The sequence below is a fragment of the Haliotis rubra genome, unplaced genomic scaffold (assembly GCF_003918875.1).
Source record: "Haliotis rubra isolate DU_JTF1 unplaced genomic scaffold, ASM391887v1 Scf10, whole genome shotgun sequence".
Taxonomy (NCBI): Eukaryota; Metazoa; Mollusca; class Gastropoda; order Lepetellida; family Haliotidae; genus Haliotis; species Haliotis rubra.
This window is the reverse complement of record NW_025764892.1, coordinates 2727998-2998131: the sequence shown is the minus strand read 5'-3', so window position 1 is coordinate 2998131 and position 270134 is coordinate 2727998. Positions and strand designations below refer to the sequence as shown.

The 270134-nt window shown below is 38.7% G+C and overlaps 2 protein-coding genes across 2 annotated transcripts; one reads left to right on the top strand and one right to left on the bottom strand.

Annotated features, from left to right (window-relative positions):
- The first annotated feature begins 32933 nt into the window (after positions 1–32933).
- Positions 32934–116466, top strand: LOC124266065 (adhesion G protein-coupled receptor L3-like). Its single transcript, XM_046700884.1, has 25 exons — positions 32934–33157; positions 81090–81258; positions 86278–86500; positions 90847–90953; positions 93316–93400; positions 94041–94183; positions 96579–96697; positions 98491–98688; positions 99235–99418; positions 100216–100362; positions 100759–101033; positions 101729–101778; positions 102023–102146; positions 102489–102592; positions 103265–103367; positions 103877–104030; positions 105749–105815; positions 108315–108381; positions 109479–109574; positions 109724–109746; positions 111220–111288; positions 113040–113208; positions 113866–113994; positions 114146–114236; positions 114474–116466. Exons 2-25 carry the CDS (start codon positions 81189–81191, stop codon positions 115283–115285), a joined length of 3609 nt encoding a protein of 1202 aa, XP_046556840.1. The 5' UTR covers positions 32934–33157; positions 81090–81188; the 3' UTR covers positions 115286–116466.
- A 6446-nt stretch (positions 116467–122912) lies between these two features.
- LOC124266055 (laminin subunit alpha-2-like) lies at positions 122913–267967 on the bottom strand. The gene is given in 66 exon segments (XM_046700874.1): positions 122913–124672; positions 126611–126833; positions 127318–127451; positions 129409–129435; positions 130380–130533; positions 131348–131497; positions 132648–132837; positions 133526–133770; positions 133772–133955; positions 134122–134313; positions 134745–134884; positions 135673–135816; positions 136546–136672; positions 137942–138074; positions 138813–138960; positions 139650–139809; positions 140382–140506; positions 141352–141505; positions 142510–142661; positions 143625–143774; positions 144583–144737; positions 146160–146336; positions 148903–148910; positions 149156–149319; positions 152723–152861; positions 154099–154256; positions 155231–155347; positions 155710–155908; positions 156441–156597; positions 157077–157188; positions 157779–157880; positions 158374–158510; positions 160899–161095; positions 162598–162681; positions 164813–164940; positions 165628–165768; positions 166372–166489; positions 167679–167800; positions 169207–169410; positions 170149–170319; positions 170749–170889; positions 172286–172516; positions 175370–175447; positions 175449–175510; positions 176050–176233; positions 176722–176831; positions 177953–178130; positions 178713–178819; positions 179898–180106; positions 180645–180868; positions 181435–181548; positions 181980–182091; positions 182661–182881; positions 183324–183425; positions 183882–184079; positions 185492–185632; positions 186905–187060; positions 187982–188146; positions 188742–188860; positions 189221–189335; positions 189674–189766; positions 190218–190337; positions 190571–190630; positions 190857–191099; positions 211465–211745; positions 267779–267967. Coding segments are annotated over 66 exon segments (9699 nt in total). The 5' UTR covers positions 267849–267967; the 3' UTR covers positions 122913–124529.
- Between the last annotated feature and the right edge of the window lie 2167 nt (positions 267968–270134).

The following is a 270134-nucleotide window of genomic DNA, read 5'->3' as shown; positions in this document are numbered from 1 at the left end:
ACTTACAAACTATGCATTGTAATCGTATTAGGAGGGCCAACAGTGGGTTCGATAACACTCCGATAAGCAATAGGGAGATTTAACAAGGTTTGAGAAATAATGTCTGTCAAAAAGTGATTACGTTGGGTTAAAGACAGACAATACGAGCTTACGATAGACAGAAAAGTATAAGGATTAACGTTTAAAGAAGCCTTCTGCGTGGGGTTTGTCTCATGGTAGGTCTGTATCGATTACGAGTTCCCATTGTCGCCTGTCTGTGCCAAATACCCGTGGGATATATATTATATATAAGGCAGGTGGGTGACAGAGGTGTTATTGTAGCAGTTAGACATAGACTGTCTTCAGTCTCTACCATACACGATATGCATGTGGATGGATTGACCACAGAAAGATGATTGACATGTGCATGGACAGACGACAGAAAGATGATTGACATGTGCATGGACAGACGACAGAAAGATCATAGACATGGTGATGGACAGACGACAGAAAGACGATATATATCGTGATAGACAGACAATAGAAAGATTATATATATATGGTGATGGACAGACAATAGAAAGATAATAGAAAGACAATTGAAAGACGATATATATGGTGATGGACAGACAATAGAAAGATAATAGAAAGACAATTGAAAGACGATATATATGGTGATGGACAGACAATAGAAAGATAATAGAAAGACAATTGAAAGACGATATATATGGTGATGGACAGACAATAGAAAGATAATATATATGGTGATGGACAGACGACAGAAAGATAATAGACATTTGATGGACATACAATAGAAAGACGATATATATCGTGATGGACAGACAATAGAAAGATGATATATATGGTGATGGACAGACAATAGAAAGATAATAGATATGGTGATGGACAGACAATAGAAAGACGATATATATCGTGATGGACAGACAATCAAGAGACAATAGGTATATGGTGACGGGCAGGTAATAATTATATGGATGGACAGACGACAGAAAGATGATAGATATGGTGATGGGCAGACGACAGAAAGATGATATATATCGTGATGGACAGACAATAGAAAGATGATATATTTGGTGATGGACAGACAGAAAGATGATAGATATGGTGATGGACAGACAATAGAAAGATGATATATATGGTGATGGACAGACAGAAAGATGATAGATATGGTGATGGACAGACAATAGAAAGATGATATATATGGTGATGGTCAGACAATAGAAAGATGATATATATAGTGATGGTCGACAATATAAAGATGATATATATGGTGCTGGACAGACAGAAAGATGATAGATATGGTGCTGGACAGACAGAAAGATGATATATATGGTGATGGTCAGACAATAGAAAGATGATATATATGGTGATGGTCAGACAATAGAAAGATGATATATATATGGTGAAGGACAGACGACAGCAAGATGGTAGATATGGTGATTGACAGACAATAGAAAGATGATATATATATGGTGATGGACAGACGACAGGAAGATCATAGACATGGTGATGGACAGACGACAGAAAGATGATATATATGGTGATGGTCAGACAATGAAGAGACAATAGGTATATGGTGACGGGCAGGTAACAGTTATGTGGATGGACAGATGACAGAAAGGTGATAGACACGTGGACTGAATGACAATAGATAGATGATTGACATACTGATTGATGTCCTTATTGTTAAAAGAGAAGATACCCTAACGAACAGATTTATAGATAAATAGATAGATGTTTGGTGTACTTATTGATTAAAAAGTAGATACCCTAACGAACAGATTTATAGATAAATAGATGAGCGGATGAGAGACTAGGTAGCCAGGTAACGAAATGGAGTGTTTGGTTTTTGGATTTTAAAAATGTGGTTGGTTTTTGTTTTGTTTCTCTTGTTATATCTATTATTGGAGGGGCGGTGGGGTAGCCTAGTGGTTAAAGCGTTGGCTCGTCACGCCGAAGACCCGGGTTCGAATCCCCACATGGGTACAATGAGTGAAGCCCATTTCTGGTGTCCCCCGCCGTGATGTTGCTGGAATATTGCTAAAAGCGGCGTAAAACCAAACTCAGTCAGTCAGTCTATTTTTGGACGGCAGATATAACACAACTCATGGTTTTGAATACGTATATTTATTGCATTTCACTTTCATTCAATGACTACATAACTGCCAACACTGTCAAGGTTATTTTTTATTTAAAACAGAGTCAAGAGATTGATAGCGTCATTAAACGTATGCAAAGCAAACCTAGTGAAGCGTTCGTAAAATATATGAACGTTGGCCCACACCCCACGCTTTCAATTTGCCACAAACTGGGGGGTATGGTGTTATGCCGTTTTCTACCCTGGAGCGACTTGTACTTCGATGTGACCAACGAACCCAAGGAACATGCAGTCCGACTAAAAAGCGACATCAAATTAACGGTCTGTCTGTTTAGTATAGTTACATGTAAGGTATTTTATTACCCATTCTTGATTAAATTATGTCATGCAGATTCACAAAGAGATGTAGCTGTTCCGGGGACCAGTGAACGTGTTTAAGGTGTTCAGTTAATGCCGGGGTAGTATGTGAACTCTTTCCGACAATTAGTTCAGCTGTTCTGTTGACAGGACATGTAAGATTGTTTTCATGACAATGTTGAGGTTCAAAAGGCATATTCACACGTGGTTTGGTTACGTGAGATGTACTCGTACACATGACTGAATGTGCGCACGCTTTATATCTGCTTTCAGCAGTATTGCATCAATAGCATGTATACTTTGGAAACCTAATTGAAACCCAGCCACAGCAAACACTCTAGCCACTGGGGTAACCAGTCACCACACACGTCTAGACACTCAACGATACACAGGGTAAGGTGAGAGTAAGGGTAAGAACGTATCCAAGGCTACTTCTTTCCTCGTTATCAGGCGAATCCAAGGCTACGTAATTCCCCATTACCAGGTGAATAATAGGGTTTTTTCTTTCAACCTCATCAGGTGACTCCAAGGCTATTTCTTATCCTTTTGCCAGCTGCATCAAAAGCTACTTCTTTCCCATATACCATTTGAACCCAAGTCTATTTCTTTCCGCTTTACCATTTGAATCCAAAGGTACTTTCCCTTTCACCAGGTAAATCCAAGTCTACTTCCTGCCCCTTCACCAGGTGAATCCAAGTCTACTTCTTGCCCTTTCATCAGGTGAATCCAAGTCTACTTCTTGCCCTTTCATCAGGTGAATCCAAGTCTACTTCTTGCCCTTTCATCAGGTGAATCCAAGTCTACAAGTTCTTCTTTGCCCTTTCACCAGGTGAATCCAAGTCTACTTCCCCTACTTCTTGCCCCTTCACCAGATGAATCCAAGTCTACGTCTTGCTCTTTCATCAGGTGAATCCAAGTCTACTTCTTGCCCTTTCACCAGATGAATCCAAGTCTACTTCTTGCCCCTTCACCAGGTGAATCCAAGTCTACTTCTTGCCCCTTCACCAGATGAATCCAAGTCTACGTCTTGCTCTTTCATCAGGTGAATCCAAGTCTACTTCTTGCCCTTTCACCAGATGAATCCAAGTCTACTTCTTGCCCCTTCACCAGGTGAATCCAAGTCTACTTCTTGCCCCTTCACCAGGTGAATCCAAGTCTACTTCTTGCCCCTTCACCAGGTGAATCCAAGTCTACTTCTTGCCCCTTCACCAGATGAATCCAAGTCTACTTCTTGCCCTTCATCAGGTGAATCCAAGGCTACTTCTTGCCCTTTCACCAGGTGAATCCAAGTCTACTTCTTGCCCTTTCATCAGGTGAATCCAAGGCTACTTCTTGCCCTTTCACCAGGTGAAACCATATCTACTTCTTGCGCTTTCACCAGGTGAATCCAAGTCTACTTCTTGCCCTTTCACCGGGTGAATCCAAGTCTACTTCTTGCCCCTACACCTGAGCTGAATTCATATGTCGCCAGCACGAAGTAACCATACAAGTCATTACAAGCGTTACTGAAGTTTGTATCCATAACCTAGCCTTCCTGTCTCCAACTTCTACATGCTAATGAAGGACCTCATGCAAATATGTGTATGTAACACGTGCTTTGAAACTGCGCTATGCATACTGTGTTTGTGTTTTTCTTCGGGCTTCCTAAATGGTCGTGTAGGAGATTAGACATATGTATCCTGTATTTCACCACTTTGTTTTCCTGGGTGGCTTCATAACAATACAAGAACCGTTGGCTGTGAGATGGGAAAGTTAGGGAGCTTGATCTGTCCACACAAACACTGGCATCATTCACCGTTATACAGCACATGTCGCTTTGACATTTCTCTCACATTTACAATCAAATTGTACCGGAACTGAAATACTGTTGGAAGCGACAGTAAACTCTCACTTACTCACATTCATTCATAATCGGGCGGTGGGGTAGCCTAGTGGTTAAAGCGTTGGCTCGTCACGTCGAAGACCCGGGTTCGAATCCCCACATGGGTACAATGTGTAAAGCCCATTTCTGGTGTCCCCCGCCGTGATGTTGCTGGAATATTACTAAAAGCGGCGTAAAACCAAACTCAGTAAGTCAGTCAGTCATTCATAATCCATGCATACGTATTATATTCAAATTAATTTAACCACAAAATAGTCTTTAAGTTATTCTTTCAGGAACTTTGTTAATAATTCATTTGGGAAGATCTGATCTCACATAATAAAAAAAGATAAAATATAGAAAAGATATTTCAATGTCGGTACATCTATTAATTGTTGTCAATATGCTATATTAAACTCTATATTTTGCCATGAATCAGAACTAAACGATCCCAAACAAACGAAGCAATCTCACGTAATTCCCTCTACATAAATGAAACAAAATGTTATAATTTCTTTAAAAGCCAAGCAAATTAACCCGATATCTTTCCACTCATGTGCTATTTTTCTCTGTTATGATAGTGTTTACTTTATCGAACGTCAACTCTCGATCAAATGTTGAATAGTCCCCGCTACTCAACACGCGCTGTGTCATTACAAAATACACTCTTTTTCTACCTGTTTCTGAGACCATGAATAAATAGCACAGTGGCAAAATCAATAATTCATATTTGACTCAACTAACCAGAATAGCACGAGCTCCGTGGGTAGGCAAGACTATGGAATGAATTGCATCTGGTTTCGAGTCGTCGATTGCCTGATTGAGGCCACTGTTAAACGCTATAACTGCGGGATACGGGTAGATTAACTGACTTAATCACACTAACTAAACACGTTTATTTATGACGTGTATTTGCTTGGGGTATATTATCCAATTACTTTATTGTTCATGATAAAAATGACCACACGCTGTCTTAAATGAAAATCAACTCATTAATAGTTATCGAAGATTAAATATGACGGAGTTATATTAAACGAAAACAATCTTCCCCTACTAGCAATCTGTGCACAGTTTGTAATCGGGAATTACCTTTTCTCAGGTACAAACGTTTTATGGAAAGGAGATTGCAGTAGTTTTAGCACACCTGGATAAAAGTCAAATTCGCTTATGTCGTGGTGCATAAACTGCCATAAGAAACTAAAATTAGACAGAAACACATAAAAGTATCCATCATCCAAAACAGGTGAGATAAGATATCACTTTGGAAAGATCAAGATTGCTACAATGAAATGGGGCCTTTTCATATTACCATTGTGACGTCATCAATTACCAATGTCTCTCCTACTGAAGCTAATTAGTAGCACCGTTTACACTTAGACACTGTTTATTACGGTTTATACGCTCCACTCTATTTTTGCATAGGTATTGTCTGAAAACTATAAGGATATAAATATATTGGTACCTGGTACGGCTGAAGCGTAAAACTGTGTTTTTATCTTTGGGGAACTTGACGCTGGTCAGTAAGTGAGTCGACAGATGTTAATGCCACTTTGAACACAATCTCGAGTAGCTTATTTTTCAACGTGTCAGCTTGACGTCGGAGAAAACCCCGAAATGATGCAAGGGTAAACATTACCAGAACGTACAAACGATAATAGGTTACTGGCACGCCTAAGGGACCCAACTCCGTACAGCGAATTGCGGCGCCTTTGACGACATGGCTGCCCGTGCTCTCTTGAAGGGATGGTCAGACTCGCTGACTTGGTAGACAGATGTCATCGTATCCCAAATGCGTACATCGATGCTCATATTGATGAACAGTGGGTTGTCTGGTCCAGATTCGATTATTTACAGACTGCCGCCATATAGCTGGAATATTGCTGAGTGCGACAACAACATACAAACAAAACAAGCAATCTCTTGGACGGTAGAGAAGACTGTGTAACGTTGACAACCAACTTATGACGCCAATATCTATGAGTGTTGATTGAAGGTACACCAGCCAGCAGTAACTAGCTAAATCACCTTGGCTTGGTCCAGTTAAACCAGTAGATACGTACACTTCGATCTAGTGCATCCCAAAATAAATCAAATCAAATACTGTGAGCACCAAATACCCGTCATACAATCTGTCTTTCACTGATTTCTATCCCTATTGTGTTATAGCTATGATAGGCTATATTTATGTTGAAGCTGAAATCATTCTCGCTTCATTTCTACCGTAATTCCTCTCGTCAATTCCCCCAATACACATTGTGATTAGGTACTCTTTTTCTCATTTTGGATGTCATTTCTATCTTGATTGAGGAGTAAAGATAAGTAATGTCATTTGTAGGAATAGAAGGACAGTTTAAATGAGCTAGGGGAAAACGTATTATAGCAGATGACATGTTATAAATTTGATTTAGGGCGAAATGAGTGAGTGAATGAGTGAGTTCAGTTTTACGCCGCACTCAACAATATTCCAGCTATATGGCGGCGGTCTGTAAATAATCGAGTCTGGACCAGACAATCCAGTGATCAACAGCATGAGCTTCGATCTGCGCAATTGGGAACCGATGACATGTGTCAACCAAGCCAGCGAGCCTGACCACCCGATCCCGTTAGTCGCCTCTTACGACAAGCATGGGTTACTGAAGGTTCATTCTAACCTGGAAGTGTTTGCTCGTCACGCCGAAGACCCGGGTTCGATTCCCCAATGTACAATGTGTGAAGCCCATTTCTGGTGTCCCCAGCCGTGATATTGCTGCAATATTGCTGCAATATTGCTAAAAGCGGCCTAAAACCATACTCACTCACTCACTCATTCTAACCTGGACCTTCACGGGTATTAGGGCGAAATTAATATAGAGACTTCAAGGCTGTCTCAGTTTAGCACGAACTCAACGTTAAGCATTGTTTTCTGTAAATAACCATAAGAAATATTTCCATGTATCAATTTTCTGATGGAACGTATTGCTTTTTGTTTAAAAGATATCATACTCACATTAAATTACAACAGGAATCGATTCTCTGATGACATGATTTGTACATATGCCGTTATTTTGGTTATTGGCTAACGTTTCAGTTACTTCATATTATGTTTAGCGTCATTCAGTACATTAGGCATTCGTAAAAATAAAATCAATGTTTCAATGATTGGAGAATGTGAAAATATAGAAAGGAGGTCGGGTTTGGAGGTGTGTAAGTGTAGGTTGAACTCGCCGACGGCCCGGGTTCGATTCCCCTGTTGTTGGTGGTGGTGGTGGCGGTGGTTAACGCAACACCCAGATGTATGACGGCGGCCTTGACATTCTGAACAACGGGGTACGATAAAATGGTTTATTCAGCATGTTATATCTCACGCTAATTCGTGAACTGTTTAATATTAAAAGTATTGATGTGCTGACATTTTCTGCAAAAGAAAATATAAATCAAACAGTTTTGAGTCTGTTTGAAATAAGACAGCAAAAAAATAGTACATGTATGCAAGTGTGAATATTATTAACTGTGATAAGAATCCCGAACGATTTTGTCGGTTTCATTTAGACTTGTATATGCAATGACAAAATATAACGAATAGGTAAAACACATCAGAGAGATTCATTGTAAGTGAACCGGGCGTGTATATGTTGATGAAGGTAAGCTTGAACGGGGGCGGATACAGCTTTTTGAGAAAGGGGGGTGCACACTCTTGAGAAAAGGGGGATGCACACTTCATTTTCACCCGTCTTCACGAGAATTTTAATGGTCATTTAATAAACTTTCAGGACACAGGACAAAAGGGACGCACGCACACACACCTCTCTGGATCCGCCTATGTTGAATAATTCTGCTGTGTTAGATGAAGTCGCAGTGAGAATCATCGAACGTCATAGTCAGAAAGTTTTCAAAACAGACATTTACGTCTGCGTTAACGACCGAGGTTGCACCAACCCCGAACTTGACGAATAACAAGACGCCTGAAAGTGTGACTGCCACTGCTGCAGGTTTTAAAGCCATGTGCTTTCTCAAACATCGACACAGATACCTGCTTAACATGTGAACTATAGTGGAAGCGACTCTTGTATGGCAACATAGAAGCATAAGTAGGCAAGAGCTGCTTCCACTCCAAGTTTCAACAGTTCACCGTACGCCAACTGGTATTACTGTTTTCAAAAACGCTTTAATTGTGAAACTTATATTTTTTTGGCGAGAAGCTGCATACAAATACAGATGCGTGTGGAGTGGGTATGACACCATGCAGAAATGGGCTTCACACATTGTACCCATGTGGGGAATCGAACCCGGGTCTTCGGCCTGACGAGCTGATGCTTTAACCCATTCGGCTACCCCACTGCTCCGATGGGTGTGGATAATTCAGGTTTAAATATTGTAAGTGTTTTCGGTGGAAAGGAAATCTTCAACAGCGGGAGCTGGGAAACTGCAATAAGTACTGCCTATCCTGTACCCCTACAGGGACTGTATGCCTACCGGGGCGGTGGGGTAGCCTAGTGGTTAAAGCGTTGGCTCGTCACGCCGAAGACCCGGGTTCGAATCCCCACATGGGTACAATGTGTGAAGCCCATTTCTGGTGTCCCCCGCCGTGATGTTGCTGGAATATTGCTAAAAGCGGCGTAAAACCATACTCAGTCAGTCAGTCAGTCAGTATGCCTACCAGAGCACAGGGAATGGAAGCTGCATTTGATGCAGACTGTCTGGGTCGAGTTTGGATCAGACAAACCCATCGTTTGTTGCTCATGCATTAACCCTTGGTTTGTTTATCCAGTCAACCTGCTTCATACAAGAAGACCGTGGCCGATTCTAAAATAATTGGTTTGGCTGTGATTTAATGATACTGCTAGCCACAGTTAAAAACACTTTCACTTAATCAACCCTTGCATGTGTTACATCAAGGAAATCATTTGATCTAATGAGTTAAGGTAACGCAATTCGCTTCAGTATTTTAAAAAGGAAATACCATCTGACCTTCCTATGTTGTCAATACAAAAAACCTTTTCATATGACAGCAGTCAAATCGCCACACGTGTTCGCTAACCTGAACTATGCCGTCATCTGTTACCCACAGTATCGCGATATTTACACAACGCGTTGTACATTCTGTGGCAGCGGATACAACACTTCAGGTACGGAGGTACGAGTCCATGGGAAAACTATTTAAATTCCATCGTTTGCTAACAATTTGGTTAACAATGTCTTGCAATTGTGCATAGCAACTGTTGAATACAAGTATTACAGGGTGTTTAACGCATGGCTATTAAATGTTGTTGACTGGTTGAAAAATGGACAAATCTATAAAAATGACACGGGAAATACACTTTTACGATTGTTCGGGATAAGTTTGGAATGGCAGATTTTATCATTTGTTTATTGTAAACATACGAGTCCAACACAATCGTTCTTAAAGGCGTGTTTACGGACAATTCAAGAAATGATGCTTTGGCCACCCCAACCAGTGATTGATACCACGAGCATCGTTCCACGTCATCGGGTACCAAGGGCACGCCGCCAACGATGTATTACATTTTGCCCACCCAATCCACTTTCACGTTGGTTGCAATGTCAGCGAAGCGATAGCGGCAAACGTAGGATATGTCGTTAAAAAAGAAAATATGAAAATAAAATTGACCAAGAAATTACGAATTTTATCACGTGTAACAAGTAAATAGTCACCGAACTGATTGAGTATGTTTTTGCGCCGATTGTAGCAATATTCCAGCAATATCACGGCGGAGGACACATCGAATGGGTTTCAGACATTGTACCCATGTAGAGAAACAATCCGAGTCTCCGATGTGACGAGCGAGCGCATGAACCACAAGGCTACCCCCACCTCCATGATTATACTCACCGAAACACAGTCAACTTAAGGCCTCTTACACTCTCACTCATAATAAATAGTAAAAATGTTGTGGTCATTCATAATCTGATTTATGCATACGATCCTTTTGTATCCATGCACTAGACGATCTTTGAAATCGGATTATTGAAAAGCTGTTCATCTTCAAATGTCTGATACCCGCCTCTACCGTTAGGTCTAGTCCGTCTAAGTCATGGCTGCTTGGTACTGGGGCGGTTATAGTCATCAGACAGACCAATTATACGGAGAATGAACTGGATTATCCAAACACAGTCCGTATTATGGGTGATTCACTAAGACTGCATCAGTCCCAATTTTAGGATTATGAGTAAATGAGCGCCCGCTTAAACGCTAATCCGAAACACGGGGTTAACGCACTCGCTGACGATTCGAGATTAAGATACTACAATGAAATTAGTAAATTTCGAGATACCGGAAGTAATTCGAGTTTTCCGTAGGCTACTAATTATATATTTCCTGTTGTGTTTCAATCAGTACGATAATGATGCCATTGCTTTATGCATGACCGACATCAAATGGTAAATGACTATGTTAATTCATAAGGTTCAGCCCTTACTGTTCCCATCAAAATCTGCAATAGTGCTCCTTCAAAAGTAGGCGGGGTTCCAATCTGCGCACCCGGTATCTAACATACCTCCGAACACAAGACTGCGCATGCGTGTTCGAGCAGCGCGACGTTTCTCTGATCCATCAATGCCTAAGAAGCGGAAGATCTCAAACAAGTCGCCAGCCACCTTAAACAGCACACCGGCATATTCTAAATGCATAAAAGGTGGGGCGACAGTCGGGTTTATTTTTGACAAGCTCAAACAATTGTCTATCGACCCTGTCTCCCCACGAAGTCATTTTTTCCGGTGGGCGGGAATCTTCTTTGTTATGGGCAGACGCCTATCTAGCTGCTCGTATTCATTGTTGCTTGTGAGATGCTGTCTGGTTGCGTTCGTAGGGATTAGGTTAGAATAGCTCACTGTTTAGAGAGAAAGGTATTCAGGTCGAGCGATAATTTTAGGGACTTTGTGCTATGTGTCAATATTTTGATGTTGCATCAGAGACAATAAAATAAAATATTTATTGGTGTCTGGTTCCATGCATGACTGTCGTAGTCAGAGGTGATTGTTGAATATGAAGTGTATGAAGAGACAAATTAAAAAACAAAAACGAAAAGATGGAGGAATTAGGCCCTAGAACGGCTGGATGGGGTGTCCCATGAACAGAGATAATGTTCTATTCTCCCTGCATGAACTAATTAGCACTGCTTTATAACTTTCACCAGAGCAAACTAAAATGACAAATATATGTGGCATTTTATTAATATTTATAACTTGTATAATAAAATTATAGCGATTCTAAATTCAGTTCCACAACAAATATTCCTCATGGGTGTGGGGCGGGTTCAGTGATCAAAATCATGGGATAACGATGACATGTGTCAACCAAGCCAGCGAGCCTGACCACCGGATCCCGTTAGTCGCCTCTTACGACAAGCATGGGTTCCTGAAGATCAATTCTTCACGGATACAGATATATAATTTACACACTTTGTAATATAAATATGGTACCATAATCTTCGACATGAGAAACAGAATTACAAACTATTTCGATTATTAATCAAGAAAACTGTTGCAGGTGTTCTAATACCTTTTGTGTGTCTAATACCACTGAAAAAGCTTTTGCTTACAAGGCGCACATTACAGCATTTTTATTTGGATTAATGTCATTAATACTCCTTATCGCTAGAATGGTTTGTTTTCACATGACAAGTGTTAAAACTTCGCCTATTTTCTGCGTCTTTCTTTCTTACTCCATCAGGCCGATGGGGTAGCCTAGTGGTTAAAGCGTTGGCTCGTCACGCCGAAGACTCGGGTTCGATTCCCCACATGAATCCAAGTATACTTCCTGCCTTTCTCCGGGGCGGTGGGGTAGCCTGGGTTCGATTCCCCTCATGGGCACAATGTGTGAAGCCCATTTCTGGTGTTCCCCGCCGTGATGTTGCTGGAATATTGCTAAAAGCGGCGTAAAACCAAACTCAGTCAGTCAGTCAGTCTTGCCTTTCTCCACATGAATCCCAAGTCTACCTCTTGCTCTTTCATCGTGTAAAGCCCATTTCAGGTGTTCCCCGCCGTGTTGTCGCTGGAACATTGCTAAAAGCGGCGTAAAAACCAACTTACTCACTCTTCATGTCAGAAGTTGACCAAAATTCTCCTCCTTGAAATATGGTCATACTTGAAATTCACCACAGAGCGTCTCGTCGGTATGCCACCTGATGGACGAACAACGTAGTGTGTAAAGAGTGAACACATCTTTTGAAAACACTGCTGTGTCCAGTAATTATCAGGAGATGTGTTTAATAACAAACCTTGCTGGAAGTTGTGTAAGTGTTTTGAAAATATAATTGGATTTAGTTATATCTGATTTAGTTATGTACTGAACAGTACACAACACTAAGTATTAGATGTAAGAAAAGATTCATATTGTTCATCTGCTTGTGCAGTAGAGAACATGTCTTCTTTAAAAAAATGCTGAAGTGTTTGATATTAGGACTGACTGACTGACTGAGTTTAGTTTTACGCCGCTTTTAGCAATATTCCAGCAATATCACGGCGGGGGACACCAGAAATGGGCTTCACACATTGTGCCCATGTGGGGAATCGAACCCGGGTCTTCGACGTGACGAGCCAACGCTTTAACCACTAGGCTACCCCACCGCCCCTTGATATTAGGAATACTGATTGTCGACTATAATATTTATATACATGTATGTTTACTTTACGCCATTGCATTGCATATGGTAACCATATTCAACTCTTTTATTCTCCTTGATCCTATCCTACACTGACTAGTCTACTGTGTTTCTGAAGCGGTAAGTTTTAAGAGCTAAATTAATATGCAACTGTTTCAGAGAGGGTAGGACAAAAACCCACCCGGACAAACTCCAACCGGACAAATTCCCATAGGACAAAATGTCTGCACACTGTGGACAAAATCCCAACAGTGTGAAAAATGACATACAATTTATTCTGAAATAGATATTTTTATTTTTCCTCATAAATAACTGGAATTCCAAACTTCAGAAGGATTGTTGGTGCGCTGCTGATTGTTGACGGTCACATCATGGCCATACCAGACATGGGATATTGTCCGGGTGGGATATTGTCCGGGTGGGATTTTGTCTGGTTGGGATTTTGTCCGTCCCCCTTCTGCATAACTGAAGATTATTCTTCATATCTCCGGGATGAAAAACATATTATGACTCACCTCACAACCACGACTAGGCTGTGACGTCAATACCTGCAGGTGTATGTCATGCGGGGTCACACGCGGCTGAAACATACATCACTTCAGTTGTGTTATAAAACTGTTAAAGATGTTAATTGTACGTTTCAATTCACACACAATAAAATAGGACGGAAGAAATTCTGCCAGAATAAACGTTATTTTTTGTGTGTGTGTAAACGATGTAAATGTTTACCTTATGACATTACACGGTGATGGCCAGTTTGGGAAAAATCCTCATGATATGCCTGCTTACGTGAGCTGGCTTTCGGGGGCAATATATGCACCAATTTCTTTCATGTTGGACTCGACCGCCTCCGTGGTGTAGTGGTTAGAGCGTCCGCCCAGAGAGCGGAAGGTCGCGGGTTCGATCTCCGGCCGCGTCATACCAAAGACGTTAAAATATGGTACTTGTTGGTCCCTGCCTGGCGCTCGGCTTTGATGGGTACAACGAGGACTGGTCGGCTCGGAGTTAGTATAACATGTGTGGGGTATTCATGTTTAACTGCGGCATGGTATCTCAGTGAGCTAGCACTATAAAACCAGCTTGGGCTAGTTCAAGCAGCCGCACATGCACACGCATGGACGTCGTCATATATGAGCGAAATATTATTAAGTACGCTGTTAAACCCCATTTCACCTCATGTTGGACACACTAGGTAAGATCTGACAAGCAATTCATTGCATTAAAGTCTCTGTGCGTAGCTTTCACATCACGTTGACCGTAACTGTACATTCGTTACAAATAATGTATGAGCTGGTGAGTATCATTATTTAACAAATTCCAGTGCTTTATCTGACTTACAGCACAGGTTTAAAGTGACAAATTACGGTTTTGGAGCTTTTAAGAAGGTTACGATGCATTCTGTTAATGGGGTACACTTAAAGAAACATTACATCAGAAATAATATTAAAACTTTGACAGTCGTGAGGGTCATATGGAAAAACATGTACTATTGTTTTTTTGTCCATTTGTCTTAACTTTCTTAATATATAGTGAGTGAGTTAAAATTTTACGTCACAGCGGCATTATTTCATCCATATAGCGACGTTAATTATAATAGTGTGAAATCTCCAACAAAATCCATCAGTGTTGTTAAGTTTTCGTTGGAAAATGGATACGGTGAGCTACGGAGCCTTATTGCAATTACCGTGTGGTTACGTTTTATTTTGGCAGGTAACGAAATATATTTATGTTTGACAGGGTTTATGGTTTGCCACTGAGCGACGAAACCTAATTTACCCCCAGGCATAAATGTTCATGTCCTGTCCCATGTTATCATGCCATAATCTAACACCGCATGCATCCCACGGATAAGAGGGGGTGTTTCATGCACGACATGACAGCTGCAATTAACAATTACAGATACACGTGCCACGCGTGCCCGTTGATGACATGGCTGTGATGTGCCATCTACAAATGACAGATAGTTCGTGTAAATGAGGAGTACCTTTGATGGATCAGTACAGTAGTTGATTTTATTCTCTGGCCTCTTCCCTGATAATGTTTTTGGTAGAGTTAGGTTTCTTTTGTAAGAATAACCGGTGGGTTTCTTTATTATACTGTGTCTCAAAAGTGTCATCTATACATTATTCTGGTTAGAGTGGGTCTTCGGAAACAAATGCTGCATGGGTGGTCAGGCTCAGTCACTTGCTAAATTGCATCGTACCCAGGCACAGGGCGTACAATAATGAATGTTCTCTATGCTTATCTGGTCATCCTGGGCCAGGCTCGATTGTTTTCAGGCAAGCGTGATTTTGTGGAATTAAAGCTGATATTAATTTAAAAAAATAAAAAAACAGCAAACGAAAGAACGCTAATGTCTTAAAAATAATAATTGACAAAACAGTTGGAGAAATTTCCTTGAGTGGTATTTTTAGAAGTTGGCGAGTCAGATAAGCACAAACTCTATGGATGAACAACTTCTTTATTCAGTGAGTGAGTGAGTGAGTGAGTTAAGTGTCACATCGGCAGTATTGCAGCCATATCGTGACGAGAACATTTCAATTTATATCAATATTAAAATAAATAAATTTAGAACGTCAAAACCTGTCATCGAGGGACAGTAACACCTGGACAACGAAGTTGTTAATCAATAAAGTTTGTCCTTATCCAGTTGGACAAAGTTCCTGTAGGATGTCTGGCCATGGTGGGTATATTACAAATTTAATTATTCTCAGTGAAACCGCAGGCTAGTAGATAGCCCTGGGTACATATAATGCCAAATGTATATATGGGGATCAGGTAGTCAGACTATTAATGTGTTTGTTATCGTTGATAATCCCTCTGCTTCCAGTCACTTAGTCACCGGTTTGCTTGGCCTAGTGTCGGTTGTGAAAATACAAGAGCCGGGACTGGCTCACACAAACGGTTAGCCTTACATCCTAACGGTAAATTATTGGTATAACGCTGAAGGTGACATGTAGGTGTTGATTGTGGATTGGATGGTGTATAATGACTCACCTCTAATCAGATCGATCACAGTCACGATAGCTCTCAGATGTATCATGGTTGTGGTAAGACTCGGGAGGCTTCACAACGCGTCCCCAGCCTTATAATGTCGGGAATCAGTTACAATAGCATACACTTACAACTGTCCTGTCACTAACATCGCTTTGGGGAATGGCTCCCGGTCTTTAACGACATGACGTAATCCGACAGTGTGAATCGTTTTACTTGCAGTCAGTCACTGGTTTGTTTGGTCCACGTTTGATCTTTACCAGGACTCCACCTCTGCTTGCTGTTTTACGCCGCACTCAGCAATATTTCAGCTATATTGCGGCGGTCTGTAAATAATCGAATCTGGACCAGACAACCCACCGTTCATCAATATGAGCGTCGATCTACGCATTTGGGAACCGATGACATGTGTTAACCAAGTCAGCGAGTCTGACCATCCGATTCTGGTTGTCGCCTCTTTATTATCTAATTATAGGATATTTATATAGCGCACATATCCACGCAACTAGTACATGCTCAAGGCGCTGGTATTTTTTCCCTCGATCATAGGATGTCAATCTCAACGGCACATCGTATTATCAATCTCAACTCCCCAGGGATCATAAAACTCCTGCAGTCACTAGGCGCACCGAGTTAATGTGTCTTTCTCATCCTAACGAGGTAACCATTCACAGCTGGGTGGACTGGGACACATAGTCACAGTACTTTGTCCAAGTTTACTGCACGTTGCTGTACCCGCAACTAGGTGTTTGCACGTATTCATGTGGCCACCATCTGGTCATATACCAACAGATTTGTGGGTTCTTTTATAGTCTGTTTGCAGTGAAAACGTACAGATGAATTTCACTTTAAACAAAAAAGTAAATGGAATAAAGTAAAATTAAGAATCCCCATAATTTTACCTTGCCAATTGAACATTTAAATCTCAGAATTTTATTCAACTTACGATAAAAGTTGTTTAATAAACGATCATACTTTCAAATCGCTATTATTGGTTTGTATTACAAGAGGGTATGCACATTATATGAAACACCGAGAACAAGTTGGGTTGGTCTAGGTCAACGCTCATCACGTACCGCACGTGCATTTGTTAAACTGTTCCAACTATTGCCCTTACCCCTAGCCTAGTGGTTAAAGCGTTCACTCGTCACGCCGAAGACCTGTGTTCGATTCCTCACATGGGTACAATATGTGAAGACCATTTCTGGTGTCCTCCGCCGTGATATTGCAATGTTGCTAAAAGCGGTGTAAAACTAAACTAACTCACTCACTCTTTAATAAAAAAAGAAGAAACGGCATTATCTTCCTCTTACAGTATGACTCGGGGCAATATCACCCCCATATGACTCGCTTAGCAGTGTTGTGTGCGAGCTGGATATAAAAATGGGCGAATATTGGTTGTGGTAAAGATAAGCAGCATTAATCACGTGGCCCGGACAGCTGTTGCTTCAGGCACCCCCTACATCCTGGACACTAACCCACCCTTTAACATTGTTAGAGCGTGCTTAATGCACGTGTGGCACGTGCAAAACGATACTCTTGGGCGAACGTGACCGCGGAACAGAGAAATATACCTGCGTTGTGACAGCCATTGTCAAAACAATCAGCTGTCAAAACTCTCACCAGGCTAGACAAATACATTCTGCAAAGTACCCGTTAATAATAATCTGCTCTGGTATTATTCTCATCACAAAACCATCAAGTAGAAATTTAATTTTACACGTTTCCCGTCATTGATTTTGCGCACAGGTTGCGCTTGTAAAATATATTAGAATATAAAATCAATTACTTAGATCAATATTTTCCAGACGGAACGCGAGCTCTGAAAAGATTTTGCTGAGATGCTAAATTCATAATACAAGTATAGATGGGTTTTATTCATAGGAGGCGTCTATTGTCCCTGTTCTGTATATCGATCAACGTGACCCCTTCAATCGCCAGAGTGTTTTTATCGCATGACCCCTGTTTACCTAGTTTTTTGAATGAGCACTTGTCACGACAAAACAAAATTAATTGGGTTTGGCTGGAGAATGATTTGTTGTTAAATATTGTTCTTTCGAATTATGGATGCCAGTTATTTACTGCTGTTTTATGTCTGGTTTTCAAATACGGGAAAGTCTGCAAAATCCGCAAAACAACTTCATCGTTAATTTAATGGAAATCCTTGAAAAATAGGCGTTGCAATACATCCCTCATAAATTGTGAACGAAAGATAATAAATCTATCAACTCTGCCAATATACAACAAAAGCTTGAAAGAATATCAATGATATTATTTGCACACATGTATTAAAGTGTCCAGATGATTTAAGGTTGAGTTAATACATACACGTGTGTTATTCTTCAGCTTTATTTCAGCATGGAAGAAATCTATCCATTATACAGCTTGGGTTACACTGCCGGACACAAGTAGTCCTTGTGTTATACATGAACACTATTGTTTCTGAATTGCATTGTTCGTACAGGATTGTGTTTAAAACTATAAAACGCTTAAATGGCATTTTGTCATATGAAGCCAGTTACGAAATCATTAACTGCTTCAGCTTAACAGCAGGGCTTTCTGACTGACAAGCGAATCCACACATACATGCACATGTAAGAGTATATACTTCTTTATGTCCTCCAGTAATGAAGATTTACAACAACATGGGTTATGTACAACAAACACAAATATTCGAAGGGGGTGGACGGATAGTTATAGGGATAGTCCCATAGTGCAGGGCAGGTAGCCAAATGGATAGACATATAGAGACAGACTGAGACAGATAATGGATAAAGAAACAAGTATAGAGCTATAGTCTACTAGGAGAGACATATAGAGGGGATATAGACGGATTGGAGTTGAGAGATGGCAGAGGTAGAAATTTAAGGGGGGCAGACAGATGACGGTGGAGATTCAGTCAGAAATGAGATAAAGATACAAGGGAGGAACTAGGAGAGAGTGACAGAGGAAGAAAGCGTGAGATAAAGACAGATGACTCAGTCAGAAATGAGATAAAGATACAAGGGAGGAACTAGGAGAGAGTGACAGAGGAAGGAAGCGTGAGATAGAGAAGATGACGGTGGAGACTCAGTCAGAAATGAGATAAAGATACAAGGGAGGAACTAGGAGAGAGTGACAGAGGAAGAAAGCGTGAGATAAAGACAGATGACTCAGTCAGAAATGAAATGAGATAAAGATACAAGGGAGGAACTAGAGAGAGTGACAGAGGAAGGAAGCGTGAGATGAGATAGACAGATGACTCAGTCAGAAATGAGATAAAGATACAAGGGAGGAACAAGGAGAGAGTGACACAGGAAGAAAGCGTGAGATAAAGACAGATGACTCAATCAGAAATGAGATAAAGGTACAAGGGAGGAACTAGGAGATAACGTCAGAGGAAGGAAGCGTGAGATAAAGACAGATGACTCAGTCAGAAATGATTTTAAAGTACAAAGGAGGAACTAGGAGATAGAGACACAGGAAGGAAGCGTGAGATAAAGACAGATTACTCAGTCAGAAATGAGATAAAGGTACAAGGGAGGAACTAGGAGATAGTGACAGAGGAAGGAAGCGTGAGATAAAGACAGATGACTCAGTCAGAAATGAGATAAAGGTACAAGGGAGGAACTAGGAGATAGTGACAGAGGAAGGAAGCGTGAGATAAAGACAGATGACTCAGTCAGAAATGACATAAAGATACAAAGGAGGAACTAGGAGAGAGTGACAGAGGAAGGAAGCGTGAGATAAAGACAGATGACTCAGTCAGAAATGAGATAAAGGTACAAGGGAGGAACTAGGAGATAGTGACAGAGGAAGGAAGCGTGAGATAAAGACAGATGACTCAGTCAGAAATGAGATAAAGGTACAAGGGAGGAACTAGGAGATAGAGACAGAGGAAGGAAGCGTGAGATAAAGACAGATGACTCAGTCAGAAATGAGATAAAGGTACAAGGGAGAAACTAGGAGATAGTGACAGAGGAAGGAAGCGTGAGATAAAGACAGATGACTCAGTCAGAAATGAGATAAAGATACAAGGGAGGAACTAGGAGATAGAGACAGAGGAAGGAAGCGTGAGATAAAGACAGATGACTCAGTCAGAAATGAGATAAAGGTACAAGGGAGAACTAGGAGAGAGACAGAGGAAGGAAAGCGTGAGATAAAGACAGATCAGAAATGTCAGAAATGAGATAAAGGTACAAGGGAGGAACTAGGAGAGAGAGACAGAGGAAGAAAAAGCGTGAGATAAAGACAGATGACTCAGTCAGAAATGAGATAAAGATACAAGGGAGGAACTAGGAGAGAGTGACAGAGGAAGGAAGCGTGAGATAAAGACAGATGACTCAGTCAGAAATGAGATAAAGGTACAAGGGAGAAACTAGGAGATAGTGACAGAGGAAGGAAGCGTGAGATAAAGACAGATGACTCAGTCAGAAATGAGATAAAGGTACAAGGGAGGAACTAGGAGATAGTGACAGAGGAAGGAAGCGTGAGATAAAGACAGATGACTCAGTCAGAAATGAGATAAAGGTACAAGGGAGGAACTAGGAGAGAGTGACAGAGGAAGGAAGCGTGAGATAAAGACAGTGAGTCAGAAATAAAGAAAGTACATGAACTAGGAGAGAAACAGAGGAAGGAAGCGTGAGATAAAGACAGACAGTCAGAAAAGATAAGGATACAAAGGGAGGAACTAGTGATAGAGACAGAGGAAGGAAGCGTGAGATAAAGACAGATGACTCAATCAGAAATGAGATAAAGGTACAAGGGAGGAACTAGGAGATAGTGACAGAGGAAGGAAGCGTGAGATAAAGACAGATGACTCAATCAGAAATGAGATAAAGGTACAAGGGAGAAACTAGGAGATAGTGACAGAGGAAGGAAGCGTGAGAAAAAGACGGATGACTCAATCAGAAATGAGATAAAGGTACAAAGGAGGAACTAGGAGATAGTGACAGAGGAAGGAAGCGTGAGATAAAGACAGATAAGGGTAGAGAGATGACGAGACAGAGACGGGGAAAGAAGGGCAGAGATGACAGACAGATATAAATGCAGAGGAAGAGGCAGACATGGTATCAATTCAGAATGTCTTTTTCACATGATTCCTCATGCAATATTCACACTGCAATGGGCGGATATATCGAGGTACCGTCGACACATGCCTGTCACAAACTGGACAGCTGTTAAAGAGAACTGTTCTTCAGGCCATAACATATCACTGTTTTCTCTGGCAGCTAGGAATGTGCAGGTAATGTCCAGGTCTGATTTATTGTGCAGATACACGCTAAACTCCATACTTCCTATATTGGCCAGTTCTGCCCAGACATTGTCGCGGAGTGTCGTTGTGAAGTCACAGCCTGTTACTGCATGCAGGGTGCGACATAGCCACTAGCCAGCTAGCGCGTGGCTAGTACAAATCCAGTCGGGCCAGTAAATCTCCACAGTCACTGGCCCGACTGGCTAGTAAATTTCCATGGGGTCATTTTGTAAATATAATACTCTATCCGACTTGTTAAGTTATAATACACTTTTAAATCATGCAGGATCATGGCCTGATGAAAATGTTCATCATATTAGCCGCTAAGCAGCTTACCTTTGAGTAATCTTTTGCTTAGTTTCTACATTCAAAATTCGGGCTAGTGAATCATTTTGTTGGCTAGTATCTGTCAGGCATAGATAGCTCGACTGGCAAGCAAAATTTGGAAACTATTTCGCACACTGACTGCATGTACAATCACATTGGTGTAGAACAGTCCACACTTATGGCACAGTATCTCTGATGTCGAGGTCCTGCCAGAGGCACACTGTAGAACATGGAGTTGTGCATTGACTGCTATATACGGGTCCAGCTTACACAGACAGCTTCCATGCAGAGTGCGTCTCTATTCTTGGGTGAATCTGTCTGAATATGTCGAAGTCTCTTTGTTTGCTACTGTATCAGCCCACGTCCTGGATTGCACAAAATAGATAGTTTTTTTTATGCCAGCGCCTTCCATGATGGGTGACTTGGGGAAAATGTTCGCATCGAGGAATTTCTCAATGTAGATGGAGGGCTCATATTATGCAATATTCTGATGATATCGGGAACGAATCCATAATACTTTGGAGAATATTGCTGTCTGTATTCCATGAGTCTAGTGAGAAGCTGTTTGGGCAGAGCTCTGGGGTGGAGGTGAAGAATTTGGCTCAGGAACAGAAGCTTCTTCCTGTCGATGTAAGCTTCTATTGGGTGCCAGCCTAACAAGCTCTGGCACATATCAGAAAGGTTCCGTTGGGAAGTTCCCTGTATAGCTTGATGCAGTGGTGCTGTGCCCTCTAACATCTTCATCTCTGTAGGCGGGATGGAGTTCCAGAGTTCACACCCATACAGTGCTTTTGGGAGACAACACAGTTTGATAGGTTTGGCGCTTGTCATCGGGTTGAAGAGCTGATTTGTGAGCGACCAACCACTAGACTACCCCACCGCCTCACATGTAAGAGATTATCCTAATTCAAACCCGGATACAAGTCCATTAACGTTCTTATGTATCCAAAACACTAAGATTAAAACTTGAGGGTTCGAGAAAATCCGTGATTTAGATTACCGGACTCGTTTTCTTTTCGTGAAGCATCAGTGAGGTTGATGACTGGCGATCTGGTGCCTGACTGAGAGGGTGAGTTCAAACCTCGGATGGGACTTTACTTCTCAAAATAATATAAATTGTACTTTTTGAGGAAGGTAAATTCCAAGTAAAAATTTTAAAAGGTGCTTAAGATTTTAACGCCAATTCAAAGTCATGACATTCTACCAACAATGTTACAGGTGTTTAGATAACAATCAAAATTCACAAAATACGGTCATGAAATGTTAACATTTTAATGCATTTTAAATCGATTTTATGATATGGGCGGGCTCTCTGACAACGCAATTATAACTCCCGATGATTCTTCAACAGACACGAGTGGCCCCACACAAAGAATGTTTCAATCAAATCAGATGACAATTGTAATTAGAGATAATTATCTTCTCCTCATTAAAGGCGCTCAGGTGCATTCTGTCAGTGTGGATCTGTCAAACAGTCCTGATCAATCATGCATTTTTGTTGTTGAAAACGACTCATTCAGAAATAGAACATTGGGTCAGTGTGCGTGATGACCAGCGAGCCCAAGAAGGAGTCACTGTGATCTTGATTGAACTGCTACTACTACTACTACTACTACTACTACTACTACTACTACTACTACTACTATAACCGATACTAATAATACTAATACTTTCAACACCAGTAACATTACTGTTGCTGCTGCTGCTATTGTTACTTTCATTTCTCTTGTTGTGAAACGCCGCTCTCTGCAAACTTCCAGCTATATAACATCGACCTGTTAATATAAGACTCTGGGTCAGACAACCCAGTGAGCGATATTATAATATTCACGCTGAGGTGAGCGAGTGAGTGAGCCTGGTTTTACGCCGCTTTTATTAATATTCCAGCAACATCGCGACGGGGCATGACACCAGAAATGGGCTTCACACATTGAACCCATGTGGGATTCGAACCGGACCTTCGGCGTGACGAGCGAACGCTTTAACCAATAGGCTACCCCACCGCCCCAGTCACACTATAATTACATTCACACCAAACTGCGTCACAGAAAATGACCAATCCATTAAATGGTCTACTTCACCTTTACTTAGAATATACAAGGGAGGAACTAGGAGATAGTGACAGAGGAAGGAAAGCGTGAGATAGAGACAGATGACTCAGTCAGAAATGAGATAAAGATACAAAGGGAGGAACTAGGAGAGAGTGACAGAGGAAGGAAGCGTGAGATAAAGAGATAAAGACAGATGACTCAGTCAGAAATGAGATAAAGATACAAGGGAGGAACTAGGAGATAGTGACAGAGGAAGGAAGCGTGAGATAAAGACAGATGACTCAATCAGAAATGAGATAAAGAAGGGACAAAGGGAGGAACTAGGAGATAGTGACAGAGGAAGAAAGCGTGAGATAAAGGGAGACAGATGACTCAGTCAGAAATGAGATAAAGATACAAAGGGAGGAACTAGGAGAGAGTGACAGAGGAAGGAAGCGTGAGATAAAGACAGATGACTCAGTCAGAAATGAGATAAAAGATACAAGGGAGGAACTAGGAGATAGTGACAGAGGAAGGAAGCGTGAGATAAAGACAGATGACTCAATCAGAAATGAGATAAAGGTACAAGGGAGAACTAGAGAGAGAGTGACAGAGGAAGGAAGCGAGAGATAGTCAGATGACTCAATCAGAAATGAGATAAAGGTACAAGGGAGGAACTAGGAGATAGTGACAGAGGAAGAAAGCGTGAGATAGAGACAGATGACAGTGGAGATAAGGTCAGAGGAATAGAGAGAAAGATACAAGGAAGGAAGTGAGATAAAGAGAGATAAGGGTACAGAGGAGACGAGCGTGAGACGGGAGAAAGAAGGGCAGAGATGACAGACAGATATAAATGCAGAGGAAGAGGCAGACATGGTATCAATTCAGAATGTCTTTTTCACATGATTCCTCATGCAATATTCACACTGCAATGGGCGGATATATCGAGGTACCGTCGACACATGCCTGTCACAAACTGGACAGCTGTTAAAGAGAACTGTTCTTCAGGCCATAACATATCACTGTTTTCTCTGGCAGCTAGGAATGTGCAGGTAATGTCCAGGTCTGATTTATTGTGCAGATACACGCTAAACTCCATACTTCCTATATTGGCCAGTTCTGCCCAGACATTGTCGCGGAGTGTCGTTGTGAAGTCACAGCCTGTTACTGCATGCAGGGTGCGACATAGCCACTAGCCAGCTAGCGCGTGGCTAGTACAAATCCAGTCGGGCCAGTAAATCTCCACAGTCACTGGCCCGACTGGCTAGTAAATTTCCATGGGGTCATTTTGTAAATATAATACTCTATCCGACTTGTTAAGTTATAATACACTTTTAAATCATGCAGGATCATGGCCTGATGAAAATGTTCATCATATTAGCCGCTAAGCAGCTTACCTTTGAGTAATCTTTTGCTTAGTTTCTACATTCAAAATTCGGGCTAGTGAATCATTTTGTTGGCTAGTATCTGTCAGGCATAGATAGCTCGACTGGCAAGCAAAATTTGGAAACTATTTCGCACACTGACTGCATGTACAATCACATTGGTGTAGAACAGTCCACACTTATGGCACAGTATCTCTGATGTCGAGGTCCTGCCAGAGGCACACTGTAGAACATGGAGTTGTGCATTGACTGCTATATACGGGTCCAGCTTACACAGACAGCTTCCATGCAGAGTGCGTCTCTATTCTTGGGTGAATCTGTCTGAATATGTCGAAGTCTCTTTTGCTTGCTACTGTATCGGCCCACGTCCTGGATTGCACAAAATAGATAGTTTTTTATGCCAGCGCCTGCCATGATGGGTGACTTGGGAAAATGTTCGCATCGAGGAATTTCTCAATGTAGATAGAGGGCTCATATTATGCAATATTCTGATGATATCGGGAACGAATCCATAATACTTTGGAGAATATTGCTGTCTGTATTCCATGAGTCTAGTGAGAAGCTGTTTGGGCAGAGCTCTGGGGTGGAGGTGAAGAATTTGGCTCAGGAACAGAAGCTTCTTCCTGTCGATGTAAGCTTCTATGGGGTGCCAGCCTAACAAGCTCTGGCACATATCAGAAAGTGTTCTGTTGGGAAGTTCCTGTATAGCTTGATGCAGTGGTGCTGTGCCCTCTCTAACATCTTCATCTCTGTAGGCGGGATGGAGTTCCAGAGTTCACACCCATACAGTGCTTTTGGGAGACAACACAGTTTGATGAGTTTGGCGCTTGTCATCGGGTTGAGAGCTGATTTGTGAGCGACCAACCACTAGACTACCCCACCGCCTCACATGTAAGAGATTATCCTAATTCAAACCCGGATACAAGTCCATTAACGTTCTTATGTATCCAAAACACTAAGATTAAAACTTGAGGGTTCGAGAAAATCCGTGATTTAGATTACCGGACTCGTTTTCTTTCGTGAAGCATCAGTGAGGTTGATGACTGGCGATCTGGTGCCTGACTGAGAGGGTGAGTTCAAACCTCGGATGGGACTTTACTTCTCAAAATAATATAAATTGTACTTTTTTGAGGAAGGTAAATTCCAAGTAAAATTTTAAAAAGGTGCTTAAGATTTTAACGCCAATTCAAAGTCATGACATTCTACCAACAATGTTACAGGTGTTTAGATAACAATCAAAATTCACAAAATACGGTCATGAAATGTTAACATTTTAATGCATTTTAAATCGATTTTATGATATGGGCGGGCTCTCTGACAACGCAATTATAACTCCCGATGATTCTTCAACAGACACGAGTGGCCCCACACAAAGAATGTTTCAATCAAATCAGATGACAATTGTAATTAGAGATAATTATCTTCTCCTCATTAAAGGCGCTCAGGTGCATTCTGTCAGTGTGGATCTGTCAAACAGTCCTGATCAATCATGCATTTTTTATTGTTGAAAAACGACTCATTCAGAAATAGAACATTGGGTCAGTGTGCGTGATGACCAGCGAGCCCAAGAAGGAGTCACTGTGATCTTGATTGAACTGCCACTACTACTACTACTACTACTACTACTACTACTACTACTACTACTACTATAACCGATACTAATAATACTAATACTTTCAACACCAGTAACATTACTGTTGCTGCTGCTGCTATTGTTACTTTCATTTCTCTTGTTGTGAAACGCCGCTCTCTGCAAACTTCCAGCTATATAACATCGACCTGTTAATATAAGACTCTGGGTCAGACAACCCAGTGAGCGATATTATAATATTCACGCTGAGGTGAGCGAGTGAGTGAGCCTGGTTTTACGCCGCTTTTATTAATATTCCAGCAACATCGCGACGGGGGCATGACACCAGAAATGGGCTTCACACATTGAACCCATGTGGGGATTCGAACCCGGACCTTCGGCGTGACGAGCGAACGCTTTAACCAATAGGCTACCCCACCGCCCCAGTCACACTATAATTACATTCACACCAAACTGCGTCACAGAAAATGACCAATCCATTAAATGGTCTACTTCACCTTACTATACAATACGAGTGTTCAGTTCAACACGGAGCGCGAGCACGCACGCACACGCACGCACCCCACAAAGGCCACTTCTTCTGCCCTGCGAGGGTGGTAAGGTATCCTAGTGGGTAAAGCGTCCGGTCGTCACGCCGAAGACTAGGTTTCGATTCCATACATGGGAACGCCCATTCCTGGTGCCCCCGCCATACGCTAGAAGCGGCGTAAAACCGAAATCACTCACTCAAACCTGCCACTACTACTACTACTACTACTACTACTGACCCGTGAAGATCCGGGTTAGAATTGGTCTTCAGCAACCCATGCTTGTCGTAAGAGGCGACTAGCAGGACCGGGTGTTCAGGTTCGCTGACTTGGTTGACGCATGTCATCGTATCCCAATTGTGTAGATCGATGTTCATGCTGTTGATCACTGGTTTGTCTGGTCCAGACTCGATTATTTACAGACCGCCGCCATATGGAATATTGTTGAGTGCGGTGTTAAACAGCAAACCAACCAACCAACTACAACTACTACTACTACTACTACTACTACTACTACTACTTCATGTGAGCTGCATGTTACATCAGCGATATTCATAAGAAGGTCGACAGTCTGGTGCAGTGAGACAACGATAGTGGGAACATCGATTAAGTATTCGTAGCCATTCAAAAAACCAAGTTTCTGAATTACTCTAGTCCAAGGTCGGAATCCCTTCACCAGCGACCAGCCTAACAGAATCATGGCCTCGTACACCGTTGTCTGGCATCACACAGAGACAACGTAATTTCCTGTACTGTTCTGAAACCTAATTGATCAAATATGTTTTCAGTTCTGCGTACAGCTGGACTAAATATGTTGTAATTGTGGATTAAACACGAGCTTTTTAGAATAGTTTAAGCTCAACAAAACACATAGATCTCTCGTTAGGGTAAAGTCGAGAAAACATGCATGTTCTTGTCAAAGGTGTAAGCTCAACAAACAAACACGTATCTCACACATTATGATAAAAAGGAATCAAGAGACTTTCCTCAATTTTAGAAATGCTTTCTGTTTCCTGAAACTACAGTGATCAAAATATGCCGATTATTATAGACTTGCATTGGCTTTATTTGATATATTTCTTTTATGGTCTGTTAGAAGATGGAGAAAGAGTGAGTGAGTGAATATGGTTTTACGCCGCTTTTAGCAATATTCCAGCAATATCAAGACAGGGGGCGCCAGAAATGGGCTTCACACGTTGTACACAGGTGGGGAATCGAACCCGGGTCTTTGGCGTGACGAGCCAATGCTTTAACCACAAGGCTACCCCACCGGCCTGACGGAGGAAGAAAGAAGGAAAGACGGAGTAAATAAGCGAACTTTTCACACTTGTCAAGTGAAAACAAATCATTCTAGCGATAAGAATTTTAATGACAGTTTTCTTGATTAATAATCGTAATAGTTTGTATTTCTGTTGCTCGTGTCGAGGATTATAGTACCATTTCATACTACAAAATATGTAAATTTTATATATATACCCGTGAAGAATTGGTCTTTGTAAGAGGCGACTAACGGGATCGGGTGGTCAGGCTCGCTGACTTGGTTGACACATGTCATCGTATCCCATTTGCGTGGGGCGATGTTCATGATGTTGATCACTGGATTGTCTGGTCCAGACAAACCGCCGCCATATAGCTGAAATATTGCTGAGTGCGGCGTTAAACCACAAACCAACCAAAAACATATCTGTAGCGAATTGTGAAATTAACATCACATTCATGCTGTGACACACATCGGCATTTCCCACAATACATTTTAGTGCAATGAGTCAACCTATTTAAAAGACACACGGATTTGTGACAATGGCCTCTTCACACACATTTTGACGACCGATATTCCCACACGCTATATTTAACACCTTCCGTATCAACAAAATCACAGCCTATTTCTCCCAGAAATGTCAAACCCCATTGCTGATCACATATAATTACAATCGTGGTAGTGTGATCTCACAAACTCAGTCACCCATGAAAATGAAATCCGACAACACCTGAAGGAAATGTGAAACACTCACATACTTTCTATTTATCTTCCTGTCTGTCTGCCTTGCGGGTCTTGGAAGCAGGCCCCCGAACACCGGTAATAAACGTCTGTACACCTCTCAATAATGGACCCGTCCATTGTTCGTTAGACATGCCTGTCCTCTTGTGCCGATTCCAGTCTATATATAGAACTGTATACACACCAAAAAAGAAATAAGCGAACGACTTAATGGACAACAACTTCTTGTTTATTGCATAGAGCGACGTTCTGTTGTAGGTTTTAGGGTGGTTACTGTGTAAGAATCTACACGAAAACGTCGCTCTATGCAATAAAAGAGAAGTTGTTATCCATAAGGTCGAATGCTTCGTTATTGACTTGTAGAACGCCGATCAAACAGCTGAAAGAGAAATTGGCTACGGTTATTCTTTCGTCACAGTATTTTATTATTCAAATTAATCATATCAAATATCCGTATACATACATGTATATTTGTATCAAGGTTTGTTTGTTCGTGGTTGTCAGTGAGAATGCTTTACACTGGTACGTGCAAGAACGCATACGATCATCTGTGTGTTTTCATCCCCCCAGTGAGTGACTTAATCTCTTTCTCTTCTAATGAATGACTTATTATATATCTCTCTCTTTCTCCCTCCCCACATGGGTACAATGAATGAAGACCAATTCCGGTGTACCCCGCCGTGCTGTTGCTGGAATATTGCTAAAAGCGGCGTAAAACAAAACTCACTCAATCCCTCTCTCTCTTCCAGTGAATGACCTAATCTTTCTCTGTCCCTCTCACTGTCTCTTTCTCTCTCTCTGTGTCTCTCTCCATACATGTGTACTTGTATCATGGTTTGTTCGAGGTTGTGTTTACACTGATACGTTCACCAACTCTCTCTCTCTCTCTCTCTCTCTCTCTCTCTCTCTCTCCCTCTCTCTCTCTCTCTCTCTGCTGTTTGACTGTCATCATGACATCGATATATTTCGTCCTTGTCGTTTTGAGGTCTCGTGATATCAACATGAATCAACTATTTCTGACGGAACAGGAACACGGAAATATATCGCATGTTGGAAGTTGGTCGGTGTCACGGGTTCAACGTTATCAAATACATTCCTCCTTCACACTAACACGATAAAAACAACTCATTTAAAGTTTTAACACGATGAAAACAACTCATTTAAGTTTTAAATAGTAATAGTTCAGAAATACAACGTAGGATAGGACACAACCAAAGTACCATTTTGTCACCAAACGCCAATGATCATCAGGCTCGTGGCAAGGTTCCTGCTACATGAAGACGGTTTTAAAAACACAACCGAGTCGGTGTCGGCCATGTCATTGGCTGATGTCATAAACAGCGATCTACGTAATTGGGATACCATGACATGCGTCAAAAAGGTCTGTCTCACAGTCCCTGAACCACATATTTCCTACAGCCTAGCCCTCCTTGCATTGCTAAAGCCTTAAATAAAGCAAGTCTAGATTTCCCCATGTTCTGAATCCCTGGTCTCCCTGGGGCACCTTTTCAATTTAAATGGGTATATTTGTTACAATCAAAATTATATATATTCAGAGACTAAGCGTTAGTCTATGTTTCAAACAATGCCTATAGCTTCTACCGTGGGTGGAGACCACTTTGGTAGACTAACAACTAGTCTCTGAAATGAAAATATATTACAGAGAAAAAGCTCATAATAAAAAAAAGCTGTGGAAATCTAGACTCGCCACATTTTCTAGACTTGCGTGGGCTTTCTTGGATATATTTGCTTCAGGGTCTATATGACAAACTACCACTTTGGGTCTCGACACAAATGCTTGTTTTCGTCTCCAGCTTATGTCCAGTATAGGTTCTACATTTCCATTCTCTGTGTTGGACATTGGGGTAGCCAAGTGGTTAAGCGTCCGCTCGTCACGTCGAAAACCCGGAATCGATTCCACACAAGGGCACAATGTGTGAAGCATATTTCTGGTGTCTCTTGCTTTGGCATTGCTGGAATATTGCTTAAAGAAGCGAACAGCATACTGCGCTCACTCACTCACTCTGCGTAATTCGTTGAGTCATCACCGCCTGGTCTATTTACATACAACGAGCAAAGTGGGTTTTCAATGATTTCAACAAAAGGGACTGCATATTGTGCTAGCATAGGCGGATTTAAAAGCAGTCGAAAACATGACAGTTGCCACTGGGTATTAGCTTTGGAGACAGCTGTGCATCTACAACCAGATGATATATATCGACCATCCTATTTAGCTTATGCAGCGATTTTGATAAGTAAGGAAGCTATGGGAAAACTGCTTACTTTCAATTACTATACATATTTGGGGCGGTGGGGTAGCCTAGAGGTTAAAGCGTTCGCTCGTCACGCCGAAGACCCGGGTTCGATTCCCCACATGGGTAGAATGTGTGAAGCCCATTTCTGGTGTCCCCCGTCGTGATGTTGCGGGAATATTGCGAAAAGTGGCGTAAAATCATACTCACTCACTCACTCAGATATCCTGTCCAACTATCTGCTGTTTTAAAATGTATTAAATATTGGTTAAATCTTATTAACATGCCTGGATGCCGTTTGCCTCGAAAATGTTACAATATGATGCGTATGTATGATGAGCAAGGCTATGAGAACTGGGTTACCAAGGTTAGAAATATCATATTTAAATTAGGTTTTGGTGATGTTTGGGTATCACACACTTACGGAGATAAAAACGTTTTTGCTAAAATGTTTTTTCAACGACTGAAAGATAATTTTCGGCAAGTTTGCCATAGTGATTTATCTGAGAGCCCCAAATTGTTTACGTATTGTAATTTTAAATTAACGATTTCTTGTGAAACATACTTAACTCATATTACTGTATCCAAATATAGATCTTGTTTATCACGATTTAGGTTAAGTTCCCATAGTTTAGAAATTGAAAGAGGACGTTACTATAACATTCCCCGGGAACAAAGAACATGCAAAATGTGTAACTTAAACGTAATTGAAAATGAATATCACTTCTTACTTATCTGTCCAGCCTACATTGAATTAAGACGTAAATATCTTTTGTCGCAATTCTATGTTTTCCCCAATATACTAAAATTCAATTCGTTGTTATCATCCAAAAATGAAGACATTTCCTTGAATACTGCTAAATATCTGTTTTATGCATTCGAAAAAAGGAAATCAATTTTGTCATATTAAGATTGTATATATTATACATGCTTTCATTGTTAACATTTTATTTCAAGTCTGCACCGATGAGGTGTTTTTGTACTCATAGGCCCGTGGCCTCATAGTATCAGAAATAAAGATTTGACATATATCGACCATCCTATTTAGCTTATGCAGCGATTTTGATAAGTAAGAAAGCTATGGGAAAACTGCTTACTTTCAATTACTATATATATTTGGGGCGGTGGGGTAGCCTAGAGGTTAAAGCGTTCGCTCGTCACGCCGAAGACCCGGGTTCGATTCCCCACATGGGTAGAATGTGTGAAGCCCATTTCTGGTGTCCCCCGTCGTGATGTTGCGGGAATATTGCTAAAAGTGGCGTAAAACCATACTCACTCACTCACTCAATTACTATTTAATACGGCACGCGCAGTTTTCAGCCATCGCGATATGTCAAACGTCGGGTTTGGGTTGTCAAACATGATTATGTAAGAAAGTTATGTTCGATAAGAATTTCTTTCTTTGAAGATTGAACTTCACCCTTATGTGATAAGAAATTCCGGAGATATAAGCTGGCTTAAGATTAAAGAGTCACCACACAGTGCGTTTAGCGGTAAATAACAAGCCAGAACCTCTTCTGCGATAAATACCATCTTAACCCAAGCTGAAGTGATAGCTGGAGGCGAGAAATTCTCTTGTAATTCGTTGCAAATGCGCTGTGTTCACGAGAGCCGCTATTTACAGCGAGCACCTGCAACCCGTCGCCCCCACGTTGTAATAGACTCGTCCAAACTAAGGTAGGTTCGCTGTTCCCGTTTACGATCATTTGTGTATGTGAGTCGATCCACAAGTTGTACCGATCGTGTCTCCGTCGTAGAAACGTGGAAGTGGTAATCTGCAATTTACATAAATAACGTGCCGTGGGATTCAGGAAAGTTTGGATTATATCTGAAAGACATTCGGAATAGACACATCGTTGTCTCATCTGTCACGGAGTTTGAATTGTCGCCTCGACTTTCACAGGTAAGTGTCGCCAGCTTGCCGTATAGGTAGACGCGACCTTCTGTTGAGTGAAATCTACCTGTGTCGATTTCACGAAATACACAATCGACAATTGTGACTTTTTGAGAGTTTGTTTTAGTTTTATGTTTCATGACGTTAATGTTACCTGTGACAATCTCTGATTAAGTTTTTGAATACTTTGTGAAGCTCTTCTAATATTATTTGACATTGTGACATAAATAACTTGACACACATTCCTCGTAATACCTGCTATCATCACATACAAGGGAGGATGGTCGTCACATTAGGTATTCATGTCATGGTTTCCTAAAACACTGCCTTTGTCAAACAATCAGGCCACCGCCAAACACTATAATTGTTTAAACCGGAATATTTTAATAATTCATGAAAACCCCAATCGTTACTACAGGGGACTTTTTAGTACAGTTGGTTTAACTGGTAATCATATATGTAAACAAAATCTAAGTGAGCTTAATACTTTTCATGTAATTCGAGAAACAAATTTCAAACCTCTAGAGTTTTCTTTTAAGCACGTTTGATGAATATTCAGGAATTATTTTTGAACTTTAAACTATCACTCCGTGGGCAGAATAAAAAGGTCTATGCTATTGACAGCATGTGAGCGTCACAAGGAGCTCATGAAGTTGCCCAACCCAGAACTATAATGTTTATTTATAACATGCCTGGCTGCACATTTAACAATGTCGTCCAACGACTTGGGCATGTTGGAACAGTCTTCTCAGTGTACTAGCTTATTTTATGTAATGCAATTTGAAGAATGAATTGATAAATACTATCATTATGGATTAGATGATAGTTTTGTAAATTAATATAATTCTGCTATCGAGAGACAATTTTTTAATGGATACAGATGGTTAATACATCAAGATGCATACAACCAGATCACAGTGTGACTTGTTGCAGAAAATATTGATATTAGAAATCAATGCTTTTTCAAGATGTCATTGAAAACAAAAATAAATATCATATGACATGGGATAAAATCTTCTCAAATCTTGAATTATGATATTAATCTGAGGTGATCTTTTCATTATACATGTACAATGTAGTATGATGGCAGTGTTGAAATACACAAGTTAGACATTAGACAATACTTTATTACCTTAAAAGGAATTCGTTCCTCCTTGTGATAAGGTGTATAAATGGAGAAAAAATATATCTATATCAGGCATTGTAGAGTGTTCAAGAAAAACATATGAATACAAGAAAGAAAAACATAGATATAGTCCGTTTGTCCATTACTTCAGTAGGTGTAAAGTTAATAAGGGAATCATTATATAAGAGGCCACTTTCAATCAGTGATTTAGAAACATGGGTTTTATGGTGTACATTCTTAAATAAGAATGTAAATGTTTAAATCATTATATAAGAGGCCACTTTCAATCAGTGATTTAGAAACATGGGTTTTATGGTGTACATTCTTAAATAAGAATGTAAATGTTTAAATGAGAATTTAACCCTAGGATTGCTCTCCTGCCTTGAAAAAAAGCATTTCTAGGTTAGGGGTTGTGTTTTACATCTACTGCTGTTTCTGAAACACAATTGCTCTAGAAATATGTTGGTGTTATCAAAATGAATAAAGAATGGCAGTATTAAAGAACTTGTCAGGAAAATTGTGTATGCCATTAATGTATTTAAACATACAATGAAAAGCTTGTTGAAGTGAAAAATTAAAACTTATCAAGAACTTATAACAATATTAGAAATTGGAATATTTACAGTATTTCACATGATATTTTAAAGTACATGAATTCTTGGTAGTAAACACTTAATACTACACTTGTAATAGGATCTTTAATCATCACAGATATGTTGTGTACCAGAGGCAGCCAATGATGACAAAACCCTCCTACACACTTGGAGCATTAACTATCTAAAGATTTAACTGATTTTATTCAACGAAGGCTCCAGTCTGTCCAATTACATTTAAAATCTATACAAAAGCAGAGATAACATCCAACTTTATATTCCTGCGAGGTCGTGAAGCATGTTAATTGCAAAATTACACTGAAATTAACAAATCAGTGTTACTGACAGGTCGATGTCTAAATTCTACAAACCAATAAAATCAGAACAATATGGCCTCTAACGAGAGAGGCCAGTTCACAATCCCTGCCAGGAGAAATGCCTCAGGGCCATGTGTCTACCAACACTTGTTAATAGCACAACTGACAATGATTGCGAGTAATTACGACCCCTCCAATTTCCTGTCATTATCAATACAGGGATGCAAATCTCTGCAAGACACATCAAACAGTACCTGTCACTTACACCTGTCCAGTTACCTGTAATTAGCATCGGGATTGTTCACACCTGTAGACAGACTGGCCACTGGTCAAGCTTCTGTTCACCTGTACAGAGTAATTAAATCATGTATATTACATAACAGGGCTGCGAGTGTACATAGTCAGGTGACTGCTTGCTGGAATGGGGCTGTTTATTTCAACACCTGCTACTGTGGGAGGCTGTTGTAGGTGGCATTATGTAATAGTTGTTCAAGCAGGAATAAACTGTCTCCTTGTAGTTGTTGACACAGTAGGAGTGTGTGAAAAGGTGTAGTGGGTTTATTTGAGGTAAACATTTACATATTCTACTTCAGGACTTCTTGATAAGGACTAAGTGCACCTTGAACTCCATAAGCATGCAAAGTGTATCAAATTTTGCTAGTATCAAGGAAAGTAACATGGTATGTTCTGTTTGATCGACATTTTAGAAGTTAATGAATAATAAGAAAAGTGTGATACTTTATTATATTATGATGTGATGTTTCGGTTGTTGTTCTTGTACCATTGTCAAGCAAGAATCATTATAATATAATAAACAAGTTGTCATCCATTAAGTATTATACTTTTTCCTGACATTACATGTTTAATTTTTTAAAGAATTAAATCCTCAGTAATACCTTTTGTTCCACACTAGAAGATGCAGAGATTCTGTTGACTCTTTGTCTTTTCACAAGGATTGTTTTAAAAACTAATTAGATAAAGGGCTATGTAGTTTTTAATTACTACCTCAGTATAATTTAATAACTTGTAATAAGTAGGATTCACATGAATGTCTTGGCATATCAATATTTTTTAGTCTTGGCATATCAGTGCTTTTTAGTAGGTTAAATTATCAGATTCCATTCTTATCTTTTAAATTGGATTCTGAAGGAACTGTCTTTTTATTTAATTTTGAAACCCCATGAGTATGTTTGAATTGAGTTTAGAAGCCAATTTGTTACAACTTCATCACAAGTTCATTCCTGCAGCTCTTTGTCCCCACATCAAATTTAGAATCATGTTTAATATTTGCAGGATCCCATTCTGCCATTAGAATAAATTGTTTTCTATGCAAATGGTTAAACAGGTTTCGAATGACTATTTGGTTGCTCTGAGCACTTCTCCGGGGGAGGGAGGGGGAGAGACAATAAATGGCAACAAACTGTAGTTTGGGGACCATTCAGGCCTCTACCTATGTAAATGGAGACGGAGTCACGACCTTAGCCGCCCTTGGAAAATGTCATCACTGACTGGGAATTCTGGGGGATGGAGCGTGCACTAATTCTGTTGGCCATTCAAACCTTTAGCCCTCTAAACACCAAGGGTGAAAAAATATTGAGCTATTGTTTACCTGGTGATCAGAATCGTGAAAGAATGCTTTAGGCCTTGGAAACTGTCGTTGAAAGACTGAGGGCTTTGTTGTTCACCTGCGTTTTTCAACTGGTGCACTGGCTTTGTGCATTTAAAGATGCATAGATAAAGCAGATTTAGTAGGCTGGGGAAGTACTTACTTGATGCATTATGTAAGGGTTTATTGGTTTGTCGTGAAAGATCGAGGTTAATGCTTTGTTTAAGTTTGAGAGGGGTTTTAATGTTGGGAAAGCTATCACACAGGTTCATTTGTGTGGTGGGGTTAACAGGTTGTAGATTGCGAGTAATCTTTTATGAATCTGAATGTCAATATGTCCTTGCATGCAATATTATTATTATATCAATCTGCTTTATCTGGACTAAACATTTACAGTGGTCTGGATTAACAGGTGTCATGGACATATTCAGGTGTTGTACTCAATGTCCCGCGGAATCAGTGGACTAAAGTGTATTTCTTCATCTAAGTTGTACATATATTCCCTAAATACATGTATTTCAGAAATATAGAATTTTATAAATATATATGTCGCCCCAATGCACAGGAGTAAATGAAGCAATAATTGAATTATCAATAATTAAATTTAATCAATATCTTAGTTTGCAGTATTTACTATTAAAATAATATAGGCTATTTAAATCATTAAAAAAGATATATGATTATGAATGTAAATATTGGAAAAAATGAATAAAACAAAGTCAAAATGAAAAACATTAAAGGTCTGTAAAGTGACAGTTTGATATTAACAAATTGTGACGAATTATTTTCACAGCAGGACTTCTGACAGGTTCTTGCTCATGGTGATTTATTTCAAAGTTTACTAAATTGATGAATAATTTTGTGATACATTGACCTCGAGCACCAAAATGGAGTATATTAAATTGGTTAAGTGCCAGTTGGTATGTTTGATCTATAATACACACTGTGTCCTTTCCGACATAGACCTCAGTCTATTTCCGGCCTCTATTTCACTTCACCAAGGCATCTGTTACACATATCGACATCAGTGATCGACAGGCATGAAATTGATTTGCATCAATTCCACTTTTCCTCATGAGTTGCTTAAGATGTGATGACATTTAAGGAGAGGTGAGGTACTGTTATTCTCTTTGTAATACGATATTTTGCTGGAGGTTTTTCGCAAAGCATTCGTGACATTTGAACACATGCATCATAAAGAGCATCGTGTCGCATTCAAAGAGTTGCCAACTGACATGGGGTTTGTTTGAATGTAATATATAGTGTTCCTTTTATGTGAAATCAATAATCTCAAAGGTAAATTCATTTTAACATCCTTTGTAAAATTACTGATGTAACTATTATGATAATATAATGCCTACTTAACATGGCATGGCTCCTTTGAAAAGAAGTCATTTTTGCATGAATGCTGATTGAATGGCTCCATGGTTGTTTAGAAACAATGTTTTAGTTCTTCTGGTAAATATATTGGAAAACTTCACATGGCACAGCCAGGTTCTTTGTTTCATTCAATTTAAGTTTGTGGAGTAGCCGAGTGGTTTTGGATGTTAATAGTCACTGGCATCCATTGTTTCTCTGGTTTGGGGTGGAGGGGTAGCCTGGTGGATAAGGTGTTCGCTCATCAGGCCAAACTCATCAGGCCGAAGGTCTGGGTTCGATTCCCCACATGGGTACAATGTGTGAAGCCCATTTCTGGTGTCTCCTGCCGTGATATTGCTGGAATATTGCTAAAAGCGGCGTAAAACTCAACTCACTGTCACTCATTTGAAATTTCTAGTTGTTTAAAAGTGATTTCATTGAACAGGAACAATTCATTGCAATATATGCAATGTTTCGGTGTAGATGCTGAAACAGAAGCTGTCATTGCAATAACGAAGTTGTCTATTCTTCCTGTTCATCATACCAGCTTAATACCATTCCAAGAAAGTTATTTCATTATTTGGAAGGTTTGACAGGAAACAGATTGTGAATTTGATGAGCCCAGTTCGATCCAGCTGATTCCAGCACCAACTTCCAACACTCACTGACGTGCCGGGGTAGAGCGATGGTTAAAATGTTCACTCGTCATGGCGAAGACCCAGGTTTCGATTCCCCATATTTGTCAAACATGTGAAGCCCATTTCTGGTGTCCATCGCTGTGATATTGCTGGAATGTTACGAACAGCAGTGTAAACAATCCTAGACTTTGAAAGTTTCTAAGGTAATAATTAATAGTTTAAACCATAATTTTTGAAAAATAGAAATAAAATTAACACATTGTCCCTCCAACAGACTGGCCACTGTCCACTTATCTAGACTTGCATCTTTAAAGTGAGTGAGTGAGTTTGGTTTTACACTGCCTTTAGCAATATTCCAGCAATATCACAGAGGGGGACACCAGAAATGGGCTTCACATGTTTTACTCATGTGAAGATTGGAACCCGGGTCTTCAGCCTGATGACCAAACGCTTGAACCACGAGGCTACCCCACCGCCCAGCCTCTTTAAATGACAGAATTACTATACATCCATCAGCTTAGTACTCAGTACACCCTTTAGCAAGGCTATGGAAAGCCATACTCACTCACTGTAACTCTCACTGGACAGAATAAAAAACACATGTTTTTTTCATTCAAAAGATGCACTTTTTGTGGGGACTGGTTGGTAAAGCACTGCAGTATCTGGGCACTACTGGTCACATCTGGCGTAGTCTCAGGGGTGTCATGGAACTGAATATAGGAATCATGAAATATAGGAAATATGAGGCGAAATAGTGAACATTACATGAATGATCTCTGTAAATCAGTAAAGACACCAGGTGTTCATGAATTACTGTACAAAGCCATGCTAAGGTCAGACCAATTTTATTTCTTGTTTTATGGATCCGCCGGTCATATTTTTTTGAAGAATAAAAATAAATAAATTACTTTTCCTCTCCTCAAAAAATAAAATCCTAATGTTTTATTGGCCAAAAATGTAAACGTAAAAGAATTTTCTTTTTTAGATTGTTTTTTCCCAATATACACTTCTTAAATTGTAAAGTAAAAGTAAAATACTTTATGGAATTAAAAGCAAGATTACTTTGACTGGTGATTTAAAAAAAATAATTCCCTCCTGCCTTTAGGTTTTCTGAGGCACGTAAAACAAGAAATAAAATTGGTCTAGCCTAATCTCCCTTCACTCCAGGTTTAATGTGTGTATTAGTCTGAGCTTCCTCGCTTTTATCAATATTTGGAATACTTATCAGTTCCTGTATAATAAATAGCAAATGTCTGTATTGTCTGACATAATGTAGTGTTACAATCGGATTACATGTCTGAGCTTCAGGGTATGCACAATACACCAGACCAACTACCGTATATTACCGTAGATAAGCCGAATTTGGAAGACAAAAAAAAAGGGTCGGCTTATCTACGGGTAACACTTTCGTCAAACATGTTTTCTGGTGACCAGTAAGAAAACGACATCGTATCTATATAATCAAACAACTTAAGTTATGAATTTCACAGAAAACAGAAGTAAACTAAAAAGAATGTATAATTTTATATTTTATTCTCTGATACATACAGCACTATACTGAAAAATGCCCATGAACAACAAAAATATATTTAAAAGCGAGCCGATCAAAATGTTAAAGTTTACAATTAAACATGATTGGAGATATCATGATCAAATGATATATTATCTGAATAAATCACCCCACATTGGCCATTCTGATTAATTGATTATTGTTTGCTTATTAATTGTTCACTGGATAATGTAAACCTCAATACAAACTGATATTTTACAAAATTTTGGTTGTCATTCCAAGTTAATATAGTTTATTTGAAAAATACAAACCGAATACTTTTTTCAAGCCCATGACGGTAACACAACAGCTGATACAGGTAATTACTTGCTGTAGTACCAGACAATGGGCTCGCCTTGTAACATATTGCAGCTTATCAATAACCCCGACCTTATTGTCTTTCATTGCGTGTTTATTGTCTTTACCTTTGTGCTAAATCAATCAACCACAGCATTAATGTTATATCATAGTAGTTCAAATATGCACTTTGCATGCTTGACAGAGTTATGAAACAATTATGACGAGTTATTGAGTTCAGTAGTCAATATTTTATTAGCTGTACCGCTTCAGACTTGTGAACAACCTTTCTTGCAGCTGTTGTTTTGTGTAGAACTGGCTTCAGACATGCATTTGGAGGTCAAAATGAATTGGATGGATCAATATTTTTTTAATAAAATAATTTTTGAAATCATTTGGGTAAATACAGGTTATTGAAAAAGTTGTCATCACAGATTTATTTGAAACATGAGATGAAATTTCTTATGGATATATTTTGACTGAAAGTTAATGATTTGGCACATGCTGATTTGGTGTAGTCATCCCACAGATGATGTTCTGACTTTGTAGAAGGGTTTACTCCTTTGGCCTTCTGGATATGTCATCCGATGTTGGACCAGGAGGCCCATGGGTTTAATCCATGTATGGGACTTGGATATTTTATGGCTACTACACATACATGGCTTGGCATAAATGACATAGCTTCTTATGTCACTGTGGAATAACTGGCCTGATTCAGATCCCACCTGGTACCCATCTCAGGGAAGACATGCTTAGCTTGAATGCTTTGTACTGAGACTTCTAAATTCTCTGTACAAAGGAGTGGAGTAAAAAGTAAAAATCAGAATGCAAAAATAATAAGCAGTGTTTTAATACTTTTGGGGATATTTTGTAGGTCATGTTGTTTTTTAATACCATCTACATCAAAACAAATTTCAATATTGATGATATACCAGGTATCTGTGTTTTTTGGCAGTTTCCTTTAACAGAGATTGCAGAATCAAGAAAGTAAAGAAATGAAGTCCTCATTGTTCTAAAGCTCACTCACTCACTCACTCACTCACTCACTCACTCACTCACTCACTCACTCACTCACTCACTCACTCACTCACTCACTCACTCACTCACTCCTACAAGTTCGTCAGGCCCAGTTTCCGTATGTTGAGCTGAATACAGTGATAGTTAGCACAATTAATGTGCATCATGTCATTCTTTCCCCTTTTGTCCTCCCACTGGAACAATTGAGTTCAGTGTCCATGACATTTAGTTTAATAGACATGTCAAAATATTTGACAATGATTATTTGTCATTTTACACTTGTTCATCTGGATCATGTGCAAATGTTTTGTGGTTTCAACATCTAAATACTGGTTTTCCAGTTAGGAACTCTGTTTAGTACATAATGTAACATCATTTGGATTCAAGAGTGGATGAAATGAACAACAATTAAACTATTCAAATAGTTTTATATATTTTGTTTTTCATGAAAAAAATATGCTTACATGGATTCATAAAGGAGGTAGTGATGTGATTGATACATACCGTAGTATGAGCTTAAGTGTAGGTTACATGTACACAAACACTAATAATAATTATTATCATAAACATTTGGAAAGTTTTAATAAACAAGGATGATTCCAGATATTGTGTATGTAAATGACATGACACTTAAACATTTGTCCAATCATAATGATCTGGCTGCAATATGACTGTGATGTTAATTTGGGCTCTCTGTATTAAAATGTAGTTGTGTCACATGATACAACCTTTAAACATAGTGTATGGTCAGTGTACGTCTGCAGTTCACAATATACTGGTCAGAGTTAAGTCCTTTTTTTGTGCCAGGATCCTCTGGATAAGCCGTTCTTTGTGTCTATAACCAATATAAGTAAATGAAAATGAAAACTGCATCGATGTCAATTCACTCACTCACCCCACACTTTTTTCCTGAATATTGGAAGAAAACGACGCTAGACAGAACCAGCTGATAATGGTATAGCTATTTCTGTGTCCACAGACGCCGTTTGATTACTGAGTACATTCACACATCACTTCAATTAGTCAATATGCTTTCTCCCTGCTTTTTCCCAATATCTCTGATCAGGTCAATAAAACTGCTGATACGGGGAATGCTTTCATCATCTGTGTCTCCTCATAACACTCAAAAGGACCTGTAGCCTCAGTAGCCCTTTAAACACATGGTACTAGACTAACACTTGTTCCAGGAATAATCTTATATTACTTAAAAAGACGTATCTGCAAAATAAATAAATTCCAAATGTAGCCCAGTAGATTGACATATAGGGACAAAAATATCTTATCTTATTTAAAAACATTATCTCCCAAAAACAAACAAAAATAAAAAAGATCCCAGAACAATTGTTAATTTCAGCAGATGCAAACATATTCTTGCCTAGACTTGCCCAGTCATTCTAGACTTAATATAGATTCATTATGTAACTTTATTCATTTATCCTCTCAGCTCTGGAAATTGATTAGGTGCCCATCTTAAAGCCTTGTTTAAAATTTATTTCATAATATTTTCTTAAGGTTCTGGGAGATGGACTATCACAGTACCAGCAATAGTCAGTCTCACAGTTCCTGAACATTATTGTTTTCTCTTCTGCCTTACCCTTTCTGCAATGCTAAAGCACCAGGGGCGGTGGGGTAGCCTAATGGTTAAAGCGTCACGCTGACGACCCGGGTTCGAATCCCCACATGGGCACAATGTGTGAAGCCCATTTATGGTGTCCCCCGCCGTGATATTGCTGGAATATTGCTAAAAGCGGTGTAAAACCCAACTCACTCACTCACTCACTCACTAAAGTACCAGATGAAACAAGTCAAGAGAAAATCAGGTCAAGAGAAATCTCTTCTCTCAGGGGCTCCTTTTCAATTCAAAAGGAATTGTTTGTTTCCATCAAAATTATATATATTCAGAGACTACACCAGTCTATACCAATAGTCTATACCAGCAGCTACTGTACAACACACGCCCTGCTCCCTGGGATGTCAAACTGTTCCACCCCACCCCCAGGGGAATATCTGCCACCAGGGGGGTGAGGAAAACATCCTGGAAGGCAGGGCATACATATCTGAAATAACAACTAGCCGCTGACCAAAACTGACACAATGCATGAAATTGTGTGTCCACCTTGGACAAATAAATCATTACTGTACATGTAAGCTATGTCCTTGACTGTAGCTGAATGTGATTGGTTGCCATGCCTAATTAACTCAGTCCACTCACTGGACATGGAGACTGTTTGACCATCCATCAGCTTCGGACCACATGGACATTGTCCATTTCAGTTCTTCAGTACCATGGATTAGAGTCGTGTTAGCACTGCAGTATCCATTTACTTATTAATGCAAGGCAAATTTGTTGTAACCTGAGAACGGTAAGTAGAAATTTACCCTCGTTAATTTGATGTATACAAAGCAGAGGAGGTCATTTCGGATGAACTATTAGCAGTCGTTAATGAATGACCATGGCAACTTCAGAAAACAGACTGGTAATGACAGTTAATGACAAAACGATGTCATTCATACTGCTCTGCTGGGCAGACAGCAAGGTAGGACTGTGGATAAAGTGCTCGCTTCTCATGCAGAAGAAGTGGGTTTTGTTCCCCGTTAGGATACAGTTTGTACATCTAGTCCTGATACTTTGTTATTGTATTCTGCAGAGTTGAATCAATCAATCAATCAGTCAATCATTTGCTCCTCACACTGGTGGGGCGGTGGGGTAGCCTAGTGGTTAAAGCGTTGGCTCGTTACGCCGAAGGCCCGGGTTCGATTCCCCACATGGGCACAATGTGTTAAGCCCATTTCTGGTGTCCCCCACCGTGATATTGCTGGAATATTGCTAAAAGCGGCGTAAAACTAAATTCAGTCAGTCAGTCCTCACACTGGTGATACATAATGGAATTTAGAAAACCAAAGTTGAGACCGATGCCATAAAACCATTTTGATTAACATAGCAGATTAATTAGTCCCTCACAGTCCCTGAACCACATTATTTTCCTTACAGCCTAGCTCTACCTGCAATGCTAAACCCTAAATGAAGCAAGTCTAGATTTCTCCCTGGAGCTCCTTTTCAATTTAAATGGGTATATTTGTTACAATCGAAATTATATATATTCAGAGACTAAGTGTTAGTCTACAGATTGATAACTCATAGATAAATCAAAGTGACTGGGAAGTAATTTTTTTAACGTTTCATGGAAATTAATATGTCCGTTACATTATCCCAGATCGGTGTGCCGGAGACGTCCCTGTTACTGGCAAACAACTTCCTTGTCTATCTGCAGAACCTAGGAAATCATAGACTGATGCTAAATAACATGTTGACTGAAGCTGCATTGTCAAAAGGTTGGGGAAACTTTGTAAATGTTTCGTTTTAAGGATTTTGACTGAATACAGAAAAAAAGACGAGAAAAGTTTAAATGTATTTTATTTTATTTTATTTCCTAACCTCTTTATGTCAATATTTTGAACCAAAAAATCTGAAGATAAGACAACAAAATTGTAACAAACAGAGCTGACATTTTACATAAAAAAAACTGATAAAAAAACTGATCATAAATTAATAAATGTTATCTAGATACAGTAAACCTCCTACCCTGAAATAAAAATTACTGGTAGATATGACTTTAGCCAGATAAACTAAGCACTCAAATCCAAAACAACTACACAAATATTATTTATTTTTTACCATCCTAAAAAAGCATCAAAGTCAAAAACAAGCCATTCCACACCTTTACTGTTTGCGCGATGCCAAAGCCTCCTCCAGATTATCAAGTTTTTCGCTAAAACAATACTCACTTCAAATAGAAAAACTTTTATTGAATTTTTTACATTACGTCTGTGTGCTCTTAATGCAGGTGTGCCCTCATAGTCTCCTGTGTAATTACCTTTTTAATAAGTTCTATGCTGTGCGTTAACAATGGACGATAACTCCCCTCTTTTATATGACCCTCTAGTGTTTGTGGTCTGCTTGTGTTTGAAGTACAAGTCAAAGTTTGCCTTCCCTTCTCATCGGAGGAGGTAGCTCACTAAAATCACCAAGGTTACTCACGTGTGTACAAGAGTCCTCACTTTCCTGCTAAAACAATGAGAAATGAGACAGATGACATTGTCAGGGTATTTCTCACGTTGCTATGTTACTTCAGCTAGTAGGAACACATTGCGAAAATTTATGACATTCTTTGTTGACCTTGGATACCATAGGATGATAAATGCTGCTAATTTGCGAGTTTGTCAAGAGGGAGGGCAGATCTGGCTGAAGAACTTTCCATGGTTGTTGCAATAAAGAGAAAATTAATTGCTTAAATGTTTGCTGGTGATGTTTATGCATTGTTTTGGTCTTGTGTAACTTTGTGATAAGGTATTGTTAAGTGCTGAGTTTTTCCTGATACATCCTGTCATCTATTTCCTTGTAAGTTTAATGTTTGTCAGTTGGTATTGCTTTTAAATGACCTTAACATTGTTTGACAGATGCCCATGTGACACAGCATATGGTGGCTTAACACTTGTTGTAATCTATGTCATAAGCCATAAACAGACACTTGGAGCACTGGATTAGTAATAAATCATTGAAGTACTAATTGACATAAAACTGGTTTCCCTCATGACCTATCCACCACAATGGCCACTGAAATATGATTTCGAATTTTGGTAATTATTTCGTTCATTGAAGGATAAAATTCGCATCTCATGACTCCAGGCTGACCAATAAAGTGACCGCAATGCGGACAGACGACCATAAAGACACGCTAGGAAATCGCCCTAATTGTTCATTCATTATCAGGCCCCTAAAAGCTAAGTCCCCGAAATCCCTTTTGACCCTTGCCCTCCATTCATGAGAGTAGCCTGCGTGGCTCGATTGCGAAGGGTCAGTAAGGGCTAGTAGTGACCAGCTCAGGTCTTTGTTGCTGGCTAGGAGGTAATCATCTCATCAGCTCCCGGATTACGTCTCAAGTGATGTCTGTTTCTCACCTGCCAATCAGAGGAGTATGGTGTAATTAGCAGTGAAATTGATTTGGAATTCGGCACAAGTTCTTGTGCTTGTTCCTGCCGCAGGTGTGTTGGGATACTGTTAGTCTGAAGTCACCACGTTGTGCCACAAGTCTCTCAGCTGGTAAGAAGAATTTGTTCGGCCCTTGTAGTGATTATTTTCTCTACACAAAGAAGAAAAAGAACTTCCTTTTTCTTAAATATCTCTATCGTTAATCTGTCAATTTGTAAACAATTCTTTTTAGTGTTAACAGTATAGATCAAAATAAGGGGAACTTCAGAATGATGTTGTATGTTGTTTCCATTTTTTAAGTTAATATCAAATGAGACATTAATATATATTTATCAATAAATTCTTACAGGATTTATATTAACAATTTTACGCAAGAGATAGGTTTGCTTGGATAAAAGATGAACTTGATGGGAATTGTAACAGATATATTTTTACGAAAAGTCTCTTTTTAAACTGCTAATGAATCCTATTAAATTATTTTAGCCATTGAAAAAGAACAATTTCGAAAACAAAGTTTCTATAACTGTCTTGTGTTTATTTTTTACGTGGGCACAAAGGTGAGCTTGAATTTAAGAAGCCAATCAACCTCTTTGTGCATTAATGTTATGCCCCAGACCAATATATTCCTGTCCACCTGGAAGTCTGGCACAGTAATGAAGCCACTGAAGGTGAGAGCTACCTGAAATTGACGAGGGTCCGACGAGGTATTGACACCACCTGTGCACATGCTTGTCAATAGACTTAGTCTGAGAGGTAGCTATTATAGGAGACTTGATCACTTTATTGTAGGCTTGGGGCCATAAAAAATTACTGTCATTGGATACAGGCAGTCTGCTTCTTTGTTAAAACTCTTAAAACTATCTGTGAAAGGTTTTTAATCATTGGGGCTGTTGCCTTGAAACTTGAGAGGAGGGCTTTTGGGTTGCAAATAACACAAAAAACACAAATAATGGTGGTCTCTAAGTAGTGTCAGTTCAAAGGTTTACTCCTGAAGGAATTATTTATGAAGTAAAACAATATCTCTGTCAACTGTTGAGATATTAATCTATGTATATTTATATTTCATTGTGTTTCTTGTATTATGTTGTCATATTTGTTTAGGCATAATGCATTATAAGTTGTGCTGATTATAGTGCTGCTGTATAGCGATTATGTTTGTTATACATCATTAAGTAGTTTCATGAGGAGATTTATTGGTTGGAATTTATGAAAAATAAATATATTAGAAAAATTATTTTCATATCAGTAGGTAGGAATATACATATTAACATATTATGCTTATAAAAATAATTGTTTTATCAATTAATTGTGAGTTATATAATGTGGTTGTTCCTTTAATCATTTAGACAAGTATTGTTATGACTAATGGTGTTTTTGTTTTGTTGTTTTTGACTGCATTGACAATAACATTATGAAACTATTTCTCAACAGGAAAATATGTAATCAGGTAACTGAAATCTGACATGGTTGTGACAACAGGGGACAGGTGCTATTGACAATGATGAGCCTGACCTACATCTGCTAAAAGCAAACAATACCTGTTTTCCTGCCTCTATCATACAGACCATTGTTTATACTGCATATGTATTTTCAGCAGTGTCAGCAAAATTAGTCACCAGGTTGCCTTTCTCTCTATTTATATTTTTTTGCACATATCCCCCCTCATTTTTCTCTTACCCCTTCACCCTTGACAACGCACCTTTGTCCCACCCACGCAGGTGTGACTAAGAAACTAAGTTTGGCTACCAGCAAGACAAGCGCAGGGCACTGTTTGATTAGAACTTGAGTCAACATGGTGTTGAATGTGGACCTTGTGAGTCACTGATAACCCTAGAATGTACTAACTTAATGTCCAGCTGGTCAGTGCTGTGGGCAGTATAGAGGCTCTTGGTCACCTGAATATTGATAAACTGATGTCAATAACCTTGTTATAAATATTCATTGCTTGTAAGGAGTGTTAACATTGTTTGAAAACTTGACAGATTGTCATGGTAACTAATTGTTTGTTTGGCTGGGGACTCATGTAAACATGGTATTATTGAGATAAGGTAGCCATATTATCTTAATAATAGTAGCTGTTTTGGATACTTACCTTCCTTTATCTGATTATAAAAAATACAGGTGCCGGTTTCTTGTATGAGATGTTCATCAAGCATATTGACTTCAGCTTAAAACATGTACAGGACACAATTATTAAATCCTAATGTTTTGCTTGTGGTTGTCATTTCCTGAATAAAGAGGAACACTTTTTATAAGGTGTTCCTCTTCATCATACCAGCTTCTAAATGCCACTTAAGGAAGTTATTTCCTGAATAGACCTTATAACGCCTCCTTTTATAACACCTTCTTTTATAACGCCTCCTTTAATAACGCCTCCTTTTATAATGCCTCCTTTTATAACGCCTCCTTTTATAACGCCTCCTTTTATAATGCCTCCTTTTATGATGCTTCTTTATGTAATGCCATTAGACAATAATAATTTCCTGTGCAAGTTTTAGTTATTTTCATTTTTGTACCATTAAACTGATTAATGCCTTGATGAAATACCTTTTTGAATAATGTCACCATTTAAGAGGTCCAAAAAATGATTTCCATATATTCTTTATATATTTCTGTGATTTATTGAATCTTTTAAGTGTTGTGAGAAATGTTTGAACAGCATTCTGTAACATATATTATATCATATTTGTTAATATCACTGAAACCATTCATAGTGCTAAATCAGCTTTAGTGCTACGTTACATTTGATACCAGCTGATTAATGTATATTCTAAGCCTTGAAGGCTGAACTTGCTAAACCAATAAGACTTAAGAGGATTTATCTTTTCGATGGGATTGTCACCTCCAGTTTTGATCAAACCTATCCCAAAACTGTACAAGAATTGTCACAAAACAGGTAACTCAAGTTACAACAAATGATTGCCAGCGGTCCACATCCTCAGATTATCATGAAACTTCACCCCATTGGTTTTTGCCCTTTGACCCCACTTCAGCATTACGCCAGTTCTAAATCTTTGATGTTGTATTTGTTGGTAAAGGGGTTAACCGATTTGGAGAATTTCAAGATGAGTCACATTTAGGATTTTTTTTTTCTTCAAAATTTATTTGTTCAGTGAACGGTGTAATCTGAATCAAGGTGCAAGTGTATTCTTAACCAAACTTTCTAAGAAAAAATTCAGAGAAATTTCACCATACCTAGTTTGGTTGTTTAGATAGAATTATTAGTATATTATTCACTTGTTACTCTGCAATGGGGGAGTTACAGTAAATGAATGCTTAAATTCATTTTGATTATTGATATTTACAAAATATTCCAACCTTAGGTGAGACAGGTGATACTTTGTTAGCTTTTCCGTGAAGGCCTCAGTTGAGCATAGGCAATGTCCCTCTCTCTCTCTGAGCATCTCTCTCTCTCAATCTCTCTCTCTCTCTCTCTCTCTCTCTCTCTCTCTCTCTCTCTCTCTCTCTCTCTCTCTCTCTCAAATTCTCTCTCTCAACAAAATTTTACAACAAACAAAAAAATTAACAACAAACAAAACACACAAAAATATATGTATGGTATTCTTCTGTCCAAACTATATTATAGGCAGCAGAATCAAATATGTTCGTTGCACCAAGAGTGTATGGCATTTTGCCACTACCGAACATGAAGAGAGTAAATACTTCTGACATAAGAGAATCTAAAACATTCAGGAACAGACATGTATGTTATTTCAAACTATCCATGCTAATTCATAAACACTGAAGCATGTTCCCACAGTGTGACTATCATGGCTGCCCAGGATACTAACAAATGTGTTTCTGTTTCCACAAGTCAACTGGTATCCCTTCAACAGGGATCAAATTTCTCATTTCAAAGCTTCAAAATGTCACTTAAAACTGTAAGGTTTTAAAACCGCTTTATCAATAGATAATTTTCACCATACATATAACGTTTCGTCAAAGTTGTCCACGGTTGGGCTCATTCACATACTAGTTCACAGGTAATCTTCTAAACAAGCCGTCTTTGAGTGACAAGTACAATGTGTCACTGAACTTGCTGGACAATGGGATGACATTTTTCACCTGTGAAAGAGGACGTTGCTTTCTCATCTCGGAGTCATTTTCGTCGAAAGACATCGCTGACATAAAAAATGTAGCAGAGATAATTCGCTGGATACAACGCAACCATCTGTTCATTGTTCTGAGATTGAAGTGTATAATATGTATGTATAGCATACTCGATCAATCATGAGATCAGCTGGTAGAATATGACAGATGGAGGGTGCTGTAGCCTGAGTTAATGGATGTCAGTGATTACATGGTGTCCATTAACAAGGCTTTCAGTCTGATGTTAGGTTTGGTTCCTTTAAAGAAGTTTGTTATTCATAAAAGTTACATGTCATCATGTCTTTCCAGTTTCTTAATGCCAGTTAGAGAATAATAAACCTTAGGTACAAGTGAGATAAAACAGAATATAATGTAGACACATATGTGACTCAGTGGTTGGTGTGCTGTCAGGATCTGCTGTCTGTGAGTTTGAATCTGTCCTGATTATGATCCCTCATGTGTCATCACTATAGTATGCTTTAAAAATGTATTGTGACATCACTGATATCTCTGATATCAATTGGGTACAAAGTGTGAAGCCCATTTCTGGTTTCCCCCGCGGTGATGTTGCTGGAATATTGCTAAAAGCAGCGTAAAACCAAACTCAGTCAGTCAGTCTGATATCAATTACTCGGCTGATCAGCTGGATTGAATAGTGGTTGAAGCATTTGCTTCACCCTCTGCCATGGCCAGGGTTCCATTTCTCAGATGGGTATATTGTGTCCCTCTGCTGCGGAGTTGCTGGAATATGGCTAAAACTATATACTCACTCACTCACTCACTCACTCACTCACTCACTCACTCACTCACTCACTCACTCACTCACTCACTCACTCACTCACTTTATGCTGACTATGGCTCACTCACTCACTCACTCACTCACTCACTCACTCACTTTATGCTGACTATGGCTCACTCACTCCTCACTCACTCACTCACTCACTCTGACTCACTCCACTCACTCACTCACTCACTCATCCTCACTCACTCACTCACTCACCACTCACTCACTCTCTTTATGCTGACTATGGCTCACTCACTCACTCACTCACCACTCACTCACTCACTCACTCACTTTATGCTGACTATGGCTCACTCACTCACTCACTCCACTCACTCACTCACTCACTCACTTTATGCTGACTATGGCTCATGGCTCACTCACTCACTCTCACTCACTCACTTTATGCTCACTCTCACTCACTCACTTTATGCTCTCTTTATGCTGACTATGCCTCACTCACTCCTCACTCACTCACTCACTCCACTCACTCACTCACTCACTTTATGCTGACTATGGCTCACTCACTCACTCACTCCTCCTCCTCACTCACTCACTCACTCACTCACTCACTCACCTCCTCACTTTATGCTGACTATGGCTCACTCACTCACTCACCTCACTCACTCACTCACTCACTTTATGCTCTCACTCACTCACTTTCATGCTCACTCACTCACTCACTCTCACTTTATGCTGACTATGGCTCACTCACTCACTCACTCACTCACTCACTCCTCCTCACTCACTCACTCTCTTTATGCTGACTATGGCTCACTCACTCACTCACTCACTCACTCACTCACTCACTCACTCACTTTATGCTGACTATGGCTGGAATATTGCCCACTGAGGTGTAAAACAATGTATTTTTTAATCATAACATCTTGAATGCTCTGAAAGATAACACTGTTTTTATTCCATCTATGGAACAAACTCTCCTTTCAAACAGGCTTGCAAACTAAAGAATAAGGATAAGTGATGTGTTTGATAAACCTTTTTTGAAGCAGTCTCAAGCTGAAAGCCTGTTTGTCCATAATTACACTGAACTTGAAGCCAGACATTGCCCAGGTTAAATTCACAAGAGCTTAACATTAGGGTTTTGGATATTACTCTGGTAGTTGGAATGACAAAAAGTGCTGATTGATGTTTGCCGAATACGAAAATGCTTTTTCTCCCTTATACACCGTACTTAAATACCTGTTTATTTCTACAAGTCAGAATTTTCCCATGCCCGGTTAAATTTTAAAAAGCGCCGAGTGGCTCTGAATACCACGGCAAACAGATTTATTTCCATATTGATCTTTTTAGTCTGGATTATGTTCTGAAGAAACAAAATCAAATCAACTGTAATGGCAAACATCTTTCACTTAATGAATAATCTATAAAGATATATATTATAACTCCTCTTCTATGTAATTTATCTCCATTCAGCTTTTTCACAAAATGTATTTCCTAGATTGAAATTTCCAACCATCTCTGAGACCTTGCCAAATAAAACCGTAAATTTGATTGGAATTGGTTGTTAAAAAAAGAAGACGTTTTTGCTTCAAAGATGTGATAAGTGGAGTAACCAGACATGGCTGATCCAAATATCGAATGTAAAACTACTCCAATAGGAACATCTTCCCTTTGAAGTAGAATTCTATCCAGAAATTGCCAAAAACCTTTCTTGCTATTGCTCTTGAAGCCGTTGGAGGCATCCCATACTTCCTCCGAGCAGAATCACACATCAAGACGTTCGTTATCGCATTCATGGGGCGTGTGATACGATCTTATGGGTCATGTTTGCAAAACGGTTCATTAAGATCGAAAACGATCAGTCTAGAAATGGACGTAAGATTAATCAAACCATTTGTTTCGTAAACGTATAAATTTCATCGAGAACTGTATGAGTGACCAGTGACTGGACATGGTCATGAACAATGGTCTTACATGGCTCTGACCAATGTCGAGAGTAATAGCTTGTGTTACGACTTTGGAGAGGGGACGTGGGTGCCAATTATTAAATTGATGCATTTGAGTCGTGAGCTAACATCGTTGTCAGGAACATCATATTGATTTGTTCGCATATGGGCGTTCAGCTAACAATGGATATGACCTTCGGCACCAACATTTCGGAGGCAATAAAATTAGATTTCGAGGAATGCTAATTCTCTGTAGTTGTCTTGATTTTGTGACCTTTTAGGGGATTCATTTTCTTTAGTATAAGAAACAAAAGATCTGTTTGACTTGATCATATCTGATATCAGTAAAATGAAATAATATTGATTTTGAAGTATTGTTAATGTGCTAGACAAATCTTTGTAAGAATCAGTAAGCTTCTTAATAGCTGTGTTTTCAGAAGAGAATGTATTTTATACAGCATTTTAGATCCATCTCAAATTTCTAACATTTGACATTTGGGGATATATGTTCTTTGTTCACTTTCTCAAAAAATCAGGATAAGAAGATTCTTGTTAGTAATCTGTAGGAGAGCTGATTTATAACATTTGAAATTCAATCTAAAGTGGGGTTTTTTTTTACATGATGTTAATGTGTCTTTGCTTTGATTTTGCAGTTCTAAATTTTGAAATTCTATTATGAAAATCAGTTATAAAGTAAACCAAGCCGATTTCAAAGATCTTGAAAGACAAATATCACTCTTCTGTCAAGTTTCAATTAGAACGACCAGATTTGTTTCATTTAGTAAGAAGGGGTCGTATTGCGACATGCATTACGCCACTGCTTTGTTGTTACCATGTCTTCGTTCTCCAAGCTAATCAGACATTTTCTCTCGGCAATTAGGCGCCGCAAAATATCAATAGCCGTATTCTCTATGATGGCATGATCAGCTTATGTGATCAGATCCACTGGTCATCCTGACCATTCTACATGATGAAGTTAATGCAGGGCTAATTGTGTCACATTGCCCAGATTGACCAGAGGTCAGATTTGTTCCTGAGTGATGATATAAGACAGGTGATTTGATTGGTGGAGATTGATGACCCTTTCGTGTCAGCTTGACCTGAAACTTTTGAAATTGATATGACATTTGTCATGAAAGAGAAATGGAGGTAAGACATGCAGTGGATTTCTTGTCGGTCGTGGAATGGTGAACAGTAATTCATTTTAATGATCAGTTGTTAATGGAACTGATGCTGGCTTGATGAAGACAAGATATATTTATGGATGGCTTAAGTAAAAGGCTCTAACGATCTTCTTATGCAACATTATAGATTAAGTCAAAGGATGGATCTGGTAATGAGACGTATATTATTCATATAATATCACGAATGTTTACATATAATGTATTTAGTATGCAAATAGAACATAAAATACTAATTTCCTTATATGTACAAGATTTTTTTTAACAATTGTTATTTCAGTTGACTCAAGTAAACAAGATGCATTTAATTTGCTTACATCTAGATGCTGAGATGTATAACGTTTTCATAAATTTCATAAGTATGTCTTTCAAATGTAAACATTATATTATGCTTGAGAAAATTAGAAGTGCTTCTCATGGGATTGTCTGGTCAAAACCTGTTTTCACTGTTTACCAAGACTACTGCTGGATGACATTTAAGGCAACAAAGAGTTACGTTTTCATGCAAATTGTTAGACTTGTGCAGGTGTAGGAGAGGACTTGTCGTCACAGATGCTGTTTCAGCAATCCATTCCCACCATTTTCTCCTCCATTTTGCCTTTAATGCACAGTGTAATCTCAAAGGTATGATACTATGTGGATGACAACGTATTCATCATATTATGATGCTGCAACGTTGCATCATTATGGAATATGGAAGTTGTCATCCAGAGAGTATCATATCTTTCGTATTATTCATCAAATTCTAAAATACCAATCAAACAGATCACAGTGTAATCTGTTTGGTAGATAATGGACAATGATAATTCTTTGACGTTGACCTTGTACAGTTCACCACAGCAAGCCTTCCCCAAAAGATGTTTATATACTTTGAATTGAGTCATCACTAATAAAAAAAGCCAAAACAATATCTAAACTGGTTTACATGTTCAGTTACATAATTTTAGAACATGAAAGGTTTATCCTTTGTTTGTATTTATTCAGTTCAGTTGTTCTGTTTTGAAGCAGTAAGTCTAGAAGACATTGTTGGTTACCCAGCCTCGTTGTATTATGCAGTCACTGACAAGCCAGTATGCACAATCGTATCCCCCATGTCAGGTTCCTCAAGGGTGGTGATTTTGTTGTCCATCACTGTCACATTCTGCACTCCCTGCCTAGGCTGGCGACCACTGCTTGTCGAATCGGATTTGGAGGATAAGACTGAAAGAAGTCACATATTTACCTGCTGGGTTGGGACTTTCGACAGGAGTGAAAGTTACCAGCATTGATTTCCTACCTTGTGAAATGCATGGATACACATTGCCTCTTGAAGTGATGCATGTTTCACAGTGAGTGAAATTGATGAGTAAATGTTTGGTAGGATTCAATATGAAATGTGACATGAGAATATTTAATGGCATTTAGAAGTTGTATGTGAACACCTTCACTATATATACAACATTTCAGGGCTACTCTTGCACCTTCAGGGCGGAGTGGTTAAAGCGTTGTCTCGTCACAACAAAGACCCGGGTTCAATTTCCCACATGGGTACCATGTGTAAAGCCCATTTCTGGTGTCCCCCGCTGCGATATTGCTGGAATATTGCTAAAAGCAGCATAAAACTAAACTCACTCACTCACACTCACCTTCCGCCTTCATCAGAGAAGAACAGGGTTTGGGAGTGTGACAAATATATTCACATAAAAATGTTGCAATTAGACTCGCATGAGTGAAGCCAGTTATGACAAGGAATGCAACATGCTCGATCTTTTTATATGTATCGCACGTGCTAATTGCATCTATTTGAAACTGGTGCTTCCATTTCGGTCAGGATCCTTTCTTGTAACCAAAATGTGAAAATAAATATACCCCAGGCACTGGAATCACTTGCTTGTACTTGCTTCAAGAATATGTTATCCCAGATCTGTGTCTATTTACTTTTAATTCATTCAATGATGCATTTCTTCTGTCAATGTTAGAATATCTATGTACTTTATATTAATGTTGTTAGCTTCTGGAATGGTTCAAGTTCTCTGCTTGTTGTGCACTACTGCTGTTAGTCAACAATTGTCTGCGAGTTAGTGAATCTAATTGCTGTCCTCTTTGTCATAGTTAATTACTGGATACTGTTCAATGTAAATATGAATTTGTTATTTAGCATATTTACTAACTATGGATAATAAGTGATAATTTGATAGCTGGTGTCAAAATATAAGATATTTTAAGATTTGGCTGAAGTTTTCATGATGACCTGTGTGGAGTTATGTCCCTTAGCAGTGTTAGGATTTGCATATATGTTATGATAAGTAAGCTTTGTGTTCGCAATTAAGCATGATATGTTCCTTAACATATCATGTTCCTTAACACTGTCTTCCCTCCATTGTTTAACTGACATATCAATGAAGCTACCATTCTAAGCAATACTACAGTGAACAAGTAGTTGATAGCCTCAATACCCAACACCCAGTGATGTCAAATTTTGTATTAAGAAAGAGCAAAATACAACCTTTTAATTCAAAGCCATGGCAATTTATCACTTTCAGTGTTATTTTATTTTTACTAAAGGGTCTAAGTGATTTAAATATTCCATGCTTTTATATTTGCCATGTTGAACAATCCGTAACCCTATACCCAAATATGGAAATATTTACAAGAGAAATGTGTATACTGGTTTGGACAATACGCTGACATTTACGAGCTATTGACCTCACTGATAATAGCCTGATGTAGATATCGCACATCCTGAAATGAATCACTGCCCTGTTGTGTGTCGCTATATATATACACCTGAATGCTGGGCTTCTAATCTGTGACTCCTCTGTTAATTACAATGTACAAGCCGTAGGTTGATGGCGTGTATCGCGACGTAATTGTGCCTCTGGTGGTTAGGATGTTCATACCCTTTGACCTGTCAGCAATAACACAGGCAGGCATGTTAATTTCAGTGATATGTACGTCTCTTCTCCAACCTCTTTGTATAGAGGATAGTGTTTTCCATCCTCTTTGTATAGAGGATAGTGTTCTCCATCCTCTTTGTATAGAGGATAGTGTTCTCCAACCTCTTTGTATAGAGGATAGTGTTCTCCATCCTCTTTGTATAGAGGATAGTGTTCTCCATCCTCTTTCTAACGAGGATTGGCAAAATGTTATACATCCGCATATTTAGAGAGGAACTGTTCCTACTTATAGTAAGATTTTAAAATAGAATACCATAAATCGTAATACACATTTGTACAACATAATTTCACATGCTTTTCTGAAAAATTATTAAGTATGACGTTAAAGTTTTATTTTCAACGCCAGAGAAATATATGGTTGTTATGAAATAGATTTCATATGTTGCAAAAGGTAAAGTAACATTGAGAAATATATGAATGGATTATTAATAACCAGCAATGACACAAATTGTTTCATATTGTTTCATAAAAAAATTTAATGTTAATTATTAATTCTTGGAAATATTGGCAGAATAGCTTCACAGTTAATGATTTTGATTACTAAGCAAAGTTCATCAGTTCAATTCCCATATTGATCACATGGTTGCATGTTCGATTTTGATTTTAAAAAAAAGGATGGAAAACAGACTTGTTAGAACTTTATATTGTAGAGAAACTTACTGCATACAATGAAAACATTCTTCAGAGACAAATGCGAAACAATTACTTTTAGTGGATATTTTTTTATGCCATGAAATAAAATTATCATAAATGCATGTTTCTATAACTAATTACTTGCCACCCCTATTTTTTACAATGGAACATTCCATTTCTTTTAGGACACATGCCAGAGAGACAGTTCAGATAAGAAGGTGAGGGGTTAATGGGTAGATTATCATGTCCCCTTGGTTAATAGTTCACAGTGAACACAAACCTGCCAAACCAGCATGCTAGGTAATTATGGACTTGTATTACATGTTTGAAATAAACAACATGTCACTTATAAAGGTTCACAATGCTTGATAGGTGCAAGGTACTGGTATGCAATTTCTTTGTATTTTTAAAGATGAAAATTATGTCTTAAAACATTTAAACACAATTAAAGTTCTGAAATTGATCAGTTTAAAGGCCAAGTCAAAATCGTTGGTATAATTGGTATGTACATATGTACTGCGGATTGGACTGAATGAATTATCCAAACTCACTCACTCACTCACTCTGGAGTTGTGCCCCTTGGATGTGCCAGAAACCTATGACTCAAACCCCTTCTTGCCCTGCTTAAGTTCCTTGGTTCATCGGGGCGGTGGGGTAGCCTAATGGTTAAAGCGTTGGCTCGTCACGCCTAAAACCCGGGTTCGATTCCCCACATGGGTACAATATGTGAAGCCCATTTCTGGTGTCCCCTGCCGTGATGTTGCTGGAATATTGCTAAAAGCGGCGTAAAACCAAACTCGCTCGCTCCTTGGTTCATCAGCTCGGGACCCATACTCTTGGTTTCACTAACGTGGCCAGATCTGGATCATCTGGTAACTACATCCCTTTGGAATTTTTCAAACATAAAGGTGACACATCATGTCATAACTTAAATATAACTCAAGCAGCAGTAAACGAAGCTTTTCTCTCACAACAACAGCTGTTTGACTGGACTGAAAGTGTTATCTGTGTGATATTTCCCTATAAGCTGAAGGTGTTAAAACTGTCAAAACCACCATCCTGTTCAACAGGATAAGAATGAATGACATCATTCTCCTACACTGTCTTCCTTTTTCGTCTGCTGGCAGTTTTATTTAAAGATTCGTTCATTCCAACTACTAATATTTCCTTGTATTCAGGCCACATTTCAAAGCCAGATGCCGCGACTATTTTATGCACTATCTCCGTTAGGTGCTAAAATATACAGGCACATATATGTTGCAGCTGATTAAAATCCTTCGGTGTTTAAGCTAACTAAAATTTGTGGCTTAGGCTATTCACAACATACCTAGATATTTCATTTTAGAAATTCATTGAAAAACCAGTCCTTTGATTTTATGAATTCCACACTTATTGACATTAAATTTCAACACCTTGTCAGTGTAAGTGACAGGTTTAAAAGAAAATGAAGCATTTTTTATACAAAAACCCAACTTGGCTTCTAATCCCAGCATTATTATGTTAGTATTAGTTAGTTTATAATTACTTCTTAAGCCCTCTTTAACTTCTTCATAATTTCTAGCGATTTAGAACGTTTTACAGATTATTCAGTTTGTAAAATGTCATTTTCTAAACTGCCTTAGTGAATCACATTTTAGACATTGACTACACTCATTATGTTCTCCATGCAAAATGTCGCCCTGGAAATCCTCTGACTAAAAAAGTACCAACTGTCAGGAGCTTTGTTTAGATCTCTTGTTTTATGTCTGCAAGCTGAAACTGGAAAATCCATTTCTATAGCTATGGCACCAGTCGAGCTTGCTCCAAGAAGTACATTCTTTCATACACAAGAATAAAAAGTATGTTCCCTAATGATGATAAAAGCTTGTTATCTCATGTAGCATCTCCAGTAGATGTAGAACAGCCATGTTGATGTAAACCAACACCATAAAGTCTGATGTTTTGAAATACAGCAGGAAATAGCTGGCCGTGCTTGAAACTCTTGACTAACAAGGACAAATCAACCATACGTGTAATATCCTGGTATTTACTGAGCTGATTATGCAAAGCAGGAATCCAGAGAAGATTAATGTCTCTTTGAGCAGGAAATAACAGATACGTGTCACATTTATAACCTTGGTTCACTGCCTCTGTAAACAGTGGTTGTCTATTGCTGAAGTGAACATGTGCTTATTTCACAACAGCATTGTCAATAGCCATCATGATACCCCTCATGATGACACACAGTTTTGTTTATGAGGGTTATGTGTGCTGTTTTTTTGTGTACGGGAGGATGCCGGTAGTATAAATTGCTCTTGTAGCATACTCAGTGTCACCGTGTTCGAAATAAGCATTATGTCAGTAAGTGCACATCAAATCTCAAAATCATCATCATCATCATCATCATCATCATCATCATCATCATCATCATCATCATCCATCATCACCACCACCATCATCATTCATCACCACCATAATCATCATCATCATCATCATCATCATCATCATCATCATCACCACCATCATCATCATCATCATCATCATCATCATCATCATCATCATCATCATTCATCATCATCATCATCATCATCATTCATCATCACCACCACCATCATCATCACCATCATCATCACCATCATCATCATCACCATCATCATCATCATCACCATCATCATCATCATCATTCTGTGTGAGGGTGGTATTCATTTCTTGAGTAAATATTTGGTTAAGATTTAAAAGAATTTGTTACTTCATAAATATTCCTAATTATGAATGAATTACAGGAGTATTTAATGAACAACAGCAATTTCGCTTTAAAATGACTCGTGATGAATAATTATTAGCAATGACAAAGTGTTAAAACAAAGTTCATGATTTTTTGCTTTCATAGATCCTTGGCTTTTATAATCCCAAATATCAGGATATGATAATTAAAATTTGATTTTTCGAGAAAAATGGGTGACTCATTGTTTTGGCCCTATTTCTATTCATAGTTTTTTTTGTCTAGACTAATCATGGATATGTTTCTGACAGCAGCAGCTTCTATAGTCTATGTAAATATTTATCGTATATGCAGGAAACAGATTGTCTCATGAATATAACATGTCAGATGCTAAAGTACCAAGTAATGTTATTTGGTTATTATACCAGATTTGAGCATATGACAACTTTTCTCATGCCTAGAAATAGACAGGTTTGATGGAGGGTCAATGCATTTCTTTTACTGATGATGTCAGCTGGTGTCCGATAGCAACTCATATTGTTTAACAGTAAAAGTTTACATTTTATTTCGAAATGACTGTTTTACAAACTATTTTGGAATATAAGCTTCCATCGCATCTAAATTCCTTGTTCATACTGTCCTATACATACATACAGTTTGAAGGAGCCTCGCCTCACCTCAGTTACAATTCGGAGGCTAGCTGACACAATGGCAAGAAACAGACTCTGCCATGCAAGAGCAGGAAGTAAGCATGGGGTAGTTATATTTCTGTGAAAGATAATTCAAACTGATGAGAATAAGTTTGCATGACAGCAGATATTGTGACCTTGATGTTTTCTTTTGGTGCATATATTATCAGAAGGTCTGAATAATTTAGCAGCAAGTGAAATTTTGAAACTGTTGATTAACCAGTAGTAGAAGGAATCACAATTACGCTGGTAATGACTAAAGGATACATCTTCCTCAGGGATACAAGGAGAAAACCGAGTCTGATTTATTGAAGTTTAACCGTGGTCACTGTGGAACCTCATGCTGTTTGGGGTTAGAATATGTCTGTGTGTTGTACAAAGGGAGAATCTCAAAACAAAAAGTTCAGGTCAAGACAAAGTGAAGTCGTAGGTAGTTGCTTGGATGATAGTGTGTGAAGGTGAGTGAGTGAGTGAGTTAGCCGCTTTTAGCAATATTACAACAATCTCACGGCCAGAGGCACCAGAAATGGGCTTCATGCATTGTACCCATGTGGGGAAGTGAACCTGGATCTTCAGTATGAAGAGCGAACGCTTTAACCACTAGGCTACCCCACCGCCCTGAATGTACCTGAAAACGTAGTGCATTGTTTATTATATCGGTCAGTGTTTGTCATGACTTAACTGGTTACGGGCTGCTGGCATATACTTATAGCAGGAATATTGCAGGTGACAAACAAGGAGCGCTAAGTGTGAACCCCGGTCGGAAATGTTTGGCTGTAATGCCTGTATTTTGCCATTGATATATCTCCTTATGTCAAAATGTCTTCCATTCATACATCTGTATTTCAAGTACAGGATATTTGCCAGGAAGACATTAAGTAGGAGTGGTCTATGACTGACAAGGTTGAAGAAACGCCATTTAACCAGTGCTTAATGTCATGTTAACACTGCATGCATTGTGAATAGTCATGCATGTTTACGCCATCATTTGCCGTCACGCTGAGAATTGATTTTCAATTTCTATTCACATTTTGTTCAGACTAGACAATATTTTTATGGCCATTGTTTAGGAAGTAGGTGTGTTTCAGTTGTGGGAAAATGTGTTCAGTTTCTTTGTATGCATGGTCATGAATGAGTTGAGTTGAGTTGGGCTTTAGAATATGAAACAAGGAAACTATTTAAAGTTAGTCATCCTGGATTCGCTGAAAGCATTTTCTGCTGTGATTTGAAATAGTTACGTTCATTTACAATATCAGTAAGTAGTATATTTTCTACGTTGTCTTTGACTGAAAATTTGTTATTTAGTTTTCATCCTTTTAATTCTCTTTGTAATTGAAGTTTAATAATAAGCGCAAAATGGAAGGTACTTTCTATCATGCCACCATTAACAGCAAGTGAACGAGTATGGTTTTATGCCGCTTTTAGCAATATTCCAGCAATTGCACAGCGGGGGACACCAGAAATGGGCTCAACACATTGTACTTATGTGGGGAATCGAACCCAGACCTTTGGCGTGACGAGCGAACGCTTTAACCACTAGACTACCCCGCCGTAACCAATAACAAGGACAAGTGTGTGACGAAGGTATATCAGATGCTATTTCATCTTAATATACCTTTTAATAGTAAGGAGATGAGAAAGGTTTTAATGGACATTTGATGATATGAGTTATTGTCTCGTTACCCACTAATGAGATAGTCTGTTTCAACAGACAAGTTAAAGGGACCTTGCTACAGATAGGGATCTGCTGTATCTTAAGGGCATGTCATTTGGGAAAAGGGGTAATCAGTTCAAATTGTTCATAATGATAAGGTTTGTACTTAAAGAATTGAAAATTGAATTCTTGATTTCATTTAATGAATTTTCCCAGAATGTTCCTCTTTAGGTGTTGATGAAAGAAGGCTGTACTGTAAGAGCATTACCATCACATTGCAGTTTGAAGAGTGTATGATAGGGATGCCATGGCAATATACTCAGTATAGTCATGTATATGGAAACTACATAGTCTACCAACCATTGTCCCGAAGCCCTTCCAAACTGCTTCCAGAAATGTTTATATTTACTACTCCAAAGATTTTTAAAGAACACATAATTCTTTAATATTACATAGTTTATCTCTCATGGCATAACAGAATAACTATAGAAATAGGGAAGCACTGGGTGTTATTTAGTTTTTTATGAGTGGTAAATATGATAAAAGAACATTACTCTTAACACAATATTTTTTAATGCAGAATGATATTAATCCAAACAATTTCCTTTGGATTGCATATTTCCAGGTTGACAATGTTTCACTATGTGTAAGAATGACAGTTTCTCTAACTCTAACAATGATGATGATGATGATAAAAGTGACAAAAGCATTTACATATTCAAAAGCTGTCATTTGTATGATTCTGAACATATCTGTCCATGTGTGTATCAAAGATCCAAAACTGATGATGCAAAGATGTACCTGAGAATATTCATAATAGGACTTGTACCAGGTCAGCAGAATATATCATAGAGAAATATCGAGTTCACTGTTGCAGATACACAGTAGATGTGCAGAAGTAAAGTTATCATGTTTTAGAAATATTATCATACTAAAAGAAAAATAAACAGAATCCAAAATTCTTAATGTCAGGGTCTAGTGCTTGTGCAATCTAGACTTGAGAAAACGTTCTTGAGTTCAGTTTGACTGCCTTTTAAGTTTACTCTTTTAATGGTCTGGGAGACAGACTAAATACACAGGTGCAGTTTTCCTTTGTAGGATGTTGTAGTTAATGTACGTGAGTCATTAAGTCTTGCAGCAGTGTATGTATCATATTATACTCTCTCAACAATGTTTATTAGAAACATTATTCCTCCCTAGTGTATGCAATAAAAAGTGCACCTTGTCATGCTTGATCAATAACCATATGATGAAAAGACGCGGAACTGCATCAAAATATTGTCAGTGACAAGAGGAGGGACGTGAGATTATGATGAGGTGGCGACGTGTTGGAAGAAGAAGGAGATGACATAGTGACGGATGGCGCCTGTCACTGCTACTGACATGACATTGGTACTGACGTCACCAGGCACTTGGTACAGCCAAGCAGTAGTTTGTATGTTGATTAGGGAAGCAACGTGTCTTGAAGGGCCCTTAAAGGGGCATTATTAGTGAGACGTTGAGACATTTGTGAAATATATGAGGATGAGAAATCGGGAAAAAATTAGCCTGGTTGAAGGATGCTGCAATGAATAACTTATACGAGACACTGGTGAATAAGATTGGAAGGAATATACAGCCCTGGTGTCCTCCAAGTGTTAGGTTAGTTATTAAAAAACAACATTCAGTAGGGTAGCCTGTAGGTGTGCTTATAAGTTTCTTTACAAATTTGTTTAAGCACTTTCTTACAGATAAATCTACTATTATTGTTGCATAAATAAAACAACAACACAACTGTTCTTTGATGAAATGAGTGGTGATTTCCAATCTCTTTCCAGAGTGTATATGTAAGCGTTTCTTTCCAAGAGGGTTTTGATGAAAACAAAAATCGGTCACCAATACCATGTTTCAAAATGTAGCCTAACATTTTTTATACCTCATACATCATGACATGTATAATCACTACAAGAAACTGTCATTGTACGTTTTATATATACTACCCATCAAAAGTTTAGACTCACTAGTGTAAATGTAGCCACTTACTTCAGTCAACTGATCTAAACTAGATTTGGCAAATTATTCTATACAGTTTAAGGGTACTGTTTACACATGAACTGATGTATTGTAAAACAAATTCGTAACGTTGAAAAGTTTATTGTCATGAGTTCAATAAATGATGAAACTCAGTGAGAATTGACGAATTCTTAACAAAACTTAACACCAAAACGCAGCTGTTCACATGCACGATATTTGCACATGTTTTTCAGCAAGTTGATGCATGATCCTTGTGCAATTCATCTGCATATGGTTTGCAGTTGGTTCCCCCAAGTTAGTGGAGAAATTCATCTTCGATGTAACCACATGTATATACATAACATATAGTGAGTGTTTTAAGTGAGTCTAAACTTTTGATGGGTAGTAGTACCATATCCCAGGTATTGGTATTGTACTATCAAGCAGTAAAAGAAACATGCCCATTAACTGGAAGATGCAGTGTAACTGCTGGAGGATGCTTTAAGTGTACACATTCTGAGTATTAACCAGAATGTGCAATGCAAAAAACTACAGACTGCAATAAATGTCCACGTTCAATTTATGAATCAGAAGATGCAATGCAACGACTATAGAATGCAGTAAGTATGCAAATTCTGATTATTATCCTAAAGATTCATGCCACAAGTATAGGATATACAAATTGTTTGGAACTAGTCGTTATGAACATATATTTTTTATACTTGAAACTTACAGTTTTCTGTTCCGTATCTATGAAACAAGCAGTGAAAGCACAGGGTAAGGTTTAATTACAAACATTATGAAGCACAAATTGTCAGTATTACCTATAAGGATCCATAGTTATTTAATTCTGGAGCATGTGTGATTGTATGCCTAGAATATCTGTTTGGAGGGAGAATTAGGTGTGTTGGAAACTTTAAACTTCCTGATCAGCAATGACTGGAATTTTCAGCTACAGACACCCAACTGGACATGAGTCATTGTCTGGTGATATGTCAAGGATGTGGGGTTAATTCCTCCTCATTTGTCCTCTAGTTCAAATGTCAAAGGTGTTGACAAGTTCTATTGCAAACTGACACAGATCATTTTGGCGGAACTTTGAGGAGGGGAATGAGTTGTACCTCGTCACAGGTCACTACCATTGACAATAGATGTTGACGTTTGTGTGTGAGAGGTTTGCAAATAGGATTTCCTTTATGGCAATTGTCTTTTTATGGAGTGAAATCACATTGCAGTTTGTACCATCACTGATTCAGAGTGTACAGTAACAGAAAGAACGTATGCATGCCCATGCATGAAGCTTCAATGTATACAGATGGGTCACATTTGTTGAAGTATTCCCGTGAAGCAATTTGCATTTAATAAAAAAATACCATACTATGTAAAGACAAGCATTTTTTGCATCTGATTCAAATGAATTTTTTTCACATTTTTATTAAATTCATAAATTATATGAGATTTCACAAATTGAAATATATTTCTGTACAGCTGTTTCAACACAATACTCAGGGCCCATGTTCTGCACAAACAAACTGTCAGTGCCAGGGAATAACCAGTCTCGATTAGCTATTGAAACAGATTCCAGATTCTTAGAGGTGGAAATTATAAAAATATATCACTGAAACTTCGTGATGACACCAGGTGTTCGTGAAAGAGATGCGTAAGCCCTGTGGTATAAAAGACAAAGCAGTGTTAGAGGTTTTGAATATCAAAATTCTATTTTAAAGCATGGCTCTAACCTTAGTCAAGTATCAGGTCCACTCTGTGAGCCATTTCGGAGGTAATTGCAGGCAAATAATGTTGCCCAATCCTTTCAGATATGTGCGTTATGAATGATTCTACTCTCATGTGAGATGTGTTATTTTATTTTTGATATTTAGTTCACGATTTTTGTGGGGCCGAAGGGATTGAAAATGACTACTGTTCGTTACCAGCTGTAAATGAGACATTTAACATTTTTCTTCCCAGGTTGAGATTGATCGTAAGAAATGTCATGACCTTAGGCATATTGAAAGAAACCTACTTGAACATTCAGGTCTTCCTGCACAGGGCTCGGATGGAGTCTTGCACACGTGATTAGATTCGTGAGACACGCAGTGAAGTAGGATTGTTTAATATAAACCAGCCTGGTCATTGATTTGTGCAATAAATGACGTTGAAATATGCATATTTCAGAACAGTGTGATATTGACATCAATGTATGACAGTTTGGTTCAATATTTTGTTATTGATCCAAAATACAGCCCTCTCAAAGAAGGTATGTTTTCATACCACAAGTGTTTATCTATCATGCAATTGTAACTATAGTAATGAAAGATGTGTGTGGTCCACATCTTGAAATGTGCGTTGTGGAAATAGATTGGTTGGTTGGTTGGTTGGTTGTTTAATGTTGTTGTTGTAGTAGTTTGGTTTTGGTTTTACGCCGCACGCCGCAATATTCCAGGTATATGGAGGTGGTCAGTAAAATAATCGAGTCTGGACCAGACAATCAAGTGATCAACAGCATGAGCATGAGCCCATGGTGGTCGCAAGAGGCAACTAACAGGATCGGGTGATCAGGCTCGCTGACTTTATTGACACATGTCATCTCTCATGCGTAGATCAATGCTCATAATATCAATCACTGGATTGTCTGGTCCAGACTTGATGATCTAAAGTCTGCTGTCATTTACCTGGAATATTGCTGAGTGTGGTATCAAACAAACTTAAACCACATCTTGAAATACAAATTACTTTGCAGCAACACATGTTATATTTACAATTCTATGAAAATTAAGAAATACTTCAGACTCGAAAATGAACATTTCTGCTTTTGACTAAACAAAGCCTTGCACATTACCAGAATACTATTGTGACACAAGCTGTGAAATGTGTTGTACAATAAATCAAGGGAGTTAATATAGATAAGCTCGACATATCAGCTCAGTTCTTGGGTAACATTTGCTTCAAGATACACAGAGCCATTGAGCGGTGTTTTAGATATGTACAAGATTGTAGCAGTAACAGACTATGTTGTTGATATCAACCTACAGATGCACATTGCGATGGAGCAGTAGTTGTTGTGAACGAGGTAGTAACAACAGGGGATAGGTCAAAGGAAAGCTGATCTGTAATCTGTGTACAAAGCCAGCCATTCCTGATGGTAAATGACTTCAAGGGCGGGTGTTAATCTGCTTCTCCACTCACAACAGCAGGGCTGATCGGCAGAGGGAGATAACGCAGTGATTGGTAGGGAAATGGATTAGTCGTGTACATTTCAGCTGCAGTCTGTCTCTGTAAGGCTTATTACAATGACTTCCTTTCATTATCTCACGATGCATGGTACCACATTATCATTTGCATGAGGGCACTTTCTACTGCTATCTGGAATGAGATGTCATGAATGAAAAGGAGCAATTGTGCAAACATCTCTTAGGTCAGACCAATTTTATTTCTTGTTTACGGATCCATCAGTCGTAATTTTCAAGAATAAGAAAAAAAATATAAATAAATTTTCCCAGCTCAAAAAATAAAATTATAATATTTTTCTTCCCAGGTTGAGATTGATCGTAAGAAATGTCATGACCTTAGGCATATTGAAAGAAACCTACTTGAACATTCAGGTCTTCCTGCACAGGGCTCGGATGGAGTCTTGCACACGTGATTAGATTCGTGAGACACGCAGTGAAGTAGGATTGTTTAATATAAACCAGCCTGGTCATTGATTTGTGCAATAAATGACGTTGAAATATGCATATTTCAGAACAGTGTGATATTGACATCAATGTATGACAGTTTGGTTCAATATTTTGTTATTGATCCAAAATACAGCCCTCTCAAAGAAGGTATGTTTTCATACCACAAGTGTTTATCTATCATGCAATTGTAACTATAGTAATGAAAGATGTGTGTGGTCCACATCTTGAAATGTGCGTTGTGGAAATAGATTGGTTGGTTGGTTGGTTGGTTGTTTAATGTTGTTGTTGTAGTAGTTTGGTTTTGGTTTTACGCCGCACGCCGCAATATTCCAGGTATATGGAGGTGGTCAGTAAAATAATCGAGTCTGGACCAGACAATCAAGTGATCAACAGCATGAGCATGAGCCCATGGTGGTCGCAAGAGGCAACTAACAGGATCGGGTGATCAGGCTCGCTGACTTTATTGACACATGTCATCTCTCATGCGTAGATCAATGCTCATAATATCAATCACTGGATTGTCTGGTCCAGACTTGATGATCTAAAGTCTGCTGTCATTTACCTGGAATATTGCTGAGTGTGGTATCAAACAAACTTAAACCACATCTTGAAATACAAATTACTTTGCAGCAACACATGTTATATTTACAATTCTATGAAAATTAAGAAATACTTCAGACTCGAAAATGAACATTTCTGCTTTTGACTAAACAAAAGCCTTGCACATTACCAGAATACTATTGTGACACAAGCTGTGAAATGTGTTGTACAATAAATCAAGGGAGTTAATATAGATAAGCTCGACATATCAGCTCAGTTCTTGGGTAACATTTGCTTCAAGATACACAGAGCCATTGAGCGGTGTTTTAGATATGTACAAGATTGTAGCAGTAACAGACTATGTTGTTGATATCAACCTACAGATGCACATTGCGATGGAGCAGTAGTTGTTGTGAACGAGGTAGTAACAACAGGGGATAGGTCAAAGGAAAGCTGATCTGTAATCTGTGTACAAAGCCAGCCATTCCTGATGGTAAATGACTTCAAGGGCGGGTGTTAATCTGCTTCTCCACTCACAACAGCAGGGCTGATCGGCAGAGGGAGATAACGCAGTGATTGGTAGGGAAATGGATTAGTCGTGTACATTTCAGCTGCAGTCTGTCTCTGTAAGGCTTATTACAATGACTTCCTTTCATTATCTCACGATGCATGGTACCACATTATCATTTGCATGAGGGCACTTTCTACTGCTATCTGGAATGAGATGTCATGAATGAAAAGGAGCAATTGTGCAAACATCTCTTAGGTCAGACCAATTTTATTTCTTGTTTACGGATCCATCAGTCGTAATTTTTCAAGAATAAGAAAAAAAAATATAAATAAATTTTCCCCGCTCAAAAAATAAAATTATAATATTTTTATTGGCCAAAAATGAAAATGTGCAAGAAAATGTATTTACATTGTTTTTTTGCCCCATATACACTTCATAAATTGCCAAAAGTAAAATACATTTAGGAGATAAACGTACTGTGTTTGGAAATTAGATGAATGTTTGACCGAATTGAGAGTCTCTAAATTTCATTTGAAGCCGAACGCGTAGCGTGAGGTTTCAAATGATTAATTTAGAGACTCTCAATTCGGTCTAACATTCATCTAATTTCCAAACACTGTATGTTTATCTCCATTCTACCATAACCGATTTAACTGCCTCATCCTGTGGAAGATGATGCGTAATCCGCCATGGGACGAGAGGCGAATTGAACTCGTCTGATAAAGGAGTGGTAGGTTCCGTTCATATTTTTTTAAACATTGCAACATAAAAAATATTCTGTCCAAAGAAAACAAACTGATGTTTATTCAATGCAATACTGTAACACCTAAGAGCTTGGTTGTTATAATCATAACTCCACAAGACCGAAACAACCCTATTGTTTTGTGCGCCGTGTTACTGTACCCCCCTGGCCACACTATAATGGAATCGTCTGACCTACTTATTTTCTTGGAAGTAGACAGTTACGCAACAGTTTGAAATGGCGGACGAGCCAGTGTTTACATTTTGCGAAAGGTTGAAATTCGAAGTGACAGTGGAAAATACTTGACTGACTGTCGAACCTGAACCCTGCAGAATCGAAGAATAGATCCTTTTCTGATTGACCTATGACCTGTAACTCATCAAAGACTGTTCATTTTTATGACCGGTGAGTGTCGATCATGATTTCATGTACGTGCCTCCACCCCGGCATGCAAGGAAGAGTGACAGTGCTGCTTTGTGTACATGCGACTAACTTGGGATTCCTTGGAATATTGTTCTCATCATTTGGGACTTGATTGTGGCCAAGCTTTTCAAAGTGTACGAACATAGCAGTGACAGCCTCCAGGGAAGGTGGCAGAGAGCTGAATTCTCATGGTTCAGTTTTTGACATATTGAACGATGCAACGGGACATGATGGAGCATGAGTGGCAAATTTTGTGTTTCGCCTGACCGTTATCTTGCGAATTTTCCATTCTAAACAGAAACAAATATACCATTTACCAGGTAGGTAAATGTTCACAAACGCTTTTGCCCGCTATCAATAGGGATAGATAGGGATGTATTTTTACAAGGTTTTCTGATTTATGTGTTAGATATTGTTTGTTTATGTTTGGGGCTGTGTATTGTAATTGAGTTTGAATATTTTTATAATAGAAGGTAATAATTATGATAGTGAGGTCCCCTAATAATTGTGGAGGAGAAATCGTATAATTGTATTTTTCGAGTTTTAATAAATGTTTCATCATCAGCATTTCCATCACGTCTGTTGTGTTGATATTAGTCATGTTGGTGGCCAAGCTGAAGTAGTACGGCAGTGTTCTATACATGCGCAGTGAAGCGCCGTGAAATCAGACGCATTTTCAATCCAAATTGATACCGTCTGATTTTATGGATTGACCAATCAAATTCGAGCATTTCACGTAGCCATGGTAGAATTAGTATTTAAAGGGAATATTAGTTTGACTGTTGATTTTGATTTTGATTTTTTTTTCCTCCTGCCTTTAGGTTTTCTGAGGACAAAAATCCATAAAACAAGAAATAAAATTGGTCTGGCCTTATTTGGGTTGATAATGAAGCATATGACTTCAACTACTTGTTTATTGCATAGAATGACGTTTCAGTGTAGATTCTTACACCATTATCATGCGAGATTCTTACACCATTATCATGCAAGATTCTTACACCATTATCATGCGGATTACTATGGTTGTTCTTTTGCGGATTTAAACTCCAAGACTAATTTCTCTTCTTTGAAAAATCTTTAAATGTTTCAACTTTTTATAAAAAACCCATTGCATTGAATTGGTAGATGTCTTTCAGCACTTGTCATGAATTTCATGAGATCTGAGCAAGAAATTGACATTTTAAGAGGAATGTTCTTGATAGGCACGTGAAATTGACATGATAGAAGAAAGAAATTGACAACAGAGATATTAAACTGAAACTATGATCCTGAATGAGTATTGATTTTGTGATGATACAATGTCCTCCATGAGAAACTTGTTTGGAAGGAAGTAACAGATGTCTGAAATGGAAGACAGCCTCGTTTCTTTTAAAATAACTTCCAGTCGACATTTCATGAAAGTTTGGAGATACAATTTTCACATGCCTCCCATGTGCTAATTGTTAAATCCCAGCTTTGAAAATACCCATGATTCCCTGTTTTTCTTTCACTGAGAGGGGGCCGGTTGTCTCGGCTTTGTACAGGCGGTATCAAAGAAACAACCTGCCATTCTTTCCAACATATCACACATGGTGATTGATTTTCAATGAGAAGTTCAACACATGATTGTCTTCAAGAGTAGATTCTATAAACTACAGTGAGTAGTTGGAAAGTAGTACCACTTGCTGTGTGTGAATCATTAACATAAGTTTCAAGCTTGCTGATGCTGTTATGATAGTTTAATGTTCTTGTAAACTCATCTGGCACTAAGTTTCGGATTAACAGAGCAGTTGACTATGCAAGTACAATTTTGATATTTGGTTAAATGCTGCATTCAGCAATATTCCAGCTAGATGTTGTCTGTAAATAATCAAATCTGGATAAACAATCGTGTGATCAACATCATGAGCATCGGGATATAATGAAATGTGTCAAAATGTCGGCGAGTCTGACCACTCGATCCCGTTAGTCGCCTCTTACAACAAGCATGGGTTACTGAAGACCAATCCTAACCCAGATCTTTACGATTTGATATTGGTAGATAATGAAATCTGTTAATATTAATTTTTGGGTTGCACATCCACCCACAATTGCTTCATATTAAGGAGGGGGCAGGGAGTAGCCTAGTGGTTAAAGCGTCTGCTCATCACGCCGAAGACCCAGGTTTGAAGCCCCACATGGGTACAATGTGTGAAGCCCATTTCTAGTGTCCCCCGCTGTGATATTGCTTGAATATTGCTAAAAGAAGCATAAAACCATACTCACTCACTCACTCACTCATATTAATGAACTCAGAGGAGTTGATTTCGGGTAAGAACAGATTCCGCTGCTTCCTACAAATCCCCGGTTGATATGGATGTTACAAAGTGTCACATGACTCCTGGTGTGGTTTCATTGTTCATTCAATCAATCACTAGTTTTTCTGTCTCTTCCACACTTGGTTATTTACCATCCATTGGATATGGCTGTGTTGTTGCAGACTGGTGTAAGAATATGACCTGTACCTAAGAGAATGGATAGTTGGTAGAAGTGGAACTTTGTTCAAGAAGTCTGGTATTGTCTTATATATGGATTAAATTATCACAAAATAGTTCCCTTCTGCAAAATAGAAACACTGCTGTTTCCATGGCAACTACATTTTACCTTTTACTTACGCAGTGTTTTTCTATAACCATTTGAATGTCTTTTCCCCAAAGATAATATAACTTCATTTGGAGATCCATTCTTTGATAAAACCACTTCCGTTGTGTTCTTGTTTAAACATTCAATATTTCCAATCTGATAACCTTACAAAATACAATTACCTGCAAGTCGAGACTGTGTGAGTTCTCTGCTGTTGCCACACCATTTGATTAGGGTACTTGTCAGTGATGGTGCTTTAATCACAACACTCGGCAGTGTTTTCTTGACCTTCGAACTTGGCATTGGGGACTGTGGCAAATGGTGGTAGTCTTGCATATGGTAGACATCTCAACACTATTGTGTTTGATTTGGGGGCCACATGTTTCGCATGCAGTTTGCCAGTCGGAACCAATCCGTGCAACGTGCACTAGCAAGCTTTAGGGACCGTGGAGGTTTTTGCCAAGTTTCAGGGTCCAGCCATAAGTGTCAATCTAGCAAATCGGCATATTTCACTTGCTAATATATTCCACATTACTGCCTGCCGGATAAATAACATGTTTTGGTTTTTGAAAATATTTGCGACACTTTACAAAAATGTTACAGTATTGTTTTTTTCTACATGACCACTTGACGATTTTAGCAATCATTCTCAATGTGGAGATCAAATCTGTTAACTGGAATGTTCAGTGAAACTTGTATGTAAAGTATCCATGTGATATCAAAAGGGTTGAATTTGAGCAAAAACAATTTTAACATCTAAGACCTACATATCTCAGTAAAGTCACAATATATTTCCATATTGTTTTCTACTCCGATTTAATTTATTTATGAATTGATTATTTGCTATAAGTTGGTTGGTTGTGGATTAGTTTGTAATTTAACACAGCACTCAGCAATATTCCAGTTATATGGTGGCAGTCTGTAAATAATCGAGTCTGGACAAGACAATCCAGTGATCAATAGCATGATGCTTACTAAAGAATTACAGAAGGAAATAGCATGTGCATAGTAAACTAATCTGCTCAATATTTCCTGTGATAAATATCTACAAATATGTTTGGTGATTGAAGGATTCTGTCAAACTGTTTTTTCTGACGTGACTCTGTACTTCTATGTTCAGTTCAAAAGTTGAAACTAAAATCATTTGTTCTGTTAAGCTCTACTTAAATTTTAATATTAACACTTGATGACATAAATGGTAAATGGGACTAAAAGTATTTGTTTGTCATGTTCAAGACCCGGGTTCAGATTCCCCACATGGTTACAATGTATGAAGCCCATTTCTTGTGTCTCTCACTATGTTATTTGCTGGAATATTGCTAAAAGTGACATAAAACCATACTCACTCACTCACAAATAACTACTCAGTTTGGTGCATATGCTTGTTTTTTTGCAATCTTGAGGTGCAAAATATGTAACTTATAATTTCTGCAAATATATTTTTCTGGATGTTTCCCAGTTTTCTTGTAAATAGGATTCAGGATTTCTAACAAATTCCAGATTTTTTCATAGATGTGCAGCTGGCAAGAGATTTATCGTATGTTTTGTGTACTGAAAGAGGTACTGACGTGAATATTGCCATTATTTTATCGCAACCATCATGATGCTGTACGAAACTTACAAGTCCATCCATCCCAGCTTTGCTGCTAAAGAAACACGACTGTCATTTAGCCGTCTATTTGTATCTCTGATTTGTCCAAGTGTTACCATCAACAAGACAAGCATTGCTGTCATTGTCGTCCTGAGTTAACCATCATCAGCTTACTACTTTCCTCGTCTGTAGTTATCCTACTATGCTATTGATTAGAAAATAATATTGATCTACGGCAAGGAAAGCATGGTTTTTTTGGCATAGTCTCCTAAGACTGTAGACTCCATGAGCAGTATGATAATGAAACACATTTCCATCTCGTCATTTGTGAACTGGGAAAACACGATGATGGGACATTGCAGGTGTTGAGATATGTAGTATATGAAATGTGCATAAGTCAATTGCACGTGTTGAGTTATGTAGGATGTAAAAAATACTTATGTCAGTTGCAATGTACGCACTGACATATCCGGTGGCATAGTGTTGTATATATACTCAGCTGTGTCGCTGGGTGATGTTTTGGATGTATAGGTTAATAGTCACTCGCATCCAGTCTTTCTCTGGTTTGGGGCGTTTGCTCGTCACACTGAAGGCCCAGGTTCGATTTCCCACATGGGCACAATGTGAAGCCCATCCCCGCCGTGATATTGCTGGAATATTGCTAAATGTGGTGTAAAACCTCACTCACTCACTCACTCACTCACTCACTCACTCACTCACTCACTCACTCACTCACTCACTCACTCACTCACTCACTCACTCACTCACTCACTCACTCTTTGGTTTATATCCAGATGCTGGATGTGTTGGGTTAAGAAATTTGTTTAATCCTTTGAAGATTCCCTTCCCTTTAACTTGTGCATTTAGTAATAATAGACTTAATGTTGGAAGGCATGCTTGTAAGGAATGATGGATGAGTCACTGAAGCCATATTAATGTGCTCTGTTTAGTTTTGTGCGTGATATCTTCAAACAAGTTTGTGTTGAACTCAATTCATTCTCACTGACTCACTTAAAATATATTCAAAGGCATGTTCATATTTCCACCCAGGATCTGCTTAAGAGTTGGTAAAAACCAAGACATGTGTATTAAATAATACCTTATAAGAACAAAACAGAAATATTTGAAGAATCTTTTGTTTTATCTGATCAACCATGTGTGTGTGAGGCCGGGTGATGCACTGGCTCCAATCTTATTATTGATGTTCCCATAATTGTAACATGACAAGACAATATGACCAGTGGCCTGATTACTGTAGTTAACAAGCTCTTGTCAGATCCAAGATCAATCAATCCCATCATTATGTAAACCCAGATTTCATCAGTACAAGTGCATAACAATTTGTGAGTGGCAATGGTTTTCTTCAATCTTATGTAATCCTAATCCCCTATTGTCAAATGACTAATGAGGACTCCGCCATTACATGTTGTTACTTGATATGAGAGAAATGCTGACACATGCCAATATTGAAATCTGAATTAAAAGTTTGATTATGAATGTCTTCTAATGAGTTACAGTCAGGCATGTTGACATTAATTGATTAGAAGATGAAATCCAGTATATAGCGTGGATATGGTTAACAGGCTCTAGTGTCACATTCTCCTGATCATCATTTGAACATGAGCTACAAAATTATGCTCTATTCCATAAAAATGAAACAAATTTATAACAGAGTCTTTGAACGTCATTCAGAAGTGATACACATAAAGGAGAGAATTTATGGATGTCAGCCTCTTTATTTTGAGGGTCATGATGTTTCAGAGTATATTCTTACTCCTTCATCAGGTGAATGAAATACCAAGACTAGAAGTTGACGTCCATAAATTCCTGCCTTCGAATTTCAAACAAATGAAAATGAAGTATTGAGGATGCTCTGATGAATGTTATCAATAATAAAACATTTATGTAAGTACTTGTGCAAGATCAAGATAACCAAAATAGCAAATGAAAAAGGATATCATTATTGCTCAGCTTAAATACTGGTATTTCAATTGGTATTTAAATTTCTAAAACAACATGTATCACAAAAGATTGCTATGACATAAAAAAACAGCACGAGTATACATGTCCTGGCTGAAGAGTAGAAGCACCCAGTCTCCCAACTGAGTTATGCCAGTAATGAGCAACTTGTATGAGACACATGTAAATATGACTGGAGGGAATATGCAGCCCTGGTGTACGCCAACTTGTAATGAGCTTCGCTGATGTGGAGCTGCAATTTTTGTCTGTCTATCGTCTCTGCCTGGCGCTATTGTTTTGAGGACTGACCTACACAGCCTCCTGACTTTATGGGAGACAGGTGGGTCGACATGCAGCAAATGGTGGCCAATCGGAATGATATCTAGTGGGAGGAAACGTGCTAATCAAAACAAGACTTTTTTTTGCAGAGGGTGGGCTGTTAGGGCTCGTACTCTGAGAAGTTCTTTGTCAGTGGGAGGGAATGGATTTACATGTTCTGAAGGTAATATTTATGTCATGTCTTTGTTGATGTACATGTTAACAGTTTTTGTATCCTATATCGGTAAATATCAGTTAAACAGTTGACTGGAGAACATTTTGTGGAGACCTGTCAGTGATATTTTGCTGAAAACGATTAACAACTACTTGTGAAGTTGTTTTATGTGTACACAAGTTATTGTTTAAAGTATTTTTAAGACAAATGTATGAGAGGACAGAAGAATCACAGTTATCTACTTTTACTCCCGATAAGATTATTGTTGAATTTAGACGGTTACATACTGTTAAGGCTGACAGTTGATATTTTACAATTGATAATCATGATAATCAGTTATTGTTTTGTTTTTGTATATATATAAATATAAATACCATTGTATGAATGAAATGTAAACCATTCACAGTGGTACTGTTCTCTCAGTTAGATGCACTATTACTGCCCAGGTTGTACACCCATCTGATGATGCCAGTAAAATGTCAGGGGTTAATTTCTCTGTCTAAGTAGGGGGGAAATGTGTTAATGAGAATGTGAGGGGGAGTGTGTGTGTGTGATTATCTTACATGAGTGGCATTCTGGCATGACAAATTCCGTGTCAAAATATTGAACTCCACTACTGCTATAAATCAAATTTAAACTAACAGAGTTGTAATGTTGGCTGAAATTATCTCTAAACCTTTCAATATCCTTTATATGGACATATATTTATTAATGGATCGGTGTTGCAACGCTTGTAATAGAATCAGGCAAGCAGTTTAACTTCCAGGATTTATTAGAACATTGACATACGATTATGCTTAAGGAAAGAAGTGTTAGCTGTATTGATAATCAATTTAAGTTTAAACATTGAATCTTGTCAAATAGGTACAGAGTTGCTTTGCTGAAATGGGAAGAGTAAATTGATTTGTTTAATTTTAAATCGAAACTTTTTAAATCCCTTCTTATATGAACACACTCTACTGCTATGTAACTGAGGGTTCAGCTGACATAAGTGGACACTATTTCTTACTCTGTATTAGAATAATGGCAACCTTGCTGCATGGATGTCTATAACTATAGCAGAGAAATACACACTTTTATAAAAAGAATTAATTTAGAAATACATTCTTTTAATGGTAATACTAAGTCCTAGATGTATAACTTAATAGAAATTTAAATATTCTGCGTAAAGTATTGGGAGAAATCACCTCTTCCAAAGTCTCCAACAGCAGCGCCAGTCTTCTACAAGAGGCTGGAAGTTTGCTATCTGAGAAACGTGTTCAGCCTAGTTGGCCACATGGCACCATTATCAGAAACGATATTGATCCCAAAGCTTGCAGTAAGGTCCAGATCAGCTGAAATTCACCTTGGACATGTTGACTATTGTTTACACTGACCAGATCCGTACAGCTGAGGCATGAGTTTCGGTCTGTCTCGGGGATGTTAGTGGTCAGCGATGAAATCCTAATCTTCAAAGTGTGCTAGAAGCCTTGACTGCTGATAGTGACATTTCGTAAAAGGTTTTACATTCTTGATACGGACAATGATGAAGCACGTATGTAAGGTATGTTTTTATGTGTGGGGATGGTAGACATATCTCGTACATTTCTTTCCAAGTTATGTCAATTGCAGCTTGTACATTTTTTCCTTGCACGATTTTGCTTGTATTATGTTTTTGGATATGTAGTTTGATGTGAGGGACAAAGAGGGGTAGCCTGCTGATGTAGTGTATGTCTGGGAAGTTGGGAACTTTCAGATGGGAAGGGAGAAAGGTCACAGGTCGGACATAGATGTCAGTGGCAAGGTGGAGTAGGTGAGAGGGGTGAAAAGTGCATTTTTGACACCGAGGGATCAAAACAAATAATTGGGATAAACCCATATTATTAATTTACAGCACATTATTTATATATATTCGTATTTAAGGTACACTTTCAATAAAATAATTATATGAATAGAACTTGGGAAATATAATTTTGATGGTTATTAAACCAAGTAAATAATGTTAGTTCTTTGATTGCAAATTAATAATTTATATGTGTGAAATGTTTAAACAAATGTTTAAAATGCACATGTATGTGTTATATTTTTCGACATTCAACTCACCCACTGAGTGCTAATTACCAGGTGTGTACATCTCGTTATGTCAGCCTGTCAACACACAGGTGTTAACACAATGGGAAGCATGTGATCACCCATGCTGTTAAAAGACAATAAGATGGCCTTTAGATGCTGGTTTTCTGGAAAAGACAAAGAGGTTTAGATATACTTAAATGTGTTTCATGTTTATGTCTAAACTTGAGCTGTTTTATTCAAAATGTCAAATTTGATAAAGCTGATTGTAAGGATCCTCATGTTCAGATGATATTGAATCCTGTATCCACGATTCAAGCAGTTGATGTCATGATGCATCATTTTGCTTGAACACTTAAAGTCATGTTTCATTTCGATGACACACTGCCTACTAACTTCACCTGCTTCAGATTCTTGCAAAAGGATATGAATGTTGTAAATTGGGTTAAAGTATTTTTTTTTATAAAACTGATTTAGTTTGTTGAAACAGAGACCATGAAATTTATCATATGGCTTCGGGTTGAAACAAGCAACTGCCTGACAATTGAGACATGATGTGTGTTCTCAAGTAACCAATGGTTGGTGTATATTTTATGTTTCTAAGATAACTACGTCCTTAAATACACTATATCCAGTTAAGCATAGTTTTTTAACATTAAAAGACATGATTTATGAGGTTGTTGTTTGTTTGTTGATGTTGACATGACAGTTTACATGAGCATGTTGACGTGCAATATGAATAACAATCTCTTACACTTCTGATGCTGAAATTTATGACTGTTGACTAAGTTGTATGCTCATTTTCAGTGTGCACATGTATGTTTCAGGTGGTTATTGCAGGTGTAACTAGTATGCACATGTACATTCCAGGTGGTTATTGCAGGTGTAACTAGTATGCACATGTACATTCCAGGTGGTGATTGCAGGTGTAACTAGTATGCACATGTACATTCCAGGTGGTGATTGCAGGTGTAACTAGTATGCACATGTACATTCCAGGTGGTGATTGCAGGTGTAACTAGTATGCACATGTACGTTTCAGGTGGTGATTGCAGGTGTAACTAGTATGTACATGTACGTTTCAGGTGGTGATTGCAGGTGTAACTAGTATGCACATGTACATTTCAGGTGGTGATTGCAGGTGTAACTAGTATGCACATGTACATTCCAGGTGGTGATTGCAGGTGTAACTAGTATGCACATGTACATTCCAGGTGGTTATTGCAGGTGTAACTAGTATACACATGTACATTTCAGGTGGTGATTGCAGGTGTAACTAGTATGCACATGTACATTTCAGGTGGTGATTGCAGGCCTGACCTGGCCTGGCAGTAGCATGGACACCCAGCTATAGTGGACCCTGTTTATACTGGACATTGGGTGTGGTCAAGTCAGGGGGATGGGGAGAAACTTGCAGCTACTTGTCATCATCGTCGTGATCAACTGTCAGCTGACAGCTGCTGTGCCAGGTATGTGTCTTTTATTGTAAGGCAGAGATCCACTGAAACCTTTCCAAGAACATGTTTAACATTTTTTCACTGTGTGTAACAATAGGTAATCCCCCCAGTATTGTGGAGAGTTTTCAAAGACTTTGTTCATGTGGAACGAGAGGTGGCACTGAAAAGAAGGCAATATGATAACTCTTCCGATTGATTAATTTTGAATAAGGGCAGTGTTGGTCCAAAGAAAATATTCCTTGTGGTTAAAATGACGGATTAAGTGATGATAAAAATAAGAATGAAGTGCCCATTGTGGTGGCCAAGTGTGTATTGAGTTCATCAGAGAACTGGGATGAGTGTGTTTGTGTATCCTGACAGGTGCCACTGCTACTCATGATATCGACCACTAGTTTGATTTCAACATCACAGTACTAATGTCACTTATCTTAATCTTTGCCTATATTAGTTTCAAGCCTTTTAACTAATAATGTCTAGCTAAAAATGGTTACTGATAAAAGATTTTCATATTTTTTATGATATAAGGGACCGTTCATAATTTATGGCCAGGGGGTGATGATGATTTTATGGAGCATGTAGTAAATGTAAAATGTACAAAGTAAGTGACCCCTCCCCCTGCATTTCATGTACAAAATCAATGACCCCCTCTCCAATATTGTTTAAGCATAATACCACCCCCACCCCACCAATCATCACCACCTCCTAGCCATAAATTATGAATGGTCCCTAAGCAGTCATTTAAAGAATAAAAGTATAAATGCATTTGACATAGTGAACATCAGATTGTGTTATGTATAAAGTCTTGATCATTCCTCCCAAATAATTCTAAAACCTACCCAAGAAATGAACTTTGAATGAAACAAACTTGTCATTATACAAAAATATCTAACAAAATTAATTTCTGACAAACAATTGCACAACATTCTTGTAACAGCTTAAAAATTCCCTAAAAAATTTCCTATTAGTATTGAAAAGGTGTTATGAAAATACTGTGATATATACAACTCTCAGTTTCACTTACACAGCTACTGATCTATATATCACTTTGTTTTCCCACGTTTCTCACACACTTAGCTTGGATATACAAAGAAACCTATTGTCTCTGAAAACACCTCCCTCCTGCCTGTTTACAAGGGGAAATTAAGTTGTTAGGATTCCAAGTAGATATCTTACAAATGTCTGATGCAAACCATCTGAGCATAACAATAAATGCTAACTTCATAAACCAATTCCTGTGACCTTGAAAAAAATGGCTAAACATATCGGGAGTCTAAGATCAAGGATTATAACTACCAAAGATATATCTGAGGTGGCTTTAGCAGTTTGCAGAGTCGAGGGTTGGAAACACAAAAAATTCACCTGAAGCAAATTAGTTCTGTCACATGTAAATTGGTACTTTTGTCTTGTGATCTTAGACAGTTTTATGATTGTAATCCTTTATTTGAAGAATTTTCCAAAGTAACAAGATTATGTTGTTTTTCATTTGTTTGGGTCTTTTAATTTGGAATTTAATTGAAATCCATTTGATCTTATTTTTCAAATGTTTGAATATTCGTATTGACTCTAAGCTGAAATTTCCATGTATTTAGATGTTATTTGTTTAAACAGACTTTGATATATGAGACACTTGATTAAATTAGATTGTAAAATGCAATAAGGCTGGCCTAATTATTTATTTAAAGATGTTTTAGAATTAAACGTGTTTGTACATTGTTGAGAGGCTTTTTGATGAGAGCTAATAATTCCCATGCTTCTAACCAGATTGGGATCTTTGTTTATTCAAATTTTCAAATATGTTTTCTATTTACATGGAACTCATATTCGTAACATTGTGACAAGAATGTATTTTTCAATACTTCCCAAAAAGAACATAATTAACAATATTACACTCCAGTAACTCTCCTACAGAAATTGTAAAAGTCCTTCAACCACCAAAATCTGACATGATAACTTCACATATATCTAACCATGTTGCACTTAATTAAAGAAATGCTCTCTTAAAAATTAGCCTGTTTTGTGCAAAACATGTATGAGATCGCAGCATATACAAAAACTGGAAAAGGCCACCAGAGTGAACCAAAACACTGCTTGATAAATGTTTTATTTATAAACATTTACACATAGCTGCAGGGTCCTTCCTATGCTCTTTGGTTTAAGATTGATAGAAGTAGGTCTAAAGTAGAGCAAGTTATCACACTTGAAGTCACCAAGTGATCTCATTATCTCAGCATATTTATTGATTTTATAATTTGATGCTAGAAGAGAGGGAGGAACTTTTTTTCTGGCACGGAATCTTGGAATTGCCATCTGATGCAGAGACCAGGAGGGAATATCGCTAATAATTTGGATTTTGATGAATCAAGAAAATGTTAAATTAGGATGAAATTACAGGATTCGTCACATAAAATTGCCAGAGGATTTTTTCTTAAAGAATCATAATTAGCCAAATGTGGTATTATCAGAGAGAGTTTTTTTTCACTCTTGATCTGAAAACTAGATGTTCCAGTAGTAGCATGGTAGCTCTTGAGTTCAATATTTTGTTTTGAAATATGAAATTTTGAAATTTTAGAGTTTTGATTTGTGTGTCAGATACTTTTTAGTTTTATCATTTAAGCAACTGTTGTTATACAGTGAAATGGGGGAATGTGTATGATAAATAGATAAATATGCTGGTGATAAGGCAGATACATCAGATACTGTCGTGTTTATGAAGAAAACAGTTGTGCATATTTATTTTTTTGGAAAGTAAGGGTGTGATTGCTAAAAGCTACTTCCATTTCAGTTTATTAATTCATGATTAGGGTTGAAGATATTCTCTCTTGAAAAGGGGCGGTAGGGTAGTCTAGTGGTTAAAGCTTTCGCTCATCACACCAAGGCCCGGGTTCGATTCCAAACAAGGGCACAATGAGTGAAGCTCATTTCTGGTGTCCCCCCGCCATGATATTGCTGGAATATTGCTAAAAGCGGCGTAAAATTAAACTCACTCACTCTCTTGAAAACCTACAGAAATTTATGCCTCTCAAAAGAAAATAAGGATAACAGAATTATTTCCCATTACTGACTCCATCAGTCTTGGCCAGACAGATAAATTATACTAATAGTAAAGATTTAGTTGATCCTTAACTCTTTTGTGTAGTATAGATGAGAACTATACCATTCAGACTAATTGACAACAAGAATTTGAAGTAAATAGTTTGTTTGTATCATAAACCCTCACTATGCCATTGATATTATTGCATAGCCAAGTTGCCAATGTGTTTGAGTGTAGTGATGAGGGTCTGATGCCTGACATTGTCACAAATTGTTAATCCCTTGTAGCATATTGCTTCCAGAATGGTTAAGGTGACCTCAAACCCTCCCAGCCTCTCCTCTCTGTGCCTGTTATGGGTCAGATATCTAACCTGCTTCTCAATCCATTAAATCTTGCCAGGAACATTAATGGATCCCCCAGAATGTTTATGAGGATCCTGAACATGGTTGAGCATGTTCTGAATGACATTAGAGTCATGTGACTGTCCTCTGCGAGTCCTAGATCTATGAAAATGATTTTCTTTTTTAGGACTTAAGCTGATCTTGTCTTCTAAATTTCTTTTTACTGTCAACTTGTCAGACGACTTGGCATTACATCTTGGAAGAATGGCACTTGATTGTTCCCCCAACAGCAACAAACTTCAGCAGCTGAAGTTATCTCCCTTTGTGTAATTGTAGTTCCTGTCCACTGATGGTATTACAGTATTAAATGTGGGTTGGCGTCAGAATCAATTTCCAACAAAATTACCATGTTTCCTACTTAAGCCATATGAAGAAAATATAACATGTTCTCTTGTTAAGAATTCCACTATTGAAGTTTTCCGAAATCATTTTAAGTTTTACGATTCAGAGCAGCAGAAAAGCTTCTGGCCATGTGGGTATGATACCCATTCTTTTGAGACTAAGTGGGTGTTTCCAATTTCAAGAGGGTATCTATACTTTTACATACCCACCATCTTTTTAAAATCCCGGTATTCATTTCAAATAAGTAAAAGAGGTGCGACATTTTTTTATTATAAAATAAAATAAAACCAAATCCTCCTGCTAAATAATAGGTAATAGCTACTACAGTTTTATCCACTTGTGCTGTAAGAAATAATAAGTGCCTTAGTCTACATCTGTTTTGTTGGAAAACAAGATACCAAGATGGCTATTAGTGAAGGGTTAACAAACCATGATTGGTATTCAATCTGCGTTGCACATTTTAATTGCGTTTAGAATTATTCAAGATTCATTTAATCGCGAATATTTAGAGATGGCAAAACTTGAGTTCTATTGGCTTGAATTGATATGATACGCAACATGATGTTTATGTGTTGGGTAAGTACGCTTTGTTATTTTGACATAGCGTAAATGTAAATATTTAGTGTTTTTTCATATGCTGGAATTTAGTTTTCTTGCATATTTCATCTTTTCTATTGCGTATTATACGCAAATACGCAGCTTACTGGCTCTATGATGATTCCTCTTTCTAGGGTGTAAAGTAAGAAATTAGTTTTCGTTGAATTTTCTCTTTGCTCACTGTGTAAAGTAAAGGCAGGACCTGATTTCTGTGCCTACTTGTATTGTCATGGTAAATCAAAGGTGGGAGTGTGGCTTCCCGTAACCTAGGCTTGTTGGAAAAGTTGGAAAAGTGGATTTGGTGATCAGGCTCGGCACATTGGTTCATTGTATTCATTGTATCTTGTTTTGATTGTATATGTCGTATCCTGTTAATTTGTCTGACACTCACTCACTCACTCACTCACTCACTCACTCACTCACTCACTCACTCACTCACTCACTCACTCACTCACTCACTCACTCACTATCTATCTATCTATCTATCTATCTATCTATCTATCTATCTATCTATCTATCTACTAAATACCATTTCCATAATGTCTGCTAAATACCATTTCCATAATGTCTGCTGTTAGCTATTTTTCCTATCCACAACCCAGTGGTACCATGTGGAGGTGTATCTTCATATGAAACTTTTCAACAAATGTCTTCTTGCAGGTTCTTTCTTTGGTGGTCGCCTCCCACCACGGACGGAATGGAAGACCACGTACGCATGTGAGAACGGCAAGCTGCATGTTGTGTGCGAAGAGAACGAGGTCATCCGCATCATGCTGGCCAACTACGGCCGCTACAGCATCTCCGTCTGCAACAAGTTCGGCATTACAGAAGGCTGGAACGTTCAGTGCATCTCCGTTCTGTCATTCAGGGTTGTGTCAGAGAGGTGAGACTAATTCTTTTAACAAGAAATAATTGATCAATTTGTGTTCTTAACACAATCAGGAAAGTGGTGGTGTGAGATTCAGCTCTAGACAGGGTTCTTAAGATTGAGGGCTTGGGTTTTGGATGTTAAGGGAAAATATTCATTTGCGAACATTCACGTTGTCCTTTGTCACTCGTGAATTGTTGGTAATAAATATCATAAAGGTGATAACAAATCATTCCTTGTAAGAGACGACTTATTAACTGCGATTGGGTGGACGGACTTGCTGATTTGGTTCATGAATGGCATCCTATCCCAGTTGCATAGATCGGTGCATTGGTGTCAATCACTGGATTATCTGGTCCAGACTCAGTTATTTCCAGTCCACTGATGTTTAGCTGGAATATTGTGGAATTTAACAACAAATTATTCCTGCTACAGTTTCAGGAATAGAGCCTGAAGCTATATGTTTTCCCAATGATTATAAGTCGTTGTGGGTATTCTGTGTCAGAATCAATAGGTTTTCACGACACCTCGCATATTGTAAGAGCTAGCCAAAAGATGGGAGCCTGGTGATTATTGCCGGGATCTTTCCATGATATCAGCTGGTAATTCATCATCAAGGCTGATCATTGACAAACTGCTGTGATAAGGCTGTGGTTTTGATAAAGCAACCTTCATTCACTCATCAGAGGTACAGATAAGCTGCGTATCTGCGTAAATTACGCAAATATTTATGTGAAAAACAATTCCTATTAAGCCTATTGCGTACAAGTACGCTTAAATTTTTGTAAATACTCAATATATTTTATCTTACATGCGTACAAACAAAATGAGATAAAATAACTGAGGTATATTGAGAGGTTCTATTTCAGCACCTGAACTTGGCAACTTGCAGTCTATCTTATCGTTTTTCATATTACAGATCAAATATATGAAACAAACACATAAACCAACATTTAAACTTTATTTTATTTTTACAATTAATGGAAAATGGCAAAATACCCAACTGAGTTTGAGTGAGCTGGGTACAATGAATTTGGTTACCCAAAGGAGAATTAGGATACCCAATTGAGATGAACACAAGCGACTACATTACTCAGTGACACAAATAGTTATCTGTAGCTCTGCTCATTGAGATAAGTAGGACAGGTGTATGAGTGTGAGTGAGTATGGTTTTTGGATCATATTTTGCAACAATATTCCAGCAACATTACAACAGGGGGCACCAGAAATGGGTTTCAGACATTGCATAAACATGTTTGGAATCGAACCAATGGCTTGGCAATGGCTCAACTACAAGACAGCCCCCACCACCCCAAGATGAAAGATGATGTTATGCTTTATTCCCTCACTCACTCACTGGCTTATCTTGTGTGATGTATGCTGAAAGAGATAATCAAGTACACAGATTATTGTTGTGCAAATCTGTACGCCCTGGTGACGTCCTAGTATTGTGACACATATATGATGGTATCTGGAACCATTAATGTCACACTTCGGTAAACATGTTCAACCACATTGATATCTATCTTTAACCGTCCAGGTATATAGGAGCTGAATACCTTCCCAGGCCAGTTATAAGAGAGCCAACTTATGATCACTGAGTGTTTAAAATGAAGGCCTACTTTATTTGGTCATTAGGCTTGGACAATGTGGAGGATGGACATTGGGAATAATTTTCAGACCACCGTGATGTAGCCACAATTGCTGACGATGCTGACGTTCACTCACTCACTCTCCCACTTTATGTTCATTTTTGTCTTGTAGGTATATATGGTGTAAAATCTCTATGGAATGGACATTTTTATATTAATTTAAGGATGAGGATGAAATCATATGTAAAGATTTAAGACACTGAAGTTCGATATGAATCATATTTGCCTCATGAAATGTTAATATTTATCCCCTTCATAAACAAATTATTGCTGACAGATTTCAGACTAGAGAAGTGTTCTTTCTTCTGATGTGTTTGATATCCGTGAACTTTGATCGCCACACATGTCATTGCCAATTCCGTTATAACGGAGGGGGATGCACAGACAGACAGATTATTTATTTGAGTCTCACCTCACTTGTAAAATACAGAACATGTATTAGCTATAATACAGAATAAAGGCGAGCCACCCGTTTAGGGTTATGAGAGACTATTGCAGACTTTAAGAACAAACATAAATATGCACTAGGAGTGAGTGGGTGGGTTAAAATGTAAAGTCACATTGGCATTATTTCAGCCATATCGTGACTAAAACTAGTTTTTAACTTCATCATAAATGCATGTAAATCACTAAAAGCCTGTCAACGGAGGACAGCAAAACCAACTAAATATCACAGACACAAAAAACCAAACTACTATCTATCTCTAAAAACAGGATTTTAAATTAGGACAATACAATTAAAAATGGGCTATATATCGCCAACAACCAAAGGTAGATCACCATACTAGTGACCATGGGGACTTACAGTACCTTTGCTACCTGCATGGACCCTAGCTGGATTTATACCATCCCTTCAGCCGTTGGCGATTGTAGGAAAATGCTGTTAAGCCCTGGATTGTCTGGTCCAGACTCGATTATTTACAGGCCGCCGTCATATAGTTGGAATACTGCTGAGTGGGGCGTAAAACAGCATACTAACAAACCTAGACCTAATGCCTTTGTGTTGGGGAAAAACATGAGAACTCAGTATAGGTGTGCGTTATCTACATCCTTATTTACACAGCTGTGTTAGAAAAATATGTGGGTGCTAAACTCTAGAAAATACAGAAATCATATAATATCATTTAAACAAACATATGACACAGTATTTGTTGTACTGCGTAGATGTAACAGGAAGCCGAAGTGTCATATTGGCGCAGGATTCACATTTTGATGACCTCTGCAATGAAACACTCACATACTCTCGAATGGGCCTGTGCTGGTACACTGGGTGAGAGATGTGGAGATGTGACTGTATGACTGTATGTTACGTGTATCATAGACTCAGTTAGTGTTAAATGTCACTCAGATACATCTCCGTGGAATTATAGCTCACATTTTATATGGCAATATCTTCCATATTCAAATTCCAATACACTTTCAAAGGGACTTTAAATAACAGGAATATTATTTTCATGTCTTTCTTATAAATAAATATACTCTGCCATTTGATCAGCAAATGTTTAATATTCAATGTAATCAAGAAACACTTATTGACTAGAATTCCACAGAATTGTAAAATGCTAACAAATTTAGTAAAATGAATGTTAACATGAGTACTGCCATGAAAAACTGCTTTTTGCATGAGCAGGCAAGCCTATATGTCTGGTGTTCTAACCGTTAGCGGTAGACAGTTGACAACCACTTGTGTATGTATATTTCTCTCTGTTTGATACCAAGTCATGTCTGTTTCAGTGTTAATCATGTTAATTTCAACCTTCTATAAACACGGATAGTGAAGTGACTCACACAAATAGCTGCATATATACTAGCATGTTGGAAATAGCTGTCACTGAATGCTGTCCTGTGTTAGGTACTGACAAACATTATGTTGAGTGAGAAGGGATATGATGACAGTTTAACAATCACACTGTCAGTTGTTGAAATAAATGTTTACAAAATAGTGGGCATGAACTTACCCCACTGTGATTAGAATTTCATGTTTTTTTAAGTACTTGAAGCATTCCTGTTCCAATTTTTTGTTTCCCTTTTTTCTTTTAAATTTCTAGGTTCTTAACAATATTAACAGTTTTCAGGGCTCTTAGAAATCTTTGCATAAATTATCAGAAACCTGATAACATGTTTATGTAATTTCATTTAATTAGGAATACACACTTTCAAATTTCTTCTGATGTAATAAATAATTTAGTTTGCCTTCACAAGAAGGATATGTTATTGTATTTGTTGACTGTGTATAGTTTCACTTGTCAAGCAGTTATTTGTTTATTACTATATCGTTTCACTAAGGACATACAGTTTCCTTTTAAGGAACAATATGAATATTCGCACTTAATAAAAGGATCCACAGTTTTGATTTTAACTTATCATACTTTTGAAACTGACAATTAAAGGTTTTGTGGAGATACTGGTAACAATAATATTTATTAGGAATAACCATAATACACTGGAGGTATCAGAACTATATAAAATTAGCTACAACATGTACATCTATCAGATCTTAAGCTTTAATTCAGAATGGTAAGAGAACAGTCGATTGTCTAGACCACCTCCAAATCTCAAGTGGTGTATTCTCTTTTTGCTGCACTTTAATGTCATTATCATTAGAGGTCACAGGGGTATATTTAAGTATGTATTTGAACTAATGTATTGAACTTACCCATCGTCATGCCATAGTGCTTCTTTAACTGCATGTGCATTTTCTTGCTGTAGGTGTGATGGGAGACAGGAGTGTGAAATGATGGCCAATAATCATGTTTTCGGGGACCCATGCCCTGATACTAGTAAATACGCAGAGGTGAAATACTACTGTCAACCAGGTAAGTAATGATTAGACATCACAGGTGTAATATTATCATTAGATGTCACAGGCATATATTATCATTAGACATCACAGGTGTATATTATCATTATACATCACAAGCATATATTATCATTAGACATCACAGGTGTATATTATCATAAGACATTACTGGTGAATATTGTCATTAGACTTCACAGGTGTATATTATAAAGACATCACAGGTGAATATTATCATTAGAAGACACAGGTATACATCAAGACATCACAGGTAAAAATTATTAGAGGTCACAGATGTATATTATCATAAGACATCACAGGTGTATATTATCATAAGAGGTCACCCGCCATATAGCTGGAATATTGCTGAGTGCGGCGTAACACTAAACTCACTCACTCATAAGAGGTCACAGGGGTATATTCATTGTGGCAATACTAAAATAAAAAAGGTAAATAAATTACCTGTTTTGAAATCTGACCAAAAAAACTCACTGGTATTACGTGATGTTTGGAAGCAGATCTACACGTTTGTAGACTCCCCTGACGTTGACTGACGTCTGTGTCAATGGGAAAACCTGTTAGATGTCAGTACTGTAGAGGACTTAACAAATGAGGCTTTAGAGACAGATACACCCAAACTGAAATGAACCTGAACCTGACAGGACAGAAATATAAAAGACATTTTTTAGGTCCATCTAACTGCAGCCCTCTTTAAAGGCTTGCAGTCCGATTTCATTTTATTTTTAAATTTTTGGTTGTTTGATGTGGTTAAAATGTTGAAGGATTACCAGTCCTAGTGCCAGTAGGTTAATAAAAAGGCATTTGTATCCTGGCTTTGGCTAAACTTTAATTCATCTTTAAATAAACTTGCCAAGAATTTTAAAGGTGATTCAGTGCAATTACAACCAAGAACCAGTCTCTGTTAAGTATTCAGTTCCCTTAGAACATGGGTGTAATTAAATGAGGTTTGGTGGGTTTAACATCAAACAAACAATGCAGATGTTAAAAAAAAATTGTCCATCATTTGGGGCTGAGGTGAATATTGTCCCTATCAGAACATGGCTTTCGGAATCGATTCAAATCTGACCCTTTACTGCTTTTAATGTTAATCCTGAATGCCGAAAAAACCCTGAATAAATAGTCCCACAATCTTATGGATGAAACACGATTTTTGTTTTTATTAAAAGGAAGTTTAAAGGTGATATGGCTTAATTAAAAATTTACTCAATGACAGGCTTTTGAAAAAGGTCTTTTGACAAAAAATACAAATTTACAAATAGTTCTTTGGAAAGTAAAATCAGTCTTTATCTGAATACCACACAATAACTAAAGTAGTAGCCGATGGTGGCATAATGCCTGTAGTCATCAGTTATTGGGCACATTACACTAATATTGCGATCCAGGTAGGTAATTTCTTAGGTGACCTGATAAGGAGGATAGATCAGGCAAATGTTTGCACCATATGCATATAGGGGAAACAGGGTGAACCACTGCAGTACACCTTTCTCAAACGAGGATGTAGGTTTGCATTTTGCGTGCATTTTAGCATGTTGCTGTACACTGGAATGAAGTAGATGACATGAGAATGATGACAACCGTAGATTAGATAGTGTCAGTTCTGTCAACATGGAATGCAGATAACATCTATGGTCTGAGGAGTTATCTCCCTTGGTAGGCAATGGACCTGTTTAACATGTTGTGAATCATGATTTGGAAATATGTCAGTATTACGATATCGACGAAGTTATGTTTTCATACAAACTTATTATTTGAGGAATGATTTCTGAAATTTGATTCACAAATTGTTAAATTTGTCTGTTAATTAGTTCCTACTTTGTTACGATGGTAAATAACTATGGATGTACACAAGAAATATTATTCACACATATGGCAATTGTATTTTTTACCATGTAATACAAACATTTTATTTATTCGATGTTGTTTAAGTCGATGTTCAATTGAAATATCATTCATCAAAAACAAATGACATTGATATGAAAGAAGATATTATCAGTGAGAATTTTTATTACATACATCTTTTTCTGGCAATCTTGTAAGTGAGATATTTCATTGTAAGATAGCATTATGCCAGTCTTTTGAATGAGATATTTCATTACAAGACTGTGATAATCTTTGCAATGAGATATTTCATTTCAAGACTGTATAATGCCAGTCTTTTGAATGATATGTTTAATTTTTAGTCTGTACAATGCTAATCTTTTGAATGAGACATTTCATTATAAGACGCTATGATGCTAATCTTTTGAATGAGACATTTGATTAAAAGACTCTATGATGCTAATCTTTTGAATGAGACATTTTGTTTCTTCTGTTGAGTTTTAGAGCATGCTGGCATGCCTTTTGTTTTCCTGCTATTTCAGTTGATACTCCAAAAAACCCCTTCTCCTCCTACGTCTGCAACAACATCTACTACAACGCAAAGTACAATACCCACAGAGCCCAGCAGTAAGTATGACAGATGTTACCTTAAGGGTTAACAAGGTCACGAAAAGTACATCACTTTAGCATTTACATGCTTGAAACTGATAATAGTTACCTTGACATGTATGTCGATGAAGTGAGGATTTGCATGGTTCTATGTGTGTTTTAACATCTATCAACTTGATTGATGGTGTGAAATAAACAAGCTGTCAAAGCTGGACTGAGAAAGTTGTTTTCTTTTCACAACTTTGTGTTTTTTCTTGACTCATATCAGCTGAAGCAGAGGTTCTAGATGATTTTGTAATTTGAAAGTCAAATATATTGCTCTTATATGTATTTGTTTTCAAATAATCGTGTAAACAATGTTTTAAATGAATACTGAAGACTAAGATTTGTTTGAATTTATTTTATTTATCAAGTAGTTAATTTCAACCAGCTTATTTGGAAATTGGAGTCATTGTAGTTACTAGCTTCTTTGAAGATGTGTAATGAAAAGGATTGTGATAGTTTTGTGTTTTAATGCAAAAAATGGAAAATCTGGAAACCTTTCTCATCCTTTTTATAGTTTTTTTATCTAAGGAAATTTTATGGCAACTTTTTTATACTTTTATTTGGTTTTATGAAAAATAATGAGATTATAAGTATATCTGGCAACCTTTTTCAGCGACTACCACAACAACAACTACTACTACTACCACCCCCATCCCCACAACAACCACTCCAACGACAACTCCATCCACTACCCCTACTCCTACTACTACCCACCTCCCACCCCCCATGTCCTCTATCTCCTCTACCTCTCCTCCACCTAATCCCCCACCCAATCCCCCACCCAGCAAACATCGTCTGTGGTTCTACCTAGTAAGTTTGAGGTGTTTTCTCTGTGTGGGTGAGACAAGTTTTTAATGACTATGCATAGTAAGGGCAGATAATCTTTCTTTTACCAGCCCTAACAAAGCATGTCACCAGTCTATTGTCTAGTGGAACAAGGCGATAATTATGCTATGTGCAAACCTTCTTTTGTACTAATGAGCCCTGAACTTGCATGTCATAAAATGTTTGTCTTGTTAATGACACAAACCCACTAATCACTGTGTGTAGTTGTTAACACGTTAACCCTTGTGTTTGTTTTTTCATCTGAATGTGGCACATTTACATACCAATATAATAACATCATGATACCCAGTTCCAACAGGTATAATTAAGTATAACTAAAGACATTCCAAATTTAGAAACACTGTCAGAAAGGTCATAGCGTCATAATTCCACCTCAGTTGAATAAATGTTTTTTAATTAAATTTATCATCATTGTATATTCAAGTCATCATTATATATGACAAAATAAGCCCTGTTTCATAAAGTTCTCTTAGTACTGAGATGATTACAACTCTTACACTTTAACATAGGCTCACGATACTGACAGATCGCAAAGATTGCATTGAGGAAGGAGTGAGTGAGCAAGTTTAGTTTTACGCCACTTTTAGCAATATTCCAGCAATATCATGACGGGGGAGCACCAGGAAAAGGCTTCACATATTTTGCCCATGTGGGGAATCGAACCCGGGTCTTCGGCGTGACGAGCGAACGCTTTAACCACTAGGCTACCCTACCACCCCACATTGTGGAAGGAAGGGTTTGCTAAGCATGCTGAGTGCTTTGACTGTCATTAGCCTATGATTCAGTGTGGGAATTAAGATCATCTAAGTGCTGAGATGTGTTTTGAAAGACACAATCCATCCTATCAAAATCAAAATCACAGAAGTACAAGAGATATCATAGAGTTAAGACAAGAAACACTGGATTATTAAGGATTGCATGAGGGTATTCTAGGAAAACCTATTGAGCTAAACTGGAGAAATTTGGGATCTTGAGTATTTCTGATTGTGAAAAATATATTATTTTGCACCCTGCGTTAACGGTAATTGTTAAATATAGTGTTGAACTGTGAGTGATACATCTTAGTACTAAATGGTTCCTCTGAATAAAGCACTATCATCCATAACAGACTGGCTTGTATCTTGAAAATGATCACAACAGTTAATTGTTAACATGAGAATGCAAATTGTTTAGTATTAATGAACATGATAAATGAATCAGTCACATGTTTTGGGGTTGCTTTTTCATAAAAATCAAACGATAATTGTTTTTTACTTTATTTTTTATATAGATTTTTTATAGAAATCAAAAGATTATTGGTTTTGGCTTAAATAAGTTTGGGATTTTAAAAGGTTTTTCAGAGGAACCATGACTTTGTTTTCAAGATGTCAGTGCACTGTGTGTGATATAAATGTTATGTACATGTACCACGTTATAGCATGATGGCCGTTTTGTGCTTGCTTCCTGTGTGCTATATAGGTGTTAATATCACGTCAGTTTCAAACAGATGGGAGACATCTAATCACAGCTTACTCATGTATTTCATTTCCTACAGGTGGAAATATACTACTGATCAGTGGTCATATATTGTGGTGTAGCTTGTGGACAATATACTGTCGTATTTAACCAGGATAATATTGCACCATATACACACAGCTTATGTGTTGTGATATATTGAGTCACTCTACCATTTTTTTGGTTTGGTGTAGCACTTGACGGACAGTCAAACCTTTTGGTCACAGAAGAATTGGTATTATTTTTTTAGGAATATTTATGGGACTTTGCTTGTGTAAATAAAACCCTTTTTTATTTTTGGGGTAATTGTTTTCTTTTGCAATTGTTTTAGAAATTTAGTGCTTCAAGTGTTGTGTTGCACAAGTAAGTTTGACCGAGTGCACTCACTGCAACACTGTGTTCACAACTCTGCAATATGTTTGCTCTAATGTTATCTTTTTTCTAATTTCTTCTGAATTAATATTAATAATTTTTACTTTTTTTCCAATATTAATAATTCCTCTTAACTATCAAGGCCAGATTTCTCTCTTCATTAACTCTGTAGACAAAAAGGAATTTCTTTGCTAAATAAAATTGATGTCCATCTTGAGTCAATGTGTAAAATTATCTCTATTGAGCAGCGATGTTGAAAATAAACTTTAACCATCACTTTTTGTTTAATGAAAATTTATTCCTGCACAAATCATGTTGAATCTGGATTAATAATCTTAATATTGTAGTATCAGTGGCAGGATATGTTAGAGAGAGATGTAAATTATTAAATATCAAATACATATATACAGCTTTATCTGAGTATTTGTTTTATCTACAGGAAATAACACCAGAAAGCCAACACTGCCACCTGCTGAGATTAGTAGTGGAAGGGAGACAACTCCACATCCTCGACCTCCAACCACACACCGTCCATACAATATTCGTGTGTGCAAGACCGTGAGAGCTGAGGGGGTGTTATGGCCGACAACACCTATTGGAAGATGGGCAAAGGCAGCTTGCCCTGGAGGGCTTATTGGTGGGCATTATGAATATGTTCACTATATATATGTATATATATATACCTGTGAAGGTCCGGTTTAGAATTGATCTTCAGTAACCCATACTTGTCGTAAAAGGCGACTAACGGGATTGGGTGGTCAGACTCACCAACTTGGTTGACACATGCCATCGGTTCCCAATTGCGCAGATCAATGTTCATGCTGTTGATCACTGAATTATCTGGTGCAGACTCGATTATTTACAGACCGCTGCCATATAGCTGGAATATTGCTGAGTGCGGTGTAAAACTAAACACACTCGAGACCAGACAATCCAGTGATCAATAGCATGAGCATCGATCTGCGCAATTGGGAACCAATGACACCTGTCAACCAAGTCAGTGAGCCTGACCACCCGATTCCAATAGTCACCTCTTACAACAAGCATAGTCGCCTTTTGTGGCAAGCACGGGTTGCTGAAGACCTATTCTACCCCGGATCTTCACGGGTCCTGATAGTATTAGATACACAGTGTTTTGAAAGGGTTTACAAGACTGTAAGACCCTTGTAAATTCCGAACATACAGAATTTGCAAGGATCTTATACTCCCGTACACCCTTTCAAAACACTGTGTGACGAGTTTAAGACCCCTAACTCCTCTCTATTTAGCTTATCTGTAAAAACCAACATCCAATCTTTGGTAGAATGAGATGCAAAAATTTTCACCATGTTTTTTCCTGAACCGTCATAAAGGAAGATAACTGGGGATGGCTTAGTTTATGATAAAAATGATCGAATTTGAGGTTTTGTTAAACAATAAGTGAAATACAGAAACATTTTAATTTTTTAATTTTTTTATTTACACAAACAAATAAGAAATTAAGGCAACAATTTTATTACTCTGTTATACTCATACCTGTATAACGCCAACTCAAAATTTCATAGCGATCAGCTTATTGGCAGCCGCATTTCATCTAAGGTCAAGGTCACTTGTACAACCCATACGGTTTGTACACCCTGGCAAATCCGCCTACATGCTTTCATATCCTTTGGCTATTGACCAATCAGAATTCGACAAATTTATCTTAAGGTAATAAATGGTTTTATGACTGAAATGCTGTTCAAAGTGGTGTAAATCCAGATCACAATAGATATACATAGAAATTTACAATCGCCTGTAGAGTTGTATTGTGGCTGGTATTTATTTTGATTGTATCTCTGTTTCCCAGGCACTGCAAGATGGCTGTGCAGTGAGAGAGAGGATGGGTGGGTGGCCCGGACCTCAGCGACTGTGTCTCACCATGGGTGAAGACGATTGATGAAAACATAGATGAAGTGGTGAGGAACTAGTTCATGAAGTCTTGTCATCCCTTGCAATGAATGGACCTCCCAACTTTTGTAGTAGTTAATGGCTTAGATCCAGATCTATCTTGTAACCAATGGAACTTGCAATGGGATGTGGCCCTTTCTTACGCATAACTACTGCGTCTTGCCACCAACCTGTACAACATGAAAATTTGAACAAGATCTCAAGACAGTGTCTAAAGTTTTGCCTCTCACTTGTGGGATTCCACTTGTATTGCCATTTCTTGAGTACTAAAGTTAAATATAGCCTGCAGCCTGACATTGGCGCCAAACATGCCACCTGAAAATATTTTGTTTATGTGTACTTTAAATGAATTCTGCCACTTCATAGCTCACTTTTCACCATAGACAAGTTTACATATGAAGAAAATGTTATGTTCCCCACAGTTCCAAGGCGTTGCGTCGTCCCAGGAGGTGATGACAAAGTTGAAAGACGTGTCGGCACATGAGATCAACGCTGGCGATCTGAAACGCACGACCCAGAAACTGCTGCCGAGGCTGAACCAGGCTTTGAGAATGGAGATGGAAGCTGCCCAGGATGTGCCAGTCGCCATTCGCAGGAAGAAGATTGAGAAGTTTACTGAGGTATGGTCATCACCAGACTTCATCGCCGATCTCATGTTGTATTGCAGTTCTTGGTTGACTATGTGGGCATGTTTCTTGACCGTTTTTCTTGCCAAACGTGTTGCTTACAGGAAAATAAGCAGTTGAAGTCCTTTGCTATTTTGGTTTTGGTTAATGTGTTCTCTTTTTATGCTGAAAAGTTAGGAACTGGGTTTCAATTCCCAAAATTGGTACATTTTGTAAAGCCCATTTCTGGTGTCCCCAACCGTGGTATTTCTGGCATATTACTAAAAGCAGCTTCAAACCTTTCTCACTCACTCACTCACTCACTCACTCACTCCTCAAGCCTACAGCTTTAGCCAACAGGTAGCTGTTACATTAACCCTGTACAAATCTGTAGAACATCCAGTTGTAGAGGCAGGTTGTAGAGGCCTAGTAATAACATTCTTTGTCACGAATGTAAATGAAAACTACATGACTGTAACTAAATTTTGATTTGACAATATTTTTTATTTTCTTCGTATTTCAAGTTTGTGTGCTTACATATTTGGATTCTGTATTTTTCAGTCGTTTGTGAACACAAGTAGTAACCTGTTGTCACAGAAACAGAAGAAGTCATGGGACCTGCTGCCAACGTCACAGTCTCAAGAGGCAGCGACGTCTTTGATCATCAGCGTTGAGAAGTCTGCCTTCCAAGTAGCAGAGGTCATGGAGGTCAACGATGCCAACACCATGGTCAGCGAGAATCTCGGTAATAACTGTTACTCATTATCTGGGCGTACAGTTTAATGGATGTGAGACCTTTCAAGTTTTCCACTGGTTCTGAAATCGTTTCATTTTAGACTACAATGACAGTGAGAGACTAGAAAGACTTCTTGAAAATATTTGTGTTTCTTTCGTTAATTCATATTCATGAAAGATATATATATGTCCTCATTAAGTATGTTCAGTGTAAGTGGCTCAGTTCATCTCACCACAAGAGATTGCCATGCACTGAAATACAGTTAAAAGTTGTGTTAAACACAACATACTCACTCAGTGTAAGGGTTCATTACATGGTCGTCTTGCAAATGATTTACACAAATACATGTGATATACCCGAGTGGGAGTGGAGGTTAGAATAATCTATAATTAAGTGAGTGAGTTTAGTTTTACGCCTCACTCAGCAATATTCCAGCTATATGGCGGCGGTCTGTAAATAATCGAGTCTGGACCAGACAATCCAGTGATCAACAGCATGAGCATCGATCTGCGCAATTGGGAACTTATGACATGTGTCAAACAAGTCCGCGAGCCTGGCCACTCAATCCCGTTAGTCGCCTCTTACGACAAGCATGGGTTACTGAAGATCAGTTCTAGCCCAGACCTTCACGGGTCATATAATTAAGACAATTGTTGACTTGGTTGATGGTGTGTCATCATATCCTGTTGTTCATGACATCAATCACTGGTTTGTCTAGTCTGGGTTAATTAAACACCACTGGCTTATATTGGAGTGTTATTTTAACGAAACAAACAAACATCATGTGATCTATTGGTGTGTTTCAGTGCTGGAGGTTAACGTGAAGAATGTCCTTGGTGGCATTGAACCCATGACCTTCCCATCTGAAAAGGTCAAGGAGGAGGCATCATGGAATAAGAGATCGAACCATATCTCAATCCCCGCTCGAAGCCTTGTCAATGCTGCCAAAAAAGGTAAGACAAGGTTGTCTTATGGGTAGCCCAAAGGACAAGAGAGACATTGTTTCAGACAGTGATTAGGTTCAATGGTCTCAGAAAGTGAGCAAGTGAGTCAATGGTGTTTCATGCTTTCACCAGCAATGTCCAAATACACCACTGTGTTGGGTCCAGAATACCGTCTAAAGGGAGACAATCTCTCTACTGGCTTGTCAGAGCCAATGATTCATACCAAAGAAACAAGTACTCAATTATGAAAAAAATGATTAAAAACATCAATGTTAACCTAATTGTATTATTTTGTTATCATTGAATTTGAGTTGTTATTAGATTTAACTGTTGACTAAAGTTCATTTGGAAAAAAAATTATTGGTGAAATAAGATATTATAATGTTTGTGTTTTTCTCATTGCAGGTGTTGTGACTGTTGTTTTCGTTGTTTACAACAACCTGGAGCAGTTCATGCAGCCGAAGATGCTGTCAGAGAATCAGCCGGAGGGGCAGAAGGATGTCGAGGGTCGAAGCACCTCCGAGATGTCCAATGAGATCATCGTTAATTCCCCGAAGGAGGAAGAGAAAGAGGAGAAGAAGGAGAAGGTCGTCAATTCCAACATCATCTCAGCTTCCATCAACAACAGGGAGGAGATCGAGTTGTTCGAACCAGTGGAATACACTATGCAACATTTGAGTGTGAGATTTTGTCCTTTGTACATGCTATAGTTCTCAATCAAGAGTGGGTGGAAGGGGAGTTTAGTGGTTGAAGTGTTTGCTTGTCACAGCAAAGATCCAGGTTTGGTTCACCAGATGGGTTTAAATCCTGAATCTCAGCATGGCTGGAATATTGGCATAAAACTATCCTCATTCCATGCGAACTGGGTGTTGGGGGCGTTGGAGTGTTGACTCTTTTCACGTCGATGTCCAGGGTTTTGATAGTCAGCAAAAAGTACAATGACCCTCATGTCCAGCATGAAGTTCAGATTTTGGAATGATTGTGATCAGCATCAGTGCACAAGCAATAAGTCCACATTCTTTTGTATAATGAAAGAGAGAAGTAACTTTAAAAAATAAGATATTTAGACTTAAAGGAACATTACTTTTCCTTTTCCTGACTCATGCGTATTGCTATTTCCCTTCTCCTTTCAACTATTAAGTGGAAACGTGAATCCTTTTCAATTTCCAGAAGCTATCGTAATATCACTCACCCACGAGGAACATTTATCGTTTTAGTATTTTGTCTTATATTTTCCCCCTATTTGAATGTTTAGTACTGATTAGTTAAGTATCAGAGGTGCAAAATGGTGGACAATGTAACATGAAAAGCTCTTTGGATGTTCAATCTTTGGATCTTTTAAATCAAAAGTTTGAATAATTTGTTTTTGTTTCAGCCTGAAGTGAAATCCAACCCCCTGTGTTCCTACTGGAAGATGGATGAGAGGTAATAATACTGTTGCTATGGTGATAGAATTTGATTGTATAGATATCTCCTGGGAGGCATTGCTTGCTCCAATAAAGTCATACCTCTTGTGTAATCCAATTTTGGAAGATAACAGGAAATAATCACCCGTTAGATTGATGAAACAATGACAGGAATCCAAACTTTCACATGTTGACAGCACACTTTCCTGCAGGATACAACATTAAACAGAATCAAGTATCAAGTGAATGTTTCTCTGTTACAGTCAAAAGCGAGGCCAGTGGTCTCAAGATGGCTGCAGTATGATCCAGACAAACAGCACCCATACAACCTGCAAGTGCAACCACTTGACCAACTTCGCAGTCCTCATGGACATCACTGGCACCAAGGTTGGTAGGAGATCGTAATACATATACTTGACTGAAACTTTCAGTACAGTTATGTTGTCTTGAATCATCAAAGTTGCAAAGAAGCAAAAAAGCAAAATAAGGTTATAACGGTGTATGAAATAAGACCTGTCCGACAGCCCGTAACCTGGTATCTTTTGGTCAGGGCTGGCAACTTTTGGAAGTATTTATTTAATCTTGCTATTCAAAAAAGACAAACCACATTGGGCCTGGGTTTTTTTCAAACTTATTTCATACACTGGTTGTGAGCAAAGGACAATTTTACAAGGTATTACAGGTCTGTCCCATGTGAAATGACCTGTACCTTGTTGCCCTGTCTTGCAGCTGTCACCAGGTCATGCCCTGTCTCTGCGCATCATCACCCTCGTGGGCTGCATCATCTCCATCATCTGCCTCCTCTTCACCTGGATCACCTTCGTTGCCTTCAAGTGAGTAGCTCACACACACGACTACATGCTTCTCTTTCTCTCATTCAGATTGAAATGTGTGCGAAAAGCATTATCTGTTCTCATGTTATATTCATTTTTGTATTATTTTGTAGAATGTGAGAAGCTGTCATGTAAACATAAGCTCAAATGTCTTTTCCTCATTAACATTGAAATGTGCAAAAAACTGTTTTATCCTTTTTATGTTTTACAGTCATGATTGAATTGTATTTGAAGAAGTGCCATATCTGTATATTGGTGTTACTTTATACTTTTGGATCTGATAATCTGATTCGCATTTGTCCGAAACTATATGTCTTGTTTTGAGGTTAAATGATATGAGAATCGAATGCTAAAATGAATGGCTGCTTTGAGAGACTGCAATAGGTGCATTGGTAAAACTTAACCCCTTAACACTGTACCAAATGAGAATGCAAAATAAATCGGAGTTCCTAATGCTTATTGCATGAGCCAACAAAAATTCAGAATTTAGATTTAGTCTTAGTGTTAAGGCTGATTATTTGTGCTGAGCATTGCTCTTGTGTTCTTGCTTTAGATTCATTTTGGACCATTTCAAGCTCTCAAATATAGCTGTAATATGTTTGGCTTGCAGTTAAAAAGAATTTAAACTGTGTTTTTGAATTGCTTTAATATTTTTGTTTCTTGTCATACCAGGAACCTACAGTGTGACCGAACCACCATCCACAAGCACTTGGTATACAGCCTCATGTTGGCGGAGATTATATTCGTGGTCGGAATCGATCAAACAGAACTAAAGGTGTGTACATCACACAGTTCCTTTATGATGCTATCCTGTGTTTTGGTGGGTCTTGAAGTGAATACATTGATTTGTGAGTGGGAGACTAGGGTTTTATTTCCCGTAAAGTGAAGAACTTTTAGACAATGTTTGCTGTCTTGTTGAGATTAAAGCACACCTTATTTGGGTGAACAATCTACTGTAACAGTTATCTGTGTTAATAACAGAGCTACAGTCAGTTGTTACTATTAGTGAGTGAGCGAGTGAGTTGGATTTTACACCGCTTTTAGCAATATTCCAGCAATATCACGGCTGGGGACATCAGAAATGGGCTTCACACTTTGTGCCCATGTGGGGAATCGAACCCGGGTCTTCGGCGTGACGAGCAAACGCTTTAACCACTGGGGTACCAAACCACCCCAGTTGTTACAATTAGACTTAACAGTGGAAATATTGGTTTGAATCAGTGATTTAAATCCGATGTTTATCTGACCACCGATGACAGACTAACCATGATGGCTGTGTTTCAGATCTTGTGTTCCATCATCGCTGGACTGCTCCACTTCTTCTTCCTGGTGGCCTTTGCCTGGATGTGTCTGGAAGGTGTCCAGCTGTACGTCATGCTCATCGAGGTGTTCGAGACGGAGAGGTCCAGACTGAAGTGGTACTACCTCTGTGGCTACGGTAGGTAACAGGACTGGTCAGCATGGAGTCAATACACCGAGATCTGTGTAGATGCAAGGGATGACTGTATATTGTTTCTAGATGGAGTGAACTGCTACATGGTATCTCATTGGGATAGCACTATAAAAAACAGCTTTATTCTGGTCAGTGGCAGGACTGGGTTTCCATTTGTTCACATTTATGGATGACTGTAAGGTTTCGTAGGCTGTATTGGTACAAGTGAGCCATGGTTACTAAAAGGGTCAATTAAGATGTGGATTGTGTGGTCGCAATATGGGACCTAGCTGTGTGTCCTGATATGCAGACAGGGTGGTGGGGTAGCCTACTGGTTAAAGTGTTCGCTCATCACGCCAAAGTCCTGGGTTCGATTCCCCACATGGGTACAATGTGTGAAGCTCATTTCTGGTGTCCCCGCCGTGATGTTGCTGGAATATTGCTTAAGCATACTAACTCACTCACTCACTCACTCACTCACTGATATCCAGACAGCAGTCAGTTGCTGCTCATGTTTTCAAGACTGCCTCTGTGGCCTAGTGGATGAAGCGTCTGCATAGAGGGTGGAAGTTGTGGGTTCGATCCTCGACTGCATCATACCAAAAGATGTTAAAAGATGGTACTTGTTGTCTACTGTTTAGCTTTAAGTGCATTTCTTAGTTGGGTATCTATGTTAAATTATTACAGTGAGACCTCGGATACCCGGACCCCAGATATCCGGAAACCTCGCCTTCCGGTCAATTTTTAGAAAAAAACAATCTCTTACGTTATAAAAGTGACTGTCTATAACGGATATTCGGTGTCCGTTTCCGGACGGTACATTTTACAACAAACCGGCTAAATCAACACAAAATTGACTCACCTATCCGCACGAAGGTTTGATCTACCGCTAACCGTGTGAAGGGAAGTGCGAGAGTCCCACGTGTTTTGACACGAGACATGGTCTGCTAATCCGGATTAATGATCATCAAGGTATTGGTGGTGATTAGAAGGGCCTAGCTGACACTGAGTTAACCATTGAGTTCTAACTGTTAAGTTGTTTATTCAGTCAAAGCAATAAAAGTGCAGTGTGTCGATATTCAAGTCAGTGTAAGCAGTCCTCAATGAAAGACTTTTTCAAAACTTAATAATTGTAAAGGTATGATTGTTAGGTTGTGATGCTGTTTTTGAATGTCTATACATGTAAAATAAACGCTCGATGATCATAAACATTTTGGATTTTCCTTGAGGTGTATGAAAACCAAAAATCCAGATATCCGGATATTCAGTTATCCGGACGATTTACATAAAAACGAATGTGTCCGGATATCCGAGGTCTCACTGTACATGGTATCTCGGTGTGCTAACACTGTAAAACCGACATCAGTATGGACACACATGTGCCTGCTGCTGTCTGTAAAAGTGCGGTAAGCTTGAACCTGACCACACCTGACTTCAACAATCTGGCATGTTTTGTTCTAAATAAAAAACTATTTAAACCAATGTTTAACCCAAATTCTGTCAGTGATGCTCATGATGTTGATCACTGGATTGTCTGGTCCAGACTCGATTATTTACAGACTGGCGCCATATGGCTGGAATAATGCAGCGTTATACAATAACCAAACAAATGCTTATTACTAAGGCTGGGATCCTAGCTAATAAATGTATCTACGTTTGCTTATAATTATATTTATTGCATGGCATTGGTACAGAAGTAATTCTAAAAGTGTTTGTATTTGCAGGTGTCCCCCTCATGATAGTTGCAATCTCTGCGGCTGTCTACCACCAGGGTTACGGAACCAAAACTCAGTAAGTTCTTTATAGTTATTTAGCATTCAAGCACAATATTGTTCGCAGTCTGTTTATCCATTTTCCATGTAGGTTGTTATGTATATACAGGTGCTTTTAGGCGTTGACCATTAATGAAGCCATACAGTTATTGGGCATACCAGGCATATGTTACCTTACTTAACACATGTATAAACAGTATAGCTTCTTATACCATTGTCAAGCAAGAGTGTTGGTATAGCTTCTTATACCGTTGTCAAGCAAGAGTGTCCGTATAGCTTCTTATACCGTTGTCAAGCAAGAGTGTCTGTATAGCTTCTTATACCATTGTCAAGCAAGAGTGTCCGTATAGCTTCTTATACCGTTGTCAAGCAAGAGTGTCCATATAGCTTCTTATACCATTGTCAAGCAAGAGTGTCTGTATAGCTTCTTATACCATTGTCAAGCAAGAGCGTTGGTATAGCTTCTTATACCGTTGTCAAGCAAGAGTGTCCGTATAGCTTCTTATACCATTGTCAAGCAAGAGTGTCTGTATAGCTTCTTATACCGTTGTCAAGCAAGAGTGTCTGTATAGCTTCTTATACCATTGTCAAGCAAGAGTGTCTGTATAGCTTCTTATACCGTTGTCAAGCAAGAGAGTCGGAATAGCTTCTTATACCATTGTCAAGCAAGAGCGTCTGTATAGCTTCTTATACCATTGTCAAGCAAGAGTGTCCGTATAGCTTCTTATACCATTGTCAAGCAAGAGTGTCTGTATAGCTTCTTATACCGTTGTCAAGCAAGAGTGTCGGAATAGCTTCTTATACCATTGTCAAGCAAGAGCGTCTGTATAGCTTCTTATACCATTGTCAAGCAAGAGTGTCGGTATAGCTCCTTATACTGTTGTCAAGCAAGAGCGTTGGAATAGCTTCTTATACCATTGTCAAGCAAGCGTTTCAGTATAGCTTCTTAAACCATTGTCAAGCCTGAGTGTCGGTATAGCTTCTTATACCATTGGGTATAGCTCCTTATACTGTTGTCAAGCAAGAGCGTTGGAATAGCTTCTTATACCATTGTCAAGCAAGCGTTTCAGTATAGCTTCTTAAACCATTGTCAAGCCTGAGTGTCGGTATAGCTTCTTATACCATTGTCAAGCAGGAGTGTCTGTATAGCTTCTTATACTGTTGTCAAGCCTGAGTGTCGGAATAGCTTTTTATACCATTGTCAAGCAAGAGCGTCTGTATAGCATCTTATACTGTTGTCAAGCAAGAGTGTTGGAATAGCTTCTTATACCATTGTCAAGCAAGCATTTCAGTATAGCTTCTTATACCGTTGTCAAGCCTGAGTGTCGGTATAGCTTCTTATACCATTGTCAGGCAAGAGTGTCTGTATAGCTTCTAATACTGTTGTCAAGCAAGAGTGTCGGTATAGCTTCTTATACCGTTGCCAAGCAAGAGTGTCGGTATAGCTTTTTATACCATTGTCAAGCAAGAGAGTCTGTATAGCTTCTTATACCATTGTCAAGCAAGAGCGTCGGTATAGCTTCTTATACTGTTGTCAAGCAAGAGTGTCTGTATAGCTTCTTATACCATTGTCAAGCCTGAGTGTCGGAATAGCTTCTTATACCATTGTCAAGCAAGAGTGTCTGTATAGCTTCTTATACTGTTGTCAAGCAAGAGTGTCAGTATAGCTTCTTATACCATTGTGGGTACAATGTGTGAAGCCCATTTCTGGTGTCCCCGGCTGTGATGTTGCTGGAATATTGCTAAAAGCGGCGTAAAACCAAACTCAGTCAGTCGGTCTTATACCATTGTCCAGCAAAAGCGTCGGTAAAGCTTCTTATACCATTGTCAAGCAAGAGTTTCAGTATAGCTTCTTATACTGTTGTCAAGCAAGAGTGTCAGTATAGCTTCTTATACCGTTGTCAAGCAAGACATGGTATAAGAAGCTATACAGACACTCATCACAAGGAATAAAGAAGTTGTTATCCATAAGGTAATATAGTTTTCTATTATCCATCAACTTCAAAAATGCCAATCAAACAGACTATCCTTACTGATTTGGACGAAAACATCCATACATCAGACATACCTGCATCATGACTGGGTGTGCAGTGATATAAAAATGTTGTCCAATGTTTATTAGGGTGACTTGGGTTGATGTACACTCTGATGTACACTCTATGTCAGTTGATGTTCCCCAGTCCTGGAGGAAACAAAGAGGGTATGTCAGCCCATTTAAACCTTGAGGCTGGTGGACAATGTATAACATAATCAGACATCCCAGGAGTCCCAGTAATGGTCAAGGTGATTGTGTAAAGGTTTTTGGTTTATGTAAGGAAGTATAATTTTGGTATTGTGTTCAGACTTGTTTTTGTATTTAAGTACCCTTATGTTACAACAGTCTTAACACTTGTTGTGAAGGTTACTCTGGAAAAAGGGCATGATGGTTGTAAAGTCCAAGCATCTATGGGATTTTTTAGTTGACAAATAATTACATGAAAATAAATACTTTCATGATAAATGCTTGTTTTTTCTTCAGTTGTTGGATAAACACCCAAAACCACTTCATCTGGAGCTTTGTGGGGCCAGCTTTGTTTGTCATGACAGTAAGTACGCAGACAACATATTCCGATATAAATGTAACACATTTTGATACATTGATCTTATGTTTCAACTATGCGGTAGAACCAGTGAACCTCTTCAGTAATCCATGCTTGTTGCAAGAGACAACAAACAGGATCAGGTGGTCAGACTCGCTGACTTGGTTGACACATGTCATCGGTTCCCGATTGCTCAGATCGATACACTTGCTGTTGATCACTGGATTGTCTGGTCCAGACTCGATTATTTACATGTCGCCGCCATATAGCTGGAATATTGCTGAGTGCACACAACAAACCAACCAATCAACCTAAGTGGTAGACAACCTCTACTATGCTATAGTTTAACTGACAGGACAAATAACAGTAGGAACTACTTTCTGCCTGAAGGCTGTATATAATGTAGGGAGCAAACAAAACCTTTTGACAGCTTTATGAAAATTATCAGATGTTGATTTAAATCTGAATTGGACATTTGTCTTTTCAAATCTTGCATGTGTTCTACTTACAACAACATTCAGTGTAGAGGTATCACTAATGTAACAAAAACCTGATCTTATTGGTTATCAGAAATTTTTTTCTTTGTTTTTCTTATAGTTAAACACAAGTCACTGTCTCGATTGTAGTTAGAGTTTGTCACAAAGTCTGAAAATTGGTCCTTTTTACTCACTTTAGGCATTCTGTCCAGTACATTTCACAATGCATGTATTATTTTCATGTTTTATGGAACTATAAAGTTAACATTTCAACTGAGCCAAAATACTCCCTTATCATCTCATTCTCGTATTAAAATGGCAAAACAGTTGAGATTTATTGGTAATGTCTGAGAATGTCATTGTGTTGTGAGTGTATCCACAGCTAATGTCAGTGTTTCCCTTATCACCTCATTCTCGTATTAAAATGGCAAAACGGTTGAGATTTATTGATAATGTCAGAGTATGTCATTGTGTTGTGAGTGTATCCACAGCCAATGTCAGTGTTTCCCTTATCTTATCATATCTCATTCTCAGATTTAAATGGAAAAACGGTTGAGATTTGTTGATAATGTCTGAGTATGTCATGTTGTGAATTAACCATGGCTAAAGTCAGTGTTGTTATTCCAGGTAAATGTGGCCATGCTGAGTATTGCTATATACATGATGTGCAAGCATGCCAATACCCAACTCCCTGAAAGAGAAGTCCAAACTGCAGAAACTCAGGTGAGACAACAAACCTCGTTATACAGAAGCAATACAGTTAGATTACATCCCAGGTGGGACAGTAGCTTTGTTGCTAGTTACAGTTTTGCATTGACATTGATCTGCTGGCATATTTGAATTAGAGTAGTCCTATTTGTTCTTCTTGTTAGGTGGAGGGATTGGATCTCTTGGTGTTTGTATACATTTAGGAGTTAAACCCAAATCTGTTTAATATGTTTGGTAGGGCCATCATTGATTCAATACTGCTAAATGTTCCATTGATGATGACCCGTAAAGGTCTTGGCTAGAACTGATCTTCAGTAACCCATGCTTGTCGTAAGAGGAGACTAACGGGATCGGGTGGTCAGGCTCGTTGACTTGGTTGACACATGTCATCGTATCCCATTTGCATAGATCGATGCTCATGCTGTTGATCACTGGATTGTCTGGTCTAGACTCGATTATTTACAAGCCACTGCCATATAGCTGGAATATTGTTGAGTGCGGTGTAGAACTCAACTCACTCACTCACTCCAGTGATGAACACCCTCAAAATTTATGAGCACAATAGTTATCTCCATTCCAGCTTGATATACATGTTCACATGTATCCAGTGCAGTGAATATGTGTTAGTTGATAAACTTACAAGTTGTAGACTCATCAAGCTGCAGTGTTTTCTTGTATAGCTAGTTCTTGAACTTTGATCTTTTCATCAGGCAAATTCTTTGTCCATATTTAAAATACCATGAATAAAAGCCCCTGGATAATTCTAACTGCAGACCTTTTCAACGACATGTCTCTTTACATTATACCAAGGTCCTTGTATGCAAATTATTCCTACATGACATGAAACTGCCCTGAAATTATTTGTCATTATCAACCACTTCAGATTTATTACTATTAACCAATCAACTTAGATCTATCTTCAGTGTCAGGGTAGAATGTGTAGAGGAGATACAGCTAGTGTGCATAATCACAATGTTGCAGTGTTTCTTACTTGTGCATTGTATTGAATACAACTATGCTCTAGTTATACAGAGTAAGGGTTCCAATACTCATGCTTGTCATAATATATGACTAGGGAGGATTCGGTGGCTGACTTTCATGAATTGGGTGTTCAGCTGTGAGGTTTTGAGCTGTCAAATTGGCCAATGATGTAAATGATTGACCATGTTGTTCCTGCTGGTTGTCTTGTCCAGAATTGCTGTTCAGTAACCTAAGTTAAGGAACACTGCAAAATTTATGCTGGTCTGTGGTCCCTGGCTAGTAAAAATTCATCAGGACCACTAAAATATATGTTTTGATTGGTCCTGGTTTCCAGTGAATTTGGTATTGATAGTTATTTTTGACCAGTGAAGTACAGACATGACCACTACTTAATGTCCACTGGTCCTGTGTCTAGTGGGAAATTTTGAAAGGCTCTTTCCCTGAGGAATATTTCAGGGTGAAGTGTAACACAATACTATTCACTTACAGTGACTGTTTATAGAAAAATATCATATTCTTGCTTAAGTGTACACAAAGTTTGTTCTATTTCTCACATAGAGGTAACAGCAGATATGATTTTTAGTCTTGTTATGCAAGTTGATCAATATAAAATATGTAATTCTTGAAAAATGTCAAAATGGAGATCTGTTGTTCTGTTTTGTGCTTGCGTCTATGGCAGTAGTGAGAGTGACATTGCCTCTATTACTGGTAGACCACAGCGCCTACCCAAAGTGTTGAAGGAGCTTCCGTAAGATTGTCTTGGAGTGATATAGATACCCTTATCCCTTTCATTTTGCAATTTGATTCATTCCAGTGTCTGGTCTTTGTCTATAACTATCAGCTACTGTTTGACATAATCATTTTAACAAATTTGTTTTTAGTTTGTTAATTTTTTCAACTGAAAAATATATATTAATGCTTAAATGAAAGTAGCCTTGATATTTATGGACAATGTACTGATAGTTTTTGTTTCTACCTTTAAAGTTATCAAAACCTTACATTTCCTTATCCACTTCATGTTTTATTTGTATTTTAATCCACTGAATGCCAGTCTTGTTTTTTTAACAAATACCCAACTTTTGTTTCATTAAATTATAAATATATCCATTTTATTTATCCCATAACATTTTAAGTTTGTTTCCTTTTTTTTGTCAAATTTTGTACATATATTTCAAAGGGTAATTAAGGAATCTTTAAATCTTTTCTGAGCATGCATTTTTTAATGGGTGAAAGATAATTTCTGTGTACTTATAAAATATAGAATAATTTCTTAACTAATTGAATTTTTTACAAATTGTTATAAATGGAACAAATGCAAATATAATTCATATAACAAACACACTAAGTATTGAAATGTTCAATCTGACAAATAATATGAAATTTGGTTTAAAGCTTTGATCTGTAAATATTTCATTATGTCTCCTAATATATGCTATAACAAATGATATAGACAAGTGTTCCATGAATGAAATAGACAACTATTCCATTTCACGGCTGCACCCAGTGATGTTGTACAAACTGTCTCAACCATCGAGTGTTCCGGAGCAGTTGCCTCCCCTTGATAGCTCTCCAAGCGGTCGGGATAAAGTGTGAGCCTGCTATGGGTTGCCTATTCCATCGCACATTTCGTTTCAGATTTAATTAGCAATTAAATACAACCTTACTGCACTTTGACACAATCATTTATTTCTCTGATATTTTAGTTTCATAAACAAAATTTGTTAGTTATTATTGGTAAGGAAACAAAATAGTCATTATTTTTATGTTTGTATCGAATTTTATCTTAATTTGAAACAGTACATTATCATTTTTGCAACTGTTATTGGCATGAAGTTTAGAATTATTTGCTTGGTAGTTGAAGTATGGTAATTATTTAAACATATTTGATATTATTTTTGTTATTGGTAGTTGAAGTATGGTAATTATTTATACATATTTGCAGTGTAGGAAAGATGTAGAAAATCTAGCCTGTCCACAGGACTGGCAGGTCAAATTTTTTACCAGTCCTGCCAAAATCTAGCCTGTCCTCCAAATATAAATAAAACACCTTCGGCAATAAATATTCAAAAAGGTTATAATCATTATATATATGTCATTGGTTTGCTAAAATTGACCCGACATGAGGACGGACTAGATATTTTTTTAACCCGTCCTCCACAAAATTCACCCGTCTCGGACGTTGGGACGGGCTATCTTTCCTACACTGATATTTGATATTATTTTTGTTATATTTGTTTAATATCCACTGTAATTTTACCTCATAACATTGTGATCATGTTGTTCAGAAATGTTCAGAAATATCAGTTGATATTTTTACTTATGATTATTGTTTAGGTTAGACACTTAATGATTTCCAATTCCATTTCAAACTTCCATTTCCTTAGCATTCCAACACTAAAAATCGAGGTTATAAACTGTACAAATTCAGTTACACTGACTACAGTGAGTTGTGAGTTACTTCCCCTTATGTGAACTATATGAGTTATCTCCCTTTCACAGGGCTTGGATGAAAGGTTCGCTGGTGCTGGTGGTGCTGCTGGGATTGACCTGGAGCTTTGGTATTTTGTTCCTCAATCAGGAGTCTGTTGCCATGGCGTATATCTTCACGATCCTCAACTCCTTGCAGGGAGCCTTTATCTTCATCTTCCACTGCATCATGAATGAGAAGGTATATGTCCGTTAGTTGCAGTTTTGAATTAAACATACATACAAAAATCATCAAATATACAACATCGACACGAGAGAATAACCAGTTTCAATTATATGACAAACAGATTCAATTGGGCGCGCTAAAGGCAATTAAGTATAAAAATTGTGTGCATGGATCAATCAGAGTCAGCAGTGACACCTAGTGTTCCTGAAAAGGGTAAACATTTCCGCCCTACCGATAACTGAGAAGGCATATTACATAGGTTTCTTATCAGAATATGAAAAAAATCTTTACAAATGGAAAAATTTGATTTTTCAACATCTAATTGATACACTGAATCAGATTTGGCAGATTGTTTATGTAATACATTAGCTGTATATTTGACTGTTAATTTAAAACTAATTATGATTCTTTTGTTGTGGAGATAAAAGACATCATTGTAAGGCAATTTTACACCTCTTTCATACCCACACATCTGTAAGTTATTTCATCCTCTGATGGATATGTACAAAGGCATATTAAAGAAAGAAAAAAGTGTTTGCCTTCAATAGACTCCAATCCGATGATTGTACCACCCACCCTTAAGATGACGTAGGTGGGCCTTTCCAGAAACAAGGTCATTCGTGTATTAGGATACATATCATAATTCATGACCGATATGTGTGTTTGTTCCAGGTTCAGAAGGAATACCGCAAGATAGCCCGCCGGACAACATGGCTGCCAAAATGTATCCGAGTCAATTTTGGCGGTTACAACGGACACTTATCAAGCTCCCCGAATCAGTCATCTGGATCCGGACACAATGTGAGCTCTAGCAGGAGTCCAAACTTTTCCTGACATATCATTTCACACTGTAGAATAACAGAGGCTGCATTTTAAAAGTCTTCATTCATTATTTCATGAAATATTTATGAAACCCTTGATATTATGTATTGTATTTTTTGTTCCTTTCCAGTACTTTTCGCGGCTGTTTCCAGGCCGACGTCGCAACCGATCACCATCGGCTTCTACCAACAGTTCCACCAAGCCATTCCTCAGCTCCAAAGGTAGGTTAATTCAAACAACTATGATTATCAATTCAACAGACATGCATTCAACTGCTGGCTTTCACAAACCAAGCTCCTGCCTTCATAAGCCATGTTGGAACCTAATGCTTGTAAGTGTGACTGAATGGATTGTTTGGTCTCACTGTGAGACTTTGCTGATTGAAGTCACAGTGTCCAATTTCATGAAATGACACTTATTGAATGTTTTGCCAATAAGATACATTTTTTTATTTGTAGGACATCGCCAAAGTCTGTCTGTCAGTTCCCACAGCCGAGAAAGCAGCTTGTACCCATCCACCATCAATGGCTATGTCTACACTGCCAACAACAACGACCCACACAAATCACCCACGATTAATGGGAACGGATTCACACCCTTGTCGCCCTGCTTTGAAAATGGCGGGATTGCTGGTGACCTCTCGGAAGTCATTGATTGCTCTGTGATCGACAGCGAGGCTGTGACCGAGTACTGCCACAACAATCTTCAAGTCTGTGAAGAAAAGAAGCGATATTCTTCAGGCTCAGAAGATTTCAAACCAGTTGAGGAAATCGAACATGACCGACTCTCAGCTCTTTCTTACAATTCCGTAGCCAAGAATCGCGATTCATTCATCTCTGATACCGATGATGATGGGAACAGTGTGACTGGATTCAAAGAAGGAGATATGGAGAGGAATCTAATCAATAAGCTTATGGTACCAGGATCTGGAAGGAAGGGTGTTACCAAAGTGAGAAAACAGTCTCCATCATTGGGCAGTATCAACGATCGTAAGGGGGATCCAGAACACGAGAAAGTCAATACTAGCACGCCGAATCTCAAGTATAAAGACTCTAAGGGTAAAACAGATGTGGCAAAAGACTCTAACAGTGTTGTACAACACAGCATGCCAGATCTAAGTTCAAAAACTGGAGGAGAATCGACTATCCCTAATGGACAAGAGCAACCGTTAACCTTCGTGAATACGAAGTCAAAGGTCAAACGGCTCAGTTCAGATATTCAAATACGATTTGATCCCCACCGATTTGACCTATCATCAACAGATTGTTGAAATATTCAGTTCAAACTTTCAACTTTGGAAAAAGCTTAAATTGCTGAATTTTCTCCCTTGATGGAAAAAAGTATTTTTCTAATGGTTTTGAGAAACTTGTTACACATTTACAGATTGTAAAGTTTTATTTCCAAAATCTTCCACCTTGCCAATAGATTTAATATTACATAGTTATTACATGTAATGACAATATCTCTGTGTTATAAACATGACCAGGTAGATTGTTACAGCACAGCTTCATTATTTACAGTATTAACTGTTCATCTTCTTGAATCAAAGCTCTGGTACACTTAAAACGTAACCGTAGAAATGAATACAAACATGAATTACACTAATGTTTGTATTATTCAGTAGATAATCAAGCAAGAATGTGTGCCTTAAGATATAATTTGAGTTCATGTTGCTGAAGTAGATATAATTATCCAATGTAAAATCACAGTATGTATTCACGTTTGCATTTCCAAAGATATGAACATATCATGGTTGTTTTCATGTTGGTAATTGTGAACTGTTTATGAAACGTTTTTCAGTAAAAGAGTGTCAATTACATTGAAATTGACGGTGATATTCCTATTTAAAATGTTGTGAATATGAGTTTAGTTAATGTTTGTGAATGATATGATCATTCTGATTTACTGAAAACTGTTTTGTAATGTGTGCCATCGTGTTCCTAGAACAATGTATGGCAGCTGTGTTTTTACATCACATCTTTTAGTTGTTACTGTCATATCCATTTTCACCACTTTGTTACTTTGTACAACCTTAGTTTTTGCTTTTTCTTGCTTTTTGCAATGACTTTTCAAACTGCATTCGTCTATGTATCTTAAGAACAGAAGACTGCAGGTATAAATGATCAGGTCAGGACCAGATTCAGAATGCTTTGGCATTAAAAACAAACCTAAAGCAGTTCATGCAATTTTGGATCATTAATTTGTTTTTTAATTTCAATTATTAATGATTTTCAGTTAATGTGAATGGTTTCTTAATGAGGAAGTCCTTATTGTATGTCCATGATTGCAAATATCTTTTCACAACCATATCCTCGATGTACTTAAAAAGCAGATGGTTGCATGGTTGCATGATGTATTCATTAGTTCTGCAGTGGTTTAAACATTTTTTGTTTTTTTGTAAAACTATGTGTAATGTTCATCAAGATATGATAATCAGGGCTCCAGATAAGGGCCGTATCGGCGTATGTACGGATAAAAAATATGCACGATACGGTAGGAAATATTTTAGAAAACGTAGCAGATATGCACCACAGCAATGGTGTACGGTCTTAGAATCATTTGCAGACATATTTATCTGAAAAAGTATTGTTTTATTGTTTATTGACCTGTTTACACAAGAGTAGCAATGTTATGGCGCAAATATGAAACGAAACACACGATTACTGGGACTCCATTAAATTCCATTCAGTACTCTAAATGTACTCTTACGTTTTTCCAGTACTCCTATATTGAAAAAAATAAGGAGTACGTACTCCTGGTGTTTAATGATTATCTGGAGCCCTGATAATGTCCTTTAAGAATCTTACGCTTGTGCATTTAAGAGACATCAAAAATACTCCTGATATATCTCCTTAGAACTAGAAGTGGGACCAGCAAAGTGATATGTGTATTTCATTCATTCCAAATGTGACTTTCCAAATATTTAGTGAAAACATTAGAGAGGAAATTGAGGATAAACTGGGGTTGACCCACTGTCTGTCTCTGACAAATGAGAGGCTTTGTCATCTGGACAGAAATTTGACATGTTGTTTGGTCTGGTATCAATCCTGTAGACAGTATCCTTCAGTTATTTATTCGTCTTTAATTAGGCCATAATAAATTAATTAAACAATTTTCATGCACGTTTTCCACAAATATGACGTGGAATGCATTTCAGTTTTAATAAACAAGTTTCCTGAACAGTAGAATGAACAGAAGCAGAATAAACAGTAGGATTTTATGTTCAGTAAAGTCAAGAAATTAATGTTCTTTATATTATGGGACACTAACAAAAGTAAATTGAGGATGAAAATCTGATAATTAATTTATTTTGGCCTAAAGTGACTCTTCCATCACTAGAGTGCTCTAAGCATTGATGGTGCTATCAGTGTATATATCCTTACCTTATGTATTATGTTAATGGGTGTACATTTTCTGTGTTGTTGAACTGTAAAGAACATGTGTGACAGCTGTGGATAAGTGGCAGGTCAAATCTGTCAGTTTTAACACCATTTTAGACACTTTTGACAGTTAATTTCAAGTTTTAATGAATGGTCACATTCATATATTGTACAGTCACTTGTTAATACACTGTCGTGTAACGGTTTGTCTTCCTGGCAATGTACGATATCACCGGCATTAACTCATGATTGTTAAAGTATCAAGTTTGAGAGGGGAAATACCCTTCAAAAGTAAAAAAGTTATTTTATAATAATATATGAAAAATGTTTTGTTGGATTGTCTTGTTACGTGGAGAAAGAAATCCAGGGTTGGTTTTCCTGAGACACTGCAGGAAATATTTGGCTTTGTGAAGTCTTATTAGACTTTTAGTGCTCATAAATGGCAGTTTTGTGTTAACTAAACCATTTCAGAAAAAGTCTACATTTTGTCTCATTCCTGATCACAAATATGAAGCATGAAACTGACAAGTCTGTTATCAATCACGAGTTGACAACTTTGCCTGTTTCATTTGTCACAAGACCATGGGAGATATTGAATATGATATGTAAATATTTTGGTTCTTTATGTCGTCATAAAGGAAAATTAATCATTTTTGCCAAATTTATGTCTTAAATAGAACTGAAAATCACAAGTATGCATGTTCATATTAATCATCCATCAAGTTTCTCCTTGTCTCCTACACTGTTGGCATGTCTGCAACCCATCATTTTGTCATTGATTATAAAGGACCAAGTTAATTCTTGAGGAACACAAGAGTTGTGAATGTACATATAAATATTACCATGGTTTCTTGTACTAGATCAAAGAAGATCGCATTTGTCCATAATTTTGTATGAATTTCCAATCGATTGAGAATAAAACAATGTACATACATGTTTAGAGTTTGTTATCATGGAGATTTTTATATTGAATGTGTTTGCTGTATGTAATTTATTACACGAGTTGAAGAGATGCCAGTACACATTACACTCAACTTTGTGGCTGGGTTCTCTTCATTTTCCAGTAAAGCATGGTGCTAGGGTGCTGAAAAACCAAGGATAAAAATCATTGCTCCTGATCAGTGGATTCTGGTACAACAAAGGGATGAAACTCAGCACAACAAATTCCGGCAGGTTAGACAACTCTTACTGGTCCATAGCTGAAGGGGTCGTTGTCGGCACAGGTACTATAGATATGTACCCCAGGTACATTTTTGTATACAGAAATGTTCCCTAAACAAAGTCAAAATACAGAAAACATACCCGGTTGGCAACCCAAAACTTGAACTGTATGGAATTGTTCCCTTGCATATGATGTTGTGCATTGTTTCTTATCTAACGCAATCTAATACAACAGTATGACAGTTCTGATCAAGAAATAGCACAATGCAGAATGAACTCATCCTAGGGTACATTTCTGTATTTTGATTTTGGCCAGGGTACATTTCTGTAGTAACTGTGCCAACAACGACCCCTTCAGCTAAACTGTACCACAACAACCACCTTTATCAGGGTCATCCTTGATGGTTGAAGAGTCTTTTATTCCATTAGCAAACTGTTCATAGTACAACAAAACACACATTTTTTCACAAATGTAATTTATTAATAAGTTTTAAAATAAACATAGTTTACATAAACTACATTCTACCTCCATTATGCCTGAGTCGGGTTACACAAATGCTTACTGCAACAAGATCCGGAAAGTGATTTCACTGAACATAATATCAGTCAAGAGGAACATTTCACAGTACATTGCATTGAATCGGCTAACACAGTCTTAGTGGGACAAGTCGCTGTAAATCTTGAATGAAATCAAAATGTCAATCTTATTGATATGAAAATTCATAAACTTTATCTAAATAGATACACTTATCACATTATCTTATGGTTGATATTTAAAACTTTAAAAATTAAAACCATGTTTAAAAATGTTTGAATTTAAATATAAATTACCTGAAAAAAAAGTGATAAAAAGTATATTATGAAAATAGTAAAATCAAGTTGCACAGGATTAAAATTTGTTTACAAATTCCAAAACTAAGATCCAAAGAAGAACAAACACAAAAATCAAGTGTTGATTCACACAAAGTAATATCGAGAGTTTACAGAGTTTGCTTAACTATTTATTGATCTAGTGTCCAATATTGTAAAAGGTAATCTTGTACGTCCTGAAAGTGTTGTTTTAGAAATCTCAGTTTTGGAAAACAACAACACTAGGTAAAAGTTATAAACTCTTGGCAACGGCTTACATCAACAAAGTCTTCCAATCTTTTAACAGAATATCAGCAAGTTGGAATTTGAACATTGTAGCACCAACGAATCACTGGCTTTCGGCACATTGTGGATATCATCTAATATCAACCTACGTTATTATGTCCAGGTTATATCACACACATCAAGCATGCCTTACAATTCTGTGATCACATTCCTCATTTATTGTCACAAGTCACAAGTGGTGGACAATTCACATCTACCATTGCAATTCACAATGATTGCAACTAAATACACTTGTCACGCCTACCATCTGATGTCACAACACGTTTTTGTCACAGCACATTAATTGTGACAATTCCTGTTGTGGTAGCAAGACTAACAAACATCACAATGAGTTTCAGTATCAAATATGGCACCAGCTACATAATGTCTATTCCTGATTTTGATTCAATGTATATTTGAATGTCAAAATATAAAAACTGAATTTTCATTATTTAGGCCAGACCAATTTTATTTCTTGTTTTACGGATGTTTGTCCTCTGAAAACCTAAAGGCAGGAGGGAAACAAATAAAAAATAAAAATCACTAGTCAATATAATTTTCCTTTTAAATACTAAAAGTATTTTATTTTTGGCAATTTACGAAGTTTTTATGGGGGAAAAACAATCAAATTTCTTTTTTTGGTGTTGTAAGCTTACATGTTTGGCCAATAAAAACATGAGGATTATATTTTTTACGTGGGGAAAATTCATTTTTATTTTTTTCTTATTCTTGAAAAAATACAACTGGCGGATCCATAAAACAAAAAATAAAACTGATCTGGCCGTATTTGTGTATAAAATGTATTAAAATGGTGTTTCAGCCTCTTCATGTTTTTCTTCATACATATTGTACATACTTTACCAAGGACAAATGACGTTTATAAAACAAAATGCCTCGGACAGATTTTCATTAATTACCAATAACACATGCACATGTACCATCATATAAGTTTGCTCCCAATACATATTCCCAAAACTAGAGGATTTTCTAATTTGTAAATAATGGAACAATTTAATTATTTGATTTTACCAATATCAAAAGTTATATTTTATTTCAAATTAAACAAATTCCTTTAGGACAAATAACAATATATTCAGTATATGTGTTCTACTAATGAATCCTCAGTTGTTCCTCTACAGTTTCTGTATGAAAAAACGTACATATCCTGTATGAAATCGACACATGAAGATACAATGTGGTATCTATTTGAATTATGCATGTTTTGTAATAATATAATTTACAGTCAGAATACAAAATGTACAAAAATATCTATATTACACCTCTTCAGGTAGCAATTCCAGACAGTCTTGGAGGTTGCTTGGTTTAATATAATGCAGGTTTCATACCTCAAGGGTGATATGTTTTTCCTGACATGGAAAGAGGCCTTATTCCTCTTTACAGTAAACTAAGTCATCGGTACCCTTGAAGTCAGTAATCACTGCCCTTGAAGCAAGTAAAATTTTGATGCACCTGATCACCCCCCTGTAGGTACCGGTACTTGCTAATCACAACTACTGAAGTAAGTAATTACTGAGTGTTAAGTAAGTAATAACCACTTGTACATGAAATAACTTTGAAGTAAATATTGGGTAATAAGCACTTTGAAGTAAATGATCATCACCTTTCAAGTATGTGATCTCCCTTTGAAGCAAGTACAGCCTTAAGTATGTGAAACCACTCTGAAGTAAATACCCAGTTATCACCTTTGCAGTTGGTTATCACCACCCTTATAGTAAAATGAAATTACTCTGAAGTAAGTTCTGGTTAGAAGTAAGATATCACCACCCTTAAAGTATCTGACATCAATTTGAAGTAAGTACCTGATAATCACCCTTGAAGTAAATTATCACCACCCTTGAAGTAGGTAAATTATCACCATCCTTGAAGTAAGTAAATCATCACCACCCTTGAAGTAGGTAAATTATCACCACCCTTGAAGTAAGTAAATTATCACCACCCTTGAAGTAAGTAAATTATCACCACCCTTGAAGTAGGTAAATTATCACCACCCTTGAAGTAAGTAAATTATCACCACCCTTGAAGTAAGTAAATCATCACCACCCTTGAAGTAAGTAAATTATCACCACACTTGAAGTAAGTAAATTTTCACCACCATTGAAGCATTTGATAAATCGCCACCTTTGCAGTACGTTATTCCCAGCCCTACATTCCCCCAAGATCGCCTTATATGAGGTGCCACATCACCACCCTGAGATTAAGCAATGATCATTCCTTCATTAATCAAGAACTGCCCCTGACAATATCCAACACATAGATATATTCATAAGCTGACCAATCACTGTACATCTGGTCACACGGTTCATGTACTTACAGGAACACTACAACATGGACGCTATTCATCGATCACTCCTATGTTGCTGCTGATCAGGTGGCATAGGCTATGATACAATGTAGGGCTGGGACGGGTAACTAGGGTACTCGGACCAGGGTAATGGGTAACTAGGGTACTCAGACCAGGGTACTGGGTAATTAGGGTACTCGGACCAGGGTAAATTAGGGTTACTCGGACCAGGGTACTGGGTAATTAGGGTACTCGGACCAGGGTACTGGGTAATTAGGGTACTCGGTCCAGGGTAATGGGTAATTAGGGTACTCGGACCAGGGTAATGGGTAATTAGGGTACTCGGACCAGGGTACTGGGTAATTAGGGTACTCGGACCAGGGTACTGGGTAATTAGGGTACTCGGACCAGGGTAATGGGTAATTAGGGTACTCGGACCAGGGTACTGGGTAATTAGGGTACTCGGACCAGGGTAATGGGTAATTATACCAGGGTATGGGTAATTAGGGTACTTTCGGACCAGGGTACTGGACCAGTAATTAGAATTACTCGGACCAGGGTAATGGGTAATTAATGGGTAATTACTTACTCGGACCAGGGTAATTAGGTAATACTCTTCGGACCAGGGTAATGGGTAATTAGGGTACTCGGACCAGGGTAATGGGTAATTAGGGTACTCGGACCAGGGTAATTAGGGTACTCGGACCAGGGTAATGGGTAATTGAGGGTAGGGTAATTAGGGTACTCGGACCAGGGTAATGGGTAATTAGGGTACTAGGACCAGGGTAATTAGTAATTAGGGTACCAGGGTCGGACCAGGGTAATGGGTAATTAGGGTAATGGGTAATTAGGGTACTTTCGGACCAGGGTAATGGGTAATGGGTAATTAGGGTACTCAGACCAGGGTAATGGGTAATTAGGGTTCTCGGACCAGGGTAATGGGTAATTAGGGTTAGGTATAAGGGGGTTGGGTACCTAGGTAGATTTGGGATATTGGGTATTGGGGTCTTGGGTACCCTGGTAGTACATATGACTCCTCCCAGCCCTAATACAACAATGACCTACTTTCATGCATACAACACTATGTACAATTGTATAACTCATAAATACAATACTTATTAGTTGCAGCCACTTTCCATGCAAAGCATGAAAAGGCGTGACCCGTGAAACAGAACAACATGTGAGTAAAGATAAATACAAACAGTTTCTAACATAATGTACATTCCACACATAACACTGTGTCAAATCACTTGTCAACCCTTCCTTCACAATGAGTCATTGCAATGAAAGGATTAAATTTGGTAACATTTCTTAACATGGTAGTGTTAAGGAAAAAGGTGCAAATGTTGAAAATATCGAAGAAAATGTAAATATAACTTCATTGTTGACAGAGAAACTTTACTTTACACATAACATCAACATAAGTTCAAACTGTGAATAGAAATATCTTGTATTGCCACATCTGTTATTTCTGACTTCTTGGTTTAAGGTCAATGTAACATAATGAAAGAGGCAAAAGATACAATCAGTATCAATTAAAGTATTCAAACATGTAGAGTTTATACTGTATATTGATTCAGATAGTACACACTGACATTCCGAGTGTGTTTCAAAGGTTCTGCTATATGTTAAAATGGGAATGAAGGTTGTAATCAATGTAATAATTTGCTACAGAGTATGTGTTGAATATGATTTATTAATATGATATGTGTCTCCCTTTCATGTATCACATTGTGGACTGAATCATGGCAAAGAAAAATATTTCAGCACAAGTGAAAATATTCATATTGTAGGCATATACAAAATCCTGTGGTGCAGTATTTTAGCAGTTCAGTTTAAAGAACAGAATCACCAAATGTGTCCTCATTAAAACTTGTTTACAGATCTAAATCCATTTATACCAATGTGAATTTAATGAAAATGCGAAAAGGTAAAACAATATATGCACTAAAGTTCCTGTTCTATAAATAAGTCTTGCATAGTGTGTATTTATGAAGATGTTTTATTGCATATTGAGTATGATATGAACACGTATAAAAGTATAAAAGGTGAGAGAAGGTAAAAGACACTACCCAATATGCATCAGAAATATTAGACATTTCAATGCATGGAGGATGATCAATAAAAAAACCATTTATTAAAATCTGCATTGAAAGTTATGATTTACAAATGAGGAGATACATGAGAACACATTCTGTATAATGACTTTCAATATTCTTATCACTAGATAAATATACGAAATGATATGTAAATATATTCATATGCTAATATCCTCATTTAGAAGTGACATCATGAGAACCCCCCCATCAAAAAATGCTTCAATTAACAATTGTATAGTTAGCACTTATAATACAAACAGTTCACTTCAGAAAAATTCAAATAGTTCTATTAAAATGAATATTAACAAGAGGCAACAACGTAAAATGTTACAATTTTGAATGGATTGAACTCATAATTCCTTCCTCTCTTCTTGTCAGCTTAAAATTTGCCCAAATAACATTAGTTACCATGTTTTATATATTTTCTACAATGAGGATTTATGTGGCTGCACATGCCGTTCGCCGTATATTGCGATTATCGACAAGGTTGTACCAATCCACTGTATTCCCATCAATGATGACATTTCTCATGCAGCCAATGAAACCTTCTGTGGTGGAGGCTGCAACTTGGGGGAAATTCTCTGTAACAAAACAGATAACGTTCACAGTGAGTGAGTGAGTTCAGTTTTATTCCGCTTAGGAGTATTGGAGTTAAATTGTATATCGCCACAGATTAATTCTTATCATCAAATAATGATAATAATGTCTGTACTTATGTTGTGCTGGTCTCCACACACAAAGTGCATGCTCAAAGTGATAACATTATTACCAGCTATATGGCGGCGGTCTTTTAATATGGAGTCTGGACCTGACAATCCAGTGATCAATATCACGTGGACCGCTGTACACAATTGAGCAAGCCTGATCACCCAATACTGTTAGTCGCCTCTTATGACAAGCATGGATTGCTGATAACAACTTCTAATCCAGATCTTCACGGGGCATGCTCAAATGATAAGATTATTACCCTGGTCAATGGATCTGTCTGTACTAGATTATCATTCTCATCTCCCTTAGGATCATACAACCCAAATCACCTGTGAGTTCATAAGTACTTCCATTTTACTTACCATTATGCTATTATGTGAGTGAGTGAGTGAGTGAGTGAAGTTTGTTTCCGCTTCAGGAGTATTAAAGTAAAATGTACTGTAAACAACACTTCTTAAAGGCTATGGTATATTATATTAAATGGTGAAGAAGGCCAAAACTGTTTCCAACCACAATCATAGAATTCAGGGGTTCCCCCTGTTCTGTGTGTGAGCTCACCTGGATTCCCCCTATAAACATGGGGCTGTCTGTTGTAGTATTTGATCTGTGTGAGAGCTCACCTGGTTTGCCCCCTATAAACATGGGGCTGTCTGTTGGAGTATTTGATCTGTGTGAGAGCTCACCTGGTTTGCCCCCTATAAACATGGGGCTGTCTGTTGGAGTATTTGATCTGTGTGAGAGCTCACCTGGTTTGCCCCCTATAAACATGGGGCTGTCTGTTGGAGTATTTGATCTGTGTGAGAGCTCACCTGGTTTGCCCCCTATAAACATGGGGCTGTCTGTTGGAGTATTTGATCTGTGAGAGAGCTCACCTGGATTCCCCCTATAAACATGGGGCTGTCTGTTGGGGTATTTGATCTGTGAGAGAGCTCACCTGGTTTGCCCCCTATAAACATGGGGCTGTCTGTTGGAGTATTTGATCTGTGAGAGAGCTCACCTGGTTTGCCCCCTATAAACATGGGGCTGTCTGTTGGAGTATTTGATCTGTGAGAGAGCTCACCTGGTTTGCCCCTATAAACATGGGGCTGTCTGTTGGAGTATTTGATCTGTGAGAGAGCTCACCTGGTTTGCCCCTATAAACATGGGGCTGTCTGTTGGAGTATTTGATCTGTGAGAGAGCTCACCTGGTTTGCCCCCTATAAACATGGGGCTGTCTGTTGGAGTATTTGATCTGTGAGAGAGCTCACCTGGTTTGCCCCCTATAAACATGGGGCTGTCTGTTGGAGTATTTGATCTGTGTGAGAGCTCACCTGGTTTGCCCCTATAAACATGGGGCTGTCTGTTGGAGTATTTGATCTGTGTGAGAGCTCACACCTGGTTTGCCCCCTATAAACATGGGGCTGTCTGTTGGCTTGATCTGTGTGAGAGCTCACCTGGTTTGCCCCCCTATAAACATGGGGCTGTCTGTTGGAGTATTTGATCTGTGTGAGAGCTCACCTGGTTTGCCCCTATAAACATGGGGCTGTCTGTTGGAGTATTTGATCTGTGTGAGAGCTCACCTGGTTTGCCCCTATAAACATGGGGCTGTCTGTTGGGAGTATTTGATCTGTGTGAGAGCTCACCTGGTTTGCCCCCTATAAACATGGGGCTGTCTGTTGGAGTATTTGATCTGTGTGAGAGCTCACCTGGTTTGCCCCCTATAAACATGGGGCTGTCTGTTGGAGTATTTGATCTGTGTGAGAGCTCACCTGGTTTGCCCCCTATAAACATGGGGCTGTCTGTTGGAGTATTGTATCTGTGTGAGAGCTCACCTGGTTTGCCCCCTATAAACATGGGGCTGTCTGTTGGGGTGGTACGGAGACTGCCCAGGCTTGGCCCGTACGTCTTTCCCCAGTCATCCACTTCTATGGATACAACATTCCGTATAACCTCTGCTGTCACTCGGTGCCACTTGTGGTCACAGGGAAGGTACTGCCTCGTATTTGGTGTGAGAGCCGTGAACTTGTCATTGTTGTTCTTGATGGTGAATTGAACCTGGAGAAAGAAATTTGAGTGAGAAAAATTCCTGAAAACTGCTGCACGATGGGGGCCCCGAGATAACGATGACACACTGTCATCACTACTGTCACCGATGGCAACACTTCAAATAAAAGAAATATCAATGATCTAATTTACATTATCATAAAAGCTTATAAAACATGTCTTAAAGTTTTAAATGGATAGAATATTTGATTCATACTTTTAAAATACTTACTGACATGATATTTGACAAGCAAAGCATTTTCTTCTTGATCTTAGACTCAAAAAATATATTACGAAAGCTGGCTGTATATAACTTTGGCTTAAAGGGTTAGTTAACTCAGATGTGGCATATTTCTAAGATGAGAATTTTATATTCTCAATAAACACATAAGGCCTAGTTTTTCTGTATGATTTCTTTTGTGTACAGACAACCTTCACCTTGAGACGCATTCTCGTCCAGTTCAATACTTCATGTCCATATAATCATAATCATTACCGCTCCTTTGTACAGCTCCAAGGTCATACCAAGGTCCCCCAATTCACTGCTAATTGTGACAAGTGTTCCGTTTCCAGAGTTGGTTCTGAATTCCAGACTGATTTTCAAGAACTCTCCTATATGGAATGCTTGCGCTGGAATAATAAATCATCACAAGATTCAGCTTGCGAAATTGCACCTGCTGTAAAGCTGGTATACAAGGACAAAAGCTGAGATTATTGGATTCATAGGTAGAGGAGACCTACTTAATTTGTTTTAAAAGGGGTCCAGAACTTGGTACTTTCATACTTCATCAACTTATGATGGTCCCACTGTTCAGATTGCTTTGAGGAACATGACCCCATTTGATTTCAAATCAATGCCATTTTATTTATTTCAAAATCTTGCAGTGTATCTTAATGTGAGTCTCACATTATGATCATGACCTTTTGGTCAAAGTTATTCAAAGAACTTCTAGATGTTTCATGTTCTTCAAGCAACTCATTCAAAGGACTTCTAGAGATGTTTTATTCAGAGGACTTCTAGATGTTTCATATTCCTCACACAACTTATTCAAAGGATTTCTAGATGTTTCATATTCCTCATGCAACTTATTCAAAGGACTTTAAGATGTTTCATATTCCTCATGAAACTTATTCAAAGGATTTCTAGATGCTTCATATTCCTCACACAACTTATTCAAAGAACTTCTAGATGTTTCATATTCCTCACACAACTTATTCAAAGGACTTAATTATGTTTCATATTCCTCATGAAACTTATTCAAAGGACTTAATGATGTTTCATATTCCTCATGAAACTTATTCAAAGGACTTAATGTTGTTCCATATTCCTCACACAACTGATTCAAAGGATTTCTAGATGTTTCATATTCCTCACACAACTTATTCAAAGGATTTAATGATGTTTCATATTCCTCACACAACTTATTCAAAGGACTTAATGATGTTTCATATTCCTCATGCAACTTATTCAAAGGATTTCTAGACATTTCATATTCCTCATGCAACTTATTCAAAAAACTTCTACATGTTTCATATACATCACACAATGTATTCAAAGGATTTCTAGATGTTTGATATCCCTCACACAACTCATTCAAAGGACTTTAAGATGTTTGATATTCCTCACACAACTTATTCAAAGGACTTCTAGATGTTTCATATTCCTAACACAGAAGAAAGTAAGACTGTAAAGTCCACTCACTGGCTCACTCCCAACAAGACAACATTGTTTCTTTCAGTGCAAGGAAAGGGAGCACATTGATACAATGAAATAACCCCTAATTCTTAAATTATTTTGATTATAGTAAACAAATATAAACAAAAAGTCTAGAGTGAAGACAACGTGTCTCCATTCTATTTATACATGACAAGCATTACCTGCCCTTTCTGGAAATGAAATCAGGAATGAAATGGGAGGCACCCTTTGCAATATGGCTAAGATTCTCATATCACAATATTGCTAAAATGTACCAAACAAAGCAGATGATATTCTGTCGGAAGCATTCAAGCCTTGAGTCCAAACATGTGCCACAACCAAAACAGCATGAACTATCTGTCAGCAAATCAATGCTTGAAAAACATATAAACAATGAACTTCATGCGCAAAAAAGAAGTAGTCATTCAACAGGCAGAGTTAGCTAGAGTGCAGAGCAAACATTCACAGCAAAATGTACTTTAGAAAACATCTAGGCACAAGAAAACGTTGTTATAGATGCATCTGTGTGTATAATCTACTTCCAAACTAAAAGAAATGAAAATTAACATTTGTTTCATTACATAGGTATTTCTTATGCTTTTAATACGATTACTTAACATAAATAATGAAATGTCTAAGCAAACTAACACACCCTTTATATCGACCAACTACATGCTGACAAGCTGATAAAGCACTTTTCACTATGTGCGCACTAAAGATGTTTGAAATAATTAGGGAAACAGCTCATTTTACCCTTCTAACTAAAGAGAAAATCTAGATATGTTTATTTGCCACCCCTTCCAAACATGAAAGAAGTGTGTTCTGCATTTGAAAGGAAGCAAAAGACTTGTCACCACTCAGTGAACAATGAGAAAATGATACACAACTTACAAGCAACATTGGGTCCTGACGGAATGGCTAAAACAAATATTCTTCCTCTTAATAAGGTATACATGAAAATGTTCTAATGCTGCCTGAAAATGTTTAACCACTAAAAAAAGATCCTTACTTTAGTCATACCGACTTGTGAAGATAAAATAAAAGTGAGTGAGTGAGTATGGTTTTACACTGCTCTTAGCAAGATCACGGTGGGGGGACACCAGAAATGGGCTTCACACATTGTACCCATGTGGAGAATCAAACCCGGGTCTTAGGCGTGATGAGCAAACACTTTAACCACTAGGCTACCCCACCGCTCCTGATAAAATAGAACATTCATAAACATATACATACAACAGACATCAAACATATATACCAGTCGTCAAACATTCCGCATGTGAAGATATCGCTCCATATGTACAACAGCTTCAGCTACGCAAGGCCACAACATTTTCATTATTTTTTTCACAGATATGAGATCTATTAGTGTGTGGTTTTAGGAGATGATTGTCCATGTTCTTGTCTGCAGTGATTTTCCCCATTTTCATCGTAAATTTAAAGATCTCTTCCAATACATTTGATATGTCTCATTAGGGAGTTGTATTTTGTTATCACATTTTGGTAAGACATTCTTTGAAATGCTTGACTGTAATTACCAACCAAATACATACTGGGTAAGTCACAATATCTAATTCCTATGACACACACAAAGTGTTCTTTAAAAATGGAATAGGTCAAAACTGAAATATGTGTTTTTCACAAATGTGGAAGTTATTGAGAACAAACTATTCAATTCAATAATTTTAATGCCATCAATCATAGATCGGGACTGCAAAAGACAAGAGATGGTATTTGCCCCTCCAGTTATCAGAATGTAGACAGCACAATGATAGAGTACATCAGAATGTTTGCTTTGTCTCATCAAGTATATACTGCATGTGACACGTGAATACTTTCTGTAAACTTGAGTTGGGAGTACTCACAGTATATTCCCCAGGAGTTGCCTTGGAAGGAGGCCCCCGGCTCCACATTCTTGTTACACAGCCCAACTCCGCTGATGACCTTTGTATCAGCAATGTCAATCACTTCCCCGTTGATGGTGAACTTTCGCAGACATCCACGAAGACTGTGTGGCACCTGATGCAAGAGGCATTATGTCGTATACTCGTGTCCTATTTATACTGATGTAGGAAGAACACTTATGTCAAGTTCAAACTAATGCAAGAGGAATATGTGTGTCAAGTTCATACTAATGCAAAAGGAATATGTGTGTCAAGTTCATACTAATGCAAAAGGAATATGTGTGTCAAGTTCATACTAATGCAAAAGGAATATGTGTGTCAAGTTCATACTAATGCAAGAGGAATATGTGTGTCAAGTTCATACTAATGCAAAAGGAATATGTGTGTCAAGTTCGTACTAATGCAAGAGGAATATGTGTGTCAAGTTCATACTAATGCAAAAGGAATATGTGCATCAAGTTCATACTGAGGCAGGAGGAATATGTGTGTCAAGTTCATACTAATGCAAGAGGAATATGTGTGTCAAGTTCGTACTAATGCAAGAGGAATATGTGTGTCAAGTTCATACTAATGCAAAAGGAATATGTGCGTCAAGTTCATACTGAGGCAGGAGGAATATGTGTGTCAAGTTCATACTAATGCAAGAGGAATATGTGTGTCAAGTTCATACTAATGCAAAAGGAATATGTGTGTCAAGTTCATACTAATGCAAAAGGAATATGTGTGTCAAGTTCATACTAATGCAAAAGGAATATGTGTGTCAAGTTCATACTAATGCAAGAGGAATATGTGTGTCAAGTTCATACTGGTGAAGGAAGAACAAGAATGTCAAATTGATACTGAGGCAGCAACAATGATTGTGTGAAATTGATACTGATGCAGGAAGTATACGGACATAGGAAAAACACAGGGAACAATCTGTGACTTACAAGGTTGTCCACAGAGCTCTTGTACTTGTTTGGCAGCCCCCCAACATACATGGGTGCAGCAATGTCCAGCCTTCGGGCAATTGGCTCCTTGATGCGATTCTGGTTCTCGACCTTCAGATGGATGTTTCGGCTGCCTTTGTTCACAACCACCTGGAATAACAATGAACACTACCATAAGGATCTGTAGCTCACCTTTACACTGTGGACTTGCAGCTGGAGGGATATATAACTGCCAGCTTCAGTCACATAGAACTGCTGCCTCACAGGCTTTCCCCTAGAGGCAGAGTTGTACACAGTTTAAAAGGGCCATGTGCAAAAGGACATATCATGGTTTAAAATGGCTTCTTTTAGAAGACTGTTTATTTTATATTTAAAATCTAACTGATCTTGTTCATACTTTTTGTGCATCTAGAGGCCTACAATACCAGATCATACAACAGCTTAAATTAAACCAGAATGAGAACAGAGCAAGGCCTGATGCCAAACCATAAACTAAAATTATGAACAAAAAGATCTCATTATGTAGTTCCCATCCCCTCCATTGTACTACCTACTTTGTCAATATTGTCAACAGAAATACTTGTCATACTTAATTATGTTGTTGGTTGTAGATTGTAAATCATGGTAAGTTGTAATGGAAAGCTTAATACAATGGCAGTCCTCGCAAGTTTGATTCAAATCATTTTGTCTGCTTACTAAAACTGTACCATGCATTTCAATCCAGAAGTTCAGATTAGTAGAAAGACATCACTGTTTCACTTGCCACTGATTACAATGTTTGACTGGATATGGGAGCATATACAATCCAACATTGCTCCTCAGAGTTCAAGGTCAGAGGAACCCAAAGCAAACACTCTTCACCAGCTAATATGTCTGGCATAGTACTACTGTGAACCATTTAACAGTACAAACAAAATCTGAATATCAAAGAACATATAGAATATGTATAAACTACCAGAGGACAGGTAACTTTATTGACTGCCAGTCACATTAGAACTATTTTACTGCTAAAATAGAACAACCCATACAGAGAAACCTTTGATATACAAAATAAGTGACATTTACATTTCACTTTTGACCGTGGCTTTCACTACCACAGCAAAAACTTGTCTTGAAACAAAAAGACAGAAAAATCCATCCCAACACAAACACACACAAAACTGAATCATAAAAAGATTCAGATGTTTTAAAAATGTATATGCGTAATACAAGGAATTTATTTGGTTGTGGCTAAACAAAAAAAATTTCATACACCAAAGCTGTAATTTCAATATGGCTGCCTGCATGACCGTGTACTTACTGAATGCCACCTTCCATCGCCCAGACGTCGGCCAGATCGGATGCTGTGCTGGTCAGCCTTGTGACGGTAAGACAAGACGATTTCTCCATTCTGAAGCTGCACAACCAGGTAGTCAGTCTTGGCTTGGTTGGTCAGCAAGAAAAATAATCCATCAGCGTAATATGAACGGAAGCTAAACGATATGTTGAATCTGGAAGTAAGGAATAAAACATATGATAAATCTATACTCATCTACCCCATATCATTCAAAAGAAGAAAAGAACAAGTTGTAGAGATTGAAAAAGTGGGTTTTCATTTGATTTATGCTAAGTCTGTGAATAGATATAATTCTGGCACAAACAGCTTCATTTAAATTGAAATGAAGCCCTAGTGAGCTCAGAGATCCTGAACGGAAATCTAGATTTGCTTCTTCTGGAGCATTCACATTGCAGAAAGCGTTGGGCAGAAAGGGAAATAATCTGGTGCACTAACTGTGAGACAGACCAAGTTTTCACAAGTTACAAGTGTTAAGCCTTAAGTCATTACAAGAGACACCAACAATTAACTGTCTGGATTCAAACCCAGGAATTATGAGCAATCTCTAGTAAGTCCCGATCAAGTTACTTAGGCAATAATTATGAGATGCTTGATGGGCATTTAGAAGTTGGAAGGTAACATAACAATGTATGGTATGGATTTACAACTCCTTTGATATTTACAACACGACGTTTCTGGGCTACTTCTTGCCCCTTCATCAGGTAATGAAGAGGAAAGAAGTAGCCCAGAAACTTTGTATTATAAATATTAAAGAATTTGTAAATCCATACCATATTTTATGTCAATGTGAGTTTCAAAGTAACATATGAAGCAACAGTTTCTTGATAACCACGGATACTCACGTCTTGACTACTTCTTTTCTTTTGAACTTAATCTGGGCAAAACTGTTATCACTGTTTCCAAAGACAAAAGCGCCAGACTCAAATGATTGTGGTTCCACTGGGCCACATGATTGAGGTGCCTCTGTCGTTGATGCTGTAGCTGTTGATCCTGTTGTTGTTGGGGTTGATGATGTTGTGGTAGTTGAAGTTGTCGTGGAAGTAGTAGTGGAAGTGGTAGTGGTGGTGGTAGTAGTAGTTGTGATTTCTAGGTTATTGTCAGACTGTGGTGGGGGGTGCGAAAACACGTGAGGCTGTGGTTTCTGGGAAGCCGTTCAGGCTGTTGTTGTTATTGTTATTGTTGTTTGCAAAACTGAACAAATTGTTCAGATCATATGGGCATCGTCCAATATCTGCACGCTTGTACTCTACAGGAAGATTTAGGTTAATCAGTCTGTAAAATGAAACAAATAACATGTAAATTCTTCATGAACTTTGTATACAAACTTTACGATTCATCTTAAATGTTTCAAAGGTTTTTCTTAAGTCTTGAGTTCAACTGTTATGTTAGTGAGTGTAGGCAAAATTTGAATACATACTGTCTTCCATTTTTAACTTACTTTCCATTGACAATAATATCGCTGATACAACCGTCCAGCGACAGTTTGGAGGCGACCATATTGCTGGCATCAAAACCCTCAGGGAGCCCTCCTAGGAACATTCGGCCCTTGTCTGGGTCAATGGGGATGGTGTTGACCCCAATAGGAAGGCTCTCCTCAGCAACTCTCTTGTCATCAACTATCATCGTCAGTCTAAGAAAACAATTAAACATTTTAAACAAAATGGCTATATTTATCAACACAGACAGTTGAAACTTGTATATGAATATGTTTGCTTAATCAGACAGTATTTGCCTGAAACATATCATTACATGTACATCAGTAATCCCTCCACTGCTTCATGGCATTTGGTTAGTTATTCAAGATATTAATTTTTACAGTATTTACTTTAAGTACTGGAGACGTTTTTTCAATCTGTCACGGTTTGTGGTGTAGTAAGATCATTTTCAGTTTCTACGAAATGAGCAAAATGTGTGTCATGTCACTGATTTCCTGGCCAATCACCATATATAGTTGAAGACTTCTATTTATGCCACCCATTACCACTGAGTTTAAACTTCTAGAATTTAAACAATTTTTTTAATGATTATACACAAATCATTTGAACAACTGAGTTGACCTACCTTCTGCCTGACTTGACAACAGCGATATTGTGCAACTTTTCATCATTGTACGTGTCAGAAGACTGTAGAACAACAGGTCGTCCTCCAGCGGCAAACCTGCCCTCTATTCTGCCATTATTTAGAGATAACGAGTAGAAATTCTGAAACAGAACATACTTCTGTATTATAGCCAGCAAAACACATTCACATTATCACTGTTACTGCTCGGACTGATGTCTTATATTCTTTCCGACATGTAGCCAATCAAGAGTGAGCAGATATCACCTTGGTAACAACAGAAATGACCTTTGGGATTCTGGATAAGAAAACAGTTGCCAAGCAACCTATGGTTGTCATGACTGAATGAATCACGTGGTCAGGCTAGGTGACTTTATAGATTGCATGTCATTGGTTTGCAACTACGTGATCAATAAGTCAATCAGCAGACTGTTTCGAGATTTCATCATTAACAGACCTTGTCTGGTCAGTCTTGAGGTGAAACATTATTCCTCTTGATCTTTAGATGAAATATTTCTCAAATTAAACTTTCAAAATCAAGGACATCATTCCCTTTTACTAAATACTATAGTGAGTGAATATGGTTTTATACCACTTTTAGCAATATTCCATGAATATCATGGCAGGGGACACCAGAAATGGGTTTCACACATTGTCCCCATGTGGGGAATCAAACCCAGGTCTTCGGCATGACGAGCAAACACTCTAACCACTAGGCCACCCCACCACCCCTCATATAACTGGAAAATGACTGAGAGCAGAGTTGGTAAAAAAAACAACCCAACACAAAGAAAAATATTTAGAGAGCTATAGAGAATGGTAAACATTTGCCAACCATCTATATAAATTTGAAACAAAACCGCAACTATTACGGTAACTCGTGAGCTGATCTTGTGTACCAGGCCCTATCTTCAGTGTCTGTAATGCTTACATCATTGTGATCCATCGCTAGCAGCAGCATGGCATCTCTCTGTTTCGTGATGAAAGACACTGACACATCTGCTTCATCAGGCATGCTTTCTGCCTTGAACATCGCAAAGCCATCATTGCCATGGAAACCAGCTTTACGAATACCCTTAAATTTGAAGTATACATTAGAGAATGACATTGCATTGTATTCATGAAATGTTTCACGAAATATACATTAAAAACATTGTTTCTAGGCACTGACTTTACAATGATAATAACAACAATAATAAGGAACTCAACGTGACTTAAATAGAAATCTTTTGTCAAAGGCGTGGTCTTTAGCAAATGTTGAGAAGACAAGCTTGCAATATGGACAGGGAGAGGTTTCTGTCAATATTATCATCATTATCATCACCATCAACATTATTCTTGTTGCCATCATCATCAACCTTATCATTGCCTTCATCATCAATAATATTATCGTCATTGTCATCACCATGAACATTATCATCATTGCTATCATCATCAATAATATTATCGTCATTATCATCACCATCAACATTATTATTGTTGCCATCATCATCAACATTATCATTGCTATCATCATCAATAATATTATCATCATTGTCATCACCATCAACATTATCATCATTGCTATCATCATCAATAATATTATTGTCATTGTCATCACCATTATCATCATTCCCATCATCATCAATAATATTATCGTCATTGTCATCACCATCAACATTATAGTCACTGACATCATCATCAATCTTATCATTGTCATCATCATCAACATTATCATTGCCATCATCATCAACATTATGACAGCCATCATCATATAAGGAAAGTATCAAGCAGTCGGTTCATGTGAGTTTACTGTTGTACTGACAGTGTCTGAGCATCCAGCAGACATCCCCACAGAGTTTCCGGTGAAGAGATCCTGCATGGTGGTACTGAAGCCACCCAGCCCGACGTCACGCATGCAGCCAAAGTAGTTGTTGGTCTCAAAGTTAGTGCTGTGGAGTAAAGAGGGACTGGATCACTGTACTGTTACACTGGGTTTGTGAGCAAGAATAAGCTAGAACTAGAGAGATTAGTGGTCAACTGTAGGGGCAAGTAACGAGGTTCAGCTCATGAAACCCAACATGTGACAAGGTTTAGGACATGAAACCCAACATGTGACAAGGTTTAGGACATGAAACCCAACATGTGACAAGATTCAGGACATGAATCCCAACATGTGACAAGATTCAGGACATGAATCCCAACATGTGACAAGATTCAGGACATGAATCCCAACATGTGACAAGGTTTAGGACATGAATCCCAACATGTGACAAGATTCAGGACATGAATCCCAACATGTGACAAGATTCAGGACATGAATCCCAACAACATGTGACAAGATTCAGGACATGAATCCCAACATGTGACAAGATTCAGGACATGAATCCCAACATGTGACAAGATTCAGGACATGAATCCCAACATGTGACAAGATTCAGGACATGAATCACAAGATTCAGGACATGAATCCCAAGGTAGTGACATGTGACAAGATCCCAACAGTGACAAGATTCAGGACATGAATCCCAACATGTGACAAGATTCAGGACATGAATCCCAACATGTGACAAGATTCAGGACATGAATCCATGACAAGATCCCAACAACATGACAAGATTCAGGACATGAATCCCAACAGGTGACAAGATTCAGGACATGAATCCCAACATGTGACAAGATTCAGGACATGAATCCCAACATGTGACAAGATTCAGGACATGAATCCCAACATGTGACAAGATTCAGGACATGAATCCCAACATGTGACAAGATTCAGGACATGAATCCCAACATGTGACAAGATTCAGGACATGAATCTCAACATGTGACAAGATTCAGGACATGAATCCCAACAGTTGACAAGATTCAGCAGATGACTCCCAACAGGTGACAAGATTCAGGACATGAATCCTAGCAGCAACTTCATGAATCCTAGAAGGTCACGAAATTCAGTTTAGGAATACTAACCGGTGATGGAACCAAGCTCAAGAATCCTAATGGTTCCTGGGATTCAGTTTAGGAATACTAACCGGTGATGTAACAAGCTTATAAAACCCAAGAGGTTCTTGGGTTTAGTTCTTAAATTCTAACAGGAGTACAGACTGATGAAACCCATCAGTTTTTGAATTGCAAATAGGTGACATGATTTGGAGAATTCTGATTACACCAACTTGGTACCTACTGTAATGCAGAATGTACCAGCACATCATATGACTCACATTTTCTGATACTTGGAGAGGTCAAGGCTTGCTGGAATGCCACCAAAATAGAATGGATATCCTTTAAGGTCAAGGCCATTGTTGCCTCTATTGGCCTGAATGAACACTTGTTCGTCATCCACCTTTAACAACGCTGAAATAAATATGGACATGTTACAATTTGATTCTTGAATGAAATAAAACCAAAACCTGTCAGTGTTGTTCTCAGCTGAACACAAGACACAAAATCCTTTTAAATTGTGGATCCAGGGAACACACCTCACAGAAACATACTGATTTTGAAGCATTTAGTTGATTGGGTATCTGTAAATGTAACTTATCATCACTGCCATCATCATCAACATTATCGTCACTGCTATTATCATCAACATTATCGTCATTGCCATAATCATCAATATTATCATCATTGGCATCATCAACATTATCATCATTGCCATCATCATCAACTTTATCATTGCCATCATCATCAATATTATCGTCACTGCTATTATCATCAACATTATCGTCATTGCCATAATCATCAATATTATCATCATCAACATTATCATCATTGCCATCATCATCAACTTTATCATTGCCATCATCATCAATATTATCGTCACTGCTATTATCATCAACATTATCGTCATTGCCATAATCATCAATATTATCATCATCAACATTATCATCATTGCCATCATCATCAACTTTATCATTGCCATCATCATCATCAACATTATCGTCATTGCCATCATTATATCATCAATATTATTATCTTTGCATCATCATCAACATTATAGTCATTGCCAGTATCATCAACCTTATCATTGCCATCATTATCAACATTATCGTCATTGCAAGCATCGTACCTACATTAGATAAAGTCTCCTACCTTGCAGCTTATTCCGTTCAATTCCAACTTTAGTCCACTTGTTGTTATTGTACTTATTCTTGGTCATTCCTTTGCCCAGACTCATTCCACCATTGTAGAACTGGAACATCACCTTGCCGTCACGCAGCTCAATAGACATGAAGTCACCCTGTAAACACACAACATCTTCTTAGGATAGGGAAACAGCAGACCAAGAGTGAAGTGTGAGCTTCAACAACAAGTGTTTGCCACTGATATGTCAATGTCCCCCGTCGCTAAAGAATGGCATATCTATATTTACTACTTTTTATTTTTTGGTCACATACAAGATGCCTGAAATGACTGGTCTCTGCATAATCACCCAAAGTAGGCTGCCAACATAATTGAAAACATTGGGTGCAATGTTTTATGAGATATCGATTAAAATAAGTTTGAAAAGCGGTCAAAGTGTCATGGTGACCTTGAAGATAAGGTCAAGGTCACCCAAATAAACTGGTGTCTGTATAATCCCCCAATGTAGGCTGTTGCCACATTTGAAGACATTGGGTACAACAGTTCATGAGATATCGCGTTAAGAAGAGTTTGAAAAGTGGTCAAAGTGTCGTGGTGACCTTGAAAATAAGGTCAAGGTCACCCAAATCGACTGGTTTCTGCATAATTCCCCAATGTAGGCTGCCACCAAATTTGAAGACATTGGGTACAAGAGTTCATGAGATATCATGTTAACAAGAATCGGGAGGTACATACAGATGTACGGACGGATGCCTCTGAATACATAGTCCCCTGTTCCGCGTTGCAGCGGGAGACAATAATCACCCACTACAACTTTATGGAGCATATTCAAATATTTATCCTTACCATATCTGGGTTTCCGGAGAAATGCAACATGGCATTTTCCCAGTAGGTTTTAAATGAAAATGCCACATTGATTCTGTCACTGCGGTAGGAATCACGGTCCTTCTCCACGTAACCAGTTCCATCAAACTGGTACTCGTTTGTGCTGATTGGCGGGGTAGGTCTGGGAAACAGAAAACATGGTCATATCTGAGGAAATGGCTAAAAAAAATAAACAATATTCAAATATTAAAATTATTTACTATTAACTATTTTCTTCCTTCCTCAACATGTCATGCAACTTGACAAAGGGGGCAAGAAGTAGTCACGAAATGTTGTTACAAATATAATGTTATAATACTTAAAATATTCGTCTTGTTCTTCCAACGCCTAGATGTCTTAGACTTGTAAGCCTCCATATTTTCTTGTGAGAAGAACCTATTTAACCGCAACACAAACCATAAAGAGTGAATACCTACACCATATACTGATAAGTAATTTACATCCTCACAGGGTGAATCCACTCTTCATCACAGAAAATGGGTACCCGGTGGGATAAGTAATATGACTAGGGCTTAACAGGCAGCTTGAGTTATCTGGGGTAATAATGTTGTGCTGTTTGTGTGCGCTTTGAGCATGCCCCTTTGTGGTGTGGAGTATTCGCAGTATAAATACTTTCATTATTATTATTATTATTATCATCATATCTCCACCACATACTGATATGCCATTTATGTTCGGGCAGGTTTAACCTACACTTCATTGCAAGGTCGGCATGAGGCTGAAGTGTTCTTGAAGTTGTACATGCCAACCGCTTTCCTGTCAACTTTCATATCTCCAAGACATCCAGTCATATTCCGTCTGCTTATCCCTGGAGGTGTCTGCAAATACGTGCCCAATGTCACAAACTGAACTGAATGATCACATTCTCATTGGTAATAATTATGTCAATTGCATTTGAAGTTGTTGACATATTAACTTCCTGTTAAATAGCTGGTTTTGTTTGGCAGTTGCTTGTCATTTAAGACTGTTTTCAGCAATATTCCAGCTGTCCAATGGCAGTCTGCAACAAATAGAGTTTAGATCAGACGATCCAGTGATTGATATCCCCAGCATCAGTCTACACAACTGGAATGCCAAATCTGCAAGTCTGGCCATCCAATCGCAGTAGTCCTCCCCTCTTAGGACAGGGTGGTGGGGTAGTCTAGTGGATAAAGCATTTGCTCATCAGGCTGAAGACCCGGGTTTGATTCTTTACATGGGTATTATCTATGAAGCTCATTTCTGGTGCCGCCTGCCATGATATTGCTGGAATAAGCGGTGTAAAACTAAACTCACTCTCTCTTTGGACATGCCAGGGTTGCTGAAATCAGTTCCAAACCGGATCTTTACAAGGATATATGGCTGGTCTGAGTCTTGAGGTAATACATTATTCCTCTTGTCCTTAAGATGAAATAATTCTCAAAATAAACTTTCAAACTCAAGGACATCATTCCTCTTTTACTAATTACAATAGTGAGTGAGTATGGTTTTACGCCACTTTTAGCAATATTCTAGCTTCACACATTGTACCCATGTGGGAATCAAACCCAGGTGTTGAGCGTGATGAGTGGAAGCTTTAACCACTAGGCTCCCACCACCCCACTAATTACAATAACTAGGTATAGTAAAGAAATGTTTGCTTAGTAAACAGAATGTATTTTCTGTTCTTATTGACTGTACTTACATCAAAGTTAGCATCAACTCCCCCGAAGAAAACGTCCGAGTCGAGATCCAGTTTGAGTACAGAGTGTCCAACTGGGGAAGTTCCGCTGGCCTCCTTGGCTGTAGTCTCTGAGTCCTTCACATGGTACACCTTCAGCAAGCCGATACGCCCGATCCTAGCAGCAAATAGTACCATTAATATACAACTCACAAGAAGTTCAATGACGCTTGATTTGTCAAGTTGATGAGTTCAAAGGTGAGTGAGTGAGTGAGTTTAGTTTTATGGCGCACTCAGCAATATTCCACCTATATGGCGGTGATCTGCAGACAATCAAGTCTGGACCAGACAATCCAGTGATCAACAGCATGAGCATCGATTTGCGCCATTGGGAACTGAAGACGTGTGAAATCAAAGGTACTGCCCGGATATATCAAAGCAGAGATAGCACCCTATGTTGCTGTGTGAACCATCCCCTTGGATGAAACATGTTCAGCAGGAGAGCTATCTTAACAGTACACAAATAAGCGTTTTTCAGGGCCTTTCCTCTGAAGCTCTAACACTACCTATTTCAAGCCTAACCATCACCATCCGAAAGTAAACAGATGCTGCTGAAACATATATAATTTAACAACTTTATTGCTTTCTGTGTATGAAAAGGGTTGATTCTACTTTGGTGAAACTGAACAGCTATGGGAAGGTTCTAATTCACTGAAGTCATTGTCAATATGAACCCGGATTCATGGGTGACAAGCGTGGGTTACTGAAGACCAAGTCAGTAAGTCTGACCACAGGATTAATTGAATCCTGCAAAGATTAAGACAAGCTGTCTTTAAATAATTGAGTCTGGACCAGACAATCCAGTGATCAACAGCATGAGCATCGATCTACGCAATTGGGATACAATGATATGTGTCAACCAAGTCAGTGAGCCTGACCACCCGATCCCGTTAATCGCCTCTTATAACAAGCATGGGTTACTGAAGATCAATTCTAAACCAGGTCTGCACGGCAAGGTTGTTGTACCTCATTTGTTTACAGCTGCAAGTTTTCGCCTGAATATACACCCAGAGATACAAACTGACCCTTAACGTTTCATAGTAAACACAAAATTTGAGCTGGATGTTTAATGCTTATAGACAGAAGGAAACTGAAGAATGTTTTGCTGTAAATTGATTTTACCTTTGTGCAATTACTCTGTACCACTTGTCTCCCTCGGGTGTGTCAGCTGGTGTCAGCTTGACCTCCACATCATGGGTCACGGACCCTTGCCCTCCACCATTGTCCCATGTGAACCGGATCTTGTTGTTGATCAGCTCCACTGCCAGGAACTCCTACAATACATGGATACAGACAAGGCGTGAGCTGGCAGTGAGTGTGCGATACTCTTTGGTACATCATACATAAATCTCGCAACTTCAGATTGATGTCAGCTTACAATCATTTGTACATTTCCTGTAATATCTGAATACATCACTCCACATTATATCCTGCTGAAAGACAGTATTCCAATACTCTAGTACCTTAGGGGTATTGTTGTCCTTAATCAATTTATCATAGAATATCCTTGAACCTTTAACATTTGAGATCATATCTTGGTAAACTCTATTAATGTTTAATTGATTTAAGCAGAGCTCTGTTTCCTAGAAGTTGTCTCCCAGTTCACTGGAATGTTATTTAACAAATGATGATAATCTAAGAAGGTTCCTCTTATTTTGTACCTCTGTTTTACATCTTCAAAACTGAGAAATCCATTTTCATTACAAATATCGCTGACATAATGTATACCGCAATTAAACCAATTTCTCATCATGTATGAAGATTTAAAGAAATGATTTAACCAAAGTGGCTGAGCCAAGATTTAGTCTAAGTCATCGCTGTCAAAAGTGTGTTTTTTATAACATACTCTCCAAGCAGATAAAACATCTCTCCAATAAGGATTATCTTTGCCAGATAAGCAATCAACAGCATTAGAACCTAGAAAGTACAGATGACTTAAGGGAAAGATGCTATTAAAACTTGAAGATTTCCATAAGTGACATTTCAATGACGATAATTTCGAAGCATTAATGAAACATTCAATGTCAATCATTCTGAGGCCCCCATCCTCGTAAGTTCTACTGATATTAGACCGTTTAATCTTATCATATTATCCATATGAATCTATAGATTATTTTATTGAGTTCATCGATTAAAGCGTTTGGATTTGGATCCATTTGATAATATTGGGCCCAAATCCAAACGCTTTCATTACCTGTATTATAACTTGAGATGATGTCAATGGTATCTGTGCCTACCTGTGGTGACTTCTGTATCAGGACAAGTAGCATGCTGTCCTGAGTCTTGTTCAGCTTGAAGCCAAAGCTGATATCATTGGTGGCACCAGGCTGACTGACGGAGCGGTACGACCGGACACAGCGACCATCTCCCTTCATGGAAAGTTTCATCTGCAGGACAATCCGAAAACATTCATCAATATTAGTAGAGAGTTTGGCATCATCAGTCATCCAACATGGTATTGACATTTTGTTAGCTTCCCCTTCTCCATACAAACAGTATTCTACAACAGGCAAATACTTTGACCTTGACTTATTTATAGGTCATTCACTTCCCATCCAATGGCACTTCCAATAGTTACTTCCAGTCGTGGTACTGCTCAAAAGGATGACACGTATCATGTTTCATTGACCTCCAGTAGATCCCTCTTGAAGGAGAGCTAGAGAAACATGTTTTCTGACTGCTATTATAATTTCTGACAGCTATTAAGGAGATTTACATATCATATGCCTGATATGGCCGGGCACCACAGTTTTCCAAGGTTTATAAGGGGATGAAAATGAGTGAATGATTTGGTAATTTTATGCATTATCACAGCAGGGACACTAAACTTGTACCAAAACACTGTACCAATGTGTGGAATCCAGGTAGTCACTTTGACAATCTAACGCTAGATTGATTGATTGACTATTTGTTGTTTAAAGCCACACTCAGCAATATTCCAGCTATATGGCAGCAGTCTGGACCAAACAATCCAGCCATCAACATCATGAGCATTGATCTACACAAGTGGCATACGATTACATGTCTCAACCAAGTCTCCGAACTTGACCACCCGATCCTGTTAGTCACCTCTTAAGACAAGCATGGGTTACTGAAGACCAATTCTAACCCGGATCTTTACTGGTCTCTAATGCTAGGCTACTGACAAGAGCTCCAAAATCTGAGGCCCTGACATATGACATCATCCCTACTCACGTTGTTGGCGAGCTCCCTTGCCAGCCTGATCCGCTCCTGGAGCTGAAGGATGTTGCGGGAGACGTTGTTCTGCAGCATCTGTGACTGAATCGCTTGCTGCTGAACATCACCCATGATGCCCAGTATCTTGTTCTTGTTATTCCGAGCTTTTCCCACTAAACAAATCATGGCGATCATTATATGGAATAGGAAACCACTGTCTGCAATGTTGATGATAGGAAAGAAAATCATGACTTGTACATGTTCACAAGAGAAGTATATAGTATGACCAGAAGTTATTGAGAATTTTAGGAATATGTTTAATTGGATTTCTAGTATAAACAACCTTGACCAGCTATCAAGTGCTTGGTTTCATTCAAGGGAGACAACTCCATTAAACCTTTTTCATTAGTTTGTGAAGAGTTATTCCCCTTTGTTTACTTGCTAGCAGACGACATTTTCAGTGATCCTCAGTATGGATGATTTAGAGAAGATGAAGTTGATTTTAGAGTATTATAACAAGGACATCAGATCAGCTTAAGTGATTTCAAGTAGAACAGGCATCCCTTTGTCCACTGTTTATCGTGTTTTGAAAAATATTGCAAATGGATATGGCATTGAGCACCAGGCAGGCGCAGGTAGGCCCAGAAAATTGACTGTCGGTGACAGGAGGCGGCTTGGTATTCTTGTTTCTAAAAACAAACGAAGGAGTTTAGAAAACTTAAGGCTGGATATGATTGATAGAGGAACTGTGGCTGTCTGTAAGGAGACAATTAGAACTGAGCTGCACGCAATGGGTTGGCAGAAAAGTCAAGGAATTCCATCACCCAACATGAAACCTGAACAAAAGGAGCGAAGGTTGAACTGGTGCTTACAGCATAGAAATTTTACCTGGGACAATGTGATTTTCTCAGATGAAAGGTCTGTGTGGCTGTTTCCTAATACACTGAAATTCTGGACCAAACAAACTGAAAAACCTTTGTATCAGTGCCCAAAGTACAGTCCGAAATTTAACATGTGGGGTGGCATATCTGTGTTAGGGGCAACACCCCTCTGTGTATTTGAAGGGAATATGAACAATGAGCGGTACACAGATATTCTCGAGGGACATTTACTTCCATCTGCTCACGTGTTCTATGGACATTTTTTTTATTTTTCAGCAGGACAACTACCCAAAACATCGTTTGAAGCATTCACAGGCCTGGTCTCGGACCCAAAATATGACATTATTAGATTGGCCAAGCTATAGCCCTGACCTAAATCCAATAGAAAATGTTTGGGGACTTATGAAGGAAAAGTGTCAATAAGAAAAATCTGACAAATATTGCTGAAATGAAAGAAGAGATGGTCCGATATTGGGACACCATGGACCACAACTTTCAAACTTCTTTGATCAGTGGTATGCCCCTCCGCTTTGAAGCCTGCATTGCTGCCCATGGTGACTTGACAAAATACTAACTGTTCACCTGTCTTTGAATCTGGAGTTATGTTCTGCTACTATTCACATTTAATATGTGAGTAATGAGTGAAAATGTTTTAAAAAATTACAATCTTTAAATTCTCAATAATTTCTGGTTGTACTGTATTTCACCACTTACACTGTTTTGAAGCTTGATCTATCACAAACTGTGTGTTCTTGTCCTGGAGATCCTCCAGCCCGGGAAGAATTTTTTTCATCTTGTCGATGAGTTTGTCCACCTTCCTGTTTGTACGTCCAGCCCTGCGCTTCGTATCGTCCACTGTCCTGGTCAGCCTGCCCAGTCTGTTGCTCAGATCTACAGTGAGGCCATAAACATGTTTTGTGAATGTTTTCAATCACAATGGTCATACTAGTGCTAATTATTAAAATAAAGCATCATCACATTAATGCAAGTGTTGAACTGTCACCAGCATGACCAGGTAAAACAATGAATCTACATACAAATTCACTGCATGACATGGTAAGACAATTTTATCTACCCCGGTACATACAGATTTCCTGCAAAACCTTGTAAGACAATAGAACTACACATTAACTGCATGACCTGGTAAGACAATGGATCTACATACAGATTTACTGCATGACTGGTAAGACAATGGAACTACACATTAACTGCATGACCTGGTAAGACAATGGATCTACATACAGATTTACTGCATGACTGGTAAGACAATGGAACTACACATTAACTGCATGACCTGGTAAGACAATGGATCTACATACAGATTTACTGCATGACTGGTAAGACAATGGAACTACACATTAACTGCATGACCTGGTAAGACAATGGATCTACATACAGATTTACTGCATGACTGGTAAGACAATGGAACTACACATTAACTGCATGACCTGGTAAGACAATGGATCTACATACAGATTTACTGCATGACCTGGAAAGACATTTTATCTACCCCGGAACATACAAATTTACTGCATGACTGGTAAGACAATGGATCTACATACAGATTTACTGCATGACTGGTAAGACAATGGAACTACACATCAACTGCATGACTGGTAAGACAATGGATCTACACATCAACTGCATGACTGGTAAGACAATGGAACTACACATAAACTGCATGACCTGGTAAGACAATGGATCTACATACAGATTTACTGCATGACTGGTAAGACAATGGAACTACATACAGATTTACTGCATGACTGGTAAGACAATGGAACTACACATTAACTGCATGACCTGGTAAGACAATGGATCTACATACAGATTTACTGCATGACTGGTAAGACAATTTTATCTACCCCGGTACATACAGATTTCCTGCAAAACCTTGTAAGACAATAGAACTACACATTAACTGCATGACCTGGTAAGACAATGGATCTACATACAGATTTACTGCATGACTGGTAAGACAATGGAACTACACATTAACTGCATGACCTGGTAAGACAATGGATCTACATACAGATTTACTGCATGACCTGGAAAGACATTTGATCTACCCCGGAACATACAAATTTACTGCATGACTGGTAAGACAATGGATCTACATACAGATTTACTGCATGACTGGTAAGACAATGGAACTACACATCAACTGCATGACTGGTAAGACAATGGATCTACACATCAACTGCATGACTGGTAAGACAATGGATCTACATACAGATTTACTGCATGACTGGTAAGACAATGGAACTACACATAAACTGCATGACCTGGTAAGACAATGGATCTACATACAGATTTACTGCATGACTGGTAAGACAATGGAACTACACATCAACTGCATGACCTGGTAAGACAATGGATCTACATACAGATTTACTGCATGACTGGTAAGACAATGGAACTACACATTAACTGCATGACCTGGTAAGACAATGGATCTACATACAGATTTACTGCATGACTGGTAAGACAATTTTATCTACCCCGGTACATACAGATTTCCTGCAAAATCTTGTAAGACAATAGAACTACACATTAACTGCATGACCTGGTACGACATGGATCTACATACAGATTTACTGCATGACTGGTAAGACAATGGAACTACACATTAACTGCATGACCTGGTAAGACAATGGATCTACATACAGATTTACTGCATGACTGGTAAGACAATGGAACTACATACAGATTTACTGCATGACTGGTAAGACAATGGAACTACACATCAACTGCATGACCTGGTACGACAATGGATCTACATACAGATTTACTGCATGACTGGTAAGACAATGGAACTACACATTAACTGCATGACCTGGTAAGACAATGGATCTACATACAGATTTACTGCATGACTGGTAAGACAATTTTATCTACCCCGGTACATACAGATTTCCTGCAAAACCTTGTAAGACAATAGAACTACACATTAACTGCATGACCTGGTACGACAATGGATCTACATACAGATTTACTGCATGACTGGTAAGACAATGGAACTACACATCAACTGCATGACCTGGTAAGACAATGGATCTACATACAGATTTACTGCATGACTGGTAAGACAATGGAACTACACATTAACTGCATGACCTGGTAAGACAATGGATCTACATACAGATTTACTGCATGACCTGGAAAGACATTTTATCTACCCCGGAACATACAGATTTCCTGCAAGACCTTGTAAGACAATAAAACTACACATTAAATGCATGACCTGGTAAGACAATGGATCTACATACAGATTTACTGCATGACTGGTAAGACAATGGAACTACATACAGATTTACTGTATGATGTGGTAAGACATTTTATCTACCCTGGTACATACAGATCTACTGCATGACTGGTGAGACAATGGAACTACATACAGATTTACTGCACATGACCTGGTCAGACATTTTATCTACCCTGGTACATACAGATTTACTGTATGACCTGGTAAGACAATGGATCTACATACAGATTTACTGCACATGACCTGGTCAGACATTTTATCTACCCTGGTACATACAGATTTACTGTATGACCTGGTAAGACAATGGATCTACATACAGATTTACTGCACATGACCTGGTAAGACAATAGATCCACATACAGATTTACTGCATCTCAGGGGAAGATAATCTGTACCTGAAGGCAGCCTAGCCATGTCTCTGTTCAACATGTCCTGCATTCTTTACGTGTCCTCGTGGAGCTTCTGCACTCCATCCAAATCGTTCTCGAGGAAGACAAGGTCGCCACCAAGGTTGTTAACAGTGTTCCTCTTCTCATCAGCCTGCTTCATCAGAGCACGGCTGCGGTTAATAGACTTTTCAACATCATAGCGAATCCTGTCCAAGTTGGCCTAAGGAAAGATGTATATTAAGTGGAGAATTCACAGTCAACACATACATACACAGAGATGCCAACCCCAAAGTGTTGCAAATAGTAGTTTCAAGGATCAAAATTAGTAGTTTGACCACAAAATTAGTAGTCAACTAAATACTAAAAAAACATGATGGATTCTGAGAAAGATAATATGACACTAATCAAGAGTGAAGCTTTAATTTCACATACCACCAACAGCCGATTTCCAAATATGTAATTTTTTAAGTAAAATTCATATTTTATACTTTTCCTGACTCATGATATTTTGCTTACTAGTATCTCCTTCTTCTATGCGAATGGTAGTGGAACACTTGAATCCCTTGTAGTTCCCCAAAGAGGACGTAAAGATTCTCTCACCCACGAGCTGCCTCCCTTTTCCCGCCAAAACAGTCATGCAACCTGCCATGCTTGTCCCCAGATAGCATTCGGACGTTGGCTCAACGTTGGCAATGTTGGCAAAACAATTGCCACCGTTGGGCCAAAGTCTGAATGCTATCTGGGTCACTCTCTCCTGAATAAGGCCATGCACCTGGGTTTGCTCGGAAACCCGAAGTGTCTTTTGCGGGGAGGTTGGGAGGGCTTGACCTCATGAGTCAGGATAAGTATAAAATATCAGTTTTACCGTATATGACCGTCTATAAGCCGACCCCATGGATAAGCCGACCCCCAAACTTGACCCTCAAAATCAGTGTCAAAATCATATCTCTCATGGATAGGCCGACCCCCCGCGATGGGTCGCGGCCAACAGAGACCAGAGTACCCGGTAAGTATGGTCCATCAACGACGAGACACCATTACGAGAATATTACATAATAAAGATTACCGGTGTTTGTTTACCTTTTTTTAACGATCACTGCTTGCATGCATCAACAACGAGACGCCATTTGGAAAGTGGATATACAGCGTAAGTGTTGGTGAGAATATTACATAATAAAGATTACCGGTGTATTGTGGCAACATGTGTTTGTGTTCCTTTTTATATCCCGACGATCACTGCTTGCATCAACAACGAGACGCCATTTTGTGAAATCGGTGAGTATGGAGAGAAAATCCGACGGATTGGTGGTGGGTCAAGCCACTTCGTGGATTCATCAGCTGTCCTTACATACGTCCTGTATCCCCGCCCCATGGGAACTCGTCACATTATCATCATCATCAACTAAGAACTTATATAGCGCAAGAATCCAGTCAGTATAACTGCTCAAAAGTGCTTTGAGAGGATGCATGTCACATGTATCAGCAATGTCCACTCGGTCTAGGCGTATGTCTTTGAGAAAAAGGTGGGTCTTGAGATTGGTTTTAAAAGTGGCCAAGTCTAAGTTTTAATGGCTGATCATTCCAGAGTCGTGGAGCTTCTCTGGCGAAGGATCGATCTCCATAGGTGGTGGTCCTTGTGTGTGGAACACACAGCATGCCTTGTCCCATGCTTGTATTCCTGGAGTAGTTCCTGGAGATACATAGGGGCTAGGCCTGTCCTTGCTTTGAATGTTAACAGGAGCACTTTATAAGTGATTCTGTCCGCCACCTTCAACCAATGAAGTTTTTTTAACACTGGAGAAATGTGTCTGTCTTTCTTTGTCTTTGTCACAAGTCTAGCTGCACAATTCTGAACACGCTGCAGCTTTGTTATCAATTGCTTTGGTAGTCCAATTAGAAGAGCATTGCAGTAATCTAAATGGGACACAACACAGCACTGAACAAGAGATGTTATGGTCTTTAGATCTACAAATTGACGTATTTGGGTAATGTTTCAGATGTTTAAATATGTATGTCTGCATACTTTGTTTACATGGGACTCTGCACTCACAGATGAGTCAAATACAAATCCCAGATTTCATGCTTCTTTGCTTGGTTCAATAATGCAGCCTCCAATTTCAAAGGTGGGCAGAGCAAGTTTGCCTTTCGTTGACTTTGAAGAGAGAATCAGCAGTTCTGTCTTCTCACTGTTGAGCTTGAGAAAGTTCATCCAATCCTTGATGTCCTTGATACAGTTCATCAAACGACGATATGTATCCTCTACTGATGTTCTGTTGGAGGGCTTGAAGGCCAGATACAGCTGGGTGTCGTCAGCGTAGAGATAAAACAAGAGATTATTGGCGCGAGCAATGTCCCCCGAGAGGTGATGTGTAGATAGTAAACAACACTGGTCCCAGTACAGAACCCTGTGGAACTCCATACTTGAGGCTAACTTTCTCTGACATTTGCCCATTGACTCTCACAGACTGAAATCGTCCTGACAGATAGGAATCCAGCCAGGAATAAGCTTCACTAGTAAGATTGAATCTCTAATTCAATATGTTGAGAAGAATGGACTGGTCAATTGTGTCAAAAGCAGCTGACAAATTGAGCAACACCAACACTGCCACACCATCTGAATCAATTGCCGGCAGCAATTCACTCTACACACGTACAAGAGCCGTTTCCGTACATCAGTATGCAGACTGCAACTTTTCTGCTTTCCCAGTTCTGATGATATGATCATGAAGCCTTGATGCTACCACTCTCTCCATGATCTTAGCAGCAAAGGGCAAGTTGGAGACTGGTCTGTAAGATTTTAGGTTAGGAGAGAGTGACAAGCATGGCAGGTCACATGACTGTTTTGGCGGGGAAAGGGAGGCAACTCGTGGGTGAGAGAACTTTTACGTCCTCTTTGAGGAACTACAAAGGATTCAAGTGTTCCACTCCCATTCACATAGAAGAAGGAGATAAGCAAAATATCATGAGTCGGGATATAAGGAAAAATAATAACCATTATATTTCTTCTTGTCGTATGTGTTTGTTTAATCAACGAAAGTATCAGTTTTAGTCCATATATCCGAATGTTAATGAATTTTATCAAATTCCATAGAATTTTTAGTGCAATCGTATTGGCGTAGTTTGAGGCTAAAATTCGTAGTGACTACGATAGCATCGTAGAGGTTGGCATCTCTGCATACAATTTCTTACACATTTACCACTACAATGCTAACAAGACTAGATCCATAATAAGGATAGATCAGGAAGAACAGAAATCATAGGTTCCGAGTGACTGAAAGAGTTTGGTTTTACGCCACTTTCAGCAATATCCCAGCAATATCATGGCAGGGGACACCAGAAATGGGCTTCACACATTGTACCCATGTGGGGAATCGAACCTAGGTCTTTGGCGTCACAACCAAATGCTTTAACCACTACGCTACCCCACCGCCCCCTCATAGGTTCTGGTTCACCTGAAGGATGCAACTTTGGACATTGAATTGCAGGGCCTTAGACATGTCATCACTATGTAGACAGATATTCACAAATACATGCCCATGATGAAGTCAGATTTATACAATGGACATTGTTCCTATAAATATGATGATGGCAACAGTTTGATGCTTCTGTTAGTCAGCACCTACCAGTCGGACAGCATCTCTTGCTTTCCTCAAAGCATCATTGGCTGCATCCTCTGCAGTTTCTATCGCCTTCACAATGTTCTTGTACACCTTCGCCGCTCTCAAGGCATCCTCGGCTCCGACTCGGGTCTTGTTGAACAAGCTAAACATCGAAACACATTCATGCATTAAGATATTGATATTGATTTATCTGCCATTTTTCAAAAGTTTGTCCAATAGTCTATAAATAACAAAATCGGGAAATGTGCTCAATTATTCATTTCAGTTTAGTATTATGCTGCTTTCAGCAATATTCCAGCAACATCACGGCGGGGGACACCAGAAATGGGCTTCACACATTGTGCCCTTCATGTGGTGATTCTAGAACCTGGGATCATTATCAATGGTCATATATTGCTGCATCCCTAAACCTGTCAAAACAATCAATTGCTTGGATAACCATTAGGCTACCCATAATCTAATACCTGCCTCTATTGTGACTGGAACATATCAAAATCTTTCTAAATTAACAAAGAACACTTGGTACAATAGTTTAGGAAATATATTATTTTTGGAACAGCGTTAGGGTAACCAAGCATTTCAAGTGTTTACTCATCGCACCTAAGGCCTGGACTGATTCCCACATGTGTGCCCCATTTCTCGTATCCTCCGTGTGATATTGCTGAAATATGTCTAGAGGTGGTGTAAAACTCAGCAGCTCACATGTAGCACCCCATATCAGTTTTGAAAATACCCACAGTAAGAAATAGAAACCTAAAAAACAAGCATTGTCACTTAGGTGACATAATCCCCTGCTGCAAATGATCAAATCAAACTTAAAAAGTAATGAAAGTGAATGTTGTAGTTTAAGATGAAGTTAAATGACGACAAAAGAATGACCAGTCAACCTGCACCTTCCAAAGATGATGGTTTGTGTCAAATATGAAGAAAATACAGTGAATCGTTTGTGATATGTCTCACTGATAAGCTTAACATGCAGATTTACAGGCTGAAATCTTCAAAGTTTGGCCGTGACCTTGAAAAATATGTGAAGGTCACCAAAATCGACTGGGCCCTGCGCCTTCCCAAGATAAAGCTTGGTGTCAATATGAAGAAAATCCAGTAAACAGTTCTTGAGATATCTTGCTGACAAGGGTAAAAGGTTAAAGTCCCCTTGTGACCTTGAACTAAAGGTCAAGGTCACAAAACCTGACTGAAACCTTTTGCATACTGTGATGAAGATAGGTACTAAATATGAAAAGAATCTAGTTAACGGTTCTTAAGATATTTCAATTAGTATGTACGGATGTACAGACGTACGGACAGAGCCTAATACTATATCCCCTGCCGCGTGTTTATAACAAAGTCTGTTTGCCTCGTCACTACTCTGTGTCTCTCACCTATCCAGTTGCTTGGCGTATCTGGCCAGTCTCTCGGCATGATCCCAGGCCCGGTCCACCATCGCGGTCACTCGAGGCACTGTCCGGTTCAAGTTCCCCACAATCTCAGACAGACGATCAGTTACAGCGTCCAGGGTTGAGTGGCGATTTTGCAGAGTCTGAGTAGACAAGGTCAAGGATTTGTTTGTTGTTAGATTATGCACTTGGATCAATATTTTGGCTATATGATGTCAGTCTGAAATGATTCAAGCCTGGACCAGACAATCCAGTGACCAATATTGTGAGCAACAATCTACAATGTCACTGAGCCAAGTCACTAAAACTTACCATCAGGTTCATTAAAAATGAAAACAATACATAACTGAAATTAACATCTGTTTTTATCTGACAACATGTCATACATGCAAAAGTATTTAGAAATTACATAGTATTTTATAAAACCAAATCTATAAAACTGGTGACTGGACATTGATATTTTGCTCAGACTGTTCAATCAGTGAGTTGTAGTGAAATTGTTAGCATTGCAAATCAAGACTTGTGTCCTTTATCCTTGATATACAGGCTTTGCTGACATGGGCCCCGTTTCACGAAGCTCTCGTAAGCCTAAGATCTCGTAACTTTTCCCGTAGCATTCCTACTTCCTATACTGTCACATTGAAGTATGATAGTCATAGCGCGATGAGAGCTTTGTGAAACGGGGCCATGATCTTCATTTGCCTGAGAAATAAATGTAACTTCACACTGACAACTGTGGCAAACATGGAGAATCAACCATTTGACCAAATAGTGCAAAGCAAATCGGCATGATATTGGCTTTCTTCAAGATTTTGTATTCCCTCCTTGAACTTTTGACATTGATCAACATAAAAATCAAAACAAATCCAGCAAATATGAAACTAAATGCTGACCCAATACTGCAAAAATACCAATACTCATCTGATATGAACAGAGCTTAAATACATCAATTATTTATTTAGAAAAGGTTGCTTTTGTTAGGCCAATTTCAGATTAAGTCAGTGGTAAAGAATTGGATTCATGATAGTCTTGGCGCTGTGTTTGAGGAACAGGGATGTGGTCTGTTCTGTCTTAATCGGGGTAGGCTGTATAGAAGACAGGAGATGTGAGAACATACCCAGATATTTTCTTTCAGGCGATCCAGCAGGTTCCGGGCTTCATCAATGTAGTAGTTGCCGTCGGTCACCAGGTTGTCTGTATCACCTCCCAGGTCTTCTATGTCATCATACTTTTCCTAATAATGAGTGAGTGAGTGAGTTGGGATTAACAGAATCTCAGTTACATCATCCAGCTTAACATAGAAAGTGACACAGCCCCCATATTTTTTTTAATATACTGAGAGAAACAAATAAAGGAACACAGGAAAATTCAAGCATTCCTTCAATATTTTCCAACTTTCATCACCAGCTTTGAATTTCTGTGGGAGGAAATCTGAGAATAAATAAAGGAACACTGCCATGAAGTGGTTTTCTCTTATTTGTTTTCCTCAGTATATTTCCTTTTCCACACTTTTTTCACTTTGCTTTGTCCTTATAGACCAAAAAAAATTGATGACTTGAAGGTAGGTGAAACACAATGCAGCAATGAAGGCCTCACCAAAATATCTGCTAGCTTGGCACCGAGTCTGAGTGTCTCTTCTTGCAGAACTCGTCTAGCAACGGCACTGGCCTTCTGGGACTGATTCTTCAAGTCCTCCAGACTGTCTGTCAAATCCTTCAGCTTCTTCTCTGTGTCTGTCGCATTGAAGTTCTTCCTCTTCAACCTGAGTACTCTTCTCAGCAACTTCTCCGCAAGCCTTTAAGAAGAGTATGTATTTTATGACTATTAAGTATTAACTTCCTTCAAGGTCACTTGGCGTAAACCATTCCAGGGTCCTACAGATCTTGAAAATAGTTTGTCTACAAGAGATCTAGAAAGTAGTGGAGTGGTGGACAACAAGAGATCTTAAAAGAAGTTTGTCCTAAGAGGTCTAGAAAATAGTTCGTCCCCAAAGGATCTAGAAAGTAATCTGTCCACAAGACATCAAGAAAGCAGCATATTCCAAGACAGCCAGACAGTAGTTGGTCTCCAAAGAATGCAGAAAGTAGTTTGTCCTTAAGATACAGCCTAGGCTTATCAGAATGGTGACCTTCTCCAATACCAGTGTAATCATTAAAGTGAGTCAATTCCTATAATTGCAAACTAATCACAGACACAAAACCCATATAACAAGTTGATGACAACTTCATATGACAACTCATGCCAATAAACAGTATATTTTAATATTTTATGACTATATGTCATACCAAGGTAATCTTCAACATCTCCAAATAATCTTTTTAACATACTTCCTTTCATCATATGAGTCATCATCTCTTCTGCTGAAATCTCGTCCCAAGACCTCATTCAGAATACGCTGTGCCTCAGCAAATGCTGAAGTGATATTGACGCCTGATTGAACGTTGAACAATCTCTCCACTAAAGTCTCCAGGTCGTTAATGTCACCTGAAATAGACATAGACTGTAGGTTAAAGTATATGATTGACAGGATCATAACAGGTGAATCTGATTGACAGGTGCACAATAACGGTATGCATACATAATAGGTGAATCCAATTGACAGGTGCACAATAACAGGTGAATCTGATTGACAGGTGCACAATATGTATATATCACAGGTAAATTTGATAAACAGACACAATATGCATATAGTACATAATCCACAGTTGCACAATATGGAAATGACACAGGTGAATCTGGTAGACAGATTCACAATATACATACAGGTGAACATAATTGACAGTTGCACAATGTGCATACATAGCTTGAAGTCACTTACAGGTACATAATACGTCACAGGTTAAAATGATGAACAGAAGAAAACTATACACATATGGATATGAGTGATAGATGCAAACTTTGTGCAGTTACAGGTATGAACTGAAAGTAGGCTACAGCCAAAAATGTTCTTAAAATGTTCCTACCCTTAATGTCATCAAACAATCTCCGAATGTTGTCCTCAATCTTTGTGGCACTGTCCAGCATGTTAGAGGCATCGACAGTCAGGCCATTAATTCGTCTCTGAGTGCGGCCCACCTGGAATGGTTCAAGTTTTCTGGCCCTTATTTCTCAAGGTGTTAGGATAGTGCTTAGTCAAAACCCCTAGTGTGCAGTACACTACCCTGTTCACTTAAAAGAACCCTCTCATCCGATGGTAGGTGACCAGATGGTGGACACATGAACATGTGCAGACACTTGGTCAAAATACAGTGACTATGTGTCCCAGTTCACCTAGAGGCAAATAGGTACCTTGTGAGGACTGCGACTAACAGGCTGCATGAGTTGAATACTCCCCAGGGAGTTGAGTTGGATATTTATACAGTCTGCTCACCATTCTGTACATACCTAGATCAGTTCTCATAATATATATATCACCAGTAATAACTTAACAGCTTCTTTAATCATGAACATACCAAATAACTGTACACCATCATATCAGTGACATTGTTCAGCACAACTCTACAACCAAAGCTTTTCCAATTTTCCACCAAACAGGAAACAGTAGTCCGAAAATGGGCATGGCCATATTAGTGTTTTCAGTTTACGGAAATATGAATATAAAATTAGTGCTTGCGTAGGCAATCAAATGGCACTGAATCACTTGCAATGTATTTATAGAAACTTACCCGATTCATAAGTCGTTCAGCCACATCCTGGAAAAACTCAGTTTGGTTTCTGTAGTCAAAGACATTGGCCAGACTTGCCATCTTGGAAATGTTGACAAGCTCCTAGAACAAAATATGGTTTCACAGTTTTATCTCAATGTCTCAATGAATTAATTGCTTCCCCTCCAAACCAGATTCAGTTTACCACTTGTATTTACAAGGGCTTAGAACTAATATGGCTTCACTATTTCAACTCAATTTTCCCATGCATTGAGCAAAGGGAACACTTCCATCCAAACCAGATTTAGTATACCATTTGTATTTACAAGGGACTCGAACACAAAGGTTACACAGTTTCAACTCTATTTTCCGATGAATTGAGCAAAGGGAAAATTGCATTTACCTTTTGCCTTCAGAGTTTCAACTCAATTTTCCCATGAATAAGGCAAAGGGAAAGCCTTTCCCCAAACCAGATTCAATTTACCACCTGTGCCCTTGTGTTAATTATGTGTTTATGCAGGACAGCAGGAATGGAGAATCTGAAAGAAATCTTTTAAAATGTACTTTCAGTTTATTGAATTTATTAGTGGTAATTCTGACTTCCTCCAACTCATACCAGAAGTTCAACTGTTTCGTTTTGGATCCTCCGTAGTTCCTTCCATGGTAACGGCACTGTGATGTTCCGTAAATTGACTGCCAAGGTCATGTTCTGGAGGTCATTCAACAGAACACCAGGGCAACCAGTGTAGCATGCTGCAAACAGAACATAACATCGAACATCTTAACATACACTTTTCTCAATACATTTGGTTCATCCTGAATTTGCTTAAAAACAAACAAGTGATAATTAATGACGATGAGCGTAATGAGTGATGATATTATATTTTCATCATACTTTACTTTAGGCCAGATTCTTTTTCATTTTGGTTTACTGATTTTAAAATTGAAACGATTTAGTTTGTAGACTGAAACATAGATAAGACAGCATGCATTGTACAGGATGTTCATTAATCATGTTATTAAAGTTTCATTTGGAGGTGTCACTTATAAATCTTTTTTACAATTCTGGCCTGGTTCTGTTCTTACTGATATTATTCGTATAAATCTTAAGTCTTGACAACAGCACTCATTGCCGTATTTCTGTCACAGCGATCATTAACGTATACATAAAATACAACTTGTCATACTGATATTTACTTTTAATTGTATGTATTTAAGGACAACAGATCTGTCAACCATTCCAGTCATAATATAAGGCCTTATGTGAGTCTTCATAATCTTACACAATCACTACCCCTCACCCCCAACCCCATAAGAATGTAATGCACTGACTATGTAGCTAAAGGGCAGGGTGCTGTTGTACAGAACATCCTTAGCGATAAGACTACCTTAAGTCTATGTTAAGGTATGGGAGTTACGGCCACCTTAGTGCTAAGACTACCTTAAATCTATGTTAAGGTATGGGAGTTACGGTCACCTTAACGCTAAAATCGCTTTGTACAACGGCACCCAGGAAATATAGTCAAAGATTTACTAATGTTTACCTGCAGTTTGGATATTTAAAGACTATTTGAATTTTTGTAAAGGTATGGATCACAGCAGTGTTAAATGAACACCCCCCATCCATGGTCTAAACATCTGAACATACATATGAAGAGCCATATAACTGTGTGTTTAAATACATAATGGTATGACCTATCTTCAGTGTGCGAAATAGCCACTGGCCCTCTAACCCATGGCTAGTTAAAATCCAGTCGGGCCAGTAAATCTCCACAGTCACTGGCCGACTGGCTAGTGAATTTTCATGGGGTCATTTTGTTAATATATCACTCTCTCTGACTGTTAAATCATAACACACTTTTAAACCATGCAAGATCATCGCCTGATGAAAATGTTTATCATATTAGCAGCTTAATGATGAAACCCGTGTCCACATTCAAATTTCTGACTAGTGAATTATTTTGTGGTAGTAATTTTCAGGCATAGCTAGCCCGACTGGCTAGCAAAATTTGGAAGCTATTTCGCACACTGCCTATCTTTGTTTTGTAACTGACTCTTTATCAAATAGTGCATAAAACAATTCCCATTTGCCTTTACTATACTTCACAACTATACACTAAATGTGAAGTCAATCTGAAAAGCTTTTTGATGAACAGCCTCAACTAACTACAAGTAATATCACAGAACTTAAGAAGGTATTTTCATGCTTAAGGTTTTCAGAAGGATCAAATCATATCATTTCAAAATTTCTGGATGACTTTATATCAACAAAATATGTAGGTGAAAGGTAATAATATGCCTATTTCTACAGGAGACTTCCAAAAGAATTTAAAAGACATGCAAAGAATCTTTGATGGATAAAAGAATAATCTGAGATACATAAGCAGTAACCATGCTGCAGATGATGGTGATCTAGTTTCACTCGGTCTCATGCATGGATGTGTACCTGTTGAATGTCTTCAATGTGGATGCATAGTTTGATAAAAGTAAAAACAAAACACGCATGACATGAGGAACATGTAGGAATATCTTACTGGACGTAGAATGAACAATACAAATAATTTTCATGACATTAGGGTGCCAATTATGGGCATTTAAAGTCCTCATTCACTGAAGTCTTAAACTTGAAGGCTAAACTGAAGTCTTCAACTTGAAGTCTAAACTGAATGAACCTTCAGCAACCCATGCTTGTCATAAAAGGCGACTAACGGGATCGGTGGTCAGGCTCGCTGACTTTGTTGACACATGTCATCGGTTCTCAATTGCATAAATCGATGCTCATGCTGCTGATCACTGGATTGTCTGGTCCAGTCTCAATTAACTACAGACCACCGCCATATAGCTGGAATATTGCTGAGTGCGGCGTAAAACTGAACTAACTTACTCATTCTTTTAAACAAAATAACTTCAAGGTGAATCTGAATTCTGATAAAGCATAAACTAACTTTAAAAAGATCTTTGTTTGAATTCAAATACCAGTAAATACAAAAATATAGCTTTTGTTGTGTTTCATTAAAACAAATTTACTGGATGTATTTTTAAAACACAGGGATATTCTTTCTTCAAAGTTTTCTTGCAGAGACAGATCAACATATGGTAACGCTGAGTTTTGTAGAGAATGGAACAAGATGCAGTACATACAGACACAGGTGCCATTCTGTACAGCAAAGCCATGTACGTCACATTCATCACACTTGATGCCTTCAATACCAGGGAGACAGTCACAGCGGCCCGTATTCATGTCACATGACTCAGTCACAGATCCTTCCTTGTTGCAATTGCATGGCTTACAATTGCTGCCAAGTTTCAGGGGGTTGCCATAGTAACCAGGGGAACACCTGATCAACATAGTTTTTTAACATAATCATCAGTTAGTCATGTACTGGCATATTTATCTATAGGCTTAAAATTGGACCGATGAATTGCAATCTAACTTGAAAGTAATAAACATATAATACTCAATGAAACACTGATCATAATACAAACATCAGACCAAGTCTTTGATTTTTTTGCAGAATTTATGTCCTGAAAATAAATGAGTTGTTTAACAAACTATTATTAAAATTTTGACACAGTTCACTATTTGTTACGAGGAACAGCCAGGTGTGCGAGAAAGGATGGAGCCGCCACAGCACAGGTAAATGAATCAATGACTTTGTCGGCACTTATGCACGTGCTTCATGTACACCAGGCTGTTCCTCTCTTTGCACTCCTCCCTCATAACAAATAGTGCACTGTGTAAAAATGTTAATGATAGTTTGTTAAACAACTTATTTATGTTTCGGACATAAAATCACAGAGTTGCCAAAAATAACAGAGTTGGTCTGATGTTTTGATTATGATCAGTGTTTCATTGAGTATTATATGTTTATTAGTTTTTGAGTTAGACTGCAATTCATCGATCCAATTTTGAGCCAAACGGACTATAGTTGTACCAAAAACCAAAAAGGGTTCATTATGTTTTATGTAAATCATATGAATGAGATATACTAAAATAAAAATTTCAAACAAAACACAAAGTTGCCATTGCTAACGAAAGTTGTGTTATGTTAAGTTTTAAATTAAAAAAAGACTCAAATTTGATCAAAATAATTAATGTTACAGAACAAACTGAACATGCTTTTTTAGATTGTTGTCATACTTGCCACAAATAGTTTTGAAATCACAAGGTTGCATTTGGGGAAATTAATGAGATGCTGGCACATGAAAGTGTCCACTGTATGTCTTTTAGGCACCAGAGAATGAACAAAGAAATGAATCCAACTCAAGCCTAGAATGATTTGGCATTTAAATTAAACACTGTTGAGTGCTCCATTTGGATTTTTCTTTACGCTTTGTAAATATAATTTTGCACAAAGTAATTGTGAAGAGTAAATGTCTGTCGAATAGCCTACCAGACTTTGTTATTAAAATCAGATCTTAGTTTTGTGTAGCAGTAGCCAGCACTAAGATCTGGCCCCGATTTCTCAAAACAAACTTAAGTCTGGGTTTTGACTATTACTCAAATGGGAGAAAATGCATTTCCCCGAATGAACTGAAATTGATACTAAACTCAAACATAGTAGACAATATGAGTTTGGTGGATAGATTACTGAAGTTTTTTTGTTTGCTTTTTATTTTAAAAATACCATTGAGTTAAAATTCAGCTGATTCAAATTGTCAAACTCAATTTGAAATTTGAGAAAAAACTTCAGTTTTCAGAATTGGGGAGCCTGATTTGAATGAGTTTGCACACCAGACATTTTCTTCCAACTTCATTGATATGAAATCTATGTATGTTTCATGGCCTCTTATTGACCAATCAGAATTACTATTCACTTAAACCCTGCACAGTACATACCTTTCACATCTAGACCCTGTGTAGCCCACTGAGCAGTTGGTGCAAGTCAACACACCTGACATGTCCTCACAGGAAGAACTGAAACTGGGGAGCAAAATTAAACATTAGTAAGCCCTACTATTTAATATATACAGTCATCCCTTGCAATAACACCATTTGTGATGCTGTGGTTAAACTGTGGAATAATCTGTGGCTCCCATAAAAATAGTTCCCTCGTGATTACACATTGTCACGTGTTATGGCGGGGGATGACTAAAATTCTTGGTATCTTGGGTACACAGGGGCCCAGTCATCTATGGTGCCACAACTCACTACACAGAGTTACATCCCTTTGGTACACCAGAATCCCCTGCTGAGTTTTTCAAATCCCATATTCCCTTGAATATGTTAACAGACTTTACTGAAGTGGTAAACGTTTATAAATCACCTGCATCAGATCCTCACACATTTTCGTGTTATGTCATGATGTAACTGTTTGAAGTAGTGTTAAAGTCAATTCGTTAAGCTGATCACTATTTCCGGTGCTGTATACGAGACAATTACACATGGTAATCTTAATCCCTGCATATAAGACAATGTCAAGCAAAACCAAATTAGAAATGAATAGGTAAATAATCTGGTCTAGCGATGGTTAATTGCAAATTTGACGTCTTTACCGACAAAAGTTGTCTTCTTTTGTGTGTTTGTTCATGCGAAGCGATACATTGTCGTTTTCTTACCCCCTGAAAAAAAGTTTGTCGAAGGTGTAACCCATAGATAAGCCGACCCCTTCTACAGAATGCTATTTTTGGTCCTCAAAATTCGGCTTATCTACAGTTATATACGGTACTCATATGAATGAATTTCCAGCAATGAGTTATCTCCCCAAGACATTGAAGGAATTTAATAAAAAGATTTAAGAAACACTCCTCGTCATATCATCTAGCAAAATCTGTCTTTCTCTAGAACTAACCTCTGTTCATGCCAATAATGATTCTGGTATGCACTTATATCTTGTCTCACACTCTATGATTCAATACAGGAAAATAAAATCACGCTCACAGCAGAATGTTTATCAGGATCATGGCATCATAAAAATCTACTGGTTTTGATCTACTGAACTTTTCTCTATGGTCTTGAGTACCTGGAGGTGACAGGTGTTTGAGAGTTTTGTCAACAATCTACTGATCTACTAAATGGTCTTGAGGACTTGATGTTGACAAGAACTTCACTGTTTCAGTGTTTTGTCAACAATCTACTGATCTACTGAATGGTCTTGAGGACTTGATGTTGACAAGAACTTCACTGTTTCAGTGTTTTGTCAACAATCTACTGATCTACTGAATGGTCTTGAGGACTTGATGTTGACAAGAACTTCACTGTTTCAGTGTTTTGTCAACAATCTACTGATCTACTGAATGGTCTTGAGGACTTGATGTTGACAAGAGCTTCACTGTTTCAGTGTTTGAGAGTTTTGTCAACAATCTACTGATCTACTGAATGGTCTTGAGGACTTGATGTTGACAAGAACTTCACTGTTTCTGTTTTGTCAACTGTTTCTTGAGTGATGTTGACAAGAACTTTGTTTGTCAACAATCTACTGATCTACTGAATGGTCTTGAGGACTTGATGTTGACAAGAGCTTCACTGTGTTTCAGTGAATGGTCTTGAGGACTTGATGTTGACAAGAACTTCAAGTGTTTGTCAACAATCTACTGATCTACTGAATGGTCTTGAGGACTTGATGTTGACAAGAACTTCACTGTTTCAGTGTTTTGTCAACAATCTACTGATCTACTGAATGGTCTTGAGGACTTGATGTTGACAAGAGCTTCACTGTTTCAGTGTTTGAGAGTTTTGTCAACAATCTACTGATCTACTGAATGGTCTTGAGGACTTGATGTTGACAAGAACTTCACTGTTTCAGTGTTTTGTCAACAATCTACTGATCTACTGAATGGTCTTGAGGACTTGATGTTGACAAGAACTTCACTGTTTCAGTGTTTTGTCAACAATCTACTGATCTACTGAATGGTCTTGAGGACTTGATGTTGACAAGAACTTCACTGTTTCAGTGTTTTGTCAACAATCTACTGATCTACTGAATGGTCTTGAGGACTTGATGTTGACAAGAGCTTCACTGTTTCAGTGTTTATCAACAATCTACTGATCTACTGAATGGTCTTGAGGACTTGATGTTGACAAAAGCTTCGCTGTTTCAGTACCGACTGTTTACCTGTTTGAGGGTTCTATGCGCGGACAGGCACATGGAGAACAATCCCAGGGGGAGCCACGGGTTGCCACTCCGAAGAACCCCGGCAGACACTGGTTACATCGGTCTCCAGTAGTGTTGTGCTGGCACTCCTGGGAATACACAGAATACACAGACTCTGACACCAGGTGTCTCGGTTATATCATTCTATTGTCACATTATGTCAGTTTGAGATAACATCCTGAACATGACATCACGTCGGTGTTGTAATCGAGGAAAACAGATCTATGTAATCTTACATGCATATCTAACAGCAGACTGTTTCATTTGCTGCAGAAGTCTGAATATCCAGTTACATCTTTTAATTTGAAATGACTGACTAACTGAGTTTGGTTTTATGCCGCTTTTAGCAATATTTCAGCAACATCATTGCAGGGGACACCGGAAATGGGCTTCACACGTTGTACCCATGTGGGGATTCGAACCCTGGTCTTCGGCGTGACAAGCCAACGCTTTAACCACTAAGCTACCCCACCGTCCTAATTTGAAATGAATACAAATTACCAAGACATAGGTTACATTAAAATATTAAATTTGCTCGACCTCCATGTGCAGTGTACTAAAGGATATTTTGCCTTGGGCCCTATTCAAAAAGCTACATAACTGGGGCCCTGAATCATTATAGTTAAGGACACGTCATAGAAGTTTTAATGAAGCATCATAGGTTGTTCAGTCTTAGTAGGAACTTTGTGTCATTACTTATTCTAAAGCTGTATGAACTCATCTGAATAATTTCTTTTCTCTTTGCTTATACACCTTGAAATAGTTTTGGTATTTACCCTGCAGAATCCTGTTTCCGGGTCACAAACATCACTGTGTCCGTTGCAACGACAGCGTCTGATTCGCCCAATGGTGATTTCAGGTTGAGAAAGGTCATTGGTTCCATTTTGCTTTTCTCTAAAGAACCCATCACCAGGATTCTGAAAATGACAACAATGTAAGGTAACATATATGGTTAGGACAGTAACAGAACGACAGTCAAACTGATGGTTCAGGGCGCCGTTCGACTAACCGATCTTATCTAAGATCAATCCTAGCAAGTTACGACAATTTTACAATCGTCTTAGCTAAAAGTTACTTCCGTTCCTTTAACCGATCTCGGGCTGATTGTAGCCAGTCCTGCTCTTATGATCCGATCCTAGCTAAGATCGAGACTCTTTCGTGCAAGAGATAGAAAAATGTGAGGCACAAGTTATCTCCCTTTGCATATTCTACCTGATGATGGAAGTAGCTTTCGAACCAAGTGTAAACGTGGAGAAGAAACCTTGAGCAAGAAAGAGCAATTTTTCTCTGGTGTAATGCTCGCTCTTCTTCTTCACATAGAATCATCCAAGCCGTCATTTTGGTTTCCCTACGTTTCCGTACGATGATCACGATTGAGCAACTTAGTTTTTGGACCGTAACTTTATGATTGATTTGGTTAAGATCGGTTAGTGGAATGGTATGGTGGTATCATATTATATTTTGGCATAAAGGATATTTCCTTTGACATAAATCAATCTTAAAATGAATATAGCATTTACCTGACAACTAGTGCCCGAGTATTTGTCAGGACAATCACACAACTCGATACCAAGGGCAATGTCCCCTGATGAAGTAGATGTGGCTGGTTCAGCCACCTGCAAACTAATTGGACCCAATCTGGAATACAAAATCAGATTTAAAATATAACCTGGAGAAAAAATTATCACTGCATTGTATGTTACTAACACAGATACACATCATTTAACAACAATTTGACAAAACTAATAGGAATTCAAAAGTATCAAACATTAATTTGTCATATAAAAATAAAACCGAATAAAAATATTATATCTCATAAACTTATGGATTGTCTGCCAAGAATTTATCTTAACAGGTGGAATATGAAAAGGGGAGTAGAATATATTTGTTAAATGTCAGAAAAAATGTGTACAAGTGAGCGAGTCTGGATTTTACGCCACTTTTAGCAATATTCCAGCAATATTCCAGCAATATCACGGCAGGGGACACCAGAAATGGGCTGCACACATGGTACCCATGTGGGGAGAAAGCCATGACGAGCGAACGTTTTAACCACTAGCTAGGTTACCCGACAGTCCCCAAATGTGTACAAAATGTTGAATATTTACTTTATATACCATAGCAAGTATTCTCTTGAGCAAATAAGAGTTGGAATGAACAGATTAAGTTAAGTTTAAAATTCAGTAGTTATTTTTGTTGCCTTTGTAGTTGTATTATTTTGAGATCAACTGTAAACAAAACAGGAGGGTAAATATAAAATAACTTTAATCACTATCAGTTGTGTCAGAAAACGTCAGCTCCAATAATTCCCACTGAATACCAAAATACCAATGTCCCAGTTAAAATCATCAAACATTCTTGCTAAGAATTAGTTTTTAGTGCTGAACTCTAGTGTTGGGAATTGGTTGAAATCTCACTATTGATGATTGCTTCATTACCAACGAACAATCATCGAAAATAATTGGTTAGTGTCATTTTTCAGATTTTCCTATCCAGGTTGTTATTGCAGAAAAGTATAACATGATGCAACTTGCTACTTTAAAGTGATGACTAATATATCATGAACATAAACTTCCTGGAGACTTCAAGAAATCTTCAGTCATGACTTTTCAGTTAGTGAAGTGAGATTTCTAAGAATTAAACAGGTTTTCAGGCCCTGACAACTTCTATGATATGTTCCATCGTCAAGTGTTTCAAACACTAAAACAGCAGTTCCAAAATCGTTTGTGTTCGATTATGAGAAAATGTCATCGATTGCTAGGTCGTTTGGTCACTTCGACCAATTTTAGATTATTTCAACTAATCGGAACACCACTACTGAACTCACTCAGCATATGTTGCGTATCCATCACTGGTTGCCTGGACAAAGATGGCCTCCACGTTCTGGAGCACCACCATCAGCAGACGACGAGACACCGGCGCCGTCTGGCCTGGGATACGCCAGTAGTTCTGCAAGTAGACACACACACTTCATTAGCTTAATTACCTAAATCTGACAGACACATAGTGCAGTTGACAATGAGTAGATCAGACTGAGTATGGTTACTACCACATTTTACAGCAATGCGCCAAGGTCATGACCTTGCTATTAGAAACCATGAACTGACTTCACTTGCAGCTGGATTATGGAGAAATCAAAAGAGGGACTGTAAGCCAGGGAAACACCTCAACCATTATGTTACATCCTTTTAAAAAACCCAAAAATGATCGTGTGCTCTAATGTGTAATCGTGTTGTCAAAGTTACTCAAAGACCTGCAGGAATGAGTGAGTATGGTTTTACGCCGCTTTTAGCAATATTTCAGCAACATCACAGCCGGGGACACCAGAAATGGGCTTAAAACACTGTCCCAATGTGGGGAATCGAACCCGGGTCTTCGGTGTGGTGAGTGAACACTTTAACCACTAGGCTACCTCCACCCCCACACCATCCACCCAACACCCTACAGGAATAAAGAAGCCATTAGATCATCTCAGTCATTTTGAATGTTTTTCTTTTCGCCCAAGACTTTATTTTCTACTATATCATCACATCCTGACAGTATGAATTTACTGTTATATGTATCATGGACTTTCCTGGACAAGGAAATGTTATGTAAATACAAAAATCAGAGGATGATTTGGTAATATTTTCATCAACTGAAAATTACAGAAAACAAGAAGACAAAGTCATCAATATCCCCTCGCAATGGCAAAATACTCTTCATGATTATGTCTACGAGTTATGATTATGTCAAATATTTAGGTGTGTATATAGAAAAGTGGAAGGAGAGTATTGAAAGGTTTTAAAGTTCTGCTCCGGAAAAGAGCACTACCACCAATTTCAGTTTTAGTCAAACTTGTTGCCATGGAAATGACAAAAATATTTTATTCAGAATTCCAAAACTACCAAAAGGCACCAGTACACCACCAGATCTATCTATGTGCCAAGTTTGGTGAAGAAATAGTGAATGGTTTTAGAGTTCAAACTTGTTGCTATGGAAACGTCAAAAATATTTTATTCGGAATTCCAAAACTACCAAAAGGCACCAGTACACCACCAGATCTATCTATGTGACAAGTTTGAATGGTTTTAGAGTTCTGCTCCGGAAAAGAGCACTACCACTAATTTCAGTCTAAGTCGAATTTGTTGCCATGGAAACGCCAAAAATATTTTATTCAGAATTCCAAAACTACCAAAAGGCACTACTACACCACCAGATCTATCTATGTGCCAAGTTTGGTGAAGAAATATAGAACGGTTTTAGAGTTCTGCTCTGGAAAAGACAAATGTGCACGGACGGTGAAGTCCATTTTAATACCCTACCAAAAGGCACCAGTGCAAAAGTTTGCGTTGGGGGGAAAATTAAATCCTTGCCTCGTGTAATCTTGCTATGAATGTGTCCGGGTGTTGAGGTTCAAGGATGATCGTGCTGTTGTAGGTTAATATGAAACCATTGCCAATAAGGACAACAAGGGGAGATAACTGGCTGCTGTGATGAGATCCAAAACTTCCTCCAAAGAGAGTAGTGTCCGATTCAAAATAGTGGACAAAGTCAAGGCGGCCATTGTAGGACAGGATCTGGTGGAAACGAAAACAACTGAATGAGAGGTAATTGAGTCAATAAAATGTTGCCTATATTTGCCTTAAATAACTTAATTGCAGCTTTCAACAATGGTTAATTATTATACAACAAACAAATCAAATCATGTAGAATCAAAAAGTCTTAGTTGTTCTTTGTTGTTAATGTTTTATACAAGTAGGTAATACAGTGTTCAGTCATACATATTCATAATACACCATGCTTGATGATAGAACCAAAACGTCAGTTGCATTTAACATGCTTGTAAAAATGAATAGAATATTTAATAGAACATATCTACTCAAGGAATTTTCATGACAGGAATTAAACCATACAACCTCAATCATGTTTAAGCACTACCATGAATTTGGCATTATAACAGGTTTGCAAAATCTGTCAGATTTATGCTTCATAACATTTATGCTAAAAATATAAGATATAAACAATGAGAGAGTGAGTGAGTGAGTATAGTTTTATGCCGCTTTTAGCAATATTCCAGCAATATCACAGTGGGGACTGCAGAAATGGGCTTCACACATTGTACCCATGTGGGGAATCAAACCTGGGTCTTCGGTTTGATGAGCGGACGCTTTAACCACTGGGCTACACCACCACCAACACAATGAGATCATGATTCCCCAGTTCATATCAGGTCATTAAATAGTGTCTAAACATCCACACATCCTATAGGTACGAAGTAAGGATGACACTTCACCATTGGCAGATGAGTCACTTACCTTATCTCCCAGCATGGTGGCCGGGAGGGACCAATAAAGGGCCTTGTCCGTCATCGTGGTCGGCACAGCAACCATGTCCACATCAGAGGGGATGACATGGAAGCCGTACCTGTTCTGGATGACGTTAGGGCCCAGCTGGGAGATGGTCCGTCTCATAGTGGGTGCTGAGATCTGGACAATGGAAACATGTCCAGTTATATTGAAAGATAACAATCAGCCGGATGATTGTTTCAGGATGAATTTGGTAAATCTTGAATCAGAATACATTCAATATGATGTATTTCTCAAAACAAGTTAAGGCCATACGATTTTTTCAAATTACAACATTTGATTTGTCAAGGCATTTTGAAAATATACTGAGAGAAACAAATAAAGGAACAGGAAAATTCAAGCTTTCCTTCAATGTTTTCCAGTTTTCATCACCAGCTTTGAATGGCGCTGTGTGAGGAAATCTGAGAATAAATAAAGGAACATTGCCATGAAGTGGTGTTCCCTTATTTGTTTCCCTCAGTATATATTCATGTATTGTCTGTCATCATTTTGCAATTTTGCTGTTTATGTATGTATGATACCAGGACTAACTCCAGCCCTACAACTTACAGTGAACCAAACATAGGGAGCCTGAGAGCAGGAACGGGTTTTCATAAAACAGTAGCAGCTTGTGCAGCCACTGGGATTGTATGTGTCAAGGCTGAATGTATTCCTCCTGCATTTCGAACACTTCGGTCCTTCAACATTTTTCTATGGAACAAAAAAATGCTGAAATAATCATCTGAAAAATATATAAAAATTCTTTTCCTCCAGAAAACTTGAACCGTGCATGTCTGTCCCATTTTAAGGAAAGAACATATTTTCTCAGTGATGTCATTATATCGTACTGAATAATGGTCTTGACTTGGTACTATCTTACATAATACATTATCAAGATTGACTTTTTTACCAAAATTACAAGATTCAGTATTGTTTTGGTATAAAAGGAATGAGACCATTTTGAAACATACCTCCCAAAATATATATAAATATATATATATGATTTTAAAAGGTTCAGAAAATTGGTTAACTATAAAACTATCTACACAATGATCATGCAGCTAAAATAATATTGTCATAATTGATATGATATTGACAGGTGATTGCAAAAGTTCTAAACATTTATCAACTTTGGAAAGATCATATGAAGTAAGTGAGTGAGTGTTGTTTCTAGCCAGTCACCAATATTGCACCCATAGTATCCTATGTACAACCAAACCCCAGGGCCCCATTCCATGAAGTTGTCTTAGTGCTAAGACAATCCTAAGCCTATGTTAAAGTTTAGGAGTTACCATTACCTTAGCGCTAAGATTGCTTCAGGGATCAGGGCCAAGCATGAAAGTGGTCCAGGGTGCTGTTGTACAAAACAACCTTAGCGCTAACACTACCTTAAGTCTATGTTAAGGTATGGAAGTTATGGTCATCTTAACGCTAAGGGCATGCAACAAGGAGGTAGTTAACACAATACCAGCCAAGTCACACATTTCCAGCAATTGATCACTCACGTCAAATTATATCACACAAGAACTTTGGATTTCTTTACCCTTGATTCCACATGGTGGTTTTTGGAAGTTTTAGAACTATATACATAATCACCCATCAAACCATCACATCCATGCATAAAACTAGCTGATGAGTGTCGGCTAAGGACATGTATTCTCATGCAATAGGCAACAATCATGTGGGCTTGATTGAAATTGACATGCTTTACAATCCACTGTAATGAAAAAACACATTAATAGTATACATATATACAAAGTACACTGAATGAAGTTCAGGAGAAAATGCATAAATATTTGAAATTAGCACAAAAATGAAAATTAGTGGACATGGATGTTATAGCATTAGTCATAGCTTGGGAAAACTGTTTAGTAGATTAGAATTATAGCTTGAAAACAATAGCGATATATCACAAACATATTTTCAGCTTCTAAACAAATATAACAAAATAGTTCTTTTCTGTATAAACTGTTTAGTAAAAATGGACTCTAAATTTATGGAGTACAAAAAGAAAAATAATGGCATGCACCATTTGTAAACCCAGGTGAAGCTAGATTAATAAAAAAATGCTTAGTCAGCTGAAAATAGTTTGCGATAAGCTACAAACCTTGCAGGTGCACATTCCTCTCCGATCGCAATGACAACTGCCATCACTACGACATTTGTCCGCTAGCGTGCCGTTAGTATTACACATGCATTCTTCACAGGCAGGAAAGTCATAATAACCAAACAGACAATTATTGCAACTGTAGCCCCTATAGTCCGGCAAACATGTGCACGAACCATCGTCGGGGTCACACTGAAGCGACACAGAGCCATCCTCGCTACAGTTGCAACGCTGAAACACAAGACAGCGCACATGGAAACACATGGATGATGGACACGTGGACAATGGATGGATGACAGGAGATGACACACTGTGACAACTGGACATACATGACCTGTTAGATCCCAAGAGGAGATTTGGAAGCATGGTTTGATGATCAGCCCAAATGACCAATGTAACCTTAACTGGACAATTGGACAAGTGAAAATGGGTAGACAATCAGCGATGAATGATCACCTGGCTCTAATACGGACAACTGGGTATTGATAGACAATTAATCAGGGAGAATAATTGAGATCTAAAATGGACAATTGGACTGAAAAATGATAGTCATGAAAACCAGTGAGACTTAAAGAGGACAACTGGTCATGGATAAACAACTGGATATGGACTGACTACTGGATAAAGTTTATCAAAGCAACCAAGTTTAACACATGCAATCAGATGGTAGGAAAATCAGGTGGGGATGCCATATGGGAAAAATGCTACATGGATGAACATGGGTACCTTACTTCCAGATGATCCTTGAAATATGGACAACTATGGAGCCTGGCTTTCTTAAAGACCTTCAGGGACAAGGATGGTCAATGGTGCCTTGATTCCTAAAGGAGCTTCAGGAACATGCATGGCCATGTTGCCTTGCTTCCTAAAGGACCTTCAGGTACATGGATGGCAATGGTGCCTGGCCTCCTACAGGGCACACAGGAACATATATGGTCATAGTGCCTGGCTTCCTAAATGACCTTCAGGTACATGGATGGCAATGGTGCCTGGCCTCCTACAGGGCACACAGGAACATATATGGTCATGGATTCAGGACGTGGACTGGTGCCTGGGAATATGGATTGACACTGATGCCGTGCTTCCTAAATCACCTTCAGGAACATGCATGGCCATGGTGCCTGGCTTCCTACAGGGCACACAGGAACATATATGGTCATAGTGCCTGGCTTCCTAAAGGACCTTCAGGAACGTGGATGGCCATGGTGCCTGGCTTCCTACAGGGCACACAGGAACATATATGGTCATAGTGCCTGGCTTCCTAAAGGACCTTCAGGAGACGTGGATGGCCATGGGGAACATATATGGTCATAGTGCCTGGCTTCCTAAAGGACCTTCAGGAACGTGGATGGCCATGGTGCCTGGCTTCCTACAGGGCGCACAGGAATATGGATTGACACTGATGCCTTGCTTCCTAAATCACCTTCAGGAACATGGATGGACATGGGTGCCTGGCTTTCTAAAGGACCTTCAGGAACAAGGATGGACATGGTGTTTGGCATCCAGATGGACCCTAGGTAACATTGAGGGGCAATGGGACAAGGAAGGTTAATGGGGCATAACATAGGGTAGATGCTTCACACTGGGTCAGCAAGATGAGTCATAACAGAGACTAAGAAAAGCAAACTGTTTGATGCCGGGTTGGACAATTGGACAGGGTAAACCAACGGTGGCCAAGATAGAGAAGATGCTGGACCCTGAGTTGGACAGCTGGACAGGGATGACAACTGGTGCCCAAGAAAGACAAGTTGATGGACACTGGGTTGGACTGTTGGTCATGAATGACCGATGGCATACAGTAGTCATTTCAACAGACTGATAGATCTATTCAGGTTGACTTTAAACAATGACTGTAAAATAACCTCATTGTTTTCAACATGTGTTGACACTGTGTGCAAGTGTGACCACAACTAAATACATATGCTAGGTGTGTGCATGTGTACAAAACATGTATGAAAGCATTTGCACAAAGTAAATAAATAAAATAATATACCAAAACATTACCTGCATTAAAGGCAGAAATAGAGAAGAGAATTTATCTAAATTCAAAGATTTTTTGAAAGGATGATTCTAACAATGTATATTCTTATAAAAGTCAAACAATGAAATGTAAATAAATTTGGACAAATTCACTTTTCATGCAAAATGCTTATGGTCTGCATTGGGGTAACTACTGTGGAGGTATACAGATTACAGTTTGCTGTGTGGATATGAGGTGAACTGTAGGCAAAGTGCTCTATGGAATAACATGTGTATTTCAAATGTGCAAAAAAATGCAAATTTCACTAAAGTGACAAACAAAGATGACAGAGCAAACAAACATAAACACAGTGTTGATGGAAACAAGGACCAAGTTTACACCAGGGACACGGACTGACGGTCCACACAGGTTAGTAACACCAAACCTCAAAGACCAACTGAATGCCACATTTACATTTTACATGCTCCAACATCATACATTTTTCCATAACTACCCATGCATGCATCCATCCCCAAATGAAATGCTAAATGGAATGTTTGCATATCTAGCAATTATTAATTTCTCAAATTTAAAACATGAAGTTGATATCTAATTATCTGTTCAACTGGAAATTATGAGAATGTAATCACAATACTATATTATACATGACTTTCAGTTTTAGCTGAATAATCTAAATTTAAGAAGAAATCGTTCATATTTATTGCTACAGACAAATATCAGCAGATAAATTATAAAATACGAAAAAAATATTAAAAGCCAAGCATAACCAAAAACCATTTATCTAAGAACAAAGAAGCAAAGTGTCAATTTCTGTAATCACACAGATTCTGCTGAAGCAAACAATGCTAAGATTTAAAAAAATGTTTAAAAACAATTAGAATCAATTTAACAGAAGTGAAAAGCTGTTAATATATCCCAGAACTGTCCTGGATAATTAAGATTATCATTTAAAGTATATTTCTGAAGTAAGTTTATCCTGAAAATTGTCAATAAAATGTCTGTACATAGACCTCTCCTGGACAATTATGTTCAGGATTTAAAGTGTCTTTCTGGTGTAAGTTTATCCTGAGTACTGCCGATACACATGTCTGTCCGAGGCCTACCTTGCAGCCTGTCACATTGTTGTAGCCCCAGCAGTTGTCGAGGCAGTCCTCACAGCGAGGTCCTGTTGTGTTGGGGGGGACACACACATTTTCCTGTCCTTGAGTCACATATGTGACCAGGAAGATCACATGGTTCACATCCTACAACATCAAACAATCTGGATGTCATCCCATAAATATATGTGCTTCGTGTTTAATCCAGTGAGTGAGTATCGTTTCACGATTACTTGAAAGACCTATATGGTATCATGCATTATCCCCTATTTCCATACTTCAGGTTAATGTATTATACATACTAGTAAAGAACAATTGAGTTTTTCTATCACATGGCTTTATTTATTTTCTTTTGGCAAGACAGATTAACTAGTCACATGTAACATTCTGTGTACTTAACATCTTTAGTATAGAAGAGTATATAATGGACTAAAGAACATGTCACGCATCTCACCCTAGATCATCTGTTTTAATTTTTCTTTAAAAATTAATAAAACTTTTGATGTTATTTTAATATGAATTAAAAGCATTTTAACCAAGTTTAAAAGACTCAATCATAAATGACATTATGACAAAATGACAGTTCAATAGGTACTTTTCATCATACCATTCAATTTCTACAAAACGAACCCAAATTATTATGGGTATTTAAATGGCCTCCATGTTTTGGATCGGCTCACACTTACTCTTGCAGCCATCGTAGTTGAAGCCGTAATATCCTGGTAGACACTGATCGCAGAACTTGCCGCCAACATTGGCACGACACTGGCATTGACCATCAATCGTATCACACTGGTGACTCCTGGCCCCGGTACGATCACAGTCACAGGGGAGACAACCCATGGCAGATTGTATGCCCCAATATCCATCCTGTGGATATACATGTTTATTCATTCAGTAATACACGACATCTGAACACTTTCACAATGCTCTCTATCAAACAATGTGTCTTGTGTCGATATGTCTGAGATATGGAAGATATTAATCATCATGATACTGTTGATAGATGTGAGAAATGAGATGTTATCATTATACCAAAAAGACAACTTCAAGTCAGTGAGCATTAACACATGATGCCGTTAGTCGCCTATTTTGACAAGCATGGGTTGCTGAAGACCAATCGTAACCCAGATGTTCATGCATCAGCAGTTTATAGAAGTGAAGCCAGAAATATGTGAAATATATGACAATATGGGATCATATATAATAATAAATATCAAAGAAATCAGAATCCCCACCACCCCACTCGCTCTCGCTCAGGAAATACCTAAATTTAGGCACTTGTGTCGTAAACATAGCATGACATGGGCACTCATATAATATCCTCTATGTAATACACAGTGAGAATTGTGGCTCACCAGACACTGTTCACACTTGCGGCCTACGACATTGGGATGACACTCGCACTGGCCACTGTGCTGGTCACAGCGGATACTTCCGTTGGTGCCGGGACCAAAACATCCACAGTCTGCAAAAGCAGGAGAGATGCAATGTAATCAGTTCATTATGACTAAATTCATACAGTCAGCTCTCGTTAATCTGACAGTCATTAATCCAACAATCACGTTAATCCAACAAAAAATTACGGAACCATTTAAAACAGTGATAATTACTCTCGTTAATCCGACATTCTCACATTCAGACTCCGACACAGCAATCTAGCAACTGATTATTGTAAATACATTGTAAAAACATTTGTTAATCCGGATGATCCGACCGTATACAAACAATCACACGAGAGTGGTAATTAGCGTGTGCCTTACTGGCTGCTTGACACCGACGTCGGTGAACATCACACTTGTTAATTAGGAACACAGGATAATTAATTGAGATGATTTAATGAAGAAATAACCGTAGAGCGAGCTGTATAAACTGTTTACAACTGACATGAGTTTTCATCACAAGATGTCTGTCACGAATGGCTTAGTGGTTGAGTGTCTCTACGACTGATTCCAATGCTTCAAGCAATCTGAGGCCAAAACATCGTTGAACACATTGCAAACATTTCTGACACACCACTTAGACGTTTTTGATGTTAATGACCATCAAAGACTTTTTCAAGTTATAAATTATAAATGTTATGATAAATGCCTGATTGTTCACTCTAGACGTAAACTAGAAACTGTAACATATTCAACATCTGGGTCATAATGGCTGCTGATATGCGCTAAAAACAAACATGAATTTTGTGCCGATGTGGTTATGAAATAGACATGAAACTGATTGATATACTACAACTATGAGCCAAAATAATTTTCTTCTTCCTAAAAATACCGTGCAACAAGGTAATGTTTATGGCAGACAGTTTCTTATTTTTTTCAACAGCCTCAGGCTATTTAAATAATAGTAGTCACTGTGATAGTTAATTCATTTTGGGGTTACAATTGCAGCCACATAAGAGAATATAAAATGCTCAATCCCTTAAGGAGAGATGTCCTGAATGGACACTTCACATGCTAATGGTAACATCTTTGTTGCCTGGGGATAAGAGATTAAAAATCAATGTGGGCATGCATGCATGCACACACACATGCACGCACTTTGACCACTGGCTTACCCAGTATCCTGAACCTGACAAAGATAACTCACCTGAGCAGCGTCCACCTCGGAAGCCGTACATGCCCTCCTTGCACCGGTCACAGCTCAGGCCACCAATGCCTGGCTTGCATGGACACTGACCAGTGATAGGGCTACATCGGAGGTCAGTAGACCCGATACGACTACAGCGACACTGCGTGCAGCCATTAGTGATATCTCCATACCCAGGCTGAGGAGAGAATTAAGAATTATTTTACAAACTTTGACAGCAATTATAGACACAAAGGAATCAAATCAATATGGAACATACATATGACAGGGGCACATAGCCAGTGAGTGAGTGCGTTTAGTTTTACGCCGCACTCAGCAATATTACAGATATATGGCGGCGGTCTGTAAGAAATCAAGTCTGGACCAAACAATCCAGTGATCAATAGCATGAGCATTGTTTAGCATAACTGGGATACGATGACATGTGTCAACCAAGTCTGACCACCCGATCCCATTAGTCTTCTCTTATGACAAGCATGGGTTACTGAATATCAATTCTAACCCGGATCTTCATGGGTCAGAGGCAAAATAGATCCCCTGCAAATAATAGGATTTCTGTGGAGAACAAAAGATCTGCTTGACAATTCTTTTTTTGCTTTAATAGAAAAATGTTTATAACTCATTCCTCTGCTATACAACTCAAATGTCATCATACTATTTTTTAGAATCATATTTTAATTTTTTTTTATTTTTGCATGTGTCTGATTAATGTAACTGATTTCCTTTCAAGTTCATTACTCAAGGATTTATGAACATTTACCTGGCAGGTGTTACACTGACGACCTGTGTAACGCGGCTTGCAGGAACATTGGCCATTCCTCTCATCACATTCACTGGAGTATGATCCATCCTCATGGCAGTTACATACTGAAATCATCATCATCATCATCATCATCATCATCATCATCATCATCATCACATTTGACATATGTTCTATTTTCTTATCAACATGGGGTTGAGAGTGATCAGATTTAGAGAAGAAACTCCAGCAACCAATGGCATGAACATTCATATCCGTTGCTACCTATTAACAGACAGGCTGATTCATATAATGATTCAATCATCTTTTGTTGTTGCATCCTCAATCTCCAACAAAGCCAATATATTATGTGAGTTGTCAAATAAGGCAAACCAGTAATGTCCCACATCATTCTTAGCCCAATAATCCCCACAGGTGCTGAGAGTTGGTCTTCCTGGTTGATCGGATCCTGACATGGTAAGGGATGCAACTCTGCAAAGCAGGTTACAGCTTGGGCCACCTAACATCACTATGTGACAACAACTAGGAAAGTGTCACCTCGAGGAGACTGTTTTCATTTTGTGACAATCCTCTTTGTGTCATATACTGAGAATATGAAGCTGAGGTACAGCAGAAGCTGTCTAAACTGGCACTTGTCGGGACTGAAGAAATAATCCGGTTTAAACAGCGTGCTGGATTGTCGAGTTGACATGGTTACCTACGTCTAGAACTGACTTGTTTTGTCACTCTCATATACATTGTTGTATCCAAGGTTCTCTCAACTACTTCAAACACTGACAATAAGAGACAATGACTTCAGCTCATATTCACTTATCTAACATCCCTCATGAGTCACAATTTTCACTAATTACAAGTATACCCATACTGAACTAAGATTAAATCATCTTTGTTGGCAACCATGAAGTTTCAACGCAGGATTAATTGGTGACAATACACATCCGTCTGACTCCTTGCCACACGCTGGATTAGACAGCGCTCATTACTGTATAAACACATATTCGGTCAGCTCATTTCATGCGAGATCTGGAATTGATGGCTGCCGGAATGCAGAGCTTTTAGATGATGATAAATGTACTAGCCACCGACAGGACTGAGATTATATGCCAGGTGTTGACAACTTGCCAGATTGGACAGCTGCTGGTTTTGACAGCTTCCACTGTACAACATGATCCCACAAGTACTAACCTCTGCAGTTGCCTTGTACGGCAGAGCCATAGAAGCCTGTCATGCACTTCTCACAGTACACGCCCTGAGTGTGGTTGCTGCATCTCATGCACTGACCGGTCACAGGGTCACATGACGTAGGGTCACCCATGTCGATGTTGCCACTGCAGTAGCAGGGACGGCATGAACCACCCTCTACTTGTGGGTTGCCGTAAAAGCCTGCAGCACATCTAAAAACAAATAACTCAACATTAAATAAGTCAATATGTCCATCCAAAAATGATTCATTAAATGTTATACAACACTCCAGACATGTACTAGTCTACTTTACATTTCATGATACTGAGACTTTACATCAACACAACAACTTATCAAAATTTAATCATGTATTTATCTTTAATCAACTTGAAATTCTGCTGCACATGCTTCAGTTCCATACCAGATTCGAATACTGCTTGTATGACAACATATCTAATGATCAGTCGCAGAAAATATTGAGTAGAATGTTAATGGCAGCCTTTAAGTAGTGATATCTTTGCCATACACAGCCAAATGAGTTGAATATCCTGGCCTGGTCCTGCCAAAATATACTTATACAACACTGCATTAAAGATTTAATAAAATAGATGAAACAGATTTAGATATTCACACAGGAAATATAGGAAAGTTTCATAATGGGACTAGCAGGCATGTATGGATGTAAAAAACGTGCGCATCATATACATGCATATGGTATGCAGATTTTCAAAGAATTATATTTGTAAGTACCTGTCACAATGCTTTCCTGCCTGACCCTCAGGGCAAGACAAGCACCTGTAGTCATCCCTGTTGTTTGGTGAGGGGTCATATTCACACAGGTCTGGGATGCCATCTCTCCACTGATGAGGGCATGCACATGGTTTGCAGTCGTCAGGGGATCCACGTCTGGGGTTGCCATAGTAACCAGGTAAACACTGATCACACCTCGCTCCCATGGTATTGTGTTGACAGTCCTGTAAACAAATTAAATATTGTGGAATCAGAAAGATATTCGGTTAGTTTTACTTGGTTTTTATTTTCAGATTTTATAAGTATGCATTAGAAATGGAAGTTGGGTAGTGAGTTTGGCCAGACACCACTTTGAACAGTTTCTCAGTAAATCCTGATGTTTGCATCGTGATCCTTGGATGTATTACTAATCTGGTGAGCATGGTTATAGTGCTATCAAATCAAGACACATTATCATGGCTGTTTTCCGATTCAAATCAACATAAGTAGGCATGCCTAAGGGAAGTAACTCTGCACAGAGAATTGTAGTGCTTCAGTCCACCCGTGCTGTTTATTACTGGGAAAATATGTTGTATCACAACAGAAGATAGTGACTTTATGAGTTGAACATAATGATGTATTGATAAATATTTTAGTTTCACTGCAGGTCCATCTACTGTGAATAAGATGTAATTTGCATCAGTTGCAGACAATTACAATTTCAGTTACATCCATAAGTACAGGTATATTGCAGACTAAACTTCGTAACTGGGTTGAACTGATTTAAAGGAACTGAAAAGCAGCGACTCACTTGGCACTTGCCATCCACAGCATCACACTGCATGGCATGGTTGTAGCAGTTACACCTGAGGCACATGCCCTGGTGCAGAGTATTGTTGAGGCGCCGGTAACCAGGGGAACAACTCTGAAAACGAAAGACAATGAGTGGCCTGATCATATGACTCACGATCTGTGAATGAATAATTCCAAGTACCATAAATGATTATCTGCTTAACATCAGCAGAATTTTAGAGGATCTCTCAAATTAGTTTTAGCAATATTTTAGGCACAAGACTGACTGACTGAGTTTGGTTTTACGCCCTTTCAGCAATATTCCAGCAACATCACGGAGGGGGACACCAGAAATGGGCTTCACACATTGTGCCTATGTAGGGATTCGAACCCGGATCTTCGGTGTGTTTAGGCACAAGAACAAACTGATGAACTTCAGAGAGTATACCAAGAAGAGAGTAAGTGAGTGGATGAGTGAGTGAGTAAGTGGAAAGATAACTCTGAGCAGTATGATGCATTGACCACAGAATTTGATAAACTACATAAATGATGTTTGACGCTCACCTCACAGGATAGACCAGCATATCCCATTGGGCACATACACTGTTCCACTGAAGGCAGCGAGATGTTGGTCTGGGATATTGGACTCACAGTGTCCAGAGTCACATCCTTCAAGCTGTGGGAAAAGGGTAATATAATACAAATCATGGTTAACTTTCATCATTAAGTATGAGACAGGGATGTCCTCAAGATTGATATTCTACTTGATATGAAACTCATAATACTAGTGTCTTCTGGAAAGCTGAAAGTTGGGGTAGTGGAACCATCGTCACTTTTCAAGAGTAGGGCCCCATTCCTCAAAGCGATTGTAGCACTACGGTGATCGTTACTCCCATACTTTAACATAGACTTATGACAGTCGTAGCGCTATGATCACTTTGAGGAACAGGGCCCTAGGGTGTTATGAAGAATATGCCTAGTCACCACTACTGAGGCAGATATTGCTACATCATTGTGTAACATCCCTCAAGGCAATATTCCAGCTATGTAATGAAGACCAGAAAATAATCGAGTTGGACCAGATAATTCAGTGATTCATATTGTGAATGAAGCCACCTTTTGGGGGACAATGACACTCTTTAAAGCAAGTCACAGAACCTGACTACAATCAATGTGGCCACTTCCTACAACCACCATGGGTTGCTGGGAACTGATTCTAACTAAGAATCTCAGCAAGGGTCTTACTATATGGTGTCCTGTGCCGTGTGGTAGCTGGCCCGGATCATGATTTTGGTCAGGCCCTGCAGGATCAGCATGAACTCCTGTTTAGAGACCGGCTCCTCCCGAAAGCTGTTTCCTTGTAGGACCAGCTTCTTCCAGTTGGATTCATGCAGTCTCACCATCAGACTGTTTTCTTCCTTTTCTCGCAGAAACTGTTTCCCGTTGATGATGGTGAATCCGTTTCCCTGTGAACAATGACCAAATATCACATATCATTCAGTAGTGAATAATGGAGATTGTTTGATGACTTTGAGACATCAAATGCTGCTCATGGATAGAGCTATCTCCCTCTAACCATGTGGATCATGACAAGAACTCAAATTAAATTTTTATCTTCAATGCCATAATTAATAGTACAACCTCAAGTTCTGATATTTGACAATGACATATTATTACTAGAATGAAACAAAGATATATCATAGCCAGTGATTTGAAGTCCTGAAACAATGGACAGTAATGGGCGTTATCATAACCCATCAATAACTGTACTAACTATTCCCTTGACTGTGTCAGTTGTCACACCTCATGGAATCAAGATCTGGCAGTGTTCAAGAACAGAAATATGGATTCAAAACTAGACATGATCAATACAACTGCAGCAATGTAAATCCTAAACATTGAGCATACCTCAATGATGACATCGGGTTCACTCAAGTGATATCTAAGATCCAGGTTCTCGTCTATTGTGTATTTGATTGTGTAAGCCAACTTTCCACCATAGGATGTCAGCTGAAATATGAAAACAGATGAAACATACAAAAGAGGCCATCATTTCCCCAACTGTGTTTAAATTGTTCTGTAATGCTGATTGCATAAATGGAACCAAAAAATCTAGGATAATACAGTAGCTAATTATTATCTTGTCATTAAGCAAGGTGTTTTCAGTCGACTTCACCATCATCAGTATGACCATTAACACAAAGAGAGTGAATGAGTTTAGTAGTTTAGCTTTACTCCGATTTTAGCAATACTCCCACAATATCATGGCAGAGGACACCAGAAATGGGCTTCATATATTGTACCCATGAGGGGAATCGAACCCGGGTTTTCATCATGACAAGCGAAAGCTTTAACCACAAAGCTACGCAACCATAAAAAGAACAAGAAAAGGAACATAAATATATCGTGTCCAAATTTAAAATTATACTCCAGTATGATCTACTTGATCTACTGCTGTCAGCCTACCCTGTTGCCTAGGAACATCATGGGAGCAAGCCAGTACAAGATGTCTGCCTGCTGCACTGGCCAACCACTTCCCCCACTGCCGCTGCCACCGTTCAGGAGGTACGTCTTGGCCTCCAGCCATTCCCCAAACATCCTGGGGAGGAGGGTGAGTCCCCCTGGCTCCCTCGTGGACAACACCCACCCGTTCATGTCGTTCACCTGCAAAGTAGCATCAGCTGTTGTTTTAGAAGTTTTTATACATTTCATCAAATATAGATTCGAGTCCTGCTCCATATGTACAGCTATGCAGGTGTGGTCAGGTGTAGGTGCTTGTGTACAATTGTATGTATGTTTATGAATGCCAGAAGTAACATTAGCAGTATAGTGGCTTTGTAAAAGATTCACTGGGCTCAGATGTTGTAGCCAAGTGATGTTGATTGATGCTCATGCTATAAGCCACTAGTTTATGTGCTCAAAATCATCATAATATCTAAGTACAGCTGTGAGAAAGCTGTGATACTGATGACTGCAGCATATAGAAAGCTGTGATACTGATGACTGCAGCATATAGAAAGCTGTGATACTGATGACTGCAGCATATAGAAAGCTGTGATACTGATGACTGCAGCATATAGATATAGAAGCTGTGATACTGATGACTGCAGCATATAGAAAGCTGTGATACTGATGACTGCAGCATATAGAAAGCTGTGATACTGATGACTGCAGCATATAGAAAGCTGTGATACTGATGACTGCAGCATATAGAAAGCTGTGATACTGATGACTGCAGCATATAGAAAGCTGTGATACTGATGCACTGCAGCTGTGATACTGATGACTGCAGCATATAGAAAGCTGTGATACTGATGACTGCAGCATATAGAAAGCTGTGATACTGATGACTGCAGCATATAGAAAGCTGTGATACTGATGACTGCAGCATATAGAAAGCTGTGATACTGATGACTGCAGCATATAGGAAGACAGACAATAATCCTAGTGCACAATCTTATACAAAAGCACTTCATCTTTGACACAATGATAAAAATTCTCATGCTAATGTAAAGCATATTTGCTCACACCTCAACAAAGCCCCTCACTTTCAAAAGTTATTATTGGATATTGTACTGTGTCAGTTGTGTTTAACACTGCTTTCAACAGTATTCCATGTATGACAGGAGTGTCAACAAGGGAGGCAACTCTTCACAGTGAGTTGTAGTGACTGAGACAACAGAGCCACCCAAGGCCCATCTCATTGTGTAAAATGCTTGACATCCCAGGATTAAAAGTGGTATGGCATGGATTAATTTCATTCAAATTATCTAAGTTTATAACAGTACAGACCGACAACTATAGGAAAATTGGGAACAGATAAACTAATGGTTAATTTCTGAAAATACATAATTTTGATAGAACCAAACAACTCCATTTAAAATGAAGTGGAGCCCCATTTTGATGCAAGTTTTCAAAAGCTGTGGAAAATGATATAGCATTCCAAAAGGTTTGCTTAGAAGAGAAAATGCTATTTTCTGGAACTGTGAAACACAACAAAAGGTGTACCCAGTTTTGAGAGACGATAATCCTGGCCCAGCTACGATGAAGGAAAGGCTACAGTCCTGCCAGCATACCTGAGTGAGTCCCCATTCAGCAGATTTGCAGACCGTGGAGACGCCATGACAGTAGCACTTGGTACAGCCATCCTCGTTGTCCTTGTCCAGGTTGTAGTAGCCGGGCTTACAGCGGTCACAGTGCTTGCCCTCCACATTGGCCTGGATATAAACAGGTGCTTGGTCAAGCTTTGTAATACATTCATTTATAACACAATCCTGTATGGCTCTGACTCCAGTCTTTGCTTTTGTGGTCAAATAATATATTTGAAGATCACCCACAGGTCAATCCCAATGGCACAAGTGTTAGCTTGAGGCATGACTATAACACAAATGACACTATTGAATGCCAGAGATGACACCTGAGAAGACAGTTTCAGGCAACCTCACAGCTTTGCTACTTTAATTGACCAGTGTTGGTATCGATTCAAAAGTCACCTTGATAATATTCTTTGCTGATGCTTTAAGAGCAAATTAAGCACCTTTCAAAAAGATAATACATCCTGAACAATGTCAATAGAACTCACTTAGATGAGATGGCACTCACATACACTAACACCTGAGTTGACACTCCCCTTACACTGACACCTATGAAAGTCCTCATCTTACACCAACACCTGAGTTGACACTCACCTTACACTGACACCTATGAAAGTCCTCATCTTACACCAACACCGAGATGACACTCACCTTACACTGACACCTGTGAAAGGCCTCATCTTACACCAACACCTGAGATGACACTCACCTTACACTGACACCTGTGAAAGCCCTCATCTTACATCAAAACCTGAGATGACACTCACCTTACACTGACACCTGTGAAAGGCCTCATCTTACACCAACACCTGAGATGACACTCACCTTACACTGACACCTGTGAAAGGCCTCATCTTACACCAACACCTGAGATGACACTCACCTTACACTGACACCTGTGAAAGCCCTCATCTTACATCAAAACCTGAGATGACACTCACCTTACACTGACACCTGTGAAAGGCCTCATCTTACACCAACACCTGAGATGACACTCACCTTACACTGACACCTGTGAAAGCCCTCATCTTACATCAAAACCTGAGATGACACTCACCTTACACTGACACCTGTGAAAGGCCTCATCTTACACCAACACCTGAGATGACACTCACCTTACACTGACACCTGTGAAAGCCCTCATCTTACATCAAAACCTGAGATGACACTCACCTTACACTGACGCCTGTGAAAGCCCTCATCTTACATGAACACCTGAGATGACGCTCACCTTACACTGACACCTGTAAAAGCCCTCATCTTACACCAACACCTGATATGACACTCACCTTATACTGACACCTGTGACAGCTCTAACTGACACCAGAGATGGCACTGACACTACACAGACACCTGATATTGCACCCACCTTACAACACCTGTGCTATCACTCACCTTACACCGACACCTGCGGCGACACTCTTCTGGGTTGACACTTCCTGCAGGGTTACATGGACAGATTCGACACCTGGGGAAGCCGAAGTAGCCATATGCACATCTGTTACAGCCACGCCCAGCATACCCTGGCTTACACACACAATCTCCAGGGTTCTGTCACACAAAATACATCATGTTAGAACTCATGTATATACACAAAACTCACATCGAGAATGATTCGTACGTAAGTGTAGTCTTAACCCGCTTTTAGCAATATTTCAGCAATATCACGGTGGGGACACCACAAATGTACCCATGTGGGGAATTGAACCCATGTCTTTGGCGTGATAAGTGAATGCTTTAACCACTAGGCTACCCAACCATTTATGAAAATAACAAACAGATTTGGGTGTTCCACAGTTGTAAATATAATGGAAAGTATGGCTCTGTTAATGGCTTGAGTGCATTATGTTATGTTGAACAAATCATTCTGGACAGCTGAATCTAATCAACTGACTGATTGACTGACTGACTGAGTTTTGGTTTTATGCCGCTTTTAGCAATATTCCATCTATATCACGGCCGGGGGACACCAGAAATGGGCTTCACTCATTGTACTCATGTGGGGATTCGAACCCGGGTCTTCGGCGTGACGAGCCAACGCTTTAACCACTAGACTACGCCACCACCCCGAATCTAATCAACAGCACCTTGAGATAGGTAAAAGATGAAGTCAGGAATAATAGTGAGTGAGTTGGTTTAACACAGCTCTGAAAAGTATTTCAGTTATATCAGGTCTATCCTGAAGAGAAGGAGATGACAAGCCTAGAAATATACTCAGGACAAATTAGATTCAAACCCATAGGATCCTGGCACACCAAAGGGAGGCAACTCTGCATGGCTAAAGTGCCTAAGATCCATGTGAACAATTTGCCATAAAATGTTCTTTCTTAGTATTTTAATGACACAGTAGTGGTTGGACACAGATTACTTCCTTGAAAGTTTTGTAGAACTTATACGATTTCAAATTTATTGTTTTATGACATAGCTTCAAAATACCTGCACATTGTTTACTTCATGCTATTCAGTACTCACCAAGCCCTCGCTAACACGACTGTCATCAGTGACACAGGTGGCGGTGGATGTCATCGTCTCCTGGCAGTTACACCGTCGACATGGGAAGGAATCAGTGATAGCGAGTCTACTGGGTCGGTAGTAACCCTCAATACACTGCTCACAGTTTATACCCGTTGTGAATTCCTGAAATGTGACAAGGACAGTAAGCAAGTTTAATGTATTTTAGTTTTGTTCCAGCTATATGGCAGCAGTCTGTAAATAACCGAATCTGGACTAGAAAATCCAGTGATCAACAGCATGAGCAAAGACCTACGCAGTTGGGACGCGTGTCTACCAAATCAGCGAGCCTGACCACCTAATTCCGTTAGTCGCCTCTTACGGCGAGCATGGGTTGAAGACCAATCCTAACCCAGATCTTCACGGGTTATAGTATAGTAAATCATCTCAGATGGATCCAATTAATTTGGGTGAAAAGTAAAAAATGATTCAGGTCCTGGATGTCTAATTAATTTGATGGACACATAAAGATCAAGGTTAAAACTGGTCTTCAAGGGACACAACTCTGCAAAGTAAACTGCAGCACCCAAGATGAACCAATGGAAGTGAACTGTGTATAACAAAGAAACCATCTCCATCTCCAGCAGAGAAACTCTCATTTTTACAAATGTACTTTCTTTATCCATTATATGTGCCTGAATGGTCGCTCTCTGTTGGTGACAAATCAGATTTTGAAAGAAATGTCTACGATGAGCAAGTATTGTGTATGAATATGACTCACCCGACAGTTTAGACAAACACCTCCCCCTTGATATTTGCCCTCAATGTTAAGACTGAGGCCTAGATCCTTCACTGTGGCATTGAAAACACAGTCATCCGCCTTGCCATGGCAGTTACAGGCTGAAATATACCACATTATCTATACAGATATTCAGTCATGACAAAGCTATCACCAACTGAAAAATACATTATTATCTATACCATTAAGTAATCTTGCAAATGTTATTCAATAAAGTACTGATTATTTAGGTCCATAACTGTTCTCATGCATACAAATGCATACAAAAGTAGGTAGGTAGCTAAGATTTTAAGGCAACCACACAAAACTAAATGTCTGCTGGAGTTACCTCCCCCTAGATCACATTGACACTTTAAAATGCTTGATCATTTCAGTACAAAGAATATCCATTACATGTCTGAAACAAGCCCTATAAAGAATAATATTAGCACGACATCGATGAAATATCCTGTCTTGCTTACGTTCACAAATGTGTTTGACACCATTGCCATTGTTCCAGCCGTACTGATTAAATCCCGGACAGCACCTCTCACAGTTGTCTCCGCACGTATTGTCCTCGCACTGACATTTGAGGCGCTGAAACAGGGACACAATATTCATGATTACCACTGAATTGTGTTTCCTCAATCACTGCCACCTATTCTAACAACTTGTATAAAGATATACATGATGCAAAGCATGCATAATACATTTGAAGATTGTTTGTCAAAAAGCCAAACTCTGTTGATTCCCTAATAATAGACCCTACGTACTACTTTTAATGAGAAAAATGATGAGAAAAAAATAATGTATTCACAATTTTTTAAAATGTACATATTTTTATATTTTACATGTACATATTGTTTTTCTGTATTTTTAAAATATTTATCTTAAAAATATCTTGAAAAATATATACTTAATAGTACAATACTCACATCGGGCTGTGAGTCATGCCGTCCACAGAGTTTAGCATGTCCATAGCAAATGCAGTGTCCACCTATTGAGATGTCCTTGATGGAGTAGTAATACTGAAACAGATATATACACTTATGAACATACAGAAACACATATTAACTCATAGAAACACACATGAGCATCCATAAACACAGTCTTTATCGATCCAAATTCATGTTCACAGTATCTCTTTGTTCATGGGATTTTTTCTTGAGGCCATACTACCTTGCATTGTCCAAGTTCTGTTTTAACCAAATTCGGCAGTAGAGGCACTTGCCCAGCTAACTGCCGTTTGCCAGTCCTATTATTTAAGCATAAGTCTGTCATAGAACCCCCCGAAATGATTATATCCAAAACATCCCAAGTGTTTAACAGTTGGCAAGCCTAAATTACTGCAGCAGATATTTTCTCAGCTCCTATTTCATGAAATATTTTAATAAGATGACTTAATAAGTCCTTTTTCTGTAAAATAGTTTGAAGATCTTGTTGTTGGTGCAATGCAATCCAGTGGAACTAAACCCTTACCCTTCTAGTGACAGAGGGGTCGGCATCTTGTGGCTTGAAGTTATGGAATGTCATCAAGTCAGCGTTGAGGGTGCGGATCTTCTGGAATCTCATGCGAATAAATCTTGCTGATGTAAAATCCTGCAGAAAGAAATTATTGTATGATTGGGAATTATCAATCACTGATAAATATTTAATTTTCAAAATATTATTTCTTTACAGGCAGATTAGCAAAACATCCAAAAATAATTTATATTATCTTTTTACATTATTGGGTCAAATGATAACATAAATATAATATAGATAATTCAAAATGTAAAAATAATTTGAATAATTAAAGCATCTGGAATACATTTTTAAAAATACAAACGTACCAAAAGCACTTTACTTGGCTGGTTAATACCTGGTCTTCCGTTGACTAGAGAAATTAAAATCTGAAACAGAAACATCATAGCATCTTCATCAGCACTTTTATTCTTCTTTCCTTGTAGTCATTTAAATTGAAGGTCATGTAAGCATTCAGAATTAACCATAGCAAAAGCTCACAATACAATGACTTAAGCATACACCTATTGCAGGTAGCAAACAGTATTTAATTGGTGGATAGATTGAGTGCGTGACACTTCCGTTCCAGAATCACCACATTTGAGGGAACTTTACCTCTCCATTTTCGAGTGGAATGAGATGAGAGTAGCGTGTCGTACATATTACTTCATCGTCTGATAATGATGTCGGTATTCCATATGTGGGGTCAAGGCCATATTCTTCCTGACATTCACGACCAGTCATCGCAAAGTACTGCCATGGTTTGTAGGTGGTGCCATCTAGTGACCGTTCCAAGATCCAGTTTCCTGGTCTTGGAGAGTTGGCAGCCTTCATTATCACATATGCTATTTGGTAAATCTGAAAAATAAGACTCAGAATGATATATCAGGGCACATAACACATCCAGTATCAGCATGATGAATTATGATATATTGTGGATCAACATGACGTATCATGACACATGACACACCATCAATCAACATGCCATGCAATGACATACTGAGGATCAACATGACATATCATGACATACTGAGGATGAACATGACATACTGAGCATCAACATGACATACCGTGACATACTGAGGATCAACATGATATACCATGACAGACCATAACATACTGAGGATCAACATGACATACCATGACAGACCAAAACATACTGAGGATCAACATGATATACTGAGGATCAACATGATATACCATGACAGACCATAACATACTGAAGATCAACATGACATACCATGACACACTGAGGATCAACATGACATACCATTAGACCATAACATACTGAGGATCAACATGACATACCAAGTCAGACCATAACATACTGAGGATCAACATGACATACCATGACAGACCAAAACATACTAGTGTTTTTGGCACGCTTTGGGGACCGATATTCATGTGACTGTGCTGTTTAGGTGAAAATCTGAAACTTCGAAAATGTCCGCCATTTTGAATCAATCGGCAATTTGAAATTGATCTTGAATTATTTTGTTGTTTTGTCCTGGGAAATGAAAATAGTTAATACAGCTTGCATAACAGCTTCACTTTTGGTAATTTAGTGTTTACTGTCGATTTCATAAAATGTAAGTCTTGAAGGCGAAAACTATTTTTGTGACGATTTCAAACAATGGGAAGCCACACCCTTGTCGTAGGCTCTCCACAGTAGATACTACGCTCAGGTGTATTATTGTGTGATATTTTTGTTTTAATAATTATGATTGCAAATTTAATATCTAAGAATATTTTGAATATGGTATATGAACTTTGTATATTTTTTTTTTTCAGACCGACGAGTCAGAGGTAGTTTCCTGTGAAAATTCAAAGGGCACAATTTCGAGACAGAGTCAGTTATTCCAACACAGAAGAAAGATGGTGGTCACAAGACTGCATTTGACACAAAGTGGCAACAAAGCCGTCCCCTGGTCGAGGTACCTCAAGAAGATGACAAAAAAGAAGGGAATGATGTTTTGTTCATTATGTTCTAAGTGGAACACCAAGGGCAGAAATGGACTTAATGTCGACCAAACACAGATTGAGGTGGAGTCAAGTAAAGGAGCTTCTTTGACACCAGTTCACCCTCCACTTACATTTTGAAGACTCAAGCCTCAACTTGAAAAACTTGAATCCAAACATCGCTCAATTACTGTCCATTCATGCAACTGTGATTGTCCACTTCTGAAGTTGAGAGAGTGTTCTCAAAAGTGAAACTGATTGTGACAGATCATAGAAACAGACTCAGTGTTCAAAATTGCAACGGACTTCTCATGATTAGCCTGAATGCATCGTCAGTTTCAGACAGTGACTTGAAAAAAGTTGTGAACAGATGCTTGGCAAGAAAGAAAAGAAGACTGTAAATTGTTGTTTTGCGTCTTTGAGGAATTTACATGACATGAATCATGACACTACATACTGAGGATCAACATGACATACCATGACACACTGAGGATCAACATGACATACCATTACAGACCATAACATACTGAGGATCAACATGACATAGCAAGACAGACCATAACATACTGAGGATCAACATGACATACTGAGGATCAACATGACATACCATGACAGACCATAACATACTGAGGATCAACATGACATACCATGACAGACCAAAACATACTGAGGATCAACATGACATACCATGACACACTGAGGATCAACATGACATACCATTAGACCATAACATACTGAGGATCAACATGACATACCAAGTCAGACCATAACATACTGAGGATCAACATGACATACCATGACAGACCAAAACATACTGAGGATCAACATGACTACCATGACATACTGAGGATCAACGTGACGTAGTAAGCATCAACATGACATACCATGACACACTGAGGATCAACATGACATACCATTAGACCATAACATACTGAGGATCAACATGACATAGCAATACAGACCATAACATACTGAGGATCAACATGACATTCCGTGACAAACCATAACAAAATGAGGATCAACATGACATACCATGACAGACCATAACATACTGAGGATCAACATGACAGACAGGATCAACATACATAACATACTGAAGATCAATATGACATACAATGACATACTGAGGACCAACATGACATACCATGACATACTGTGGATCACATTACATACAGACAGAGATTGGAACTAACATGTGTCAGAAGTAAAACAAATCGGATTTACCATATGATCATAATGTGAGATAAAATCTTTACAGGACTGAGATCAAAGATGTGAACTTATTAGGTGAAACCTACAAACAATACGTCATTGAGGCAAATATCAAATATGGGATTCAAAGCCTGACCAGAAATGACACAAGCCTGACTTGCAAAAGTACTGCAGGTTATTTTGCACTGTTTACAAAGTAATTGTACATCAACCTTTGAAATAGCTCTCATTTTGCAACATTGTTACAGTGACCCATACTTGCGTTGTAAGACAGGGGAACAACAAGTACCATCTTGTGGTATAATCAAACCACAGATTTCTCACTCTCCAAGCAGAGGCACTACCCACTAGACCACTGACGTGATCACCAGAAGCAAGATACCAAACAGGTCTAAACAAGCATACAAAAACATCAAATTTAATTATCTACTCCGATATATGCATCAGCAGGACATGATCCTCACAACAGCCTTGAATCTGCAAATTCCTTCTGTAAATATGCCGACTCAGCATGAAAAAATGCAACATCAAAGAAGAGATTTCTATATGAGTAGCTGCTGTCTCAAGGAGATAATAAAATATGACATTGTAATATATTACCTCAATTCTGACACATATTTTGTGTGAAGCTTAAAAAACTTACAATGTCACCTTACACAGAACATAAGCCTGGACCTGCCATGGATTTTGTATGGGAATGCAAGAATAATGAATAACATTACAGTAAAACATCAATACACTGCAGGCCAAGCGGCAATATAGGATTCAGTATCCGGCAGGAATGATTAACTTGTTTTCAACAAGAGACATCTACATATGATACAGTTAGTTGGGTTTTATGCAGCTTGTAGCATTATGATGTCAGCGGACACCAGGGGACACCTTCGTTTTCATTGCTATAATCCCTGCTCTTGTATTATAGTCCCATGAATTTGTACTGCCACACATTATTGTACTGCCATAGGATACCTTTGTATTCATTTGTTTTAATTTGTGAACTTAGTTAATTTTAGAATACAATACAATACAGCACATTTCTATGTTCTCCGTTGGTTTCACACCTAGCTATTTTAGAGAAACGCTTTAGTTTCAGCCTGGGAATCAACATGCAACATTATTCACAATCAAATGATAGACCTGATATAGTACATACAATGTCAATTTGGAATGAAAAATCTTTATTACCTTAATAATAATAAACAACAATAAAGATATGTTTACATTTTAATTATTTTTTCTCTTCAGCTGTATTATGTACTGGAACATATATGCTAATATCTATTAGAAAATACTATGCATGGAGGAGTATAGTCGTTGGCCACTACCAACAGCCAATACTGGGAGCAAAGCCTCTGATAGAGTAAACACCAATATTCATTCCTTGGCCCACTTGCACAAAGTAATTGTAGCACTAAGATTATCGTAAGCCTAAGCGTTAAAGTATAGGAGCTACAATCATCTTACTACTAAGACTGTTTTTTGCAAGTGAGTGAGTTTAGTTTTATGCCGCTTTTAGCAATATTCCAGCAATATCACCAGGACACCAGAAATGGGTTTCACACATTGTACTCATGTGGGGATTCGAACCCAGGTCTTCGGCGTGACGAGCCAACGCTTTAACCACTAGGCTACCCCACCTCCTAGTCCTGGGTCCTGATAGGTTATACACAACCTTCACATCAAATAAACCATGTAACTTCCACAGCCAATTTGTATGTGATTTTTAACCTTGGCAAATAAAAACCATCCTCATGGCCTAACAATATCATAGTTAATCCCGGATGTATCATCTGTGAGTCATATGTAGTCCAAATACTGCCTCCCACGCTTGTGACAAAATCAAGACAATGCCGTAACAGATAGTTCCGGTTAAAGTGAACCACCCCTGAGCAAATACATGTTTATCTAGAAGATTACATAACAAAACCCCCACAAAAGCAGGGTGTGCAGGTGTTCAGGTCATCGACTGCGACATCACACCTCAATCTTATTTTTTTATACTTTTTTTGTCAATGATTGATGTGGCACTAGTTGAGGCCATTGTTGATAAAGGGACTGCTGTCCGAATATGTACGCTTGCTTACCGTTATTTCCTAAAGTCTTTAGACAGTTTTAGACCTTGGGTCTCTCACAAAGGTTTGACTGAGGCTTGCAGATAAATAAAACGCAAACAAAACATCATAGCTTCTTTGAGTGGCATTTTAGGGCGGTGGGGTAGCCCAGTGGTTAATGCGTCTGCTCATCACAGCGAAGACCTGGGTTCGATTCCCCACATGGGTACATGTGTGAAGCCCATTTCTGGTGTCTTCCTCTGTGATATTGCTGGAATATTGCTAAAGGCGGCGTAAAACAATACTCAGTCACTTGAGTGGCATTTTAGGCGTTCAATATTGATCAACTTTATGGCTAACATCTTCTTTTACCCTTAATCGGCCATATTGTCGGATAACACCTTCACACAAAATAAGGTATCCGATGGATACAATATCTGACCTTCCTATCTCCTGTACACGACATCCTACAACACAGTATCAAAACACATCACAAGACATGTAAAAAATACAGCAAAATGTGATTATATCTTACTGAAAACCACCTTTTCTTCTTTTGAAACACCTGAACTCTCTGAATAGGATTATTTTTCAATGTTATGGATATTGTAAAATGAAAAACTAAATTTACTTAGAGCTTTTGTGACAATGTTATCAGTTCTTGTACAGACCCCCTGTCATCCCTTCTCACACCCCTCATATAGACCCCCACAGAAATATGTGTCGGGTATTAAAGGCACCCTGCATGTTACACTATGGGGTGTTTGTCAAGTGTATCTGCTGGCGACACGTTCAATTTGCACGTTGGATGTTATGTGACAGTCAACAATGGTGAGGAATGACCCATGAGATTGTTGGCTCAGGGGGCCTTACAGGAAGAGGCTCAGTCCCAGACCACCACAAACACAACCAGGCTTGAAAATGGGGCAGGGGCTCCGTCTCAGATTAGCACACAGGGATCAAGGCCCATCACAGGGGTAGAAGTTCTGTCCCAGACCACCACACACAGAGCAGGGCCTGTTACAGGGGTAGAGGCTCAGTCCCAGACCACCACACAGCACGGTCTTTTACAGGGGTAGAGGCTCCATCCCTAGACCACTACACAGCAAGGCCTGTTATAGGGATAGAGGCTCAGTCCCAGACCACCATACAGTGGGCCTGTTACAGGGGTAGAGGCGCTGTCCCAGACCACCACACACAGAGCAGGGCCTGTTATAGGGGTAGAGGGTCTGTCCCAGAACACCACACAGCAAGGCTCAGTCCCAGACCACCACACACAGAGCAGGGCCTGTTACAGCGGTAGAGGGTCTGTCCCAGACCACCACACAGCAAGGCCTGTTACAGGGGTAGAGGGTCTGTCCCAGACCACCACACAGCAGGGCCTGTTACATGGTTTATATATAGAGGGTCTGTCCCAGACCACCACACAGCAGGGCCTGTTACATGGTTTATATATAGAGGGTCTGTCCCAGACCACCACACAGCAGGGCCTGTTACTGGGATAGAGGCTCTGTCCCAGACCACCACACACACAGCAGGGCCTGTTACAGGGGTAGAGGGTCTGTCCCAGACCACCACACACACAGCAGGGCCTGTTACAGGGGTAGAGAGGGTCTGTCCCAGACCACCACACACAGAGCAGGGCCTGTTACAGGGGTAGAGGGTCTGTCCCAGACCACCACACACAGCAGGGCCTGTTACAGGGGTAGAGGGTCTGTCCCAGACCACCACACACACAGCAGGGCCTGTTACAGGGGTAGAGGGTCTGTCCCAGACCACCACACACAGAGCAGGGCCTGTTATAGGGGTAGAGGGTCTGTCCCAGACCACCACACAGCAAGGCCTCAGTCCCAGACCACCACACACACAGGCAGGGCCTGTTACAGGGGTAGAGGGTCTGTCCCAGACCACCACACACACAGCAAGGCCTGTTACAGGGAGGGTCTGTCCCAGACCACCACACAGCAGTAGAGGGGTAGAGGGTCTGTCCCAGACCACCACACAGCAGGGCCTGTTACAGGGTTATATAGGGGTCTGTCCCAGACCACCACACACACAGGGCCTGTTACAGGGGTAGAGGGTCTGTCCCAGACCACCACACAGCAAGGCCTGTTACAGGGGTAGAGGGTCTGTCCCAGAACACCACACAGCAGGGCCTGTTACATGGTTTATATATAGAGGGTCTGTCCCAGACCACCACACAGCAGGGCCTGTTACTGGGATAGAGGCTCTGTCCCAGACCACCACACACACAGCAGGGCCCGTTACAGGGGTAAAGGGTCTGTTCCAGACCACCACACACACAGCAGGGCCCATTACAGGGGTAAAGGGTCTGTTCCAGACCACCACACACAAGCAGGGCCTGTTACAGGGGTAGAGGGTCTGTCCCAGACCACCACACACACAGCAAGGCCTGTTACAGGGGTAGAGGGTCTGTCCCAGACCACCACCACACAGCAGGGCCTGTTACAGGGGTAGAGGGTCTGTCCCAGACCACCACACAGCAAGGCCTGTTACAGGCGTAGAGGGTCTGTCCCAGCTAGACCACCACACACAGCAAGGCCTGTTACAGGGGTAGAGGGTCTGTCCCAGACCACCACACAGCAAGGCCTGTTATAGGGGTAGAGGGTCTGTCCCAGACCACCACACAGCAGGGCCTGTTACAGGGGTAGAGGCTCTGTCCCAGACCACCACACAGCAGGGCCTGTTACAGGGGTAGAGGCTCTGTCCCAGACCACCACACACAGCAAGGCCTGTTACAGGCAGAGGGGTCTGTCCCAGACCACCACACACAGCAGGGGCCTGTTACAGGGGTAGAGGGTCTGTCCCAGACCACCACACAGCAAGCAGGGCCTGTTACAGGGGTAGAGGGTCTGTCCCAGACCACCACACAGCAGGGCCTGTTACAGGGGTAGATGGTCTGTCCCAGACCACCACACACACAGCAGGGCCTGTTACAGGGGTAGAGGCTCTGTCCCAGACCACCACACACACAGCAGGGCCTGTTACAGGGGTAGAGGCTCTGTTCCAGACCACCACACAGCAGGCCTGTTACAGGGTGAGGCTTACCACCACCACACAGCAGGGCCTGTTAGGTAGTAGGGCTCAGTCCCAGACCACCACACACAGCAGGGCCTGTTACAGGGGTAGAGGGTCTGTTCCAGACCACCACACACAGAGCAGGGCCTGTTACACAGGGGGCCTAGAGGGTCTCTGTCCCAGACCACCACACAGCAGGGCCTGTTACAGGGGGTAGAGGGTCTGTCCCAGACCACCACACACACAGCAGGGCCTGTTATAGGGGTAGAGGGTCTGTCCCAGACCACCACACAGCAGGGCCTGTTACAGGGGTAGAGGCTCTGTCCCAGACCACCACACAGCAGCAGGGCCTGTTACAGGGGTAGAGGCTCTGTCCCAGACCACCACACAGCAGGGCCTGTTACAGGGGTAGAGGGTCTGTCCCAGACCACCACACAGCAGGGCCTGTTATAGGGGTAGAGGGTCTGTCCCAGACCACCACACACAGCAGGGCCTGTTACAGGAGTAGAGGCTCTGTCCCAGACCACCACACACACAGCAGGGCCAGTTACAGGGGTAGAGGCTCTGTCCCAGACCACCACACACAGAGCAGGGCCTGTTACAGGGGTAGAGGCTCTGTCCCAGACCACCACACAGCAGGGCCTGTTACAGGGGTAGAGGGTCTGTCCCAGACCACCACACAGCAGGGCCTGTTACAGGGTAGAGACTCTGTCCCAGACCACCACACAGCAGGGCCTGTTACTGGGATATAGGGTCCGTTTCAGACCACCACACACACAGCAGGGCCTGTTACAAGGGTAGAGGGTCCGTTTCAGACCACCACACACACAGCAGGGCCTGTTACTGGGATATAGGGTCCGTTCCAGACCACCACACACACAGCAGGGCCTGTTACAGGGGTAGAGGGTCCGTTCCAGACCACCACACACACAGAAGGGCCTGTTACAGAGGTAGATATTCAGTCAGAGACCATTACCCACACAGTCTGGCCCATTACAGGAGGAGAGGTTCAGTCCGAAAGCACCAGACACACAGCAGGGCCTGTTACAGGGGTAGGCTCAGTCCGAGGAGCCCCTGGCCCCCACATGGACCAAGGCCCATTATGGGGGTAGATGCTCTGTCCATCACACAATTAAAGGAAGGTCTATTTGATAAGATTTGTCATCATATAACGGCACAGTATATAATATCTGTATCCCTAGCAAATGTTTGGACACTCAAGGGGCATGTGTGTAGTTTATTTCTTTTTTGGTCCTGTGACCTTTAACTAATTCAGCTATTTCATTTTGAAGGAATCTTGATGACAAATTCTCCAGTTCCAAAGGCAAATAATAGGACTCACTCTGTTATTTCAAAAATATTTCACAAAGATTGAATCAGACAAAGAACCAATTGAAAAGCAACAGATACAATATTTCCAAGATTATGAATGTGATCTACACAACCCGAGTCACATTCTGTACAGAGCCTCTCTGTGTAATATGACTGTCTCCGTGGCGACCTCTGTCCCCTGTAATCCCTATGAGGCCCAGGTACCACACACCTTGCTTGTGACAGGGGCAATTGACAACTCCGGGAAAACATTAGCTGTGATCTTGGAGGTCATATGTGCATACAAAATGTTTGATTTTGTTTGATGACATGATTGAGGCATTGACTGATGTAGAAATATACACCCATGTCCACACAACCACATCTTACCCATGTTTACATGGAATTACAACATCTGGTGTCTGGAGGAGAAACAGTGTGATGGAGGAATGGAGTTGGATGTGATCACTGGGAGACACATTTGAATTACTGCTTATGAAATTGAAGTTGTGGCTGAAGTTGATGATAGGATTGAGGCTGAGGTTGAGGTTAACATTGAGAATGAAGTTGAAGATTGAGGTTGAGGTTGAAGATGAAATTGAGGTCTAGTGTTGAGGTTTAGTGCCGAGGTTGAGGTTGAAGCTCAAGTTAATATTGGGGTTGAGGTTTAGATTGAGAATAAAAATGAAGTTGAAGATTGAGGTTGATGATGAAGTTGTGGTTGAGATTGAGGTTGAAGTCGAGGTTTAGTGTTGAGGTTGAGGTTGAGAATGAGAATGAAGTTGAAGATTGAGGTTGAGGCTTATTGTACAGTTGGGCCATTTGGCTGCACTTTGTTCTTGTTTGAAAGATTTTGTTTTTGAGTTTGTTTTATGCAATAGTGAGCAATATTTAGCCTCTATTACAATGACCTGTGAACCCTGTCTGGGTCAGACAAACCATTGGTTAACATGGTCTTCACCTTCTTGGTTGGATGACCTACAGTCAACAAAGACACCCAGTCTGACCACCTAATCCCAGACTTTTATTACAAGGAATTGCATCCTGGGAACATATTCAAATGTGCGTGTTTGAAGTGTTTGAAGGATTGATTTAAAGAATGATCTAAGAGGCTGTTGGCACTGTGACCATGAAGCTAGGATTGGATGCTGTGTTTCTAGGTTTCAACGAATCAAGGTTTTACATGGATTCCGGTGATACGGCTTTCATAAATTTGAAAGCTGTATAAGAAGTATGTGGTTTATGTGTCTTCAAAGTGTTCCGTTGATGTGTAGTCGTAGATGGGGTATGATTCAGACACTAACTTCAGGTTAGGCCTACCGATTCAACTGACATGCCATTGATTGCTGTACACAGGACTTGTGTACACTTGAATAGAGAGTGGTCAATAAAACCCCTGGAACACAGTATGGGACTGTTTCCAACTCTGATGGGTCACTTTCAGAAATTATCTTTCTGTGATATCACGCACAAAACATTGTGATTATCACCAAGGCGTTAAACAAACGCACTACAGTGTGAATTTCTGGATTAATAGTCTCTTGTTGACTGATATCATTTGCTAAACAGTCTAACAGTCTAAACACCTTCACATGGTGAGGAAATCTGCTATCTCAATGTGTGTATTGGACTAACAGTTAGTCTCTGAAGATATGTAATTTTGATGGAAACTGCTAACTTTGTTTAAGCTGAAAAAGAGCCCATTTTCAAAACCTGTGGAAAATCTACACTTGCTTCAGACCGATGAAAATTTGGGCTTGGATTGGTCTTTAGCAACCTGTGTTTGTCGTAAAAGGCGACTAATGGGATCGGGTTGTCAGGGTCACTAACGAGATTGATCCACATCATTGCATCCCAATTGTTCAGATTGATGCTTGTGATGTCAATCACTGGATTGTCTTGTCCAGACTCAATTATATACAGACATCATTTAGCTGAAATATTGCTGTCTAAGTACGGCTTTGCATATAAACAACATATAACATACATATAAACAAACACTTGCTTCATTTAGGGTTATATTATTATTACAATTATATAGAGTTAGGTCCGGGTAGAAGGGAAAATATTATAGCTCAGGGACAGCAAGAAAGACAGGTGCATTTCCTAATGAATTTACTAGTCTGCAACACATGGTAAGGAAGTCTGTTTTGTATTAATGGTAAAGTATAATTTGCAGATGTTTATACAGTCATATGAAGTCATATTTGACATAAATTGCCATCATTTTGCTTTTACAATCAAAGTGGTATGTACCGCGGGCAGTCAATGGTGACTATAAGTCAAACTGACACAGCTGATTGCCATTTCCAGCTTAGTTGTATAACAGGTAGCATAACAGGAGCGACAATTGAATCATCATGTCAAGAGACATCTGATGATGGGGCCAGAACAAGCCCTGAAACGTTGTACTCGAGAATAAAAGAAGATGTAACCCAGAAAAAATCTCTATGTTCATGTCTAGTGATGTTTGTTTTTTCACCTCCGACAATATGACATAGTTTTGACTGGGCACAATACACGAAATAGCAGTTATGCTATGTCTATGGTATTTTACGATTTTACTTGGCTTTTATTCCGTGTTATATATAACGCGGGAGGGTCACCCTTGGACCCCAAGACGTGTGCTATGGCAAGGCATGACTGTACTAAATAGCAGAATTAATAACCAATGCTTGACTAAAATCTACTCTGGGATTAATTTCAAGAGACATTCATCAGGTGGAACAAGACATAGGGCAGTAAATGGTTTATGGTTTATGGTTTATGGTTTATGGTTTATGGTAAGCTAACTTAGTACTGAAAAACGATTTATTCATTGTTATGTTCATTATTGACAGAGTAAAGATCTTTTAACAGATGCAACATGGTATGCAATAGTGTTAGTTTTGGAGGATTAACAGTGGCTTAGAATCACAATATAGATGAACACGACACATAGGTCTGCATACCAACCAATCAAAACACTTGCCACCCATTGCTGCAGTGGTAGCTTAGGGCCACATTCCAAGTAGGTTTATTTTTTTAAATTATGGAATGTGTAATGTCAGCAATTTCACTTGAAAATTTAAATACTTTCTACGAACATTATCGCAGTTTTCCCTCACAGACAAAAGACTAATTGTATCCAGGAAACCTGATGTTAACAATATGGTCTCAAATCATTATTTTCAGTTTACATACTCTCTAACAATCTTAGACTTGTTATATGTAAGACTAGCCTTTCATCTCCACTTTGAAGAATTTTTTTTATCATTAATGGTCTTTCTGAATATCATTGGGTATCAGTGCAAATAGCACAGTTGGGAACCGATAGCTGTTGTTAGTCAAGACATATAACACAGCTCCCACCATTCATCTCTCACACACCTGGAAAACTGGGTGGTGGCTCAGTGGTTGAGGTGTTTAACCATCCTGCTGAACAGGTTCAACTCCTCATTATTGTAATATGTGAACTACTTTCTTGTAAGTTGTTTAACATGACTCCTAACAATATTCAAGCTCTTTCACAACAGGCTGTAAAATTCAAGTCAGGACCTGACATCCCAATGATTGATATCATGAGCAACTATCAGCTATGCCCTTAAGGTAAGATAACACAATAAACCTCAGTCGATGGGTCCACTGAGTGTGTAAGTCGCCTCTACTATTGAGGGGGAAACAACTATTGTGATAGCGATAGTCTATTGCAACATACTATTGCGACTATTTCTAGTTGAATTGTCTCATTTGAAGTCATTTCTCAAATGAATGTATAGTTTATATGAAATAAAACAAGTTGAAGTAGTTTTAGTCTCTTTTAATAATAACAAGAAACTTGACTGACTGACTGACTGACTGAGTTTGGTTTTACACCGCTTTTAGCAATAATCCAGCAACATCACGGCGGGGGACACCAGAAATGGGCTTCACACATTGTACCCATGTGTGGATTCGAACCCGGGTCTTCGGCGTGACGAGCCAACGCTTTAACCACTAGGCTACCCCACCGCCCCCAAGAAACTTGAAGCCCAGATCAAGAAAACAGTTAAAACAAACTTATTGTTATTCACAATTACAAACTCTGCGTCGCATGTCTTGTTTGCCGCCATGCTTGTTTAAGAGATACCAGGGGCAGATAACACTAAATCAAAGTGAACGAATCTGGTACTTATAATTAATGTATTTTGCGCTACGCATTAATCATCGGAAGTCAATTACTAAACTATCGATAGTAACACATTCTATCGATGCATTGATAATTTTTCTTTGCTACTATCGATTAATTTCTATCGGAGACTCAACAATTGCAATCCATCGATTGTTCAATGCATCGTTACAGCACTACTTACAATCAGTAACGGTTACTGGGAACCAGTGTGCGAAATAGTTTCCGAAATTTGCTAGCCAGTCGGGCATGCTATGCCTGAAAGTTACTAGCCCACAAAACGATTCAATTCCCTGAAATTTGAAATATAGATGAGAATAATATGTTGTCGACATGACACAGGTTTCATCATTAAGCTGCTGACATGATGAACATTTTTATCAGGCTATAATCTTGTATGATTGAAAAGTATATTATAACATAACAAGTCAGATAGGGTGATTTACACAATGACCCCATGAAAATTCACTAGCCAGTCAGGTCAGTGACTGTGTAAATTTACTGGCCTGACTGGATTTTTACTACCCACCTAGCGGGCTAGCGGGCCAGCGACTATTTCACACAGCTGGCAACTTAGTAAAAATTCTAACTCAGTATCCTCAATAGCTGGTATACCCTAACAATATTACGCACTCATTCACTCACCCAGAGAAGCCATTAGGTCTTTTTATGCCGACTAAGCAACCCTTCATCTATTCATTCGGAAGAGAAGCTTCTATTCAATTTTAAGGAAAGTTATTAAAGTTGACAAACACAAAACATGTGCATATCTCTGATAAATATGTCAGCAGGTCTATCTAAAGTAAATGTGACAAAATGTTTTTCAGACTCTTCAGTTCAAGCCAGCATTGAGTGAATACAAATACCTCTTTACCTCCAAAATATCTGTATTGGAACACTGCTATAACTGTGTACTTACCCATGTTCAAACTTGACCCATATCCCACAATTCTATAACCATTTAAAGGACTTGAGTGCAAGGCAGATGTGGTTAGAATTGACTGGCGATGTTGAAAGGTTCTGTGGATACCGTTAAGGGTCGATGATTATTTTTATTAAATAGCCTGCTTGTTGAGTGTGTCAGAGAGAAAGATTGCCCCGATAAAGCTTGTACAGTAGAAGTACTGTACTTTTTGTGTCAAACTCATTGTTGTGGTTTTAAGAGGTTCAGTAATATTGGTGTCCTGCGCAAATTGATTTGACAGGTTGAGAGGAGATTAGTGCAGCGTTTTAAACTTTGAAACTGTCAAAAATAGTCCTGAAATTTTCAATATTAATGTGTCAATGAGTGGGATTAATGCTTATATGAAACAAATATATCCCAGAAAGCTCATACAAGTGTATAATATTTGGCAAGTATATATCATTGCATTTCAATAAAATGAAGAAAGTTTCTTGGCTGTGTTTCATTACATCTTATCAAAGTAATTTAAGAAATACATTTGTTCTGCAAAATATGTTCATTTCAGATACTACATGTTAGTCTAAGGTTGCTAGGGACCTTGCTCTAAGGAACCAGACCTTCTCCATGCTCATGGCATGTGGAGTGAGTGAGTTTAGTTCTATGCACTTTTCGCAATATTCCAGCAATATCATGGAAGGGGACACCAGGACTGGGTGTAACACATTGCACCCACTAGGGGAATCAAACCCAGGCCCTTGGCATGACAAGTGAATGCTTTAACCACTAGGCTACCCCTACGCCCCTGAATAGCAAGTGGAAGCTGATAGCTGTCTGCCAAGAATTACATTCTTACTTCACGTCTTGAAGAAGATAGGGTCTGGAACATGAAACAGGTCCTTTTATTTGTCTAAGATGGTTTACTAAAGCCTGTTTTCAGACAGAACATCACAAATAACATGCACCAAAAAATGACATTTTACAATCCCCATCAGTTTCACAGGTCTGATGAGGCATCCTTAAAACGTGGAAACTCATAAACACTTTGATCCATCATTTAGTGCAGAATGCTCCGAGTGAATCGAAATAAACTTTCTTTAAATAAACAGTGTTCTGTGCATGATAATTGTTTATGAAGCAGAACATGCTTGCATGTCTTTAGGCAAAGAACATCAAGTACATCTTGACTTGCATCATCTGTCATCTCCTGGTTTCTCTCATGACGTTATACATGGAACAAATAGAAGACAATGCTCGTTTGCAGGTTTGCTACAGGTGGAAATTTGTTGATGTGACAGTAATGTATTGTTAATGTCCTCTACACCCCCAGCTGTCTGAAAGGCCATGAGAGCAGGCCAGCAAGTGAGGAATTGTTGTATGTCATCATCAATTGTGGACAGGTGGTCATTAAACATTGGCCCAGCATTCTGTCTGATGACCAGCCCAAACTGGATGAGCTATATTCCACTGGTTGAATGGTTGCTATGGTTGCTGAGTGAGTGTTGTTTTCTGCAGAAGTTATCTAGGGTCGAGCTATGGTGGGTATGGTGGGCGAGCTGTCTAAGGCGCCAGGCTAGTGATCCAGCAGGCTTGAGGTGCCCGGATCGAGCCCACCTGTGACCGGGTGTAAAAAGCTTGGAGTCAACTTTGTGTGCACTCTTTCAGTGTTGTCACAATCTCTTGTGTACAGTACACAACCCTGTGCACTTAAAAGAATCCACAAATCCGTTGGTAAATGACCAGATGGTGGTCATATCAATACGTGCAAACACCTAGTTGTGGGTACAGCAACTTGGACAAAGTACTGACACTATGTGTCCCTGTCCATCCAGCTGTGAATGGGTACCTCGTAAGGATGGGAAAGCCGCAATAACTTGGTGCGCCTAGTGGCTGCAAGAGTTGTATACTCCCCAAGGAGTCGAGATTGATAATACTATGTGCCATTGAGATTGACATCCAGTGATCGAGGGGGAAAAAACGAGTGCCTTGAGCATGTACTAGTTGCATGGATATATGCGCTATACAAATATCCTATGATGGTGATGATGATATCACAATGGTGGATAAATAAGTAGGCTGAGAGATGGCAAACCGGTGGTTGAAAACATGAGCAACATGACAGGTCAGACACTATAACCATCTGATCCTCATCAGTGGGTTCTGAGTATGGTTTGAGTGAGTGAGATGGGCTTAATGCCCCTGTACAGTACTTCTGTTATATCATGGCGGGTCTGCTTGGTGTGGGAAAAAAGCCCAAAATGACTCAGGTCTTAGACGTATACGATTTCGGTGAAGCTAGTATGGACATGGTTCTGGCAAACCTAGAAACATGAAGGATGAAGTGGGATTCGAACCCATGAACCTAGCTTTTGTGTCTGCCCAAGGGAAGGAACTCTGCACAGCAAATTGTACCTGAGAGCCCTGAGCTATATGACCCTAAAAGGATGGTGCTGGGAACTCCTAGGACTTTTTCACAGTCTCTGAACCATATCAGTTTTCCCTTCCGACCAGCCCTTTCTGTAATGCAAAATCCCTAATGAAGTCTACACTTTCCTCAGGTTCAAAATCGCCCATCTCACTGGGTCTCCTTTCCAATTTCAAATGGAATTATCTGTTTTTATTATAAAAGTCTTTACTTTCAGAGACTATGCTTTAGTGTGTGGAATCCCTGGAGATACTATTGATGGGAATCCCAGCTATTTGCATATGTTTCTCGAAATGGAACGTAGTTTATGCAGCTCAGAACTTCCATATTTCTGATTGGATGTAAGATCAGATGAGCTGTCTGAGTGAGTGAGTGAGTGAGTGAGTTTATGCCACACTCAGCAATATTCCAGATATATGGCGGTGGTCTGTAAATAATCGAGTCTGGACCAGACAATCCAGTGATCAACAGCATGAGCATCGATCTACGCAATTGGGATACGATGACATGTGTCAACCAAGTCAGGGAGCCTGACCACCCGATCCCATTAGACGCCTCTTACGACAAGCATGGGTTACTGAAGATCAATTCTAACCCGGATCTTCACTAGTCAAGCAGTGTCTGAAGATATAAGATTCTTCTACATGCTCTCTGTATACACCTGACATCTTGTGGACTTTCTGTTTCCATTTGTATGAAATGTCTTAGTTGTACAAGCCCACCTTTCCCTGACCCCAAGCTGCCTTGACCTGTTCTCTGACCCACGACCACACCATTAATCAGTGGTAACTGCGATTAACTTCTACATATATTAGCATTAACCCAGTAGAAGTAATTAATATCATGCCAACAAATGCCTTAGCTAGGCGGTAAAAATATTTAGTTTATCCCTTCTCCAGCTTACCAACCACTCTGTTACTGACTATGGAATAATTACAATCAACACCTTCATAAATTTGAGTTTATCCAACAAAAGTAATAAAATTCTTGCCAACAAAAAGTTGGTTGAACAGTATGGTTAATAAGTCCATCCACTCAATACTTGACAGACACATTGACAGGCAATATGCAATGTCTCATCTGTTGTTATTAACCAGGTTAATAAGTCCATCCACTCAATACTTGACAGACAGGCAATATGCAATGTATATCATCTGTTGTTATTAACCACTGCTCTCTAAAGTAACCCAGCAGTATTGTTTCTCGAGCCAATTTAGATGCCATCTTATTTCATTATAAACACTAGTTCTATGGTTCCTGTGAAGTACCTCCACTAATTGCTCAAAGCTGGCGTCTATATCAGACCAAGAACTGATTACAGAACTGATAACTTTGTCCCTCGGTATCTCTACAAACTGACAAGTTGATCCCTTGCATGGAAATCACAATATTATCAACAGTAAAGTAACTGACAACCTGTAGCAGTGAAACTGGCCATGTTGTCAATAGCACTATCCCTGGTAGATGGCTGCCCATGTCAGTTGTCCATAGGTGTGTAAGTTGCTGTCAATCACCATGTTAACGCCAGTATTACCTGCACTAGGTGCTACTCAGGGTTATCAGTAAACAGATAAACACCAGTATCCTATCAGATGATCCCAGATTGCTGATACAGCCAGGTATAGTGTATGACATTTTAGAAACACCCAAACTGTTGCTATTTAACAGCATGTTAAAAAAAAATTAAATAAGAAAAACATATATACAGTCAACTATGTTTACAGATGCAAGAAACTTAAAGGAGCACGGCTTGTTTATTACATATGATGCAACATTTTGGTATACATTCTTCTTATACCATTGTCAAGCAAGAGTCTATAACGAACACTCATAATACAGCTCAACTGATGTATACAGCTCATAACATGTATAACTGATGTATACAGCTCATAACAAAACTGATGTAACTGATGTATACAGCTCATAACGAACTGATGTATACAGCTCATAATGAACTGATGTATACAGCTCATAACGAACTGATGTATACAGCTCATAACAAACTGATGTATACAGCTCATAACGAACTGATGTATACAGCTCATAACGAACTGATGTATACAGCTCATAACGAACTGATGTATACAGCTCATAACTCATAACGAACTGATGTATACAGCTCATAACGAACTGATGTATACAGCTCATAAAACTGATGTATACGAACTGATGTATACAGCTCATAACGAACTGATGTATACAGCTCATAACGAACTGATGTATACAGCTCATAACGAACTGATGTATACAGCTCATAACAAACTGATGTATACAGCTCATAAACTGATGTATACAGCTCATAACGAACTGATGTATACAGCTCATTGTTTTTTGTGCCCATTCACTTGCTGGATTTTAGTCAAAATGTGTACAATGAACAAGAGAGTGAGTGAGTTGGGTTTTATGCCACTTTTAACAATATTCCAGCAATATCACATGGGGGACACCAGAAATGGTGTTGTGTTGCCTTCCGGGCCAATGCTTTAACCACTAGGCTACACCACCTCCCCCCTATAATGAACTATGGTTACAGTGACCTATATGGTTATAGAAGTCTTGGAGTTTGTTATAAGTGCTCTGGATGCAAGGTTAACTATATGCATGTTTACTCAATTAATCTGCCAGGGAAAAAGAAACTATACACCTATAATGGAAGGTGGCTAAAAATGAAATAAGAAATAGTTCTTCAATAGTGATGTGTCATAGTTGTGTATTTGACCATAAGTACATAATAGTTCAGCAACAGGTTTCAGCCCAGTAGTATTTAGTTGATGTTTGTAAGTTTGGGTCAAATCCAATTTTCAAGTGTATACTTTCTTTTGCAGGTCAGTTTAAGTGATAGACTTGTAAATACATGTACATGACTAAGTGCACAAGTAACAAATAAGTCAACAATGAGTTACTTCAATAAAATATGTGTGATCACACTAGCTAGCAACACTTCCCAAACACCCTATATAATTCAAATTTAAATCTTCTCAACCTTGAGCAATGAAACCCACCCACTACTTGTACCTAAACCTATAGTTGTATCTATCACTCACCTAGGTGTCTAATTATAAAATTCAAATCAAATTTCAGTTCTGTCACTAAAAATTAAAAAGCACTAAGCTTTGATATTCATAAGCGTATCACATTACTACTAAACGTAAAAGAACATGAAAAGTCAATAAAAAACTGTTAATGTAATTTTTTAGTTGGGTAGAATGTCTGGGAAATTACAATGGCTGCAATGCACTGTTGGCTCTACATGTGCACAGTCTGCAAGGCTAATTAAAGTTCACCTGATACACCTAATAACCCACCTCTACAGGGACATGGCTATTTAAGATACACACTGCTGGTAAAGTATGGAGGGCTGTCTCTGCCACAATTTATCTCTGAGCTACAGGTGTGCACGGGCTGTTACAACACACTGGATTCAAATCACCACCACGCTGCAATGTTATTCTGATGCTTGAGCCATCTGCCGTGTTTCAGGAACATCTGGGTACTTGAGTCTATGGAATGATAATGTCTTAGAGAGGCATTTTGAAGTTTGGGAACTAAGGAAGGATAGTGTGAGTGAGTGAGTTTAGTTTTATGCCGCTTTTAGCAATATTCCAGCAATATCAAGGCGGGGACACCAGAAATGGGCTTCACACATTGCACCCATGTGGGAAATCGAATCCAGGCCTTCAGCGCTAAGGAAGGATAACAATATATGGATGAACAACATATTCAGTACATAGAATCATGAATTATTTTACTAATAATAACTTCTTTTATATACCCCAATAAACATTATGCAATATTTTAAGATGATATTGGTTACCAGTAATTTTTTATGAGGGTGAATCTGTTAGAGGGAATCTCGAGTTTCAGGGTAACTAAAATTTTTATTTCAGTCACAAGGGGAGGGTAATAATACAAATATTTGGGGAAGGCAGGACAAAAGTATAAAATGCTTTTGAATATTGTCTCTTTAGAGAGGGTTATATAAAAACCTTACGATGAAATGGGGAATGGCATCCCAAAATATCATAACTGCTGATGAAGGTAAGTATTTTCCTGAGCGTTCGTAACATTACGACCTGTCGTAATTCTTTAGTTTTATTATGTTTACGAATGTCGTAGCAATATGAATGTTTCGTGAACAGGGACCCAGGAGACTATAGAGAAAACCAGAAGTCACTGACCTGTCCAAGATCCAAGGTGATGGTCACATAGTTGTACTTAAACCCATTGGTTAGCGTCGGACTCTGCCACCAGAGGTTGCTCCCATCGATGGCATTTCTGATTGAATGGCGCTGAGCAGGATTCGAACTCCCCACATCACAAATATCACAATGACGATTCGAAGCCGGGAATATCCTCACATGTTCCACAAGTTTACAAAACACTTCTGACTTCTCTCCACACGTTGCATTGGCGTCAATTTGGGCTCGGGACGCAAGGTTAAACACAACTGGGAAGAGGTCTGAAATATAGAGGAGATGGTATTGTAGTCAACTATAAAAACATGTTTTTATTTGATATAATGAGTGAGTGAGTTTAGTTTTACGCCGCTTTTAGCAATATTCCAGCAATATCATGGCAGGTGACACTCGAAATGGGCTTCACACATTGTACCCATTTTGGAAATCGAACCCGGGTCTTCACCATGACAAGTGAATACTTTAACCACTAGGCTACCCCCTCACCCCTTTTATTTGATATAATGAATTAGGGGAAGGGGATTTACATTATTAGACTTGGTACAGACTAACCATGGTTTGATAGTGTGAACAGAATATCCACAAATAAGGTAACTTGTACACAAACATGTTTAAAGAGTTACCTGCCCTTGCTGTTCATGAAAAATCTGAGCAATTGATAATACAAAAAAATACACCTTAGGGAGAATATGAGTATGGGTTATGGTAACTAGCCTAAACATTTAAGCTAGGTCTTTATAAGCAAGAAGTCTCAATAGACATCGTCATCATGAATTTTTGATGGCGCACCATATGTCATGAGCCATTAGACATTCTTATAAACCAAAGTATTCAGTAGATATTGGCACAAATTTCCCATAATGACCCATGATGTGCAATATTATACTTATAGGTGTATGTTACATACCTACACACCAAACCTATAAACCAAAGTATTCAGTAGATATTGGCACAAATTTCCCATAATGACCCATGATGTGCAATATTATACTTATAGGTGTATGTTACATACCTACACACCAAACCTATAAACCAAAGTATTCAGTAGATATTGGCACAAATTTCCCATAATGACCCATGATGTGCAATATTATACTTATAGGTGTATGTTACATACCTACACACCAAACCTATAAATCAAAAGTATTCAGTAGATATTGGCACAAATTTCCCATAATGACCCATGGTTCATACTTATAGTGTATGTTATATACCTACACACCAAACCTATAATCCAAAGTTTTTGATATTATTTTTAATTTGGTTCAGTGAATATTGTTACAAATTTCTCATAATGACACATGATTTGTAATTTTATACTTAAAGGTATGTGTTACGTATTAAGGATGATTTCTGCAACTGACAAAAGATACTGACATGTTTCCCATGGTTCAATCAGTCAAACACTGACATCAAAACACACTCAACAATCATCTTCACATGACACACACTCAACAATCATCTTCACATGACACACACTCAACAATCATCTTCACATGACACACACTCAACAATCATCTTCCCATGACACACACTCAACAATCATCTTCCCATGACACACTCAACAATCATCTTCACATGACACACACTCAACAACCATCTTCACATGACACACACTCAACAATCATCTTCACATGACACACACTCAACAATCATCTTCACATGACACACACTCACTCAACAATCTTCCTTCCCACGACACTCAACAATCATCTTCCCATGACACACTCAACAATCATCTTCACATGACACACACTCAACAATCATCTTCACATGACACACACTCAACAATCATCTTCCCATGACACACACTCAACAATCATCTTCACATGACACACACTCAACAATCATCTTCCCATGACACACACTCAACAATCATCTTCACATGACACACACTCAACAATCATCTTCACATGACACACACTCAACAATCATCTTCACATGACACACACTCAACAATCATCTTCCCATGACACACACTCAACAATCATCTTCCCATGACACACTCAACAATCATCTTCCCAACAACACTCATCAATCATCATCTTCACATCAACACTCAACAATCATCTTCCCATGACACACACTCAACAATCATCTTCACATGACACACACTCAACAATCATCTTCCCATGACACACACTCAACAATCATCTTCACATGACACACACACTCAACAATCATCTTCACATGACACACACTCAACAATCATCTTCACATGACACACACTCAACAATCATCTTCACATGACACACACCAAAGAACCCTTCCTCCTCTGAGAACATTTGGAGGATGTCAAAACTAAAACTGCTAGCAGATGCTTGCTAGATGCTAGTCAGTATCTCTATTCATGATCTGAGACTCATATACTAACTAACAAGGTATGCTGCCATGGAAACAATTCATGAGTTTCAAGAAATAGTTCATTTTAACCATTTCATGCTGGTATGTAATATCAAATTTAGCCTTTTTGACAGGACAGATGAAAGTAAGTGGTTACAATTTAACATCCCATTCAGAATCTTGCTGCTACCTACAGCAAGTGACAGCTGACAATATTTAGGATAAAAAATTGAAAATGGATACGCATTGTTTCCTCAAAACTGTAAGGAATCTTTTGTGCCTATGAGAAAAAAAGGTTAATGATTCCTATGCCTCATATGGCTACATGAACACAGAACACAACTTGTAAACACATTCCATGAAACTGGAGGAAATAATTTCATTTTTTGTGTACACTGTGAAATAAATAACATACATATGAATAAAATATACATTTTCTTGTTTAGCATATCAGTATATTGATTACTTTTACAAACAAATAACATGTTCCCTTTGTATTCTGTCTGATGACACGACCACATTAGAGAAAACAAACAGCCAATTTAAATTCAAATATCCCAACTGTGGTTGACATATGATTCATGGAATCATTCTTAACTCAGTTAATAAAACACAGATTTGGGACAATAACAAACAAATGGTTCCATCTGCTTCAGTCAGCTGCTACCTGATTGGATAAATACACCACCCCCAAGCACTGAATCAGGCTCAATGATTGGATAAATATGTAAATGTTTGTACAAGACAAAACCTGGAATGTACCACAACAGGTGCTTGCAAAGTGTTCAGCAGGAGAAATGGGTGAGATTGTTGTTCAACTGCTTTGGGAGTAAAAGTGTAAATATGTTGACCAAATTAGATAACAGCAATGTTTTTATTGTGTTTAAACTGTATTTCTTTGTAGTTATAGTTGTTTGGAGGTAAAATGTACAATATATTTTGGTAAATTTCATTTTGCATTCATCAATTCAATCCTCAAACATATCTTATGCTCGTTACTTTAGTAACTTCCAACATAATTAACATATACATGTACCTCGGATTGTATATGATCTCTAATCACAAAAAGGATATTTGACCTGTTTGAGTGAGTGAGTGAGTTTAGTTTTATGCTGCTTTCAGCAATATTCCAGCAATATCATGGCAGGGACACCAGAAATGGGCTTCACACCTTGTACCCATGTGGGAATCGAACCCGGATCTGTATGGTGAAAAGTAAGTCAGCACTAACAGGTATGGATAATTTGGGACATTTGTTGCTGAGGAAGACTAGATCTGGAGCTGGCTGCTTCAGTGTATGCGGCATTTGAGTGGTGCGAGCACTGTTCTAGCCTGCCGGTCACTGAATATGAGGCAAAACCATGCTGTATGTGGCTTTTGACAATATCATGTCTGAGCTACAGCACACCCGACATGGGCTAACCTGAACCTCCATTGTGAAGAAGAAACGCGTTTTACCAACAAGCGTAGTGACCCAATCATTCCTAAGCCACTTTGAAGGGTGTTTTAGTTACATGATGTTATGTCAGCTTATTGTTGGGGAAAAGACCAAAGAGGCACAGGTCATAGATGTGTACCAACTGGATGAAATCCAATAAAACATGGCCTACTTGCACTAAGTGATCAGAGCTGAAAGCTTGTGTTAATGTATAGAAGGAACAATGATCTTAGCACCCAGAATGCTTTGTTGAGGTGGGTGAGTGAGTGAAGGTTTATATGCTTTCAGCAATATTCCAGCAATATCACGACAGGGGACACCAAAAATGGGCTTCACACATTGTACCCATGTGGGGAAATGAACCCAGGTCTTCGGCATGATGAGTGAATGCTTTAACCGCTAGGCTACCTCAGCACCCCTTAACAGTTGATGTGGGCCAAGGCATGGTGCTGACAAACCCAAGACCATAGCCAAGGGGTGAGGTGAGGTGAGGTGAAATTGGGTTTAACATCGTGCTTGAGAATATTTCGCTCATATGACGGCGTGCATGCATGTGTATGTGCGGCTGCTTGTACTAGCCCAGACTTAAGCTGGTTTTATAGTGCTAGCTCACTGAGATACAGTGCCGCAGTGAAGCATGAATACCCCACTCAGACACATTATACTGACTCCGAGCCGACCAGTCCTTGTTGTACCCATTAATGCCGAACGCCAGGCAGGGACCAACAGGTACCATATTTTAACGTCTTTTGGTATGACGCGGTCGGGGATCGAACCTGCGACCTTCCGCTCTCCAGGCAGACGCTCTAACCACTACACCACGGAGGCGGTCCATAGCCAAGGGGAATATAGAATCTGATCCCAGCACATCCTGATACTGTAAGGGGAAGCAGCTTTGCACAGTGAGTCATACCTTACTATCACAGCAGACATCCCATGACAACATGTCTACCATTACATATGACATATAACTTGTCAAAACATTTTTTTAACTCAAACATTTTCAATAAAATATTAAGATAATGATGTGATAAAAACATTTCCCAAATCACTCATATAAGTTCATTAAAATATCTATGTAACTCTAGCTGTCTGAAAAGGACAGATCCACAAGGCACATCCATGACACATTCAAAAACCACTCCAAGTAGATCAAACAAGAGTAAGTAAATAGGCCCACACGAACACCTCCGACCATCTACAATGATCTGCAGCAGTGTAAAAGGGACTGTTTTGCATCCTATTGAAATGTGACCAGGATTTGTATGAAACGTTGTCTGCATCGCTGATATCAAGGATCGTTGCCTCTCCAACTTTGTCACCCTTAACAACCATCGGTACTCACATGGGGTAGGTACGTCTGGCAAACAGTAGAGGAGATACTTCTAAGAGTTAATGCATTTAATACTGCTTAATTATCTACCCTTGATGAAGGAGGAAAGACCAAAGTGTACAGGCCTTCGATGTATTCATCACTTCAGTGAAATCCACTTTTGACGTACTAAAATATATATAATTTAATTCAGCCAAATTGGATGTTTGGAGGGTAAATACATATAGACAATCATATTTACAGATGATTTCACAGCAGAGCCAATCATGATGTACTTTTCTGTTGTACAGTTCGTGTGTTTCTCCTGCCCAGCCCTTCTTCCAGGCACCCTAAATGAATGCAGATTTGCCTCAGGTTCTGCATCGCCAATCTCACTGGGGTTCCTTTTCAATTTAAATAGGGTTATGTGCTTCTTTCAAATTACTTTTTTCAGAGAATAAGCATTAGTTTAATTATTTGTTAATGTCTACATACTTTTTAACCCCATCCTGAAAAAACTAAAAAGAAAAGAAAAAATAGCCACAACTTGTGCCCACAAAACTACATAAAAACATGAACCTGATAAACTCTGTCCAACCATCAAACACAGCACTGATAATACCACTGACTAGGCCGTACAGGCTGGATACTTCAAGGCATCACGACATTGTTTTGATCTCAGTGTCTGACAAAACACCCCCTTCCTCTCCCTTCTCACACTGCCCCTCCCCTCCCCATTCTTTCTAGCCCCCGCCTCCTCCCCTAGCAAGATGTGGGTATGTGATCCCTGGCATCAAAGGATCCCCTGTGAGTCACTGAGACATACAGACAAACATTACAGGCTATTAAGGGTTAGATTATCCTCCTGAAAAATTGGGGTTAGGAGGAGCAGGACCTACAACCCTCCTGGGCCTGGAAGCGTAAGAAGTGGCTGGAAGTTATCATGTTAAGGGAATTTATAGCACTAATTAAACATCCATTATCCACTGTTCAAGATGACGTATAGGAATTACAAACTCAATATTTTGTTAGGGTGTTGTGAGACAATAAAGTGGTTGTAGGCCTGAATGTGGCAATTACACTCTGACACAGAAGTAACCAGAGGTTTAATGACGTGCAATAAATAAATGCCAGGGAGTGTTTGTTCTGTGATTACAACTAACGATCTTTTAAAAAAGAATAAAGTACAGAGAGGAAATGGACCTTGAAACACACCTGTATTGAGTAAGTTTGGTGATGAAGAAACTTGAATAGATCACTGTAGAAGTATGCATGTGTTTCTTTAAAGTCATACAGAGTTGAAGTTTCAAAATTGAAATACGTGGAGTAAGAATTCATATGTCTGGAATGTGCACTCATTGTTTAAAACTAATAAGCAACAACAAATTGATTATTTCTTTGTAAGATGTTTGGTCAAATGTGATCATTCAGATAACAATTTATTGTGGTTACAAATAAAAATATATTCATAAATTTCTGATGAGAATAAATGTCAATATATCATGCATCTGGTATAAGCAGCTACATTTTTGTTGCAGAATTTGGTTCTTTGAGGTTTTCATAATACGTACCAAATTTCTTTTAAGAAAATACATGGCATCAATTCCAACTACACAGATGTAATTGCAGAGTCAGAAGTATTCATTCTACAACATCATTCATCCCTATGAGGAAGCCCCTTTTTTCACCTTTCGAAGAAAACAAAAAAAATTCCTAGTTTCCGAAAAAATGATGCCATTTTTCAAGACCCTCACAGAAACCAGTATTTGATTAGTGTTCAAGATTCTCAAATTATCTCCAGCCTACATACTCTAACACATTATAATTAAGTTCTTTTAGGGATCTAAACAAAACAGATTAGATTTTCTTTTAATTAACAGGAACTAATTTAAGTCGCCTACCTCCAATCACATGGCCCCAGCACACCCACTGAACCACACCTTGTATGATACTCAAAACACTCTCGTTATTGTAGGAACTCTCATCCATGAATCATTTCATATTTTTCTTTCATCTTCTTGTTTGTAAAACCTTTAACATTCTACTCACCAAGATAAATGTCTAAAGACTTTGAAGACCGTTGAGGTCTATGAATGAACGGTAAATATCTCAAAGCAGATGGACACCATCGAAACTTGTTTCAAAATAATCTGAGCTTTGCATTTGAATCTTTGTATAATTAACTCAAAAGCCTCAAATATGACAACTTGAATGCATTGCAATATACCTGTCAACTTGTATAAAGAATCACTCAAGTCTTTCCTAATGAGAAACAATGGGGTGTTCAGAGACCTATACCATGTCAGAGATTATACAGAGAAGAGATCCAAGGATCATACTCTGGGCAAACAAAGTCTACAGTTGCATTACATAGTTAGAGTTCCTACGCCATAATATAGAACTCAAAGAAGTTATTCTATGCCATAGTTTACAATAACATAGCTATGACAAGCCAATATTCTAGTGCCAAGTTTGAGGTTGAAATATATAACGATAACTTAAAGCATAAAAACTAGCCTAATCTCCTTGTACAAGATAAGAAGATATTTCATTAAATAATCTGTGATATATGTGGTAAATTTGTGAAAAGACATCAGAACAGCAGATTGATTACTTGCTTGTTGGAAAAAATAATCTTTCCTGAAGCAATAGTTTTAGGATAATATGTTGTTCAATTGAGGTTCCAAAGGCCAAGTTTTTATTATTTTATCCTGATGGGAAGAGAGTACTTCTCAAACTATGTTCTATGTTAGCACGAACAGGATAGCCTCCCTTATGAATCAACCAAAGGAGGAGTTTGATAGGTAACACCTTTTTAACCTTTGGACAATTTTTTAAAAGATGTTGAGAAAAATTGTTTTTAATATTTATGATTTAAACACCAAATGGTCTCTTAAAAACAAATACTAACTTTTGTATGTAGAAAACAATATATTTTTCAATTTGAGGTTAACGTTCCATGTCCATGTTTGTTGAGAGTTGAGTAATGTAGTGGGATATAGCAACAATCTTTGTAGGGATTTAATGGACAATTTAGTGGTTGTAAAGCTTAGAATAAGCTCTGCATAAGCTGCTTTTCGACGTCTTGCCTTGACTTCAGATTAGAGACGGAGAATTTGACGACCAAAACAGGTGAACTGACTGTGTCACATCTGTGGAGATACTATGAACTGTTACAAGCTTACGAAAATATACGTCAGCAATCAGGAAGTGGGAACGATAAATATAATGATAAACAAACTGTTATGAATTCAGGAAAGAGGCACTTGAAGAGGCACTCCAAAATGTCATCACTTGACATTTCCCAGAAATTTACCTTGAGCATGCACTAGTGCGTGGATATGTGCGCTATATAAATATCCAAATATATATATATATATATATATATATACCTTACATCTAAATTAAGATCTAAGTTAAGCAACATTGAAGGAAACAATTTTGCTTCAAATCATTAATGGCAATTTCAAACACATTATTCATTCCTGATGTATCTCTGCTCAACATCAAGACCAGCTTATGATATGGAGCATGTGCAGCCCCCGACATCTAAGGCACTGCAATTTATTGTACAGAGTTGCCTCCCTTTGGAACACCAGAAACCAGTGATCGTGAGTAAGAATCCTGGTTATACAGATTATTTGTCTTCCTTTTTGTCAATACCATACCTTTGCTTGTGGTTTTCAACAAAGTCATTTAGATCAAACACCTGCATCACAGGTTTTCTTCCTGCTTTAAGCTGATAGACCACAATACAACTGGAATAATGTTGAATGTGATTTTAAATCTACTAACTCACTGACTCACCCACTTATGAGCCTTATTGCCGGCTCCATCTGTGTCTAGAATCCTGCTGACCAAGCACAATTTATAGCAGGAAATTCATGAAACTTTATACACCCGAAAAACAGGTGGTCAGGGCAGATTTACATTCCAGCACTTCACAGTAAAGTGAGCATGAACCTATGTTGCTGACAGAGTCATTAGGAGATCCACACTTAATCCTCTGCACAGTCCCTGCACCATTTTATTTCCCCTTCTGCCCAGCCTTACTGTAATGCTGTTGCCATAAATGAAGCAGGTCTGGATTTTCCAAAGATTCCAGTTCTGATTTTTGCATCTTACTTTGGCCGAAGGGGTCGTCAGCACAGGTACTACCCCAGGTACGTTTCTGTATACAGAAACGAAACCCTTGCCAAAATCAGAATAGAGAAACATACACAAGGACAATTCCATTCCACACTGTCATTTTCTTGATTGGAACAGTGATACTGTTGTACTAGATACATTTGATTGCTTTACATGAAATACGACCATACACAGTAATGAATATTTCGCAGTGCACAATACCACTCGCAAGCAGTAGAACTACATACAGTTTAAATGAAGATGTTTGTTTCTATATAAGGTCTATATAATGTTGGGAAATGTTGGGAAAATAAGAGATTCTGATGTTTTTATGTAAAACCAGGGAAAATTATATAGTCTCCCTGGTAAAACGCATGTAACTTTTTATTATATTTATGAATGTATTTTGGGCCAGTGGCCTATTACTGAATAAATGTCTGTCTGTCTGTCTGTCTGTCTGTTTTCTATCAAGATTTCATATTTTCAGAAATTAAGTATTAGCCCGAGGGCTTTATTATTGAGCCTCTCTGTATCCATGTTGAGGTGGCGGTGCCTGGGGTGGCCCAATGGTTAAAGAGTTTGCTCTTTATACTGAATACCTGGGTTCGATTCCCAACACTGGAGTCCCCCACCGTGATACTGTTGGAATATTGCTAAAAGCAGTGTAACATTAAACTCACTCACTCACCCATGATAATCTGACACCATAACCACTAGGCTACTCCACCCATCAAACATTCCAGAACATCAAAGTTAATCATCTTCACCATTTGTTTCTGACAATTTCTTCAACTTTTAAAAAATAAATAAATTTGAAACTTTAGCAATAATGATCTAATCTAACTTGAAAAAATATGGTTGTTAAAAACCCATATGGCTAGGTTATAAACCTACCAGAATATATTTGCTAATTGTGAAAACTTCAACATCTGCCCCAATCTGCTGACTCAGCTTTGTACACCCCAATAACGGTAAGTCTGATGCTATAGGCTGAGACTTGCTCATCTCTGATGTAATGACAGGAACTAGTTAATTAGTTCTCCAGCAAAAACAGGAAGGGATGATTGATTTGATTAGGGAAGCAGCCAGCAGGAGATGAGGGGATGCTCTGATGTCATGTCAGGTAGTACCAAGCCAGAGAAACTTCATTTCAAACTTCACAGTAGGAGCAAGTTCCTCTCTCAGCAAACTGATTTGCCAGATGGATGGCATTAATTCAGCGGGTTTTTTTCACAAGGATGCCATTTTGTGACAGAAGCTGATGTCCATCTTGTATCTGTGTAGGAAGTGTCTTTAATTATATCTTAATGGTCAAGAATTTTCCGACAGTATCTGGTGTCAAGCTTTTCATCAAGTACCTGTTAACAAGCATTTTATAGGATACCTGACATCAAGCTTTTCATGAGGTAGCTGTTAACAAGCATTTTGTAGCATACCTGACATCAAGCTTTTCATCAAGTACCTGTTAACAAGGATTTTGTAGGACACCTGACATCATGCTTTTCATGAGGTACCTGTTATCAAGTGTTTATTTGGAGACCTGATGCAAACTATTCATCAAGTACCAGGTAGCAAGCATTTCATAAGATGCCTCAAACATAAAACGACCTTTTCACCAGGTGCTTTGTATCAAGCATCTTGAAGGATACCTGATACCAAACTATACATGAGGTACCTGCTATCAACCATTTATTTAAAGAGCCCTTTATATAAACTGTTCACAATGAACCTGGTAATCAGGCATTTCATGGGATACACCATACAGATACACGTTTTCATGAGGTACCTGTTATCAAGCATTTAGTAAGACATCTGATGTTCACAAAATTTGAACAGCATCATGTACAACAGAATTATACACATGCCATCAGAATTACAAAGCTGTTTAAGTTTAATTTTAAAGTTCTTGTCTCCAACACTAACACTTGTGTAATTAAACAGAATCTCTCCAAAAAATACCTCATACAACAAATAATTGCAAAGTCATGTTGAAATAATGTCATGTGTTTCATAAGGTGTGTTCATGAACAAAACCTTCTCAGATGAACAACTGCCCCTTTTTCTTAAATTAAAACCAAATGCAAAGCTGTGAATTATTAGCACAAGGCAGTTCATGCACAATTAGCTGTGGGTGCAACCTTGGGTTATAATGTTATAACCACACCTTCTATATTTTGAACAGGACATTTTGAATGTAGACGTCCATACCACACGGATCAAATTTATCAACATCACATTTACATCCTTGAGAGCACATGCTTGTCTCATACCCCTGTCGCTACATAGTAGACACAACACCCAACATGGCAGTGTTTTGAAGTAGGCAAGATTAGCATGAAGAGGCAACCTTTTAAAGAATTTATGAAAGTATTTACAGAAAACAATTAGTCACCAGAAACAAATATCTTCTTTTTGGAATTAAACATTTAGGAGTTTAACAGAATAAGATCCATTGCATTTATAAGGTGCATCATTTATGTTTAATGTTTATTTGCAATCTAATATATAAATAAGAGCTTGTCAACATTTCTAAGTGTAAAATACACTGTAAACAGGAAATAAATTTTCCTAATTTTGCAAACACTAGCTTAAGATTTCCTTCATGGGAATTATGTTGTAGGTAAGTATGGACACCCAGTATTGTTACAAGTATTTCTGGGGCGGTGGGGTAGCCTAGTGGTTAAAGCGTTCGCTCGTCACCCCGAAGGCCTGGGTTCGATTCCCCACATGGGTACAATGTGTGAAGCCCATTTCTGGTGTTCCCTGCCGTGATATTGCTGGAATATTGCTAAAAGCAGCGTAAAACCATACTCACCCACTCACTCACTACAAGTATTTCTAATATTATTTAAGTTAATTGACAGTATTCATTCATTTGAATTTTTCTCTTAAGTGTTGTACAGTTTGTATTTAATTTCTTTCACTGCAGAAGTATATTTCTACACTCTAATATGCATGTGTGGTAACAGGAATTATTGGTGTTAATCTACCTCAGGGTTTTAACAGTATTTATCAAGGCTATTACTTTCAGTACTTGAGAGTTATAATCCAATGTGGTTAGGGGTATTCTTCTCAGGTCACTTATAATCCGATTAAAAGATCAAGAGATAAAGAAACAAACAGGCGTTTCTAACAGATCACTCAGATATACACAACCTGTTGAATTTCAATTCAAAATAAATAAATTTCAGACAATACAGTGTAACACCCAGTGGTATAGATTTTCTGATCTGGAGTGTTTATTTCAGTGATTATCACTATGTCATATGCTCTACTCTTAAGTACTCAGTCCTGAAACAAACAACCACATAATTTCAAGTTGAGATCACATAATGTCAATCCTTATCGGCACAAAAAATTATTTTTATTAACACTACACCAAGCTTTGAACTGGTATGGTTAAAGAATGTTTGCCTTATATTGTATGCACAGTGTGTTTATCTTGGGACATCGATACTTGTACATGCACGTAGATTTCAGTTGACCTACAGCAGGATGTCAAAGATGAAACAAGTGTCAATATTAACACAACATAGATAATGTGTATTGATGATCAGTACAAACGATATACTCTATTTTGACCTTGATATTGATTTTCCAGTATGGTTTTGTGACTGAGTGTGTTGATGGCTGGACAAGTGGATGAGTGAGTGAGTGTGTTGATGGCTGGATGGCTGGACAAGTGGATGAGTGAGTGAGTGTGTTGATGGCTGGATGGCTGGACAAGTGGATGAGTGAGTGAGTGTGTTGATGGCTGGACAAGTGGATGAGTGAGTGAGTTTGTTGATGGCTGGATGGCTGGACAGTGTGTTGGATGGACAAGTGGATGAGTGAGTGTGTGTGTTGATGGCTGGACAAGTAAATGAGTGAGTGAGTGTGTTGATGGATGGCTGGACAAGTGGATGAGTGAGTGAGTGTTGATGGCTGTGGCTGGATGGCTGGTGTGTTGATGGATGGAGTGAGTGAGTGTGTGTTGATGGCTGGACAAGTGGATGAGTGAGTGAGTGTGTTGATGGCTGGACAAGTGGATGAGTGAGTGAGTGTGTTGATGGCTGGATGGCTGGACAAGTGGATGAGTGAGTGGAGTGTGTTGATGGCTGGACAAGTGGATGAGTGAGTGAGTGTGTTGATGGCTGGACAAGATGAAAGCTGGAGAAGTGGATGAGTGAGTGAGTGTGTTGATGGCTGGATGGCTGGACAAGTGGATGAGTGAGTGAGGTTGTTGATGGCTGGATGGCTGGATGGATGAGACAAGAGAAGGTGAAAATTTCAGCTGCACAATTCAGGAAGGGTTAGATGAGTGAGTGAGGGGTGTTACTTCAGTGAAGATGGCTGGATGAGAGCTGTTGACAAGTGGATGAACAATGAGTGATTACTTCAGTTGAGCAATTAAGAGACTTCAGTGTTGATGGCGGGACAAGAGGATGAACAATTCAGAGTGAGCTGAACAATGAAGAAAGTGTGTTGATGGCTGGAACAATGGCTGGAACAATTAAGAGAGTGGATGAAGTGAGTTGAGTGTGTTGATGGCTGGAACAAGTGGAGATGCTGAACAGTTAAGAGTGATTACTGTGTTAACCACAGACCTATCCCTAATAGAAACATGGGTGGTAGGACTTGGCAGAATTAAACCTGATTTTAAGGCTAACACTTTAACCACATACAAAACATGTGTATGAGATAACCTGTGAGATAACCTCTAGTCTATATCAAATTGACTATTTGTTTGCAGTGGGATATGCTTTGACATCATTGCTATTTCTTATTAACTAAACGTATGGCCTTTTTAATGTGAAGATTAGGGTAACCAGTGATAGAGCTATCTGCCTGGTTACAAGTCACACCCTGAACATCTGTAACAGCATATTGATATCACAAATGGATAATGCTTTACAAATGTCAATACCACTACATACATGTCACCATGGCTAATCTGGTTACATGACCCTTGGTCAGAGACCATGCTAAAGTGAGTGAGTGAGTGAGTGAGTGAGTGAGTGAGTGAGTGAGTGAGTGAGTGAGTGAGTGAGTGAGTGAGTGAGTGAGTGAGTGAGTGAGTGAGTGAGTGAGTGAGTGAGTGAGTGAGTGAGTGAGTTAGTTTGGTTTAACACCACTTGTAGCATTATTCCAGGAATATCACGTAGGGGGCCACCCAAAATGGGGCTTCACAGATAGTGCCCATTTAAGGAATTGAACCTGGGTCTCGGTGTGACAGGCAAACGCTTTAACCATAAGGCTTCCCCACTGCCTCGTTAGACATCATGCCACACTGAGGAAAAACATATCACTTGAATTCTCCTGGTTACTTTTAAGTGCTTGAATCAATTATCATCATAATAGTAACCAAATAGTTTTGGAATGCCATACTGACCTGTCAATAATAGCCAATCTAAATATGAAAAATATGATCAAAAGTTAAGCAGTTCCAGAACATATTTTTACATCTTTTAAACATTATAATAAAGATTGTTCTAAGGAATGTATGTCTGGGACATCAAACAGAACCATTTCCTCATGCATGCCCCAGGGTATATATACTGGAAACACTGGAAGTACAAATAACATAGTACTGGACAAGAGGTATTATCATATAATGACAAGTTTTCTGCTATATTCATTGGCCTGGAAGCAGTCACATGCCATTTGACAATAATGCATACCCGCCTTCAAGTTAGGTCTAACCCCTGAAGGTCCGTGTTTGAATATTGATCTTCAGTAATCCATGCTTGTCGTAAGAGATGACTAACGGAATCGGGTGGTCAGGCTCGCTGACGTGGTTGACACATGTCATTGGTTCCAATTTGCGCAGATTGATGCTGTTGATCACTGGATTGTCTGGTCCAGACTTGATTATTTACAGACCGCCACCATATAGCTGGAATATTGCTGAGTGCGGTGTAAAACTAAACTCACTCACTCACTCACTCACTCAAGTTAGGTCTAAAAGGATGATTTATTAACATAAGATACTAAAATAGAATGGGAAATCTCATGATGTAATTCCACCAACTAAAGCCAATTAGATGTCTTTGATTGTTGGAGTGAGTGAGTTAGTCAAGATTTTACATCGCATGGCATTATTTCAGCCATTTAGTGATGATTGTTGGAACCTCCTGACGATATTGTAGCTTAAATAGTTTGGTATGATACCCCTGTCTTTGGCTCATTATATAAATACATTTATAGACTTTGTTTGAGGTCTATGACTGGTGTAAAGCAATAGTGACTGAGAACAAAGGTCTATAATGTTCTGTAAAAGTTTAATTAACCTTATTATGACATTATTTAATTTTCCACAAGAGAGTCTGTTTAATGGATATATAAAATTGAATGACAGAAAAAGAAATAATTGATTTTGGTATTAAGATAGATCCACTTATCAAACTGGCAGTAATTTAATATTATATTATGGATTTTTATATCATTCACATTATATATAAATATGCACCTGTGCATGCATGTGTGTGTGTATGTGTGCGTGTGTGTCTGTGTTTGTTGGGGGGAGGAGGGAGGGGATAAGAGACACTTACATTCAGGTTATATATAGTATATGACACACATCAGAAAGTTTGTGTTGTTTCAACTTGTTAAGGCCCAACATGGATAACTTGTGTAAAAGTACAGAATAGACTATGCAAGTCAATTTAATTTCAGAATAGAGTCAAAGGGTTTATACACAGACACTGGGCTTATACACTGATACTAACCCAGGTTAACTCCGGACCTATTTAGAAACCATCCTGTTCTGGAATCCACCTAAAGCCTCTACTGGATGACCTGAACAGATCAGCGATCTACATGCAGGCCATGTCCCTGCACAGCCAAGTATTATGACTATGACCTAATGGTTCGCACCTTCGCACCTAGCTGTCAACCTGGACAGGCACATTCCATTATCACAGACAGAATTAATGCATTGTTTAGTTGTCGACCATTTAAGGAGAACAAGTTTGAAGTTTGTGGGTGTGGTTTGCTACTGGTGTCATTGACATTTTTCAGCAGTTGCATGAAGACATGTTGAGTGGATGCTTATAGTAACCCATTTCAGCTGAAGGAGGCAGTATGATATGCTTGTTTATTGAAATGTCAAAAGTTAAACTTTAAATATATTTATAACAGTTTTTGGACATGTTATTGCTTACAGCTATCCTTTTTCAGTATGAAGTTTTGGATTTATGAGCCAATCAAATACACAAAATATGGCTAAAATTTAGCAATAATGATTTTTCTGAGTTTAAGAGAAATACTTTGCATGTGAAAGCACACTACCAAAGATGTAAGTTTCACTAGCCATATGTTTTTCACTATCTTTATCAGACCGTTTTTCCTTATTGCATTGTTTAGGTGATGGCATACTGCATACACCAAATATTCTGACCAATATACCAATACCAATATCCTAAATAATATGATATGTGAAGAGAATACACAATGCCTTGAATACATAATGGCATTTGTGTGAAAAGTGAGTGAGTGGGTGAGTTTAGTTTTATGATGCTTTAAGCAATATCCCAGCAATATCACGGCGGGGGACACCAGAAATGGGCTTCACACATTGTACCCATGTGGGGAATCGAACCCGGATCTTTGGCCTGATGAGTGAATGCTTTAACCAGAAGGCTACTCCACCGCCTCTGAGTAAATAGGAGGTAGACAAGGCGTTAACAAGGTTTATTGTCTATAGTAATGTAACAAAGCATATGATTTTATGGATAACAACTTCTTGTTGATGCATAGAGTGACATTTCGATGAAGATGCTAAAAGTGCTAGAATGCCGATCAAACAATTTCAGGTAATGTTACTTATTTCATCAATTACAGCTTGTCACTATATGGCTGAATTAATGCCGATGCAATATAAAATCTTAACTCACTCACCCATCTATTACAAATTTCATCAAGCTTCTGAACTGATCCGCCCTAACTAATTTCATGGAAGAGTGAGTGAGTGAGTGAGTGAGTGAGTGAGTATGGTTTTATGCCGCTTTTAGCAATATTCCAGCAATATCACGGCGGGGGACACCACAAATGGGCTTCACACATTGTGCCCATGTGGGGAATCGAACCCGGGTCTTCAGCGTGACGAGCGAACGCTTCAACCATTAGGCTACCCAAGCCCCTTCATGGAAGAGACCATGAAACAAATGACAATCATCACACAGTGTCGCCTTCAAAGTTTACAAATCTCTAAACATGTTTGAAATGGCTACTTGTTCCTAGCAATCAAGCAACAGACATCTGTCAACAGCCAACAGTAGCCAATTATCAGGGCATGTGTCTCCTGGCCACCTCATCAACAGGGCTCTGATTTCAAGCTTATTATGACAACCCTCCAATAAACAAACTCATCCAAACACTGGCTATTAGAGACACAAGGATCAAAGACCTTAACACAAGTTGGCCTGACCAGTAAATGTTAACAGTATGTATACAGGAGTGCAGACATTGGCTGTATAAACAGAGGTCTGGCCTTGGGGTCATGGGTTAGGGGTTAGGGTCAAGGTCGAGTCCTGGTGTGGACCCTTGAAGAGACTGGAATGGGAGGGCAGGTGTTGAGGGTCTACTGATGGAGATGACAGGTTTGTTTAAGTGTTAATGAAGTGTGCAAGGACAAGGGTCTCTCACTGGTTGAGTAGAAACAGTGTGGTTGAAGATAAATTGATGGATGTATTCTGAGTTTAAAGGGGATAATGAGGATGGAGCAGGGGATATGGCTGTATCACAATGGCCTTTGGATGAATCAGGTCCTGATGAGGCAGACCAGTGGGAGATAGAATGAGGGCTGAAGTGTGATAATAAAGATATAACACTGTACCTTAAGGGAATAGTTAACTGGTAGGTTTTAAAAGAGTGAGTGAGTGAGGGAAATAGGGCTTGACCGATACAGAGAGAGAGAGAGAGGGAGGAAAAGTTAGAGACAGTGATTGAGTGAGAGAATGAAACAGACAGACTTAAAGGGAATAAGAGAGTGAGAGTCACTGAAAGAGAGATTGAATGATTGAGACTAAGGGTGAGAGTGAGTGAGTGAGTGAGTGAGTGAGTGAGTGGTCTTGCTGCCACATTTTAGTACACAGTGACTGCAGGTGTTTGGGTAGGAAGAAACCTTTGTGAGTTGATTAATGAATAGGTTTTTGCAGGTTATAGGTCAGTCTTGTGTAGACAAGGGTTTTTGTGTGAGTATGCAGTGTGTGTGTGAGAGGGGGGATGGTTGATGAAACCATGGAAATGTAAGTTGAAGGATGTGATTGAGTAGGTGTGATGGTCTAGGTGGAAAAATTTCATTTTATCTTCTATTAAGAAGCATATTGCAGCTGTGGGTAACTACAAAATACTGCCTAGATTGAATGTAATAAAGTCATGTCTGCTCCACAAAGGACAAACACAGAAACCAGTGACCCAATCCTTGGAAGTCAGATGCTGTAAACTATGCACTGTGTCCAAGACCACTCAAGTGGCATTGCCTCAATTTATCCTCGTCACACAGGTGGGATTGTATTGAGCTTGAAATAGCCAATGTGTTACTCAAAGAGACGAGTCAACAGGTGAGGTGGAAATCATTGCTACCATCCATCTGTGAAAGGCTGCAGCAGCCTCTCCGATCCACTGGGGTGTTCTAACCTTCCCATTATTCCTCTACCACACACAGTGAAGTCTGTACTCACCTGATCGAAAACACCTGAAACAACATTTCAGGTTAAATTGCCTTTTAATATACAATATTAAAAAGCCAAAAACAATCTCATTTTCTGGAATTTAAAAAAATATAGTCTTGCTAGTTTATTGTTTAATGTGCTTCTGATTTGGAATTCTTGGATATTACTGTTTCTTGGTCTGCATGGGAGATTATGTGATGTTGGTAGCTTGTTCTGTTATGCATTATGACATGAACAAACTCATGATCCGTTGATGATCTAGTGACCATGTAATACTTTGTATTTTATTCCTGCATATATGGGCAGTGGGGTCACCTAGTGGTTAAAGCGTTCGCTCGTCATGACGAAGGCCCAGGTTCGATTCCCCACATGGGTACAATGTGTGAAGTCCGTTTCTGGTGTCCCCTGCCATGATATTGCTGGAATATTGCTAAAAGCGGCGTAGAACTAAAACTCACTCACTCACTATTCCTGCATATAACACTGAGTGAGGAAGAGTATGTTGTATCCTAAGTCTATCCATCTATAAACAGGTTGCCTGTTCACTGGACATATCAATCCTGGGACACGCAAACAAATGGTCAATATCGGCAGGGATCCTTGTTCCAGTACAATGACATCTAACTCCTAACAAGAAAAGCAATTTGCAAAATATACAGTTCACAATATAATGCGATGGCAAGAACACACCAAATGCGATCTCACTAACTGGTACACTTGCAATTTTCACTCGTGAAGACTTTCATATATAATTCTCTTCCACTTCTGAACCGTCTGCATGAACCATACAGAAAAAATTATGAGGGTTTGGGGAGAACAATGCTGTGACATCACGGCTAGGGGAGATAACTACATCACTCTTTAGGCATACCACTAAGGATAACTATGACTTCATACATTGTACCCATATGGGAAAATAGAACCCAGGTCTTCAGCTTGATGATGCAAAACTTGGCTACCCTACCACCTGACACTTGGCTACCCTACCACCTGACACTTGGCTACCCTACCACCAGACATTTGGCTACCCTACCACCTGACACTTGGCTACCCTACCACCCGACACTTGGCTACCCTACCACCCGACACTTGGCTACCCTACCACCTGACACTTGGCTACCCTACCACCTGACACTTGGCTACCCTTTGGCTACCCTACCACCCGACACTTGGCTACCCTACCACCCGACACTTGGCTACCCTACCACCTGACACTTGGCTACCCTATCACCCGACACTTGGCAACCCTACCACCTGACACTTGGCTACCCTGCCACCTGACACCTGGCTACCCTACCACCTGACACCTGGCTACCCTACCACCTGACACTTGGCTACCCTACCACCTGACACTTGGCTACCCTACCACCTGACTCTTCCAGCAATCAAGGGTGGTGGGGTAGTGTTACTGTTCACATGTCATTCCTAAAGTCCAGGTTCAGTTCCTCACAAGGTTTACAAAGTGTGAAGCCCATTTCTACTGGTAAAAAAACAAACTGCATGACACTAATACACTTTAATTACAACAGGCAAGGAGGCCTCTTCTCTCTTGGAAGCAAACAGATGTCAAGAAATGATGCTGTTCTGTGAACCATACCTGCATGCAGTAAGTAACAACTATTAATCTCCAGCAATAATTCCATGTATCTGGTCTTTTGTTGCAGAGTTAGTAAGTTTTAAGCCTTTAGCCATATCATAGCATGTCACAAGAAATGGGCGCCTTTGTTACAGGAACATAAGTACAGTATACTTGTAAGAATGTTCTGTACAAACGTCTTCCTAATATAAATAATGATCATACATAAGTACTCATATGCACCAATGTAAGAATCAAACCCCAATTTCACCTTGATGAACAAACACTCTCACCACTGGGCCACTTGTCCCCTCCCTGAACACCGCCAGTGACAAAACAGATGGTGACATTTGTGGCTATGAGGCAACATCGTCCACACAAACCACAACACATTGAAGGTGGAGCATCCTTAATGAGCGTTTACTGGAGGAAGTGTGTCGACTGTTACAGGTGAACTTTACCATTGTCAGTAAGCAAATAGGTAAGATGGTGGCCATGTTGATATTTATTCTTCTTAAACAGTCCATTCACAGTACATTGACCTTTAAAAGGGTCTTGTGAAGGGATTCTGCTATAAAATAACAGCTTTAAACAGTTCATCAAGATCAGTCTCAGGATGCAAACATCTGATCAAATACCATGTTACAGGGACAAACTTAAAACACATGTGCTGAGCTTGAATAAGTGTTCAACGGGGTTTCAACAATCCTCAAGGCATATTCAGCAGTCTCATATTGGTTTTGTATTAGGTGAATTCATAGGAAAGTGGTAGCTCCACCAGAGGTAATACTAGACTTGCTTCATTTAGGGCTTTTACACTGCAGCACTGGGTGGAAGGGAAATGATGGGGTTCAGAAAGGGGAATGCATGGGATCATCTCCTTTATAAAGTATTCTAAACATCTATCAATCAATTTTCCCAAAAATAATTTTTATTTTTTATTTTTTTATTTTTCTTAAATTTCAGCTTTTGTCCATCGTGGAAGTTTAGGAACTATCTCATCAATACAAAACGATGACCATTGAACCTGATAACAATCATGTCATTGTAGTTCTGTTTCAGATCACGGTGCATCTTCTAGATCCAGACTGAAGAAGAAAACACTTTTCAGTCATGGTAGATTAGGAGTGAGTGAGTGAGTATGGTTTTACGCCGCTTTTAGCAATATTCCAGCAATATCACGGCGGGGGACACCAGAAATGGGCTTCACACATTGCACCCATGTGGGGGTAGATTAGGAGCATATCATGGTAAGCAACCCCACTAACATGAGAGAAACCAGCCTTGATTATCTGCGAAAAGATTCTACTGGGAGTAGACGGTGACATATTGGTGAAGGTTCTTATGAATTTTCGTATGAATTATTATTCCATGATAGTTCTATGTTTGGATCACTGAAAATAGGGGATGACACCAGATGGTTGCAAGAAGAGAAAGCATGCTCTAGCTCAAATCTAATCCTTTACACTTCATCCAAGTCTTGAGAATCATCAGATCAGTGGTTTATGAAATAGGTACAGCTAGACACTACACATTGTTACAACCAGAGTGATTCAATGGATGAAAGGGACATTTTCTATCTTTGGTACATCCAGAATGATTCACACCCAGAATGATTCAATGGATGAAAGGGACATTTTCTATCTTTGGTACATCCAGAATGATTCAATGGATGAAAGGGACATTTTCTATCTTTGGTACACCCAGAATGATTCAATGGATGAAAGGGACATTTTCTATCTTTGGTACATCCAGAATGATTCAGTGGATGAAAAGAATGATTGGAACATTTTCTATCTTCAGTTCCGTATCCAAATCAAATTTCTTAAACAAATTTGGGATGGGTCTTAAACTCGTCCAGTCTGCACGTTCTTCTTCCACTTCAAACATTCAATACGTATTTCAACTTTGCCAAGTTTTTAAACACTCAGTAAATGGCTAGACTCCTCCCCAACACACCTGCCTGCCAGTCCGAGTTTAAACAAACATTATAACCCGAGCGTTAAACTGCATTACGCTGCATTAGGTCACACGAGTGGGGACATATTTGCAGATCATGTGACATTCAACTGCGGAGGACAAGGTAACAATGTCCAGGGGTGAAAAATTATACAAGATTTGTTTGACAAGACTCTTAAAGGTGTGGGGTCAGATCCCTGACTAAACAGTGAGTTGGTTTGGCAGTATTTTCAAAACAGATACAGACAAAGTTGTCTGCAGTCATCGACCTCGAGTGTTATTTACAAAATGTGGCGGCAACATTTCATTCAGTATTGTGTGATAAATATCCATGTTCCGTGTGGCATCTTGGCAATTCTGGCCTTGACCTTCATGGATGATGAGTAGTTGACTTAATGTGTTTGTTGTGTCGGTAAAACAAATTAGACTTTGATAAAATACAGGCACACTTGCATTTTTAGAAGTTTATGTTATTTAAATTAAACAGCGTTCTAAAAAAATCAATAAGTCATGCTCTCAAATACTACTAAGAAAACAAGGGTCTAACTGTCTTGTGGCGAGCATAATCTGCTGGAGATAAGCAGATTTTGTCAAATCAGCAAATAATGTTTCTTCCAAAATATATTTAATAACTTCAGACCTGCAATTACAATTTGTTCCACATACATGATACCAGACCTATACATATACACACCTATAGTATTGTCATGGACGGAAGGGTGGTGGTAGCCTAGTGGTTAAAGTGTTCGCTCGTCACGCTGAAGACAAGGGTTCGATTCCCCACATGGGTACAATGTGTAAAGGCCATTTCTGGTGTCCTCTGCTGTGATATTGCTGGAAATTGCTAAAAGCAGTGTAAAACTCAACTCACTCACTTTTATGATTGTGAAAATGGTGCTGTCAGTTGTATTTGTTGTAGTACTAATTTACTCACTCACTCACTCACTCATGGACAGAGAGGGAGATAAGTGTTTGTCAGTATATATGACGATACCTCTTGTGTGCATAAACACACCTTTGGTCCTGTCAATGAGAGAAATATGTCAGTCAATATCATTTGAGGCGGACCATGACTGATAGGATTTTATGTCAAGTCAGCAATATTTCATTCAAATTCTACATCAAGTTGAATTTCAAAAATGTCAAAACCTACAATTTATCTCTACATATTTCAGTTCCTTGACAACCTCAATGAAATATGCATCACTTGGTGTCACAGAATAAGGTCTAAAGTTTTGTGTCTTCCTGAAATGTAAATCACATTTCTTAAAATCTTAAAATGTTACAACGTGTTACCTTCAAAAGCAACAACACAAAGTACATTTATCACCATGAAACTGACAAGGTGTACTTGACAGGATGCCACAACCACTTTACCTGCTTAAAGTGTCACACTCCTGTCTCCTGCACCCTGTCATTGTGATTGACACATGTCAATCAAATCATTTACAACATCATAGCAGGTTCAGATGGTATAGGAAATCTTAAAATATTTTTACAAAAAAAGTTGTCAAACAATAAAAAATGTTACTGTAAGGCTTCTGGAGTATGAGATCAGGAAAAGTAATGGTCATCTTGTAGATAGTAAATAGTTACATCCTAAGGGAACATCTCAACAACTTCAAAACAGTATTTCTTCAGACCCCAACTGCTCATCTCTTCTTTGATTAGAGCACGGTCTGTGGCAGACTAACACTTAGTCTCTGAATGTACTGAATTTGATAGAAACAAACAATTCCTTTTAAATTGAAAAGGAGACCTAGTGGGATGATAGATTCCTGAACCTGAGAAAATCTAGGTTTGCTTCATTTATGGCTGTGCCGTATTGCAGAAAGGGCTATTATAAGTAGTAGTGAAAATAATGTGGTTCATGGACTGTGAGACTGACTAGGGCAGTGGGCCAGTGGTTAAAGCTTTAGCTCATCACACTGAAGATCCTTGTTTGATTCCCCTCTTGGTTACAATGTGTGAAGCCCATTTCTGGTACCTCTCATCATGAAATTGCTGGAATATTACTAAAACAGCATATAACCACACTTACTCACTGGCACTGTTCACAGTATTTGTTTATAAAACCTTTAATACCTGGCATTTGTCCCACAGAAATGACAAAATGCAAAACAAAATTTATCTTTATTTTCCCAACCTTGGAAAACAAAATCCATGATTTCACAGGAAAACTGGCTGGCCATTGCTTTGGGGACATTTAGTTCATCCAGACAGCCAATCTTTTCGAAACACTCAATTTTTCAAATTGAAAAACTTATCTTTTTTTCATCAACTATTAATCAACTAAACTATTTCATTGACACAGACAATCAATATGTCAGAACAGTTCTGTCAGGGCTCCAGATACCCTTCACCTCTAAATACACACATATCTGTGATAACATCTCATTCAACAAGCAGGTGAAAATGACAGTTCATCTTTGATGTTCCTTTGCTTATCTTAATGGTTTCATGAGACTGATGGTCATATAATGACCTATAATTTGCAGCTGTAATCATTTGACTGGTTTCCTTATCGCTCAAAGAGATTCCTGCTAATAAATTCATGTATTATCTCCTGGGTAATCTGGTGGTCAACAAGGCTGCCTGTAAAGGCCATCAGAGAGGTACCCATAAACCTGCCAGTGGTCAGTTCACATTAGCCCCAGCCACTGACAGACCCAGGGCAGACACCTAGGTAGTCTGGATAATCAGGCCTCCTGATTACCTGCTACTAAGAATTGTAGTGAGTGAGTGAAAAATGTTTTATGCTGCATCAGCAATTTTGTAGCTATTCGTGGCATAAGAATTGTAGAGGATGGATTCTAAATATATGTTAACACTGTATCTTTATTAAAAACAGATTATTTAATTCACTTTGTTTCATTTTTTCTTCTTCTCATGAATGAAGGTGAAATCATCCATTGAAATTTATGCTTGCAATAATCATCACTAATAATTCAGTGGCACTACCCAAAGTGTATGGATCTAGCATAGTCTGTCAGTCCCTGAACCATATTTTTCCCCCTCCACCCAGCCCTTACTGTAATGCTTTAACAGTAAATGAAATAGGCTAGATTTTTCATGAGTTTCACGACACAGTATAAATTCAAAAGTACTTGCTTGTTTCAATGGAAATTGTATATTTTCCGAGATTGAGAATTAGTGTCTATCTACCTATCACTGAGGACATGTTCTCACCCAGAGTCCCATCATCTAGATATATACCAAACCTGAATACATTTTCTAAAATGGACACCATGTTCCCATTTCCTACATAAAACAAACATATTGACAATATTGTACACAATTACGATCTTATTTACAAACTATTCTCAACCTCTGTCATTTGTTAATTCTTTCTTAGAATGTATATCTGACCAGACACCATATACCAGTATATGGCCTCTGATCTGACACTTGAGGAATTCCAGACTTGACCACAGTAATAATGCTTGGCCTTGTACAAGGAGGCCTGCACATTTGGTGTATATCTGCAGTCTTTCACTATCATCACCTACATAACAGTTTACACATAAGCCTTCTAATAGCATAAAGGGGCTCTGAGCTGTCTATGCCAGATTGGAGACCTAATTCACCATTGGAGACCAGATTTGCATGGTTATTTAGTGCTAAGATAGCTATCTGGAAATGCATGTCTAACACACAGATTGATCATGATGGCTTAAAGACCATGTTAACATGTGTAGATGATAATCATTAATCTTACGGACAGACACTCACTCGTAAATGCAATACTGTTATGTGACTCCATATTAAGGGGCTGAGGTAGAGGTGAAGGTAACTCCTGCATTCAGGACGTGTTTTGAAAGACAAACACAGTAAAGTTATTCATGCCCTTTGTTTAACTAAAGAGGAAAAATGCATTAAATTCAACTTAATCATTTGTGGGGATCACAAAGAAGAAAATATCTCCAATCTGCCTTTCCTCCCAAGCTGACATGCTGTACTATAACCAGATGACGATAATGATAAAGTTAAGAAAATAAAGAGAGACGCCACCCTTCAAGAGCAAAAAAATCAAAATGGCTCTTACAAACTGTACATTGTACACACACTCATATAAATAACCTGTACCAGCATACACACACTTTATTGAGACAGATGCTAAATATCACTGTTAAATAATTCATTGAAAGTGAAAAGTGGGGACCTGATTAACCTTGGATGTACCTGATGGCCTCGACATTGAACACAGCATAACTGGCAATGAACTAGATTGGTGAGTAATGGGCTGTAGCTCCAGCAGAACCAGTGATCAGGAAGAATGCCCAGTTGTAAGGAGGACAGCTCATTCAGTTATGTCCATTCATGACAAGTGACACGATGAATGATTTCAGCCAGGAAGGCAACTCTGTCTGGATGAAAGGTCCTTCAACTTTTGGGCCTATTTCTAATAATTATCAATCCTATGTACAATGTCAGTCCTTTCCCATACTACAGTAAGTAATCAGTTTTAAAATCTCATATTCTATATGCTTTTATACATTGCAGTTGGATTATTACATGTTGAATGTAAGTGTCTGCTTCACAGAATAACGTGGCCTTTTGTGAAGCTTCAAATTGGTACAACAAATACAACTGACAGAACCCTTTTCACAATCCAAAGAGTGAGTGAGTTGAGTTTTACGCTGCTTTTAGCAATATTCCAGCAATATCATGGTGGGGAACACCAGAAATGAGCTTCACACATTGTACCCATGTGGGGAATCGAACATGTGCTTTCGGCATGACAAGCAAACAGTTTAATTAATAGGCTACCCCAATCATCAGAAATCTCAAGAGTGGGCCTAAGTGGGACATATAATAATTCATTTATTAAAAATAATTTCACCTATCTTGATATTAAGTCACATTCTTCTACATCAATTATTCTATTGTATGATGGCTTATAAACATGGAGCTTTGATACATGCCTGTTAATCATTATTCTTTCGCTGACTCTCATTTTATTTCTATGATATAAACATTCATATATGTATTTCATCTTCACTGATATGTTTACTTTCTTTCTGGACACTTTTATCAATTTCAGATTCTTTCATCATTATCTAATTGTTATTTTCATTCACATGTGGTTCCAGTAATTTATCAAAATCCCGTTTCCTATGATGAAAAAGCTTTAGCCATATGATGTCCTCTCTTGTAGCTGCCCTGTTGTGAAGAAAACAGTTTCATGATTGTGTTCACCAAAGTCTGTCTACATGGCATTGTCCAGCTGACTGGTCACTGTAGAAACCAGACACTGTCCGAGCCAGACTACCATGTGACCAGTGACCCTAAACTGACCCCTGGTCACTCTATCAAAGACCCTTTATTGCTCAGCAGACAGACAGGAAGTCATTGTTAGTGTTATGAATGACAAGATATTGCTTATGAATATGGATCCACATATTTTCCTGGGGAGAGGAGATGGAATTTAGTGTCCTGTGGAGAATGTTAATATTAACTTTCTTTGGGAAGGGTGTGACAGGGTTACTGATGAGATTTTTTTAAATAAATGCTGACCAGGTGTTTTTTCCTCCACAATCAGATATTAGCAACTGGATGAGTTGTGGAAAATATTACAGATAAAGATCCACCTTTCCTGAAGACTGCTCAGGATGCTTCCCTTTCCAGGTGTGTTTCCAGTCAAATGGAAAATATTACAGAAATAGAAAAACTTTCCAAGAAATAAACTTAGGAGTGAGTGAGTGAGTGAGTGAGTGAGTGAGTGAGTGAGTGAGTGAGTGAGTGAGTGAGTGAGTGAGTGAGTGAGTAGTGAGTGAGTGAGTGAGTGAGTGAGTGAGTGAGTGAGTGAGTGAGTGAGTGAGTGAGCTGATGGTCGAGAATGAGTGAAACTGACTTGATCAGTTCTACATGATGTATCAGTGTGGAATGAAAGCCTAACTCCAAGTACAACATTGACAGAGGCTTTGTCTCTGACAAAATAATGATAGAAACAAACAAATACTTTTACATGTGAAAAGGAGCCTAAGCAAATTGAGAGTTTATTCCCTTAAGCTATGGCATTGCAGTACGGGGTGGAAAGCAAGAAAACTAAAATGGTCCAATGTCTGTGACACACTAAGTACAACTCTGCAGGGCAAAACTTGTCATGTTGGCCATTCATGCATGTCTTGAAGTTAGCATCATTCTGTAATTACAATAAATTCATGAGTTTTATACCATTAATGTTACAAAAGAATAAAAACATTTCCATTTTCATTGTTCACCCTAGGTAATGGCCACACATTTCAAATATTTAAATGAATATGTAAATACCTCATTCTACACCACAAGACAGTTTTAATGGCTAGGGAAAACAAATTTAATGTTCCAGAAATGTCCTTTATTCCAAAACATTAGCAATAAACAATGTTTATTCCCAAAGGGCCCCATAACATTCTAGCATAGCAATCACAAGTTATTAAGATGTCATCTGTAAATAAATAACAACTTACATGCTCGAACTAGAGCCATCATTAAACCAAAGCACAAACTGAAGGTTGTATTTAACTCAGCAGGAAATGGCCATAAAATCAGCAGCAACAATACTAGGACCAATCCTGTAATCCTGCATGAAGAATGTAGTGGTCACTACAATGCCAGACAGGTGGACAAACTGACAGTGAGCCTTTGACCACACACCTTGATGTCGCCCTGCCCCTAGACTGGGCCCATGAAACACAGAAGAAGGCTTTTGATAAGAAACAAAGAGGTGGGGTTGTCTTGAGAGTCAAGGGCTAATTTAGTGCAAGAGGGAGCGACCTCTTATTACTGGACAATCACTGGGCATCTGGATTGTTCTGTGAAGACAGTGGGTTGGGCAGTGAAAGCAGCTGTGTGGTCATTTGAGTGTTCATGAGGGGGATTAAATGGTATTTGGGAAATCTGTGGGTTGTGTGCAGCATGGCTTTATACTGACCACAAATACAAGAACAACACATTTCCAGCCTGTTTCTGAAGATAAATGTAAAACTGGGATAACTTTAAACCTAAATCCTAATCCACTCATCAAATCATCTACTCCAGCAAACCTAAATAATCCATGTATTCACATGTCAGTATAAACTGCAGGAAATGAGTGATATGGTATTATTGTAGGATGGTTTGAGCTGTACAGACCTAAACCCACAACTCAGAGATATTACAACAGCATTCTTTTCTCAATGCTACTTACTGGATATAACTGTAAAATCTCTATGCTGTTGTGCACAACTTCATATATATGTCCATCACATCTCTATACAATGGTGCTGTACCTGACCTAGAGGAGTATGACCTTAAAATATCAGAATAGTGTGTGATTAAAGCTAAAGGGGTCGTTGTCGGCCCGGGTACTACAGATGTGTATCCCAGTTACCTTTCTGTATACAGAAATGTACCTGAGCCCAAATCAGAATACAGAAACGTACCCTCGGATGAGTCCATTCTACATTGTGCCATTTTCTTAATTGGAACTGTCATACTCTTGTATTAGATTGCTTCATCTAAGACAAATTAACAAATTTTTCACGGTGCACAATACCACTCACAATCAGTTGAACGGAAACAACTACATACGGATTTGTGTTTTGATTGCGGAATATGGTCTCATTTAGGGGTATCAGGTACGTTTCTGTAGTTTGACTTTGTTTAGGGTACAAATCTATAGTACCTATGCTGACAACGTCCCCATCAGCATGTTTAAAGTAGCATCTCACTAGTGTGGAACCCGTCAATTGGAAACCTCACCTTCCCAGCGATTACTGTTGCCAATGGCTGTGCAGAGTTAACAGAGCATTACTGCTAATGGTTTGTTAACCCAGGAAAATCTTACCTAGAACGTACTATCCACATTAATGTAGTTTCTTTGCATATAGAAGTTCAGATGACCTGGATTTAGATGAAATGTAATTTTGGAAAGGATCATACACATATCAGTAACATGATTTTTAGATTTATCAGTAGTGCATATTCCCACTAACTTGACTGTCATGCAAATTACATTACGTAAATAAAACATGAGGATGGTGAGCTTTAGCCTGATAATAAAGTTATCCCATTTTCAATTATATATGTCAACCTAAAAATAATAAAATCTATGCATAAGACAGAACAATTCTTAATTTCAGTGCGGTGGCATTCTAGACTTGCCAAATCATTCTAGACTTGACTTGGGCTCCTTTTTAATACAATTTTCCGGGGTCTGGAGGGTTAACAAAGCGAGCTTATTAACTTCCATGTCACCTAACCTCGGTTTACTGCAATCCCCAGCAAGGGATAATAGAATGGGCTTCACAACAGTAATAGCAAAAATGTACAACCAAACTAAATGATAACCTTTACCTACACACAAATCTCAATTTATACACCACAGCCTTTAAAATGAATATCGCTAACCAAAAAGTGAACTTCCAACTTCTTCAAAGCTGCCTGCTTATGTAGGTCAATGTGTATGATAGACAGACCATACGATATAAACATTTAAGTGAATACAAAAGATTTGCAATGACAGCATATTTCTGGGTCAATGAATGAGTATTATCATAGAACTGGCCCCGGTGAAGGTCTTGCCAGGTAACTATGATATAAGACACCGCTACTAACATGTAAAAGTTGAAACGTGAACAATTGTCCTTCCTTGTAAAAGTTTTCACTTCTCTAGAAACTGAAATCCAAATGGGCGACAAGTTGTCATGGATCATATCCTCAGAAAGTATTCAGGAGATTTTTATTGAATGCTGTAAACCTGTCGGTTTGCCGTGTTTGTAGTGCACCTTGTGTGACCTAGGAGGGTTATACAAACATTAGAAATATTAAAGGTATAGGTGTATAATTAGTTAACATCACTGCCTCTTTGTAGCTAGTTCCCAGCTGCAGTGTATATCCTAAAAGTGCTACCTACTATTTCTGTCTGTTATGATTTCAATTCTTGGGATGTAAGTCTGATGAAGTATCTGGTTAGAACTGGTCTTCAGCAACCCATGCTTGTTGTAAGAGACAACTAACAGGATCGGGTGGTCAGGCTCGCTGACACATGTCATTGTAACCCAACTGCTTAGATTGATGCTCATGTTGTTGATCACTGGATTGTCTGGTCCAGACTCAATTACTTATGACCAATTTCATAAAGTGCAGCGTTAAACAACTAAAAAAAACAATATAATCTATTGATGTAAAGACACATTTGCTGTGACACAAATCTGTTAAAGAAGTACTTAATTTTCACACTTGTTGGGAACTGTTTTAAAGGTGGATTTACACATAAATCCCATTGCACAAATCTCACTTAGCTACGGTGATCGTAAGCCTATGTTGAAGTCTGGGAGTTCCGATCACCTTGGTGTTAAGATCAATTTTTGGAAGTGGACGCTGTTCTTTATGGTAAAACGCTGAGGGAGTGAGGGAGTTTAGTTTTACACACTCAGCAATATTCCAGCTATTTGGCGGTCAGTTAATAATCGAGTCTGGACCAGACAAGTCAGTGATCAACAGCATGAGCATCAACCTGCGCAATTGGGATCCGATGACAAGTGTCAACCAAGCCAGCGAGCCTGACCATCCGATCCTGTTAGTCGCCTCTTACGACAAGCATGGGTTACTGAAGGCACATTCTAACCTGGACCTTCACGGGTGGAATGAAACCTGGATCTACAGCAGTATGGGTTATCATTCAGCCCACTTGTTTCTTCACTGTTCAGAACTAAACAGGAACTACTCACACTGATATTTCTCAAAACCATTTCGAAATAAAAATATGTAAAAGCCGTTGACACCAAAAGTGTGTCTAAAGGAGCTACAGTGGTACATGATCAAAGGTAAAAAGACAAGAGACCTTGAGCATACAGATGGTCATTAGGATTTTCATCAATTTTATACACACAAATGTGAGGCAGAAAGTATTTACTTTCTTAGTCTTCATTTGATAATTCATTTATTGGATCTATCAAGATTTCTACATAGGAAATATGCAGATCAAGTTGGGCAAGCTCATCCATTGAACATCATCAGTTTGAATGAGAAGGTGGGTAGAGAGTAGTCTGTCGTACAGACCCTGAAGCAAATATATCTAAGAAAGCCCACACAAGTCTAGAAAATGTGGCAAGTCTAGATTTCCTCAGCTTCTGAAAATGAAGAAAGTCTCAGGGCTCCTTTTCATTATATTTTATAATTTTTTACTATGAACTTTTTTCAGTAAAATATGTTCATTTCAGAGACTAGTTGTTAGTCTAGGTAGAGAGGTGACTCTGGTACAGCACCTCTACCATCTGTCCTTCAACGAGGTATCAATGGTCGCCCCCACACACTGCAGGTTTCACACAGTTTAAATCTCTGTGACACTCTGTGCCATACCTTGTGTGTACTGTCACTCAACTGTTTCAATGGCCACATTGCCAGATCAAAGTGCAATGGCACCTTGATTTACGCTCGTCAAGTCCACACAATACTCTCAACAGAGGGTAGAATATTTGAAAATACTGAATATAAATAAATATACCCCTATCAGAGAGCACAATACACTGATAAGCCCTGAATGTAAGATATAAATACTGGACTATGCTCTGAATATAAAGTAGCATAGTCCAGTATACCCTGAATATATACAGTTCCATATACTGGTGAGCAGGTTGTAATTCAATAGTCGATTATCCCTGATCAGTACCTGGAGAGAAAGTTCTGTTTCACTGTTAGGCTAGAGTTAAGAAAAGTCTCTTCTGTATGTCAAGATGAATGTTAAACATATGTACTAGGTGAAACAGGTAATACGACTCTCTGGGGTAAATGTATATCCTGAATTAGGTGAAAATGGGTTTTACGTCGTGCTTGAGAATATTTCACCCATATGACGACGTGCATGCATGTGTATGTGTATGTGCGGCTGCTTGTACTAGCCCAGACTTAAGCTGGTTTTATAGTGCTAGCCCACTGAGATACCATGCCGCAGTGAAGCATGAATACCCCACTCAGACACATTATACTGACACCGAGCCGACCAGTCCTTGTTGTACCCATTAATGCCGAACGCCAGGCAGGGACCAACAAGCACCATATTTTAACGTCTTTCGGTATGACACGGTCGGGGATCAAACCCGCGACCTTCCGCTCTCCGGGCGGACGCTCTAACCACTACACCACGGAGGCGGTCCTTGATGATAAAGCCTCAACAGGGAAATGTCAACTGCCAACATACAATGAAAGTGAATGCAATGAATATCATTCCAGATTTTTCTCATTTTATTTTAATATTAATTTTTACGTGCTTTATTTGCAAAGTACTGTGTTATTTCTCTGCATAAATATTAGACTTTCAAACCACAACCATTTAACATATTTCAGCCATTCATCATAAAAATGTTATGATACATATAAGCATGTTGTCATTTTAAATAACCCACATAATCCATTAGCGCTCAGTCAGCGATGACTTATGAATGATAATCACGTGACAATGTGAACATCAGAGGTATGTTACGACTATCGCTGTCATGGACTAAGCTACCATAGACATCAACTAGAGAACATTAATACCCTTACAGAGTTTACTTAAGCCCCTTAAGAGATGTTGTCAACATTATAGCAGTGAAATTAACAATGTGGCCTCTGAAATAGACATGACATTTATAACATGCCTCTTACTATTAACTCTTAAGGTAGTGAAATGGACAAGCGAGGAAATGATTCATTAATATTGCTGTGATGGAATGTGAAAGCTTGTTTGAAAATATTTGTGTTGATTTCAAGACAAGAATGAAGTTTCTAAGATATTTATTGCTATGAGAATTCAAATATAAAAATCTATGCAAGATAAACAGTTTGTTACACCAGTTTTTAATAAAAAATACCATCTTAAATACATCAAAGAAATGCCAACTCTACATATTTTTAATTAGAAATGACAGAATACATTATTTAACACAATGCATTAAAAGTTTTAAATATTATTTTAGTGAAGTGATAAAAAGACGTCAACATTCACACATTTATGTTCTGACATCAAACGTGGCTCAATTTGTTGTGGTTTAATATTCCGGCACCTGAGGTACCAATTCAGGTCATTAATTCATGAAGTGACTTGTTGCCCTGCTGGAGCCTTTGTTCAGCCTCAACACCTCCTTAAAGCTTGTCATATCTTACTGAATGGACATATACAGAGGACATCAAAGGGTCATATATGGTATGTAACATTAGAAAGATGCATTTTATGCCTGCTTACCTGTAAAATATCCTTTAGAATATTTGGATATGTAAGTCTCAAGATAACATGTGAAATTTGAGTCCAATTTCATGGAGATTTTTTCAAAGCTGAATCACTCTATAAATGCACTACATGGAAAAGAGTTTGAAGTTTAAAATGTCAGTCATCTCGGTAGCATGTTTCTGTCTTTAAATCAGAAAAGTGCTATATAGGCATGTTTCTGTGTTTATTTGCGTTTTCAACTTATGTATGGTTTGTTTACTTTAAATGCATTTTGTTCAGTTATACATTGCGGATACTTATCTCATTAAATCAAGTTTGAGACCATTGACTTTGTAAGTAACACAATATAATGATGTATGCATACATGAAATCAAATGAGAACCATTATCAAATGACATTTATTTCAGCCATTAACTGGAGTGAGCACGAGAAGGAAGATAGTTTTGCAGTCTGTACCAAGAAGTGAGACACATGACGTAAGTAGCAGGTGTATGAGCACCTGTTCAGAAGTTGGGGCTAGATTATGGCGTGTAAATATCAAACAGACACTGCTTCGCTTCTGTCAGGATTGTACAGATTGAAGCAATTTTTGTGGAAATCGGTTAAATGGCTGAAGAAAGTTTCCATTTCTTCTTCCAACCTCATGTAATACTGGCAGGAGTTTAAATATCTAAACGCTACACTTTTGTAGGAACAGGGGATTTATAAGAAAGTACATGTACTTTAGTTTGAGGAAAAAAAATCTGGTATTTTCATTCATTCATATATGTTAATTGTTTGATAAAGTTTAATATTACAGCCCACATAAATCAGTAAACACCTTGTGTCAATGTTAGTAACAGTGTCAGCTTTTATTGGATTTTTTGGCTGTTATTTTTCAGTGAACTGTTACTTGGGACATTCACAACTCGGCAGTGATGCTAAAGTCGTTGTGATGTTGATACTCTTAGTTCGGGCCATAGGACAAATTTCCAAATTGGTTCAGTTCTCTGCATGATACCATGACTGATTCCATCAACTATTCACTTCAAACAGTAATTCTACAACACAGTGCTCTTTTCGTGGTGCTTCGGTTTGGTCCAAGAATATGTACCTCCAATTTTTCTACCTACTTAATAACATTTAATAACATTAAGAACACTTTAATACCCTTTTGCCTCACATATTATCCACCATTTACTACACTGAGCTCAAACAAATGTTTTTGGAAAAATATATATATCAAACAATAAATTTGAATTTTGAAAATATTTCAAATTGCAGATCTATATGTTTATTTGATTATAAAATATGAATTACATTAGCTTTAGATGTTCAGTGAATTAATAGAGTTAACAAAATTTAAAACCAAAATATTTCAAATGCAACTTTTTCAGTTAAGAAACCACCCTTTGAGTTTCACTTACTGAGCTATTTTGACAAAGTCTAGTGAACTCCTTAATGGGTGGAATGTAGATATCTACAACATGAATGACAGGTGAACTGCCGACAGAGTGAAATTGGCGATGCAGCACAGGGTATGATTACTGACTGAACCCATAATCTCAGTGCAAACTGCTGAGCTAGTACATTGTCAACTGAAATCCATGACAATATATATCCTGTTAAACATTTGAAATATCCATTAATGTATTTTTTGTAAATATCGTTTTATTTCCTAAACACCTGTTGAATAAAGAATGAAAACAATGGATGTGGAAAAGGAAGGTCTTGTTGGCATGGGTTTATATTAAAAATAATAATAACTTAATACATATAGACTCACACCTGAACCTGAGCCAGACAAGGATGTCCCATCAGAACTCTCTCACAAATTGAAATTCTTTGTTTCATATACAGATGGCAGAAAGTGGTACACCAGGTACTTATTATTATATTAAGCATAAAAATATTTATTTTCTTCATAATTGATGAAAATTCATGACATTTGATTATGCAGTATTAGCTTCAAATTTCCATTTTGCAGACATACTGTAACACCTGTTTCTTAAGATACATAGACAATTCTAGCATCTATAATGTGGAATGGATATGAAGTGCAATTTCTGTAAATATTTACAACTCTATATAGAAAATCCACACAATTAAACGTTAATTAAAAATAACGTTTCTTGTTCCTCATTCCCATCTGGAAGCTTTGAGTTCAAAAGAATTTACACCTGCACTTGAGATGCTTGTATGTGTGAGAATCAACACGATGTCTGTAGCAGCATAACAAAGTCGACTCTCGATGGCCGGCCATTGGTCATCCATCAAGCACTCCAGTGGAGGGTCCAGTTGCCTCCAGCCATGCCTAGCTGACCAAACACTCATTTGGACACTCAGTGACCATCAGCAAACACAATCAGTATATCACAGGTAGACACCAACACCTTGCTGTCTTGACCCCACGCAAGGGTCAACCAAACACTCACTTAAGTAGCTCCTCATTATGGTGACATCGTTCTAGGGTGTGACATGCTACAACCACTCATTGCCAGCATTCCATATATATTATGGCAGGACCTTTCAAGGTTGTGACAGTTCAGAGCTGTTATACAAAGAAAGGCAAAGCAAATGGATTTTTATAGCAGGACCATTTCGGGTTGTGACCATTCTGTCAGTTTCTGTTATAGAAACAACAAAAACCTTTCCATTTTTGTAAGAAATTTCTGCTAAAAGAAAATTTGATTGTTTCCTTTTGACTATATCATGAGTATGTGGGCTTTTTTGACAATGCATTCAGCAGTGTTATACAAAGAATTAGTGACAAAAAGAGTTTTAAAAGAATTTCTCACAGTTTTAGAGAACATACTACTTGTACCTGGAAATTTTATACAGTCCTTATTCCAGTCTGGATGATCTCATGTAAATCGAATCATGTAACAGAGGAGATGTGATGCATCTAGAGACCATGTGATGTATCTAAAGTCCATGTGATGCATCTATAGGCCATGTGATGCATCTAGACACCATGTGATGCATCTTGAGTCCAAGTGATGTATCTAGAGGCCATGTGATGCATCTCGAGACCATGTGATGCATCTATAGGCCATGTGGTGCATCTAGACACCATGTGATGCATCTAGAGATCATGTGATGCACCTAGAGGCCATGTGATGCATCTAGAGTCCATGTGATGCATCTATAGGCCATGTGATGCATCTAGACACCATGTGATGCATCTAGAGACATAGCAACCTATCTGTTTCCAGAAGAATGCCATTCAGTCAATAACTAGCTGGTAATAAGGGCAGGTAGATTTTCTGGTCTTATTGCAATGTCACAATCACATGCAGAACGTTGGGTATGTCTTTGCATGTAAATAACCGAATTATTAGCTTCACAGTATTAGTTTGTAGTTTATCTTGTCCATTGATGACAATAAGAAGTGAACTAGCCAGTACTGAGCAACAATATTGACCATCAAGACTCAATATGACAGCATACACTCAATACTGCGCAAAACAACATTCACTCAGTCTCAGTAAAAATATATGTGATATAAATGTCTAAGGCTGAACTATATGTAATAATCATTAATAAAAAAATAACCCTTTCCTCCAACTTTTCAACTGTCTTTACAGCACTAGGCCAAAACAAATGATCATTAATGCAAAAACCAACGGACTTCAGTTTTACAAAACGAAAACACTGAGCAAACACGAGTCTCTATAATGACAAAACGAACATGTTTACTTTAGTGACAGCCCTAGAAAGCGCTATGTTAGACTCCAGAAGGATGTGAAAGAAATCTGCTAACACAGATAGTTTTCACATTTACATTTCAATACATTCAGTCGAACTACAGCAGCGATAGCCCAAGAAGTACTTTTCATACAGATCAAGTTTTATCAGCATATTCTTTCACTGACCTTTTTGATCCCTGAAGTTGAGATCAGGAAAAACCTGTGACTTGTAACAAGGTATGGGAATTCATCTGTCTGTCCTAGCAAGCAAAATGATGATCACACAATTACCTGGTAGCCACCTGTTGTGAATTTCAGGCGGTTCTCTACAAAAGATGTTAAGAGACTTTTGTGTCCGTTTTGATAACCACGACTCAGAGAAAATGACTGATGAGTAAAAAATTGTAAGCGATATTGGAACAAGATTATAATATTGCCATTATCCTTGAAGGCCTCAGTGGAAGAATTCTCTGCTTTTCTGTGATCACTGACGGCTCGGTAATAAGTTTCAGGTTAAATCGCTGCTTTGCCTCAAGGCCAACAGGAGTTATCTCACGGGGGTGTCTCGAGCGGCCATGAAAATTGCAGCAAGTCGAGCGAATGATGAGCCTTGTCATGGTAATCCTGGCCAACTTGTTCATCACTTTTTAGGTGTCTGGATTTAACAAGTTTAAATATTTGCCCGGGTGAGTCATTTATTAACAAATGCCAAATAATCCATGTCGTTTTAGGTTATTGACATATGAAAGTACCAGACAGACTCGTGGGATCTAACGTACTGGCTGGATAAATGTTTGTTTATGTTCCTTGAGTAAATTTTTGTAACTTAGAGTTTTTACCATGTACTCAACAGTCCACATTCACCACCATGCAGACAGGCAGGGGGCTGACAGAAGAGTGCTGGTGGTGCATATGCACCAAAATGAAGTATGTCAAGCACATTGGTTTTGCTCAATGACTCAGATTTATTTTTAATTATTTCATGTTCTGTATACACAACACCTTTCATGAACTGAAGGTTACATGGTCTTCCATTTTCATTTGGTTAGATAACTTATACAAAAACAGCCAACATTATACTAGTTAATCTTTGCCATCCCTTAAAATCCACTCAATATAGTTAACTTTGTCAGATGAATGTGATCATCAGAATAACTGCAACAAAAATAGTGTGATACGGTGAACAACAGCTATATTCTCACACTGAGGAGTAATTTGACTGAATGTTATTTTTAATGATAAGTCATTGGATCAAACAAACCAGTTGTAAATATGGGATTTGAACAGATAGTCACTGGTTTCTTGCATACCAAGGGGTGGTGGGGTAGCCCAGTGGTTAAAGTGTTGGCTTGTCACATCGAAGACCCGGGTTCGAATTCCCATATGGGTACAATGTGTGAAGCCCATTTCTGGTGTCCCCCGCTTTGATGTTGCTGGAATATTGCTAAAAGCGGCGTAAAACCAAACTCAGTCAGTCAGTCTTGCATACCAAAGGGACACAACTCTGTCCATAAACATATCATTCTTAGACAATTGAGCTACCTGTTCCCATTCATGAAAAGAATCATTCACAAGGACGAATCATTCACACCCGACAGATAATCCACACTTCCTTATGATCCAATAGTTATTTTCGCAACCCTTAATAAAACACATTTCGTCACAACCCGTACAATGACGCCAGAATTCCCTGCCAACATGATACGTATTGTATAATATCATTGACAAACTTTCCCAGGAGACTTGCTGCTCTATTTCACTCTGACAATGTCCTCCTAAACACGAGGCCAGGTATGTCCCCTCTGAGCTCCGACAGACTACCGATATGATCCATCGCAATGTAGAGCTGGTGCACGTACACTGTCATTCGACAGGTCTCTATAAAGACACCCCAAAAATGCTGTTGGGTCAGGTATAAAACATAAACACATATTATCAATGGCTGTCAAACAAGAGATGACATATCACCTTACTTTGGATTCCCGTTGACAATATCCCCCACACAACTGGATATCTTCATCAAATTTCATCTTTTTTAGATGTCCATATGTTTCTGGTAAAGTATTTGACGTGAGGCAAAATCACAAGTTCAATTTTCATTTCTTTTCAAATGCACACTTTTTGTGAATATAATCAAAAGTGAAATAAAATTAAGTTATTTAATTCATCTAAAGTTAAGAATTTCAGCTAGGTCATTCAACCCATTTAAAGGAGTAGTTCATTAATTCTACACTGAAGTAGAGAGTAAACAAAGCTTTATGTGAACATCAAGGACGGGACGTGTCTGTGTACCCTATCTAACATTAAGTAGGATTTCTTGTTAAGCATGTGAAATCTGTACAAGTATGAATTAAGAACATGATGAATTACTGTCTAAGTGGTACGCTTTACGTGTTTGTTTAGACGCTTATCTTGTTCAGTGCAAATTAGGTATTATGCTAAAAGTCCAAGTCAGCAGGATCTAGTAGGGATATTCATGTGAAATTCATGATCGTTCAATGTAGCCTGAATAAAAACATAAATAAAAGATTGTGAAATGGGAATATTCGAAAGGTTTACATTTTGCATCATATTTTGATTTAATAACTCGCTTGTACTAACTAGGAGTATTATTGTAATCCAAAACATTTTTCATATACTGTAGAAAACAAATCTAGGAGCATGAATAATTTTCAAGAATATTTTAAAAAGTATATAAAAGTACATCATGAATACTCACATTTTGTGTTCAGTATATAGTACCAAGTGGATAATGGCTCCTTCTTGCCACTTATTTGTACTTTTGATATAAATATATATGAATAAATTGAAATCTATTTTATCTTATTATAAACTAATGGGGGCGGTCACCGGGTAGCCTAGTGGTTAAAGCATTCGATGCTCCACATGTGTACAATGTGTGAAGCCCATTTTTGGTGTCCCCTATTGTGATATTGCTGGAATATTGCTCAAAGCAACGTAAAACCATACTCACTCACTATTATAAACTAATGACTATTTTGCTAACAATTATCATTTGAGTCACTACCAAGATGTGGTTTAAAAAATTGCTGACTGGGCACAAGCAGTATTTCATCACCAACATCAGTCACCAGTTAATATGTTTTTTACACAATGTATCCCTGATGACATGTGGTTTCTAAGATCATCATTTAAAAAATATATTTATACACAAAGTTGAAAACCCCAAAACAATATGTAAATAAAAATGTTGAATGAATTTACCTAATACTAAATATGATAATTTGATCCTTTCTACTGAGAAAGTTTCCTTTATCATCTCAGAATTTTACAACCTCGTTGACACAGCTAAGAATTTTTATCACATATTTTTAGCTTACTATGCGACATAAGGTCAAACTATAATTCCCCTTCAAGAATATCTTATGTCGTCCGCTTCATACACTTATCATCTGGCACTGTTAAACAGTGTCCATTCTTCCATCACATTCCTTCATCCCACTACACACACAATACCTTACATCCTCTAATAAATGTCCCCAAGTTAGCTGTGGTCCACATTTATTATTATAGGATATTTATATATCCAGTACATGCTCAAGGCGCTGGTATTTTTCCCTTGATCATTGGATGTCAATTTCAATGGCACATCGTATTATCAATCTCAACTCCCTGGGGACCATACAACTCTTACATTTATGGGATCAAGTTTGAACAGTCTGCCACATACACATTAACAGGAATTAAGTTTAAGATTTTCATCAACATTTTCAGAGAAATTCAGACGGCATCATAATTTTCTAAATGTTCCCCGATTTACTGGGGTCTGTGTAAGTAGTCATGGTACATTGTCTGCCAATATGTGCTTCGATAGTTACACACAATAAGCAAGCAAAACCTGTAAGACACTGCAAACCTGCTCAGCTGAGCTGAACATTCTGTTGTCCACATATGTGAATGTAAACACAATACAGATTATTCCTTGGCAGATGCAGTACCTACAAGATATGAAATTAAATACCGGTAAATCAAATTTTGCCTTGATTGATGGATTTACTTCCTGTCACAGGTTGATTCAAAACTGAATCAGCATGAAGAGACACTGAAGGGTATTTGGTTTTATCCTTTTGTATCAAAAAGAACACGGATACATTTAAGCCTCTGCCTCATGTTACAACGATCTACCAAATACATTTCCATCTTACATGGAGATGGATAACGGCTCAGGTGGGGATAACAAACAAACATTATTTTTGTTGAAGCTTGACATTTTAAATAACCATCTTAACTCACATCCTCTCAGAAATAAAGTTAGTCCCAGAAGCAAAGCTATTGTAATCATACATAAAACACTCTAAAAATGTATATTCCATTGTTTTTGGTAGTATTTAACCATTTAGGGAGTCTGTAAGAGATAAAAATGTTTGTATCTTTTTTATCGCACCTGAAGACATACATCCTTCGATTCAGCAGAAATCCAGTGAATTATTTATGTTTTTAGTGCAATTGGAGGAATAACATTTCTTTTCAGTTCGAACAAACATGGAAATGGTACGTTTCCTAATACACCTGAATCTTTTATTGGGTGGAATAAGGTATTTCATTTTCACCCCTGTGTAGATGTATAAAAACAGGAACCACTTAATTCAGATGCCATTCAGGTTAAGAATATACTCAGGAAATAGTTATGGTCACTTTGAATACAAAACCTTATTGTTCCCAACACGTGGTTAATATAACCTGAAACAAACTTGTAAATAACAAAGACGTCTATATATGTACACTGTGAAACCGCTAGAGATCTTTTATGGAGCAAGTCAGCATGGACCGCAAGTAGTTATGGTTAACCACATATACCCCAGAGGCTTGATATATAGGTGTCAGAATTTATGGATACTCGGTTTTCATTGGTCGTTTACACGCTGATAAAATATCTCACTTTATGGATGGTCAAATGTCTAACAAAAAAAGGAATAAATAAAGGATAGAACTAATAGACTGATCATATGAGATTTTTGCTTTGTTTTATCGAGATCATGTTTCTTATCTGTGGCTGCACTATATTTTGTAGAAATAAATGTAAAAAATATGGTTGCCTCATATTAAATATATAAATATCAATTTCTTTGATTGGCATTGTAGAAGTTTGGGAGTACAATACTGACAAATTTATGGAGAACAACTTTGTTTATTTGTGAGTGTGATGGTTCAATATTGGGTCTTATACCATTGTCAAACAGGAAGGAAAAAAAAAAATAATATATAAAAAATATCAAAATCACCAATCTTGATGAAGAAGTGGTGAGACAATGCATTGTATTACCATATTTACAATTTCCGACCCTAAGGAGTATGTTTTATATTCAATTCAGGGTATTTGTTGATAAGTTTCTGAAGTCAAAATAACTGGAGTTTAAGGTTGTTGAGAAGGGCGTTCACATTCCAAAGAGGTGGAAAACAGGAAATATTTTACACATTCAATGTGTTTGAATCATTATAATTACACACAGATTTACAGGTTTTTATCATGCATTTCTTCCATACCATACCAGCTGTAATGTAGATACTGGCTTTAATTACAGCGATGTCTCTGTCAAAGGAAGATGTAAGTGAAACTATCTGACAACTGATTCTATTTGATCCTGGATGTACCCATCAAGTGAAACTCAACCCATCATGTTAGTACCTGTGTTTATAGCAGAGATGATACGATATGTACACTGGACAGGTGGAGGCAATATCACGCATATATCACTTGTCGTGAAGCATCCTGCATGCAATAAACACCAAGAATATGTTAGTGTAATTATTTAACAACCCTCGTGCAAAATCCACATGAAACTACCAACAACTGCCAATTATATATCTAAGTAAATTCAAACCTCCTTGAGTGTTTTACACCGAGTGAGTTGAAACATGCAGGATACATGGATACAAATGCCAGTATGTAACAGCTGTGATGATATCCTTGGCGGTAATGCCATACATATCACAACAGGGGCGGTGGGGTAGCCTTGTGGTTAAAGTGTTCGCTTGTCATGCCGAAGACCCGGGTTTGATTCTCCACATGGGTGCAATGGGTGAAACCATGATATTTCTGGAATATTGCTAAAAGTGGCGTAAAACCATACTCACTCATTCACTCACAGATCACAACACGTAGCATATGGCTGGATGGTATTTTTCTGCCAAGTAACGACATAGTGAAACACAGTATCCTCAGCACCTTCCTTTCAAGTTTCAGATTGACTGATGATAACTTTGAGATAAAACAGTTTCAAGACAAGGTGTGACATTTCTGTTTGAAAAGAATAAAGCACAATGAGTTTGAGACTTAGTTATGTCTGGGTGCACATAGTATGGATGTTAATATCTATCTGCATTAGGGGTGAAACAGTATGCTCTTACCACAGTATGGTACGTATTGTGGTACAAGGCCTTCGGTTCGGTCCGTTTCGGTTCGGTATATGTAATATGATCATAATACAGAAAAGAAAAGCAACTTATAGATTTTGACAAAATGATTCAATTTCTAGACATTTTAGAAAAGGTTTAAAAAGGTGAATAAAATGACGGTACAAAAAACAAAAATACTGATTTTGGGGATTGCATTGCGGTATACCGAACCGAAGGCAAAATACCGCAGTTCTACTAATACCGCGGTATACAGTTTCACCCCTAATCTACATGTGTTTGTTTTGTTTGATTGTCATCGCCCCACTCAGCCATGTTCCAGTTATATAATGACAGTTTATAAATAGTCGAGCCAAACCACTTGATCTCAATAGTCCCCTTTCATGAGAAGCATGGGTTGGCTGAAAACCATTTCTGACCTGGATTGTCATGGGTCTATCTGCATGTGACATTATTTTATAGGGGTGTCGCGATACGCGAATGTATCGATGCATCGATACATTTTTACTGACGATACGATACGCGATACATGCTTGCGTGTATCGATTCCTATTTTAAGACTTTATCGATTCCAATTTTTATGCTATATCCATCTCCGTCAAAGTCTTGATAGTAAAATTATACCAGACCCCCCCGATAAATAGATGTAGCTAGCTTTACTTAAAAAATAGGTTGGAAACTAACAGCTTTTGTGATTGGCTAGACTATTTTGATGGACCAATCAGCGAGCGCGTACGTTGCCGGTAAGGTAATGCTATGAAAAGGCGCGAAAATTATGTATCGCGATAGGTATCGTATCGTGACCTTAAAATCGTGATATGTATCGTATCGTGACACCCCTATTATTTTACATCCCTTGCACATACATTCAAGGTATGTTCATTAAAATAAACATGAAATAAACTTGAAATATATACACATACAATACCACTTGTGGAAATCCGTTTAACCAAATACACCCAAACAAAGATGTATAATCCCCCCAATCTCTTGTCTCTAAAGGAATGTCAGATATTCACACCTGTCCTTTTCATTCAAGATTCAGATAGAGCTGAAACAAGTTATACACACACGTAAGTATCAGTGTCTTGTGGTCAGCCATGTCAATTTACCTTTGTAAATGAACCCCTACAAGACAATGAAATCCCTCCCACTAAGCCATCTGTGAAATAGAATCTTCGATATTCACGCTTATATTGTATCTACGAATTCGTCCCCATCCATGTTGATAACCTGTCCAGTGTCTATTTACTCATGTATTGTATCTGAAACTGGCAACCACAGATCAGGAGAAATGTTGACACGGTGTTCATATCACCTACAGCCTCGTACATTTCCCCTCAAAGAAATTTCAGGTGTCGATATCAGGTGGTCTTGTAATTGAAGACTTGCACATGTCCCTAACACAGTGGGGGTTATTATACGATATTTTATCCTAACTGTAAATTGGTGGGACTTAACCTGTATTGATGCCCCAATCGCAAAGTGTCTTTGTTTATTATTCTTTTCTTAATCTCCTTGTCCAGGTACATGGTCAGTAGTCATCATTTGACACTGGATACGGAACATAAAATTGTCACGATTTAACCTTTATTGTTGGTGCTGAACTGCAGGATTTTCTGTGATGTTTTCAGTTCTTTCTCGGGGGATACATCTGAATGGTGGCTGTGAGAAGGTAGTGACTCAAGAATTCAGGAAATGAATTCAAGTAAAACAAATTTTTACATTATGACTCATACGAATTGAACAATTCGGATTAAACATGAAATGAGACCTGGGCTCATTTGAGAAAAGCAATCTCAACACGAGTAAGACTATTGTTAGTATTAGACAACATATTAAGGATGTCAACTTCTTCTTTATTGTATACACAACGTTTCTGGGCTATTCCTTGCCCCTTCATCATTCACCTGACAAAGGGCAAGAAAAAGCTCAGAAACATGTATACAAAAAAGAAAAAGTTGACATCCATAATATTTTGTCTTATAATATTTGAACACCAACTTCTATATCTTTTCAAGAAGTAAGTAAGCTAAAGTTTGTGATGTCTTAGTGCTAAGGTCGCTCTATGCAAGCAGGCCTTGTACAAATTATCAAAATATCTGTGGTACAAATGTCACTGATAATATCATGCTAAAAGGAACACTGGATATCTGATAGTTGGAATTTTAATCCTTTTCTGAAATGACCAAAACTACTTCATTCAAAACACCTCAACATCTCAAAAGACAGAAACAACATTTTCTGATCAAAATCCCATAACAACAATGGACCAAGAAGGTCACCCTGTCTCATACCCCATGCAGAATATGAGACAATTACTCCTCTTGTTTGTCTCTGAATCAGATGAAGGAGAATGGAGTGGCACCCTGGGGTGGGGCGTGACCCCAGTCTTATTCTTCAGGGGTGAGAATCAGCTGTATCTGCTCTGTCTCTCAACACTTTGTTCTTTTGACAGCTTCTTCATTTATACTGTCTAGCCAAGATTACAATGGAAGTTTCTGTGGCCTAAAATATGCCAGTCTTAATTCTTCAAACATGAAAATCTCTCAGGCATAACTATCTGAACCAATATCAGTGAATGCAAAAATTTCAAACATTTGTCATATGGATAATAATGACTCTCTCAAGATCACATACACTAAAATGTATGAGGTTATGTATGTACTGTGGAAAGAATAAAAAAGGCCAAGCTGTAAGCAAGGAAAAAAGGCTAACTTCATTAGTAATAGCCACAACTTACTAATCTGTTGTATGGTGACTCCTCAATCACAAAATGAAAAAACCCTCAAGTCCTATAACATCATCAAAACATTAGTGAGGGAGTGAGTTTAGTTTTATGCCACACTCAGCAATATTGCAGCTATATGGCGGCGGTCTCTAAATAATCAAGTCTGGACCAGACAATCCAGTGATCAAAAACATGAGCATCGATCTGCACAATTGGGAACCGATGACATGTGTCAACCAAGTCAGATTGCCTGACCAACCGATCCCATTAGTCGCCTCTTACGGCAAGCATGGGGTACTGAAGATCAACATTCTAACCTGGACCTTCATGGGTAATAAAAACATTAGCATTATATAACACAATTATATATTTCATAGTCTTTTTGGTCAGCACTTATTGCAATATTCCAACATCACAGCAGGGGATACCAGAAATAGGTTTCACACATTGTACTCATGTACTGATTCCAACCTGTGTCTTTGGCATAACATGCTTTAACCACTGGGCTATCAAATGGCCCAATTGCATATTATGAATACCAAGTTGAGTGGCAGTGATTCATGAAGCCATTTAAATGGAAAGTGTATTCTAACAACCACCTTGAGTTTTAAATTTTCTCATTCATCAACACAACATATAATACCACAAAAATATCCTTTTACTAAAGTGTATCACACTTCAAATTTATAATTCAACATAAAACCTTTTGTCATATGATTTAAAAGTGACACCATATAATCTGAGGTGACAGAAGACAACATTAAGCCAACAATTCTTCCGTGACATCATCTTGTATGCTTTAGTCAAAGCCCATTTCTTATGAATTACAACTGGTATATCATTTCAACCTTGGGAACACCTGTTTTAAATGTCATCAAAATTCCCCACATCTGTGGATGTTTTAAAAAGCTTGAGCTGGAACTTTACAGTAAGAGTCAACCAAATATTTCCGCTTTGTAGCCCAAATATATTCAGTGCTTAAATACCAGATGACAATGGTAAACTGATACCAGATATGCTGCAATGCTTTTTCTTAAACTTTAAATCCCCCTTCCACGGTGACCTCCTTTTGTCAAAAGGCATGACATTTCATGTGGCCGTCAAAGTTGCCTGACATTTCCTTAAGGGGAACAGCATTTTCCACATGCACAAATCTCTAGATACATAAAATAAGCCAACAGATTTGAAACTTCATGGCGGGTAGTGTCTGTTCCAGCACAGAAGGACACTTAATCTCCCCAATCGTGATCGTCACAAAAGGTAGGGAAGATACCCTTTGCACTGACAATTATGATCTGTCTGGGTTTGGAGTGATATTTCTTCCAGCTGTTCCAACTGAACACAAGAAACATGGGCAAGGATGGATGTGATGGTCAAATCAATGGTGTCCCAAAGTGTTGAAAGGTGTCCAAAGGTGTTCTTCTGTCCAGGTGGTCAGCAGAAATATTTGTGTGAATATTTTCCTATTGAGATACTAGTTGGAAACCCAGAAGTTGTTTCAGTGCCTGGGATGTTATTTTAGCCATGGTCCAGGCACTAAACACCCTAGTTAGATCCTGGGTAAAGCCTAGAACACCCTAGTTAGATCCTGGGTAAAGCACTAGCCTAGTATTTGAAGGCATCCTAGTAGTTAGATCCTGGGTAAAGCCTAGAACACCCTTTTAGATTCTGGGTAAAGCCATAACACCCTAGTTAGATCCTGGGTAAAGCCTAGAACACCCTAGTTAGATCAATGATTCAAATTTTATTATTAAAGCCAAGAACACCCTAGAGATTTGGTAAAGTGATAAAATATGAAACTTTTTGAAGATGCATATTGATATATTATTCTGCACTGATGATAAAATATGATTTTTTGCATATTGATATATTTTCTGTACTGATCATGACCGCATGATCTGTGATGAACATGTGTGAGTCTCACGCCAAACTCAAGTGACCTGACAGGAATATAGATACACTGTGTGGTACAATGACTGAAGAAAGGTTGTACATGTGCTAAACTATATACATACAAAATGTCAGAGAATACTCAGTCTTGATTATCTGCCAAGCAGACGCCATTGGGTCTAAAGGCAAAATAGTAAAGAACGGATTGCTGAAAATCAGCGATGACACCAGGTGTCTAAGAATAGGGTAAATATTTCCTACCCTACTCCCAGCATCTGACCCCTCCCCACCACCAGCCTCACACACAAACACACATGTTCACACAAACGTAAGCTATTATTACAGACATGTAGATTGTGTGACAAAGGTGTGAAAGCAAACGCAAAGATGTCACTTACATTTGGCTATATTTCCGGTATACGGTATATATACATCGTGAGTGAGTTCAGTTTTACGCCACTTTTAGCAACATTCCAGCTAAAATGGGCTTCACCCATAGTACCAATTTGGGGAATCGAACCCGGGTCTTTGGAGGGACAAGCAAACTCTTCAACCACTAGGCTACCCTATTGCCCCTGGGTATATATATATATATATATATATAAGTCAGACCTTCACATGATTTAACATAACATTAACTAGTGACTAACAGAATGGTGATGGTGAGCATATAAAAAATGATTGGTGAATTTCAACCACTTTATTCTAATTCCCTAGTCGTAACAATGGAATTCCATAGGTGGACAACTGATTTCGTTGTCTTAGTTTGACATTATTAAATATGTAATAAGAAACCTGAATAGATAACTACTTGAGACTTAGCGAAAGTGATCCAGTCATAAGACAGGGATTTCAGCTATGTCGGGGCATTCACAAAGCAGTCCTCGAGACAATGACAAATACTCCCCTGACAGACATAAGTCTGAAACATAGGAGGCAGCACACTACACTGACAAGTAGGGTTGTATGTAATAAGCATAAACACTTACATGACTCAAACAACAAGCAGGGATGTCCAGGAAGACATTCATATAGAAGGAAAACATGTAGAGTCTCTGGGAAGATATAGTCTTATAAGTCTGTTGTACTAATTTATCATGTTTTAATGGTAAGCAATGTATGGACAAATGTTGCTTCTGCTTTTTACCCCGAAGACAGCTGAGATATTCTACACTACCACATAGAAACCACACTGAGTAAACTGTATGTGATAACTTCACAAGGATGTTTGCTTGTTGTGTGAAACCCTGAGGCCGTCTGATCAATGACAATATGAGAGCATCATGATCATGTGGACATCATGTCTACTTCAGGAACAGAAGGTCATGTGGACAAGATGTCTACTCTAGGATCAGAAGGTCATGTGGACAAGATGTCTACTCCAGGATCAGAAGGTCATGTGGACAAGATGTCTACTCCAGGATCAGAAGGTCATGTGGACAAGATGTCTACTCCAGGATCAGAAGGTCATGTGGACAAGATGTCTACTCCAGGAAGAATCAGAAGGTCATGTGGGACAAGATGTCTACTCCAGGATCAGAAGGTCATGTGGACAAGATGTCTACTTCAGGATCAGAAGATCATGTGGACAACATGTCTACTCCAGGAACAGAAGGTCATGTGGACAACATGTCTACTCCAGGAACAGAAGGTCATGTGGACAACATGTCTACTCCAGGAACAGAAGGTCATGTGGACAACATGTCTACTCCAGGAACAGAAGGTCATGTGGACAACATGTCTACTTCAGGAACAGAAGGTCATGTGGACAAGATGTCTACTCCAGGAACAGAAGGTCATGTGGACAACATGTCTACTCCAGGAACAGAATGTCATGTGTACAAGATGTCTACTCCAGGAACAGAAGGTCATGTGGACAACATGTCTACTTCAGGATCAGAAGGTCATGTGGACAAGATGTCTACTTCAGGATCAGAAGATCATGTGGACAAGATGTCTACTCCAGGATCAGAAGGTCATGTGGACAACATGTCTACTCCAGGATCAGAAGGTCATGTGGACAACATGTCTACTCCAGGAACAGAAGGTCATGTGGACAACATGTCTACTTCAGGATCAGAAGGTCATGTGGACAAGATGTCTACTTCAGGATCAGAAGGTCATGTGGACAAGATGTCTACTCCAGGATCAGAAGGTCATGTGGACAACATGTCTACTTCAGGATCAGAAGGTCATGTGGACAAGATGTCTACTTCAGGATCAGAAGATCATGTGGACAAGATGTCTACTTCAGGATCAGAAGGTCATGTGGACAACATGTCTATTTCAGGATCAGAAGGTCATGTGGACAACATGTCTATTTCAGGATCAGAAGGGCATGTGGACAAGATGTCTACTTCAGGATCAGAAGGTCATGTGGACAACATGTCTACTTCAGGATCAGAAGGTCATGTGGACAACATGTCTATTTCAGGATCAGAAGGGCATGTGGACAACATGTCTATTTCAGGATCAGAAGGTCATGTGGACAAGATGTCTACTTTAGGATCAGAAGGTCATGTGAACATGAGATATAAATCATGATAACTGTATTGGTTTGATTTCAAGCAAATGAACATTACTTGAAACCTTTCTTATCCAGGCTTACTTAATTTTACAGAAAAGATGAAGACATATTAGCCAAGTATTTATTGTTTGGTTGACAGAAAATGGGATCACAGGGTAAGCTAATGACAAAGACAGAGATAACACTATCAAACCAACAATCCTTTCAAAGAACTCTGAGGTGAAATAAAAACCCAGTAGGGGAACTACAAATATCCATATTGTATTAATGAAAAGATACAAAGCCTTGTGATCAAAGTATCCCCAAGACTTTACAGTGACCACATGAACCAGACAGATGTTCTGACCAAATCTTTGTAACCAAATCCCTCCCCCTGATGGCTCCTCAAACAGCATAAGCTGAGGGTCAAACAAGCCAAATCACTCACAAACATTAAAGAAAGACTGGCTTTAACCATCTCGAGATATATAGTGCTATCTCAGGTCCTAAGTCTTCTTGGTTCTCATAGCATTCTTCACTGGCTTATGTTGTTTGCAAAGAGGCATTTGGCTGATACACCATTGTTGTGGCCAGTGTGTGAGGTGTTGCTATAGATCTCCAAGTGGGGATGAAATATGTGTATGTATATTTCAATGGGTGTCATTATCAACGTAAGTGACATGGCTTGTATGGGACAGTGATGTTAATGTCCTTTATCTGCTTTCATGGAGGTATATTACTTCTTGGAAGTAAACAGGTTTTCAAACACAAATCACTACTACTGACATTATTTATTTCCACTTCATCTTAAAATTCATTTGACTCTTTCATCAAAATCATCGACATTGTAAAAAATATATTACCTTAATTCTTAAGGCAAGAACACAAGCAGAATTGGTAAGGTAATTTGTAGTCATTTTGGATAAAATTAAACTATCTAGTATACCTTACTTTTGCATTAAATCTAAAATGAGAGTAGGACAGTCAGTTTCTTCAAGTTATTTACTGTAAAGATGATACATTTAGTTTAGCAATGTTCCGGAAAGGAATTATTACAAATTGTGTGTTTATTCCTTCAGGCTTCCATCATAAGTCCCACACCCACATAGACTGGAAAGGGCATAACACGTTATGGAGGGAGGCCTTGACCATGGTAATACAACAGAACAATAAATGTTTTCCATCACATCTGTGATAAATGTAATTGGTTTCAAGATCAGTACCATTTTAGTCATATGAATCCCTTCTTCCTGAAAGGGGCAGTGGGGTAGTCTAGTGGTTAAAGTGTTGGCTCGTCACACCGAAGACCCGGGTTCGAATCCCCACATGGGTACAATGAGTGAAGCCCATTTCTGGTGTCCCCCGCCGTGATATTGCTGGAATATTGCTAAAAGCGGCGTAAAACCAAACTCAGTCAGTCTTCCTGAAAGTTTCGGCTTCATAGATTTAGACTAGCATCTAAACATAAACTTGTTAAGCCCCAAATGTACAGATGTAATTTAAGATATTAAACATGATTATGTTGTGCTCAAGCTAGGGACACATGTTCTAGACCCAGACTTCAATAAGTACCAAATTTTCATATTGAACACAAGGTTAAAGAATTAATCTGGACTTGTGACCTGAAGGCTATATATTTCCTCCACAGACCTCAAAGTCTCCATCCTGCTCTCATAGATTGATGTATTGTGTACAAAGATGTGACATAATACAATTTGTAGGGAATAAATACCAGTGATCTGTCAAGCCAGTCTCATAACATTGCTTCAATATCTGACAGCAATATAATACCTCATGTTTGATGTGAGGGTAGTCTTTGTGTTGAACTGCCTCTGGCATGCCAGAGATGTATGGATGATAAATTTACCATGGCTCAATTAAAGACTCAATCTGGATTAATTCCTCTACCTTGTTCACAATTGTTACAAAATAGATTTGTCTAATATGTAGGTCATGGTGAACACAGATCTACTTTCATGATGCATACAAGATTGTTAAAAGGTAATGAATGGGTAAATGAGATTAATTTTATGCTGCTTTTAACAATATTCTAGTATATTCAGTATATGATTAATATATAGTAAAAACTATGATCACATTTCTATGAATAACACAGTCAGTTATAATATTAATAATATATATATAAATATTTCAAAATTGATATCAGTAATTTAAAGAAAATTCCTTTCTAAACAGGTGTTATGAATTGATAAACTTGGATAGTAGTAAGGAATAGATATTACCAGAGACCATATAATAGATAGTATTATATGGTCTCTGATATTACATTTAATTATTATCAAAACTTCAATAAATACTTCAATGTCAATAAATTTAACCAATATGCCCATGAGAATCATCTTATACCATTAAATAATTCAGATTCAATGCGAAATCTGTACTAAGAGTTAGTACAAATACCATACGTCTAACCCAAGATGTCTCAAAATGCATCTCCAATATGGCATCCAAACACCGGAATGTTAGGTTTGGCAGTCTTAGTAAAACATCAACAATCGTCACTTTGTAGATTCATACAGGAATTTTTCATTGGCTGAGCAGTGTATTAGCTTTGCACACAAATCTTCCACAGTAAATGTTGGCTGCGGAAGGGAAAGGTCACCCTACCACAGCACTGATACAGGCAGCTAATGCAGCCTACATGCTGATAAGACAGGGTGATCTTCTTGGTGCTATTGCTTTTAGTGCTGGGACCTGGAAATCTTTAGGAGGCTGTTTACGACAGGCCATCAGGTGGCATGGATGTTTCTATGGTGTATTGGCCATCATGGCTTGAGGGTAATAAATGGATGTCTGAATAATTGGCACAAAAATAGTACAATCCTTTGAAGAACGGTGCTGTTTATTGTCAGAAAGAGCAACTAATGAATCAGATATGAAAATAGGACATCATGGTTATAAAACCATGATGTGAGCTATGTTGGTGGTTTGCTTAAAATGACTTTTTTAAGAAACATTTGGTAAAATGACAAAGATTGGCTTTTGCCCAAATTGTCAAACAGTAGTTACAAGTTTAACCTTTTATTTCTTTTTTTTAAACTAAAGATGAAAAATTAGAAAAATTGAAGAACAAATTGTGCTCAAAAGCTACTTAAAAATGAAAGATAAAGATAATCCACTCATAATCCTGGTAAAAATGAATGAATTGAAAGTAGGGTCATTGTCACAATTATCGTCTACACATGGAATCAAAATTTAAGTTTATTATAAGACCAGTCCATAACTTTAACATAAAGAGTCAAAAGGGCAACAAAAGAATATAAAGTCTGTGTGAAAGTCGACCCCATATCAAGTAAATATGTTTGCTTAATATACATTCTGTACCACAGCCATAACAACCACAATAAAATACATGGGACATTTTCTCCTCAGTTTGACCGGTGGCAGGTCACTACTCCTATATATGAGTACCACCTTCTCTCTCAACGCTAACCTACATAAAACATAGTCTCGAGGGTTGTAAACCTGGACCCTACAACTAGAAGATAGGTGGCTGAAGCCCTAGATCAACCCGTGGAGAGGGCCCCTTGACACTCTTGGTGTTGGGGACAGACTGTTTGCTTTGTACCACAGAGAATAGTCTCTGTGGTGGCAATGAGTGATCCATCAGATTCCATTCTTTTCGCTGATGGGGCGAAAATGTGTCACCCTCCTTTAACAAGTGTGACCTACTTTTGACAAATGCAAGGTGTTAATTGTTAACAGGTAGTGACATGCTTACTGTACACAAGTTAAAGTTCAGGCTGATTTTCATTTGGATGAAGACTGTATTGAAAATCATTCATGAGGAAAACAAAACAAAATCACAGGTAGTAATTCAATATTATTGCACAGAACTTTAAGGAAGTGATTCTGGTGCCTCCTCTACTTATCACATTTTTAATGAAATAAATTTGAATTTGAATCAAACTGTGTATATCATTTTGCTTCATCAATATTTATGTTAGTGCGCGAAACTTTTGCCCATGTGTATATTACGATAATTATTTCCAGTCACAGACATAGGGTTGGATTGGAGGTTACAGGTGCTCTGTGGACCTGTATAACCACAGGTAGTTAAGCAATTAATCGGCTTTGAAGTTCGCCGCCGTGTGTGCACTCAGAATTATATCAGTCTGGGCGATCGAGAGATGTTTGCGTTTGGAAATTTATCAAAAGATCTGTCTACTTATGAACAGATATCGAAACGAGTTCCGAATTAAATAGGCTTAAAATAGAGCCACGACATTGAAAAAACTGCTTCGTCGAGGACATGACAAGCAAAGGAGGTGAAGACTGTGTGACTCATTCAGGTTCAACTTAATACATCGGCGCAAGTTTCGCAACAATGTTTTATACTGTGAAACTAACTTGCAATATTGCACTGGCGAATAAAGTTGATATCACACCCCAATCGATAGCAAAGTGATGAACTACATTGAACACTGGTGTTCGTATCACCTGTATCGCTCCTTGACGGGCGGTACAGCATTAGGCTCAGGTGAAAAGTTGCGTATTGCTTGTCGATCGAGAAATGTCACCTACCTTCATCTTGTCCTAATGCAGCCCATACACAGGTAAGGTATAAAACACCACAAAACAATCCACATCCCATGTTTAGGTAAATGCAGGGCTCATAAGCCCATCCAGTGTCAGATCCGTGTGTATCCGTCTATACCATGTGAAACGGCCTGCATTGAAATTTCCCGGCTAGGATCCGAGCGTGCGTCTGTGTTGACACCACCACCTACAGGGCGCTCAAGTGAGAGTACGGAAACCAGTTGGGGCCATCTATGCAAGGCTCAGCCCACTGCCCCCGCGATCTTAACTACGTGAATAAACTGATAACAGGGCTCTGTCATTTTACTATTCACAACGTTTTACTTACGAGGGATTTATTTTAAAGCATACAAAATAGAACCTTTTTGTGGTGGTGTTTTTTTCTTTATGAATTAGCAGATTTAAAGGCCACTGACATCTTACCATTTACACAATGTGCACATTAGGTTTTATTTTAAATTTTTGTGAATATAATTATATTTCATATTTTGAAATTGGGTTTCACGTGAAGCGTTGATCCATGCGCGTTTTGAAGCAAGCAAATGGTAATGGGTGTATTTATAAGGTGCAACGATAACGTACCCGCCTGTTTCTACATGGTGTGACACAGGTGCCATTGGATGATTGCATGTAAGGCCGCTTCTACAAGTATTTTCATTACATGACGGACTTCAGTGCTAAGCCGTTATGACATAGCTTTTAAGTACACATGGTACTGCTAGACGAAGGATCGTAAACGGAACTGGGATTCGAACTCATGACCAGATATATTGACAGCTACAGAAAACGGTGCTGTGCAGAAACTCGGAGCACCATAGACCTGTAAACCAGTTGTGCTTTCCATACATTTGCGTCTTGTGCATACAGTTTGTTTCATTATGTGAGTGAGTGAGTTTAGTTTTACGCCGCCTCAGTAATATTCCTACTATTTGACGGCGGTCTGTAAATAATCGAGTCTGGATCAGACAATCCAGTGATCAACAGCATGAGCATCGATCTGCGCAATTGGGTGTTTTATTATGTATTTTGTATGAGGAGTTGTGAAATGGTGTAAAAACATACCGATGTCGCATGTCACCATGGCTCATACTGCTATGAAGCCAGTTTCAGACAGATGTGTTGATCTGGTCAGATCTGGAATTTAGGGCGTATAAAACATTGTTTTACGATCGTTGGCGGCACTTTAGTTGAGTCACAAGGAACGGCTTGTCAAGAATCCAGTTGGGAGCAGGCAAACCATTATTTTACGGAATCAGCAACAATCCACACCGTCTAGACTCGACAGCAAACTAGTTTGCTTTGACAACCACTCGCAACTTTCCCTATCATTAAGGTCCTCTTTCGACCAGGGCCCCGTTCCCCAAAGCGATCGTGGCGCTAAGATGATGGTAACTCCCATACTTTAACATAGACTTACGACTGTCGTAGCGCTACAATCGTTTTGAAGAACGGGGCCCTGCCCCCGAATGGCATGATTGAACTGGCCTGAACGCCCCCGGAGACGTTCGGATTCACTCGACCGATTCCGTTACCCACATCATGGGACTGGAGTGGCCATGAGCCGTGTAACTGTGAAAACTGTATTTCATAAATCTCTGACCAGGGCCCCGTGTCAACGATCGTAGCGCCAAGTATCCCATACTTTAACACAGACCTAAACTATCGCTTTGAGGACCGTATTTCGTAAATATCTGACGGGGTCCAGGTATACCTAACTGTTGATAATTATATTCCCATGCACCAGACGCATGGCTCGCACTAACATGGTACAACCCACGCAGTTCACGTTGGGATTTGTTTCGAGTTTTGTTTAATTTAACTTCCACTACACAGGGGCGTTGAAGCTTTTTACTTGGACTTGTAAATAAACTCATTTTTTTCTGTTTAAAGAGCCAAGTTGTTAGCACGGAAAACGCGTATCTTATTATATATGTGTTTTGGGGTTGTTTGAAAATATTTTTCATTATGCATACGCTGATTTAATCGAATGTCCTCGCCCAATGGCCTATGACAGTGCCAGGAACTCTTGGTTGGGTTTGGGACACAATGAGCTATTTCCCCATCTACCCACTCCCTCAAAAAATTAAGCTGACTCATTATACCGTTCTTACTGAAAATGTTTACTCATCTGGATTAAGGTGGTGATGGGGTAGCCAAGTGGTTAAAGCATTAGCTCGTCACACAGAAGACCCAGGTTCGATTCCCTACATGGGTACAATGTGTGAAGCCTATTTCTGGCCCCGCTGTCACAAGAAAAAAAATGGTGATTTACATATTTACAAGTTGTAAATATCATATTTACAAAAAAAATTCCAAAATTGTAAAGATGATATTTACAAGG

Bases quoted from the DNA above. Each gene is read 5' to 3' on its own strand.
- LOC124266065 (XM_046700884.1), top strand. From the start codon at position 81,189: ATGGGGAGAAACTTGCAGCTACTTGTCATCATCGTCGTGATCAACTGT. The intron at 101,034-101,728 runs GTGAGATTTTGT...TTTTTGTTTCAG, and splicing joins ACACTATGCAACATTTGAGT to CCTGAAGTGAAATCCAACCC. The intron at 104,031-105,748 runs GTAGGTAACAGG...TTGTATTTGCAG, and splicing joins GTACTACCTCTGTGGCTACG to GTGTCCCCCTCATGATAGTT.